Source organism: Eublepharis macularius, chromosome 1, assembly GCF_028583425.1.
Source record: "Eublepharis macularius isolate TG4126 chromosome 1, MPM_Emac_v1.0, whole genome shotgun sequence".
NCBI lineage: Eukaryota > Metazoa > Chordata > Lepidosauria > Squamata > Eublepharidae > Eublepharis > Eublepharis macularius.
The window spans coordinates 233119019-233362162 of record NC_072790.1 but is presented as its reverse complement, the minus strand read 5'-3'; the positions used below and the strand labels follow the sequence as shown (position 1 = coordinate 233362162).

General features: G+C 46.2%; 9 protein-coding genes, 2 long non-coding RNA genes and 8 other non-coding genes across 25 annotated transcripts; 3 read left to right on the top strand and 16 right to left on the bottom strand.

Moving 5' to 3' along the window:
- Window positions 1-13667: 13667 nt before the first annotated feature.
- WDR74 (WD repeat domain 74) lies at window positions 13668-25651 on the bottom strand. The gene is made up of 11 exons (XM_054986920.1): window positions 25572-25651; window positions 24342-24451; window positions 23522-23643; window positions 22529-22592; window positions 20288-20431; window positions 20054-20155; window positions 18616-18716; window positions 18373-18428; window positions 17143-17285; window positions 14490-14546; window positions 13668-14206 (listed from the first exon to the last, which is right to left on the bottom strand). Exons 1-11 carry the CDS (start codon window positions 25630-25632, stop codon window positions 14015-14017), a joined length of 1152 nt encoding a protein of 383 aa, XP_054842895.1. The 5' UTR covers window positions 25633-25651; the 3' UTR covers window positions 13668-14014.
- A 1080-nt stretch (window positions 25652-26731) lies between these two features.
- LOC129336465 (uncharacterized) lies at window positions 26732-30096 on the bottom strand. Its single transcript, XM_054989568.1, has 2 exons — window positions 29687-30096; window positions 26732-28460 (listed from the first exon to the last, which is right to left on the bottom strand). The coding sequence occupies exons 1-2, from the start codon at window positions 29943-29945 to the stop codon at window positions 28069-28071; spliced, it is 651 nt and encodes a 216-aa protein (XP_054845543.1). The 5' UTR covers window positions 29946-30096; the 3' UTR covers window positions 26732-28068.
- Window positions 30097-39448: 9352 nt separating this feature from the next.
- LOC129344439 (uncharacterized) lies at window positions 39449-47086 on the bottom strand. Of its 3 annotated transcripts, none has more exons than XR_008598391.1 (11): window positions 47034-47086; window positions 45752-45787; window positions 44976-45011; window positions 43878-43924; window positions 43578-43601; window positions 42536-42603; window positions 42003-42080; window positions 41417-41464; window positions 40317-40352; window positions 39953-40126; window positions 39449-39657 (listed from the first exon to the last, which is right to left on the bottom strand). It is a non-coding gene; the product is annotated as an uncharacterized LOC129344439 (long non-coding RNA). The 3 variants fall into 3 exon arrangements; XR_008598392.1 differs by having other exon boundaries at window positions 47046-47080; XR_008598393.1 differs by lacking the exon at window positions 47034-47086 and adding an exon at window positions 46929-46947.
- LOC129345961 (small nucleolar RNA SNORD22) lies at window positions 39733-39858 on the bottom strand. Its single transcript, XR_008598663.1, has one exon. It is a non-coding gene; the product is annotated as a small nucleolar RNA SNORD22 (small nucleolar RNA).
- LOC129345940 (small nucleolar RNA SNORD31) lies at window positions 40200-40270 on the bottom strand. The gene has a single exon (XR_008598656.1). It is a non-coding gene; the product is annotated as a small nucleolar RNA SNORD31 (small nucleolar RNA).
- LOC129345923 (small nucleolar RNA SNORD29) lies at window positions 40439-40506 on the bottom strand. The gene has a single exon (XR_008598652.1). It is a non-coding gene; the product is annotated as a small nucleolar RNA SNORD29 (small nucleolar RNA).
- LOC129345933 (small nucleolar RNA SNORD30) lies at window positions 41866-41936 on the bottom strand. The gene has a single exon (XR_008598654.1). It is a non-coding gene; the product is annotated as a small nucleolar RNA SNORD30 (small nucleolar RNA).
- LOC129345955 (small nucleolar RNA SNORD22) lies at window positions 42343-42470 on the bottom strand. The gene has a single exon (XR_008598662.1). It is a non-coding gene; the product is annotated as a small nucleolar RNA SNORD22 (small nucleolar RNA).
- LOC129345948 (small nucleolar RNA SNORD31) lies at window positions 42675-42743 on the bottom strand. Its single transcript, XR_008598657.1, has one exon. It is a non-coding gene; the product is annotated as a small nucleolar RNA SNORD31 (small nucleolar RNA).
- On the bottom strand, window positions 45210-45283 carry LOC129345928 (small nucleolar RNA SNORD26). Its single transcript, XR_008598653.1, has one exon. It is a non-coding gene; the product is annotated as a small nucleolar RNA SNORD26 (small nucleolar RNA).
- Window positions 47087-52131: 5045 nt separating the features above from the next.
- LOC129345802 (U2 spliceosomal RNA) lies at window positions 52132-52322 on the top strand. The gene has a single exon (XR_008598618.1). It is a non-coding gene; the product is annotated as a U2 spliceosomal RNA (small nuclear RNA).
- Window positions 52323-54252: 1930 nt separating this feature from the next.
- On the bottom strand, window positions 54253-64217 carry TUT1 (terminal uridylyl transferase 1, U6 snRNA-specific). Its single transcript, XM_055001372.1, has 10 exons — window positions 64104-64217; window positions 62013-62203; window positions 60567-60776; window positions 60086-60200; window positions 59841-59971; window positions 58274-58494; window positions 57850-57959; window positions 56387-56509; window positions 56209-56301; window positions 54253-55451 (listed from the first exon to the last, which is right to left on the bottom strand). Exons 1-10 carry the CDS (start codon window positions 64213-64215, stop codon window positions 54400-54402), a joined length of 2358 nt encoding a protein of 785 aa, XP_054857347.1. The 5' UTR covers window positions 64216-64217; the 3' UTR covers window positions 54253-54399.
- Window positions 64218-73301: 9084 nt separating this feature from the next.
- On the bottom strand, window positions 73302-87785 carry MTA2 (metastasis associated 1 family member 2). 2 transcript variants are annotated; one of them, XM_054992966.1, is made up of 18 exons: window positions 87630-87785; window positions 84270-84337; window positions 83958-84051; window positions 82060-82177; window positions 81853-81916; window positions 81510-81627; window positions 81288-81390; window positions 81093-81192; window positions 78860-79048; window positions 78525-78599; window positions 78290-78348; window positions 78106-78203; window positions 77700-77839; window positions 76619-76847; window positions 76438-76527; window positions 75945-76063; window positions 75217-75365; window positions 73302-74114 (listed from the first exon to the last, which is right to left on the bottom strand). In XM_054992966.1, the coding sequence occupies exons 1-18, from the start codon at window positions 87655-87657 to the stop codon at window positions 73943-73945; spliced, it is 2013 nt and encodes a 670-aa protein (XP_054848941.1). In that variant the 5' UTR covers window positions 87658-87785; the 3' UTR covers window positions 73302-73942. The 2 variants fall into 2 exon arrangements, with proteins under 2 accessions (XP_054848941.1, XP_054848948.1); XM_054992973.1 differs by lacking the exon at window positions 75217-75365.
- A 3652-nt stretch (window positions 87786-91437) lies between these two features.
- Window positions 91438-141681, bottom strand: EML3 (EMAP like 3). Its single transcript, XM_054992914.1, has 24 exons — window positions 141441-141681; window positions 130812-130994; window positions 127720-127816; window positions 125625-126173; window positions 121777-121884; window positions 121510-121538; window positions 120926-120961; window positions 118761-118884; window positions 117387-117536; window positions 116296-116365; window positions 115644-115754; window positions 114003-114098; window positions 111111-111245; window positions 109509-109647; window positions 108683-108834; window positions 105617-105742; window positions 105398-105529; window positions 102169-102236; window positions 101817-101905; window positions 101598-101695; window positions 99824-99911; window positions 98215-98313; window positions 97917-98047; window positions 91438-92246 (listed from the first exon to the last, which is right to left on the bottom strand). Exons 1-24 carry the CDS (start codon window positions 141679-141681, stop codon window positions 92049-92051), a joined length of 3249 nt encoding a protein of 1082 aa, XP_054848889.1. The 3' UTR covers window positions 91438-92048.
- Window positions 141682-141786: 105 nt separating this feature from the next.
- LOC129338598 (uncharacterized) lies at window positions 141787-146949 on the top strand. The gene is made up of 3 exons (XR_008597957.1): window positions 141787-142043; window positions 145318-145434; window positions 146840-146949. It is a non-coding gene; the product is annotated as an uncharacterized LOC129338598 (long non-coding RNA).
- A 7-nt stretch (window positions 146950-146956) lies between these two features.
- On the bottom strand, window positions 146957-153487 carry B3GAT3 (beta-1,3-glucuronyltransferase 3). Of its 3 annotated transcripts, none has more exons than XM_054992927.1 (6): window positions 153411-153487; window positions 151930-152019; window positions 151264-151441; window positions 150425-150755; window positions 148800-149090; window positions 146957-148047 (listed from the first exon to the last, which is right to left on the bottom strand). In XM_054992927.1, the coding sequence occupies exons 2-6, from the start codon at window positions 152009-152011 to the stop codon at window positions 147949-147951; spliced, it is 981 nt and encodes a 326-aa protein (XP_054848902.1). In that variant the 5' UTR covers window positions 152012-152019; window positions 153411-153487; the 3' UTR covers window positions 146957-147948. The 3 variants fall into 3 exon arrangements, with proteins under 3 accessions (XP_054848902.1, XP_054848919.1, XP_054848910.1); XM_054992944.1 differs by lacking the exon at window positions 153411-153487 and adding an exon at window positions 153240-153325; XM_054992935.1 differs by lacking the exon at window positions 153411-153487 and adding an exon at window positions 153170-153254.
- Window positions 153488-154933: 1446 nt separating this feature from the next.
- GANAB (glucosidase II alpha subunit) lies at window positions 154934-187946 on the bottom strand. Of its 2 annotated transcripts, XM_054992892.1 has the most exons (25): window positions 187912-187946; window positions 182851-182952; window positions 182024-182132; window positions 181049-181176; window positions 179625-179804; window positions 178664-178729; window positions 174893-174989; window positions 173486-173579; window positions 172805-172901; window positions 172110-172290; window positions 171268-171421; window positions 170015-170250; window positions 169025-169151; window positions 166736-166815; window positions 166485-166628; window positions 164693-164789; window positions 164035-164136; window positions 163653-163896; window positions 162566-162630; window positions 161347-161423; window positions 160520-160594; window positions 159824-159937; window positions 159618-159730; window positions 158394-158494; window positions 154934-156500 (listed from the first exon to the last, which is right to left on the bottom strand). In XM_054992892.1, exons 1-25 carry the CDS (start codon window positions 187929-187931, stop codon window positions 156391-156393), a joined length of 2913 nt encoding a protein of 970 aa, XP_054848867.1. In that variant the 5' UTR covers window positions 187932-187946; the 3' UTR covers window positions 154934-156390. The 2 variants fall into 2 exon arrangements, with proteins under 2 accessions (XP_054848867.1, XP_054848878.1); XM_054992903.1 differs by lacking the exon at window positions 178664-178729.
- A 3798-nt stretch (window positions 187947-191744) lies between these two features.
- Window positions 191745-199101, bottom strand: INTS5 (integrator complex subunit 5). The gene is made up of 2 exons (XM_054981810.1): window positions 198959-199101; window positions 191745-196556 (listed from the first exon to the last, which is right to left on the bottom strand). Exons 1-2 carry the CDS (start codon window positions 199045-199047, stop codon window positions 193745-193747), a joined length of 2901 nt encoding a protein of 966 aa, XP_054837785.1. The 5' UTR covers window positions 199048-199101; the 3' UTR covers window positions 191745-193744.
- A 23777-nt stretch (window positions 199102-222878) lies between these two features.
- LOC129335320 (GPI mannosyltransferase 1-like) lies at window positions 222879-227698 on the top strand. Its single transcript, XM_054987758.1, has 2 exons — window positions 222879-222890; window positions 226035-227698. Exon 2 carries the CDS (start codon window positions 226204-226206, stop codon window positions 227488-227490), a length of 1287 nt encoding a protein of 428 aa, XP_054843733.1. The 5' UTR covers window positions 222879-222890; window positions 226035-226203; the 3' UTR covers window positions 227491-227698.
- The last annotated feature ends 15446 nt before the right edge of the window (window positions 227699-243144 follow it).

Genomic DNA, 243144 nt, shown 5'->3' with positions numbered 1-243144 from the left:
TCTTTTCTACTGCCTTTTTTCTGATTATCAGGCTCTTTGTCTACAAGGGTGGGGGGGATCATAGAACCATAGAGTTGGAAGGGGCCATACAGACCATCTAGTCCAACCCCCTGCCCAGTGCAGGATCATTCTGCCTATGATCCAAAGCTCCTCTTTATTAATACTTAACATTTTCCACAACAGAGCCCCCAAACAGACTCAATATTAATTAATGTAATTTCAAACCAAATAAACTAAATAATCAAGTATACAAAGAAGTGGCATTGATAAGCTTTCATGCTTCATTCTCTGCCATCCATTATTGATCTTGTGTAGCAATGTTTTAATACATAAGTAGCGGTCAAAGTAGCCTTTGATATTCTAGTATCTCTCATCATCCTGCCTTTATTTTGTTGTGTTCCTATCTTTAATTAAATTTAGACTGTAGTTCCTCAGGGCAGGGACGTCCTTGTTACTTATATGCACTTTATCTAATAATAAATTGTCTGTTCCTCAAAAGCAGGAAAACCTGACCATCCGCAAATGAGGAGTCTACATAGGAGAACTCGAACTATGCATAAAAATAAAACTTGTAAATTAACCAGAAGATTCCCCCACAGACCACACACCAAAAAAAACACCCTGCCTGATAAATGAATATGCCCCAGGAGCTGGCATTGTTGATTGCAGCTGAAAATCAGGTGTGAAAAAATTATGAGAAAGGAAATGAACTTCTAGAGCCCTTGAGGGTTTGTAGAATCTACAGGGAGGGTTTTTTTTCATTTTCTCCTTTCAGGTCTACAGATTTTATTCCTTCTAATATTAAATGTTTGATCCCTGTGCCAGTCAGGAAAACAGCACAGTGAGGCAAGATTGGAAAAAAGCAAAAGGTATTTTCCCCCATATACTCCAAAAACACCCCCTACAAAAAAAATGGATACATCTATCCAACCAGTTGACAGGATGTGCTATTAAGTGTAATGTTCTTTATGTAAGGAGCTGGCTTGGCTGATAAGGCTTAGGGATCTCATTGAATGTATGCCTGGGATCTCTGTATCAAATTGATTTATTATAAATATGCCTCTAGAAATAAAGGACTCTTATCTGTTGTTTTTATGTCCTAGTATGTAAAAACAGCCGATATTATAGGCTGGATCTCATCGAAGGTTCTAGTCCAGTGGTTCTTAACTTTTAATCCATTAAAAGCCAGTTTGGTGTTGAGAGCCAGTTTAGTGTAGTGGTCAAGAGTGCAGGACTCTAATCTGGAGAACTGGGTTTGATTCCCCACTCCTCCACTTGAAGCCAGCTGGGTGACCTTGGGTCAGTCACAGCTCCTAGCTCTCTCAGCCCCACCCACCTCACAGGGTGTTTTGTTGTGGGGATAATAATGACATACTTTGTAAACCATGCTGAGTGGGTGTTAAATCATCCTGAAGGGTGGTATATAAATTGAATGTTGTTGTTGTTATTACATCACTGAATTCTCCAACAAGCTACAAGTAAAAAATTAGGACATTAAAACAACAGATAAGGCTTCTTTATTTCTATAGGCATATTTATATCATACATATGATGCAGAGATACCCCAGGTGTACATTCAATGAGATCCCTGAGCCTGATATCAGCCAAGCCAACTCCTTAATATTAAGTTGGATTCCTATTTGCTGTGATCTCCTTTTTTAAGGGCTGTGGGGAAAAAACTGAGATTTTTATTCTCAGGACAGGATGAAAACCCTACAATCTTAAATGGCCCCCCAATGTTCTGAATGGTCCCACTCCCAAGATTTATAAATCATATCCATTTTTTAAAAAATGATCTAATTTTCAACTTTCTGCAACAGTTGCAGTGCAACCCATACCCAATGGTATTGTTCACTGAATGTCTTAGCTGTTGATTGAGTTGACCTGGACTGTGTAATCCGCCTTGAGTCTCTGCGAGAAAGGCTGACTATAAATTAATTAACATCTTACATTGGCTAACCAGATGCCTTCAGGAAATGCACAAGCAGAGCTCATCATTCTCCTTTGCTTTTGTCCCCAAGATCTGGTATTCAAAGGTACACTGCCTCAGAACAAGGAGGATCCATTTAGTTATCGTGGCTGACCATGTATCAAACATGTAAAATGTGTAACTCTCTAAGCCAAACCCAGCCATCCCATTCTCTGTTGTGGCCAGCTGTGGCCTGCATTCAGCTTGGCAGGGTGGGCCACACATAATAACTGTGCTTATATACTGCTCTGCTAGACAGATTGGTGCCCCACTCAAAGCAGTGAACAAAGTCAATGTTGTTATTATCCCCACAATACAGCTGGGGAGCTGGGGCTGAGAGAGCAGTTTACCAAGGCCACCTACTGAGCTCACGGCAGTAGGATTCAAACCAGCAGTGTGCTGATTTGCAGTCCAACCGTTTAACCTTTACTGCATAACTAGCAACTAATAACAGAATCCTGAGCCTTGTACCTAACAGCTATTGACTTGTAACACCTAATTACTTTAATTAACTTGGCAAGACTTTCCTCTTTAAAAATTTATTGCAAAACTAGGCATTGGTATTTTTCGTGGCAGTTTCACAGAGCACAGTTGTGATAGTTAAAGTTTATTCCCCTTAGCGGTAAGACTGCTCACATTTTGGAACAGTGCTGCCATAGCCAGTTATATTCTCTCTGTCAGGGTTTTCTCTCTGCTTATAGAATTTGCTCTCATGGCCTAAGTGCTGGAGGACACTACTTCACGTATTACAGTGGAGGTTTTGCTGGGTCCAGGCACTTCCATCTCCAAACTCTTGTTACTTCTCCCAGATTCGCGTCGCATGCCAAAGGCAGAAACACGTCTCCAAATCACATGGATCTTTGTGCTTTCGGTCTGGTCGCTTGGGGGCTTCTGATCTGTTGATTGCTCCTCTGTAGGCTCCCACTTCTTCTTTGTTCTAATAATTTTCTTTCCTACAAATAAGGATTATAGAATCAGAGCACTGGAAAATAAACAAAACCAGATGTTTTCCAGCTAGCCGTTCTGCTCCCCCTTTCAGATCAGCCCTGCCTTTTCAACACTGTCAGTCTTTTCCAATCATGCCGTGAAAGTAGTGTCACATTTTTGGGACCCTAAAGCTTGACTGGTTATGGGGGCCCCTTCTCAACAAGCAACAATAGGGCAACATCCTTGCAAGGACCTTGAAGCCCAAATAGTGGAGATCGGAGTGGTCACACCACCCAACATAAAGCACAGAAAAAAGTATTGGTTAATTCTCTACTAGAGAGGAAGAAAGTCATCAGAGGGGACTGAGCTCATTAGGATAGAGGGGGAAATCTAATTTTTGGTGTTAAAATGCAGCCTGAATTGAGAATTCAGATGTCTTGTTATGGTTCTGCTTGGCTAAGGGCTCAGCCGTAGAACTATTAAGCGGTGCACCAACAAAGGATTCGAGGATCCAGCTGCAAAAATGTAGACTGTGAATTGATTCTGGCGAGCGCAGCGAGCTCATACAGCTGGAGGTTCCAGATGTCCTGGAACGTGCCTTCGGAGCTGTGACTGGATGGTTGAAACAGAGTCGGCTGAGACTGAATCCCTTGAAGACAGAGGTCCTGCTTGTGGGCCTAGGGTCCATGGGTGTGGGACTCCGGCTCCCCACTCTCGCTGGAGTGCCACTTACGCCGGTGTCGAGAGTGAGGAGCCTAGGGGTGGTCCTGGATGCTTCCCTGTCTATGGAGGCACAGGTCACAGTGGTCGCAGCAGTTGTTCAATCCTCATTTTTCTATCTAAGACAGGCTCAACAACTTGTCCCTTACTTATCGACTCATGACCTTACAACAGTGATCCAGGCAACTACTGTAACTCGCTCTACACTTGATCCGGAAACTGCAGCTGGTTCAGAATGCAGCTGCACGGGTAGTTGCCAGAGCTCCAATCATGGCACATATAACACCCATCCTCCATCAGCTGCACTGGTTACCGGTTGAGTACCGGGTCCGGTTCAAGGTTCTGGTGCTGACCTATAAAGCCCTATGCAGACTGGGCCCAGCATACCTTCGGGAACGCCTCTCCCCATATGTTTCCCGGAGGTCACTTCGGTCAGCTAATAAGCACTTGCTGATGGTCTCTGGCCCCAGGGAGGTCCGCCTGGCCTCTAGCAGAGCCAAGTTCTTTTCAGTCCTGGCTCCGACCTGGTGGAACTCTCTGTCTGAGGAAACTAGGGCCCGGCAGGATTTGTTATCTTTCTGCTGGGCCTGCAAGATGGAGATGTTCCGCCAGGCTTTTGGTGGGGGCTAGGCTGTCCTCTTGCCGGCCATACCACTGAAGACCATCCACCACCCATGCAGGAGCTCATAAGTGTGATGCAGGTCATGATGCAAGAGCCAAGCCCTGCGTCTAAAATGCTGTATTTTAATATTTATATCCACCAATTGAGAAATTTTAATTGTATATGGAATAGTGTTTTAATGTTTTTATTGCTTTTAAACTTTATGTAAAAATTGGATGTTGTTACACTGCCCTGAGCCTGTCTGATGGGGAGGGCGGTCAAGAAATGTAATAAAATAAAATAAAATCTTTTACATTATGGTTAAACAGTGCCCAGCTTGAACAGATGGAGATACGACGGCTACACCCAGTGCTGGAAGACAGCAGTTTGGCAACTAAATTTTATATCTTACTGCCTGGCTGAAAGCAAACTGAAATCGAACTTAGATAAGATGGAAGTGATGCTGGTTGGAAAAGCAGAGATCTTGAAGGACGTTGTGCTCCTGATCTTTGAGGGGGTTCAGTTTATCCCGGCTGACTCAGTGAAGAGCCTAGGGGTTAACTAGATCCAGCATTGCTGCTAGGGGAGTAAATGCAGCTGCAAAAAAGGCCTTCTCATAACTCAGACTGGCCTGGAAGATGGACCCCTGCCTTGACACAGCCTATCTGGCCACCTGGATTCATGGCACAGTAACATCAAAACTAGACTACTGTGATACACTCTACATAGGCCTCAAAGGTGACTTGGAGACACCCAACTGGTGCAGAACACGGCAGCTCGTTTACTCTCGGCAGCTAGAAGGAGCATGCATATCACTCCCATTCTGCAGTCACTCCTTTGGCTTCCCATCAGTTACTGGGCTCAATTCAAGGTCGTAACTATCACATTCCAAGCACTTCATGGCCTTGGTCCCTCATATCTATGTGATTGCCTCTCCCCTATGTTCCACCACAGCAGCTTTGCTCATCTGGACAGGATCTTCTACAGATATTTCCCTGCAGTAGGGTAAAAAGCATGTGCTTTCTCTGTGGGAGCCCCCACCTTATGGAATAGCCTGCCTGAGGAGGCCAGGAATGCTCCCACACTCCTGGCTTTCCACAAACTATGCAAAACTGAATTATTTAGGACAGCCCAGATCATATGTCTGTTTCCTAAGAAGTAGCTCAGAGAGATGTAACAGAATACCACTGCCCATCTTCTTCTTTTTGTTTTTTTAATTCATTTTTATAACAATAAACTATTAAACTATATACAATCATGAATTTGCAGTCATACAAGGTTAATACTAAAATGCGTTAATAAATACATACATCAAAATTAATAAACACATAACATGTCATAATAAGTAACAATTGAATGCATATTAAAGCAGTTTAGAGAGTTATATCTGAGCATATATCTGAACAAATATAAGGAGAAAGTACTTGTAAATTCTAACATATTAAATTGACAGATTACTTATATATTTGCATATGTATGAAAGAGTTTAAGACCAGGTAAGGAACTATTATTTTCGAGGTATTCATTTCTCAATAAATATATCCATGTAGACCAATCTGGGTTTATTCTGAGCCGAGATATAACAGAAAATATCTTTAAAACATTGAACCTCAAATCTCACTGCAATTCAAACAAAATAAAAGCAGCTTTCCTATGGATGATGGCTGGCAAGAATCACATTGGATATCAGCATGAGAGCCAGTTTGGCGTAGTGGTTAAGAGCAGCAGAACTCTAATCTGGAGAACCAGGTTTGATTCCCCACTCTTCTGCTTGAAGTCAGCTGGGTGACCTTGGGTCAGTCACTGTTTTTCCAGAGCTCTCTCAGCCCCACCCTCCTCACAGGATGATTGTTATAGGGATAATAATAACATAGTTTGCAAACTGCTCTGAGTGGGCCTTAAGTTGCCCTGAGGGGTGGTATATAAATCAAATGTTGTTGTTATTGTGTTTCCAGGTCCAATTCAAAATGTTGTTTTTCCACTTTAAAGTAGGGTCGCTGACTGTAGTTTGGGAAATCCCTGGAGATTTGGGGGTGGAGCCTGAGAAGGGCAGGGTTTGAGGATGAGGGACTTCAGTGAGTGCCAGGTCCCCACCTCCCATTGGGGGGGGTATAGGGACTCGGCAACTCTACTAGCCCTTCTGTTGTAGGGATATAAAGAAAAAGACATATCTCTGTAATGGAAGGGGCTACAGACTTATTTTATTCAAGGGCCAATTTTAAATAAATTGTAGAAAAAACTGTGCAAAAGCTCTGGTGGCCTCCTGGAGGACAGATGGCTGCTACTGGGAGATTGGGTCAAGGAAACTGCTGGGAAACTTGTCATGTCAAACCCACATTGCTGTACTTTATCAGCAGCCATACCTGCAAACCACCCTTATGTGTCCTTTCATAGACAAGTGAACATACTTATATTCCAGCTGGCAGTGAGGGGATTAGAAGTGATCATAACTATTTTATGTAGTTTTATGTCTCCTTTTGTTTATTTTCTTCCCCCCGTTTTATAGGGATTGTTTTTATTAGTATTCTTAAACAGTTGTAAATTGCCTTGTGTCAGCAGCATTCTGTTGAAAGGTGGTCTTTATATGTTGAAAATGAATAAATTCCAGAAGGGCTTAACTATGTTGTTTATTGCAATAAAAATGAAAAGGTGTTTTGAGGCACATTAGAGACCAGAAGATTTACTGTGGCAGAAACTTTCTGTGAATTAGTGCCTGCCATGTACCCAATGATATGGTCTCTAGTCCCTGAATGATGATGACACAACAAATAAATGAAATCTTTAAGTTAAGGTATATTGGGGTGGTCGGCGGGATGTTAGAATAACAGCATGTGAAGAAAATGGCAGGCAAATATTTTTTATAGGACTAAAGAGGTTCTTGGAGATGTTTTACAGGAAAGAAATGGATAGAAGTAATCCGTTACCAGTAAAATGACTTGTGCCAGTGCACTAAAACAATTGTTCAGAGTACTCCTGTGTATATTTATTACTAATTTTTGAGACTTCACGTTTGCCACTTGGGGACAAATAGGGTCCTCCTGAAGGTAGCAAACCTGAAAACATTTTAACATTAAAACAGCATTTAAAATAATATATAAAATAATTAAATTAAAAGCATTTAAACACATAACACAAAAATCAGGAAGGAGGACCAGTGATGGCTATTGGGCTTATGTCAAAGGAAAACCAAAGTCTCTACCTGCTGGCAGACAGACAACGATACAGGTATTCTTCCTGGCGAGGGATTCCAAAGTTTTTGGTACCACGGCCGAGAAGGCCTTTGTCAGATTACCATCTGACTAGTAAAGATTTCTGTGTACACACTGAGGGGGTGGGAGCCCTTCCAGATTAGATAAAGTGTTGGGCCCATTTGTCATATGAATATAATACAAGCCTCCCTCTATTTTATTTACTTCACATACCTTACCTTCATTCCAATGGGAACCCAGAGTGATTACTTAAGTCTCCTCCATTTTTTCCTCACAACAAATTTGTGAGGTAGGTCAAGGCTGGGAGTGTGTGACTGGCTCCGGGTCACCCAGCAAGTTTCCATGGCAGAGAGGGGATTCAAACCTGGATCACGCAGATCCTAGTCTGACACCCTAACCACTACACCACATTTGAAGGGCTGTTGTAAGAATTGCAAGAAGCAATGTGTGAAGCAATTTGAATGTTTAGAAGTGCTATATACTAATTAGTGTTATTATTTAGGGTACTCCACTAGGTCCAATTTATAGGATCAACAGTGACAGGCTTTTCCTGGGCTGTACCATTTCTGACTGCAGGAGGGATAACTGCAGATTTGAAGATACTTTCAGATAGGTAGCTGTGTTGTCTGCAAAGGAGAGCTTTGACTCTCAAAAGCTTATACCCTGAAAATCTCGTTGGTCTCCTGAGGTGCACTGGAGTAAAATCCTACTGCATATCTGAATACTCTATTGAGGGGGGGAAACCCCACATTTAGAAAGCTATCATGTAAGGGAGAAAGCTTCCCTCTGAGGTGTTAGTTTCTTACGTGCATTTTTGCATATGTCGGAAAAATATTGAGCAATGAGGTCAAAATTTACACCATTGCAGTGTTTTGAATATCAGGTCTGACTTCCAATCTGCCCACAGCAGCTTGTTGGGTTACCTTGGACCAGTCAGCATAATTTACCTCACAGGCCTGACGTTTGGGTGCAGTAACACCTTAAAGACCAACTAGATTTCCAGGATAGGAGCTTTCAAGATTCAAAGATCCCTTCCTGTGTGGATAAAATGAAGGGAAGGGAAGAAGATCTTGTAAATTGTTTTGGGTCCCGAGGGGAGAAAAGCAGAGTTTAATACCTAAGTGAATAACTATATCTACCCCAGCTTTGTGAAGTGGTATACTCCTGGTTCTATATACAGTTCTACTTTTGTTCTTCCTTCTCCCTCATAACATCGCCAGCCTCCAGGTGGTGTCTGGAGATCTCCCAGCATTACAACTGATCTCCAGGCCACAGAGATCAGTTTCTCTGGAGAAAATGGCTGTTTTAGAGGTTGGACTATATGGCATTATACCCAATTAGGGTTACCAGCCTCCAGGTAGTGGCTGGAGATCTCCCAGAATTACAACTGTTCTCCAGGCCACAGAGATCAGTTCACCTGGAGAAAATGACTACTTTGGGGGGTGGACTCTATGGAATTATGCCATGCCCAGGTCCTTTCCCTCCCTAAACCCCACTTTCTCCAGGTTTCTCCCCCCAGATCTCCAGGAATTTCCCAACTTGAAGCTAGCAACCCTATACCCAATTGAAGTCCCTCCTCTCCCCAAATCCTGTTCTCTCCAGGCTCCACCCTCAAAATCTCCAGGAATTTATAAACCTGGAGCTGGCAATCATACTCCCTCATAGGCCCATTCATACAGGCCTGTTTTATGGACCACTCTGGAATCTCACCCGTTGGGTCAAGTCGCACAGACAGAAGCATACATGGATCAAACCCTTTTTGCATGACAATTAGAGTGCTCTCAGGTATCCCTCCCAACACCTAACTAAAACTCCAACCCACCAAGCTTCTGACTCAACTGCATTGTTAGCCCCTCCCACCGAGACCCTTCCCCTTTATGAATAAACCACGCCCCTTCGTGGGGCCGCCTTAAGCCACGCCCCCTTCGGGGAGACATTCTACTAGAAAGCCCCTCCCAGCCCCCTGTGTCCACGTGCTGGGGATTCCCTGCGGCTTCTCTCGGGGGAATCCCTTTGCAGAAGTCCTGCGTGGCTCCCTGGAAGGAATCCCCCCTGCAGGATCCCGCATCACCTTTCCGCTTGTTAGAAGCAGCGGAGTCTGAGGCGCGATCCAATTCCTCTTCGATGGAAAGTGTCTCGCTAGACTGCGCGCAGCCCATCGCCCGAGGCGCCTGGCCGGGCCGGCCAGCCAAGGGGGTCGACAGGGCGCCTCCTGGCGACTTTGTGAGGTCATGCTGCAACCTGAGCCCAACTTCTCTCTCTAGCCATCTCGATGGGAGGGGGGGGGCTGTCCCGCGTTGCCATTCCTCCACTGATAGCCCTTTTTTAAACAAAAATTATACTCCGTCTTTCCACAACCCAAGTAGCTTACAAGACAAACGGTGCTGCACTCTCCCTGGGAAGGCAGATCAAGATGGGTAGCCCTGTTAGTCTGTCTGGAGCAGTAGAAAAGAGCAAGAGTCCAGTAGCACCTGTAAGACTAACAAAATTTGTGGTCAGGTATGAGCTTTTGTGAGTCACAGCTCACTTCAGCGAGCTGAAGAAGTGAGCTGTGATTCATCAAAGTTCATACACAGATTTTGTTAGTCTTTCAGGTGCTACTGGACTCTTGCCCTTTTCTCCTGCTTGGGAAGGCAGAACTCCTTTCTTGCATTTGTTTGTAGGTGTTAGAATGGGTGAGAGTGGTGGGAAGAGGGCTTTGAAACTGCACTCAGACTGAAGGGTTGAGAGGCAAAGCTCAGGAAGGACTGTGGTCCATCCTGTAAGGTAGGCCATTGCAGGTTGCTGCAGAAAAAAATCACTTTTTCCTAATACTAACTTGTGATTTCAATGACTTTCAAACTTGGCTTGCGGCTTGATCACTTCTAGGGGTGTCTGTCATGTTTTAACTACTGAAAATGCTGCTCTTGTGTCTTCACCAGCTCCTCTGAATCAGAAGCATGTCGGAAATTCCCAGGAGGGAGGAATAAGGACCAGAGGGAGAGAAGGTTTAAGTGCCCATGGAACAAGCCCAGGGAGCTGGTTTCCCCACTGGGAAACGTATGGGCTTCATGTGAATTTCCCAGGGGGGGAGGGGATAGCATCTCCCTGGAGCTGTTTCAGGTTAAGCAAGCGAGGGGGGGGGGAAGGGGAGGACTTAAACCTGTGTCACTGCAGTCCTGGTGTAAATTGGGCTCTCAGCCACCTAGGAATTAAGTTCTGAGCATGGTGACCCAGAGCAGACATGGAGGCCAGGGAGAATTCCTTTTCCAATATGTTTAGACAGGAGAGAACAAGGAGTTTAAATTTCTGCTTAATTTTGGACATAAGAAGCACCATTGCTTAAGCTGGCACTCTTAACACGTACGGAACCTATTCAGAAACTGCTACTCAAATGATGTCCAGATCCAACAGAACAAGCTATATGACTATGCGTCAATGGCAAAAATTAAATCTTATATACGCAACAGACCAATCTCAGAATTCCAGGAAAAATGGAAAATAATTTTTGATTATGTAGTTGAAAACCAAGAATTAAGAACAACTATTATGAAATATGATCGGTAAAGGTAAAGGTAGTCCCCTGTGCAAGCACCGAGTCATTACTGCCCCATGGAGGGACGTTGCATCATGTTTTCTTGGCAGACTTTTTACGGGGTGGTTTGCCATTGCCTTCCCCAGTCGTCTACACTTTACCCCCAAGAAACTGGGTACTCGTTTTCCTGACCTTGGAAGGATGGAAGGCTGAGTCAACCTTGAGCCGGCTACCTGAATCCGGCTTCTGCCAAGATCGAACTCAGGTCATGAGCAGAGTTTGGGCTGCAGTACTGCAGCTTACCACTCTACGCCACGATAGATGGAAAGATATTTAAATAGAAGAAATTAGGAACATATATGGGCAAGTTCTATATAGGTATTAAATCATATAGGTATATAATTTAATTGACAATGACTGAAGCAGTGGATGATTGTAGAGATACGATTTGGTCATAAGATGTAGTTGTACTTTTTGTGTATATGTTTGCTCATTTACTCATTTCTTTACTTACGGTCATTTGACCAATCATGCAGCACCATTGCACTAAAAGAAAATTCAAAGCATAGAACAAATAAAAACAATTTGGAATTAAGATCTAGTTACAGTACAGTATGATTTCCGAGACCAGAATATCGCCAAACAATGGCTGATTCCGCACACCTTGGATAATGCAATTCCAATCCTCTTTATAGATCATTTGGAACGGATTTTTTCGTGTGGGGAACAAAAAATCCACCTCAAATGACTGATAAAGTGTATTGAAAGTGCATTATCCAACGTGTGCGGAATCAGCCTATTATCAGGCTACTTGACAGGTAATCTTGGCATTCTTATCAAACAGAAGGTGATCAAGTCTAGCCTTTTCAGTTAGACCAGAGATTTTGCCTAATAAAGGTACGATCATCTCATCACGTGCATCCTTATAATATGGGCAGCTAAACCTATGCTCTATAGCTTCCACCTCTCTTAATGGACAGGAACAAAGCCTTTCCAGATAAAGGATTTTATTATATCTGCCTTCCAATACTGCAGAAGGAAGGGCCAGGCACCTTGCCAGGGTAAACACTCTTCTGAAACCATTTATTTCTAAGGATGTTAACTGGCATATATATGTTTTTTGAGTTTACTATCTGAAATAAATAAACTGCTGCCCCACCATCACCATTTTGCTGTGGTGCCATTCTTTTTTTGGGGGGGCTAAAAAGGCCCAATGACTGAAAAGCTTTGGGAATCCATGCCAAAGTAGTCAAGTAGTTTGGTGTAGAGGTTAAGAGCAGCGGGACTCTAATCTCAAGAACCAGGGTTGATTCCCCACTCCTCTGCTTGGAGCCAGCTGGGTGATCTTTGGTCAGTCACAGCTTCTAGGAGCTCTCTTAGCCCCTCACCTCACGGGGTGATTGTTGTTATGGGGATAATAATAATATACTTTGTAAACTGCTCTGAGTTGATGTTAAGTTGTCCTGAACGGGGGGGGGGGGGTATATTATTAATATTATTGGGAGGGGGGCTTCAAGTCACAGCCAACATGGCCATCTGATAGGATTTTCAAGGCAAGAGATGAATGCTGGACTGGTGGACGTGTGAAGTAGCTAGACAGTACTCGGGAGATACTGTAGAAGTAATAAATGAGATTTTGCAGACCCAAATAAAGAAGAACCCAGAGCTATTGCTACTGAATTTAACTATGGAAGAGGTCCCTATGCAATACAGAACATTATTTTACATGACAACGGCAGCAAGACTTTTATACGCGCAGAAATGGAAGGTGCAAGAAATACCAACTATTGAAGACTGGATGTATAAATTGCTGTACATGGTGGAAATGGACAAAATGACAAGAAAGTTGAGAGATCAGAACTTAGCAGAATTTTTTACTGATTGGGGAAGATTGAAAACATATTTAGAAAAGAAGTGGGACGTGAAAGGAGAATTATGGCAATTTGAAAATTATTAGAATGGGTTCTTTTTTTATTGGAAGAGACAGAATCTTTACCATATGAAGTGAAGTATTAGCTAATTGTTAGCCTAAATTTAAGTGGACTTGGAGTTAACAGATATTGGTAAAATTAATAGATATTTTATCTAATTGTTAGTTTAAATTTAAATATATTTGAAGTTAACAGATAGTAATAGATAATAGATTTTAAGTTAATAATAATAGAGTTGAAGCCAACAGATAGGGCTTAGTTTAATAAAGCAGAATGTAAATATGATATAATGTGTTACAGAAAAAGGGGATAGATTAGGAATAGATTAAGATATAGGGTTGGAAAGCTGTTGGAAGTCCTGAAAAAGGGGGGGAGGGAAAGGGTGGGGGGAAATGATATTGAGTTGATATTTGAAAGTTGTATGTATAAATATTCTCACCTAATAGATTTTTTTTAAAAAAAGAGATGAATGCTGGACTTCCTTGGTGGTCTCCAATCACTAACCAGGGGCTAACCCTGCTTCGCTTTTAAGAGCTGATAAGATCAGACTAGCCTGGGCTATTCAGATCAGGAACAATCTCTATCCATACTGAAAATCTAACCCCTAGCAAAAAGCTAATGCACACATATACCCCCAATCCAGGATAAGAATACTAACTCGACTTAGCTTCCCCTTGCTGAGATTCTGACTAGACATTCCACATTTGTAACAGCAACAGCATGAAAGCAATACCATTTGTGTATGTGCAAGCCCACCCTTTACCTAATACACAGTCAAAATAGCTTGTATGCAAAGTGAATTACACAGGCAGGCACTTTTATTAAAGAGTAGACAGAGCTGCACAGCAGCCAAGGCAGAGAGAACAGACCCAGCCCTCCCAAAAGATCCTAGAAAGGAAGGCTCAGTCACAGGCATCCCATTTTAGCCACACAAATGCAAGAGGATGAGCAGGAGTCAGTACAAAAAGCTGTCTCGCTGCAAAAGTTACCCTACAAAGCAGGAAAGGACAGCTGGAGATCTTTTGACTCCTCTTTACCTACATACACACTGTTCTTGGTATGCATCATTTGAGAGCCAGGGGCAACATATTCCCCTTTGAGTTTTAAGGCAGCTGTCACCCTTGCAGCCGCCCCAAACCCCTATCAGGATTTTGCTTTTTTCAATTTCTTCTGCTTTTTCAAGCGCTTGTCCTTCTGGAGATCTGACTCAGTGCATGGCTGCAGCTCTGCTTTCCGCTTGGTGGCCACCACTTCCATGGAGTTCCAGATTTCGTCGTCTTCTTCCTCCTCCTTCACATCACTTTGGAGATCAGCTGAAGAGTCGAAGCCCTCATCCTGGAGAAAGGGATATAAAGCAGATCAGAGAGCAGATTGGAGAGAAAGATCAGGGGATCCGTTCGCACCAAAGCAGTTCAGTAGAAGCCTGCTTCTGAAGCCCCATTAACTTTTTAAAAAGTACTGTAAAAATGCTGCTTGTTTGGTTATCCAAAACCTTTAACTCTGCCATTAAGCACACACAACCACCACATGATAAAATTACCTTAAGACACAGTAGGGAATATTATGCCCTTAGAATGATAATGGAGACCTCCAAGTTCTCCGTGGCCTTTGAACTCACCTCCCACTTCTCTCGGCTGGTCAGGAGAAGGCAGTTCAATCGAGATTTCAGATAGACCTAAAATTAGCATTGAAGCTTTGTTAGAATGCTTCCATAAAGCCAAGGCCAGGGACATACATAAATGTGTGCCCACACTCTAAAACAAACAAACAAACAAACAAACAAACAAACAAACAAACAAACAAACAAACAAACAAACAAACAAACCACCACCCAATTTATATACTGCCCCTTCAGGACAACTTCACGCCCACTCAGAGTGGTTTACAAAGTATATTATTATTATCCGCACAACAACAATCACCCTGTGAGGTAGGTGGGGCTGAGAGAGCTCCTAGAAGCTGTGACTGACCCAAGGTCACCCAGCTGGCTTCAAGTGGAGGAGGACTTCTAGCTTAAAATTTTAGATAGAACCATTTTCTAGTTCCTGTGATGACATAAGAAGAAGTTTTCATAATGTACTAAGGTTCTACTGATGGCATAGAAAATGAATTGGCAGCCAGTGAACTGACCTCAAAATAGGAGTTACGTAGTCCTATTGACTAGCCCCCCAACAACAGAAAGGCTGCTGCAATCTGAACCAGCTCAATCTTCTGAATAGTCATCAAGGGAAGCCCCATGTAGAATGTGTTACAGTAATCTAGCCTAAAGGTTACTGAAGCAAGGGCTGTCTGCAAATAGGGAACTAGCTTTTCTAACCAGATGAACCTAAAGAAAAAAAAACATTTTTCACTGCCAGGGACACCCATTTTCCATTATGGTACAACGGCTAGGGCAACATGTTATTTATTTTAAAAATAGTGCATATGTATATGCACTAACATATTTACAAAATATTTTTTCCTGCATATTTGCAAAGGACCACCCCTACAATCCAGAAACACCCACATTCTCTGCAGATGGACCCTGTGTTACTGCCTTCTTGATAGTCAACAGGACCAACTGCAGCAGGTATTTGGAATAAAGAAAATAAATGAAATTTCAATTTTATAAGCACAAATTGTACATTTGTGGCTGCTTCTAAAAGTGGCCCCTCCCACAAAAGTCCAAACTTGATTTGTTTGTGCAAAGGACAGACAGAAGTCCTAAAGCTCAAGACATCCATTAAATATGTGGCGTTTGCTCTGGCTGGAACACTGACTTCTATTTGGAGGTTAGCCTTCATGCCCCAGTTAGGTAGTAGGATGCCCCCTTTTCAGAACTCTCTAGCAATTGGGGCATCCTGGGTGACCCTTTGCCCATTTGAGCTGCCTGGGTAACCTGAAAGTATCTTAACCAATTCTGTGATGCTTCATGCTCTCCATTTTGAAAGCGATGCGCAAGAGCTCTGCTGACAGGCTTTCCTTGTAATCCATGTGTCTCAGGAGGCATCTCTGGCAACAGTTCATTTCTGTCAGTGTGGAGGTAACAATAATCTGAGGTCATGCTTGGAGTTCTTTTTTGTGACAGAACAACAGTTTGGTGTAGCGGTTAAGAGCATGGGACTCTAATCTGGAGAGCCGGGTTTGATTCCCCACTCCTCCACTTGAAGCCAGCTGGGTGACCTTGGGTCAGTCACAGTTTCTAGGAGCTCTCTCAGTCCCACCCACCTCACAGGGTGCTTTGTTGTGGGGATAATAATGACATACTTTGTAAACCGCTCTGAGTGAGCATTAAGTTGTCCTGAAGGGCGGTATATAAATCGAATGTTATTATTACTGATGTCCCTTTCAAAACTGGTTGAAGTCATGCTTTCTTGTTGTGTAAGTATACCAAATTTTAGATCACTAGGACGGAGGAGAGAGCACCCTAACCATTTTGATACACTCCGTGGCAAGAAGGCCCCAGTATAGTTCTCTACACGCAGCCCCGTCACTAACAATATTCTGATCTCCCTCTTTCTAGGTTCCCAGATTTTCCTCACTGTATGAAATTTGCCGGTTAATGCCAGGACTCTATTAAGAATGGCTAAACTTTGTGGTTCAGTGTTGTGACTGTTTGCATGCTCTGGCCGAACCTAAAATATACTGGCTAAGCTGATCAACATTTGCAAACAGTCTGTGAGTTCCCTGGTGATTCGACTTTGGAAGGCTGTTCTCAGAGAAGCTCTATCTGTACCCCCCTAGATTTTCACACAGCTATAACGCTAATTAACAGCTTGGCCCTGATTGGCTCTTTAGCGCTGGGTGAAGCAGTGGGTTCTAGGAAAGATGGCTTCTCAGCTCACCCCCCAAACCCTTCACTATTCTTTCCACCTCAGCATGTCCCCATGCCAGACCCTCTAGGCATGGAGAGGGCATGTGTTCTATGAGACAGGTAAGATGACAACAAACGGATGCCAACCAGAGAGGCTTATAGTAGCAAGCTCTAATTTTTAGATAGACAGACTTTTAGATAGCAACAGCGAGGTTTTATTATTTTATGTCCGTTGCTTGTGTCTGAGTGTTTTATGCTCTGCAACACTCCTTAAAGCTAATAAACATAATTTTACTTAATCTAAGTCTAGAATTCATGACTTGGGCATGGGCACATCCCAGAATGAACCTGAAGATTGGAAGGTAAAGCTTTCAATCTCACAAAGTAAAAGGGGAATGCGTCCTGCTTGCCTGACTGCTGGAAAGGCCGTTATCAGCGCCCAGAGTAGGAGATCTGCGGCAGCTATCCCTATACTCACCTTATGCTCCAAGCGCTTATGGTGAAGGTTGTGCACACGAAGGAAGCGGTCCAGCCCACAGGAGGCTACCAGTGGAAGCACAGGGTGACACTGGATGGCACGGACGCTCCCAGCAAGGCCCTTGAGGCATTTCACCAGCCGCCCTGCCACAGAGACAGACACAAAAGACTGGTTACCAGGGCTTTTATGTATGTACAGACTGTCCCACTGAAGGGCAGAACAGCAGCCTGAATGCTATTTTGTTCAGGAAAGCAAGTTCCTGTCCCTTGGGGCTGAAAAGACAAGCTTGCAGGTGTGCCAGGATCCCAATCTGTGCTTTTTCTGTGCTTGTGTACAATTATCTGGGAGATCTATATACACCATGTATACCAATGGTTTTCAGACTGTAAGCAGTCCCCTTGAAGGTGCACAGAACATGTAAAAGGGGTCTACAGAGTTTTAGGGAAAGAATATCCTGTGGTGGCTAGCACCTTTCTCCCATTAACAGAGAATGCCTTGTAGCAAAACATCTACTTAAAGAGGATTCATCTCAGCCCAATTTGAGAATAGCTGATGCTTTGTTCCAATCCTGTTCGGTGTATTATTTTAGGAGGTGACAGTGTCTTCTTCCCCTTCCTAATGCCAGCACTGAAGCAAGAAGCACATGCACAAATGCATGCAAGGATCCTTATCTGCAGGGGCTGATGCTGGGCAGAAAAGTGGTCCAGACTGAGGAACACAGTTATAACCCATGCTTAATGCTCTGTATATGAGTCTCTCTCTCTCTCTCTCTCTCACACACACACACACACACTTAAGTGCAGTTGAAGGTTTAACGGGGGGAAGAGCCCCTGCTTTGAACGCAGAAGGGCCCTAGGCTCAATCCTTTGTATCTCCAATTATAGGAACCGCAGAGGGACCTGAACTTATAGGGCACAGTTTAAATGATCTGGGAAATGCCCCTTTGCCCAAGATCTCAGAACTACTGGCAGAGAAGTCCACACTGACCAAGATGGTTTGACTCAGTCTAAGACCTTCCATACTTAAACATAAAAACTGACATGCCAGAAATCAACTTTGCCAAATTGAATATTTCCTTCCCGTCTGCTGCCTTGAGAACTTGCCCCCTCAAAGGAATCAAGAACCTCCGCAGTTATACACCTGCCCTTTCTTAGACCTCTCTTCGGCCTCTACCACTTTCCTTCCAGATTCTCACTGGATCCAGACTCCTTTCTTCCTCTTTGTACCTACCTTGCCGCAGATCTATGACTGCCACGTCCCCGTGCGAGCTGCCCACAACTACAGCACTGCAAGGAAAGGGAAGCAAAATTAGAATTCAAAACACATTTCCTGTCACTTCTATCCTCAGAGACCTTGAGCACCCAAGCAGGTTTGGGTTTTGCCCCACAGTAGGAAGGGGCCCCCAAGATCTGGGACAGTTATACCTCTCCATATTCCCAGGAAGTGAAAATCTGGGAAAAAGCTGAGACTCACTTTCCATCAGAAGTCAACGAGAGGGCCGTGAGTGGGTACTCGCCAAAGGTGGCCTCCAACACTGGGCGGCGCTGCGGGGAGCTTGGGTCATAGAGGCGGACCTGGGAAGCAGAAAAGCAAAAAAGTCTAGATGAGCAGTCTGGAATTCTCCTCTTGCACAAATTTACCTGTATATGCTTTCTGGATTTGACAACAAAGATCAAAGTCATCCAATGAAGTCTGTGAGCAGTAAACTAAAAATGGCCTTATTCCTCAGGAACTCTCATAAGGCTCCCTGGCTTCAGCTTTTTGAACAGAAGTTATCTCTTATAAATCTTACGGTGGAGGATCTTTTTTATTCCTCTGTATATCAATGTAGAAAACAGGTGACCAAACTAATTTATGCAAGGTAAGAGCTATACCCATTTTGATGCTAGGAGGACGTGCTGTTTGCTTGCCTTGGGCCTTCTGTCTAAGGGCAAACTCCTATGTAGTAGGTTAGCCCAAAGTTATATAGGACCTTTACACATGCACAATTTTACCATCTCTTTTCAATGGTATTGTTGGGTCGTCTGCTTGGGATACTCTTTTCAGATCAGTTATGTCCCTGCCCCCTCCACTTGGTGGACTCTCTTCTACACATTCTCCTGCAACGCCCTTATGGGCTCCAGTTTAGGCTAAAATGGATTATGCCTTGTTTTGCTAAATGGAATCTGTTTCCTTCAGCAACGTCAGAGCAAAAGGCTCAATTCCTCTTAGAGGATTCTGGTTCCAAACTTATTTTGTTGCTCAATTTCTAGAGGCTGCAGAGAAGTGTTGAAGGGAGGTGTTTTCAGACATGGGTTCTACGTACGTTTTCTTTTAGCCCTATTGTTCAAGATCTAGGTCCAAGAACAGGGGAAGAAGGAAGAAAGGCTGAATATGGCCCAGCAAGTTTCATGGCAGAGTGAGAACGGGAATCTGGGTGTTCTACCATTACCACATGCAATTAATTTTGGAAGTTCACCACCACAAAATGTAGGGAAGACCGCTTAGTTAGACAGCTTTAGGCAAGGGTGAAACAAATTCATGCAGGAAAGGCCAATCAACAGCTATTATATATGATGACTATATAAAATCCTCCTTGTCCAGAGACACTGGAAGCTAGTGGAATCTGATTGGCCTCTGCAGGCAACAGCACGCTGGACTTAATTTTGTCAGTTCCAACAAGGTTTTAGTTTGTCAGCACAAAAGTCACCAACTGAACCCATTTACTTTGGTTTTGAACATATCGTATTTCATGTAATGCAGAAACTGGCAGTAAACATTGAGACTTATTGGAAATAGGCATGTAGGGAGTGAGTCAAAGGCAACACAAAGTCATTTTTTGCAGATCAGGACAAGTGTTACAGGAACAAGCAAAGGCATCCTTCTTTCTGTCCCTTACACAGGAAGCTAAACACAGATGCGGAGCTTCTACCTGATGATGTCCAGTGCAAGTAACGATTTTCTCAGATCCAGGCAGGAACTGCATGTCCCGGTCCCAGACGGGCACTCTCAAATCGAGCCAATCATGCCGCAACTGCAAGAGAGAGGCAAAGGACTGGGGTGAACATTATTCTGCCAGAAATGAAATACAAAAGCAGTAACGCTGCCTCCATGCGCAAGTTCAGGAGAAGAAAGCCTAAGCTAGTTCAAAGAATGGTACGCTCACGTTTTTGGCTCTGAAGATAGGCTCCTGTGGCTGGTGCAGATCCCACACCTTCAGGCAGTTCTCCTTCCCACCAGTGGCCACACGGTGCAACTGTTCAGGGTTCTGGCGCATGCGGCACACGCCAGCACCCACCTGGATCTCCACCTGTTATGTAAATGATAGTGGGGAATGTAAAAACTAAATCTCACTAGTTCTTGGATGGACATTTGAGTATAGCCTGGGACAATCGCTCTCTTCCTCAGTTCCTCACAATAAAGAAAAACATCAGATCTCTACCTCCGCAGCAAGGATATAAAGAAAGCAGCCATTGTAACCCTTTGTAGGGTATTGTGGAATCATGTTATATGCTAGGACCAGGGGTCCCCAAACCTTTTGAGCCTGTGGGTATCTTTGGAATTCTGACACAGGGTGATTGGTACAACCACAAAATGGCTGCTGCAGAACTGACACCACACACATGCACAGGAAGCTCAAGTACAGGGGAGAAGAAGGGTAATTTAAAAAACTACACTAAGAAAGAGGAATGGGAGAGAATAAAACTAACACTGTGATGGGAGATGCAACTGAAATCACATTATTTAACCAGCACAGCCGATCTCCAGAAGCCCTGCTGGACAAGAGCCACCCATGGCCCCACCCACTTCCTAAAAACACATGGTGGGTGCCAGGAAAGGTGTTGCATGTTGGGTGCCCCTGTGCTAGACAATCTATAGAATTCAGCTTCCTGAAAACATTGGCCTTTGTTTAAGCAATACAGCCTGCTCACCAGCCCTGAATGTGCAAAGGCACTCTTGTAGCACTGTAATGATCTATGGATTTACTGCAGCTTACATTTCTGTGGACTAGTGCCCATTTCATCAGATGCATCAATGTGAAACTCTAGTCCACGAACGCTCATGCTGCAATCAAGCTCTTGGTCTTTAAGGAGCAGTGAGATCATCTGGAGTTTCTGCCAACAGACCAGGACAGCTATCCAACTGAAATAGTCACTTTCAGTCTGCCGAGGTCTCAACCCTATTTAGTAGCCAACACCTGCTGAAACCTCATCCATCAAGGACCCCTGGTCCAGCCTACCAGCTAAGAGAATGATCTGGGCATTTTCTGGTTCAAATATCACCTCTGCCAGAAAGAACTCACAAGGTGGGCCTTAGGTAAACAACTCAGCCTCCTGATCTATAAGATGGAGTGATAATACTAGTCTACCTTAGAGGGCTGTTGTAAGGATTCTAACAAGGCAATGTACATTAAGCTCTGTGCTTCATGTACAAGTGATCCAGAGATACTATTATTTTATGTTCCCCATGAGAAGGCACAAGCAAGTTAAGACTGCAATCCTCTATCACCCTGGGAGTAAGCCCCCTGAACTTGCCTCCAAGTGAACATGTATTGGTTTTCTTCAGTATGCTATACAATAGAAACTGTATAAATATACCTAAGTGGAATAATTTAAGCAAGTCACAGGCTTTAGCTTCATTTGTTGCAAAATTTGGATTACCAGAGCACAGAGTTTTTGGCAGGTTTTTTTTTAAAGTTCACATAGCCCTGGTTTAGTGATCATACCGGTTTATACTGTGCCTTTGTGGGGTCTGAAATCACAGAGAAATAGATATGGTTCTAACCCAGGGCTTTTTTTCTGGGAAAAAGAGGTGGTGGAACTCAGGACCGCACAATGATGTCACTTTGGGTCAGCTGGAACAAGGGGGGAGTTTTTTAAAGTTTAAATTGGCTGCTGGCGAAAACTGTCACATGGCCAGTGGCCCCGCCCCCTGATCTCAAGACCGAGGGGAGTTTAGATTGCCCTCAGTGCTACAGAGGGCAATCTAAACTCCTCTCTGTCTGGAGATCAGGGGGCGGAGCCACCGGCCATGTGACCATTTTCAAGAGGTGTCGGAACTCCGTTCCACCGCGTTCCAGCTGAAAAAAAGCCCTGGTTCTACCAAAGACTGGTGTCACCACAATAAGCCCAGATACATTATTATCCTCTCTTAAAAGCAAACACCAGAGAATTAAGCCATGATCACAGCTTTGTGCAGTTTTACTGGCCTTATCCTCCTCTTTCTATTCTCATCAGAGCCTGGGCCTTCCCTCCCTACAAAAGGCTGACCAGAGATGGTTCAAACTCTCTTCTGCTTCCAGAGAAGAAAGACTGCAATCCTCCACCCCCATTACCCCAGTTCTCCCACACTGGCTCTTCACCCATTCTATATTTCCCATCTCCTACATCACATAAAAGGAGCTCACATTTTCCGATGAGGTGTCCCGCCAAACCTTCAGCAACCCAGACTGCACACACGTGATGAGGGAGCTGTGGAAGTCACCAGAACAAGGGAGAGAAAAATAAAGTCACAGATGCAAAGGATGTTCTTAATAACCCTGGCATGGGAAGGAGAAAGTCCACAAAGGCTCACATCCAGGCAACCCTGAGTAGCTGCCCTGGGCAGCACAATTTGGGGGCATCAGTTTTGTTATAATAGCAAGTGGGGCAAATTTAGTCCTTTGGCTCTACTTTGATGTATGCTTGTGGAAGGAAAGAGAGAGAATAGACCAGTGAAATGAATAGAAGAGCCAGTGTGGTGTAGTAAGACCCAGGTTTAGACTCCTACTCTGCCACGGAAACCACTGTTTGGCCCTGGGCCAGTCAGCTTAACCCATTTTATTGAGTGTACATAGGTATATTTCTATTAGAAAGCAGCATGAATATACTGCTGGAAGACAGATGCAGGACTGTATGGGTTTGGGGTGTGGTCCAGAAAAGCAGTTTGTACATTATCTCACCCTCCCTACCCTGAGAAGTCTGTTCACACATTTTACAAGTTATCAAGCTAAGCACCTGTTATGTACACAGATATAAGAAATAGCCCTCTACAGCACAGTTTATGTTTCTAGTATTCATGGCAAAAGAGAGAAAGAGAATGAACAGTTCAGGAAGAACAGAACAGAATCAGAGACCCAGAATCTGGACCTTCATGGGGCGCAAAAGGAAGAATATAAATCTCTTACTCAAGGCATCAAACCACCACAGAACCACATTATGGACTCAGAGGAAGGGATGATTAAATGGCCATATGTGGAGACATGGTGTTCATACAGGGGTCCCCAACCTTTTTGAGCTGGTGGGCACCACGTTGGGGACCCCATGTTAAACAGTAAACAGAAGCAAGATTCCATGTTCTCAGGATGTCTGTCTTCTCTGGGGGTAGATGAAGAAGCAGATTTGAAAGGATTAGTCCTCACCTATCAAGCACAGCCAGGCCACAGAAAGGTCCCTCGCCTTCTCGACAGTCCCGTGACTCAGTAAACTTGCCCTTCTCAGTGCTAAATAACTTGACTGATCCGTCAAAACATCCCACAAAGATCTGCAAAGAAACAAAAAGGGGGAAGAGAATGGGAAATATTAGAATTCTCACCCCACTGGTCACCATGTGTCTGAAAACAAACATGAGCAAAATTTATCAAGACAGCTCATGCATCCTACAAAGCCATCTCTCCCTTTTCCAGTCATTTGATGTTATATGTCTATGTTCTTACAGCAGAAATTTACCCTCATTTATTTACTTTATTCCACCAGGTCTTGACAGATTTTCTTTGGCTCTAAGAGCCAGCCTAAATATGTAGGAACCAGACTAATATTTTAATCTTCAGCTTTTCATATTTCAGTGACAAACTTACCCCTTCACAATTTCTTGTAACTATATTAAAGCTATGGCAAAAGTTATATGGTATATAAACAACTAGGTGTAACTAGGTTGTCATAACCACAATAAGCTAACTTCTAGTTTCCTTTGGGATAGGTGACAAAAATAGTACAAGAAAAACTCATGTACAATGTCAACAGTTATCAGCCATGATTGTTAAAGGACATCTCTATGTCCAAAGAAACTTTGCCACTAAATACCAGTTGTTGGGGTAAGAGCAGAAGAGGGCTAGTGAATCCTTGCCAAACTTGTGAGTCTCCCAGAGTCAGATGACTAGCTACAGTGGGAGACAGGTACTGGATTAGATGAACCTTTGGTCTAATTTAATATGGCTCTTCAGGTCCTATATTCTCAATCACCTCAGACTCATAAGGATCTCCCCAACACATGGCGGTAACAGCTTCATGTCGATTAAGCACTGTATCCCCCAACTTATAGTTTGTAGCCTGTTTCTTCTGCAGGTTGATGCCTAAAAGGAAAGAGAGGAGCAAATGTGTTACTACATGGAACAGAGGAAAACTGAATGACAACAAAGTATAATTCATCAAGATAAATAATATAATAATAATAATTGACTTATATACCGCCCTTCAGGACAACTTAACACTTGCTCAGAATGGTTTACAAAGTATGTTATTATCCCCACAACAATCACCCTGTGAAGTGGGTGGGGCTGAGAGAGCTCTGGAAGAGCTATGACAGACCCAAGGTCATCCAGCTGGCTTCAAGTGGAGGAGTGGGGAATCAAACCTGGTTCTCCAGATTGAGTCCTGCTGCTCTTAATCACTACACCAAACTGGTGAATTATAGACTCCCCCACCTGCCCTTGCAGCTACCTTGGTTTCTACAGCCCTTCTGTAAGGTAGGGCTGGTAATTTTTCAACTGGCCTACAGCTGAGCCACCTAACAGGAGCTTGAGCTACAAAAATTAATAGGCATGTTTTCTCACAGCCTGCTACTAACTATAGGACACAGTTTTAAGGGGCCAGCTGGAAAGATGACAACACAAAATAGTCTATGAAGTCTTTCACTTAGACATCATCTCCTGCATAAGTTTCCTCACGTGCCTCCTTTTATATCTCCTCTCAGAGGCTTCCTGATCATAGAAGCTTACCTCAAAGCCTCCCAAATATGTCAGCGTCCTACTAGATCAAACCATCGTGTTTGCCAAATTAGCCAGCCTAAAGACTCCAGTAAACCTACAAGCTAGGCACAAGGCGACAACCCTCTCCCTTTTCTTGGCCTCTACGGACTAGTGCTCAGCGGACACGCTGCCTCTGAATTTGGAAGGTCCATTTTAGCTATCTTGGTTAACATCAACTGATAAACGCATTCGTGCAATACCTTCCCCTCAACACCACCCCCCATCTTCCCTTCTTCCCACCTCACCCAGCACCAAGGACATTCCTTCCCTCAATATATGCCTCAGAAAGGAAAAGCCCTCTGCAAATGTTCTGAGCTTGCCACCAACAAACTTTCCGTCTTTCCTCATTTTCCAGCCAGCCACTGATTCACTTAACCATTCCACTTGCCTCCTTAGATAATATTGCCCCCCACTCTACCCCACCTCCTCCGAGCACCCCCATTACCTTTCAAGATGCCCGTCTCGGATCCCACCCACACGTGGCAACCCCGCGCAGGAGACGCCATTTCTACCTTCGCTCCGCCTCTTAAGTGCCGGCAATTGACCTCGCCGGAAATGTTTTAAGCCGGACTCTTTAGAATGAGACACTGGAACAAAGCGGGCACAACGCGGCCTCCAATTGGCCAGCGTGGTTGTTTTCAAGAAACGCTTCTAGCCTTCCCACTAACAATCCATAGCTATCTTCACTTCGTTCCTCTTAACTTCAGTTCCGGCGGATCTCTCTGTTCCTTGAAAGCGATCAACTTTAATAAAAAAGGATCCTGTGCATATTGACGATAAACCAATAGAATTTTCACCCAGGTATGTGTATTCAGCAGAACCTAACAGCCCGAACCTGACTTTGTTTGCTTAGAAGTAAATCCAAATTTGCGCTTAAATTGATGACTTGTCTCCGAACTATGTTTATATCTACAATCTTGTGGACTGCAGAGAAGCTTGTATAACTATTACAATATGTACAACGTTTACAGGATATGGAATCGGTTTACGTCTCCTATAAAAGGAAAATTGTTGGTCTGAGCAAATTTCAATTAAGACAACCTTCAGCTTCAAAACAAGGGGGGAGGCTTTGAGGAAATCACGAGGAACAGCAAGTATGCTTCTCCCATCTATCCAAAGGAACAATTAAAGCGTAAGTTGTTTTATGTAGTTACAACACACAGTAGTTTTATTTGCAATCTGCATTCTGAAGAGCAGAATGGTTTATTTTCAACTGTGTGTTTTAACTATTAAAATATATAATTGTACTTTATTACGAATCGCACCTTGACCTTGGCTTTTGTCCCACTGATGTAAATTATTAGATCAGTCACAGTTGTCCAATTTAAAAGGAGACAGCTTTACTACTAATAATTGAACTGAGATGTGAACTGGAGATTTCTTTGCTGATACTTGTTTTTAACTTAAGAGGCATAAATAAAGTCTTATTCGAATTTATTTCAATGAGAAGTATATGTTCGTATCACTGAAAATGTTATAACAAAACAAACAGGAAAGGAAGGCACAGGCAGATGGGTGAGGTTGTAGTCCATCCACACAGTATTTGCCCATCAAGATCAGTATCCTGATTTGCAACATTGCTATCTCTGCAGTATTCCTGTTGTGTAGCTCCTGCTCTTTTGACAGCTGCCATGAAAAAAGACAAACCAGTGTATGCATCATAGACTCTGAAATGGTTTTGGGACACAGGAGAAGCGCCCCTCCCCCAGAAAAAGAAGCAGGAATCCTAATTGAAGGTTTCCTATTGTCCTAATTTCCCCCCAAGGATAACCAGAATCTGGCATACACCCTGAATTAAGAAGCTTCCCTTTCAGCAACATTTTGAGTTTTAAAGGCATATCTGGAAAAGCAGTAGTGATTTATCATACGCACAGAGGTGCAGCAGTAGGGAAAGCAACACCTTATAGAATTTCTGTTCATCATGTAACTATTAAAAAGAACATCGCCTCCAGCAGGAAAAATGTAGCCCTTGCCAAGTCAACAACTTTTCTAGCTAATCAACACATGTATGCCCCAGCTACATAAACCTGAAAATAGATCAATAACAATGCAAAGGGGTTTTTTGAGGGGTGGGTTACCATATAAGTTAGAACAGGGTTCTTTTTTTATGCCTGCTTCTCAGCTTTTTGAACAGTTTTTTTCCCTTGTTTGAGTTGCTCTGTTTTGCTCAGAGTTATTTCGAAGCTCTAGTTTAAATTTACTTCTCATTCTGTTTGATTTCTACACTGCTTTGCATTGGTTAATAAGGTGGAATGCATAAAACACGCAATGCTTTTGGGGACTGTGTGCCTTATCTACTTACTTGGATAATTCCACATAGAGATGGCAGGTATTCTTCTGAGTAAGGTGCTAATATAAAACATTGGGTAGCCTGTATTTTGTAAAATAAAAGTGGAGGGGAAAAAGTTGAGAATACTTCTCTAGAGGCTTAGCTGCAATTTATTCTAAAAGCCTCACACAATAAGATATTTAGCTGTATTACAAAGCTTTCCCCATCCCATTTCAGGTACCTGGGGATAATATTTAGTTCAATAGCAGTAGTCTTCTCCAAAAAAGTATAAAGTCATAAGAAAAACAAAGGAATGGACTGAGAGGGGAGTAACACAAAGAGCCGGACACCACAATTCAGTCAGGTAAAGGTGGAATAATGGAGTAGCAGCAGTTCTAGCAAATTAGGGAACATTAATATCCCACCCCCCGTTAGCGGCTCAATGATTGAACAAGAAACAGTCACCTTCCCCTTTCAGGGATTCTCTCCAATCTTGACAAGGAGTGTCAACACCACCCCTTCTTAGGGTTTTGAAGTCTCTTGCTGGTGCACAAGTGGCTGAGCTGGAGTCTGTGCATGTGAATCAATGCCCTCTCCTCCCCTCAGCATCTGATTCCAACATTTGCTAGGCCCCTCTCCATTGGGAAGTAAGCCTTGCCCGCCTTTCTGAGGCCTAGCCATCAGGCCGAGGTACACTGCGCCACAATGTAGCCAGGAAAGGTGGGCACCGTAGCGCCGATGACAAGCTGCTGCAAATATCTTGTGCTGAACACACGGCCCTGACACACATCTCGGCGTTCTGCCCGCCTTCAGCACTACGGAAGGACTCAGTCACGTCAAAGCGCATGCCACAGGCTTCCCCAGAAAGCAGCCTCGCTGAGCGGCTCCCGTGGCGAGCTTGCACATGCTGCCGTAGTGATGGAGGGGCAGTGAGCAGCAGCCTGAAGGGAGGTGGCTGATCCCCCTCTGGAGGCTGCTGCAAGTTTAGCAGTACAAAGGCCTTGGTGAGCTTCTCTCCCTTCTGGCAGCGGAGATGCAGCATCCAGCAAAACTCATGGTCTTCACCTGTAAGGGAAGAGGGGAAGGCCTGTTAGCAAAAGCTGAAGCCCATACTGAAAACCAAAAGTCTGGATTGCCAACCTCTTGGTGAGGTCTGGAGTTCTCCTGGCATTACAACTGATCTCCAGATTGCAAAAATTACTCCCTCTGGAGAAAACTGCAGCTTCAGAAAATGCGTTTTATGGCATTGTATCCCCGTTGACCTTCCCTCCTTTCCCAATCTCCATCCTACCCAGGCCTTCAAATCTCTAGGAATTTCCGTCTGGAGTTGGCAACTGTATCTGGCACATTAAAGATTAGCAGCTTTATCATGGCCAGGGTGAGGGTGCTTAGCTTATCCAGCTACCCAGAACCCAGCAGAAAGGAAGTGGCTGTAGGGTATTTTCTAGGACCACATAACCTGTCAACGCAAAGCGCGCCAGCCAGCTAGCACTTGTGCGCTCCAATTGTTTTTATTCACCAGGGAGAGTCCCCATTTTCTGGATTGTGAGTTTGGTAATTTACTATCCTTAACTTTGTTCCAATTTTCTACGTGGTGGATGCCTTTTTAAAATTAAAAAGTGTTGTTATCATTCAGGATTTGTTGTTTCCCTGGGATCTTTAGAAGTTAAATCTCCAAGTGGGAAACACACTGAAAAGTGGCTCACTGGAGTCGTAAGACCTTAGTGGTCTCTCTCAAACACCGGTTACTTAAGATCTTATCTCTACAGATACGAGGCTTGAACCTGGGACCACCTGCACGTAATACATGTGCTTCTGCACTGAGCTACAGCCCCTTCAGCTCAACAATCCTGTCAGTATTAGTAGCAGGAAGAATATCCAACAAATCAGTATTATTGTTCTCATATTGTGGATTCAGAAGCTGTAGCATCTAAGAGTCCTGACTCCCAGAACAGGTAAAGGGTGGAATATATTTGTATCCCCGGTCAAGGATTGTGCCTCAGAAAGCACTCCTTGGGTGTATTTTTCAGCACCTTAAATGCTGATCATGAAAGTCGCCTACCAGGAGATACCCAGTGAGATGGCAAGATACAGACTGGCAACTTCTCGCCTTCTTTTAAGGAATCCTGCAAGCCAAAGGCCTACGATCTCACGTAAAATCCAAGAGCTGCAGCAGAGGCCATATCGGGGAGGAGCTTGTGGATCCCTTCCTGCTACCCTCCAATTGGCTACACGGCTGAGAGTCAGCTACAATGGCTGCTTCCCTTCCTGGGGCCCCTCATCTCCCTTACCTTCCCTGCCTTCGTTGAGTTTCAGCGAGGTGCTGGGCTTGGTGCGGACTATTCCGAGCATGGCTTGGGCGGCGCAACGGAGCATGCAAGTGCTGAATTTGGGCACGGGCAGGTGTCCTTCCTGTGGCTCTGGGTTCTCGTCTTGTGGGCACGGTGCCCACTGACGGGCAACAGGCACCTCTGTCACAGACACATCACCTCCCACGTAGCTGGGAGCAGCTGCTACTAGAGCAAACAGGCACAGCCACCGGTGACCCATCACAAACCTCGGGGACAGCAGCTGCGTAGGGGTACCAAGTCAGGTCTCCTTGGCTGGGAGCAGGAAGGAGGGGAGCAAGCCAAGGGCTTCATCCGGCCACCAGAGCAGGCCTCGGCTTGCTGCAGCGTGTGCAGATTCCCTTGCCCTGTTAGCTGTTGGGTGAATGCCCAGGACAGCTGCCAACGGCTGCTTTTAGAAGCAACAGGCTTGGCTAGTGTGGGCCAGGGAGGGGTGGGGGGAAGGCAGCGAGCAGGGGAGAAGGGGGGTTACGCAATAGGTAACCAAGTGGACATTTCAAGGCCGGACATAAAAAAAAATCATCCTGAGAGCAGACAGCTTGTTGCTTAGCTTAACCCCTTCCTCTGCTCAATCTAGTAAGGGTGCCAGTTCCCAACAGAGACCCAACAGAGATCCTACCAGTTATCGGTTGCAAGAGACTGGCTGCAAGCTCAGCGCCGCCTGCCCTCTTCTTTTGCTAGTCCCTTCCCTTGCATTCTTTTCTCACCTGCTGCCAGATTAAACTGAAGTGCTGTTTGGTATAGAAGATGAGGGAGGTGGGCAAAGGCTAGGGCTGGGAGCCAATTGACTCACTGTATTGGTGCTTTTAAAGATACCTACAGGATCTGTAGGCAACTCACATCAGGAAAAGAGGCACCAGCGTCTCAAGGAACACCCTACGTCCACAGAATGATTTGGCAAGGTGCCACCCAATAATTCTGTCTTGACACGACTGGGCGCCTACATTTTGTTGATCCCTTTGTAGACTGGCTCTGGAAATTGCTACGGTGGCAATTCCACAAATCTTTCTCCTGCAAATACAAAGGCATCACATATATGCATGCCTGTTGCAACACAGCTGTGCAGTCAAGTGATCAAGCACAATGAGAGCAACAAACCACTTTTGCTGGTTCAATCACTTTACACCTATCTTGCAAAGCAGCGGAACTGGCAGATGAAACGGACTTTAACCGCATTGTTTCAAAGGTAAAAAAAATAAAACAGGATTACTGCTCTAGTGTGGACACAAACACCCATCGCAGGCAGATATGGATGTGCTTTACTTCATTTGTACCCCTTCCCCCCACCCCACCCATTACACTTCTCCATTTATCCTCACAACCCTGTTAAAAGTTAGGCAGCATGTGTGACTGGCCCAAGGTCACCCAGCTAGCTCCCAGGGCAGAGCAAGGATTTGAATCTGGGTCTCTTGCTCAGACACCAATAACTACACCAGTTATTGTCAACCAGTTAGTGTGGTCCCATAGGTGGCACTAACTTCAGATGTTCAATGTGCATCTTCCAAGAATTTATTTTCAGTACAATTGAGGCCTGTGTGCATATGTCGTCCACTCCTGCCAACACCTTCCTTTGATCAGTCTACCACTCCAGCCCCCCCCCGCCTCAAAAGTATGAGTGGCCCAATGACATTTCCTAGATTCCCTTATTCTAAAGCCTGCATTGAATTGAGTAAGCCCCTTTAAGTGAAATACAGCCGTTTCATTCACCAAACCTGAAGCCCAATTAAGTGGTCCATCAGGCCACTTGTAAATCAGAAAAAATGTGGTGGGGGAAGATTTGTTTTCATTACAACTTAAGACAGCATCTAGGCAGGCAAAAACCTCTTCCTTTTCCAGCAGCAGCTTCACTATATCAGATGTAGCCTTTATGGTTAATAAACCTTTATAGAGTAAGATCTGGATCCAATAGCACCTTAAGAGACCAACTAGATTTCAAAAGTATGAACTTTTGAGTTAAAGTTCCCTGACCTTGGAAATCTAGGTGGTCTTTAAGGTGCTACTGGGCTTGGGCTTTGCTCTTTGCAGACCAACACAGCTAGCCACCAGAAACCATCTTTGCACAGTAGCTACCCACTGCCACCATTTCTATGACCCTTTGGTTTACGAAGCAAGTTTTTCCTCAAATTTATCTGACAAGCAAAGGCAGGCTGTTTTATACATGGGGTGTGCCTACTTTTGCAATGCTCAACTCTTGATCCACTGCAATCCATCTGTCAGACTGTGGCTAGATAAGGTACTCTCTGCAAGATTCCCCTTAGAAGCAAGAATAAGTCCAATGTCTAGCAAAGGAAGTTTTATTGCAGAAAAGGTCCATTATAGTCCACTGTCCTGAATAGGAGACTCAGGATGGTACATGATCATTGTTACCAATGAAGAGCAAGCATAGGATACAGAGTAACAATACCCATCTGGAACAGCCTCCCCCCACAGTTCTCAAAACAACATCTTTCAGTCCTGGGAAGCTGCTCTCCTTCAAGGCCAATGCCTGGTGGAACGGTGTTAGACAAAACAGTCCTCTGGTGGGAATGCTGCCTGGGAACTGGTGCACCTGAGGAGAAAACACTTAAACACTAAAAGCATTAGAAAATGGAGTCAGTATAGTTAAGATATATACTGGACCTGACATTTCTGCCCCCCTTAAAATAGATCCCCCCCTGGTTTATATGGGTAGCGAGTATGAAAAGCTTTGGTTAATCTAGGAGCATGAACATGTGCAGAGTTCACCCATTCATCGTAACCAGAATCAAAGTCCTTCCACCTAATGAGGTAAAAAAGCTGATTTCTCTTGATTTTAGAGTCCAAAATTTGTTGTACCTCATAGTGTATTTGGTCGTCAATTAAAGTTGGAATGGGTGGAGCTTTGATATGCCATTTGTTGTCGGTGGGAGCTTTCTTCAAAAGGCTGACATGGAACGTATCATGCACATGGCGAAGGTTCTTGGGCAATGTTACAGCGACAGTCACTTTATTTATTACCTTGCGCACAGGAAAAGGTCCTAAGAATTTCAAAGCGAGTTTGCGGCTTGTCTGAGCTAGCTTTAGGTTCTTTGTGGAAATATACACATGATCTCCTGGTTGTAATTCCCATTCGGCCACACGATGGCGATCTGCGTACTTTTTGTAATCCAGTTTGGCTTTTTCAAGGTGTCTCTTAATGATAGTCCATTGCTGCACCGCCTCCCCCCACCATGAGGATACATCTGGCAATTTAGAGGAATGGAGAGGGGGTGCGTCCAAAGGGAAGGGATTGAAGTGAGTCCCATATACAATTTTGAAGGGGGCTTCTCCCGTTGAAGCGTGTACACTGTTGTTATAGGAGAATTCAGCTAGAGGGAGAAGGTCCACCCAGTTATCTTGTTGAAAATTGATGTAGCAACGAAGGAACTGTTCTAATATCTGGTTTGTTTTTTCGGATTGCCCGTCGGTTTGTGGGTGGTGGCTTGAACTGATACCTTGTTCAATATTCAACATTTTCAAAAGCTCCCGCCAGAAGTTGGCAACGAACTGTCCGCCGCGATCCGAAATCACCTTGGACGGAAAAGAATGTAATTTTACGATGTGTTTTAGAAACAGATCCGCTAGTTTTCGAGCGGAGGGTATAGTAGTACAGGGGATAAAATGGGCTTGTTTGGAGAACAGATCTACCACAACTAAAATACAATTATGTCCTTTTGAAAGAGGCAGATCAGTGATAAAGTCCATGGAGATTACTTCCCAGGGCCTGTTCGGTGTTTCCAATGGTTGCAGGAGACCCGGAGGTTTCCCTTTTCTGGTTTTAGCGCTGAGGCAAACAGGGCAGGAACTAACGTATTGGGAAATGTCTTTGCGCATGCCCGGCCACCAGAATTGTCTTTGAACTAGGTGTAAAGTTTTCAGATACCCATAATGTCCAGCAGTGGGAGCATCATGACAGCGCTGCAAGATTTCCAACTTAAGGCTGTCCGGGACATAAAACTTGCTCCCAGCTAGCCAATCCCCCTGTGGGGATTGGGTTAGTTTGTTTCGCGGAGCTTTATTCCCCTCCTTCTCCACTTCAGTTTTAAGTTTCGATTTCCATTCTTGGTCGGCCGGGAGGGGCAGCTTAGCGCGGCTGCGAGTAGTCACCACGCCCCCAAGTTGCTTAGGCGAGAAGACCGTGTCGACAGTCTCCGCCCGCTTGCTCTTATGTTGGGGCATGCGCGATAGGGCGTCCGCCAAAAAGTTAGTTTTGCCCGGGAGATAATTGAGGGTGAAGTTGAATTTGGAAAAGAATTCCGCCCACCGCAATTGCTTGGCATTCAGTCTGCGGGGGCTTCGGAGGGCCTCCAAATTTTTATGATCTGTCCAGACCTCGAAAGGGTATCTCGCTCCCTCCAGCCAATGCCTCCAGTTAGTGAGAGCTGCTTTCACTGCAAAGGCCTCCTTCTCCCACACATTCCAATTCCTTTCTGCCTCTGAGAACTTTCTAGACAGGAATGCACAAGGCCGCAATTTCCCATCCTCCCCCTTCTGTAGCAAAACCCCCCCTATCGCCGTATCGCTGGCGTCGACCTGTACTATGAAGGGGGACTGTTCGTTGGGGTGGGAGAGGATGGGTTCCGTTACAAATTGCTTTTTAAGGCCTTCGAAGGCCGTTTGGCAATCGGGGGTCCATTGTAGTTTAGCAGAGGGTTTTTTGGCTTGGTCCCCTTTCTCTTTGGTTTTCAGCAATTCTGTTAAGGGGAGTGTGATTTGGGCAAAATTTGCTATGAAGTCTCTATAGAAGTTGGCAAAACCCAGGAAGGATTGCAGTTCTTTGCGGGTGGTGGGTGTTTGCCAATTCTGGATCGCCTGTATTTTGGCTGGATCCATTTTCAACCCCTCTTGTGAGATGCAATACCCAAGGTAAGTGAGTTCGGTTTTATGGAATTCACATTTGGACAATTTGATGGGCAGTTTATTCTTCATCAAGGTGGCCAGGACCTTTTGTACCATTTGAACATGTTCTTCCTCGGTGTCGGAATAAATTAAAACATCATCAAGGTACACTACCACCCCTTTGTATAGAAATTCATGTAGAACTTCGTTTATCATGGACATGAATACAGACGGGGCTCCCGCCAATCCAAAAGGCATAACTAAGTATTCATATTGTCCGAGGGGCGTATTAAACGCGGTTTTCCACTCATCCCCTGCCTTGATACGAACGTGGAAGTAAGCATCTTTTAAATCTAATTTCGTAAAGATCTTACCTTGGGCCACGACGTTGAGAAGGTCTCGGATGAGCGGTATAGGATAGGCGTTGTTGGTGGACACTGCATTTAGTCCTCGGAAGTCCGTGCACAGTCTGAGCCCCCCATCCTTCTTTTTCACGAAGAGAACTGGAGCGGCGTGGGAGCTAGAGGCTGGGCGGATGAACCCTCGTTGGAGGTTGGTGTCGATGAATTTCCGGAGCTCTTCACGTTCATGGAGACTCATGGGATAGAGTCGTCCTTTAGGCAAGGAGGCTCCGGGTAAAATTTCCACCGCACAGTCCGTTCGTCGGTGCGGGGGTAGAGTATCAGCTTCCTCCTCCGAGAAAGCATTCAGAAAAGGCCAGTACGGTTCGGGTATTTGGTTGACTTCTTCTTGGGTGAGGAGGGCCTTTTCTTTATAAGTTGGGTCTTCGCCCCAGTTTTGATTCCAACGGTGATTTTTACAGTTGGCATGATTGAAGGTAATACATCCTTGAGCCCAGTCTATGTAGGGATTGTGATCACATAGCCATTTGCTGCCTAGAATTAACGGGTACTTGGCAGTAGAGCTGATGACAAAGGACCTCTTTTCCCAATGTTGTCCCATGCCTGTGATCACTGGGATGGTTTCAGTCGTGACCGGATTCATGTTGGTACCATCCATTTGTTCAAAAATTACTGGATTTTGTAAATCCCGAGTTGGTAAGACCAGTCCATTGACTAGAGCTGGGGCTATGATGTCTCTTGAGCAACCCGAGTCAATAAGAGCTTGCACCCGAATGTGCATTTTTCTCTCTGGGTTGATTAAAGTCACTGGCATGAATAAAATGGACCCAGGTGGCCGGTTCCGTGCAGGGACGGGCTTGGGGCGGATCTGTCGTTTGGGCCCTTTTACGACAGATCCATCTCGTTTCCCGACTGGGGACTTTCTGGATTGACTTCTGCAGATGGGGAAGCGGGATCGTATTCCATAACTTCTTCCGCTTCCAGCCCTCTTTCGGAGGCTGGCCTTTGGGAAGCGCCGCGGCCTCTGTTTGCTCGTGGAGCTGGAGTCGGGCGTTGGAGCGCAGGGAACGGAGCAAGGGTTGGACGCCGTAATTGGAGCGGAGGTCTTTGCTCAGGCCGGTAGGGGCATTGTGCTGCAAAGTGACCAGCCTGTCCGCATTGCAAACACAGCCCTTGTTGCCATCTAGCATCTCTCGCTCCACGGGTGGCGTAACCAGCTCCCCGAGCTCCCTTTTGTAAGGTCAATGGTCTTCTTTGTCCCGTTTGTTGTTGTTGCTCAACCAAACGGACTTCTAAAATGCGATTTTCCACTTCGCAAACAAGTTGAATCCAACCTAACAGCGTAGGGGGATTGTCTTGCATGAGGGCTCTGTCCAAAAGTCTCGGATTAAGTCCTTGTTTGAACAGAATAATTTTTGTGGACTCCTCACACCTGGGGCACTTGGCAGCCAATTGTCGGAATTTCGTGATATAGTCTCTCGCTGCCATGCTGCCCTGCTTAATGGCCTGCAATTCTGTTCGGGCCCTGGTTTCCTCTAAGGGATCTTCATATTGTGCTCTAATAGCATCCACCAACCCCTGGAGAGTATCGAGTTCTGGGGCCCCGATATTATATAGTCCTACGTACCAGTCCGCTGCTTTCCCTTGTAAACGGGAGCCGAGGTGTTCAATTTGGCTGGCCTCGCTGCCGAAGAGGTGTCCCCACCGGTTGAAGAATTGCACGACTTGCACTAGAAAAAAGCCCAGTTTGGAGGGATCCCCGTCAAAAGTGGCGTCTAGTTTCACCCAACCCATTGGGAGGTCTTGCCTCGGAGCCGGGGCTGGGTAGAAGTCCGCCGGAAGCCTCAATGGCACTTGAGGTATGAGGGGACCCGGTTGTGCTGGCGGTGGCCTCACCGGTTGAGCCGGGGGTGCCGGTCTCGGCTGGGCTGGCGGTGGTGCTCTCGGCAGGGCCGGTGGCAAGGCCGGAGGTGCTGGCCGTAGCGGTTGAGGTGCTGGCGGTTGAGGTTGATGTGGCGAAGTAGTAATCGGCCGCTGAGGGGTGGGTTGGTGGGGTCGCAGTGGTGTAGGTCCCATCGGTTGGGTCGGAGGCGGTCTTACGGGTTGTTCCAGTGGCAAACGTATCGGCTGCAGCGGCGGGGTTAGTTGTGGTCGAAGCGGAAGGGGCCGCAGCGGCGAAGGCCGAATGGGTGGAAGGCCGCGCGGGCTTGCCCCTCCGGGCGTTGTTCTTCTGGGAAGCGTCGGCTGGCCTTTTGGCGCTGGTGGACCATCTCCCGGAGGTTGCCCGACGGGAACAGTTTCGCGCGGTTGACCAGGGGCTCCCCCCCCCGATGGAGCCACGGGTGCTTCTGCTTGGTCCGGCCGGACCGTTTTCGGGGAAGTATGGGGGGTATCACCGGTGTATCACTTGGCTTTTCCTCCCCTTCCGTAGGCCTCTCAACGGGGGTCTCGTCTGGCGGCACATCCCCTCCCGTGATAGGAGGTTCAATGGGAGTCTCACCGGATGGCACAACCGGGTGGTCCCTTCTCGGTGGAGTTTCCCGCTGAGGGGGAAGTTCCTTGGGTTGTTCTCCCGATTCGCCCGGATAGGTGCCCCCCCCGCCGGTAGGCGACGACCGCTGCTGAACTTCCTCCATCGGATAGGAGATGACACTTTGAAGGGTAGCTATCTGTATCGCCATCTCTTCAGGAGACAGTCTTTCCCCTGCCCCCATTGAGGAAATTAAATGAATGGCGTGAGCCAAGCTTTCTTCCATATCCATCAGCTTAGCTTCTAATTGTTGTATACGACTTGGCCCTGGTTGTTCGCTCAGGGAACCTTCATTCGCTGTACTCACCGGGGAGAAAGGGCCCCACGGAGGAGGGTCCCCTTGAACTATTCGCGACCTCGCGGCTAGAATTCCCTTGGCCATACCCGTCACGGCCGAGATGCTGGTATCTACCGCATAGGTGCGACCTCGTATCTGCTCCCAACTTGGTTCAGGGACTTCCGTTGGCTCCTTCCACGGGGCAAGTTCGGAATAATCCCAACTCAGGGCGCCTCGGCGAGACGTGTCCCCCTCCATCTGCTCAAACGTCCTGTTCCAATATCGCCATGGTTGGCTGCTATCTAGTTCCGGGACGGTTTCTAGGCTTCGGCGCCCGTCCATCGAGACTCGTGGATGGAGTCCACCTGCCCGGCGCTCTCTGGTTTCTCGGGGTCTGGCTCCCCACTCCGACGGGGTGGGCACCGAGATCAAGGGGAGAGCGGTTGCTTTCGGCCTTGCCCCGAGATTGCTTTCGGTCTCGTCTCGAGTACTGAAGTCGATGAGAGGCAGGGTAGAGGTGGAAGCGCCGGTTCCGTTCCCGGTTGCTCCCAGCTCCTGGGAGTCTTGGGTTTGCACCGGTTGATTGTCGGGAGACGCATACGGATCAAACAAAGGATCCCTGTCCGGGACAACCTTGGATTCCGCTGGGCCCGACGCAGACATGATTGGTAACAAAATGTCAGACTGTGGCTAGATAAGGTACTCTCTGCAAGATTCCCCTTAGAAGCAAGAATAAGTCCAATGTCTAGCAAAGGAAGTTTTATTGCAGAAAAGGTCCATTATAGTCCACTGTCCTGAATAGGAGACTCAGGATGGTACATGATCATTGTTACCAATGAAGAGCAAGCATAGGATACAGAGTAACAATACCCATCTGGAACAGCCTCCCCCCACAGTTCTCAAAACAACATCTTTCAGTCCTGGGAAGCTGCTCTCCTTCAAGGCCAATGCCTGGTGGAACGGTGTTAGACAAAACAGTCCTCTGGTGGGAATGCTGCCTGGGAACTGGTGCACCTGAGGAGAAAACACTTAAACACTAAAAGCATTAGAAAATGGAGTCAGTATAGTTAAGATATATACTGGACCTGACACCATCTAGCAATGGTAGGGAAACAAAAGCTGTGTTACAAAAGGCATTTCTAGCCATTTCCCCATAAAGAATATGGGATCAGGCTGCTGAGGAGCGAGATCGGTTCTTCCTACTGCAACCCTGTCTCCTACCCGATCACAAAAAAAACCATATGCAGATTCAGGACTCAATTTCCTATGGTGCTTTCAGTGGAGAGAATTCCACACTGGCCTAATGCTTCAGTGGCACACAAAATTATGTGATCAGGAAGACAGGTAGAATTCAGCTCTCCATTTTGATTTCAACGGTAAGAAGCTCTCTGATTTAATATGCAAACATTCCCAATGGCGGTGTTGGCGCTAAAATATCCGTGTCTCCCCAACACAACTATCCCTTGGGTCTCCCCCAATGAACTTTGTCACGAGTAGCAACTCCGGAACTCATTTATGTGGCACAGATCTGTCACTGCAATTTCTTGCCTTGATCACAGTGGTTGATAGAACTGGGCACCCTGTTGCCAGATACTTAAGTTAAAGCCTGCCACTCATTTCAAGTCTAACCTCTTATCCACCATTTAACAGCCAGACGATCCAGCTCAACACTGTCAAGGAGATCCACACGCAGACAGGAGTGTGACAGGGTTTATTTATTTAAGTTCAGGTTTTTAAAAAAGTTTTCTGGTATTATACTGAAGTGGCATCCAATTAACACACATTCTGCCCAGTAATGGATGCTCGGCTTTAAGGATGAACACGCCCAAACACTTTCACCGCAGCAAGAACTGGGCTGATCGGATAGGTTCTCTGAACAGCTTTTAGCAATTGGGTACATCCAGCAGACCTAAAAAATTAAAAGAAAAACCAAAGGTGAGCTATTATTGGGAAACCGGTACGGCAAACACATACAAAGGTGTGTGTCCCATCAGACTGTTCCATCTGAAGCAGAGATTCCTCCTTTCCTTCTGCCGGCCCCAGTGGGTTCAACCTTTGCAGGTTCTGGTGCCAGGACAGATGGTAAGTCAGCAAGATTTCCTCATTGGGACTCCCCCCGTCTGCCCCCCCTCCTGCCTTCAGTATCAAAACTAATATTCAGGGGTACAAGACTCCCATCAGCAACAGCGTCCAACTATAGTTACCTCTGCACAAACTTCTCACTGGTTAGATGCCAAGGGTTCCTGCCCACTGCTTTCCAATCTTGCAGTGCTAAAGGCCTAGTGAACAGTCTGGGAGCAACTGGTGCTGCAGCTATTGCTTTACCCATCAGTATATGGATGAGAGGTTGCTGGAAGTCCCAAGTCAATTTAAGCTTTCTAAAAATAATAATAAAGCAGGATTTAAACATGAGGTCAGATAGCTGTGATGATCTCATATTCTCCCAAAACCCTGGACTCAGAGGGAACCACTCAGTCACGGAGATCAGACTGGGGCGGTAAGGGTCTCATCACTGGAACCATCGAATTCTTAACAAGAAGCAACTTCCCCGGCAATGCAAACTCTCACCTTGCTTCTGATGCCACACAGACTTTAGGCCATCACCTGCAGAGCGAAGACAAGACAGAACGGGACACGAAATCATTCATTCATCCTGAGCCAGATACATGGCAGCTCCGTGATTTGGAGCAGTTTTTCAGCTGTTCTAGCGTTTTCATATAAAAACATCAAAGTGAGCTAGTTAGACTCATCATTAAAACTGCAGCAAGCTAGCACTGTATTCCAGCAGCTTCTGAGAAAGGGCTAGCACAAGGTGCAATCCAGCACTATTGGAGCCTGCTCACTGGGTATCCCCAAGCACCTCCAATACAGGACAGGGTTTGCAAGGCTCCAAGCAACACATGCTTGAAGAGGGTCAATGATCGTGCCTCTGCCCGCATAAAGGAACAAAAACAATAGCACCTATTTATGTGCAACAAATACAGACTCCCGTGCCAGGAGGGGGAGAGCCTGAAGAAACCCTTCCCCAAACCCCTCCAGCCCCCAGCATTAAGAGTACAGTGCAAGCCCCCCCTCCCAAACATCACAGAGGCAGAACATCCTTGAAGCCTCTGGTACGAGACATCAAGCTAAGAAGCCAAGGTGATCACCAACTCACTCTTCTGAAGCCTCAGAACAGGTGGGAGAAAGGAAAGAGTCAACCTTGAAGCTGCACAATAACCCCTAGAAAAAGCAGGTGCTCCACTGCTCAGACTCTCCTCTCTTGTAGAATTACACTTGCATAGGACACACAAGTAGCTGTTCTTTTTCGAGTTGGAGTACTTGTCAATCTAAGGCTAGTACTGCCCCCAATTGGTAGCACCTCTCTAGGTAGGTAGCAGCCTTCCATAGCCCTGCTTTGCTCATATGTAGCTACCTTATACTAGATCAGACCATCGGTCAGGGTTTCAGGTGAAGGTCTTTCACCTCACCTAACTTCCTAATCTTTTAAACAGGAAGTGGCAGGGATCGAACCTGGGAGCTTCTGCGTATTAAGCAGATGCTCTAACACTGAGCCACGGCTCCCTCCCCAAAGATGCCAAGGATCAAACCTGGGATTTCTGCATCCAAAAGGTGTCTCCCCCCACCATCCACCAAGCTACAGCTGCAGCCTCACAAATTGCTCTTACCTGCTGGGCCATCTTAGGAAGTCTTTCCTCCAGCCCCAAATCGCAACTCTGGAAGAAAAAGTGATTTTTTTAAAAAAAGAAATTGTGTTGAAAAGGTCAGCCTTATCACAGATTGCGGTAAAAGGCTTTAACTAAGAGTCCCTTTCCATTCAAAGCAATGCCACCATGCAGTGTGCATGTCCACATAATACACTTCCACACCTGGAATGATGCCGGTTAGTCCCAGCTGCCTCACACATGTTTTATTCCAGCTAGGAAGTTGGAAGTGCTGCAATAGGTTCTAGCCTTTTGCTCTGAACTGATCTTCAAAGTTAGAAGAGATTCTGCAATGCGTTTGGGCCAGGAGGCAATCTGCTAATTTCAACTGGTCAGAGACCTTTAGAGAAGCCTGCCTGATACTAGCTAGCCCAGAGAGGCATTTATCATGACCAGTTTAATATCTCCCAACTGATACTCAGATTCCGCTTCTCAACAGGGGCATTCAGCCGAACGAGATTCCAAAAGGAAGATCATCATGTCAGTGGGAAACCAGGACAGGATTTGGAGAACCAAACAGAGGAAGTTTAGATCTACAAGGTCAACTCACTTTTCAAACAAGAGTGGCTGTTCAAACATGTTCCTCCTTCCTAGGTCAGAGCCCTTCAACAGCTGCATGTGTTCAAAACTGGCAGAAACAAAAAGCCACATGGATTTAGTAGCAGTCAAAATCTGAACAAGTCTTACGCAATATTTCGCCTGCAACAGCTAAAACACTCAAAAGGCACCGTCTCCAAACTAGCCCCAAACAGATATGCCCATGCAACCAGCTGGCACGATGGAAAGCGCTCTTAATACCCCTTAGTCTACAAGTGCCCCCCCCCCCCCGGCCACCAAGATGGACACAAGTCAGCGATCCACATCAAGCCATCCCGAGAATGCCCTTGCAAGTCCCATCAGACTGTTCCTTCTGGAGCAGAGATTCCTCCTCTCCTTCTGCTGGCCCCAGTGGGTTCAACCTTTGCAGGTTCTGGTGCCAGGGCAGAAGGTAAGACATGGCTGGTTTTCCTCATTGGGACAAAACAGACTTAGGACCCCCTACTGTCTAGCCTGCTGACCCCCCCCCATATAAAGAATGCTCACCTGTTGGATGAAGAGCTCGACACCTAACAATATTGGTCTGCACTCTGGAACTCAGCCAGGCCCTGCAACTGAACAAGAAAGCGGAGTAAGTCAAACTGCGGCGACTTCTCATCCCTCTTTGCAAAATCCTGCTGGGCTTCTGGGCTCAGAGGGAACCATTCAGTCACAGATATCAGACTGGGGCAGTAAGGGTCTCATCACAAGAGAGCCACAGCTGGCAGGAGACATTAAGAACACTGCAATAATTCCCCAAAAACTTAAGAACCAAACTGCGGTTTGCAGACTTCATGGAGTTTGCATTTGCTCGGGGCGAACAAGAATAATTACTAGTGCAGAGGAAGATCAGTAGAGTCAATGGCTTCTTAAAGCACTGCTTGGTCATGAGCCATGTGGCAAGGATCACCTTGAGGGGGTGATGGAGCACTCTCCAGGTCAACCCCCAAACCCAGTTTCCAACCGGCAAGTCACAGGTCTTTCAAACACATTTCTGCAGGAGCTAGCAAGATGTAATGGTTAGTGTTGAACTAGGATCTGGGAGACTTGGTTCAAATCCCTATTTGGCCATGGAAGCTTGCTAGGTTATCTCGGGTCAGCCGCTGTTTCTCAGCCTTACAGGATTATTATGATAAAAGGGCTAGGAGAAAACAAAACAAGCCACTGGGAAGAAAGCCATGTTAGTCTGTAGTCGCAAAATTGTAAAGAGTCCAGTAGCACCTTTAAGACTAACTTTATGGTAGCGTAAGCTTTCGAGAACCACAGTTCTCTTCGTCAGATGCATCTTTATTACACTGGGAAGAAAGGTGAAGTATAAATTAAGTAAATGTCATTTCAGCAGCTGGGGGTGGGAGGATATAGACTGTGCTTCTGATTCCTGATTAATTGGATTCAATGAAAAAAAAGTTCCTATTTGCATCAAAAGTGGTGAGCTAACAATTCAGAACCCCCAATCCAGAAATCTACAAAACATCCAGTGTCTGTGTTAAAAAATAATTTCAGAACATTAATTCTATCACAAAACTTGAGGAACCATCTCAGTACTCACCTCTTGAGAAAGGGCATTTAATCTCTGGAAGGAAAGATTAAAAGCAAATGGTTAAAACCACGACAACAGTGAAGAGGCTCCCTATGTAAGGGAACCGCAGTTTGATCAGGGCTTTGGTAACTCTATTGCCATGCGACTCATGTCGTCCAACAACTGAGGTCATCATTTCAAACTACAGAGGCTCAATACCTCCCCGTCAGTCCGGCTTCTGGCAGAAAGATGCCAGATCTACTGTGCTGCTGGGTCAAGAACGGAATTGCCAGAATGGTGATCTCTGCAAATGCACTCGCTCAAACGTACCTGTGAAGGCTAGCCGGAAAGCCCACCCTGGCTCGAGAGTGCACCTCCTGAAACGAATGACATTTATGTTGAAAGAAGTCCGTAGTTGAGGCGCTCCTTGTTGGTTCCCCATCACCCTCACAGGGCCATCTTGTGTTCTCAGAAATACAGCTAACATCACCAGACAGTCAGATATATGCTTGTCTGTTTCTCACATCATGGAACACAGGACGGAAGGTGCAGGAAACAGGCTACAGCTCTATTCTGCAAATATGCACCTTCAGGACAAAACGTAGCACATGCACACAAAAATATCTACCTAAAAACCACTCATTTTCAGTTTATAACTCAGACAAGAACTGGTTTAATATTCAATTTTAACTGCCCCAATAATTTTGGATGACCCACTCAGACTCAACTGCCACCAGCAAAATGGGAGAGGTGATTGAGTGTGCCCTCAAGTCATAACTGACTTATGGCGACCCCTGGCGGGGTTTTCATGGTAAAAGACTAACAGAGGTGGTTTGCCATTGCCTGCCTCTGCAATCCGGGTCTTTGTTGGAGGTCTCCCATCCAATTACTAACCATGGCTGACCCTGCTTAGCTTTTGAGATCTAATGAGATCAAGCTTACCTGGGCTATCCAGGTAAGGGCACCAAAAATGGAGCATCCATGTTTAGAGGCAGTACGTTATTGAGTCTCATTTGAATGTGCTGTGTATTTTCATGCGATTTTAGCATTATAATTATCATTTATCACACTTCAACCATGTTTTTGTTTACTGCTTTAACTGCAACGGCCTTTGGCCTCACACAGTAAACCCTTCCTGAACAAATCCTACTTGTGAACTTCGTAAAAGCTGATCAAGGGTGGAAACTAAAAGCTAGATTTTAAATCTCATCCAGAAAGTTAACTCCAACCTACATCACAGCGTAGCTGTGAATCTGACAAAGCAAGAGATGCTTTTAAAGTCCTATGAAAGTTATTAAATGGTCTGTAACTTCTCTATATCACAAGCCCAACTGAACCAGGGCTGCTGCTACCCCTCTCAGCAGTGCCATCCAAATTTCTATCACCCTCCACACTTCCATCAGTCCCCAAAACAGATCAGCTACTCACACGAAACACTGGTTCATAGCTGATTTATCCTCACCCCTGCGGGACAGAAATATACAACAGATTATACTTTCATAGACCGTTAAAGGGAAAATAAATTCTGAACACCTTGATACAACAGCCCTTGTTTCCCAGACATTTCCTGGCAGAAACATAACCGGCGTTCTTTGTTTTGGACAGGAAAAACATCAGGCCCGCTGCTGTCGCTTACTCGCATGTACCTCACCCTGGGCTTGCGCTACTCAGAATCTGGTAAAGGTTATCTCCACTGAAGTTTCAGAAAGAGAGAGTTCCTGATCTCATCTTTGTAGCACATCACACCCACAAACCGACTGCTGGAAAGTGCTTTAAAGTTTGTAAAGGGCGGTATCATTAAACACGTATCCGTTTCCTGCTTAGGATGAACACAAGCAAGATACCAAAAGCAGTTTCTAAGCCAGGCACTGGCTTGATGCTGCAAGCAGCCAAATGGCTACCGAATTCATCTGCTTTCATTGACTACCTCTAAATAACCCCCCACCCTTTTATAACAAGCATAGTCTTTCCACCACCAAAAATTAAGTTATAACCTTTTATTTGGAATACTGTGTGGGCAGTGTAGTGAGCTTCCATGATGGTACAGACCTCTCCTTCAGCTAAGGAGAACTTTCTTGCCTGATAAAGGCTTCGGTGTCAACACAAAAGCTTGCAATACAGTCTGGTATGGACTCAACATGCAAGTGGCTAACTGTTTAGCACTTGGGAGGAAGAGCAAAGAAGCAGCTGGAATGCACCCTTACCTGTAAAGCAGGGTCACAGAATGGTCAGAAAAAGACCTGTAAAAATAAATGAACAATAAATGAACAAATAAATGAAGTTAGAACTGAGCCGAGGGGAGGGGGACCACACAAACTTTACCATTAAACAACTCTGCAAGGCAGCGGCGGGTTATGCAAAAACAAGGAGTCTGTTCTCAGAAACAAAATGACATCTTCAGAGTATTTTTCAGAACAGGTCTGTGTTAAGTTTCATCACAGAAAGACTAGGCAAAAATCCTGCCTACAATGCCAAGGGCCGCAAGCCATCACCAACCAAATTCGTTCAGGAGTAGATCTCCCTATAGTAAGTTACACTGGGAATCTGTACAAAGGCAGAGCTGCTGACAGTCAAAGAATTAGGAAGAAAATTGAACTCCCATGATGGATTACAAGAGAAATATTAGAGGGCCACTAACTGGGATTCTGAGCATAGTACCTGGCCCTTATGGACATTGTGAATTTTTATTTGTTCAGCATTGAGCATAGCACTACTAAAAATTACTCATGCTACAGCTACCAAGAGAAGGAGCCCTGCTGGGGGCAGGAGGGAGATACTAAAACATAGTATCTCACTTTGAAAGTCTACAAATAAATTAGTATATTGACAAACTACCAAAAGAGTATGCCTGCAACTAAAGAAGCAGTTATTCCCATACAAGTCTATCTTTGAGACTTCAGAGATATATTCAAATATACCATTACTGGGAGACCACACTGCTAACGTGTTTTATTTTGACTCCGGTTTGTATAGTTTGTTTTATCGGCAGTGTACCAACACCACCTTTTTTAAGCAAGGCGTGCAACTGACGCGTTCTAATAAAATAGCAAACAAGGTAACAGAAGGTTATAAGGCAGCTATTTCTGCAGACGCATACAAAATCCTCTTTAGAACAGATAAAATGTTATTAATCTAGTGACAATTATTACTAATATCGTTGTAAGTGCATCTGACGTTACATGGAATAGGTAAGTTGCACGTTTGACATGTTGGGATAATTTTCCTAAGTCGGTAGAAATGCAGACGTCTATTCCCCCAACCAAAAGGCACATTATGGTTAGACACTACCCCAGTCCCGGAGATGCATTTAGCTAGCATTTCCCCTCTCTCATGCATCCCGCTTACCAAGGCCCCGCTAGACTTTTCCCCCCAGAGACTCACAGCCAATATCCGCAAAAAAAGGCGAGAAAGAGACCATAGAAGGACATCAACAGGGCTGGTTAAGGCCACAACTCCCCTCTCACGCGGATGGCACCGGATTATAACCTTCTCCATTACCTTCAAAGCCGAAAACGCTTCTGGAAAAGAAATAATAATCCTCCGCCAAAGGATTAAATACTCCGTGGTCGCGGAGTATGCTGGGAAATTTCCCTTCCCGCTCACCCAATAGCCACTGCCTCCTTCAGCTATTGTATGCGCATGCTCGTTTGGAGGGGGCGGGGTCATTGAGTTAGTAAAAAACTCGTGTTCTAAGGGCTGGTCGGAGGTAAAGGCGCATGCGCACGCTTGAACCCCTTCCATGATAGGTGGGGTGACCATAGAGGTTGGAAAAGATGAGCCGTAGAGAATTACGGTTGTCAGGCATTTCCGATAAAGTTTTCCGCTGTTAACTTCTAACACGGAGAGTATAGGGCTTTGGGAAAGAGATGTCAGACAGAAAGCGGCAGCACTTGACCGCCGGAGAAACGCGGTTCTCTGCTTAAGGAGAGTAGTTCCGGTTTATACCGGAAGTTTATCTCTATGGTTGTGACGTACATTTGAAGTAATGCGAATTAAATTGCGCGGGAAAAATGAGAATGAGCGGGTAGAGAAGTGCGCAAGCGCAATAGAATGCAACTCGAATGCGTGTTGAAACAAGTGGCGGATAGCCCGTAGTGAGGCCTTAGCAGCCGTGTTATTGTGGAACCCACGGTTTTCACCTCAGCTAGTTTCTGCTGAGGGGCGAAGTTCCTTTCTGCCTTGAACTGTTTCCGAAGCTCAGCACTAAATCGCATCAAAGTTCTAACAAGATAGCAGTGCTGAGCATGTGCAGGATGTCTCGTATCTCTTGTCCAGATCTTGCGTGAGCTTTGATGGAGGCAGTCAGGAACAGTGTTAGAGAAGAGCAGATTATAATTTTTTAAAAAAAGAACTATCAGTCCACAGAGTTACTTTTGCGTAGGCAGGAGGGAGTAACACCTGGCTAGAAACGTCGTAAGAGTGAAAGAAGCAGGATTTTGCAGGTCTAACAGCACAATCCTAAAAAAAGTTACTCCAGTCTAAGCCCCTTGAATCCAATGGGTTTAGACTGGAATAATTTCTTAGGATTGTGCTGTAATTCACCCACAGACACAAATACACAAGCTCCATTGTTACCATGTGAGGGTGCCTATAAAAACAAAACGCAGCAGAAATGTGAGGCAAAAGAAAGGAAATGGGAAACTCAGGGAAACCAATCTATGCTCCCATCTTTCAAATCAGACAGGGCCTTTGTGCAGTCAGGCAACAATACAGTAACTAGGGACAAAGATGAACAAAATCAAGAAGAAAATGATTTTAATAACGAGTCAGAGACCGAGTCTGTGGCAACTATTTTTCAGTGAAATGTGGATAGCCCTGTGGATTCTTCACACTCCACCAGCACGGAAAAAGCTGAAAGAAGTGTCAGCAAGCTAGCGCTACAGGTTGTACAATGGGGGCAGGAACAGTTAAGCCATCTAGTTATCTTTGCAGTCAGGTTGGTCCATTCGAATAATAACAAAAAAGATATTGGTGGGATAATCCCTTCTTAGCGACCAAAAAACCCTACAAAATAGTTAGCAAAGCAATTGTTCCTACAGTTATGTGGGGTTTAAGTACCCTATTCAGATTCATCTCATTTGCCCATTCAGCAACAGCCAGCCCACCCTCTCACTTTGGGTGGATCCTTTACTCTTCTGATTAGTTCACATGATAATCCTTCACATCCCCACACTTTGTCCTGGGAAAGGGGTCTTCAGGTCTATCCTTGTAATAACTCCCCTACCCATTAACCACTCTTAGTTCAGGGTGTTCTGGTTATTTCTAAGAGGCATTTCAGAACAAGAGGATCCCTCCAAGACTGAAGTTTCCTGTTTCTAGCAATGCCAGAATTCTTCCAGGACACCCACAAGCAGGGCGTGAAGAAAAAAGCCCTCCTGCAGACTGCAGCTGTTATTCAGAGATAGCCTTGGAAGATGAAGGTACTGTTACTGATATCTAGTTCCAATCTTTATTTTTAGAATTTCCCCCTCTATTTTATGACAAATCACTGCTTGAGTGTTCTGCTGCTTTTGTTTAGGATGACGTGCATTTTTAATGATGGTATTCTTGGACTGGATCCAGATTAAATTTTTGAAAGGCAGAATTGAACTTTCCTGCCTCTCCCCTCCAACTGCACTTCACAAAATGTCATCCTTCTAGTACAGGGAACTCTGAGGAATGAACTGCAGGGTCTGCAGTGGGATGGGGAGATTGGTAGTTGTCAATCTAGTCCAGAACCAACACCTTGTGACTGCCTATGTTTTGTTTTGTTTTTAAAGGGAGAATTAGAAAGATACTCAACGCTGTAATTTATCGCAGGCCTACCCCACAGGTCACTGTGGAAATACACATATACTCAGGCTGTACATGCAAACTTCTTTGGGTTAGTACAGTGTATTGTGGAAATTCACAAGCATAAGCACAATTTCAACAGGAAAGAAGAGACCTTAAGAATGAATAGAGCATGGTTTCCAGTCCTGAAAAACTCCAGGCTAACAAATCACTCTATACCCAACAATAGCCCTGCAGAGAAGATTAGCACATCAAGCACCAATCCATATGCAAAAGAACCTCCTCAGGATACAGTGAAGCCTCCCTCCATTAGCATTCCACACCCTGGGAAACTCTTACAGGATGACTCAGCCCAACCCCACCCCTCCTGAGTAGATATAAATGACCTACCAACATCTTTTCCACACTGACACTGAGAGATCTCTGTCTTTTGGTGCTACACCGCTGAAGATGCCAGCCACAGCTGCTGGCGAAACGTCAGGAACTACAATGCCAAGAACATGGCTATACAGCCCGGAAAATCCGCAACAACCATCTTCTTTGGGTTAGTTTGGGGCTAGATAAGAATGTGTAGATGACAGGGGAAGGCAATGGCAAACCACCCCGTAAAAAGTCTGCCAAGAAAATGTTGTGATGCGACATCCCCCTATAGGTCAGTAATTACTCGGTGCTTGCACAGGGGACTACCTTTACCTTTACCTAGATAAGAATGACTTTTGACTATGGGTGTCTTGTGCAGTTCCTAACCCTTCCCCTCAGAATAATTTATTAGCAAAGAGCACCTTTGCTGACTTACTTATCCCTAGTCTTCTTCTAGGGGGCTGTGCGCATGCCTGGAGAGTGCAGTTTTGCTATTGGCTTCACAGTTCACGTTTTATTATGGGTTGAATTGTACAAGGGGAAAGCTGGGTCCTTCTAATGTCACAAGGCCTCTCTCGATACCAGACTTGGCAGGACACATTTAGTCTGGATCCAAGCCAGACATCAACTTAAAGAGGTCTTTGTTTTTGGAGGTATTTTCTGGCTCTTGTTGAATTGCACTGTGCTTGAATTTCACACTTGTTGATCCTCTGCTCTTTGGGTTGGACTTCAGAAATGGTTTTAAAGTGTTGCTTTTCCTTTTTTTGGTGTTAAAGGTATGCTCTTGGGAAATACAACTTCAAAGTATTATCAGTAACAGACGTCTCTATTTTCTTGGAAATTTCTATAAAGACCATCAACAATCGGACCATTTAACTATTTTAGCCCACTTTTTAGCCTGGCCCTAGAAGGCCACTGACAACCAGGATCCATCTGAGGCCCAACATTCAACTCCTCCTGGAGTTCATTGCCTTGGGTCCAGCCAGCAGTGTTGACCGCATGCCTAGGCTATCCCACTGCTCCCACTACAGGCCCTATCTGAGGGCTGCAAAGGGTAGCTCTGTGTTGAAGCAAAATCAAAGTCCAGTGGCATCTTAAAAGACTAAACAGCATTTATTACAATATGATGACTCTCAAAAGTTCATATTGAAATAGTGGTTAAGTGCTTGGGTTGTGAATTAGCACTCTGCTCGTTCGAATCCTGCTACTACCATGAGCTCAGGAGGTGGACTTGGGTAAGGCACTCATCTCAGTCCCAGCTCCCCAGTGTATTGTGGAAATAATAAACAACAGTGACTTTGTTCATTGCTGTGAGTGGGGCAGTAATCCGTCCAGAAGAGCAGTGCATTTTTATTTATTTATAGTCCACTTTTCTCACTGAGACTCAAGACGGATTACATAGTGTGAGATTAGTACAATCAGTACATTTCCATACAGTGTCAAGGACATTTCCATAAACAATGCCATAGAGTAAATAGATACACATTTATGCAGTTATTATAAGTGCAGTTGTTATTATTAAATGTTGCTAGGCCACCGGACTTTTATTTTATTCAGGTCTGAGGGGACATTTGGTCCCACTTCGTTTGGGGCGATTTGAGCAGCCCAACCCAACACTGGCTGCCTCCCATCCTTCTTCTGGCAATTTGAAGCGGGGAAGGGGGGCGGGGTTCAGCTGGAGTTGGATCCAAGTATCCCTGGAAAATAGTTTCAGGTAGGTACCCCCGTGTTGGTCTGCAGTAAAACAGCAGGATTCGAATCTAATAGCACCTTAGAGACCAAAAAGGTTTTTCAGCATGTAAGCTTTTGAGAATCAAAACTCCTTTCTTCAGGTACCCTTGAGGGGTTATGGGCTATCGTTTCCTAGGGCACATTTCTGGCAATTTTATTTTACCTTATCGATCTGCTTTTTTAAAAAGTCAACTTGATTCCTTGTTGGACAGCTGACACAAGAGAAAGCAACAAGAAAATAAAAGGAAGAGGAGGAAAATACCAGCCTGGAGGTATGACTACAGAAAGGATCTCATTTATTACAAAAGGTATGAATATGCTAACTCACGATGCTCTTCCCTTTTTGCCATTTCTCCCTGATTACAGGAGGGGAAACGTCTGGACATCAGCAGTGAATCTAAAGTGTTAACGGAACCATAGGGCATCATGGGAAAGGAGGCGGGAGTATGCAGATCACCAACCAATGTCTATCCCAGTCCTGGCCATCAGAATCATGAAACTGACAAAGCAAAGGGAATCTGCAAATTATGACATCAGGCTGTCTGACAGGAGGCTGATTATCTGAAAGGTAGAAGGAGTAGCAATTTCAGAACGTCATGGGCAGTCGTGTGCCCCCAGCTGTCCTTCCTGTGGGGTTGGGCACCTCAGGCTGTTTCGTTGCTCTCAGAGCCCTCAAGAACATCAGGATGATACAAAACGCTAGTTTTCAGAAAATTTCTTTATCGCTTCTCGGCCTTTTGGCTAAGATCAAGTGTAGTATCTGTTCTTATCAGTTTAATATCTGATACGTCCTCTATCTGAGGACTATATATTAAATGGATTTTTGGAACTGGGAGATGGAATAGGGGCTTGCTCCGTCCACTCCACGCATCGACCTGGTATTGCAGTACCTCCAGGAACGGTGCACCTCCCCCTGGGGAGAATATCACTGGTTGAAAAACAGATTGGAAATCTTTCTATCTTTCTCAACTGCACCTCAAAGCTGAGTGGACTTTTGCTTCAGGGCCACTTTCATATACCATTCCACTCCTGCCCTTCACTCTCACACATCTTTCACGTTTCATGCCACTGGTCCCACACCCAGAACATTTCACTTGTTTAAAACAGCACCTTAAATTAAGAAAAAGACAAAGAACTTGATGGTTCAGCTCTTCAGCAAGTAGCCACTTTCCAAGAAGCTGTCTTGAAGAATGTAACCTTACACAGCCTGCATAATATTAGTAAGGATTTTTTTTCACCTTTTCTGAAAAAATACCCCAAAAGCGGAGACACACATTACCATTGAAAATGTTGAGGTCCCCAGAGTAGGTATCTTTGGAAGAAGATGCCAGAAGATGAGCAGACCTGTACCAGGAGTAGTCCTTTAAGTTAGATAATATCCCAGGTCCATATAGCAGCCAGCCAGGTGTTTCTGAAGAGACAAGGAAGTGGTGGTTCACTAGTCCTGGTTTAGAAGGCGAGTGAAGGAATACCGCCTGCCTAGAGGTTTGGGATCGAGTGAGAGAGCTCCCAAGCAAGCTTGGAAAGGAAAACATGAGACTGGACCAAAGGTGATCTACTAACTTTTAACACGTTCTGTCATTTCTCACCAATTTATGGTTTTTGTTTTTCAAGTTGGATATAACACCACTTTCTGGGTAATTAGAAAATATGAATATTTAATTAAGCATTAAGCCAATCATAGTTTATCTATGCTATCACGTGAAAAAGATCTTAGAGTTTTGCATAAGATAATCTATAAAAAATGCCAACTCAGATTGTATGTCAGAGTTTTGATTGGAAGAAATCTCATGAGGACCTAGGTGAGAATCTTACCTTTGTACTGTATGCTATGGGAATCTTAATGCATTTCATAGAAACTTTGATTGTTTAAAACTTGGACTTAATTAGGAAATGTTAGCAGACATAATTCTTATTGCTTTTCTGTATCTTTGTAGGATTTATATAAATAATCATTTTTTGATCAGTGGAAGCTGGGTTCAGGTAGCTGGCTCAAGGTTGACTCAGTCTTCCATCCTTCCGAGATCGGTAAAATGAGTACCCAGTTTCCTGGGGGTAAAGTGTAGATGACTGGGGAAGGCAATGGCAAACCACCCCGTAACCAAATAGTCTGCCCAGAAAACATTGTGATGCGACGTCCCCCCATGGGTCGGTAATGACTCAGTGCTTGCCCAGGGGACTACCTTTACCCTTGCTTCTTTAAAAGCCTAGAGTGTATTTCAATAAAAAGAAATAAACCCTAGAAGGATTCTGTGTGTCTTGATAGGGAAAAGTTTTGAAAGAACCCTATAAAAAATTTTGTACTGATAAGCAGCACTGCTAAAAAAGCAAGTTCTGTTTTGCAGGCCTTAACTAATTGCTGAAAACTGTCCAAGAGTAGAGATAAATCTTTAGTTTGAGATAATAAAAGCCTTAGTAAGACAAGGATAAGAATCTGTTACACAAACAGAAGATGCCTCTTTACACAGCGTATCAATCAGTTACGTAATTCACAACTTGATTAGCACAGATGGGATTATCCAAAGAAATAAAAAGATACGGCAAGTTTATGGAGAGGTTCATCCAGCCATGATAAATTAATGGAACTCCCTTGTAAAGAATCAGTATACTTGTGAATACTGGAATGCTAGGAACAAACAATAGGGAATGGCCATCACCGTCAAACCATGTTTGTGAGTTTCTCCAGTAGCTCATGCACTGGCAAGATCCTCCGTGTTTTTTAGCTACGGAAATCTGACCAGTAGGAAGCACCTCTAATGGTCATATGGTGATATTAAGAAGATTCCCCCGTTCAGAAGGATGGGATTATACACAGCCCAAAGGACTAGGAACCTCCTAGCTCTTAAGTTTCAACATTCGCCCCTTTTATTCTCAGCAGCAGTATAAGGGGAAAAAATGCCATGTACAAATCAGTCCCCATTCAAATGCAACACATTAAAACGCAACACAAACGCCTTCTCCTTTGCGCGTGTCGTCTCTGTTGGTGGGTTCAGGCCTCTCTAGCCAGGTGCTGCTCCACCGCTCGGGGCAAGAACCCTTGCAAGAAGTGGAAGAACTCTTGGAAGGCGGCTGCCTGCTCAGGAGCCGGTTCAAAGCACAAGCTGATGCGCATATCTTGCTTGACAAAAGCATCGGCCCTCACTCGGGCACAAACGGAGAAGTGGAACAAAGGGTCCGCAGGCTTGCCCCCCCCTTCCTGCTGGGAAATGGCCTCAGAAACTTTGGCCTCCAGTTCCAGAGACCCAGCTGCCTGCTGTTGGTCAGGTTGTGGCCCGCGGAGCTGTCGCCTGACCCGGCGGCGTCCCAGCCACACCTTGTGCCAGGTGGCACAGTCCCAAGTCATGCTTTCCCCCTCTGGGACTAACGTATCTGTTCGTGGCCTCTTAGAGGAAGGTGACGATGAATCTGCTTCCTCTTCATCCAGAGAGCGCTTGCACCCTGCCGACAATGGCCCGGCTTTTGCTTCTGTCTGCTGTTCTCCTTGCTTACCTTCAGGGACTGCTTGTCGTTCCTCCTCTGACCCCTGTTGTGCCTCTAAGCAACTACATTTGAGCACATCCTGCAAGATAAAAGCAATGCCTGCACAGACTTTTTGGAAGCAGCGCAGTTGGAAATCCCTGGCTTGGCACAGCAGCTCGTGGGTCTCGGCAGGCAACACCGCCAGAGTCAGGGGGAGGTTGATGACAAACTCGGCAGCTACTGGGACCTCGGCCTCAGCAGTGCCTGGCTGGAAGAGGCGCACCAAGCCCCAGATCTTGCCTTTGCTGGATTTGCGCTGGTACTGTAGGCTGCGGCAGTATTTGGAGGCTGCCTGGCAGCACCGCTGGAATCGCAGTGCCGTCTTCTCATTGACGTTGGCAGCCACATTGTGGCTCAGCTCAAAGGGGTCCTGTAGGTTGAAGGGCCCCAGCTTGAGTTTGCTGCCCACTTCAGACTGCAAGACGCTGGGCAGAGGCAGCGGCTGGCCCTCCTGGAGCGAAATCAGACACCCTGGGAAGTCATAGTCCCCAAAGATACGGAAGAAGTCTGCCAGTAAGGCACCTAGAAAGAGAGGCAGATGAGCAAATAGCCTCTGAGTCAAAGGTCACAGAAAGGCAATGCAGACGGAATGTGGGAAAATTTATATGCCTGCCTTTCCCCAGAGCATCTCAGGAACTACTCTGGAAGAAAGGTGGGCATGGATATGTATATTTAATATATTTTAAATATATATATGCCCACTGTTCTCCCAAGGCAGGTCCTGAGAAGCTCAGAGGCGGACAGGTGTATGTTTTAAATAAATATGTGTGCGCACGTGCATAAATGCACACCTACCAGTCACTTCAGTGCTTCCATCACACCCATATAATCTTATTGTTTCAAATCAGAGTCCCACAAGAGTTTGCGTCTAAGAGAAAGATAAGAAAGCACTACCTGGGCTGCTGCTTAAGAATTTCTGGTTGGTTGTATTTATTTATTTATTTAGCGTCATGCTATGGCCATGGATGGGTAGGACTTGGAAGCACAAGCTTCACAGATTTCTCAGCCATAGGGACTTGCACCCAGTATCAATTCTGCACCTGGATTTGTGAAATCACAGAACCCTGGAGGATCGCTGCCAGGGCTTGCTCAAAAGGAGGCCTCCTGGCCTCTGTGGTACACCGTTGTCTAAGGAGTGTGTACTGATCTTGGGAGTGTGCCTCTTGCAAAGAGAAGATGCATGAATTGACTGGGAAAAGGAAATACCCCCAGGCCTCAACGACACAGAGGATAGGGAAGGCCTGTGCAATCTGGTTTCCACTTCTTTGGAGCAACTCACAGAGGTTCTCCTTGTTACCACTGGGCTCCAGCTGGGTTGAATCTTTGGGGAAGCTGCAGTCCCAACCCTCCACCACAGTCTGCTCCTCATCCTCTGCAGGGAAAGGAAAAGAGAAAAATGGGGACGAGAGTAATCCCAGAGGCCCAAGGAAGAATGGCAGGACCCCAGCGGTGCTTACCTGACAGTTCCTTCAAGCGGGCAACTGTGGGCAGGACTGGCGGGCTGCGCGTTTGCAGGAAAAAGAGCACCAACAGGGTCAGAGCATAGTTATTGAGGAGGGGGCCACCACCAAATGGGTTTCCTATGGAAAAGAGGAGGTTGTTGACAGAAGGAAGCCTCTTTCCCCAAGCACCCACCCCCAAATATCCCATTGTCTTGGGCCTATCCCTGCAGAGTCTTCATTATGTTGATATCGGAATGTACTCCGGTCTTGTCCTTCTATGAGCTATCTAATTCTATCCTTACAAAACTCCCACCAAAACCCCGAGAGAGAGGTCCTGGTCTTGTGGTATTAGCACACGTAGAAGAACCTCAGTTCAAGCCCCAGCACTCTGTTAGAAAAAAATCAAGGTTGGGAAAGACCTATACCCAGAGCCTAGAAAGCAGCCTCAGGCTTATTGGACCAACATGGCTAGTATAAGACAGATTCTCAAAGAGAAGCTGCAGCTCAGCAGCAGAAAACATACTTTGCAGGTCGTATTGTTTGTCCTTCCGGCTCCATTGCACTTGGTTCTCCTGCTCCCTCAAACAACTCCACCCCTTCTCCCACGCTGCCCTTTATTCCTAAAGCCATTTCTCAGGACGCCAGAGGGATGACACTTCTCTCTCACTTCCTTCAAATCCCCCATCTTTTTCCATGAAACCCCCTGGCATGACCCCTTCCCAACAGGAATGAACAAAGATTCTTCCCAAGTCCATTGCCCTTCCATCTCTTGCCCTTCCCTTTATTGATTTAATTATGGTAAACTTTTGGGGGCAGGGTTCTGTTGTCTCCTGTAAAGCACAGTGCACGTGGAACGCATAATGTAAGGATTAAGATTCATCATCTAAACAAAAAGATCTTGAGTAGTAGAAATAAGAAGCGTCTCTGCTTGAGATCCAGAAGAGCCACTGCCAATCCGAGTAGACTACATAGGACTAACAGGAACCAGAGATCTGACTCAGTCTAAAGCTGCTTCATATAATTCCCTTGCCTGAGCTTATCCAGCCAAGGCTCACGATTCAAGTTATGACTGCACTCTTGTGTACCTCCCATTCACTTCAACAGAAGCTATAATAATATAATAATAACATTTGATTTATATACCGCCCTTCAGGACAATTTAATGCCCAGTGGTTTACAAAGTATGTCATTATTATCCCCACAACAAAACACCCCGTGAGGTGGGTGGGGCTGAGAGAGCGCCTGGAAGCTGTGACTGACCGAAGGTCACTCAGCTGGCTTCAAGTGGAGGAGTGGGGAATCAAGCCCAGTTCTCCAGATGAGAGTCCCGCGCTCTTAACCACTACACCAAATTGGCTAAAGCAGGAGACCTTCCCAGAGAATGGTGCTCTATGCTAGCATGCACAAGGGATATTGTTTGGATTTTCTGCCTGGGGGTTCCAGATCTAGTAGACCAGGCCCCTGCTCCTCCACTTTACCTGCCAGTGCCTGTTGCTTTGCCCAGTGACGCACGACATAAACCAACGGCCTCACCCGCTCATCTATCTCAGTGCAAAGCTGCAGGAAGCGTGTATTGCGGAGCGCCAACCTGCCATGGTGACAAACCAGCGAGAAGTCAGAGCATTCCTTGGCACACCCATATGTTTTGCTCTTTCATTTTTCCCCCCTGAAAGCCTCTTGCATCAGTAGAAGTGTTTTTATGCTGGGAAAAGTGCTGTGAGAACACATCTGCAGAATAGAACCCAGGGACTGGCAAATTATCTTAACCAATAAGAAGTCCAGTCTGGCATGGGAGAAACTGGACCTGGAAAATGGGTGTGAAGGGGAAGAGAACTGTCAACCCACCACATATGTAAAGCCCCAGTGTCAACACTGCTAAAGTAATCCAAACGCACACCATACTTGTTATCAATGGAGATGTCCCCACGCAGACCGGAGTCCTTGTGACAGAATTTGACAACTGGACGACGGGCATTTGGCACAACCTGGACGTGATGGACACCTGGGACGCACTTGCGTAGCACGGTGGCAACCAACTCAAGCACCTCAGGTACTGTAGCTGAGGCTAGGTCGATATCACTCAAGATCGAATCCTCTGAATGTGAGTCTGGCTCATCTTCAGCCTGAAATGGGAGGGGAGGGAATACATTTGGAACAGATGAAGCTGCTTTAGATCACTGGTCCATCTAGCGCAACATTTATTTCTTTATTTTATTCCCTGCCTTTCTGCCCTCATCCGGACCACCAAAGCAGCTAACAAACTAAGACACAATAAAAACACATTGTAAAAACCATTAAAACCAAACTAAAACACATCATTAAAACAATTAAAACCAAGCTAAAATACTCATGCATAAAACATAATTAAACCATAGGGCAGGAAGGAGGGAACACAGAGAGAACGTCAGATGACACAAAAATGGCCTTCACTAACATTTTTGGTGCCATGACCAAGAAGGCGCTGTCCTAGGCTGCTACCTGCCTAATCTGAGAAGGCAGGGGTGCAACCAGAGCAGGGCCTCAGAAGATGACTGTAGTGATCAGGTAGGTTCTCAATGGAGTAGGCAGTCCCGAGCATTTAAAAGTCAACATCAACACTTTGAATTGTGCCCGGTAATAGAGACAGTGCAGATGGGCCAAGACTGGAATGATATGGTTTCCATGACCCACTTCAGCCAACATCCTGGCTGCAGCATTCCACACCAGTTGCAGTTTCTGAAACTGTTCAAGTGCAGCCCCATGTAGAGCGCATCGCAGTAATCTAATCTAGATGAAACCAGGGCATGTACCATAGTGGCCAGATTTCTGCCGAGGAAAGGTCGAAGCTGGTTAACCAGTTGAAGATGGTAAAAAGCATTCCTGGCCACAGCTGTCACTTGCTTACACAAAAGGAGGCCTGGGTCCAAGAACACCCCCCTCCCCCATTCTATGGTCCTCTTCCTTCAAGCCCCATTCAACCCCACTCAAAACAGGCGACACCCTAAATCCATCTAGTTAGGATTAAGGTTGTTTATTAGCATGTGTCCACTCTCGCACAGCCTCCAGACACTGGTACAGGGATCCTACAGCCTCCCTGGGATTGGCCAGAAACACAAGGAAGAGCTGAGCGTCATCTGCATAGTAGTGACAACCCAGCCCTAATTTCTAGGTGTCATCAACTAGTGGTTTCATATAGATGTTAAAGAGCACAGGTGACAAGATGGAACCTTGGGGGACTCCAAGGGTCTGAATAGCAGTCCTCCAGTACCATGATCTGAAACCTTCCCTCCATTTAGAACTGGAACCACAGCAAAACAGTGCCTCCCAGCCCAACAGTATCTATTCTGAATGGCAGGAGTGCTCCAAGACCTCAGGCAGAAGTTTCCCCACCCCCCACCCATAACTCTGCAGCCTTGTTCACAAGTTCCAGTGAATGCGTGTACTGTCTGCACGTGCATTTCCAGCCCACATCTCCTGCCTGCTCTCTCACCGGGGGCCCAGGAGCACTCTTTGCAGATGCTTGGAATTTTTTTGTCTTCTCAAGTTCCAGGAACAAATCCAGGTCGCATCCGGAGACGTCGAAGCCATTCACTGAGGAGCCGAAGGGGAGAATGGCGGAGCCTGCATGGAAGGACACAGGAGAAATAAGTGTCATGGGAAGGTAATCCATGGTCAAGAACGAGAAGGAAACAGGTGATGAGCGAGGAAACGGGTCAAGAGCGAGAAGGAACTCACCAGGGAAAAACTCTAAGAACACCTCCTGGAAGAGAGTAACTAGTAAATCCCGAAGGCGCCGTTCACCTTCTGAAAATTCAAAGAGCTGCACCATCCGGGTCATCTGGGCATCCACCTAGGGGGCGGGGGGGGGTGGGGGCGGGAAACCCCTCAGTTCAATCATTTTAAGTGGCTGGCAATCCCATCTGTCAGCCATACTCAGGTTGGTTGAACATGTGAAGCTGCCTGACTCGGAGTCTGGACCTGGATCTATCGAGGTCCGGACTGTATACTCAGACCAGCAGCAGCTCTCCAGGATCTCAGGTGAGGGTCTTTCACGTCCCTTACTCCCTGATGCGTTTCACTGGAGATGCTGGGGACTGAACTTGGGAGCTTCTGCGAGCCAAGCAGATGCTCTGCCACTGAGCCACCGCCCCTCCCCACTGGTTCTCCTACATGGTTTTTAGAAATACGTAAAAGGACCAAACCAGAATTCACTCACATCATCAGCTTGGCACAATTCTTGCGCCAACTTCTCAGGACTCAGCTGCTCTCGCTTGGCTGACCCCTGCTTCCTGGGTGGGGTGTATTTGAAATCTTTCTTCTCCCGAGGCTTGACACGCAGTTTCTGACCTCCCAGGCTGTGCTGGGGCTGTGCCAACACCTTCTCGAGCACCTCCCGGTCTTGCAACTCCACAATGGCATAGACACCCTGGAGATCCAAGAAACAAAAGCAAGGAGGAAAGAACCAGCTTTTGGACCGCACCACCCGACCCTCTTCCTGCCCTAGCCAATCAGAGGTGGAAGGAAAATAAACGGCATTTATGAACGGGGGATACTTGCTCAGTTGTGCACAGGGCTAGTGACTTGAAAATGTGATGGACAGAGCAGGTGAAACAGGTTGTTTAAAGACGGTTTTTTGATTAATTCCTGGAGGGTCAGATTTCCAAATCCTTTCTCTCCTCTTGCAATTCCTCATGGGATCCTAAGCCTTTTTGATGAAGTTGATTCAAGTCTACATAGATTTCTGATAGAACTCTGTTATACTATATGACCGTTGCAGCAAGAATTTTGTATGCACAATACTGGAAACAAGAAGATATACCAGAAGTTGAGGAGTGGATCCAAAAGCTGTTGTACATGGCAGAAATGGACAAATTGACAAGGAAATTGAGAGAGCAGAATCCAAATGAATTTTTAACTGATTGGAAGAAGCTTAAGGACTATGTGGAAAATAAATGGGATGTGAGAGGACAACTGTAGACTTTAAATAACTACTAAGTGAGATGAGCTATGAGAAAGAACATCGACTTTACCTATGATAAATAGGGACTATAGAGTAACTAGAGATAAGGACAAGAAATTAAGGGGTTTTAGTGCTGTTGGAAGTCAAAAAGGGAAAGGGGAGAGGGGGAAGGGATGGGGGAGCATATACTTTAATTATAAGGGTAAATGACTACGTATTGTGTATTGTGTTGTATGTTAACCCATTCAATAAAATCTTTTTTAAAAAAGTCTATATAGATTTCTCCGGAAATGTTATGCATTTTTATCTGGTGAAAATCTTTCACGACCAGTCTATTTCCTCTAAGCTTTTGTTTTGTTTCATGGTGGCAGTAGGTGAGGAACAGCGCAATCCTAAACAGGTCTACGAATCCAACTCAGATCCATTCAACTTAGTGGACTTTAAAATGTTTTATTCTGCTTAGGACTGCACTGAAAAGGTCACATCTGGAACTCAAAACAAATTGGGGGTAGATTTCAGCTTTTAACAGGGAAAGCGACTGTTGTTATCAGACCATCACAATGGAAAAATTCAGTCGTGGTAGCATTTGTCTGTTTGTAGATGGAGCTCACCCTAAGCCTTAGCAGGCTTCCAATTTAAGTATGTCCACCTCCTTCCCATCTCCCAAAGCTGTAGCTTATTAACGGGTATATGTCAATTCACCTTATCCTTGTCCATCACCACGTTGACGACCTCCCCATAGGCCTCGAAGTAGTCACTCAGTTCTGAGGCTGGTGTCCCTTTGGGAAAGCCGCTGACAAAAACACTACGAAGCTCTTGGTCCTGGCGAATAGAGCGGAGGCTTTCCAGACGCTGGTGTTTCTTCCCACGGAGGTGGTCATCCAGGCTGGGTTCTGCAGTGTAAAACCAAGGTCTTTCAGCAAGCCACTACTTGGAACAGGAAACACAAGACCAAAAACTTTCCATACATTGTTTAAGGTCCACACCTGGAACACCTTGCAAAGTTTTGGGTACAGCAGTGCTGGGACAATATTAACAACTTGGAAAGGATGCGAAGGAGAATTAATGTGAGTGATGTTACTGCATGAGGACATTTTCACAATACCACTGCTTCATATGCATACTTTGAGGGAAGGAAATTAGCCCCAGACCAAGAAAAAGGCCATACATTCCTGCTTAGTGTAAGATTTAAGGCTTGTCTAGCTCAGCATTGTTTCCAGCCACTACAGATCTGAAGCCACAGGTTGCTCCCAAGCCACCAGATGAAAGCAATGGTTTTATCCCTGTAATATATCCTCAATGCTGGTATTTAGAAGTATACTGTCTCTGTACATGGAGGTTTCAGTCAGGTACTGCTGCTAATAGTGGTCAAGAGACTTACCCTCCTACACAAAATTATTATTTATTTAGTATGTTTTTATCCTGCCCTTTGTACAAGGAGCTCAGGGTGGCAAAGATTGGTCTCCATTTCACCCTCACAACAGCCCAGTGAGGTAAGTCAGGCTGAGAAAAAGTGACTGCCAAAAGATAACCCAGCAAACTTCCATGATAGCACAGGGATATATACCTGAGTCTCCCAGATCTTAGTCCAACACTTTAATCACTACTGGATGGCTTTTATACATTTAAAAAGTCATCTAAGCTGTAGACCATTTCATCTTGTGGTGGTGAGTTCCAAACATTAAATATGCACTGTGTGAAATATTTGCTTTTCTTTGTGCTGGACCAACTTCTTTCTATACTGGATCACGCTGTTTGTTTTCAATGGCTTCTTCAGCTCAAATAGCTTTTGTCTGGCCCCAAGCAGGTTTGGCACAGATAAACAGCAATAGGAGGAGATAGTGAAGATGAAGACTGATGAGGGGGCTGCTTAAGAAACTACTTTAAAGTTATGGATAGAAAACATGCTGGGAGTTGTCTGAGCTAGGATTTCTGCAGGGATCTTGTGTCTGTAAGACAGGAAACATTGAAAAGGTGAAGAGTTCTCTCTCATGGTCTCCTCATTGGTTTTTTATCTGGTTTTGTCATTAAATTGTATTTTAAATTTTGTATTCAAATGTGTTGTGAGCTGCCCTGAGCTTGCATGCAAGGAGGGCGGGATATAAATGTAATTAACTAAACTTTACCCTACTGAACTCTGTGACTGATAATTGTTAAAGGCACAAGACCCTTAAAACGGAAGGAAACATGGTATAACTGTATTTATTTTTGGTCCCCTTCGATCTTAAATCACTGTCCCTGTTTTGCCTTTGCAAAATAGTATGCGATTTATTAGCATGACCATTCCTCCAGGTTCATCTCCTTCCTTAAAACACCTAGAAGTTCTCTCTGCGCAAAAGGCTGGATGCGTTTTGCTGTCTCTTGCCCACACATCTATCTAGTATTCATCCTGCACACATGAACACTGAAGTGCCAGGAAATTTACAACCTGTCATTTCATTGTTCACGGTTGCTATTGCAAAGAATGCAGCCAGGAATGTGGTGAAGCGAACTGTCGTCTAGGAAAGCTTACTAGCGTTAAAAAAAAAATCCTTGTTATTCCTTAAGGCGCCGCAAAGTCCCTGTTTGTTGGAAACGGTGATCATGTTAAGATCACAACATACAGAACGTACATGCCTGCAGGACTCAGCCTAGGAAAAGCTAGGATAACAGAGACGAGAGTGCCTCTGAGAACATGCAGAGTCCCTTCCCTGTAAAAGGCTGCGATTTCCACTCAGGTTCAGCCCCGGATCTTTTTTCTCTTAAGTAAATCACAAGTAAAAACAAAGCTCCCCCCCTTCACCCCCCACTCACTGTTGGCCACCGTCACGTGACAGAGGCGACACCGAAAGCCCCCGCGGGGCAGAGATTCCAAATCGTCCAGCGTTGGTTCGGCCATTCCCGCCTCCTCCACCTCCATGTCCATGTCCGGGCATGGGTCCTACCACTAAAACTTTCCCCCTCATCCCTTTTGCTGAGTCGAATAGCGTTCCGCCGGCAAGCAACCGCTCTAGGCTTCCTAACCTCTACTGTTTCCGCCATAAAAGGCCCGGAGCCCCGCCTCTCGTGTCGCGTGACGGCAACTTCCTTTCCCATTATCTCCCCATAGAGGCGGGGGAGAAGGCGAGTATTTTATAGGTGAGTCAGGCTTCCGGTTGCCGTTTGAATGCCGCCACATGTTTGGCGGAAATGTATGTTTCCTCCCGCGCGTTCAATTCGGAACCAAAAGTCTAGTGAAAGTTTCGCCTGCTAGTGAAGGCATTCACCCTTCGGAGAGGGGGGCTTCGCAGGGATTCATACCACAATAGAGTTGCCAGTCTCCAGGTAGTGGCTGGAGATCTCCCGGAATTACAACTGGTCTCCAGGCCACAGAGATCAATTCACCTGGAGAAAATGGCTACTTTGAGGGGGTGGACTCTATGGAATTATGCCATGCCAAAGTCCTTTCCCTCCCCAAACCCCACTTTCTCCAGGTTTCACCTCCCAGATCTCCAGGAATTTCCCAACTTGGAGCTGGCAACCCTATACCACAACGAGGAGCGTTGATCTGGTGCGTAATCTTTGAGGGCCGCTTCCTCCTAGGCCTCAAACCTGCCCTCCCCCCCCCAGCTCCGTTGCTATAGTAACTTGGCCATACTGCGACAGGTGGCTAAAACATATGGGACACTTAACCCACACAACCACCTTGTCTGATATCACACAGGGTTCCCCCTCTCCCCCTTCCTCTCCCTCTCTGAGTCGGTTTATTTATTTTAAATATCATGTCCTAGCCCCACCCCACAATTAAGGGCCCTAAAACAGCTTCCATATAAAGTTAGTGATGCAACCAAAACCAGAATTGCAGAGAAAATTAAGTCTGCTTAAAAACGTACAATGCACCACCAAAATATGCATCCAACATTTAATATGGCACCTCAGACTAAAATGTTCAGGCTTCCAATTACTTTATACCCTTGCTTTCTTCCCAGTGGTGACCCAAACCAGCTTACATTGGTCTCCTCTTGTCCATATTATTCTTAAAACAGTGAGGTAAGCTAGTTCAAGGTCACTCAGCAAGCTTCTATGGCAGAGTGTTCATTTGAACAGAGGGCTCCCATATCCTACTCTGACAGGCTAACCTCTACAATGTAGAATTGCAAGCCCAGCCAGAATTTCATCATCTTGGTGCTGGGGATGATAACAACATGTACTGTAGTACAAAAGGAAAGTCTCTCCCACAGACTTAATGGTTACTACTTATGGTTAAGTCCTTCCTCTAAAGGAGCTCATAATCATGACATATATATGGGGTTTATTCCATACTCTTGCATTAGCAACAACTTTGTGTGAGGTAGATTAGGTTGAGAGAAAATGACTGGCCCAAGGTCACCTTTAGTGTAATGCAGATTGCATTGCCAGTGAGCGTCATGTACGGTTGCCAACTCCAGGTAGAGAAATTGCTAGATATTTTGGAGGTGCAGCTTGAAGAGGGCAGAGTTTTGGGAAGGGATAGACCTCAGCAGGGTGTTTGCCCTCCAAAGCAGCCATTTTATCCAGGGCAACTGATTTTTATGGCATGGGCCGATTCCAGACGGCCCTCTGCAATCCGAAACGTTGCGCGTTGTCACGCGTCATCGTGCGGAAAACGCGAAATATCGCGTTTTCTCACGCGAGTTTTGCGCGAGGTCGTGCAAAACTCGCGTGAGAAAATGCAATATTTCGTGTTTTCCGCGCGATGACACGCGACAACGCGCAACGTTTTGGATTGCAGAGGGCCGTCTGGAATCGGCCCTGGAGACCAGTTAAATAGAAAAGAGTCCAGTAGCACCTTTAAGACTAACCAACTTTACCGTAGCATAAGCTTTCGAGAATCACAGTTCTCTTCATCAGATGGACTCTTCTATTTTGCTACTACAGACTAACTCCTCTGGAGACCAGTTGTAATTGTAGGAGATCTCCAGCCGCTATGTGGAAGCTCAAACCCTAGCATCATGGTAGAGTAGGGACCTGAACACAAGTTTTTCTCTCCTTTTCCCCACTGCTCAACCCAGGGTTAATTTGATTTCTCTGCCACCCATTAAACTGGACTCAGACTGGATTTAAATGTGATGGTAGCAAAAACACTCACCTTTTGCTCAGCATCTCATTTAAATTGCAAAGCAGCTACATGGGATGCGTAGCCACTTTGCACAGACCGCAGGTGCAAAGTTTAAATCAAATAGGTCTTATTGAGCACACCATGTCTTCTGCAAACTTTTGGTTTCTACACATCAGGAACTTCTCTCCACCACAGTCAGCATAAGACACAGTGGCCACGAGTCACACTGGTGTATCTAGCTGTGCTGGCTGCCTTCACCAGACCTGCGGGTACAATAAACTAAAGAGCAATCCAGACGAGACAGGGGCTGTTGGTCAACCTGGGGATGAAAGTGTTAGCATGTTCTGCAACAGGTTGCACTCCGCCCTGACAGATGAAGTTTGCAGCTCAGGGCTGCTGTTATGTCTATGTCTACACATAGAGTCCCAGAACTAGTCTGTATTACGTAGCACTTTAGCCAGCTGGAGCAGTCGCTTGAGTATAAGTTTCATGATCTGTCCATGATTAACCGCCACCTCTGCACTGGACTATTGCAATATCCTTAACAGGAAGCGGGGTAGCTAATGTTCAAGACAGTTTAGAAGCTTCAAATACAGCAAAAGACCTTGTAATCTCTGTGTTGCTACTAGCTTTGGTATCGTATTGTTATTGTTGAAATAAATTTTTTAAAGAAAACAGCAAAAGAAAACAGCAAGACTGTTAGATGATCATGTTATTAGGAATCATATTTTGCCAGTTGAAGAATTCCCTTTTTGTATTGTCGAAGGCTTTCACGGCCGGAGAACGATGGTTGTTGTGGGTTTTCCGGGCTGTATTGCCGTGGTCTTGGCATTGTAGTTCCTGACGTTTCGCCAGCAGCTGTGGCTGGCATCTTCAGAGGTGTAGCACCAAAAGAGAGTCTTTTGGTGCTACACCTCTGAAGATGCCAGCCACAGCTGCTGGCGAAACGTCAGGAACTACAATGCCAAGATCATGGCAATACAGCCCGGAAAACCCACAACAACCATCAATTCCCTTTTTGCTGCTTTTTTAGTTTTTAATTTATTTCAGTTAATAAACATATACACAACACCCCCCCTCCCAAACATAACTACATCATAATCCAGGGCTCAAACATAACTACATAATATGATGTAGTTATGACGTTTCTGCTTCTGATGCAATTCAAAGGGCTAGTTATTTATTGTTACTTACTTTGTCCCCTATGGGGACCCGAAGCGGCTTTTATCATTTTCCTCTCCTCTATGTTACCCTCACAACAAACCTTTGAGTTAGGTTAGGCTGAGAGTGTATGACTGGCCTTTGTCACCCGCCCAGCAAGTTTTCATAGCAGAGGGGATTCAAACCCAGGGCTCCCAGATCCTAGTTTGACATGCTACCCACTACACCACACCAGCTCTTTATTTCTTTCAAAGCCCTTAACAAACTGGGATGAAGGTGCTTAAATGACTAGACTGCCCATCAATTAAGATCTCCTAGTCGGACATACATTGGGGGAACTGAACTTAGGAAGCTTTTGTTCAATTGATGCTATGAGGGAGCGTTGTGAAGGATGAGGAGCATCTGGTATCCCTCCTGCCCAGTTTTTGCATGCAGAAACAGCAGCCAGGTTTGGGGGGGGGGCTTTTCTCTAGCTCTGTGTGTCCTAGGAAAGACGTGGAGCCAGAAAAAAGCACCCCCCTGCCCATTCTGCTGGCAAAAGCAGGTTGGGAGGGATATTCCTTCTTAGCCTTCGCTGCACTGAGCAAAATAGTGCTTTTTCATTTGAGTTTCCCTGTTGTATGTCTGACTGCGAGTTCAGTTACACACCTATGACACTACACATGTTGGGTATAATGTGCTGGGTTACTCCTTCAGTAGGGGTTTCAAGCCTTAGTCTCCCAAGCCCTGGTCCAACAATCTAGACCCAAGTCCTAGTCCCTGTACTACACAGTTTCTAAGTATTATTGAGTGTCCTGACTGCAGGTTTTTCTTGTGAAGTCCACCCACAGGAGATTCAGTACCCCAGCAGACATCTTCCTACATCACCATCCCAGGGCCTGAATTTCCTGTTTGTGGGCTAGGATATGCTCCAGATGTTGTCACAACTTGCCTGGAAAGAACTCCTTCATGCCTGAGGCTTCCCCAGCCTCTAGGGCTCTCCGCTAAAAGCTGACGTGCTGGATGTGGGTGCGATGCTGGAACTTGTCCTGTTTTACTCCATCCCCTTGAGCACCGGCAACTGATCGCAGCAGTGTTAAACCCTGTTCTTCTGTGTTAGACTGTGTTAAATAAGAATGTAGCAGCCAGCAAACTGACTAGCGCCACAGACTGTGGTGTACTGGCAGCAGGCCTTGGGTAATGTTGGTATATTACAAGCAGTAGCCACACAGGGATTTTAATCTGTGAAGCCTGGGTGGGTCCAGGGGCATCTGTCTCCAGGAGAGGCTGTTCCTTCTTGAAATCACGGATCATTCAGGTTGTATAAAAGGAAGAATCGTCCTCCAATTGTCTCCTCTTTGGCAACGATTGTAGAGGCCTTGTGGGAACAGTAGCTAACAGCATCCCTCCAGAGACACCTTTTCTCAGTTACCATTGCTTCAACAATGTTTGTTTCTCTCTCCCTTCACCATAGGACATTCTGAGCACATTATTTTTTGAAAAGCAGGGGAATGGACCAAAGCAATTATAGTCTCGTCTACAGAAAAAAAAAATTGGTAGCCAGAATGCGACTTGCCTCTTTTCTTGCACTGATCAAGCATTTCTCCCTAGAACATTGGTGCACGGTGGAAGAGGAGAGGTGCCAACGGACACGTAATGGCTCTCTCTAAAGCCACACATTTTCACCCACCCTTGTGATTGTATATGTTTTACTTAATAATAGCCTTTCCCTTATGCTCAGCTATCAATATGCTGCAGAGAGAGCAGCTTAGTATTGTAGGGAGGGGGTCTCAGATGCCTCACTCATGAGTTAGGGACCATAGACTTCACCACTTCGTTGCCTTACGTACTATCTGTTGTCTTAAATATGTGCTCCTACAAGCAATTTGTGCTTCATGTTGTCTAATGTCAGTCCCAGAATTGCTTATGTTGTTTCAGCATTTCTCCAACTCTGTACTGGATTCTTGTTAATGCTATGTCTTTGTAAACGTGTGCTTATTTACCCTAGGGCATTGTTTATGGAAATGTCCTTGATACTGCCTGTACTAATCTCTCACTGTGTAATCCGCCTTGAGTTTCAATGAGAAAGGAGGGCTATAAATGACATAAATAAAAAAAATAAGACATTTGCTCAGATCCAGAGTAAGTTAGACCTAATACCATTGAAATAAATGGGATTCAGGTTTGTAATGCCTGCTTTACGTGGTTGATTTCAGCATGGATTCACGTACTTCTCGTTTTCCCCTTGACTGAGGCCAGAGTGCTGAACAAAGGAGCAATAAAGAAGCCCCAATTAATCTGCTACTAGCTTATTCAAGAAGTCTTCGGCCAGTTACTGTCGTGAATCTACATGAGATTATTGTGCGTGGAGAGGGAATCCTTCAACTTCCTCTGCTGACCAAAATGCTGCCCCCCAAATGCTACCCCTGGGGTAGAGGGGTCCCCCAAGAACAGCTGGGGGGGGTCAGAAGTCTGCAGCGAGGGGGGAATTGGAAAAAACTGCTGCTCGTCTGTCCATATAAATCCTTTGTGGGACCCAGCCTACTGCCTTTCACTGTCTGTCATCTGCACTGTAAGGATAACAGATCTATCATGTCGGGCTGTCCTAAGCTGATTTATGGAAGGCAGTTGGAATATTTAGCCATATTATTATACCGCACCTTTCTAAAAGCTGAAAGAAACAGCAGCACAAATGAGACGCCAGCATCAGAGGTCAAGTGCTTTGCTGGGTCCATCTAGCCTAATCGCCTGCTTCCAAGAGGGCCGCCAGCTGCATCCAAGATGCTGACATTGAAGGCCTGAAAGCCAAAGGCTGTTTTATCCCCAGGATCGGGTACTCAAAAGTACACTCTATGTGCATAACAAGGTTCTGTTGAACTGCCACGGTTAATAGCTGCTGACCAAAAAGCGCATGGAGGGCAGGTAAGGCCAATCTTTTAAGAAGGTGCATGGCGGATGGTGCCCCAGGGCAGCATAAAAACAAGGTCAAGCGACTCGTCTGATCGTTTGGAAAGCACTGCAATAAAACGAGTAGCAAAAGCAGCGACCGTAGAAGCTGCCAAGCCAGTTCCGTCCGTGGCATGGAGAAGAGACGTAAGGAAACAGCTTCTGGTGCTGCTCAAGAAGCCTCAACTCTCCACCGGAGAGCAGTCAATAAACTTGTTCTCTAGCACCAGGCAGGGGTACCAAAGGCCCACCTGCACTGCCTGTCTTGAGCTGGTAGCCCCCCGCAGTGGTTCAGCCCCCTGCCCTCTGCATTCTCGCTGTGGCCAAGGCATTGGGCACCCACATCAACAGAGTAATTTGGGAAGGTGCAGCTCCGACTTAGCGTCCCTTCCTCAAAAGGCACAAGGGTGCCCTGTAAAGCTACCAGTGCTCACTGCAGCTAAGGGGAGAGCCTTGCCTGGTGAATTCTGATCTGCTTTCAAGGGGTGGCTGACGTATATAAGTGCGAGTGTGTGGACTCGTTGCATTGACCATGTTTTTTTTTTAAAAAAAAACCAAAACCCAAAGCAACTGGGGATTCAGAAAGATTTGGAGCAGGCCCAGAGAATCGATTCCCTTTTCTCAAACAGGTTGCTTCTCTCTCATCAGCTAAGCTTCTCCAAGCTTGAGAAAGGGGTGGGCACCCATCATGCCCCCAAATTGGGAGGCCTACCCACGAGGTAGCTGCGAGCACCTGGTCTATTTTACACCAGAGGTTTCTTGCATGTCTACCTTCTTGCTCACATACATAAAAAGCCGTTCTTGGGAATTCAACCCCAAACCGGCTGGCCAATCTTGCATTCCCTTCAGTCCCCATTCATGTCTCACTGTCTCTCCCTTTTGGGGAAAAAAGCTTCTGAAATCAGCCCTTATAGGGAAGACCCAATTAGAGTCTGGTCAAGGGGAAGCGAGGGTCTCTCCTTTCCCCACACCAGTCAGCAAACTGCCTGATAAAGTACCCACCTTCTAGCACTACAGGGAGGTACTAGCTCCATTCGTTAAGGGCACCCTCCAGTGTAACTGATTGCCATTAAGTTTCCTATTAGGAAGCCCTCTTTCAATTGTTAAAAAAATACAACTCCTTAGATGAGTCAAGGCTGCAGCAACGGCTGCACTAAAGAAACTATAAAGCTCCTGCTGAGGCACAACACAAGGATGGGATGTATGTGGGGAGGTAATGGCAGGGTTCATAAAGATCCTTTGCAAGTGACGTGACTGGCTCCTCTCTCTGTAGTCCCAAAGCTCTTTTCACTCCCGCCCTAGGGACTGCTAGTATTGCGTGAAGGGAATGTGTGGCCTTTGCAGCTCAGAAAGCAACAGGCTGCGTGAGAATTGCTCGTCTGACATGGCTCCCTGTTCCGTTCACATCAGCTTTCCTGTGGCTTCCTCTCCCTTCTTCCCCACTGCATCCTAACCGTTTCAAATTGCATCCCAAACTCACTGTTTTCTATTTTCCCCACCCACAACGGCAGCTTGGCTCAAGATGCATTTTTGGAATGAGATGGGATGTAATCGGTCTCGTTTATTCCAGGTAGGGATAGCGCAGCACTGTAAGCCTCAACAAGGATTTGCCTGGACTAAGGCTTATTCCCCTCCCACCTGCTGCAGTGAGTTTGGTGACAAGGTAACTGAAATCGTCCTTGAGGCTACTGTTGCCATCTGAGCATAGACAAGGAGGCAAGAGGACTTTATACTACCTCCCCAAATGGAGGATCTGGACTTATGAACTGGGAGTACCTGCTGTAGAACTTGTGGATAAGATTCTGTACTGCTATATATTTTTAAGCTGTTTAATAAAGAACAATGTGGAAATTCAGAAAGGTTTAAGAGACCCCACCCTGCTAATTTCTAAGCAAAGGTGCTGTCAAGTCACAGCTGACTTTCTGGCAACCCAGACGGATTTTGGGACAAGAGATGGACAGAGGTGGTTTGCAGTCGCCTGCCTCTAGACAGCAACCCTTGACTTCCTTGGTGGTCGGTCTCCCATCCAACCGCAAACCAACTCTGCATAGCTTCCGAGATTGGACCAGATCAGGCTGGCCCTGGACCATCGAGGTCAGGGTCTGGGGCTTAGATGAACTGGAAGGTTTCCATGGATGGAAGGTATTTCCAACTGCAGAGCGTGGCTCCCCCACAGCTCAAGATGCTACTCCTGGGAAACAGAAGATCCCCAGAAACAGCATGAGGTTAAAGTCAGAAGTCTGCCATGGTTGGGGTGAGGAGCACAAACATCCCTCCTCCCACAAAAAAAAAAATACTCTGGTGGCTCTTAGCCATGGTCTGTAGATACTTAGCAGCAACGGACCAAGACGACTGCCGATTTTTTAAGTTGTTGAGGCAACATAATTGGGAACTACAAGGAGAGCTCTGAAAGCTCACAGAGTTGGCATCGCGGGGAAGCCTTGCAGAAGAATCTGCAGAAGCTCCGCGTAACTCGAGGATACCCTCCTCCTCTAACGGAGGATCACCGGAACGCCAGCGTCCATCGCGACAGTAAGTCAGAACAGCCCAAAATAGTTCCCCCAAATCAAGCGATTCCTCCTCTTGTAGCATGAGTTACGAAGCTGCCTTATACTGAGTCAAATCTCTGGTGTGTCAAGAGAAGTACAGTCTGTTTGGAAAGCTGCGGCCAGTCCAGGGTCCCAGGTAAGGATCTTTCACACCACCTTCTGACCTTTAACTGGAGATGCCGGGGATTGAACCTGGGACCTTCTGCATGCCAAGCAGATGCTTTGCCAGCGAGCCAGTCCATTCCCAAGTGTTGGTCATACCACTTCCCCCACCCCGCCCCATTCAAAAAGCGCAGAAGGTATGAAGAAAACAGCATTTATTTCTTTGTTGCTATAAGAACCAGTTACAGGTTGACTTAAAAAAACCTGACTTTTTCCTTTTCAAACCATGTACAAAAAATGGGTTTGTCAAAGGGATGGAAGGGGGAAGTTTATGGGACCAGAGGGCAACTTAAAAGGGGGGGGGAGAGACACCAAGAAGCAGAAAGAGAGAGAAAAGGAAAGAACAGCTGCAAGAGGAGAGGTGGTGGGAACGCTGGAAGGGCTTCTGATTGGCTCCAATTTTGTGCCACCCCTATAGTCTCCTGCCCACTTTGAAAAAAAGGTGCAACTTGTATTCAAGGTGTTGCGCGGGGAAAGGTGGGAGGCCAACTTTGTGCGCAAGTCTGAATTTTCAACAAGGGGGAGGGGTTAAAAAAAGTCAATATGGAAATTAAAAAATATATATATAAAAAGGAGAATGAAGGGTGTCCAGGATCCACCGTGGGGGGAAAGCTGCCCCCCCTCCCTGCCTGGCCTGATTCCAGCAAATGCTTGGCATAACCAGGGCTCTGAAGCCCCCCCTGCCAGACAGGGCTCAGACACAGAAAAAAAGGGGTGGGTGGGTGTTAGGTGAGATGGCTACAAGGATCCTAGAGGGGATGCCAGAGAAGTAACGGCGCTCAGTCTTCCAGGATGATGGGCTCGGTGGTGCTGGCAGGATGGGCTGGGGGCACAGGCACCAGTGGGGCCACCACAGGCCGGAGGGGCAGCATCGACTTCACCTTGAGTGGCAGGTTGGGCCGGCGAGCAGCACGGCGCATCTCCAGGTGACTCAGGGCCTTGCGGAGTGCCCTGTGGAAGGAGGGGGGGGGGGAAGAGGCAGTTAAACAAAAGAAGGGAGGCCAAATGCAAACGTCACGCCACACGGGGCACTTCCTTGGACAGCAGCAGAACATGCCGGAAGACGCAGCGCTCAGCCGGCCACGACGGTGCCAGGAAGACCCCAGGCGTGGACCTGGTTTTTCGGCAGGCCCGGATCAGCAGGACGTGTTTCAACCCCTCTCAAGACTCTCTCCCCCCCCCCACTCCTGCTACTTTCAATCACCACCACCCTCAGCCACAAACATCAGGCTTATTTCTGGATACGACCAACAGCAGGCTGGGATATAGGAGCCCCTGTCGTGGTGTTTGACATGCCTTACAGTGAAGGATAAGCCTCACCTAAAAAGAGGCTTGTGGAAAACTGCATCCCAGGCAGGAAGGACAGGGTTCGTGTCGAGCAGCCTATACTATTTCCATGCATCTGGCTTCCTGATAACCCCAGGATTTATTCTGCTAAAAAACGAAGTGTCTAGACCTCATGGATGGAGATAAGGACCTGTAGCTAGCAGAACAAGAGCCACACAGTCTGTAGGGCTACTCCTTCCTAGCTCCCACCTCTCCTCCTTTCTTGACCTTTACACCACCACCCCAGTCCTTGCCAGAAACATCGAGTTCTATGAAGACCCAAACATTCAACAGGCATCATCCAAAGTACAATCTTCAAAACATTATTTTGCACTGAGAGCCCTCAATTTATAGCAGAAAGATGGGGTGGGGTGGGGGGTGGGGGACAGAGGATCTGCTCCTGGGCAGCAACTTGACTAAACTCCAACTAGAAACCCGACGGTTCAAAGCACTGCAGAACAGCCCCGTTCAGCCCGGAAGTTTTAAAGACTTTTAAGTTTGCAGGTAGCAATCCAAGCAGCTGCAATCAACCCTGGTGAGGGCTTCCTTCTTTAATTTGCAACCGGCAACACAGATACTGGCACAAACTCCATCTCTGTGGCAGGACAGCTGATAACAAGAGTCAGGTATCAACCCTGTGCCAGAGAAGGGATAAGGCTAACACCCCACCCCTTCACCGCTTCCTGCTCATCCCACACTGCATCGCGAAGAATCCCTTCCCCAGTACCTGGTGTCCTTGGTTGCCACAAAAACGACAGGGTTGGGGGCGTCGGCCGGATTCAGCTTCTGACGCTTGATGGCGGGCTGAGCGCTCGACCTCATTCCGGAAGTCATGGGCCGCCCGTTGGCCGAGAAGGGGAGCCCGCCCCCTGCCACCTGCACCCGGTCGCACACAGAGCTATCAGCGAGAGGAACCCCCCAAAGCCGCGTCCACCTCTTGCTGGCTCCCTCCCCCCCCGTCCTGAGCTCGCCTCGTCTCGCCCTAAAAATAACAGGAGGAGCTTATCTGCTTGACTGTGGGGAGTTCGGACTCAGAGATGTGAAATCCCAGGGAGGGGGAAGAGAAATCATACGCCAGAAGCCGCCCGAAACATAGAAGTGTCCCCCCGCACCCCATCTCCACCAGCTGGGAGAGGGGTGGGAAGAAAATGACAATTTTGGAAAAGTGTGAGAAGTACTACAAAAGTAACCCTGGCTAAAGTGAATGTGACAGGAATTTGGCATACGTTAAAAGAAAAATGCCACCCCCTCTCAAAATTTCATTTCAAGTACCAGTCCGTAATGCGTGGGTCTCTTTTTCCCTCTGCCCCTGCCAATACTCTAGAAGCCACACATCTCTACCACATCAGCTTCCATGCACTTCAGAAAATGGCATGTTCTCCCTTCCCCCTTCACTTTTAGAACCCCCCCCCTCACTGCCCTGGCTCCCCTCCTCCTTGGCCCCCTGGCACTCACACTCTCATATGCTCGCTTGCCCACGATGCCAGCCAAGCCTCGATTCTGGGTCAGCTGATTTCTGTTGATGGGAGTCTTGGTGCCTCGGGGAGTTTTTGGCTTCAGGGGGGCCTGCGCAGCTGGAAAAAAATTTAAACACACCATTGTGCTGGGGGAATCACACACAGAAACAACATCTCTCCCTCCCCTTTTGGAAGTCAGCTCTGTTCTACTGGTTTTATATTTCAAAGAGGAAAATGGCGTGGCTTGGTACAGTCAAACCTTCTCCCCTTCCCCCCTCCCCAGTAGTCTATGGCTATCACACAGGTCCAACCACAGTTTGTAAGCAGACCCTGGCTAGCACTAACAGTCTGCCCAACTTGGATATAGCAAATTTAGGTGATCATAAATTCTGAGGATGGAGAGGAGGTGCAAAGACAAGAGCTGACAGCATGTTCCCAGTCGAAGCCAATGAGATATCCAGACTAGAGCTATGCAAGCTTCACAGCCTTACCAAGCTCCTTGACAATGGTAGCCAGAGGAAGCCGCACCAGAGGGTGGATCTTGAGGGGGGTCTTTGCTGCCTTGGGTAGCCGAATGGAGCCTGGAGGGGAGAAGGGGGTAACGAGCATGAGATCTACGAGCCTCGTGGGCCTTCTCTCTATTCTCCCTACTACACTCCTGACCCCACGTACACTCTGCCTTGATGGCGTTGGCATTGATGGGGGCATAAGGGCGTCGAGCAGCTCGGCGCGGTTGCAGGATATCCCGGCACATACGGCGTGCAATGCGGGTCAGCTTGGTTGTCTGCAGCAGGAAGGTCTGCCGGTTCTTGGCTAGGAGCTTTGCCCGGTTGGCGCTGGTTGTGTACGGTGAGAGACTCTGGGCTTCTGGCCGAGACATGTGGCCCCGGGAGTGTGGCTCCTATAGCCAGGGGGGTGGCAGAAAGGAGGAAGAGACGTAAGCGCACACAGCGATTGAGCAGAAAGAATGGCCGTTTGGCAGGTCTAAAAGGATTTGTTCAACTGACTGGTCAAATAATGGTCAAATATACTGAAAAAAACGTTATAGAGCAGCCAAAAAGATACTTTTATTCTCACTGAGTTTGATGCTCATGCTAATTACAAACATGGGAACTTTGCGGCGCAGATGGCCAAATCACATGGTAAGCAGGTAGGGGGCTTCTAGGCAGACTTTTGCTACTGGTGCCTGCTGGTCTCCTTGATTCAGTCTAGAAAGTCCTGCAGTCACAATAGCAGGAAAGGTGGCGCACTGTAAAGGAACCAGGGGAAGTAAACAGCCCTTGCTCCTGCCTCTGTCAACAAAGGACATAATCATGGTACAAGAAGGGAAGCTGCCACCTACACACAGCAGCATTCTTAGTTTCATGGGATATAATAGATGGTCTCTTGACAATGGCTGGTTGGGAGACCTGTGGGGCATGTTTTATGAGAGGGCGTCAAAGAAGAAAAAGCAGCCAGCCCCATCACTGCTTGTCACTGTAGCGCTATACTCTAAAATAAACCTATGACTTGGTCCTGAGCGGCTGCTGCCTTGGCTAGATGCACAGGATCGAAGCTGGAAAACTGACCCCCAAAGGCCTTCTTGTTACCGGCCATTTCCACACTAAAAGCCATTAGCTCCAATCAGAAGTTAAAGCAGGAGAATGTGAGACTTTGCAAGGATAGAAAAAGAGACCCTTAAAATACAATGACAAAAGAGAGGTTCGAACTGGGCACTTCTCTAAGAACAGGGAACACTTGGGAGCACGATTACCGTGACGCTGCGTGCTGCTCCCTCGAGTTGCGTCGGAGTCTTCAGGCCTCCATATTTTTTCCAGTAGATCCAACAGGAAGCACAGAGGCGGCACTGCATGTTTGGGGGACCCCAGGCGTACCACTGTGCTGACTGAGTGGCTGTGGGTGAGAGGGAAGTAAAGGGTCACGGGCTCAATTAAGTGTCACTCCTAGGGGCTCCTGCCACCAAAGTCTAGGAGCAATACCTCTGGTTGGTTTTCAGAAGATCCCCTCTCCATACAAACCTGCAGTACCATCTCAGCATCAGGACTGAAAACGTAACTCTTTTAGAACCGGGATCACCAGCCAACCCATCTCCTGCTCCCCTACAGCAGAGACATGCAGGCCTGTACCTGCCCCCCCTTCACCTCCAGGCAGGTACTCACTATGGCAGCTCTCACAGGTCAGCCCCTTCTGGAAGCCAGCTCCGTTCATGCCAGGCTTATTGCTCACCGAGATGATTTGGTTTGGATTGGGTTTCGTACTGGATGAGGGAGGCAACAGGGTTAAAGGCCTGGGCAGAACTTACCCACTTCCCTCTCACCAATGCCTCGGGGAAGGGATACTCACTAGGTGGGGATGTACACCTGCTTCAGCTTGCTGTCAGCTTCGGCTGCTTTCAGTCTTTTCTGCAAGGAAAGGCAAGCTGCGTAAGACACAGAAGCATCGTATTGGGAGGGAGCTGAGCCAGCTCTGGACCACCAAAGCTGCTTGGTAAACTTCTCCAGGGAAAGGACTTTTTCACCTCGCAGCCTCTCCCAATGAACTGCCACCCCAAGGCACCTGTGAAAACTGGCCCACGCACCTGCTGAATGTATCGGTCTGTAGTTTTCCACATGTAGTAGAACTGCACGATGCTGGCCAGGGATTTCCATGGCAGCTGCAAGGGACAAAGATCTTCAAGAACGTGCCCTGCTCCAGCCCATCCAAATCAGGATTGCAAAAGAAAGCGGAGCCAAAGACAGGCGCCCCTGTGCCCCAGGTCCCCACAGCAGTTCACTACTGAGAAGGGGCGCCAACGCTTGAAACCTGGCCGTTCTGCCTTCTAATTCCAACTAGCCCAGGCCAAAGCAAGGCTACTTGGGCAAGAAGAGAGCGCCACCAAGCCCAAGGCTCCGCTCAACATGCAGCCTCACTCACAAAGTCCTGCCGAATATCGTTGAAGTCTTTGCCATATTTCTCCAGGGCTTCCTCGAAGAGCATGGCTTCTGAGGCTGACCACTCCTCCATCTCGTCCCTGCACAGCACAGGGCCTCCCTGGGGCACCAACGTAGACATGGCTTTGGCCAGGTCGTAGCCATTCCGCTGCAGCGTATCCATTGCGTGGAACTGCCAGGACAGAGGGATGAAGGGTGAGAAGAGTGAGGAGGAGGGAAAGCGGGCTTCTAGGTACTTGCCGGACCCCCACTGGCAAGCCCACAGTAAAAGCTGCACAGGCCACATGTGGTTTGGGGAGATGTGTCCAATACCACATCCCGATACTCTCCGGGATGATAGAACGCCAAACTACGGCTAAAGAACTTAACTGTTTCAGCACCATGTCTGAATTCTCAAACCATTATTACGCCCATCACTGTGCTTCCACAGGCTGATGCACCATACAAACAGGACTGAACGAGAGACTGAGTACAATCTGCCTCTACCTTAACAAGCCCACACCAGTCTTGAGGTCTAAACTATGGTCAGCACAAACTATGGTTAGGCGCAATGCACGAATTTAGAGTCTCTGCTTTCACATAAAAGTAATGTGCAATTGTGGTCCTTAAGGCTGCAAAATAGATATTAAGAAGAACGCAGGCAATGCCTAACAAAACATCAAAAGCCAGAAGAGGGGTGGACAGGGTCAAATGGCCAAGACAAGATTCATTGCCCCATACTGACCCATTCACCATTCCTCGACTAGCAGAATAATTATGACAAAGATCAGAAGCTGTAGATTTAGGCAAACTAAATCTAGCTCAATCTTATCAGATCTCAGATGCTAAGCAGGGTTGGCCCTAGTTAGTAATTAGATGGGAGGCCACCAAGGAAGTCCAGGGTCGCTATGCAGAAACAGGCAATGGCAAGCCACCTACCTCTGTATGTCTCTTACTTTGAAACCCTACAGGGTTGCCCTAAGTCATCTGTGACTCGGTGGTGCTTTCCTCACCTCAAATTCAGTTGCACGATTCTTCTCTATTAACTAGCAACAAAGCCCGTTGTGGGAAAAAATACAATGGGCTCTAGAAAAGGGAAGGTGGACAGGCAGGCATTCCCTCCTACTCCATCACTAATTCTAGCTAGATAAAGGCCGTGGGGGGGGGCACCACCTCTGCACCGGATCCCGGCCAACTGAGGGGGGTGCAGACATTGCCACCTGCCCCTTGCCTGATCCCAGTCAGGTGAAGCGGGGCAGGCATTGTCACCTGCTCCGCTCCTGATCCCAGCTGAGTGAAGGGGATGGGCATTGCCACCTGCCCTGCTCCTGATCCCGGCTGACTGAAGACGGGGGTGGGGGGGCACTGTTACCTGCTCTGCACTTGATCCCAGCCACATAAAGGGGGCACGGACATTGCCGCCTGCTTCCTACCTGATCCTGGCTGAGTGAAGGGGGAGCGGGCATTGCCTCCTGCTCTGCACTTGATCCCAGCCAAGTGAAGGCAGGAGGTGAGCATTGCCACCTACCTGCTCTGCACTTGATCCTGGCCACATGAAGGGGGGGCAGGCATTACTACCTGCTCTGCACCTGATCCTGCCTGGGTGAAGGTGGGGTGAGCATTGCAACCTGCTCCACTCCTGATCCCAGATGGGTGAATGGGGCAGGCATTGCCACCTGCTGTGCTCCTGATCCTGGCTGGGTGAAGGGGGGGGCGGTCATTGCCACCTGCTCTGCTCCTGATCCCAGCTGGTTAAAGGGGGTGGGTGGGCATTGCCACCTGCTCTACTCCTGATCCTGGCTGGGTGAAGGCGGGGGCAGGCATTGCCAACTGCTCCTCTCCTGATCTCGGTCAGGTGAAGGTGGGAGCAGGCATTGCCACCTGCTCCACTCCTGATCCCGGCCTGGGCTTTCCACCATGGCGCGCTCTCTGGAGGTATGGCTGCCTCATCTGCACTTCCCTCCACAGCAGCGCTCTGGAGGCACACCAGGGTAGGAAGTGAGTTGTCTTGAATCCACTTAGCCTTTTATATAGTAGGATTTGAACCCCTCACAGAATCCTGCTTTTCTTGGCTTAAACAACCTTGAGAGCCAGAGTGGTGCTGGACTGAGGAAACCTGGGTTAAAATCTCCACTTGAGCACAATGCTCATGGGGTGAACAGTCACTCTCACTTCGCCCAATTATTATCTACCTAGTCATCACATACAGCCCTGCTTATCCTGGTCCAATCCCTTACCAGTGTGATATCCCTGGAGGCAGCTGCTGCACTCATATGAAGGCTGGGCTGCCGGATGGAGCTGCTGCAGTCGAGGGCTCGAGCGAAGGTGCCAACAGCCCTGGCGCAAATGAGAGACGAGAGCAGGTTAACGACCCACTGGAGTCAGAGCCAACCCGGCAAGTAAAGCCAGACCACCCCCCAGCCGGATCTCACCGAGCCACCACAAGGAACTGGTCAATCTGCCGGTCCGTTAGAGGGTTGTCAGGATCCCAAACCTTCATCTCCATCTTTTGCTGGTTCCGGTTATCGGACTCTCCTGGGGGAAGATTAGGGAGGGGTGATTATCAGCATAACTGGGCTGCCACACTTCCTCTAACAAAGCCTGGCCAGCGAAATGTGCTTTGCTTGGTGACGGGGGCCCAACCTCCTGCTCACCTTCTGCCAGTCGGTCAGGAATCTCTGCCTGGTACTTGCAACCCACTCGGATCTCACCCTGGTCAGCCAGGAGAGTCTTTTGAACAGGGTCAAAGACCAGTGAATAGAAGAAACAATCCTAGGAGGAAAAGGGGGGCAGAAGAATTAATAACCCTCGGACCCCTTTCATTCATTCTGCCAAGCCAGGAGGAAACAAACTAGATCCAAGTCCAGGAAATGCCTCACCCACTGCTTTGTTTGACGGGTTCCAATGGAAACCACTAGAGCTCAAGCCCAGAACCTCAAGAGCCCAGAGATGATCACAGAAGATCCTTGATACCCCCCCTTTCCCTTCCTGCCTCACCTCTTTGTCCAGGTACTGGCTGAGGACATCTGTCTCGTTAAGCAGGGTAACGCTGCACTTCCCCCTGCAAGGAAGAGGAGGAAGAACCTGTGTCATGCTCCTGAGCTGGCTCAGATGGCCCTAAGAGAACAAGCTTCTCTTTCTCTCAGCAGCTCAAGAGCAAAGGATGTGCAGGATTAAACTCATCCCTCTCCTACCTCTCCTTACCGTATGTGGGTAGCAGGCAGAGACTCAAACTGCCGGGACAAGAACAGTTCCCGGTGCTTTAGCTGGTGCCGCTGCTGCTCCGACACCGAAGGCTGTTTGGATTCTTCTTCAAATTCTCCTGGGCAGGGGAGGGTAAAGGAGGAAAAGTGAGTAAAGGATCTCCCCCCGCCCACGCACTGCTGGTTTTGGGGCATGCCACGTCCTTCAGGGACTTCAAGATTTCATCCCTCCTCAAAGTCAGTGATTGCCCTCATGCCCCAATCTGATCCACTTGGGGATCGAAGGCCTATCTGGCGCAGCAGTGACTTTTAACAGTGGTTAGAAGCATCCAGAAAAAAAGCAGGGCAGGATGTTCCACCCAGCACCTGGAATTTCAAGGAATACTGCTTCTGAACATGGAGGTTCCTTTTATGACAGAGCTATCACCCTCCATGAATCTTCACAATTCCTTTCGAAGTTATGCAAGCTAGGAGTGCTCCCCTGTTCATGTGGTACTGAATTCCATGTGTTTTCCAACTATAGATTCCATATATTCTTAATGTATTGCGTGTAAGGCACTTCCTTTTCCTAAGCTGAGCCTTCTGGCTTTAGCCTTTCTTCAGAGGGAAGATCCGCCAACCCCACGATCATTTCAGTTTCCCTTTCCATCCAAAATGCGGCATGGTGCTTGTTTCCAACTGACAGCGACTGCTGCTGAGGGTCATCATTTCTGCTCATGCTCTCCACTGCAGCGACAGAGACCGCCACATGCAGTCACCCGCCATCCCGGAAGCAGCTGAGCAGCAGCAGCCATCAAGAAGCACACTGCTCTCCCATCCCCCACCTGCTTCAAGAACTTGGCAGAGTCCTAGGGGTGGGTGGGGACTAGAGGAGTGAGAGGAATGCTGGCTCCACCCTCCCTGCTTTTCAGTTCAGGAAACCCTTTGCGCCTCAGTTGGGTGAGTGGGTGGGTGGGTTAAAGGCAGCCTTGTGGGAACCGGCTGGGTCTGATTGGGCACAGTCAAGGTCACAGCCCCTGCTCAAGAGGCCAGGAAACCCTATGCAGAGTCACGCATGCCCCTTCCCCTCCCCCAGCTACAAGCCCTTTCCTGTTAACCCTTTCGTGGCTTAGAACTCCTCTGTGAGACCAGGAACCGAGAGACGTGGAGGCCTCGCACGGGCCAGGAACCAGGTGTTCTGAAGTGACACTGTTGCTGTCTCCCAGCTTCCATTATGTACAGTCTGCTTTCCAGAGCTGCCAGCTCTTCTTACTGTCCCAAACCTGAATCTCCGCCCCCCCCCCGCCCCGCCACTCCCACATACACAATGCAACACCTGCCAAAGTTTAAACTAGTCAGCAGTTTCTTCACATATATTCCTATCCATTCTGCTTTGGGTATGGCTCTCAGTGAAAGGGAGAAGTTTCCCTCTTGTTAACCCAAATGGGAGGTGTAAAAATATTAATGCACACCAGAACAATGAGACCCCCCCCCCCCAGGAAGTCACTGCCGAGGCAGCTGCTGAGCCAGGCGCCCTCAACCTCTGCCTGGGCAGAAAAAAGCCAAGCTCTGGAGACAAGGAGACTGGTGCTCCAGGGACAGGGTGGAGAGGCCTTTCACCCACTCCCTTGCCGCTCTCCCTCCTGCATGGACTCCCTCCTCCCATCATTACAACCTGCAGGCAACAGCTTTATCCCTGCCCGTTCTCCTCTCTCCGCCTCCTCCACAAAATGAAGTCACAAGACAGGCTGACAAGCCATCCATTCCAAGGCCCGCTTCACAAACCCCAACCAGCAGAACACCTTGCTAAACAAACACCCTACCGCACAGAGGGCAAAACGGCGATTTCAGCCTTTGAAAGCACCGGCCTTTAACTCAATTTATGGGTCATAACTCCTCGCAGATCCCTCAGCTACTCACGGGCATTGCTGTCAGCCAGGCTGTTGAGGCTACTGGAGATATCACGCCGTCGAAACAGGCAGACCACCTTGGCCTCCACGTTACCATTGGCTGTCTATGGGAGGAAGAGGACAATGCTGATGATAGATGGACATGCTTGCCGTTGGGTGGCAGATATGGCTCCAGAGTCTGGAGCTCACTTAAACTGCCTCTACTACTCTCAACAGTTTCCTGCTTAACCCGCATCCCAGCCACATCCCCAGACTCTCCAAGTGTCCAGCAATTCCACAAGACAGAGCTTAGCACCCTCCCCATGTCCAGTGCTACTCTTACCTTGTTGAGCTCCTCAATGCGACGTACGAGGTAGGGGTTACTAGAGGAATTCTCAAAGTAGACGTAATCTGCAAAAGGGGCAAAGGAGGGGGCAATGAGTGATGGAAAGTGGAGGCAGCAGGAGCGGGATTGCACCCTCCAGAGCTGCTGGCCGAACTAACTGGAGTGTTTTTATGCAAGGCCTTTTGCCCAAGGTTCTCTAAATATGCTACCTATATCACTCTCACAACTATCTTACAAGGTATACTAGTATGATTACAAACAGAGAGCTGAAGAAGTTTTGCTCACCTCTGCCGTTAAGATCTGAACCTGGGACTTGCCAGATCAGAAACGCACTTAACTCCTATACTCTACTAGTTTCCATAAATATACCAGAGTGTATACATACCGTGTATCCTCAAGGCCTGTCAATCCACCATAGCAGAAATATGACTATTTCTCTAACATAAGTTTGTACGGTCCATTTTATTAAGGGCACTCTAAGCCAGATTCAAGAGATACCACCCCCTGCTACCCTCTTTCCATTCTACCAGTATAACATCAACACAGCAGGCATTCCATGATTTTGCAGCCAGGTTTTGAGACGCAGAATTCAACAGTTTCTCAACTTTTTTTAAAAAAATACTGTTTACAAGAAGTTTTTAAGTTCCCAAAAGCAAAGCTAGAAATCATGAGGCAACATCTAGTAAAACCTCAGAGGCCAGAGGGGATAGGTCGCTAGGGGATAAAGCTCCAGTGTCTTACATAGAGCCCATCCTAATGATTAGAATAATACATGCAGGAATCCCTCACTTGCATACCATGTACAAGGTACAGCAGGCAGATTTCCTTGGGCCAAACTTCTTTAGAAACTGTAAACATACAGATTTGTGGCCAAGGCCAGGGATGAGCCAGTCTTTTTGCCTCAAGTGCCATGTAAGCTGACTGCGGAGCATGGCCCCAGCCCACAAAGGTTCAGTGGGAGAGCTAATTCTGACACAAAACCCCCACAATGCCTCCATGTTAGAGTCATGTATAAAGTTGCCTTTACTGCCACACCATTGGTCCACTGTACTCTTCAGTATTGCTTCCTTGGACAGGCAGCAGCTTGCCAGGATTTCAGGCATAGAAAGGTCTTTCCCAGTTCAGTTCTCTGAGATACTTCTGACTGAAGATGCCCAGGTCCATACCTACTTTTGCATGTGCTCCTATCACTGAGTTACAACTCCTGCTCATTATCTCAGGAACCTTTCAGATGGCCCTGTAAAGCAAGCCAATATTAGCTCTGCTGTCTTCTATGGGGACGGGAAAGAACACGCTGAAAGATGGCAGCTTGTGGCAAGAAGCCCTTCCAGGGAGTTCATGGCTGTGTGGACTTGAAGCTGGGGTCTTTCAGCGCACCGCTCATGGTCTCAAACCACTATGCTACATGAACTGTCAAGGAACTTTCAAGAAGTTATGACACGGGCTATCCTCCTGCTACGATAACCCTTTGTCTTAAAGATAGGCAAAGATGGGGTACCAGAGCCAGTCTAAGAAGCTCCTTCAACCAGGACTGTTTCCATTATGATTAACATTTTTTCCCCCCTACAAGCATGCTGGGCACTGTACAAAACAGAGACATAACTCAATCTCAGCCCAGAGAGTTTACAACAGGCATCAAACAGAACAGTAGAGAAAGGTCAGGGCCATGGGCATGGTTGAAGAATTTAGCTGGCAATGGGAGAGCAACTCAGGGGTGCGCCAAAGAGGCCAATCTGAAGAAGCAAGTCCTCAAAGGATGGAGCTAATTATGAACAGGCTGGGCCTAGGGAGCCATGTAGCTTAAGTGACACAGAGAAGAGTGGGAGGAGGTGACGAAGGGGTTCAACAGCTTGTGAGAAGGGGAGTAGGAGGGAAGGTCAGAGAGTTTTTAAATGAAAGAAACCTAAAGGTAATGGAGAGACCAACTCAAGGAGGTGGTGCAGGTGAGATGGGCACAAGATGATCTTAACAGAGTCAATGTGTGAAGGTGGTGCAGGTGAGATGGGCACAAGATGATCTTAACAGAGTCAATGTGTGAAATATAGGAAGAACATAAAGATGCATGGCTGGATCAGTCCACCATAGTCTAATAAGCAGAGCTCAGAGGTCTTCGCCTGTTGAGTCCAAATGCTTCTGAACACATTTGTTCTATTTACCTTTCATGCACTGGATCAGATAAATGCTCTTGTCAAAGCCAAACCACCAACACTCTGCACTCTCAGCTTATACAGATCATCCTCTTGTCTACATTAGCTACCTCAACTTAAAACCCAACAGGGCCCTCCAACCAGCCTCTGATCCACATGTGCCTGAGTCTACGATACTCCCCTTCCCCCATAACCAAGCACACTGTCCTCATACCTCTCTCCACAACCAGCCAAATCCTGATCACCTTAGCTGTAACTCCTCCCACCCTGTCCACAGCTTTAGTCAGGCCTCCTCATTCCTTTCTCAGATCTTTGGGATCTCAGTTCCCCCCACATCTCGTCTCACTAAACACAGCCCACCCTTAGCACAGGAAAGAAGCTGCTGATCTCATTCATAGTCCCCCCCCCCCTCCCCAGCAGTTCAGACCAGGCCCCCATCTACTCTTCGTTCCCTCCTTCCAAATTTCTGCCTGTGCCCCCCCCCTTTTCCTTAACCACCCTGCATACAGGCCTTTCTACCTACTCCTTACACCCTCAACCAGCACCTTAACCCAGCCAACCCCCACCTGTTCTTTATTACCTACCTACCCTCCTCCTGATTTACCTTTCTGCCCCCACTACCAGGAACAACCCCTATCTGCACCCCCCTTTCCTACCCCCAGGCCTTCCCGTATTTAGCCCAGGCGCCTCTACCTACCCCTTAAAACCCTCCAGCTCAAGCTGCTTAGCCCAGCCTGCCCCCTTAATACACTCTGACCTAGCCCCACTGAACCCATCCCCTCCTCTTACAGGCGACCCCTGAATCCACCCCCTCCTCTTACAGGCGACCCCAGTCTCTCTCCCTCTCCCTCCCCCCCAAATTTTGGCCACACAACCAGCACTTCCTTAAGCGCCCCCTTCCCAAATCCCCCCTCTTTACCCTCCCCATGAGCTTCCCCTCCCCTGCTCCTGAACCCCCAGACGTATTTCATCCAGGCCCCTTCACCTATTCCATGCAGACCAGGATGACCCCCCCCCCATTTCTGGCCCACCCCCAGGAGCTTAACCCCTTGAACACCCCCACACCCCTTTCCACCACTCTTCGTCGCCTGTCTGAACCCCGTTTGATAAGGACCCTCCCCCACCCCCACCCCCATTTCCCCGCCGCGCCCCTCCCCCCTCGTGTCTCGCCCCTCCCCCACCCGGAGGGCGCCCGTTCCCCCTTCCTTACCGCCCACCCGGTACATATTGGCCGCCATGGCTCCGGCGGGGGGCTTCTGGCCCAGCTCGGCCCCCTCAGCAACTCCGGGCCCGGCCGCTCTTCATCGCCTCCCGCCGTCGTTGTCGTCTCTCCCCCTCACGCAGCGAGCACCGGCGCCGGCCAAGCCTCGGCCACTTCGGGAGTTTCCGGAAGCCCCTCGGGAGTCTTCGGAAAAGCTCGGCCTTTTCCGGTCAGCTTCGTCAAGGGGGGATTTTACACGCCCCCACCCCTCCTTAAACAAAAGAGAGGGCTCGGGTTCCCCCCCCCCCTCAGAGAACTGGTCGGAAGCTCTCCGCATTTCTTGGTCAGCGCCCCTCTCTTTAATATTAAAGTTTCGACCAGTTCAAAATGACCCCCCTCCGCCTTTTTCTCCCATCACGGAAATACACGAAGGCAATTCGCACTTTTCCGGAAATCTTCGGCTCATTCCGTAAAACAAACCTGATTATAATCCGCGAAGGGGGACGCGGGGAGGGTCTGCCCTCTTCGGGTTTTCCCGGCAATCTTCGGAAAACAGAGCCGAGGGCACGATTGTCGATGTTCCACGCTGGTTTCCGGAGACGGAGTTTAACTCCCAACCTTAGGCGCCTTCAGTAGGTGCTTTTTGCTTCTACAAAACTCCTCGGGCATATTCGTTTGGATCATAAAAGGGTGAAGAGTTCTGTGTAACTCAAAAGTATGCACACAAAACCTTTCACTTTTTGATCTCTCATTCTGTAGGATCTCTTTGCAGATGTATTTTATTTAAAAATACCCTACCCTCGACTAAATTAAGGCCCCAGCCTGGTAAAAACAGTGTTAAACCGCATAATCAGTCAAAAGCACCAGTCTAAAAACACCACCTGTACAGCTAGAAAGATTTCCTGTTGCCCAGACTGCTCCACCCCCAAACTAGTCAGAATAATTCCATTTAACATCTTTGTGCACAAATGAGGGTAGAAGCCACCTAGATTTCTTCCAGGAGGCAGTTCCACAAGCCACTGCAGACCACACTCTAGACAAACCACAGATCCCGGACTTTGCTACCACATGGAGAGGAGGTAGACGTCCCTCAATGAGCCCCATGTCATTTAAGGGCCACCAGGGCTAGGAAACAAGCACCCAGTTCCCATGTCCAGTCCTGAATAACAGAGGTGGGCGGCTGCATTTTGCACCAGCTGAAGAATCCGGATCGTCTTCAGAGGCAGCCCCATATAGAATATGTGACAGTAGTCTAGGCATGAGGTCCCTGAAGCTTGGCTCAGAATGACAAGACTGACATCTGCAAATAGGGAACTGGTTTCCTAATTGAAAGAAGCTAGATGACAGCATTTTTCAGCTGCCAGGGTCACCTATTTTTGCAGCAGGAAATCAGGTTCCAACAGGATACTTTTGGCTCTTAACAATTGCCTTTCTTTCAATAAAATTTGTAACCTTCGACAGTGCATAGTACAATCCAATTGAAAGCAGCTTCTAGCCAGTATCATCTTGGTCCTATCTCGATTCAGGCTCTGTTTGTTCTCTCTCAGCCACTTGACTGCTGCAGAGTAGATATGTTTTTATTTTAATGATGCTTTTAAATGTTTTATGGAGATGGAATTTTACTGTATTTTAATGGGTTGTGATCCACCCTGAGCCCACTTGTGGGGAGGGTGGAGTAGAAATGTGAAATAGATAGAAAAAAAATAGATGCTTTATATATAATTACCCGTTACATTTTTCACCACTGGTCAGGATCTTTTTGCAATTTTATTTATTTTTAAAAATTTTGGCCAAATTTTGATGAAATGAATCTAAGGGCAGTTTACAAACCACAAAACACACACAAGTATTTCCTCTTCAAAGCCTACTCAGCAGGGCCGTTTCCAGATGGCTTACCTGCCTCCGGAATGTCACGCCATCTTGCAGTGAAAACGCGAAATATCGCGTTTTCTCGCACGAGTTTTGCGCGACGTCGCAAAATTTCGCGTTTTCCCCCGCAAGATGGCGCAACGTTCCGGAGGCAGGTAAGCCGTCTGGAAACAGATTAGGCATCTTCTAAGTGACGTGTGTCCTTTCTCTCACATCTACATGACCTGGGCAACTGACACTTGAGAAAAGAAGGTTTCCTGCGGCCCCTGATTTCTCTTTCACTGAAGATGGGGTTCTTCTTGGGAGATCTCCCAGCAGTTCTTGCACCTGTGGCTAGCACATTCTCGTTCCTAACAAACCTGGGCCGTTTCCAGACGGCTTACCTGCCTCCGGAACGTCGCGCCATCTTGCGGGGAAAACGCGAAATATCGCGTTTTCCCCGCAAGATGGCCCAACGTTCCGGAGGCAGGTAAGCCATCTGGAAACGGCCCAGGTGTTACTAATAGTGATTTGTAGAATGGATGGCTGAATCGTATATTCCCCCTTCATTTTTCAAACAAAGAAGTCTAGTTCCCAAAGCAGCTTCCTGTAACTACAAACTAATAGAAATCAAAATATCATTTTAGAGAAGCCTGGGTTGAGGCTTAATGTAATCTGTCCTCCATGCTTGGGGATCCATGTTGCCCATATAAAACACCTTTAACAGCACTCCTGGTGCAAAAAGAAATTTAGAGCACTCGAGTTTCAACCTGAAGAAGTGCAGCTCTTTTTGTCAGGTGCATCTGATAGAGAGAGCTGTGGTTCTTAAAAGCTTATGCTACAATAAAATTGGTCAGTCTTAAAGGTGCTACTGGACTCTTTAGTATTTTTTGCTAAAATACTAAAACGGCTAACTTCTCTGGATCTAGAACCTGAAGAAGAGTTCTCTCCCATTGAATAGCCTTATATTGCACTACTCAAGCAGTCACCTTTTTTTCTCTCTCTCTCTGTTCTGCATTACCTTCCCTCTTCTTCTCTGATCTCCTCTACTTACTGAAATTTAGATTGTTAAACAGAGACCACCCAAAACACGTTGCCTGGGGCTGAAAATCCATTCAAGATTTACCACACGGTGGTAAAAATATAACAGTTATTTACTAGCATTTTAATAGCACCCTCTAAATTTGCAGATTGGCCTTGATTGTAAATTCTATGGAGCAGAGACTTCTCTCTCCTCTCTCTCTTTTGCTTTTGATTCTCTCTCAAGTGCCGCCTGTGCGGATGATGCTGTGACAGCATATCTGAGGACTGGAAATTAACCTAACGTGAGGGGATCTCCTCAGTGTCCCAATAGAGGGAGATCCCTTAACCAAGACACTGTACCTCAATCAGATCACCTAACTGGGTTGTAGTGTGGATAAAATGGAAGGTAGGAAAACTATGCATGTAGCCCCAAGTTCCACTGAGGAAAGCCGGGATAAAAATGTAATAAATGCCTCTGTCTTTGGACCATTATGATAACCCCTATTGTAATTTTCCATGGTTGAAATTGCGCCATGCTTTTTTTTCCAAACCAAAGGGATTCCCTCCCAAAAAAGTCCCTTTCACATTTATGACAACAGGACTTATTTGTCCCCTTTTAGGACTACTACTTCAAAGGGAAGGGAGAATTCCTACGTTTATCACTTGACAAATGCCCATTTAAAGGCTGACTGTTGAGATCAATTAAAAAAAAACCCTGTTATCTTCTGTACTCTGAAACAAACAAGCAATAAACCACCAGAAGTTGCTCCTACATCTATTGGTATCACTGGGAACAAAAACATTATATTGCTGTTTTCCTTGTGATGTTGGGTAACCACGGTTACCAGCTAGGCCACAAACCCCCTATTCTGTTGCCTTTGCCCTTCTTCTCCCAGATGTAAGACCAATGGAGGAAAAAAATCACAACACAGTAGGATACTGGATGCAAAGGTTTATTTCTCTGAATCTCTCACAGTGTTAAGGCCTTCTCTTGCTCCGCTTATTTATATGGCGGACCAGGATCCGGCCTCTGACAGAGTCACTAGGAATGTAAACAAAGTGCAGAAAGTTGCAGCTGCAGCCAGGGAAGTGCAGGGGTATGCAGATGGAGACAGTTGTGTTTCCCTTTGCAGAAAACGCAGTTGTCTTGAGGTTTCTAAGGAGCGAGGCGATACTACTGGAGCCAAGAGGGGGCACAACCCTTGGGGCTACCGTTCCTCCAAAAAGCAGCCCTTCTCTCCAAAAAGTCCCTTTTAAGAGACAATGAATCTCCACTTTCCAACACACAGCGTCACATTTTCCTTCACAATACTAGTTCTTCCGTGCCTAGGAATGCCTGTCATTCTGGCTACTCCCCCCTCACCCCTATGTTAATAAAGCAAATCACATTTTTAGCCCAAGTAAATCACATTGGGAGGGAAAGTGGCTCCCAAATTCCTATGGATCCATCCATCTGAGGACTTGAATCTCAAGGAATCATCATAGCATGGGAGGTCACCCCCCTCCTTATCCTTTCTCACAAAGACTGAAGTCACCATATTTCCACCACCTCCGGCTTCAGGTGCTGGCCCCAGCATCCTGTGAGGAGATGGAGGCAGAAGAGAGGGAACGGCTGCGAGGAAGGTTACCACCTAGCACTCGCCACTGGAAGATGCTGGTGTCCTTGCCACCCATGGAGATGAGATATCCATCACTGTGCGTGAAGCGCACATTGGTGACATGGCTTCCGTGTCCCACATATTCGCGGCTTGGTGCCTGTGAAAGATGGAGGCAAGATCAGTTTGGGAAGGGTACTAGCATGGTAAACCATAAGCTGACGTAGAAACAAGGGGTCGTTGAGTTGGACAGACACAAGAAAGCAATAGTGGCGATGAATGTATTACATAAATCAAAGGATTGGTTGGGAAGGCTCATATTCTACAAGGCGCAGCTTATAGAGAGACAGTTTGGTGTAGTGGTTAAGAGCGATGGGACTCTAATCTGGAGAAATGGGTTTGATTCCCCACTAGGGGTGTGCAAGCCAAAAATTTTCGGCTATAGCCGAAAGTAGAAAGCCGAAAGAAGATTCTCTATCGTTAAAGCCGAAAGCCGAAACAAGAATCTCTTTCGGCTTTCGACTTTCGGGATTCATTCGGCATTAATTCGGCATTCTTTCGGCTTTTTTCTATGGGAAAATGCCTCCGTCTTCCAGGACGCCTGGAGGAGGCATTTTCCCACCGAATAAGCCCAAAATTGGTGGGGACCTTCCTCTAACCCTTCTCTAACAACCACCCAAGTTTCAGACAGATTGGACTTTGGGGGGCCATGTTATGGCCCCCCAAAGCAGGTCCCCCCATCCTCCCATAAGAAAGCGAAGGAGCAGCATATTGTTAGCATGCTGCTGCTGATCTTTCTTCATTATTTCCTATGGGGAAAAAATGAAGAGGCAGGCTTCCTTTGCCAGGGGTGGCATTTTGCATGCAAAATGCCCCCCAGCCCTCAGGGGCCCTTCTCCCACCCCTCCTCCCACCCCCCACCAAGGCTCAGCCTGCTCCCACTTGGGGGGGCATTTCATGGCCTCCCCAAGTAGGTGCTCTAATCTCTACCACTGACAGCTGGGGGAGGCTTGTGTTGCCAGGGGTGGCATTTTGCATGCAAAATGCCCCCCAACCCTCTGGGGCCCTCCTCCCACCCCTCCTCCCACCCCCCACCAAGGCTCAGCCTGCTCCCACTTGGGGGGGCATTTCATGGCCTCCCCAAGTAGGTGCTCTGCTCTCATCTCTACCACTGACAGCTGGGGGAGGCTTGTGTTGCCAGGGGTGGCATTTTGCATGCAAAATGCCCCCCAGCCCTCTGGGGCCCTTCTCCCACCCTTCCTCCCACCCCCCACCAAGGCTCAGACTGCTCCCACTTGGGGGGGGCATTTCATGGCATCCCCAAGTAGGTCCTCTCAGCCCCTAAAGTCCACCCCTTACAGCCCCACACAAACCCAATTCCCCCCCAGCTTCCACACACAGACCCAAATCCCCACATTAGCCCCTCACAGACCCAAATCCACCCCCACCTGCCCTACACCCATAACCCCAGGAACAGGCTGGCAAAGGCCAGCCCTCTCCCTTTGTTCCCTATGCTGGGAACTTCTAAACTCTCTTTCCCTGGCCAATTCTGCACAGCCCAGGGGTGCCACAATGGTGGGCACACTTCTGAGTGCCAGCTGGTCCCTGTGAAAGAGCACCTGAACCACAGACACCCTCCCTCAAATTCCCCCACCACCTACAGAGATGGCTGGCCAGCCAGCCCCATTGTTCCCTATGATGGGAACCAACTGCACAACAAAGAATAAAACAAGAACAACACAAAATAAAGTTTTTAAAAAATTATTTTCTCCCTTCCAAAGTACAAGTAGGCAAAGCATTATGACACATTACACCAGCAGTCCCCCACACAGAAAAATTAAAACAAAACTCACTTAACATCAGAGAATCACAAAGCATGATTCCTGTCAAAAACACTTTATTTCTTGAACAGCTTTAGGTTACACAGCAGGGGGGAACACCAAAGGGCATGGCAGCACTATCTTACACAAAAATAACACAACTCACTTAACATCAGAGAATCACAAAGCACGATTCTTGTCAAAAACACTTTATTTCTTGAACAGCTTTAGGTTACACAGCAGGGGGGAACACCAAAGGGCATGGCAGCACTATCTTACACAAAAATAACACAACTCACTTAACATCAGAGAATCACAAAGCATGATTCCTGTCAAAAACACTTTATTTCTTGAACAGCTTTAGGTTACACAGCAGGGGGGAACACCAAAGGGCATGGCAGCACTATCTTACACAAAAATAACACAACTCACTTAACATCAGAGAATCACAAAAACACAATTCCTGGCAAAAACACTTTATTTCTTGAACAGCGTTAGGTTACACAGTAGGAGGGCACAACAGGGCATGATAGCAATGTACTACAAAAAATAATACAACCCACTTCACCGTTTTTGACAGCAATTGTGTTTGTGTGATTCTCTGATGTGAAGTGAGTTGTGTTATTTTTGCGTAGTACACTGCTTTCCTGCTCTGCGGTGCCTTCCTACTGTGTAACCTAAAGCAGTTACAGAAATAAAGTGCTTTTGACAGCTATTTTTTGGGGTGATTCTTTAATGTGAAGTGAGTTGTGTTATTTTTGTGTAAGATACTGCTTCCATGCCCTTTGGTGTCCCCCCCCCCCTGCTGTGTAGCCTAAAGCTGTTCAAGAAATAAAGTGTTTTTGACAGGAATTGTGCTTTTGTGATTCTCTGATGTTAAGTGAGTTGTGTTATTTTTGTGTAAGATAGTGCTGCCATGCCCTTTGGTGTTCCCCCCTGCTGTGTAACCTAAAGCTGTTCAAGAAATAAAGTGTTTTTGACAGGAATTGTGTTTTTGTGATTCTCTGATGTTAAGTGAGTTGTGTTATTTTTGTGTAAGATAGTGCTGCCATGCCCTTTGGTGTTCCCCCCTGCTGTGTAACCTAAAGCTGTTCAAGAAATAAAGTGTTTTTGACAGGAATCATGCTTTGTGATTCTCTGATGTTAAGTGAGTTGTGTTATTTTTGTGTAAGATAGTGCTGCCATGCCCTTTGGTGTTCCCCCCTGCTGTGTAACCTAAAGCTGTTCAAGAAATAAAGTGTTTTTGACAGGAATCATGCTTTGTGATTCTCTGATGTTAAGTGAGTTGTGTTATTTTTGTGTAAGATAGTGCTGCCATGCCCTTTGGTGTTCCCCCCTGCTGTGTAACCTAAAGCTGTTCAAGAAATAAAGTGTTTTTGACAGGAATCATGCTTTGTGATTCTCTGATGTTAAGTGAGTTGTGTTATTTTTGTGTAAGATAGTGCTGCCATGCCCTTTGGTGTTCCCCCCTGCTGTGTAACCTAAAGCTGTTCAAGAAATAAAGTGTTTTTGACAGGTATCATGCTTTGTGATTCTCTGATGTTAAGTGAGTTGTGTTATTTTTCTGTGTGGGGGACTGCTGGTGTAATGTGTCATAATGCTTTGCCTACTTGTACTTTGGAAGGGAGAAAAAAAATTTAAAACTTTATTTTGTGTTGTTCTTGTTTTATTCTTTGTTGTGCAGTTGGTTCCCATCATAGGGAACAATGGGGCTGGCTGGCCAGCCATCTCTGTAGGTGGTGGGGGAATTTGAGGGAGGGTGTCTGTGGTTCAGGTGCTCTTTCACAGGGACCAGCTGGCACTCAGAAGTGTGCCCACCATTGTGGCACCCCTGGGCTGTGCAGAATTGCCTAGGGAAAGAGAGTTTAGAAGTTCCCAGCATAGGGAACAAAGGGAGAGGGCTGGCCTTTGCCAGCCTGTTCCTGGGGTTATGGGTGTGGGGCAGGTGGGGGTGGATTTGGGTCTGTGAGGGGCTAATGTGGGGATTTGGGTCTGTGTGTGGCAGCTGGGGGGGAATTGGGTTTGTGTGGGGCTGTAAGGGGTGGACTTTAGGGGCTGAGAGGACCTACTTGGGGATGCCATGAAATGGCCCCCCCCAAGTGGAAGCAGTCTGAGCCTTGGTGGGGGGTGGGAGGAAGGGTGGGAGAAGGGCCCCAGAGGGCTGGGGGGCATTTTGCATGCAAAATGCCACCCCTGGCAACACAAGCCTCCCCCAGCTGTCAGTGGTAGAGATGAGAGCAGAGCACCTACTTGGGGAGGCCATGAAATGCCCCCCCCAAGTGGGAGCAGGCTGAGCCTTGGTGGGGGGTGGGAGGAGGGGTGGGAGAAGGGCCCCAGAGGGTTGGGGGGCATTTTGCATGCAAAATGCCACCCCTGGCAACACAAGCCTCCCCCAGCTGTCAGTGGTAGAGATGAGAGCAGAGCACCTACTTGGGGAGGCCATGAAATGCCCCCCCAAGTGGGAGCAGGCTGAGCCTTGGTGGGGGGTGGGAGGAGGGGTGGGAGAAGGGCCCCAGAGGGCTGGGGGGCATTTTGCATGCAAAATGCCACCCCTGGCAACACAAGCCTCCCCCAGCTGTCAGTGGTAGAGATGAGAGCAGAGCACCTACTTGGGGAGGCCATGAAATGGCCCCCCCAAGTGGGAGCAGGCTGAGCCTTGGTGGGGGGTGGGAGGAGGGGTGGGAGAAGGGCCCCTGAGGGCTGGGGGGCATTTTGCATGCAAAATGCCACCCCTGGCAAAGGAAGCCTGCCTCTTCATTTTTTCCCCATAGGAAATAATGAAGAAAGATCAGCAGCAGCATGCTAACAATATGCTGCTCCTTCGCTTTCTTATGGGAGGATGGGGGGACCTGCTTTGGGGGGCCATAACATGGCCCCCCAAAGTCCAATCTGTCTGAAACTTGGGTGGTTGTTAGAGAAGGGTTAGAGGAAGGTCCCCACCAATTTTGGGCTTATTCGGTGGGAAAATGCCTCCTCCAGGCGTCCTGGAAGACGGAGGCATTTTCCCATAGAAAAGCCGAAAGAAAGCCGAAAGAATCCCGAAACGTTTCGGCTTTTTTCTTTCGGCTACCCGAAACGTTTCGGCATTCCCCGAAACGTTTCGGCATTCCCCGAAAGAAGCCGAAACACTTTTGTTTCGGCATTCTTTCGGCATTCTGAATGCCGAAACGCACATCCCTATTCCCCACTCCTCCGCCTGAAGCCAGCTGGGTTACCTTGGGTCAGTCACAGTTCTCTCAGAGCTCTCTCAGCCCCACCCACCTCACAGGGGTGGGTCATTGTGGGTGATAATAACATACTTTGTAAACCGCTCTGAGTGGGTGTTAAGTTGTCCTGAAGAGGTGGCATATTTCTACTCAAATGGGAGGGCTGTATTGCAGGGATGGGGGTCTTAGAAGCTTCGCTAATGAGTTAGGGACTGCAGACTTCACCACTATATTGCCTTGTATATTATCTGTTGCTTTAAATATGTACTACCTGTGCTTCATGTTGGCTAATGTCCGTCCTAGAATTGATTATGTTCTGTTTCAGTATTTCTTCTACTCTGTACTGGATTCTTGCTAATGCTGTATCTTTTTAAACTTGTATCTATTTACCCTATGGCATTGTTTAGGAATTGCCCTTGATACTGTATGGAAATGTACTTGATTCTGATTGTACTAATCTCATACTGTGTAATCCGCCTTGACACCAATTTAATATTTTTGTTTAGGGTGCCAAAACACTTTACATTTTGTCTCGGCAAACTATAAAAAAATCGGTGCATAATTTGAAAGAAACTTGCTGGAATTGCAGGCTTCCTTTTTCACTACCCCAAGTTCCTAGTCTTCCTAGCAATTATTACACAGTTATGGAAGAAAGTCTGAAAACTCAGAGAAAAATCAGATAGCAAATAAAGCACAGTAATGCAATGAGGCTTTCTATTCTTGTTTTCCCAGGTCAGAGCTGAACTAAATCTTGCTTGTGACTATCCTCTTATCATATCCCACTTCACCCCGTCCCTTTTATACCTTGGGCTTAGCACAGGGATACTGGAAGAGGTGGACTTTGCAGAAGTCATCCGCTACAGCCACTACCCGCTCATTATGGGACCGACAAAGTGAGTTGATGTCAGTGCCATCTGAACCGTCAGGCCACACTCCTGTGGGTGACAGAGAGAAGAATTATTCAATGAATAAAGTGATTTAGAAGGATCTCCAGAAGTCTCTAGGCAGCTGACATTACCGGCCCTGATATATGCAGGCAGATCAGCTTCCCACCATTACCAAGAGACCAAGACTGTTCTCCAAGCTTGCCCCCCAAACTCACCAAAAACATGAAAGCCTAGTACACAGGTGTACGAGGCCCATTCACGATCCTTATTCTCAAAGCGATTCCTTAGTAGTTTGCAGCCCCCAGCCACATCCCCTGCAAATGAAAATGCAGGAAGAAATGTGAATATCACCAACAGGCTGTTCCTTAAGAGAGACCAGATTGCTGCACGGAAGTGTAGGGCTGCGATCTCCAAGTTGGGAAATTCCTGGAGATTGTGTGTTGGGGGGAGAGACCTGGAGTTAAGAGAAGCCACGTTGGATCAGGCCAATGGCCCATCCAGTCCAACTCTGGCCCTTTTCACACTGCTTACCTTGACTCGCAACGATGCGGAACATCACACTAAAAACGCGGAACATCGCATTTTCTCGCGCAAGATTTGCACGACATCGCGCAAATCTTGTGCGAGAAAACGCAATGTTCCGCGTTTTTAGCGCGATGTTCCGCATCGTTGTGAGTCAAGGTAAGCAGTGTGAAAAGGGCCACTCTGTGTCACACAGTGGCAAAAAAAACAGGTGTCATCAGGAGGTCTGCCAGTGGGGGACACTAGAAGCCCTCCCACTGATTGCCCCCCAGACACCAAGAATACAGAGCATCCCTGCCCTAGACAGAGTTCCATCTATACCTTGTGGGTGATAGCCACTGATGGACCTCTGCTCCATATGTTTATCCAATCCCCTCTTGAAGCTGTCTATGCCACCAGGGTTAGCAGGGTTTGGGGAGGGAAAGGACCTCAGCATGGCCTAATTCCATAGAGTCCACCCTCCAAAGTAGCCACTTTCTCCAGGTGAACTGATCTCTGTGGCCCGGAGATCAGTTGTAATTCCAGGAGATCTCCATCCTCCACCTGGAGGCTGGCAACCCTACCCGGAGAGTGCATTTTGTTCTCAGTACTTGGGACTAACCAAATTCACTGTTCTTTCTCTGCCGTAGCACTGGCCTTCCCTAGGTTTAATAATAGTTGCTGACAAGTTGCAACTGACTTGTGGATACCTCTTACGGGATTTTCAAGGCAAGAGATTAAGAGACATGGTTTGCCATTGCCTTCCGCTGTGTAGAACCTTGGTCCTTCTTGGTGGTTTCTCATCCAAGCGCTAACCATGGCTTACTCTGCTTAGCTTCCAAGCTCTGACGAACCTTGGGCTAGTCCGGGGTATTCTTTGAGTCTGGACTGACACATGGCAACTGCGTCCCTATGATTACTTGCCCTTTAAGCAACGTGTTCCCTGTTATGGACCAAAAGCAGATGCTCCATCTGCTGGTGCCTAATGGAAATAGCTCTATCAAGTAGTTCAAGGCAGTGACCGATCGTTTAAAGGATGAGGACTCAGTAATGATCATTTGGGAGTTTTTGTGTGGGGGTGGGTGTTTTTGTACAACAGACAGGCAACTGCGTCATCTCCCCCCCTCCTCTGGCTCAGTGGCAGAAAATCTGCTTTGCATGTAGAAACTACCAAGCTCATCTCAGATAGCAGGACTGTGACAGATTGTCTGAGCCCCCAAAGAGCCACTGCTGGTCAGAATATTACACTACTGTTCTAAATGGGCCAAATGGGTGACTAGGTATAAGGCAGCTTCAGATGTTAACAGCATCATCACCACTCACAATACAGGATTTCGTAGTCCCCTGAATTGGACATAATGAATTTTCCATCCTTGGACCAGTCCAGATGTGTGATGAAACTGGAGTGTCCCTGAAGAGGGAAAGAGAAAAGTGTGTCAGTTAGGAGAAATCTAATCTTATTTAATAATAACATTTGATTTATATACTACCCTTCAGGACAACTTAACGCCCACTCAGATCAGTTTACAAAGTGTGCTCACAACAATCACCCTGTGAGGTGGGTGAGGCTGAGAGAGCTCTGAGAGAGCTGTGATTGACCCAAGGTCACCCAGCTGGCTTCAAGTGGAGGAGTGGGGAATCAAACCCAGTCCTCCAGCTTAAAGTCCTGCTGCTCTTCACCACTACACCAAACTGGTGAGTGGGAGAGCTCAGGAGTACATAAACATCTTTACTGGATCAATTACAGAACAGATTACAGCAATGAATTGGAAATGAGGCTGCCTTTGAAAAATTTATGGAAAAATTTCATCTGGTCCAGAACAGCAGCAGACAGCTTCAGTTTAAAGATCTGTACTGCCTTCCAAACAATTCCTGAGCCCAATGGAAGTACTGGACAGAACCTAAATGGTCTTAGACCATAAAGGACCACCTTCTCCAGCGCATCACATGAGATCATCATTGGAGATCCTTCTCTAGACGCTCCACCTTCTGAGGTGGAGCTTACCAGAAAGAGGGCCTCTTCTGTGGCTGTGCCCCATCCATGGGACTCTGTTCCGAAAGATGCTCATCTGACACCATCTTCATAATCTTTTTGGCATCAGATAAAGTTTGTTGTGTTTACCTGTGCTTTTGGTAAGTGAGGTTTTTATTAAAGGGGGAGATGGAGGTGGGAGATTCTGCTCTTTGCCTTGGAAACATTTAGTTTGTTTGCACTATGACTACCTCCGATTTTTATCTTATGCTGCCTTATAATTATTGTTAAGATAGCTATGGATTTTTTTCCAATTTATGTTAATTAATATTTTGTGTAAGGCCCTTTGGTGTGCTGTGAGAGAACTAATGTGCACGGATTAATTTAAAGACACCTATGAACCAAAAGCACTCAACCACAGAGGAGGTTGCCTATCATGTCTCTCCATGATTTACTGTTCTGGCCTAATCTCCTCCCAATCTGCCTGGGGGGATAATTTTGCTGTTTATGTTGTACATTTAATTGGACCATTCAGTCCCTTCAACTGCCAAGATGCAACAGAAATAACTGCAGAAGAGATTCTTCTTTGCCTTTCTGCATAACCATTGCTCTGACATTGCTCTGTGAAACAGGTCTCTGTCCCTCCCCATGACATGAATCCTTTCCATATCTTCCTTACCAGGGCTCATTTCGAGGGGGAACGCAGTTCTGGTAGTTCCCGAAAGAGGTCACATGTCAGGTGCCCCCGCCCACCTGACTCTCAGCCATTTTGGGCCCATTTCAGCCTGGATTGGGGCCGAAACGGCCTAGATCAGGCCTCTGACGGGTGGTGGATCACTCTCCCACTCAGCAGTGGCCCGATCCTGACTATTTTGGGCCCCTTTTCAGCCATTTCCAGCCCCCTTTTGCCATTTTGGGCCCAATTTCAGCCCTGAATGGCCAGGATTGGGTCCAAAACAACCAGGATAGGTGATGTCAGGGTGTGTGGCATATGCAACTCAGTTATGCTAATGACACACTTCCGGTGATGGCAAGGGGCATGGCATATGCTAATGAGTTATGCTAATGAGTTATGCTAATGAGTTCCTCCAGCTCTTTTTCTACGAAATGACCCTTGTTCCTTACCGTGCAGCGGCCAAATCGGGTGTATTTATGCTCACTCTCTTCTACACTGTATATATAGATGAAGTTGTCATGGGAGCCAATGGCCAAAAACTCCCCATCTGGAAGGCAAAAGACAGAAACAAAGCTGGGGTGGGAGTGGAGGCTGAATGCGAGACAGAAGTGAACCATCAGGATGGGGAAAACCAACCACGCCATCGCAGGCAGAAACGGGGACCTCACCTGGTGAATAACGCACCACGGAGAGCTGCTCGTTTCCATCAGTGTAGGTCAATAAGACTTGCTGCGTCTCCGTGTCCAACACCACCCAGCTGTTGGGACAGAGACTCTCAGCAACGAGTAGACAAAAGGGTAGTAATGTCAATTTCTTCTCTAGGCTTTAACAGCTTTACAACATGCAGAAATTTAACTGGGCAAAGCTTTTCTCCACCTTGCACCTCCGTGCCAGGCAAGAGTGGATGGGATAGTTTCCCCTGCTGAATTGCTGTTTGTCGCATGGTTGTGATTAAGCCTTCAAGTAGGGTTGCCTTTCCAAAGGCACAAAAATGGGGGCAGGGGTGAGGGAAACAGTTACCGTCCCGTGCTGAGTCCCACAGTGACCACTTTCCCGCTGGGATGGAAGTCGGCACAGAGCCCCGTTTCCTAGAGAACAAGCAGAGAAAGAAGGAGCCCCGTTAGCCCCCTTGATAACAACACTACTTAGGGACAAGACGGATGGGGCAGTGGCATAGCCACGACTGCACAAAACATGGGAAAAAGAGAGGGTGTGTGTGTGTATCTGGTTTGAAAAGCAAAAGGACACAGAGGTGGTGACAGCTAAATGCCCTCCTCCCGTACCATCCCATAATCCCTCCCCCTGAGCACTTTTCTTGCAGGCCTTCTGGAATCAGAACCCTGGTTGGGAGAAAAACGAATGAAGAGATGGGATGAAGAGAGGTAAGCTGGAGACAACAGAGGGGTTCTTTTCCTCTAGCCCACCTGTTTTGCTTTTAAAATCAGATCCCCCCCCCAAGCCCCCTTTATTTAACATGACTGGAGCAGTTCTGTGAATAAACATGCATGACTTTGGCTACCTCATCTAATGTCGTTGTAAGTACTTAGCTGGATATGACAGAGGTCGTCTGTCTATCTGTCTATCTAAAGTGGGGGGATACAAATTAAAAAAAATAACTTGTTTGGTTTCCCTTATTGACCCTCCTTCCTATTTGTTTTATTTGCTCTTTTATGTATATATATATTTAAGCTGATTTTTAAAAAACGTCTTTTTAACTGTTTGCAGCCTTTAGCTCCTAAGTGGGAAAAAACAGGGGGATGCAAATGATTTAAATAAAATGATAAATAACTTCCTATAACAATATTCAATGTACATTACTTCAGTAACCCTTCCCAATGATGTTGCAAGGTCGGCCAGTATTATTATTCCTGAACTACAGATGGACTTCTGCAGGGGAAAGAAGAGTAACTTGCACTATGGTCACGGAGCTAATATTGAAATTCAAGCAGACAATATTCTGAGGGACGGATTCTTTCTGCTCCTCTCCACTCCACTAGCAAGCCTGTATGTGTGTTTATGTGCCGTCAAGTTGCCTCCGACTTACGGCGACCCTATGAACGAGAGACCTCCACAATGTCCTAATCATTAGCACTCTTGCTCAGATCCTGCAAACCAGAGGATGTGGCTTCTTTTATTGAGTCACGCAATCTCGTTTTAGGTCTTCCTTGTTTCATACTGCATTCCACTTTTCCTAGCATTATTGACTTTTTCAGAGAATGAAATGTGACCAAAGTGCAATAGTCTCAATCTTGTCATTTTAGCTTCTAGGGAGAATTCAGGCTTGATTTGATCTAGTACCCGTTACTTGTCTTTTTGGCCATCCATGGTATCCATAGAACTCTCCTCCAGCACCACATTTCAAAGGAATCAATTTTCTTCCTGTCAGCTTTCTTCACTGTCTAACTTTCATATCTATCCATAGTAATGGGGAATACCATAGTTTAGATCAGGGGTCATTTCGTAGAAAAAGAGCTGCAGGAACTCAGTAGTATAACTCATTAGCACAACTCATTTGCATATGTCACACCCCTTGACATCACCAGAAGTGTGTCATTAGCATAACTGATTTGCATATGCCCCACTCCCTGACATTACCTATCCTGGCTGTTTGGGACCCAATCCTGACCATTCAGGGCCGAAATTGGGCCCAAAATGGCAAAAAGAGGCTGAAAATGGCCGAAAAGGGGCCCAAAATGGTCAGGATTGGGCTGCTGCTGAGCAGGAGAGTGATCCACCACCCGTCAGAGGCCCGATCCTGGCCGTTTCGGCCCCAATCCTGGCTGTTTTGGGCCTGAACCTGGCCATTTTGAGCCTGAATTGGGCCGTTTCGTCCCCGATCCAGGCTGAAACAGGCCCAAAATGGCCAAAAATCAGGTGGGTGGGGCCACCTGACATGTGACCTTTTTGGAGAACTACCGGAACTGCGTTCCTGCGCGTTCCCCCTCAAAATGAGCCCTGGTTTAGATTATCTTGATCTTGGTTCCCAGAGAAACATCTTTATCTTTAAGGATCTTATATAGCTCCCTCACAGCTGCTCTTCCAAGTCTCAATCTTCTTCTGATTTAGCAATCCTAAACCCTGGTATATATATTAAGAGGAGAATATTAACATTGTTTCTTCAAACTATAAGTGTTTGGGAGGGGGAAGAGGTCTCATAACTGAATGTCCCCATATATATATATATTTTAAAAGCCCCAGAATGTAGAAATCTGGAAATTAAAAGCAAGTTTCTAGGCTATTGTTCTCCCTGAAATGTTACATCTGGAGAAGTTAGGCATGTTAATCTGTAGTCGGAAAACAGTAGAGAGTCCAGCAGCACCTTTAAGATCAGAACTGCAGTTCTCATGCATCTGTGGTTCTCGAAAACTTATGCTCCAATAAAGTTGTTTAGTTTTAAAGGTGCTACTGGACTCTTTACTATTCTGAAATGTCACTTTTTTTTTAAACTGTAGGGTCTCCCCACTCCCATGGGGGAATATTCAAACATGAGATTCTTCACTGAGGTCTGATGTAATCCAGGAACTTTAGAGCTGTTGTTTTATGTAGATTGTGCTTGTTGGGGCAAATAGGCAAGATGAAAAGTGTAACTGTATTTAGTCAGTCTGGAAGCACTACGCGGTGGTTGAAAGAAGGCGGCGAGGGGAAGCATTATTTATGCAGGGCCATCCTAAAAGGGGCTATGTGGAGATGAAGCTAAAACCTCACGATGAGAAATTTCTTCCCTTTGACCACTAGAGATCTTAAGAGTCTCTCTACATGAGAGACACTCAAGTGAAGGGAGACACAATGTTAGCTGGGAAGCATAGTTTAAAAAGACTACACTTTTTAGTTTTAGTTTAGTCTTTTTTTCAGTTTCACCTCTCTAGAGCAGGCAGGGATCTCTCCTCAGAGGTTTTTTTTTATTTCATCTTTGCCTCTCCAAGGGTTCTATCAATTTCACCTCCCCTTCAGGGAAGGCTCTGTCTTGTCTTTTTAAAAAACTACGCTTCCCAGCTAACATTGCGTCCCCCTTCACTTGATGCCTCTCTAGTGTCTGAGATTTTGGCAGGCACTTTTGCATATCTTCAGAACCACAAGGACTAGATGCTTGCTTTAAAAAAAAAAAAAGTCGATTCCTCAATAAGTAGAATCCTGGGCTCAGTATTATATTCTGTGCTTTCCGAGAATGACATCATACACGCAGGTCCTGCCTATCCATGCTGCCCCCAAGGCTGTGCTATGTGCTCTTCCCACATCTTGTATACAGTACCTCTAATGTGACACTCCAAGCGAGCGTGTGCTCCCCACCATCCCACATGCAGAGCTGCTTGTCGTAGCCACAGGTGACAAAAAGGTCTCGCGAAGGGTGAGTGCCCAGCCCCCACAGTTCATCCGTGTGCCCCTACAAAGAAAGAGCAGTGAGCAGCCACTGGGGGAATAGAAGTGGCCCAGAGGGACAGAGGGCCCACCAGCAGCCAGCCCGGCTTGCCTGGATGATGGGTCGGAAGCCATCCGCAAAGCTTCCTCGCAGCAGGGCGTTGCGTGTGGTTCCCACGAGCAGTTCCCCTCCATCCCCTTCAGCAATGGTGCGCACAGCGCCAAATTGTTCTGGGATCTGCACAGGAGGGAAATCACATTTATTCATTTCAAATATTGATAAGGCCTCCCCAGGAGCTCATGAATAAAGACAACCTTTTGTATGCAGTGAAAGAGGAGCGCTACCTCTGAGCCGCCATCCCTCCGCAAATAGTAAAAACCACAATTCGACTGTTGAAAATGTAAATAATGACGTTGACTGGTGTCTCAGTAACTACAAGGTTAGCACCTCACACATTTTATTGGGGGAGATGCAGAGGAGTTAGCCGTGTTAGTCTGTGGTAGCAAAATCAAAAAGAGTCCAGTAGCACCTTTAAGACTAACCAATTTTATTGTAGCATAAGCTTTCGAGAATCAAGTTCTCTTCGTCAGATGCATCTGACGAAGAGAACTTGATTCTCGAAAGCTTATGCTACAATAAAATTGGTTAGTCTTAAAGGTGCTACTGGACTCTTTTTGATTTTATTGGGGGAGGTTATCCCATAGTGACCCTTCTCCCGGGATGCCACGCCAGCCCATGACCTCATTTCTGAAAACTAGACACCTGGAGGAAGGTCTCCAAAGCAGCTCTTTAACTTCAGGCAAGTTCATTTTGGAGGAAGGTCCTCTTCATCTACCCTTCACGTAAGCCATTTCATGCCCGTCCAATAAGTTTCATATTATACACACAAATCACAATGCATACTGAAGCCCTTGGAAGAAGGTAGGTTATACATTCAGGGCTCATTCTGAGCGGGAACGCGCAGGAACAGAGTTCTGGTAGTTCTCCGAAGAGGTCACATGTCAGGTGGCCCCGCCCACTTGGTTTTCGGCCATTTTGGGCCCCTTGCAGCCTGGATTGGGGCGGAAATGACCCAGAACAGGTCAGTGCCAGGTGGGGGAACCCTCCCCTGCCCAGCACCAATCCGGTCCCAGCTGTTTCAGTCCCGATCCGGGCCCAAACTGGCCACTTTCAGCCATTTTGGGCCCCAAACAGCCAGCATTGGTCCTGAAATGGCCCAGAATGGGCCTCTGATGGGTGGTGGATTCTGACCATTTTGGGCCCCTTTTTGGCCATTTTCAGCCCCTTTTTGCCATTTTGGGCCCAATTTCGGCCCTGAATGGCCAAGATTGGGTCCCAAACAGCCAGGATAGGTGATGTCAGGGGGTGTGGCATAAGCAAATCAGTTATGCTAATGATACACTTTCAGTGCTGTCAAGGGGCGTGACATATGCTAATGAGTTATGCTAATGATTTCCTGCAGCTTTTTTTCTATGAAATGACCCCTGTATAAATTCAAACATTTTCTCCCGCATGAACACTCCCAGGCCCATAAGCTCAGCCAATGAGGTTCTGTTCACACAGCTCAACTGTCTCAAGTTTTTGATTCCTGTCTCTGCTAAATCACAGTCCTTGTTTTGACCTTCTGGCAATGCCTTGTTAACATTTTTGCTGAAAGATGTTGCAAGCCTTGTGCATTCTTCAACATGCAGCTCCCTCCTTCTAGTGGGGAATGGATGCATCTTGCCCCAAATACACATGCATGCCAATGTAGGCGCATGAATTCTAGGGTGGACTGCAGTGTACAGCCAGTTGATTTATGCACCCCACAACTGCTGAGGCATATTCTGAAAAATGGTTGCTCTGACAGAGTGAATAAATGAGGCACACAGCAAAGGTACTGGAATCATCAGTGGCATGTCATAATGGTAGTCCTTGGGCAGAGATCTTCGAGATAAAATGCGGCCCTGTTTTCATCTGTAAAATGTTGGATGTTCTATGTCTGCTCCTGGTGTCTCTTTTCCTGAACTGAGACTGCTTTCTACGAATCAGCAGGGCCTTTTTGGCCATGGCTCCGGTGCTTCTGGCTGGTCTTCCTCAAGAGATTTATCTGTGCTTATATATGTATATTTTTTTTAAAAAAACCCTCCTCAGCCAATGTGGGTTATCAGGGCAGCTTATAAAACATAAGACATTGTAGATGGTAAAAAAAATAAATATGTACTTAATAAACTTTAAAAAGTGCAAAATCAAAAGTCTAGGTACATAAACAGGTCTTCTCCAGATGCCAAAATATGTCAGTATTCAGTAGCAGGTGCACACACGAGGGGAGGGCATTTCATAATTGGAGCCAGAACGAAAAAAACCTATCCTCTTGTTTCTCTCTCACATAGTAAATGAACGCTGAAGCAAAAAGGCCCATGATCCAGGGTCTGTGCAGAAAGTCTGGCAAGATACCTGCTACACCATGTGCTCATGTAGTTATGTTTTAGCTCAAGACCCTCAAATTCCTTTATTCGTTTCTAGGTGTCAAACCTATCCAGAAGCCCTGCTTCCTAATTCCACAGTTAGGTGAGGGCTATGGTTAGCAAAATACTCTGCGTGTAGCTTAGGGGCGCGTGGGGATCCCCCCCCCTTGCATGGAAAGCAAGAAGCCCCCGTTATTGAACAGGGGCATCTGTATGAGTCTCTCTACATGAGACATCTGACACCTGAAGGACATGTATTGGGAGAGGCAATGGTGGCCGGGAAGGGTAATTTAAAAAGACAGAGCCAGCGGCGGGGCAAAGGCTCTTCTATACACTGGAGCTGTGTGAAGGGGCTGTGAAATGCCAGAAGGGAAACTTCAGCTCATTATCACCTCTTTAGGTCCAAACCCAGCTCTGGAAGGCAGCTCCAGCCCATTTCCATTCCTTGCTGCCCTCTGGTTACGAACCCATAATTTTAGACTGGAGAGGTGAAATTGACAGAGCCTTGGGGGAAGCGAAGATGAAATTAACAAACCTTCTGAGGAGTGATCTCTGCCAACTCTATCTTTTAAAACTACAATTCCCAGCTAACACTGTCCCCCCTACACTTGACGTACAAGCCCCAAGGTGTCTTGTGTAGAGAGATTCTGAGACAACCACCTTACCTTGAAAGCACATAGGGGAACAGAGACAGGGACTATTCCCACCATGAATCAGTGATGTTCCTTACCTCCACCTCTTGCAGCAGGGTGAGGCTGGGACTCCACTGGACAAGGCGCCGGTCCTTGCCTCCACCACTGAGCACTGAGCCATCACGGCACAGGCACAAAGAGAAGATGCTGCCTTCGTGGGCCCGCGTTTGCTTGCTGATTTGGTATGTCTCTGTTAGGATAGAGGAGAAGACAGCTTGGGATCGCTGCCTGATGCCAAGACACTTCGCCGCTGGCCTGAAAGTCTCTGTTACTGAGTAAAAAATGTCAAAAACGAGTCTCCAATGTGAGATTTGCTAAATTACAAGTTTATCCACCATTTTGATTTGATTCATTTAGGACTCAACTGAGAGCAGGGATTTTTGTCCCCATTACAGGGGTTACAGGGACACAGCAAAATTAAGAAGAGAGTTTCATCAGTTACAACTGTTCTGAATACTCACTATATTTACCTCTATATATTTTCATAGGCTGGACCTCCCGTGTTTTATGGCCTCTTGGTTCCATTGTTCATGATTTTCATCTTAATAATCATCTATCTGTCTGTCTGTCTGTCTACCAACCCATTAAGAGCAACACATCGTGCATAAGATTAATCCACAAAAGCTTTTGCCATAATAAATGTTTTAAGTCTTTAAGGGGGTCACAAAACTCTTTGATTTCTTTATTTTAAACCCCTCTCCAATCTGCCCCTTTTAATTACAGGATGCCAAATTCCCTCCAGGGTGCCTCTTCTTCACCCTAAGTATTTAAATGCCCTCCTTTAGTTAATAGGATGCATCTCCGATGCCAGTTCCTGGCTCTTTCGCTCAGATTCCAGGTCTCTCGTCTTCGGCCTCTGTGTACCTTTAGCTCCCTTGCCCAGTGTCCGGACATCAGCCGCAACCCGGGCCCAAGTCAGGATGTTGCCTTCAGAGTCCCCCGTGAGGACATCGCTGTTGATGTCGAACACAAAACACTGGATGAACTTGGGCTTCTTGTATTTCTGGGAAGATCAGAAAGGGGAGAGGCTGGTACAAGCACCGGGAAAACCACGTTTGTTCGTTTTTAATCTCAGAATTGCAGGAAGTGAGTCACTCTCAACTCTCCTTGTCAGACTTAGCCCTTCAGATGTGGCAAAGGCATCCCTCCCCCCTCTCACAGGCCAAGCTGCAAAGTCGTGCCCATAAGACGAGTCCTGCTGTGGCAAACCATGGGCCCATCTTATGATCCTGCTCTTCCAACCAAGAAACTGAAGGTAGCATACATATCTCTCCCTGCCTGTTTTCCTTGAGAGGTAGGCTACTGGCCCAGAATCAGCTAGTGAACTTCAAGGCTGAGGACCTAATTATATGACCAAGTGTCAGTATACCCAGAGGACTAACAATAACAACAACATGCTTAATAATAATATTATATTTATATACTGTCCTTTAGGACAACTTAATGCCCACTTAGTGCGGTTTACAAAGTGTGTTATTATTATCTTCACGACAATTCCCCTGTGAGGTGGGCAGGGCTGAGAGAGCTCTGAGAGAGCAGCAATTGACCCAAGGTCACCCAGCTAGCTTCAAGTGGAGGAGTGCGGAATCAAACCTAGCTCTCCAGATTGGAGTCCTGCTGCTCTTAACCACGACATGCAACTGGCTCTCAACTGAGGACTTGTACTCAGAATGAAATGCTGAATCTAGCTAACACTAGCTCAGCTATTAGTCATGTGTTAGGAACCACGCAGCATATAGGAGGGAAAATAACACCCTTGATTGTATCCAACAAGACCTGCTTATGAAGGGGACTCACAATATGTGACTTGCTCATTTCCCCCTCCCAATACAGCCCATCAAGTCCCCCGAAATATTGTTCCTGGGGGGTCAGCAGACGTAGAAGCCAAAGTGAAGGCTGTAGTGGGAGACTGCCTGAGAAGTCTCCCATCCTCTGATGGGAGGGTAGAGATACTAAGCTCAAGGTTGGACTGGAGTTCTCTTAGAATTACAAGTGATCTCCAGGCTATAGAGATCAGTTTCTATAGTTTCCAGGAGGAAATGGCTGTTTTGGAGGGTGGACTCTGGCATCACATCTCTGCTGAGCTCCCTCTTCTCCCCAAGCTCCTCCATCAAATTTCCAGGAATTTCCCAAGCTGGCACTGGTAACCCTACAGAAGGGATGTTTGGAGGCAGTAGTAGAGAGAACGATGTTCTTGCTTCATCCACTGGTGCTAGGCAGTAGATGGACTCAACCATCTCCAACTGGATTTCTACAGGGTCATCATGGATCTTGATAGATGCCCTGCCGCACTGAAACTTGGCACTGGTCCTGACGGCCAATCCTTGTCACTCCCCAGCCAGGGGAGAATTGAGATTTGAACCCACAGCCCACCTGTGGCCTGGCATCTGGACCTTGCGGCTCTCCTCCACCCATGTCCTCAACTCTACTGATTAAACCTCCCTCCCTGCTCCAGGGCCCTCTTACCCCAAAGATTCCCTGCTTTTTCGTTAAGCTGTTTCCACTCCAGGTCCAGAAATAGACATGAGATTTTCCGGTGGTGATGATGTTGCTGCTGTCTTGGGGGTTGAACTCCACAGTCAGAACAGATTCGTTGGTGCTCTGTGAAACATATATATTAGGGGAGGTGGGGTATGAGGAAGGAGATATCAGGGTGATTGGAGCAATCCGGGTTCATTCCCATGTTTCAGGCTTTGTACATGCAGGGCCAGAAGCGAGTGTGTTTTGCAATGTGAGAATAGCCACGCTTAGAAGTTGCAGCACCAAGGGGTCTGCTTTGCCCTCCTATTGGTACAGCAGGCTCTGGAACAAGACTTGAGTTGGAATTAAGCCACTAAACATACCCTTTGCCACCCCATTCCTTTATTGGTCTGTAGGTGTAACACAAAACCTGTTACCTGCTAAGCTAGAATCAGCCACATTAGCCATGTATGGCAGCCTGCCTAGCTGATACCAAGCCTCCTGTGTTTTGCTGAAATAGCTGAGCACATGCATGGTTATTCAGTACCCAGAAGGCCACAATACGTAACTGGGGGGCTGCCTTTGGCTGTTGAGGAGGAGGGTGGTCAACAAGTTACAGCAGGCCTATACAAATACATGCCTGAATAATCTGTTTAGTGGAATTTTATGCCACCCATTTTCCAAGGAACCAAACACTCTCCATTTTATCCTCTCGATGACCCTGAGATAAGTGAGGCTCGGAGTCTCTCTACACAAGACATCTTACATGAGAACGCTCAAGTGTAGAGAGATGCAATGGTGGCCGGGAAGCGTAGTTTTAAAAGACAGAGCCGCAGGCTCAAATTCACCTCTCTATAGTGCTGGCAAAGATCACTCCTCAGAGGGTTTGTTAATTAATTTCCTCTTTGCTTCCCCCAAAGGGAGGTGAAATTGACAGAGATTTTGGGAAGGCAAAGAGGAAATTAACGAATCCTCTGAGAAGCAATCTTTGCTGGCCTTTGTCTCTGTCTTTTTAAACTATGTTTCCTGGCTAATATTGCATCTCTTTACACCTGAGCATTCTTGTGTAAGATGTCTCATGTAGAGCTATTCTAAAAGAGGCTGCTCTCCCCTCCCCACTCCCATGCTAGCTATGAGGGGAAATCTTGACTATGGGTCCCCAATGTGGAGCCCCTGGGTGCCATGTGCCCACTGACCTTTTGTGACATCTCCCAAGTGTTTTTAGAAAGTGGGCAGGGCCAGGGAGCTTTTGCCCAGCAGGACTTCTGATTGGCTGTGCAATTTTTTTAAAAACTTGCTTTGGCGGCAGCTGCCACTCCAGCACAAGGATCTTCACTGCATATGTTCATTATAAAAGGTATCCTGTCAAGCAGAGCTTTTGCCTACATTCTTGAAGGGTTACTGATAGAGTTAAGCAATCCACAGGAGTTAGCCGTGTTAGTCTGTAGTCGCAAAATAGTAAAGAGTCCAGTAGCACCTTTAAGACTAACCAACTTTATTGCAGTGTAAGCTTTCGAGAACCACAGCTCTCTTTGTCAGATGCATGGAGGGTATGAAGCACCATCTGGCCAGTTTCTTCATACCCTCCATGCATCTGACGAAGAGAGCTGTGGTTCTCGAAAGCTAATGCTATAATAAAGCTGGTTAGTCTTAAAGGTGCTACTGGACTCATTACTATTCTATTAGAGTTAAGCATCATCTCACTCCCTGACATTTCATGGTTGGTTTTGCCTCATGAGGCAGCTATTTTGTGCTCCTGCACGCCACCCTTTGTCAGAATCCCAAAGGTGCCTGCAGGCTCAAAAAGGCTGGGGACCTCTGCTCTAGACTGACACTCCACCAGCACAATTTCTCCTTTATTCTGGAGGAAATTAAGTTTATATTTTTCCACCTGGAATAAAGTGTATGTGTGTGTGTGTGGGGGGGGGGAATAAACAAGAGTCAGAGGAGTAATGTACAGATCGAGCCCACTGTTGTTTGTCCATTGCCCTTTACTGCAGAAGTTTCCAGTTTTCCCTGCAGTAGGAAAGCCTCACATGGAAGCCTCTAGAGAAAAACAGAGTGACTGGCGGAAGAGCAACCAGTAAGCATCGCTAGCAGAGTGAGGATCTGCACTGATCCTGGTCCGACACTCTAGCCATACACTGGCACGGGCTCTCACACAATCCCAAACTGCTTCAAGCTGCAAGCCATGATCCAGCTCTAGCTGAGGGCCAAACTACAAGTGACGCCTGACACTAGTTGGACACTTGTCAGCTTCCCTCAAGTTTTGATGTAGGCATCCCGGTCTTGCAGCTTGGCTCTCCAACTGCTGTCCAATGGACTTTTCAACTGTCACTTGTCCAACATTCCACCAAGCTACCTACATTTCCCATCAAAACTTGAGGGAAGCTGACAAGTGTCCAACTAGTGTCAGGCGTCACTTATAGTTTGGCCCTGAGAGTACCCACTCATGGCTGGCTCAAGCTAATGAGCTGCCCCAAGCACCCTCCTCTTGTGCTACCCTAGCAGGGTCCAAAGTGGAAAGCAGAAGCCCAGGAAATACTTCTTCCGTAGCCTGCCCTGGTCCCCAGGAAGCAGCAATACCGGCACAGAAGGCCACAAAAGCTACAAACCTCACCTCTCATCCCTTGCTGCCCTTCCACCCATTTGCTACACCAAGTAGCTGCTTGGGTCCTGAACCAGCTCTGTATCCCGTCCAGCTCCCTACAGCTACTGATGGGGCCACCGCAGGGAGGAGAGGAGGCAGCAAACCATCCCTGCCCTTTGTGCCTGAATATGTCTTAGCCCCCTTGGATAAGTATTCATAGTGGATTACTGATGCCTTTAGGAGCTGGAAAGCAGAACAACAGTAACGCTTTCCCAGCACTGCCTAGCCCGAGGCTTGGTAGCACTTACCTTGATTTCAGCTTGCTTGGTGGCACGGGAACAGTCCCAAATGGACAGCATGTGTTCGTTGGACTCATCCACCACACACAGGTACATTCCTTCATCCTATAAGGGCAACAGGCTATTATGCAGAGTTATAAACGAGTGCCCTGGGCATTCCAGAATTTATAATAAGGATGGGGAAAAGAAAGACACTCAGGTTCGCCTGCATGCATACAGAATTCTAAGGTATTTTGGTACTGGGTACAAGAATTCAGTTGAGTTTGCTTTTTTCTTCCTTTTTTCAAATAAGCGAGTTTCCAGCCCTTATGATGGAGGACACACTCAGAGAAGCCACTGGGGCAATGCACATTGAAACCTCTCCGCATCCATAAGATTTCTACTGCTCAGAATTGCAGCAGCCTGCAAAGCTGCTCGCTCCTACTACAGCAGAATAAATTGTGCACAATACTCATATATATGCAAACATCCTTCTTTTTTCTATGAGCATCCTGCGAACTGCTTCATTTCAGTATTCTATTTTTTTTAAGCATAGTGTATACTCAGCCCTAGTGCTTAAGTTTTGAGACAAATGGACGCTAGAGCTCAGGTACATCTGAAAATACCTGGAGGGCATTCTCCTGAATCTGTATGTAGATTCTTTCTCAGTGCTTGAATTATAGAGGGAAAGGCAGAGGAATACATTAATGAATCATGATAGGACATAACAAAAGTCTATAAAATTATGCACAGTACGGAGAGAACAAAGAGAGAGAACATTTTCTCCCTTACTAGAAAATGTGGGTTCACCCAATCAATTTAAAAGGCACGAGATGGCCTAGGCTAGCCTGAGCAGATCAGATCTTGGAAGCTAAGGAGGGTCAGCCCCAGTTAGTACTTGAATGGGAGATCACCAGGTAAGTCCAGGGTTGCTATGCAGAGGTAGGCAATGGCAAAACACCTCTGTTTGTCTCTTGCCTTGAAAACCCCATGGGGGGTGGCAATCATCATAGATTAGCTGTGGCTTGATGGCACTTTCCACCAGATTCAAAACAGACAAAATAGAATACTTCTTTACCCAGTGCATGATTAACTTATGGAACTCACTGCCACAGGTTGTGATGAAGGTCACTAGTTGAGATAACTTAAAAAGATAATTAAAGAAAATCATGGAGGATTTGCTTATCAATGATGACCTGCCATGATGGCTACATGGAACCTTCTTATTCAGAGGCAACATGACTCTGGGTAGCAATAACACAGGGAAGCCTTGACCTCCATGGCTTCTGACTGGCCACTGTGGGAATCTGGCTGCTGGGCTAGATTGAATTTGGTCTGATTCGGAAGGGCTCTGCTTCTAATTGCAGATTCGTGGCCTTTACACCAGAGTAGCCTTCTAAATAAATAGTTACCAGGACTGTCCCAGGCCAAGTCCCTCTTGCCTCCTGTTATTTAAGCACAGCTGTCAGTGGTGCAAGAAATACACCCTGCATATGCTCAGAGGTGCTGCCATCTCTTCATACTTAGTATGTTCTAAGATTAGAGCCTAGCACTAAAAACTGAAACTAAAGATTAGCTCCACCACAAATAAAAACCCTGGGGAAATGGAGTGATTTGTTTCTGTTTTGTGTCCCAGTCTAGAGCAGGATATGTCAGAAAGCTGGCACTTACTGCAGTGGAGAAGGCAAGGGAACCAACTCCTCTCTCAAAGCTTCCCAACCCAATCTGCTGCAGTGGGAGAAGGGTGGATGAGTCCCAGATATGAACAAAGGGTTGCAGAGGCTGCGAGAGAGAGACAGAAGTTGGAGGAAATAAACGTTAAAAAGTCAGCAACCCTAGACATTAAAGATAAGGGATAGCGGGTAAAACTGACCAGGTTGCAGAAAATGTGCTGCAAGGATTAAATAATTCTAACAAATTGCCTAAACAATTATGGACCAATTTATTTTTAAACTTGATTTTTAAAAAAATTTGCACCCTATATATTATTAGTTGAGAATATTAGTTGTTTGCACCTTGTGGAGACAGTGAGGAAGATGCTGCTTTGTTTGCACCCCAGTTAGAAAGTGGGAACGATATTGCTTTGTTTGCACCCCAGTTAGACAGTGGAAAAGATACTGCTTTGTTTGGAGGAGGTAGCCAAATAAACAGAGGATGTCATTGTGCTTTATCTGTGGCTCAAGGCAAGCTAATTTTGTTTTGACCAAACGGTAATCAAAAGTAAGGAAAAACAAGCTTAACTTGCTTCTGGCCAAAAATTTTAATCCATAGACCAGGAATGGGAAATCAGGACTTCAGAACTCTTCGAACTCTGAAGGTTTACCTTGCCATCTTTGTCCACACCAGCCATCTGCCCTGAGGCAACGCGAACTTTGTCTGGATGCACAGCTAGGCTGGGGGAAACATAGAAGTGTAAGAGTTTGTATATATACATGCAGTGCTGCAACGACTTGGAAGAGGAAGAAGTTAATTACTGAATGTGCTATATAAAACAAGTGGAGAAGCAACCCGCTTGCAGTCTGAACTGCCCTGACAAAAGTTGGCCGTCCCAGTGAGAACTAGGCCGGAGACAGTATGTCTCCATATTTGTAGGTGTATTTGTGAGGCATATGAGTAAGAGCCAAGCTACAAGTGACAAATAACACTTGCCTGGCAAGTGAACAGACTCACGTGTATTCCTCCCTGTTCACTTGCCATTCACTTGGTCTCCAAAGTGGAGCACAAGTGAATGGCAAGTGAACAAGGGGGAATACATGTGAGTCTGTTCACTTGCCAAGCGTCATTCGTCACTTGTAGCTTGGCTCTCAGGGCCAAGCTACAAGTGACAAATGACACAGTTTGGACACGTGTCAGTTTCCCTCGAGTTTTGATGGGAAATGTAGGCAGCTTGGCGGAATGTTGGACAAGTGACAGTTGAAAAGTCCATTGGACAGCAGTTGGAGAGCCAAGCTGCAAGACCAGGATGCCTACATTTCCCATCAAAACTTGAGGGAAGCTGACAAGTGTCCAACCTGTGTCATTTGTCACTTGTAGCTTGGCCCCATGTGTATCTTGTGTCATGAGAGAATGGGAGTGTATCTTACCATCTGGTAGTGTATCTTACCATCTGTGCATTTTTCCTGAATTCAGATCTGCTACCACAAGAAAAATCATTCCCACGGTTGTGAGAGCGGAGTGGAGGAACAACTATGTGGGTGGGGCTAGGGAGACTGGACAACATGGGATGAAATTGCTCCTCCTTCCTCTTCTGAGGAAAAGGGTGTTTCACCCCCTCGTTCCTCCTCTGCATGCCTCTTCCTCTGGGCAGATCCCATGACCCCAGGAATGATCTTTCTGGGCAGTTGGTTGGATACAGACCAACACGGGGGTGGGAGGAACGGGGGATGCAGATCGCTGTACTCTCCAGCAACTCACCAGCGTACACAGTCTGTGTGCCGTAGATAGTGGCGTTGTGTGCGATTCTGCACATGGTACAGGACAACAACGCAAGCGGTGAAGTAGACCAGTTCTCCTGACGTCAACACATAGAGGTTGGAACGGCAATCGCGACCTCGGTAACCGTAGCTGAGGTGGCCGTCAAGGAGGCCAAATACAAACCAGGGAAGGCAAAGGCTTCTGGAACTGCCCACTCAACGTCACTGGCAATGAAATTACCGCTGTGGTCTTGGTTGTGTTCAGCCTCACTGAGGTAGGACATCATGATCCTTATTTATTTATTTACTTCATTTATATCCTGCCTTTTTACCCAAAGTGGCTTATATCGTTCTCCTCTCCTCTTGTTTTCTCCTCAAAACAGTTCTGTGAGGTAAGTTAGCCTGAGAGTGTGTGACTGGCCCAAAGTCACTCAACAAGCTTACATGGCAGAGTGGGGATTTGAGCCTGGGTCTTCCGGATCCCAGTTCAATAATCTAACCACTACCTCACACTGGTTGTCATCTTTATGTTATAAGGCTACAAGCTTTAATGGGTTTTATTAGCAGATTAAGCAGTTATAGTCAGTCAACTAAAGCTCTCACGTGGAACCTGCAAGAGGTGTCACATCTCTCCCTGCCTTAAAACTCTTCCTCAAAAAACCCCCTTTCCACATGGCCTCTATTTATCCCCTACATCTTTGTTTCCAACTACAACCAAGTTTTAAGCACAGAAATCTGCAGCCGTTCACAACCATGATAGCCAAGGTTCTCCTCTCACAATGATATTCTCACAACAACCCTGTGGGATAGTTTAGGCACAGGGATAGCAACTTGTCCAAGGGTCACCCAGTGAGCTTGATGGCAGATTAGGGATTTGAACCAGAACCTAGTAGGATGCTCTAATTGCTACACGGCATCATGATAATATACACTGTGAAAATAAGCAAGTAGGCAATTAACTATTTTAGGCAATTAAAAAGTGGGTGCTGGTTTTAATCCATGAGGGCTATGAATGGACCATCTAAAATATCATTGTCTACACTCAAATAGGACCAGATCTGCAAGGCAGATAACAGTCTTTCCCAACAAGGAGCTGCAACCCCTCTGAAGCAGAGGCTATAGGGTTGCTAACTTCCAGATGGGCCTGGAAATGTCCGTGAAGTTAAACTGATATACTGATTTCAGAGATCAGTTCCTCTAGAGAAAATGGCTGCTTTGGTCGGTAGACTTATGGCATTATATCCCGCTGAGATCCCTCCCCTCTAAAACCCCTGCCTTCCTCAGGTTCCACCCTCAAATCTTCAGGAATTTCCCAACCCAGAGCTGGCAACTCTGAGTGGCTGCCAATGAGCAAAGGACCCCTCAAGAAGGATACACCCAATCCAACTGTAATTTCTCAGATGGCTTTTCCATGCGCAGCTCGTCGTAGTTCAGGAAAGCAGAAGGGATATACATGGTGATAGGCCGGCCACGCAAGAACATCTTGGTGGAATGTCTTTCTAAAGAGAGGGAGAAATGAATGGGCGGAGACAGCCAGGTGCCAGCAGATTAAAACACACAAAAGCCTTAAACTACATCCAAGTTTAACACAGGGAGTAGACAGAGAGAAGCTTTTCTCCCTCTCTTTTAATACCAGAGCCTGGGGTCATCCACTGAACAGAAGGGGGTGGAAGATTCAGGACAGACAAAAGAAGTCCTTCTTTACATGGCACATAGTTAAATTGTGGAACCTGCTTCCACAGGATGTGATGACGGCCGCTAACCTGGAAGGCTTTAAAAGGGGAGGGGATAAATTCACAGAGAAGAGAGCTATCAATAGCTGTCAGTTATGATTGATATCCAGGGCTCATTTCGAGGGGGAACGCGCTGGAACACAGTTCTGGCAGTTCCCCAAAGAGGTCACATGTCAGGAGGCCCCGCCCACCTGACTCTCGGCCATTTTGGGCCCGTTTCAGCCTGGATTGGGCCTCTGATGGGTGGTGGATCACTTTCCCACTCAGCAGCGGCCCAATCCTGACCATTTGGGGCTCCTTTTTGGCCATTTTCAGCCCTTTTTTGCCATTTTGCGCCCAATTTCGGCCCTGAATGGCCAGGATTGGGTCCAAAACAGCCAGGATAGGTGATGTCAGGGGGTGTGGCATATGCTAATGAGTTATGCTAATGAGTTCCTCCAGCTCTTTTTCTACGAAATGACTGCTGTTGATATCTATTCCTTCCTGTACCAGAGGCAGTATGCCTCTTTATAGTTTCTGGGGAGCAAAAGGGCAGGAGGATGCCCTTGCAGTCATCCTGCTTATAGGCTTTCTAGAGGCATCTGGTTGGCCACTGTGGGAACAGAATGCTGGACCGGACAGGCCTGTAGTCTGATCCAGCATGGCTCTTCTTATGTTCTTTATAGGCCCTGTGGCATGATCAAGAAATAGTAAAATAAAAAAAAAATGTGTATTTAGAGGCACCTTATAATCTGTGGCCCTAAACCATACCTTACTTAGCTTGCACGTAAATCAAGCCCCACAACCACGGGAATACCTAAACTCCTGCCGACAGATAGGCACCAGGAGAAAATGGTCCTGACGTCCTGGCTTTACTGTGGTTACGCTTTTTGTTAACTATATTCTGGTTACTAGTGCTTGGTGGGTCACTGGTTATGGCTAGGGAACACATTGTGTAACCACATCGCTGAAGTTAAGCAAGCATGGCTTAGGGTTAGTCGAAAATCAGTGTGTGGGGGTGGGTCTTAAAAATAAACCACAACCACCACAATAACAACAACTGCACATATGCCACTCTTCTAGACAGATTAGTGCCCACTCAGAGTGGCGAAAGGGTCAGTGTTATTATTACCCTCACAATGCAGCTGGGGAGCTGGGGCGGAGAGGAGTGGTTTAGCCAAGGCCACCTGATGAGCTCAGGGCAGTCGTGGTAGTCGAACCAGCAGAGTGCTGATTCACAGCCCAACCACTTAACCCACCATGCACTGCCTTGAGCCCTTTGATGACATGGAATGTTCAGGATATACATAAATGAATGAGAAGAGGAAGGGTTGTTCAATTTAATGCAGTCCTGGGAGAAAGGTTGCAGTGCTCGGTGCTGTGATGGATAACCTCCCCCTTGACCTCCTGCAAGCGTAAAATAGCCAAATGAAGCACTGGCTGAACCCTTCTCCTTTACATATTACTTTCCTGTGTGCAGACCCTGTTTCCTTTTCTTTCCCATAGAAACAGACTGACTACTTTTCTGTGGCCATTTGGTTCTCTGCCCTAGACCCTGAGAGGCAGGAAGGATCTACTCACTATGACAAGGGGGTGTGTGGGCAGTTCTTTGTAAGTCAAGGAATGGAGGGGAGCAGGATAAAACTTTCACCTACTGGTTTTTGCAGCTACCATCCTCTCAGCTTTTTGAGAGGGTTCCTTGTCATCCGTAGAAAACCACTCTAAGGTGGGATGACGGGTCTGGTAAGGAAGGCCACAGACAGGCTCTTTTCCCAGAGGTATGAAAACTTACCACCTGTATCTATTACACACACTCTCTTTCTCTCACCTTGGTTATAATTCATCCTTCGAGAGCTCAACGGCCCTAGAGAAAGAGAGAGAAGGGAAGCATTAGATGTTTTGGAAGTGGAGAAAGATGGCCCTGTCTGTAGCAGCCCACTTCTCTATATGTGGAGAAGCACATCTGCAATGGTCCCAATTCAGAATGTTGTCTCCCATGAGAGGTGGCCCACAGACCAACACTGGGTCCCAATAGTTATTCTGTCCAGCTGTCTCCTCCCTCAGGAAGAGGGCTCTCCTTGGCCCCTCTCAGGTAAAAAAATCAACATGCTGTTTTTGAGCTTGCCAGAGCTGTTATGTGAGAGCCAAGCTACAAGTGACGCCTGACACAGGTTGGACACTTGTCAGCTTCCCTCAAGTTTTGATGGGAAATGTAGGCATCCTGGTCTTGCAGCTGTAATGGAGAGCCAAGCTGTAAAACCAGGATGCCTACATTTCCCATCAAAACTTGAGGGAAGCTGACAAGTGTCCAACCTGTATAAGGCGTCACTTGTAGCTTGGCTCTGAGTGGTGTTCCCCCCACACACAAAATTCCCAGCATCCCCTTCACCATCATTTCTTTTCAGAGCTCACCTGGACTCAGAGAGGGATCCTTTGTTCGGCTGCAAGGATAAAGGAGAACGTTAAGGGGGCATGCCAGAGTATATGTGTGTGTGTGTGTAGCATACGCACTATCCGTAGGGAAAACTGTCCACAGAAATCGTACTTGGGACAACAAAGTACCTCTGAGCATGTGCAGACTGCCTTTCCCCTCTCTTCCCTCACAACAAACTTCCCTGTATCTCCCTCCAGAAGAATACATGACAGAGGGCAGGAAGGGGAAGGAAGAGTTTGTCTCACTTCTCAAGACTGCTGGAGCGACTCAAGAGGTTTGCTGAGGAAGCTGCCTTTTTGGTGAGGCGCTGCTTGGCTTTGTTGGGTTTGTCAGAGGAGCTGTTTCTCCGCAGCCTAGAAAGAAAAGGATTTTTTTAAAAAAAGGGGGTAGTAAAGGAACACATTTCACAATAATATCATGGTTCTGAAAAAACAAGAAGGGTTTTTTTGCTAGCCTTTTTTCCCCTGAAGATGTTTCATTCTCAAATACCAACAGTTGCCAGATCGTTCCAAAGAACAATGGTCTTTGATAGCTGGTGGCTACTAGTTATTGGACACAGGCTTGGGTGAGAGCTGCCAAAAAACATAGTTTTGGGGTAGTGCTGAAGTATAATCAGTGTAGGTAACAAAAGTATTTGAATTTGGCTGCCAAGGAGGGGAGAATCCAAGGCGGAGGACTTTTGCTTCTGGAGGAAACTGCTGGCACTTTGCAGACTGGTTGTGCGGACGTGCATCTGTGCCCTCCATTCATTCATAAAAAAAAGATAACAAAGTGCGTACAGGAAACTGATATCTGGAAAGGCTGCCCCAACTAGTCCTGATTTCTATCATTTTGCTCTGGTGACAGTAAATAATTGGAGCTTTCCAGATGCAAAATGAGAATGTAAAAAAATTAAACACTTAATCCTGCAAAGTAATGAGTGGAACACATGCCTGGAAGGCCAATGGTATGTCATCATTGATATGTGTGAACGTAAGGCGGTGGGTGTAGGTGTACAAAAAATGCATAAAGAAGGCCAGACAAACAATATGTGAACGATCATGCCCTCCAATATTTCGAGGAAAATAGGGGCAGCCTTATGAACCTCATCAGGGATTGCCGTAAATCAGCTATAACTTAACAGCTCTCTCCATCTCCATCACTTGTGAATAACTCCTGTAATTTTACAGCAGGAACTGCTGCCTGACAATCTCTTCCCCCTCCCCAAGTTACACATTGCTGAAGAACATCTGAATTATTGCTGGCTTTCAAGGAGAGAGCTACCACAGCCTCTTTGTCTTTGTCTATATTTCCCCGAATGGTAGTCCCATGTGGTCCTTTCAAGTTGGAAAAATGGTTTTGGGGGGGGGGGACTTAACCTCCCCTTATGGTCCTGCTGGAAATCAGATGCCTGCTAGTTTAAAACCTCCAAGGCACTCCATGAAACTCCTAGCATCATATCTGACTTGGTTCTTGAGAGTTGGCTGAAGGTGAAATTTTGTGGAGTGTAGACTCTCTCTCTCTCGAGGCTGAGAATCTCTGTAGACGAGACACCTGGGTGCGTGTTCATCAAGTGTCAGGAGACACAATGTTAGCTGGGAAGCATAGCCTTTGCCCTGCTAAGGCTCAGAGCCAAGCTACAAGTGACGAAGTGGAGCGGTCAAGTGGAGCGCAAGTGAATGGCAAGTGAACAGGGAGGAATACACTTGAGTCTGTTCACTTGCCAGGCAAGTGTCATTCATTACTTGTAGCTTGGCTCTGAGGGCCAAACTACAAGTGACAAATGACACAGGTTAGACACTTGTCAGCTTCCCTCAAGTTTTGATGGGAAATGTAGGCAGCTTGGCGGAATGCTGGACAAGTGACAGTTGAAAAGTCCATTAGACAGCAGTCAGAGAGCCAAGCTGCAGGACCAGGACGCCTACATTTCCCATCAAAATTTGAGGGAAGCTGACAAGTGTCCAACCTGTGTCATTCATCACTTGTAGCTTGGCCCTCAGTTAATTCAAAGTTATAAGCAGCGAGGGTGGCAGGGTAAAAACTCTGGAAGGGGAGACAGTCCAGCAAGCCTGAGGCAGTGGAGGGCTGTGAGAGAATCCGATCTCTGCCAGATCTTTCAAAACTACGCTTCCTGGCTAACATTGCGTCTCCCAACATGTGATGAACATGCGTCAAAAGTATTGTGTAGAGAGACTCAGATGTGAGATAATGGATCTGTCTTGAATGAGTTGTTCTTTGTCTCTGCTTATATATTTGTAAACAAAGCAAGTATGACAAAATCTCCATACATCTCTATTGCTCTTTTGTCCAAAAGAAACCAGACCTGGGTAACGCTGCCTGTCCAAACTGCCTGGGAAGTGAGGAATGTGTAGCAAGAGGGACAGATCGAGCATTGGATCTCTGCTTGTTTTTTCAAATTTCTGCAATCTGTACCCTTTGGTTTATTGAACGTTTCAGCTATAGATCATTTGGACTGCTGTCGTGTTATCCGCCTGGAGTCTCATTGAGAGATAATAAAGTAGGTGCCAGCTTCAAACCCTGGCATCTCCCATTAAAAAGATCAGATAGGAGGTCATGTGAATGACCTCTCTGCCTGATCAGAGCCAAACTACAAGTGACGTCTTACACAGGTTGGACACTAGTCGGCTTCCCTCAAGTTTTGATGGGAAATGTAGGCGCCCTGGTTTTACAGCTTGGCTCTCCATTACAGCTGCAAGACCAGGATGCCTACATTTCCCATCAAAACTTGAGGGAAGCCAACTAGTGTCCAACCTGTGTAAGACGTCACTTTTAGTTTGGCTTCAGATCCTGGAAAGCCACTGCCAGTCAGCTTCAAGCATGTGTATGTGCAAGAGTAACAATTCTCACCTGTGTCATCTCCCCAATTAAAAATGCTCCCCAGGGTGTTTGTTAAAAACAAAAGCACAATATGGGTTTTTCAACAAGTGGAGGGGAGGCATTTCCAACCGGAGAAGCAGCGTGCGGGGGAGAATTACTCCCCCTTCTCCAACACTGCTGTCTCAATCCAGATTGTCTCTATATACACAATGGCTTTTAAAGGCCAAATTACAGGCCTGGAGTTCCGGTCACAGACATCATGTGTCATCTTTGCATTTTCCCCCAGGGTGTTTCAAGCAATGGAGATGGAGCAACTCTAATCATTCCCTGCTCCCTTCCTCCAAAAAGCAGCAATCAGCACTTTGCTCTAAGGGACTGCTTCCCGGTACTCAAAGCTGATTTCTCGATTGCAGTGCGGGGGCTACGCGCTGCCCAAAGCTGCAAATAGAGCCTGGTTTTACTAAACCCTCAATTCAGCCAAGAAAGGAGCAGGAGGAAAGGAGCTAAGGAAATGAGGGAGGGATGGGACACAGGGCAATGAATGGCTCGGGAGACCTGGTCTTCTCTGCTCATCATTTACTTTAGAGATCTGAGATAAAAAACTGCTGCATATAGATATGCACGTGAGAGAGTGATAGGGAGTGAGAGAGTGCTCTAAACCGCTAGTGAGCAGAGTTTTGGCTCCCAGTCCCACCCAACTATAATACCCAATAATCCAGCTTTATTCCAGCCCCCACCCACTATTCCCTTCCTGGATATGGATTCGATCTCAGGAATGCTGTCACCCATCTTCTAAACTTTACCAAGGGCCAGGCACAGAATCCAGGAATCCTGCCATTCTGCTGAAACCTGTCAAACCTCATTCCCTCACCCAGACTTAGACATGATTATTTTTTTTAAAAAAGGAGTCTTGACTCCCACATTCCAGATCTGAAAACGCTACCTTGATCTTGGATCCCAGAAGAAAGTTCAAGAGTTTGTCCCTCTCGCCTTGCCTAACATTAAATGCCACGCTTTTTTTCAGAACAACAAAGGAATCCCAGATGTCCCATATTCCCAGTTCCTGGAAAACTTTTCTGCACTGTGAGCCTAATTAATGATCCGGGCCACTGGATATTCCAGCAATGCTGAAGATAAATAGGGGTGGTTCTGATCAGACCCCGGCCCCAAGTAAGAAATCACTGGGAGCCCCATGCAAGAGCTGGCTGGCTATAAGTAGAATATTTTTTCATCAAGCCCCGTCTCCCAGTCTGCCCTGCCCAACCAGCAAACTCACAGTTCTTTTTTGCTAGCCATCAAGCTCTGAGCTGCTGGTACTGGGGAGGCAGGGGTGCTGCTGCTGCTCCCTTCGGATGGAGACCCGGGGGATGGTGTCTCATGCCCCAGTGGCTGAGCCGAAGGTTGGGACTGTCCCATGCTTGGCACTTTGTCCATGCTGTCTTCGGAGGGAGACTCTCCAATGTCTTCAATTTCATCAGAGCAAGCATCGGGAAGAGAGCAACCATCTCCCTGAGTCTGGGCTTCCTTCTGAACATTTTGCCCCTCAGAGGCAAAGCCCAGGTCTGCTTCAGCCTCTTGTATTTTGAAAGAGTTCTTAACCAGGTCTAGATGACCCGGGCCTCCAATGCAGTCTCTTTCCCCAGGGTTAATGGCATCTTGGACTGGCTCTCCCCTGTCGTGCCCATTGATAAGGCTTTGTCTTTGTTTCAGCGCCAGCATAGCCGACTCTTCCGTCTGTGTCCCGACGCTGACCCTTGACTCCTGCGTTCTTTTGGCTCCGGGCACCAGCTCCATATGGCCTCCCATTTGCTGTGTGGCAGGTGAACTGCACATCAAAACAGAATTAGTTGAGGAACACCAATGCAATTTGTCATGCCTTGCAAATAACCCACTGTGTATCCAAACCCCTGCCAAAATCCAAAATGAAACAAAAACCTGTGAGCATTTCAAAACGTAAAGGTGGCAGGGAAGGGATTAAACACAATAACTGATTGATATTTGTTTGTTTGCTTGCTTGTTTATTGTCTGGCTTTCTCACTGAGATTCAGGGTGGATTAGTTTCCAAATACTGTTTTTCTAAGGAAGCACCTCGGTTTTAGTAATGAGACACCTTATCAGCACTTCAAACTCCAAATCACTGGGACCTCAATTGCATTTTAATCACTAGGACCTGTTAGCAATGGATGCTTTCAAAAGGTAAAGGAGGCAGAGAAGGGAATACACACAATAATTGATTGATATTTGTTTGCTTGTTTATTGTCTGGCCTTTTCACTGAGATTCAGGGTGGATTAGTTTCCAAATACTGTTTTTCCAAGGAAGCACCTCGGTTTTACAAATGAGACACCTTATCAGATTTAATCACTAGGACATCAATTGCATTTTCAATGGCATGGCACCTCCTGGACAGTATCTGTGGGGTAGGCATCTATTGGATAATATCTTGGATATCAGAAAAGGATTGCTTGCTCCAAGATCATCTCCAGAGATTTTATCTGCGGCTTAAATTGCCTTGCACTGTTATTTTAGTAAATAATATGGTATATTGTTTGGAAGCCATTTTGAAAATTCTTGCACCAAAAGGTGGGATATAAATACACGGGAATAAATAAATGAATAAATAAATGACAAGTGCTTTGCTCAGACAAGATCATAGATAGCCCAGTTTTCTGTTTCCAAAACTGATCAGCTAAACGTTTCTGGAAGTGTAAAAGCACTGCAGTCCATAAAGGCAAATAGCTCACCCAGCATCTATGACCCACAGCTATATCTGGAGGCTTCATTTGTGGTTACTGTAGCTATTACCTGTGAAAAAGAGTTCCCCATCCTCATCCATGAATATGTTTAATCCTCTACTAAATCTGCATATGCTAGTGGTCACGTCACATCTTGTGGCAGTGAGCCCCGTAAGCTATTTATGCATTGCCTAAAGAAACACGGCGTCGGTTGTTGTTTTTTGGTGGGTGCGTACAGGGCTTTTTTTCAGCAGGAACGTGGTGGAACGGAGTTCCGGAACCTCTTGAAAATGGTCACATGGCTGGTGCCCCCCCCCCCCGATCTCCAGACAGAGGGGAGTTTAGATTGCCCTCCGTGCTGCTCAGTGGCGCGGAGGGCAATCTAAACTCCCCTCTGTCTGGAGATCAGGGGGTGGGGCCACCAGCCATGTGACCATTTTCTCCGAGGGCAACCCACTGAGTTCCACCACCTCTTTTCCCAGAAAAAAAGCCCTCGGTGTGTACATGGGTGGGCTTATCCTGACCCTTCTGCCAATTAAGGATTTAGAAGACCAGAATGGAGAGTGGGTGGTAGGTGGCCTCGTAAGTGTTATCTTTGCCTGTGCCTAGATTTTTCTTTAGGGAGCCTGGACTACTACCTGGAATCATTGAAGAGGGCAGGAGGTAGGATCCAGAGGGAACCACTGTCTTGTGGAAGGACTGAAGGGTTTCTGGCTTCTGAAACGATGGAATTTGCTGCAAAGAAGCAAGAATTTAAATGAAGCATTCATCCTTATAAGCAACCTTTTGGCTTCCCTCACACTACTGTTTTTACAAAGAACAAAATTAGAACTGATGGCAACAGAAATATTTCTTTCATTACCCTCCTCTCCCATTCAGCCCTGGCCTGGATGGCTCAGTTAGCCCGATCTCATCACATCTCAAAAGCTAAGCAGGGCTGACCCCGGTTAGTACTCGGATGGGAGACCACCAAAGTATTACAAGGTTATTATGCAGAGGCAGGCAATGGCACCTCTGTTTGTCTCTTGCCTTGAAAACCCTATGGGATTGCCATGTCAGCTGCAACTTGATGGCACTTTCTACTACTACCCCATTTATTTGTCTGATGTGGGCGGATTTAATCTTATCATGAGGGTGAGAGGAACTGCCCCACCCCCTTTACTTCCCCACAATCCATTGCACCAGTATTTCTCTCCCAACTTGGCTCACTTCTGGTATCAGAAGTAGACTGGGAGGATATAAAATTTAGGAGGGGAGGGATTTTCCTCCACTTTCCAGATTCTCTGCTGAGGTGTAATACTTCATCCATTTGACATGTCGCTCTACTTCAGGAAAGCTTAAACCACCATAAACCCATTAACCCAGAGGTCAGCAACCTTTCAGAATTAAAGAGCCAAACTACATCAGCATTCAGAGCGAGATATCAAAACACAACTAGCATAAGAAACCCTATTTTCATAACTGAAAATATACAGCTTAGCATTACTGATAATTGACACATTGACTAATAATACATCTAGTTTTTGTACCCAAGCAAGGGATGTTGCAAGTTCTTCATTCGTAAGTAGCACACACAATAAATTATAAATATACACAAGAGCACCCTGTATTATTGTTTTACTGGGCAATCCTAAACAGGGTTAATCTAGTCTAAGCCCATTAAAATCAATGGGCTTAGACTGCAGTAATTGCTTAGGATTGCACTGTTAGTGTACTGGCATAAATCTGCAGGGTTAAGATTCCCAGAAACTGTCTGCCTCTATGATTCCCTCTCTGTAAAGCAACTCTAAGGGCCAAACGAGATGATACTGGGTCCTCAAGTCTGTCAGAGTGATGTAGCATCATTTCAGATACTGAATTTTGACTTTTCAAAACATCATAGGTTCCGATCCTGATGGGGGATGCAGTGCAGGGAAGGAGAGGTTCCTGCCTCCCCCCATGCCATTTCAAGTCTTCAAAATGATCCCGACAGGGAAGACAGGGAGTGGTACCTAATTTGGCCCTAACAAGCCCTTGAGTCCCATAAAAAAATCTTTGCCTGCCATTCTTTTCACATACTGATTATTCGAGCATTCCACAAGACCGTAAAGATTTCGTTTAATTGTTTAAAAAGCCATTTCTGATTTTGTACTGAGCCATATTTGGCTAGCCTAGGTAAATGCCACAGCAACCAGAGCTTTTTTCTCTACTTACGTAACTAAGCTAGAAAAGTTGTCTTATCACCTATTTCTGTTGTCTACACAACCCCGTCTCATCCCATACATATTTACATCTGGCAACCAAGATTATACTTCATACAGCGGTAAGGTTGCCAGCTGGAAAATTCCTGGAGATTTTGGGGATGAAAACCTGGAGAGGGCAGGGTTTGGGGAGGGAAAGGACCTCAGCATGGTATAATTCCATAGAGTCCACCCTTTAAAGCAGTCATTTTCTCCAGGGGAACTGATCTCTGTGGCCTGGAGATCAGTTGTAAGTCCGGGAGATCTCCAGCCATCACTTGGAGGCTGGCAACCCAACATCGGACTAGGAGGGCCCTCCAAGAAAGCTTCTGCCATAGTAAAGCCAGTTTGGTGTAGTGGTTAAGAGCACGGGACTCTAATCTGGAGAGCCGGGTTTGATTCCCCACTCCTCCACAAAGCCAGCTGGGTGACCTTGGGCGAGTCACAGTTCTCTTGAGCTCTCTTAGCCCCACCCACCTCACAGGGTGATTGTTGTGGGGTAATAATAACACTTTGTAAACCGCTCTGAGTGGGCATTAAGTTGTCCTGAAGGGCGGTATATAAATCGAATGTTATTATTAAATATTGTTATGGGTTTGTCCTAAAGGGACTGGAGCCAGGCCCTAGGACAAAAGGAGATTCATGTTCCCTATCTACTGCAGATGTTTCCTCAATGAGAGATCATTGTTCGAAGATACCAATAGCTCTGTTGAGAACCCATCAGAGAGGGTGACCGTAAAACTGAAGAGAAGGGGAAGGTGCGGGTGTGTATGAGGAGACAGAAGGCTGGAAAGGCAGAAGCTGCTGAGAATTGGTTAAAACATCTTGAGATGTGGTCCTTATCTCTCTTTCTGGAAAATCTAACAGAATGGCTGCCTTGTAGGCATGTCTCTTGCCTCCACCTGCTTTTGCCTGCTTTTAAGTTTGTGAAACAAATACTAGAAAAATGCCTCAAGTCTCCAGGTTTTCCCTTGGCATTGTCCCTAAAACTTCTCATTCCTTGGACAATTGGGAAGCCTGCAGGAATACATCTGGTACCACAAAACTCTAGTTCGTTTGCTTCTTTTGCTGGAACAGAATAAGAGCCCAAGGACTTGTTACAGTCTTCCAAAGATTATGTCTGGGTGTCATTCTGTCAGCCACATGTCAGCTGCCAGTTCCCTGCTGGGAATACTATTTCCAGGCATGCGGGGGACCAATGTGGATCATAACCGCATGGCATAGGGAGAAGGGGTTTCTATCTCCCCTCCCAGCACCATTCTTCTGACCTAGAATGCCCAAGAGGCACTATTTGCCCCACTGGGTAGGGGGCTACACAAAGAAGCCCCTTCTTTGTATCTGCCATGGTTCCAATCCAAATCAGAATAGGAGTTCCTAGCTGTGCACCTGTGGAAGATCGCAATATCTACTTTGGTCCTACTCCTCTGGGAATTGGAGCTGCAGTAGTCTTCTCCTTGCTACTCTAGAGTCTGCTGCGTTGGCCTTGGTAGCCAACTCCTCAGCGGCCTCACCTTCAAGCACCTGTCGCCTAAGCAGAGGGATTTGCTGGTCGTAGAAGCTGAGTCTCCGCAGCGCATCCGCCAAGGCTGACTTCACCAGGGTCAGCTCCTCTTCCTGGCTCCGCAGCCGGGAATCAATGCTGGTGAGCCAGTCTGGATGATCAAGGACACTGTTGCTACCCGAGAAGTTGTTACCTAACAAGGAAAATATACCCAGGTTGAGATCAGTTGTGTTTGCCATTTGTATTTATTTCAAACACTAAATTTTTCCAAACAGCGGATGTAAAAACACAAAGCCAAGCATCAAAACACACACACTCAAAAGAGCAGAATAAGCAGTCAGAAAAATGTTTATCGCACACAGCCAAAGGCCATCACAATCGAGCAGATAAAAACGTAAGTAAAACATGCTCAAAGAACTCTTACTGTGCTCAAAAACCATTCTGAAAAGCTCTTTCTCCCGGAATCACAGCTAATCTCAGACGACAGGGCCCATTTCCCCCAGAGTTTATGGCAGCCATAGATGGCACACTCTACAGTATATCTAGGTAGGCCAGTCTCCAGGTAGGGGCTGGAGATCTCCCAGAATTACAACTGATCTCCAGCCAACAGGCATCAGTTCCCCTGGAGAAAATGGTAGGTTTGGAGGGTGGACTCAATGGCATTATACCCTGCTGAGGGCTCTTCCCTCCTCAAACCTTGCCCTTCTCCAGGCATCATCCCCAAATCTCCAGGTATTTCCCAAGCAAGAGTTGGCAACCCTGTATGATGTCTCAAAGTTTAGGAGAAATGGAAGTCCTACAGCAGGAGTCCCTAGCATAGCCTGCCAACATTTCCTGGCACCCCAAGTGTTTTTAGGAACTGGGCAGGCCCAAGTGGGACTTTTGCCCAGTGAGGCTTCTGATTGATCACAGAAGATCTCATCAGCAGTGCAGATTAAAAAGTATCCTGTTAAACAGAACTCCTGCCTGAAATGTTGAAAAGCTGCTATCAGATTTATGCATAGCCAAGCTACAAGTGACGCCTTATACAGGTTGGACACTTGTCAGCTTCCCTCAAATTCTGATGGGAAATGTAGGCGTCCTGGTTTTACAGCTTGGCTCTCCATTACAGCTGCAAGACCAGGATGCCTACATTTCCCATCAAAACTTGAGGGAAGCTGACAAGTATCCAACCTGTGTCAGGCGTCACTTGTAGCTTGGCTCTCATGTCTCTGCCATTTTGTGGTTGGTCCACCTCCCGCAGCAGCCATTTTGTATTTGTGCCCACCACCCTGTGTTAGAATTCCAAAGGTGCCCGCAGACTCAAAAAGATTGGGGATCCCATCCTAGAGTGACATCACATGATGGGCTACACCTAAGTTTCCCCAATGGGACAAACAAATAGCAGCTTGCTGGGACTGTTTCAGGTTAGGTAGATGGCACAGGGGAACATTTAAGCCGCCCTCTCTCCTCACACAGAGGCCCCAGTCCAAATCGGGTCCCTGTGCACTCAGGAATTAAGTTTCAACAGACAATTCCAAGTGCACGTCTGGTCAACAGGATCCAGGGCAGACCCTTGCAAAGAATAATCTAATCTAGCATTCTGTCTCAAGCAGCAACTAGTCAACCACCTCTGGGAAGCTCTCAGGCAGTGAATGGTATATTGCTTCTGTACATGGATGTTCTTATTTTGGACTATCTTGGTTAATACTTTTTGTAGATACATCCACTGCAGATTAACTGACTCTTTTTAAAGCACCATGAAAACTGGTCATTGCCATGTCTTACTAATCCTGTAACTCTGCATCAGCACGGGGAGAGAGGGGGAGGATACCTCAATTCGTCCATCCTGAATTTTCTGCCAAATGATTTCATTAGATTTCAAATACTGTGTGATCCTCAGAGGCAGGGACTTGAATATATTACTGCATAAAACACTGCTTACCTTGATGGGTAGCTCTCTAAAACGGATGGCTCTCTAACAACCACCCCAAAATAAAAATTGTGCTTTTAAACTAAAGATGCAGATGTGATTCTCGAAAGCTTATGCTACAATAAAGTTGGTTAGTCTTTCAGGTGCTACTGGACTCTTTTTGCTTTTAAACTATGTCCCTCTTCCAGACCTGGAGATAGAATTCCAGCCTAGGCATTCTTGCGCTTCAACCTAACGGTGAGGCATTTTTTTGGTAACTCAAAAGTCTGCGTGCGTTCCACATTATAGTCCTTACCTATTTTGCATTTTTAAAAAATTATTTTTGCCAGAACACATAGTGGTCCCAATGTAAACAGAGAGGGAAGAGGCAACATTTCTCATTAATGTCCTGCCCTGGGGCGCCACATTTCCCAGAAGGAGGGAGAGAGGGGGAAACTCAGTTTGGTTCAAGCCAGGACCTCTGGCCCCGTCCTGCAGGCAGAGAGCCCAGGTCTTGCCTCATGCCCAGGCAGACTTGTTTGTGCTGGCAGCAAAGGAAAAGTGGCAGTTAGGAGGAAACAACTCCCACCTCAGACATTCCTAACACCACTGTAAGCCGCAAAACATGGGGCCCTGAATAGCCCAGCAGCAAGGACTTTTGACCTGGGGTGGAGGGGGAACCAAGCATGCCTAGCCAAAATCATAACACAGATTTAGTAACCCTTTAGCAACCATTTCAGAAACAAGGAGGTTCGGTAGGGGGTTCAAAGACTTTCCTTTCCAACATATGCTAATAGGTGAATTGGGTTCCTTAAAATCAAGAAATCTAGATTAGAGATTAGGAGCATGGAAATAAAACAGCAACAGTTGTTTCAGATAAATTCACAATTTTTCCACTTCTGTGGTGTCTGCTTATTGATTGTGGGTGGTGGGATTCTACTTTTTTGGAATTAAGGTGGTGCCAGTTGTTAGCCTGGCTGGTTACAAGAGCGCATCCTTGTGAATGCCATTTGGAAAAACCTCAGACAGCACTTTTGCTAAAGCAGCAAAAAGATAATTCTGTAATGGTGACCCTTAGGGTTTGTAGAGCACTTTTGAGTGCTCAAAGCATATCATGTACATTATCCAGTGATCTTTACAATGAGCCACTAAGGCAGGCCAACATTATAGATTAGACTGCTGAGAGAATAGTTTGCCTGTGACTGTATAGTGAGTTTATGGCTGAGGAGAGATTCTTTCTTGCCTCCTGTCAGACTTGCTTCAGGCTTCCATTCACATGTTACACAGGTTGGGTACAAAGTCCGCACCCTGTATAGAAGTCATGCATACATGGCAGGTTCTCAATTCCCATGAATATAGTGTGTGACCATAGCATGCATGGGCTTCAGCTTTCCCCCGACGCATTATCCTCAACCTGATGGAGCTCTGGTGGACTGGGTGGGGGGAACATGGCGCAATTTGATGTACAGGGGAAACTCCCGTGTATCCCAGGGAAAACGTGGGTTTCCTTTCCCAGCAACCAAACTGCCCTCTACTGGACCATTTCGGGTCAGGAAAATCCTGAGGTGAGTTTGAAGTCCCTTTTCTGTGCAGGCCATCCAAATTGCGCACCTGCATGTGGGAACACAGCGGGGAGTGGGGACTCCAGACCAAGCCCTTGCGCTCTGTATGTTGTAAATAAAAGCTAGGCTTTTACATTTATATCAGCTTTCAAAAGAGAAGACTGCTTCTTTCAAGACTTGTTTAGCACTGAGAGAACAATTTGAAAGTGATCTGATATAGTTCAGTTCCTGAAACGAAGTATGGTACCCAGGATGGGAAAATCATTGAAGATCCTCCTTCATGCTCTCCTTCAGAGCACTAGTGAATGGCAAGTGAACAGGGAGGAATACACGTGAGTCTGTTCACTTGCCAGGCAAGTGTCATTCCTCACTTGTAGCTTGGCCCTAAGAAACAGCCATTGGACTGGTGCAAGAAAGGAAGGCCAAAGGCTTTGACTGCCACAGGGGGCTGAGGAAGAAGCCAGCACTGGGGAAGGCATCAGTAGCAATAATAGGAGAACTGTGTGTAAAGATCCGCCCATACCCCAGGTCTTTCCACTTGGGGAAAAAGAAAACTTATTCATGTGCAAATTTCAGTTATAAAGTATACGTCCATTATGCAGCCATCCACAAAAAAGAAAAAAGAAAGAAAAAGGTACCAAAAATAGCTGGAAATTACACAAAGAAAACACAGCAAGTTGGCAATCTTGACTGCAACGAAGCTGACCAAAATATTTCCAGTGTAGCTTTGCTGGGGTTGTTTTCTTCCCCCATGATGAAACCACAGGGCACAGCCGCCGTCCCCTCACCCACCTCAAGCTAGCCTAAACTTGTCAGCCAAACTGGGAAGTGGGTGGTGAAAAAGGGCCTCCATCCAACATTCAGAGGATGTGGGGATTTAAGAGGCCTAGATCTGAGGGCCTGGTACACAAAACAAAGACTCTTGGGAAGAAAGGCCCAGGAGTGGGCTACACTTTTCCACTCTGTGCCAAGAGAGACAGAAATTGGACAGAGGATGTGACCAACTCATACCCCCTCCCTGTTACCCCCAAACAGGCTCTGCTTTGTCTGGTTCCCCCTCCTTTATATGCACATCCTGAGAGGCACAACAACAAGAACAAAAATGAACAAAAAGCCAATTTTTACAGTGACCTTTTCAATTCATGCCCTCTCATACCCCAGCTCAGCTAATTTTGTCAGCAGAGGAGGAGGAGGAGATCACAGCAGGGCCTTGGTTGCACAGGCGACAGGACAGCCTACCTGCTATCCAGAAGTCAAAGTCGTTCAAATAACCAAAATTGACGACTTGGGATATTAGTCTCCTCAGTTCAAATGCTCCTTTTCAGCTATGTGTTACCCTGAATGGTCCCACCTAATGTTTATTCCATTTTAATCTTGTATTTCTTTGATGGAATTCAGGGTATCCCTTTCCTTCATTTTATTGTCACAACAACCCTGTGAGGTAGGTCAGGCTGAACGAGAGTAAGTGGCCAACATCATCCAGTGAGGTTCCTGGCTGGATTTGAGGAACTGAACCCAGATCTCCTAGACGTTAGCCTCATATTCCAACCACTGGACTATGCTGTGGGAATCCAACACTTAGGTCAGACACTCAGCACTCCTGATGCCTTTATAAGTCAAGTTTTTGAGCCATACTTTTGAGTGACAAGATGGAAACTCCCCACTCCAAATCTCAACTTAATCCCAAAATCAGTACAATGGCTTAAATCAGCCATTTCACTCTCAAATCCCCCTCTTGTCGTAACATAGGAACAATAATGAAGTACTATAAGTGAACTTGAAGTGCCTCATAAATGTGAACTGTTATTAGGGTTACCAACTGTGGCCTGGAAAATTCCTTGACATTTGGGGGTCGTACCTGTGGAGGGGGGTTTCTGGGGAGGGATTTCACCTAGAATCTATGGTATACCATAGAATTTGCCCCCTGTATATGCCATTTTTTCTCCAGGGAAACTGAACTTTATAGTCTAGAGAACAGCTGTAACTCTTATAGAACTCCAGAACCCACTCTAAGTGTTATTAAGTATTGGCCTATTCTGCAGGGTTGTTGTAAGTATTACCAAAACTACATATATGAGTACATAAAGGGAAATTATTTGAGGATTGTTCTCTTCCGAAATTTCCTGCGATTTTGTGCAATGGCTCACGTGCCCAGTTCTCCCTCTTTTTCTAATCCCCCCACCGCTTACAAGAAACAATAACGTTTGTCCCTACTTTGCTAACCTTCCCAACTTCTGACAAAGCCTAGGAGTTTAAAGCCCTCCCCTTCCCTGCTTCACACCCAAAAACCGAGAAAGGATTTGAATAAGCAAATCACAGTTATCCCCAGAGATTGGAGGCGGGGGGGGGGGCAGACTTAAAACACCACGGCATCCTTCAGCTCCATCTTGCGCCTTGCAGTTTCCATAGAAAATATCCATCCCTATTCCCACTAAACACGTTAGGTGACATTTTTGAGCAAGGTATTCACCCTAAGAATGAACCCTTCAGGACCGGCACCTCCCAAGCCTCTCCCTACCTGAAAAAGAGAATACAAAAGAAGCGAAGGCAGGTGAGGGCTTCCAGCTGTCTTATATTTTGAAAGGTTCATGAGGGGGCATCCCTCCCCTTCCAGTCTCGAAAACATCACAACACTTTAGAATGCTGTAATTCGCTATGAATTCAACACCTACACTTCACAGCGTCGTAAACATTACAATCCTTGCTTCAAGCACTGCTGATTCAAAAAGCACCTCGTTTGGTTTCAAAATTCACATGCAGTAAGCTTTGCCTTTGGAATGTGGGGTTAGGCCTGAGTGGGGTTTTCCCACGTGTGGTTCGGCAAGTTCCGGCAGCTAGACTGAAAAAGGGGAGAGGAAGCAGCGAAGATGCCCACAATTTCCCTCAGCACCCATATAACACAGCTGAGAGTGGGTCGGCATCCTGAGTGAGGAAATATGGGATTAAGAGCTAAATTAGCCTTGTTAAACTCTTCTACTGTCTCATTTTTAAACTCTATTGTCTCGTTTTTTAACTGGAAGGTTTCAAAAGGAGTCCAAGGGTGGGGAAACAGCAGAGTAAGGCCCCCAAAGAGAATATCAGCTCTCAGGGTCGACAAGCCCCAAAGACTGGTTTCTAGATGTACCTAGTTCAATCGTCAAATTATTCTTTTAACAGTTCCTTGAGCTGCTTCCACATGATGAGGGTTCTCCACATTTGTTTTCATTGCAGCTACAAATGCAGAGGTATGCATGTTGGTGATGGCGTTTCCACGTATTAAAATGCATAGAAAAAGGTGCCCATGGAGGGGCTGATGGTGAGAAAATGGCGCTGCTGCGGGCAGGACCTTTGCAGGGCAGGAAAACGTGTAGCCTTACTTCCAAATGGTGTGCTATGGTGCTTAGAATGAGGTAAAAAAAAAATCAGAGTACAACAGGTTACTGGAAGAGTGTACTGAGGATGAGGAAAACCTGGAAACAAGACAACTGCAGCATGACACCCTTCGCCCAAGCAGTCGAGTTTCAAAGTCAAAGAGGAGAAGCTCCTCTACGTAGAAATAGCCTTGGTTTTTCACTTCTTATTGTATCTCTTTACTTCCCTACACACCTCTTGTGTGGGGTGGGCTATTTATCAGTGTTTATAAGGGTATGGTCCCCCCTCATATTTACTTGCAAATTAGATCCAGAGGAGTTAGCAGTGTTCGTCTGTAGTCACAAAATAGTAAAGAGTCCAGTAGCACTTTAAGACTAACCAACTTTTTAGTAGCATAAGCTTTTGAGCACCAGAGTTTTCTTCAGCAGACTGCATCTAATGAAGAGAACTGGGGTTCTCAAAAGCTTATGCTACTAAAAAGTTGGTTAGTCTTAAAGGCGCTACTGGACTCTTTACTACTTGCAAATTGACAATCCAAATCCAAAAGTGACCCCGAGGCGTCAGAAGGTGGTAAAGCAGTACTGGATTTGTTAATCCAGAATCAAGGATGTGACTTTTGCAAACTGTGTTCAACAAAGTAGGCCGAAAAAGAAGAAGGCTGCAGGGTGAAGGACGATGTTATCAAGAGACCAAGGCCCTTGGATTTCACAAGGCTTCTTGAGACACCCACACGTACGTAAGTGCTAGTCAAACGTCCTTGATGATCAAACTTGGGTTTTTCCATCACCCCGCCCCCTCCTCCTTCCTTCTGATATTGCTCATTTGTCTGAAATACAGCTATGAAAAAGAGTGAGGGATTCAATTTTTGTGATTCAAAGTCCCAAAAATGGAAATAAGCAGAAACAACAAACACAGACAGCCAAACACACTTCCTCTTTTCCGAAGCAGCAAAGTGAAAAAGAACCAAAGCGCTTCACGCAAAAACCTTTGAACCTGAGGCCGGAACTCATCTAGAAAAGCAGCAATCTTTGAGCCTGTCAGGTGACAACTGCAACAAGAGCTGACTTGAGCTGTCACACAGCTGGCATTGTGGTTGCAGAGAAGCTTGCAATTATAACTCTTGCCTCACATCAGCAAAGAATGGGGTTAGTTTTGAGGCTCTGGTTAGGCTAAATAATGCTAATAATACTTAGTATTTACATTATAGCCGAAGTGTTCAAAAGCACTTCCCTGGAGTTATTTTCATAATCTTTACAATGGACTTGTAAGGTAGAATTTCATTATTACCCCACATGGCAGAGAAAAGGGGGCCAAGCTGAGAGAATAGTGGTGGCTGGATTAAGGCCACCTTATTAGGCAGTTTCTGAAGTGAAATTCAAATCTGGGACCTTCTTAGGCACACCTGGTAAAACATTCTTGCTTTTTCTTTAAAAAAAAAAAAGGCTATCTGTCAGGGAATCTCATACGCCATTACTAACCTGATTGCTGAACTTCTAAGGAACCCTAGAGCTCCCTGGAGGACACAGTTGGAAAATCATTGCTCTAAATTAAAAGCACACATCTGCAAGATCTCTTTAATGCATCTGAATTGCCCCCTTGCAACCCTGTCACATTCATAATCTCTGGTGGCTAAACGATGTTTTTTAAACAAAGGGATTCAAACCCTTGCTGGACCATGAAGCAGATTGGGCGGTCTTAGACAAGCCTCATCTTAATTTACCTCACAGGGTTGTTGTGTGGATTAAACTCATCTTCAGCTGCCTGTGGCTCCTTGGCGAAAGGGCAGGAAACAATTTGATAAAATGAATAAATAAACAAACTCTCCAGCTGTAAAATGGAACTGAAAAGCAGCCCTACTTCACAGGGTTGTTGAGAGACGAGAAAAATAAACAATTGCCCATTCTGAGCCTCAAAGGCAGGATGGTCTTGTACACAAATAAAGGGGAAACAACATGTGGACTTGAGTAAAGGCCAAATTTACTTGGTAGGCCTCTGAATGCCAAAAATGTGAGAGTTCCTGCCCCACATCTGCACTAGTTACACCCCGGCCTATTTACTTTGGCTTCAGATGTAATATTCAGTTTCCTCTAAGCCACAGGAAAGATAAGAACTATGGGTGTGAATGTTTGCAAGCAGAACCTATGCCAGGAAAGGAACAAGGCCCTGATATTTCTTTGGTCAGTAAGAGATGGAGGACGGACACTGTAGGTGCAACCACTGGGGAACCTGGATTACCTTCAGAGCCAAGCTACAAGTGAGGAATTACACTTGCCTGGCAAGTGAAGGGACCCACGTGTATTCCTCCCTGTTCACCTGCAAGTGAATGGCAAGTGTACAGGGAGGAATACAAGTGAGTCCCTTCACTTGCCAGGCAAGTGTAATTCCTCACTTGTAGCTTGGCTCTTAGTCTAAAAATCTGGGGGCTTTCCTTCTGTAATACAGGTGAGGATATAATTCTGTGTGCTGATGCCTGATAAACAGCAAAGGGAGCTGGGAAACAGGGATTTGGAAGCAGTTTGAAGGACAAAGCGGGGGGGGGGGGACAGACAAAATGTATGTGATAGGTTGTCATTAGTGGAAATCTCACTTCTGATGTGTTAGCCGTGTGCAACAGGGAATGGAAATGGCTTACAGCTTTTCATTGTACACAGGCAAACCCACATGTGCAGTGGCTACATGTTGCTCTACTCTGCACGCAGGTTGCATATTAACCTCCAATATGGAAATTCTGCTGGCACAAACCACACTGCAATACATGCTCAGGGCAAACACACATAAGTGCTCTCCCACTCTGCAGATGGGACACAAGGATGCAACTGTCCTGTTTCGCTCAGTGTGAGTACAGTGGCACACACAAGGCTTCTTTCCCCACACCCTCCTCATGAAGCTAGCCCCACCATAACCACACACCATATGCTACATGCACGCTTTATATTATACCACCACATTTCTTAAGAACATCAACAAGAGCAGCTCTTTTAACTAGCAAAGCAACCCCTGAATCTCTGCAAACCCACACACCAGCAGCTTATAAATTCAATAATGATTTTAAAAATATGCAAGGTGCTCCTTTCCAATCCCTTCTCAAAATCCACCTTTTCCACGTGGCCTTGGGCTTACCCCTTCATCCCCACTATAAATAACCAAGTTTTAAAGAATTCAACCCATGACTGCTGGCATCCTTGTCTCTAAGCTGCTCCCTCTATTTTCTATTGTAGATTGTAAATTCCTCAGGGACCCAGACCCTTCCGCTTTTGCCTCTGTAGATGCATCATGTACCTCAAATAACCAAAAGCCAGTAACATTTGGAGTAAACATGTATACAGGATCCGGCTGCAGTTCGAAATGTTTAAGCCAGGCCAACCTGATCCATCGCCTATAGGGTTGCCAACCTCCAGGCGGGGCCTGGAGACATCCTGGAATTATAAGTGGCCGTCAGACTACACAGACTGGTTCCTCTGCAGAAAATGGCTGCTTTGGAGTGTGGAATCTGTGGTATCGTACCCCAAATGAGGTTCCTCCCGTCCCCATGCCCTGCCATCTCTATGCTCTACCCCCAAATCTCCAGGAATTTTCCAACCCAGAGTTAGCAACTCGGAAGCCCGGTTGTGTCGCAACACAGCACCTCCTCTGGGCTCCGGACGCGCAGGATTGCGCAGCCCTGATTGCACCTCGCTCGGCAACCTCGCCCGGGTTTGTCCCCCCCTCGCCTCTCTCCAGCGCCACCCCGCGGGGGTCCTCTCCGCGCTCCCAAACCGAACTCAGCCGCGAGGGGGGAGGAGACGGATCAGTGGCTCCGGCGTGGGAAAAATAAACGCCGTCGGATGAAGCTCACCGTCGGGGCTGCGCTCCGGGTAGCCGTCCATGGTGGCCGAGCGGAGGCGCGGCGAGCTTCCATGCGCTCCGGGCGCCGATCGTGCCCCTCTCCGCTCGCCCCGGCTGCTTGACAGGGGATGGAGAAGGGCAGAGAGGTCCCGGGGATTTGCGGGAGGAGGCTCTAGTGCCCGCCCTGTCCAGAGCGCGCTGCTGGGGCCGGGCTCCCCCCACCCCCAGGAAGCAGGAGCGCGGTATGTCATTTCCCTTGCAAAAAAACGCCGAGCGTTGCGTTGCGCTCGCTCCTCGCCTGGGTGTTTTGTTTTTAAAGTTTGTTCTTCAACCCCCGGACCGGGTCCAAAGTGGGAAACCGGGGCGGAGAGAGGAAAGCCCCAACTGGGGCTGTGATGTTCGGGGACTGAAGGAGGCAAGAGATCGATCTGTTGGAAGTTTTCCAGTTGGTCGCGTCGGCGCGGTGGGGAAAGGATTGGAAAGAGCGAGCAAAGCCCCTGGCTTCAGAGACTTACCGGGGCCCTTCGGCGTCTGCCTAATCATGCAACGCTTAGGAAGAGGTCGAAACGTTTCCCTTGCATTATCTCCGCAATTCTTGCAACAGCCCTGTAAGGTAGGGTGCTTTATTCCCATTTTGCAGGAGAGGAGAGGAGGGAACGGTAACATGCCTACCAGCCGCCACCCCTAGTGCATGCATAGCATAGCTGCAGATTGAAGCTAGACTTTCTGTATTCTGCTTCAACCTTGCACACACAATGTCTCAGTAATCCTCCCAACAGCCCTGTTAGGTAGGCCAGTATGATCTCTACAGGAGGAGCTGGGGGCGGGGGAGTACTATGTCTCCCAGTGCAAAGGAAGTACAGTTTTGTACCTTCGGCTAGCATAAAGAAATAAAAAGAAAACTTGGCATTTATATGTTGCATTTCCAGGGTGTGAAGTGTGTCCATGTACATTATCTCACAAATCTTTATAATTACCCTGTAAAGTAGGTCCAGGCTATTATCTTTCTCTTGTAGATAGAGGGTTAGCCATTCAAGCTCTTGGTGATGGTGCAGTTTGAACTGAGGACTTCCTGCTTCCTTTAGCCACAAGCCCTTGGAACCAGAATGCTTCACCTCCAATCCCAGTGTCTGGGGATGGAAGGACATTTTGCACGTGCTCAGAGGCACTTGCTTGTGGCTTCAGAACTGAGCCCTGCCGTTCAACATGAGTTGCCCCTTGGGTCTAGCTTCTTTCAGCAGCAAGCTGAAAGCTGGAATTATTGGACCCACATGCAAGACCCCCTCTCCTGTTGAAGAGCTGCTGTGGTTGGCTTCCTCTGTCACGGCTGAGCTAGAGAAAGAATTATTGCAGACCTAGAGATGGAGATCAGGCATGCTGGCCTCTTTCATCACTCCCAATAGCATGAAACCCAAGTACCCAGGCTCCTGAAGTTATATATGCATCAAAAAGACCTTGCAAATAATTACTTCCTCTCCCCCATAAAGCAAGATTCACTGCCAATCACTTTTTCCATTAACTCCTCATAAAACAGATCACTGCTCATAACACACACCTTTTGGCTCCCTTGCTAACGACTAGAATACCCTGAACGGCTTGTCTCCCACTTCCGTAACATTAGATCTTGCGGTCACTTCATTAAACTGGCTGGCAGAAGGTTTAATACAGACCAAATTAAAAACAAAAAACTTCCTGCCCACAGTCCGTAACTAAGTTACTACATTCACCAACACAGGACTTTGCGATGGTTCCCATCTAGTGGAGAGCCCTGAGAGCTTCATGGAACCTCCATGTCCAGGAGTAATCTACTTCTGAATAGTAGGTGTTGAGGACAAGCAACAGGAGAGGGCTGCTGCATTTGTACCCTGCTGATGGGCTTTCTAGGAGCACCTGGCTGGCCGCTGTGGAAAACAGGATGTCAGCCTAGATGAGCCCCCTGGACCTTTCCAGCAGAGATCTTGTATTCAAAGACGAGAAGTCCTGGCCTTCTTTCCCTGGCTACTTTCTCTTGGATGGGGAACATAGAACTCGGGAACCCTGAATTCCCAAGCGGGTACCCAAGCAGGAAATCTGTAGAACATTTCATTCTGATAAGCGGCTTCTGTTGGCTTCTGGCCCTGGCAGTGGCTGCAGCAGTTTTGGAAGCTGGGAAATTAACAAGGCAGATTTATTCCTGTCCAAGCCTATTAAAAACCAGTGGCTAGAATAGCTAGAATAATTTTGCATAGCATTACAATAAAAAAAAAACTGTCCATGGATTCCCTCCTCCTTCCAAAGTGAGCGTGGATTCAAAAAATTCCCACCGTCTCAGCAAGACTGTGACATTTATTTCCAGCCTGTCTCTCCCCATGTCCCATGTGAGCTGTGAATCTGGAGGAGATCAGAGACGGGGGAGGCTCTGCTTTGAGAAGCTAAGTGCAATCCTAAGCAGTTACACAGTTTCCAAGTCCATTGAAACCAATGGGTTTAGAAAGGTGTAACTTTGCTTAGGATGACATTATAAACGAGGCAGGCAAATACCAGGTATTAGAGTGTAAGGGAAGCAACCTTTTCTCGCGCCAGGGGAGGGGGCTAGTTGTGTCAGGCCGTTGCAGCAGAGCAGCTTGTGGCACGTGCAAAAGATTAACCGCGTCACCAGTTTCTGTGGCCTCCAGGCCAGAGACGTTGACGTCACAGTAAACTTGCGAGGTGCCCCGAGATTCTTTGTGGTTTTGAACTTCTTCCGTGATGGGGCTCCGGACCTCAGCTTATTCAGGCTGGAGAGAGGCAGCTGGTGTGTCCAGGAAGGGCTGAATTCTGCTGTTCTCGAGGGTCGGACAACAGATTTTAAGTTACCAGAAAACCATTCCCGAGATGCTGGTGGCTGAAAAGGATTAAATATTCTTTATCTTCTACCAAGACCACGGCAATACAGCCCGGAAAACCCCCAACAACCATTCTTTATCTTGTCTGAAACGCATGCCGCCTTTGTTGGCAGCCATGCTGTCTAACCTTAGAGGCAGGGGGCAGCTATCCCATAGGAAAGAAATTGTGCTACAGCTTCCAAAACTCAGCAGTGATTCCATGATCAAGCACTGATGATCCAAGGCTGGTGCTTATGTATGAAGGGTTATAAGATGCCCCACCTTTAGCACTAGGGCTGAAGACCTCCTGTGACCCTCCCCATGCACACACATTCTTTACTTGTACTCCTTCCTAGAGGAGCCAGCAAAGCACAATGGGTGACTCCTCGGTGCCCTTTCAAGTCCCACCGGTGCTTGAAGGATGACGAAAGGGCCTGGCCATGCTTGGCTCCTCCTTTGGGTGCCATTCTCGGCACTCTAGAAGTCCTTGTGATGTTGCTGAGCCCTATGAGGCACTTCATGTTTCTGGTTGAGAGAACTGCCTTCATACTCCTTCATGCTCTCCTAGTCAGAGGTCAACGGCAGGCCCTTTTGGAACCTTGGCAGTTACCTAGTCCTGCCAGCCCTTGCTTCATATTCCCGCAAAGCAACCAGCTGGACTACTCAGAATCAACTCTGCATTGCCATAGGGGTGGTTTCTACTGTCACTTACACAGGTGGGAGAGAGGGAACGAAATTCATAAACCACTCTGGTGTATTTAAGACGCTGGCCTAGCTCGGACACATTGCCAAAGTATTTTGTAGAAATGTTCTGCATTCGCATATAAGACAAACACACTCTTAGATGGGGGGACAGGACTCCTTTAGTTTGGGCTATGGAACTCCCTCCCGAAGGATATTCGTCTCTTTCTCTGATCACTCTTAAGGCGGTCTTTAAGTGAGCAGGAGTGAGTAGGAAAGAGTTACATTTGTCTGCTATCACCATTCTTTGCGTTTCACATTTATGCAATACAGAATTCTCTTTGTTTTTTGCAAAATACACAGAGGTCTCCCTGGAGGTGGAGCCCGCAGAGCAGAAAGCAGCAAGAGGCCCAAGACATAGTGGCTGGTTGGTTCCGGATTTGCTCTCACCATGGTGAACTGTGCTCCAATTACATCCAGGTTAGATTACTGTAATACATTCTATATGGGGCTGCCTTTGAAAACTGTCAAGAAACTCTGGTAGGTCCAAGAGGTATCAGCCAGGCTACTGTCAGGGGCTGGATACAGGTTTTATACCACTCCAGTGCTGAGATCTGCAGTGGCTGCCCATTTATTTCCGGGCATAACTCAAAGTGCAGGTTCTTATCTTTAATGCCCTAAATGGCTTGGGGTCAGGGTTCCTGAAGGGCCATCTCCTCCCACGTTGCCTAGCCTGCCAGTAAAGATCTGCCTCACAAACCTGGCTCTCCATGCCCCCATCTTCAGAGGCAAGCCTTGAGGAAACCAAAGACAGGGCTTTTTCAGCAGCGGAATGCCCGTCTCCTTGAGGCTTGTCTAGCGCCTACCTCACTGCCTTATATGTGCCAGGCCAAAAAGTTTTGGTTTACCCCAGCTTTTAATTAAGGGGTGGATGTTCTCCCGCCACTTTCAGTAGTGAGTTTTAGCCTGAAAACTGGTATTCGTTTTACCTATCAACCCATGACTTAACTGCAGTGATCCAAGCAACGGTCACCTCTAGACTAGACTACTGCAACTCGCTCTTCGCAGGGCTTCCCCTGGGCCTGATCCGGAGGCTACAGCTGGTCCAAAATGCAGCTGTGCGAGCAATTGCAAGGGTCCCAGTTAGGGAACATATAACACCTATACTACGCCAGCTGCACTGGTTACCAGTTGAGTACCAGGTCCGGTTCAAGGTTTGGGTGTTGACCTATAAAGCCCTATGCGGACTGGGCCCAGCATATCTGCAGGACCGCATCTCCCCATATGTACCCCAGAGGATGCTTCGTTCAACAAATAAACAACTGTTGGTGGTCCCTGGCCCAAGGGAGGCCCACCTGGCCTCGACCAGAGCCAGGGTCTTTTCGGTCCTGGCACCAACCTGGTGGAACTCTCTGTCTAAGGAAACCAGGGCCAGGCGGGATTTATTATCTTTCCACTGGGCCTGTAAGTCAGAGATGTTCTGCCAGGCATATGGTGGAGGCTAGGTTGGGCCCCCACTGGCCACGCTAAAGATCTGTCCACCACCCCACATATGAGCCAGGACTTGAAAAGCAGTATTTTATCATCGCCATCTGAAGAGAAGCTGTATTGTATAAAGTTGTTTTAATGTTATTTGTATACTGTTTTATCTGTTTTTAACTGTATTTATGTAATTTGAAATGTTGTACTCCACCCTGAGCCCGCAAGGTGGGGAGGGCGGACTAAAAATATAATAAATAAATAAATAAGTAAAGCTGCTTAATTATCTGTGTTTTTATGCTCTGTTTGGTTTTCACGCTGGGATGTAAAAATGAATAAATAAATAAACAAACCTTAAACCAAGTCAGACTATTGGGTCATCTCTCTCCGTATTGTCTCCTCACAGAAAGGTCTCTCTCAGCACCGGCTACTGAGATCCCTTAAGTGGAGAGGTCAAGGACTGACCTGGGGACCTTCTGGCACGGCGCAAAGCAGATGCACTGAGCCGTGGCCCCTCTTCATAAGGGATCGATTAGTACTTGGATGGGAGACCACCAAGGAAGACCAAGGCTGCTCTGAAGAGGAAGGCGATGGCAAACCAACTCTGCTCCTCTCCTGCCTTGAAATTTCATAGTCCTTGGTTGCCATTTGACTGCATGCAATCGTTACGATTAAGGAAAGCACACGTTCGAAAGTGTGAGGTTTAGAATGTTTATTGAGCAGTTAACATGCATGTCGTTGTAGTACCCACCCGCTTCATGCAACTGGGGCAGGCGTGACACAAACACTCATAGCGCAAGGGAAGGGGAACCGGCCCCTCCCCACGACTGGGCCCTCAGCTTGGCGAGGGTCATTTCCTTCATATGGGAGAAAAGGATCCAACGATCTGGAGGCAAATTGGCAAAGGAGAGGGGGGGGGAGTCCTTTTTGCTGCTTTCTGTGGTTCTCAGTCCTGCCCCCCCCCCCCTCGATTGCAGCTATCTTGACTGCAGGTCAAATCCGGGCTCCCTGCCCCTCCATCAGATAAGCATGGCGCTCCAGACTTGTCATAGGAGACAGCAGCCAGAGTAGTACGTCAAACCACAATACTTTGCGGCCAGGGGATTTGTTTTGAAGCAAAGCAGGGAGAATTCAGGGTAACAGGAATCAATTTTTAGGGGAAGGAGAGGGTGAAGTGGGTTGGCGGGGGTCTTCACCCAGTAGAAGGCAGCGGCATTTGAGGAAGAAAGAAGCAGGGAGGGCTGAAATGGACAAGTTTCCCCGGCCAAGGGGTAGCAGCACTTTATGAAAGGTCTCTTCTTGTTGGAACTGGAGCTTGTCCACCTCCTGTCCCTGCTGGGGGTGGGAAGGCGAGGGCATCCTCAATAAATAAAGTTCCAGTGCATCTTATGAATGGAGTGGGGGGAAGAGTTCTGGCATCGGTGGCCCATCCAGTTCAGCCGGGTCTACCCTCCTCTACGGTGCACCCCACAGAGGGAGGTGCTGGCTCCATCACACAGCTGAACGGGGGTCCAATCAGACCTCGATACTGGGGTCAGAGCCCAGGCCCTGTTTTTGCAGCAGCTCCTCCTGCTTCATCTTGGGCTTCTCTGTCCGGGTGTGCCAGACAAAGACCTGCAAAAGTCAAGGGGGGGGGGCTTCAGAGATGCAAGGGACACTGCTTATGCTGCCCCGTCCCACCCCTCACGAAAACAGCAGGTTATCTATACATGAACACATGAAGCTGCCTTGTACTGAATGTGACCTGTGCTCTGCAATCCTAGTTACCCCCGTCTCTTGACGTTGATGCGCTTAGCCTGGAGTAACTCTGCATAGGGCTGTACTTGTTAGTCTAGCAGGTTCAGCTGCTCTCCAGGGTCTCAGGTCAAGGTCTTTCACATCACCTACTACTTGGTCCTTTTAACTGGGGACTGAACCCAAGACGCCTGCATGCAAAGCAGATGCTCTGCCACTGAGCTACAGACCCTTGTGGAGTCTTAAATGATCTTTAAAACTGCACAGTAAAAAAACAGCTGCCTAGTAGTCTTGCACTTAGATCCTGCAAATCTGTTCCATTAACAGCAGTGCTTTCCCATGGCACAAGGTTCCTCCCTCTGATGTAAGAGGCTCTTGGGAAAAGTTCTGCAGTGAGTGGGGTCCAATCTATTGCTTCTCAACCAGAGTTTCTCAATTGGCTATCCTTGCACCAGGATGGCCAAAGTAAGACTGTCGTGAACTTCCTCCTTTTTGGGTGAGAAAACAACTTTGTACTGATCATGAACACTCACCACGCTGTCTGTGGTTATCTGTTAAGCTCCCATAATTCACTAGACAGATTGTAACCCTCCCCCCCCACCCACAGCTGCTGTTGCTTTCCTCCCCTTTACCTTGGTGCAGTTGTCTGCTTTGGGCTCCAGCTCCTCAATGGACACCAGTGACTGCAGCAGGCTGCTCTCTAGGTAGCCACGTTCGGCCAGCAAGTCAAAACGAGCTTCGCGATTGGCCAGCAGCAGCTGGAGGGCCACGGCAAAGCCAGCCATGTCCATGGGGAAGGGTCGGTTGGGCTTCCAGGCAGTATAAAAACCCACGACTTTGCCACCCTCGACAAGAGGGCGCTCGAAGCGGAGGCCACCCACCAGGCCAACGGGCCATACAGAGACACGCTTGGTAGAGCGGATCTAGTTGGGAGAAAAAAGGGGTGAGAACCTGGGAGGGCACATTGTGGAAGATGCTGCTGTACCTGGGACCAGCTTTCAAGCAGACATCTTTTCAAGGCTTTTTTTCTGGGAAAAGAGGTGGTGGAATTCAGTGGTTGCCCTCGGAGAAAATGGTCACATGGCTGGTGGCCCCGCCCCCTCTGTCTGGAGATCAGGGGGCGGGGCCACCACTCGTGACCATTTTCAAGTGGTTCCGGAACTCTGTTCCACCGTGTTCCAGATGAAAAAAAGCCCTGCATCTTTTCCATCCTGCTGTTGTGACTACAAGGAGCTCCACATCAGGCTTCAAACATTCTATTAATCCCTCTAAGCACAGGCTACTTATTATTATTAATTCATTATGCAAATAGTAGTTTCCTCATCTGTTTCCTGCTGGTGTCGGCTCCGCTGGTTGCTGAAATTCTCACACACAACAGAATATGGTCTCTGGACATCCACTGATTTCTTTCCCCCAGTCCTTTAAGGTTAATTTAAATAGAGAAAGCTTCTAGCTCTTATGGTCACAGAGAAAAATAGGACCAAGTATGCAGAACAGAAGCTAAATCAAGCGGTGATTACAGGGTAGGCTCTGTCAGCATAGTTCAAAATTGCTACCATATAATAGTAAAGAGTCCAGTAGCACCTTTAAGACTAACCAAGTTTATTGTAGCATAAGCTTTTGAGAGGCACAGCTCTTTTCGCACATCTGACAAAGAGAGCTGTGGCTCTCGAAGGCTTATGCTACAATAAAGTTGGTTACTCTTAAAGGTGCTACTGGACTCTACTATTTTGCTACTACAGACTAACACGGCTAACTCCTCTGGATCTACTACATAATACAATCATTATTTTAACACTTTCAGGCAGTGCTTTTCAAGAATTCAAACCTTTCAGCATACTTTATCTTTCTAATCTCTATATTGCAATAGATCTGTATTTTAAGATCTAAGCTGGCTTCTAGTTTTTTGCTAGGCACGGTTCACAGTGCAAATCTTGACCTACCAACTGTAAACAGTGTGGGGCACAGGAACCCACAAAGCTGCCATACCAGGGCAGACCATTGGTCTGTTAAGGTCAGCAATGTCTATTCCAACTGGCAGCAGCTCTCCAGGGTCCCAGAGGTCTTCCATATTACCTACTGCCTGATATCTCTTATCTCTAACTACAGGTTGCAGGAATTGAACCTGGGACCTTCTGCATGCAGTGGAGAGGCTCTCCTGCTGAACCACGGCCCCTCCCATGTGACTCTGCTCTGGGTGCCATCCAATAGCTTCTCCCCACCCCATCCAATTGTATTCCCCCGTCATCATACTGACTTCATCGAAGAGGCGAAGGCTGTATGTGTTGTCGTCATCAGCAAAGTACACCACCCCTTCGTCACTGAGTTCGCGGTTCTCCCGCAGCCACTGGAGGGCCAAGTTGCGCTGCTCCACCCCTCGTGGTTTCAGCCAATTGGGGTCATTCTCCTTGCGCTTGTGTTCCTTGGGTGTCTCTGCATGGAGATGCGTGAAGCGCAGGTTGCTCTGGGCTAGCAGTTCGGAGACCAGCTGGGTCTTCACTGGTGAGTCCTCCACCACGATCCAGTGAAGGTTCTTCACATGCATCAAGGTCTGCAACAGGCGCACCAGCTCTGCCTTCTGCACCAGCCTACAAACGGGAGAGGGGAGAGGAGAGGACCGGCCAACTGGAAGGCAGCGATTTAGAACATGTGAAGCTGTTTTATGCTGGGGCCAGAGATGAGGGATCCCATTCTGTCAGGCTCTGACGGGCTCTCTGAGCAGGGATCATTCCCAGCTTTGCTGTGATCCTTTTAGTAGGAGATTGAACCTGGGACTTTTGGCGTGCATGGCAGATGCTCTCTCACTGCGTTCAGACACCCCGCCCCCCAACCCAAATTTCAAAATACATACGAAGCTGCCTGGCACAAAATCAGACCATCTAGTTTGGTATTATCTACTTTGATTGGCAGCAGCTCTTCAAGATCTTGGGAAGAAAATGGAATTTTCCAACACCAGCCTTAGATCCTTATAATGGGAGATGCCGGAGATTGAACTTAGAAGCTTCTGCATACAAAGCGGATATGCTAGCACTGAACTACACCCTGTCAAGCAGAGAGTGATAACCCCAATTTATAGATCAGCTGCACCATGCTTACCTAGCATAGGTGGGCGTGATAGCATAGATGATGGGCAGTGCTGGCGCTGCAGGCTCCAGTACTTTTTCTCGGCCCTGCAGCCTCTTCAGCTCATTCTGTAGTTGGGAGAGCTTCTTCTCCTTGGCATGGATGAGATCACTGGCTGATTTTAGGTGGTGGGTGCAGTCACAAGGTTGCCCTAAGGTCAGAGGAAGGAACCTCAGAAAATGGCTGGTTGTTTATATAATGTCATATAAAAAACAGAGACAGAGGTTCAAGACCAGAGAGGAGCTTATGTTCTAAATTTTGGATCCAAGGAGAGAGAAGGAATGAATCAGAGCAAATGCAATTCAATATAAGGCTTTATTTTGGAGGAGAATGAGGACCATGGTTGCAGTTTTGTCCAGGATTAAAACAGGATACAAGATCTATGGAGAACAGCTTAGTTAAAATAGCTAAATGGAATGTCCATGATCAAAGGCAGTTTAACCCCAAATGCCAGATGCAGGGGGACAAATAACAGGGACATCCAACACTGTCATAAGTTCCCAGACCATCTGGCTATCCACTGTTGGAAACAAAATACTGGGGCTGCATAAATCATGACCTGATCCAGCAAGGAACTCTCAGGTTCTTAGCATTCTAGCCATAGCACTATTCAGTTCCCTTCCTCTGCTTGCCACTCACCCAGCTGGAGCAGCGCGTACATCAAGCCAATGACAGACACCAGGAAGTAGACGACAAAAACGTTCTTCAATTTCACCTTCATGGCAGAGCCTGCAGGGATGGAGGTGGAATGCAGTTGGTCACAGCTGGGTTTTCCACATGAGGCAGCTGCATATGAAGCTTCTATGACAGCAGTATCTTGATAGGAAAAAAGCTGCTTTCTTGTTAAAAGTACCAGAAGCCTCAGCAGGCCACAGCTGGCAACCTTCTGTCCAAAGGGCCCATTTCAACCACAGACTAGTAACAACTTGAAGCAAGCATGGCCAAATCCTACCTTCTTTTCTCCTACATCATACTTGGCATGGCAACCATCACTTTGCTGGGAACATGAGGGTGGCATAGTTTAATGTGCTGGTGTGCAGAAGGATATTTATTGCCAGACTTCTAAGCACTTACTTCCTTTGCTATGCTGTTCATGGTACCATTAGGTCCATCTGCCCATCAACCACACAGAATCTCTGTGCAGCTTCTGATGCCAAAGGATATTACCCCGCACTCCAAGTACCATTGCAAGGAAGATCTCACTACTCCCCAAAGGACAGACCCCCTACCCCCTATAGCTCTGCCAATGCATTTCCTTAGCAAAAGGTTTCCCAAACTTGCACATTACGTTATCACATAAACACAAAGGATACATGGTTAAAAAAAGAAGGCTGTTATCCTATGTAAACTCTGCTAAATTCAGTAAGATTTGCTTCCAAGAAGCCACGCATAAAATCATCCTGTGTAAAGAGGGCTCATGTTGTAAACTGGGACACACTGGATCGCCAGTGTAAAAAAGAATGAAGTTTACCGTTACCCACTGTATTGCCCCTATTCCCTTCACTGAGACTGAAAAATTCATCTTTCAGTACTGTATCTGCTGGGACAAGGACACAAGAGTTTATCCCTCCTAACTTCCCCTTCTCCTAGTACCATAACATATACATATACCCTACCTTGAATTCCTGCCCACCCCTGACTCAGATTGATCCAGGGCTTCATACAGCCCACGATGTTTATTCATAGCATAAAACCGGTAGATGTTGTCTCTATGCATACACAGACAGCTCCTCTTTAGGATTAGAAGGCCAAGCTTTCTGGCTCACGAGGCATGGACTGCAGCCAGGCACAAACACCAGTTCTTATTTTAAGAGATTTAGGCAGCAGCCCTGTGCCCACCTCCCTGGGAGTAACGTCCATTTAATAAACTAGGGCTTACTTCAGAATCAGCATGCATCGGGTCGCGCTGTTAAGCAGCGCGATGCCTCTCTTATATCCCCTCCTCCTACCCTATACAATCGTCAGCACTGCAGCAACACGGAGTCCTCTGTTCTCTTTCATGCCAACGCAGCAGCGATTCCGCCCTCTGTCACCGACCCGACCCGAGCGCTAGGAAGGACGGCGGCGGGGAGACGGTGTGACACCGTTACCATGGCGACCGAGCAAAGGCCGAGGCTCACCGCGCTTCTGCTAGCGGAGGCCGGGAGGATCCTCAGCTTCTCCTCAGAGCCCCTCCATCGCAGCCGGGGTCCCCACTCCCTCTCCCACCCTGCACCAGCCACCACACCATTTCCGGTCCAGCGGCGCTTACAGTCCTCCAGCGGCCCGTCATCGTTTTGGGTCCCCCAGAGAAACTATTTCCGGTCTGACCTGATTTCTTTGGTTCCTTATTTTTATTTAATTTATTCCTTTCTTGCCTTGATGACCTTTACTAGCCCCACAACGAGGCCAGGCAATAAGAAAACAATTATTCACAGGTCTTCTACACTCCAAAGGGCCAGGTCCTGTTTATTGTAGCCGTTTTTTAAAAAAAAGCATTGCCCCCCGTTTCTTTTGGGAATATTGCTGTTAAAAAAAAAGGTTAATACGCAGCAGCTTTTCGCTACTCCGAGCAATATTGAGATACTAACACTACAATCGTGAGTAGAGTTACAACAGTCTAAGCCCATTGATTTGACTGGGCTTAGACTGGCGTAACTCTGTTTAGGATTGCGGTGTAAATGTAGCTGAAAACGGTTTTGCTCTGGCAACGGGCTAAGCAGTGGAGGGATTTTCTTTTTCCGGTCAGTTGCTTCAAGTCAATTGCAGCTTCATCAGTTATACATTTTCATAACTTAAAAGCCCTTTACTGTAACAGTAATTCTTACATTAATGCTGTAAGAGAGGCTAGAATTATTGTCATATATCAGATCCTGAATTGTGCTGAAGTGGCTCTCCTAAAAGCACTCCCCGCATTTGGGGCACAATTGAGACATGGACCTCTCAAATTGTTGCTCATTCACTTTGCCACAACTATACCATCTTTCACAATGGGAACAGAGTCAGGTATTACCTTAACACTGTTCTGATTGTGAGCCCCTGGTGAGTGAATAAGGGGGGGGTCTGATGTTTAAAATTTATTTCAACACCTCCAAACTAACTTTTGAATGTCAGGACAGCTCATTTCCAACTGAATGTCTCCATGCCAATGCAGAGTATCTTCCTGCCAACTGCAACAGCTTTAAAAAAAAAAGATGGAGTGGGGGGTGCCTTCTGAAAAGGAAGTGCATAATGCTTTCCTTTGTAACAACAATAGTTCATGCAACTATGTGGAATGCAGACCCAACCTTCCCAAAGCCTGTACTACTTCAAATATTGGTCCTCTCCTTACAAAGGAGAAAATAAACAAGAAAATACTTACTTGAGAGAGACTGAGAGGAATTTGAGACATCCACAATATATCTAAGGTATGGAAACCCTTTGGAAGATTACGTGGTGGCAATTATACCTACATCGAGCAGAAAGGCAGGACTTTTCAAAGAGATTACTGAAGGCCAAGCCATACAGGCTGACATGGGATTTCTCTTAATAGCCATTTCTGCTAATTTACCTCATACCATTCCTATCAGTCAGCCCATGTAATGCAAAGCACATGCTCTTTGCAACAGCCGCCCCTTAGGCCCTCGTACATACGGCTTGAATGAAGATACAACAAAATCCTGAAGAGGTTTTTTTTTTCATTTTAATTGTCCATCTTTTATCAAAACACCCAGTCAGTAAAAGCACTACCTGCAGATGAAATCACAATCAAGAAGGGCAGGGAAAAAAAAGTTGTGTGGGTGTGTACATTAAAGAATGTTTTGAGAATTTTAAAAGCCTTGCTCTGGGTCTTTGCCTGCAAACATACAACATGGGAGAACTGGCCAGAACCAGGAATGTTAAATCCACGTACACACAAAAAGACGGCCAAAAAAAGCCACGCAGTCTGGGCTGAAGGAGGCCGCACCAACAGCTGGCTGCCAGAAGCAGGAGATGAGAGGCGCTGCAGCAATGGAGGAATGATTCCAGGCAGTTTGCTCTCAAGGATGGCCCCTCTTTTCTCTTTCCAGCAGGGGAGGGGACCATTTTATTAGCAGCTTGTGTACACCCTTTTTTCTCCCCTTCTTTCTTAAGTTCTGGTGCAAGACAAAAAAATTAGGCTTTCCCTTCCTCCCAATCCAGGGTGCAGTTTTCTAACCAACCTGCAACACCCTTTCCTTTCACATGATCCATCTTCCATCCCTCCCCCAATATAAATAGAAGTGACAGTGATTCACTGACACCTAGAAACACCTACCCCTCCTCCCCCCAAAAAACACAGAATATTCCTCCTCCCTTACACCTTAAGAGATCTGGGAGGAAGTGCGTGTGTGTAAGAGAAAGAGAGAGAGAGAGAGAGAGAGAAAGAGAGAGAGAACTTTTGGGGGCCAGGAAGGGTGACAGGAGGGGTCATGATCTAGTAGTATCTATCACCCCTTGGTTATGGTGTGAGGCTGCGCCCAGGAGGCATAAAGAGAATAATAAAAAAGTGGCTCCCTATACATTCACCTGTTGGCAAGGAAAGGAGTTTAAAGGCAACCCTTGCCTAGGTAAATCGTTTTTTTAATTGGTCCAGACATGCCTGGAACTCCAGCCAGAATGGAGGGGGTAAAGGAGAGATGGGTAACGAAAAATTCAGTTTGAATAAACTATCCCTACCATCCATCCACCCCTGAAAGGCTGAGCCACTCAAAAGGCTGGTCCCAGTATTGCATGTCCAGGAAAGGGGAAGAGAAAGGGGTTCCCTCCTTCCTTCACCACCAGCACCCCCAACAGAGGTGGGGGAAACCAAGACTAACCCAACTTTGACCTGGAGATTCTTCATTCTACAGCAAATATTGCTAAAAATTAACCTATGGGAGCCACCCAAAAATCCGTGTCTGAGCTAGGGTTGAAGGGCAAGGGGGAGGGAGCAATCGGATTGCCCCCTCCTCAAACATGCCTGTCTGCTATGGGACACTGGACTCGAGACATCGCAGGAGGGGAGCTACCGGCCTAGTTTATGACACCTTTCTCCAGTGAAAGGGGCTGGCCTAGAATCCCCCAACACTGCAGGTGTCTCTCCCAACCCCCCTCTGTCCACTGCCCCCCTGCTTCATAGCATTATCGCAAGGAAATGCTCCAGTCTGCACCAATGTTGACTGCAGGCTTGCGGAGGGTCAAGACGGATGTTTCAGCCTCATGTGTGAAGTCCAGGCGGGTCTCAGCTACACCTGAGGAGAAGGGAAGGAAGTTATACCCTAAATAACAATGATCACTCAGAGAATGATCAGAAGGAACACATGAATCTGTTCTGAGCTTGTATGTTACCCAAATATTTGTGTGTGGGACAACAGACTCACACATCTTGTGGCATCTTAAATATTTATTATAGCATAACTTTGACAGATGAAATCTACTTCGTCAGATAACTGAAGCATGTTCTCAGTTGGCAGATGCAACGTCAGGAAAAAAGATAAGCAGTGGGGGGAAACTGATTAAAGGTACAAGGCACAGGAATATCACAGGCTTCCTCTTGTATCTCATCTTACAATTGTACATGTTACAGTGACTCTTCTCTATAAGTGTTGCATGCATTTGTACACATGTGGTCATCTGCCAACTCTCCGTAAGATTTCATGCATCTGATGAAGTGTGCTCTAGCCCACAAAATTTTACGCCATGATAAAGTCTCCTCTTTGAAGACTACCAGTAAACCTGACAACTAGTGAGGCATACAGATCTGGATTTGCATTCTTTTTGCTATATATTACATAGCCAATGTAATTTGATCTTTTAAGATATTCATCTCCTGGCCTGGCTCTCTCGTGTCTGATCATAAGCAGCCATTTCTAGCTCGCCTGTCAAAAATGCCTCCTTGATGCCACACGAGGGGTTTTCAAAACACACACGCTCAGTCTATTCTCTGCTACAAAGTTGATTTAAATCTGAGGCAGCATTCAGAAGACAATATTTATTGTGTTGAAGAGAGATCATTCTATCTGATTTGTGCAAAAGTGACCACCCTCTCTAGAGGCAGTGAAATGGCTGGGTGAGAATGCAGGACACTTCCCGGAAAACCACTCAAGCTGCTATTGACATGAAAAGCTGCTTCCTTCAGTTTCTGAACTGTGGTTTAGTCTGCAGACTGGTTCCTCAATAGTGTGCCGACCAACTGAGTCTACACATTAATCACTGTCCTCAACGCCGACTTGCTTCCTGCAAGCCCACGTATGTCATTTTAATATGCACTCTCAAAGGCCAATCCTGGAACTCGGAAGACGTACGCTCACACCAGAAATATGTACCAGTGACCTTTGCACAATGCCATTCTCTGGACAAAGCTATCTAATCTTACCTGTCAGTGCCCATGTAGCATTACTGATCCTCCAAACCACGACTCGGAGAACTATTTCCATTTTTAGTTAATTGATGGTACTTGACTTTTCACCTTTCTTCCTCCACAAATATCAGGGCAGGGCACTTGGGGGAGGGGTCCCTAGAAGCCTCCCGACACTGCCGGGTCCACCTTATTTGCAAGGTTACTGCTATATTGCATCCTTCTCAAATGTACTCCAGGATGTTTTATACACATGTATTATGTTTTTTTTGGCTTAATCGTCTTTCTGTATGCATGCTGGTGCATCTGATTTCTCATAAGGAGGGGAAATGGTGGCTGAGTTGGAGAACCCCAAAGAACACCATAAACATGCATACCTTTTATAACAAGACAGTTTGTTATACAGCCTTGCGGTAGCATTCAAGAAAGTTGTGTGATGTTTTCTCGTTTATATAGCACAGAGAATACACAACAGTAGAGCTGGTGGTGGTGTGTGGGGGGGGGGGATGAGCGAAAGATAAAATTCCCCTAGGTACAAAGTAAAGTCCATTTGGTGCTGGGAAAACATGATACACACCCACAGCAGAAATGTACGACTACGGAACTGGATTCTGGCATGAATCTCTTTACCAGCTGGCGGGGTGCCTCTTCTTGGAAGACAGGATAGCTAGTACTCTTCCAGAGCTGTGTCCTGCCTGTGAGCTTTTTTACAGCACAGAATGCAGGCGGCAAATGAACAGTTGCATTAAGGAAATGCGGTTGCTTTTGCCCAGGCCAAACCACTCACCAGCTTGTTTGAGGAACACAGCCGCTGGTTTCCCAGCTCCCAGGATCACCACCCTTTCGATCCATGCTGAAGTTTCATAACTGCCCTTAGGGTCTGCAGAGCTGGCAGAAGGGAGAAAAGAGAAACAGCGTTGGAGTTAATGATGTGGTCATTACTTGGAAGAGGAGTGAGAGATCAGCAACGTATGAATCCACAAAGCAACCATACACAGAGTCAGCCCGTTGGTTCTTGTAGCTCAGTACTGCCCCCCTGTGGCAGGCAGCGGATCTCAGGGAAGATGGTTCTCAATGCCCGTGGCCACAAACCCTTCAGCCGGATGTGCTGCAAAATGAAGTGGGACTCTGTATACCAACAATGGACCATACAGCCTGAGCCTCCCCCACTCCCTTAACTGTGTGTGGGGTAGTGATTAGTACTGAACTAAGATCGGGAGACCCAAGTTCAAGCCCTGCCATGGAAGCTTGCTGGGTGACCTTGGGCCAGTCACATGCCCTCACGCCTAACCTCCCCCACAGGATTGTTGTGAGGGTAAAACGGAGGAGAGGCGAATGCCGTAGGCCTCTCTGGGGAGAAAGGTGGGCTACAAAGGAAGTAAACAAACAAATAACCACTACATACGTTTGAACTGTCAATGTTATGGGCCATGTGCTAGTTTGCCGTTTGCGTTGCTTTATTTCATCTGTTCGGGTCAGACAACCCAACCGAATGAAGCTGGAGGTCTGTTTCCCTGTCTCAAAGCCTGGCGTGGCATATTTATACCCAGACTGTGATGGCAGAGGAGGAGGAAGAGCAAGGACCCCAAAAAAGCACCTGGAATTTGGGGCAGTGGGGAATTTGGGGAGGGGGTGTCTTTTCCAGGAGGCAAGGGCAGATCGTGCTATTTTTCTAGCATGTGGCTGAAATAAAGCAAGTAATAAAGCAGGTTTGCCGTTTCCCATGTGCAGAAGCCATCACCTCTACCTTCCAAAGAGCAGTGGAAGGTCACAGCTGATCAACTCCGGCCGTGTTGTGGCTGAAACAGTCAGGGTAGGACCCACACGGACTGCAGGGAGACGGTATGCTACTCCCTGGCATAACGGTTTTCTGTGCACAAGGAACTATATGTAGAAATGTTCAGCTGTTCAAGCCTGAAGTACTACAGGTCAAAGGCCAGTTTACTGCCTCAGTTTGAACTAGCCATGCTAGACAGGTCTGTTAGATTGGGGTTGGAGGGGGAGAAGGTACCTGGCTGTCAGTGTGTTGCCGGAGAAACTGAAGCGGCGATGTAGGTACTGCCCCTTCGTCTCGAAATTATACGTGTGCCCGTCATCAACATAGAGGTCCCCTTTTGCTGTGCCCTGTGGTGGGAAACGTTGGAAAGAATAAATGGAAAACCCTGTGGATTGGACCGTGGGGTGCAGCTTCTCAACCCCAGCCATACTCACACTCACCTGGGGGCCCAGGGCCACATAGAGGGTGTAAGGATCATTCTGCATGCAATCCGAAGACCGCCGTACTCGCTCCTTCCGGGCCACAATGCTACCGCCACGTTGGTACACTGGGATCTGCAGAGAGAGACTTGTATCAGTGCTCGGGGGTGTGATAACCTTTGTCCTTGGGGGAATCGTTACAGCAATCTGGGGGGTGCGACAACCCTGCCCTCCTCCATCCCATGAACACATAAAGCTGCCCTATAATGATTTAGATCCAGAGGACTTAGCCATGTTAGTCTGTAGTTGCAAAATGGTAAAGAATCCAGTAGCACCTTTAAGACTAACCAACTTTACTGTAGCATAAGCTTTTGAGAACCACAGCTCTCTTCATCAGATGCATCCATGCATCAGACGAAGAGAGCTGTGGACCTCGGAAGCTTATGCAACAATAAAATTGGTTAGTCTTAAAGATGCTACTGGACCCTTTACTCCAATTATTTAACACCAACAGTCCACTGCACTCAATGCTATTTCTGCTCAGACTGACAGAGGCTCTTCAGGGTCTCAGGAGGAAGTCTTCCACATCACCTTCTACTTGATCTTTTGAACTGGAGATGCTGGGGATTGAACCTGGGACCTTCTGCATGGCAAGCAGATACTCCATCACTGACCCATGCCCCCTCCCCAATGAAACACACTCCTTCTCTGACTTACGCTGCTCATGGTGACTGTTAAATAGAGGGTTTGAGGAGCGTGAAGCTTCTGGTGGGTGTGGACATCATACCAGACCTGAATGGATAGAGGGAGATGATAGTAAGTTTTCCATTAAAAATAACGGGGGTGGGGGCGGCACAACAGAATAGGGACTTTCCACAGGAGGGAGTTTTGTTATGCACATGCAGTCTCACAGGAGACACAAAATTTGGACCGTTGCATTATTCTTTCATTTAAATTCAAGTTCCTAGTCCTTACAATAAAAAATTGAAAACCGATCAGCCTGTACCTACAACAGGCTTCCCAATTCACGCAATAACTTACTTTTCTGCCTGGCCTTACTTAACACCCGTTATTCCCCTCCTGGCCTCCATACTTTATTCCTGCCTCGCCCCTGCCCCCCCCACAGATAAATGGAAGTCACTGTGTTACTCAGAAAGGTCTTTCTACTATCCCTTGCTCAACAAAGCACAGCTATTCTGCATCAATGCAAATCATTTAAAAACCTACAGTGACCAACACAACATGCATCTTATTGATTTGCACCCTTCAAAGTGGAATTTGTTTCTTTAGCACAGAGCAGTAAGCCCCATGCTCTCAAGCGCTGCTCTCTGACATGGCCTATGTGTGTCTCCGTGACTCAGTTCAGTCATCAAGCATGCCACCCTATGCCATGGTTTTCTTGCACATCTGGAAGTATAAATTGTGGTCTGGGTTCTTAAGCTACGGTCAGTGCATATGATGTTGCGGGGAGGGGGGGCGTTGCACCCTGTCCTTATCAAGACCATCTATCTGTGCCTCAGTAATTTCCTCTCAGCTCCTCTCACCTCTCCTTTGCCAGGCAAGTAGACCTGCACGCCTCGGGCTCCTTGAGCGGTTACTGGGTGAACCAGCAATGCATCACCTACAAGGGAGAAACCAGCATATGAGCAGGAGACCTTACTGAACCTGGAGAAACATTAGGGTACAGTGAAGATACACTTTTTTAAAAATAAAGGTTTAGCTCTCAGAGTTAATGTGAAAAGACTGGAGAGTTAATGATTTCTGCAGTTTGGGACTGACAGGCAAGTAAAGAATTTTTTTATTATGTATTTATCTACACACAGACCGTCCACGTTGGACAGCACAATGGTTTTGACAAGGCGCATGAGCATCTGTGGCCCTGTGTATTTATCATTCCAGAAGAAACAAGAATTAATTTTTGAATAATGAAGTTAATAACTGCAGGCAGCCAGATTGATCTATTTAGGAAAAAAACCCAGAACCAAGAGCAAACTTTCAAGAGCCATAGAGCTCTCTGTCAAGCTGGATAAGACACCCCCCCAAGGGAAAAAAAAGTGGAGAAAAGATGTCACTGGGCATGGCTGAAATTCTGTAACAACCCTTAATATTTCAGATTAATATTTGGAAATTGATCCAAATTACTTCTGACTTTTAAGTTTTCAAAGGAACAGCAGCAACTGCAGTCATTTCAGTAGCCTTTGATGCAACTCAAGATTTTTTTTTTATTTTCCACCCAGCACAGCATATCAACCCTAAATCATGCCTCTGTTTCATCTTAAACCAGTTTTACTCTCCAGCGGGGCTTTCTGTCACTACCCAATATCAGCTTTTTAGTGTTTGAACCTCCCGTCAGAAAAGAGAATGTTGTGGAATACAAAAGCATGCTTACTACCTTGTGCTAATAAAGCTGTTTTATGGATATTGCCCTTATTTCACTAGAAGAACTGAGCAAAGGAATTTAATTTTAATGACCTCTCTCAACTGTAACCCAGTTCAATTTAAATACCTATGAAAGCAGTCAAAAAGGGGCCTGAGGCATTAGGCACCAAACACTTCCCATGCATCGACAGAAAGGACATTTTGCCATTACATTCCTTTATTATATAGCACTGCCAAAAAAGCGTTAACATTTAAGCATATTATTAAGTTCTCAGCCACACGCTTTAGAGCAGAGAGAGACAGTGGATAATGAAAGATCAAAGAGAACAGAGAGGGAGACATGAATCTTTCGGCATCCCCACCCTTGGGATCCACTGGACTCACCAAGAAGATACTGGTCATCAATGCTGAATGTAGTAACGTCCTGGGGATATTCCACCCAGAGGGGTCTACAGAAAAGAAAAGAGGGCGGGGGGAGAGCACTGATGACAAGGAGACAAAAGAGGAGATGCAATTCCCTACACAGATTGGTTCACACCTAACTTTAAATCATGTTTGACATTGAGGTTAACACATCCCATCTTTGAACACTGGTATTTAGTTAGTGAATCCTGCTCTGGCAGAAACTAGTTTGAGCCTCTTGTATCAGGGTGCCACTGCTAAGCGTTGTCAGCAGAATGGATCCACATGATCCAGCCTGTATTTTGCCGATGCCAACTGTGGTTTGCACTTCCCTTGCAAGCCAGAATTGGAAAACCATAGTTCAAAGCTGGTTTGGAAATCCTAGACTGGAAGTGCAAGCCGCAGTTTGCAGGCTTGTGCCAAAGCAAGACTTTAACAGCACACAAGAGGGAAGGAGGAGCAGGAGAGAATTGGGGGGGGGGGCTTACTCCTGAAGTACCAATTGTTATAGCATTTTGCATGAAGTGGTTCCAAGGCTCAGTTTGCACATTGCTCCAAATTGCAGCGGGAAATTGAAAAATGTTGTGTAGTGTCTGAATAGTCTGCGACTTAGAAACCACGGTTAGGCATGACATCTGAATTGCCTGCTATAATTGCCATGGCCCTGTCTCCAGAGGCCCTCCTTCCCAGTTCTGGACAGATAAAAAACACAAGCAGCTCTAACGCTTGGTTTCTCTCTGTTGTACACCTGCAAGCTCAAATCATGATTTGGGTTCTAAACTGGTTGGGCACCATGTTGAAAATGAACCTGTACAGGCTCCGTATATCCCGTGCCCACATAGTCTGGCCCCACCCCATCCACAAGAATTTTAAGACTAAATGCAGAATTTCAGATTTCGTAACAGACAAAAGTTTCTGGCTATTGTGGCTTCAAAAAGTAATTAATTCTGAACTGTTTGACCAAATGCTTCATTTCGCCACCCTATACTGACTTGCCGAATGGGCTCATTAGATTACGTTTCAAGATCTACCATTTTGGACCGGTATGCGGAGAGTCCAATTGGCTCACCTCATGACGGGCTCGCCTGTACGGTAACTGTGGTAGAACGCAGTGTACCAAAAGGGAAGCAGGGCGTAGCGCTGGCGGATGGCATCACGGATCAATGCTTCGTTGTCCTCGCCAAACAGCCAGGGTTCCCGGCGGGTGGTGTCCACGTGGGCATGTGCCCGGAAGAAGGGTTGGTAAGCTCCCACTTGGTACCATCGCACCAGCAGCTCTGGCTCTGGGTTTTTGAAGAACCCACCCACGTCAGCTAGGGATGGGTTGAGGAAGAAAGACAGCAGGGTGGTGAGTGCTTTAATACTCCTTCTGCATTCACCTTCTTTCTTAGACTCTCGCCCACAAGCACAGAGACCTGTTTGAATGCAGACTGTTCCCCAACAGCACTTACCTCCGCAGAAAGAGATGCCCACAAGACCCAGGCTCAGGCACATGGGAATGGAGATCTTCAAGTGGTCCCACTCAGCTGCGTTGTCCCCTGTCCACACAGCCCCTGCAGAGGAGAAAGATGGTATGGTAGTGAAGGAATGTTGTACGTATTGCCATTTTATCCCTTGTTGCTACACAGAAACAGCTTCTTATGAGCATACTAGTAACAGAGCCCACTGTGGAAAAAAAAACACAAGGGGCCTCACAGCCGCCAGCAGGAAAGCCACAGGAAGGCGGGGTTCCCCTCACGCTGTGCCTTCCCACTGGCTCCGCGGCCACTCAGAGGCCTGCCACAGGGGGCACGGAGGCCTGGCGCAGCCCCTCTCAAGGCCCTGCAGCGGCCGCAACAGCACACCGCACCGATGGCTCACTTTTTATCCTGCCGCAGGTGCACCCCTAGAGGGCCATTTTTGCCCAAGTCTCTCTTCTGCCCAGCAGCAGTTCTCCAAGGTCCCAGGTAGAGAATGGTCTTCACCCGCTACCTGGGATTCTTGAACAGGAGATGCTGGGGATTGACACGGGCAGGAAATCCACCACCGAGCTACGGCCCTCCCCTCCTCTTCCCTTTGAAAATTCCTCCCCAGGCTCTCTCACACCCAGGCATGCATCCTGCCACTGACCGTAGCGCTGCGAGCCTGCAAAGAACGCTCGAGTCAGAACGAAGGGCCGCTCCACACCGCCCGACCGCTGCACCTGCCCAAGGGCCGTTGCCATTTGCTGACAGAGGAAGGGGGAACAAGAGAGATCTCAGTGAAGGGACAGTTCAGCGCCTGTATCATCACCAGCCCTCCACTACTCCCGTTCTCTCTCTCTCTCTGTAAACAGAGCATGTAGACGGAGGTGCCGTTTCAGATGACAGAAAAGCTTCCTGAAAAGTTCGACTTTCGTTATTTTTTTTTTTTAAAATGAACAAATTTCTAGCCCTCAAGGATGTGTGTAAGCTGGGCCTGCTGAAATCTCAGAAGCTGAAGGGATCAGCCAAGAGTATTTCCAGAAGCTGCAGGAGGGGACTTTTGATGTTTTGCTTCCAAAAGGAGCCCAGGGTAGTACACGGAGCCTCCCTCTTCCAACCACCCATTATGATTTGTACAAAAGACTCCGTGAAGTAGGTTAGACGGAATATGTATGTCTGGTCCAAAGTCATCCAAGTAAGCTTTATTTATTTATTTATTTATTTACTTACTTAGATTTATAGTCCGCCCTCCCCAACCAAGTGGACTCAGGGCCAAACTGAGACTGGATCTCCCCTGGTCTACTCACTTACATCACCCTTCCTTTCTTACTCTTCTTCATGACTAACAAAACCTAGAGTAAACTATATAAAGCTATATGCATTTTGCCCCAGCCTGGAGGGCCCAGGCTAGCCCGATCTTGGAAGCTAAGCAGGGTCAGCTCTGGTTAGTACTTGGATGGGAGACCACCAAGGAAGACCAGGGTCACTGTGCAGAGGCAGACCACCTCGGTTTGTTTCTTGTCTTGGATACCTAACAGGGTCACCTAAGTTGGCTGCAATTTGATAGCACTTTACATACATACAGATTTCGGAAGCACAGAGAATAAAGAGAAGTTACCAGCATCTGCTCCCATTAGCCCACTTGGGGAAAAAAAGTTTGATAGTACCCATATCCATCCCCCATCAGTCTCTCACCCATATAATTGCTCCAGTTCAACAACACTGCAGCCCTTCCTTGCAGTATGGAGTGTTTCAATGTCTCTTCCCACTTTTGGAAACTTTTTGGAAATCTATGCAAAACCCAAAACTTATAATATTTGTTTATAAATAGTTTGTTAGTTAATAAATAAGATATGCAGAGTCTCAGGAATGAAGGGAATAAGGACTTGGATTGTCCAATTTTGCCAAAGCAATGGAATAAGGCCTTAAATGCTATTATTCGTTACTTCTATGGATCTCTAGGGCTGCTACTTATTTAGCAAAAGTTTAGGGTATATTTGGACACCACAGTTCTGTTTTAGAAAAGAACCAAGTACAGTGTCTAACAACTGATGCTGTAGCTTACAGGGCATGTCTTTTAAGCATATCCTTTGGGCAAGTCCAGTTATTCAATCTTTTTGGGAGGAAGTGATTACTCATATTAATTTTGTATTAAAATGCACACTGATTTTTGAGGATGTTTATGTACTTCTAAACTAGCTACATGTATCCTGGAACCTAAGCCATCATCAATGAAAATGGTCCCTCTGTGCCCTTACTGTAGCAAAAAGACGTATGTTACAACATTGGAAAGACAAATGCTCATCTCCCATAATTCAATGAAGGGAGGACCTTTCCATAGTGTTTATTTTTAAATTTTCTTTTCAAATATAACAAAATTAAAATAAACAAACATTCCTAGACATGATTCAGGGCCCCAGAGTTCTGATTTCCTCAGCACATAAGAAAGCCACACTTACCACGTAGAATCCGTACAGGTTGTGGATGTCACGATGCTCCCAGCCCCCCTGGTGCACAGCATCCTTGTGCATGGTCACCTCTGGACCATTGAAGACAGAGGGCTCATTCATGTCATTCCAGGTGTAGAGGTTCTCCATGGAACCCTGGAACAAAGGAGGACGAAAGAAAGGCTCTCGCGTGAGAAGGGGACGTTGAGGGTCATGTGGTAGCCAAAGAGAGGGATCCCCAAGAAGACCAGCCACTGCCTTACCTCGTATTGGTCATAGGCAAACATGCTGGACCACCAGGCACGCATCTCTGGGTTGGTGAAGTCGGGGTACCCTGCTGAGCCTGGGTGGAAGGAGGTCCAAGAACAGGTTAGGGATGCGCGCAAGGAGTTTCATGAAACTGTTGGCTTAACCCCTTAGTCCCCCCACCCTTGCCAACCTGTTCTTGCATATACTCATCCCAAGTCACTCCTCCCTCCAGTCACAAGCTAGAGAGGAAGTTGCACGGGGGGAGGGATCTCCTTTGGCTAACCATAATCTATAGGAAGAACTAGGTACCTGAGACTTATATTCTCTTAAATAAGAGGAATAATAATTGTTCACACGCGTCACTCTCCTCCTTTTTTTTTTTGCTCATCCATTTCAGCTTGGGGGTAGGGAGTCAGTGTGGTCTAGTGGTTACTGTGTAAGACTATAACGGCCAGGGGAGCTGTGGAACTCTCTTGGTGATCTAGGGCCGGTCACTCTCTCTCAGCCTCACCTACCTTATAGGGCCATTGGAAGGATAAATGGAGGAAGAGAGAACCATGCATGTTGCCCCGAGTTCCTTGTAGGGCAGGTGGGACAAAAAAAGTGAGTGACTGATGAACCCATTGCCTATGTAACTCTGTAAGACACTACGCCATGTACACTGATGGCATCATTAAGACCAGAAAATACTGATTTTAACACAACAGCATCATCGTAACAGCACGTGGCTCTTGTTCTGCTCAAGGCAAGCATTCCCCACCACCCCTCTGATACCGTCTCTCAGTCTCTCCAATCTAGCCCAGGGTGGGCAGCACTTACCTTGCACCCATTCTAAATTCCCTATGTCATAGTAACAGTATCTCGCTTATGTTTTATTGTGATGAACTGCCTAGCTGGAGCCATTTATCATCCATCACATCAATGCTTCTAAAATAAATAAATAAATCACTTGTGTAACTCCAAATCTTAAGAGAATTAAAACATATTAAGGGCCCCCTGACCCCACAACATGCTACTTCTCTTTGTGACTTTGGAGGCAAGATCGGCAGCTATCACTACCAGAATATGCAGCATCACTTACAGGCACCTATCCTAGCAACCAGACTATGCCAGATAAAAACATCTTAATCCATCCAGGCTTTCGGTGACACCTTTTTGATTTATTTCTGGTCTGTTTCCGAACAGTTGCTAGTTTTCGGCTTAATTTTTTGGTACTAATTAAAAATATTTTATATATTAAATTTGTATTTATTTGTGCAAAACAAAAAAGAACACTCCAGTGCTGATAAATCTATACATATGCTTCTATAAAAGGTCACCAAATATCTAAAAATAAGCTCACACGCAACTGCAGTCTATATGCAATACATTCAAAAGCTGATAAGTTTATAAGGCCCTCAATCCAGTGAGTAATGGGAAGTGGGTTTTTGTCTTTTCATTGTGGTAGTATAAGTCTTTCAGTGACTGTAAAGGCAAAAAATATTTGTTGGTATCAATTGCTTTCATTATGATTGTGTGAAGGTGAAAGCTACCCTACTATATTTTGATCCTGGCCCTTCCTGCAAGGCAGGCAAGATGGAACACCTGCCGTTCTCCCTTCCTCTGTTTTATCGTCATGATAACCCTGGACCATATGCTGGGCCCATCATATATTCTCAGCCTGAGGCTGACCAGTGAGTTTCATGGCCAAATGGAGAACTGAACTTGGATCTCCCCAGACCCACTCTAACCACTACACAACACTGGCTCTTGAAAGTGGTCTTGGTGATGTGCACTGATGGAAAGGCAGGACAGACATTCTTTTAGGAACTAAAGATATTAAATCCTTTGGGAATTGGATCGTGCAGATCGGTTCCTCTAATAGTACATCTAGAACTGGCTACTGCACCGGAGGAAAGCACCACCATTTTTGAAGCAGATCTACAGAACCCAACCCATTACCATTTTATGGGGTCTTGTGTCAGACTAGCACTGTTTTTCTAAAATGAACTATTTCTTGTCCTTTAAGGGTGTCAAAAATGTGCTGTCCTCTGCTCCCCCAGGTGCTATGGCTCAGTGATAGACAACTGGCTTTGCATGCAAAAGATCCCACATTCAGCCCTTACCTACAGTTAAACAATCTCAGGTAGAAGTTGGGGAAGACTGCTAATAGTCAAAGTAGACCATTTTGAGCTAGAAGGACTGATGGCCTAAGCCATGCATTTACAGAAAGACTGGCCCTGGCCTATGCCATCAAAACCAACAGCTAGTAAAGTCCCAGAAACGTCCCCCAATCCTGTACTACTACAGCCCCTTTCCATCACCTGGCCAACACCAGCCTTCGTAGTCATTTCCGTCCTTGGTTTTAACATAAAAGTTCCGGGAGCGGATCTCATTGTGGACTCGGTAGCCGCTGTCCACCTTGATGTGAGGGTCCACAATGCTCACCATCTGGATTAAGGAAGGAAACACAAAACGAGTGTGGTTAGGGGAAGAAAAAGGTAATGCAGAGGCACGCCACTTTTCCATAAGTCCAAACTGAGCAGTCTTTTTAATTTGTCTAATTCATTCTGGTTCTGATAAAGCGGGAGGAAATATTGGAAGCCCGGGTCTCACAGCCAGCCCTCTCTTCAGCTTCTGAGATTTCAGCAGAAATTGCCTTCAGGCTTCCAAGTAAGAAATAAAAGAGTAACTGAATAACACAGACTTTTGGAAACTAACCCTAACCCTAATCAACAGATAATATGCATTGGACCCCGACTGCAAGAACCATCTGAGAATGGCAAGAATGCTCGCCGTACACAGAAGTGAAGATATAGCTCAAAGATCATACTTACAACAACAGAGCACACAACAATACAATCCCTATCCCTTTATTGATGAATCTCTTTGAAACCGCTTCCTTACCGCTTCCTTAATAAAAAGCCCTCTTGATTAATTCAGTTTTGCATCACTTACTATACCCGCAACAAACCAAAAACATGGTTGAGGAATTAAATGATCTCAAGTGCACCCACCAACATCTGAATAAGGCCCGTTCAGAGTCATCCAGAACAAGATGCTGGGTTTAAACTCTGGACCTTCAGCACACAAAAGCAGGTGCTCTACCACTGGGCTTATAGCTCCTCCCTCTGGAAAGCAAGGCCAATCAAGAGTAGGTAGCACCAGAACAGGCAGAACAATGATCCATACAACGATGGTGTGTCTTTCTCTGCCTGAGATGCTAGGGGACTCCTACAAGTCAGAGGAAACAATGCTGGTTCTAGATGGGCCAATGGGCTGGCTTGACATAAAGCAGCTTCGCAGATTCCTACCTGGCGTCTCTTGGCTGCCAGCCGCTGAAGCATTTCCCGGGGATGGGGGAACTTGTTGGGATCCCACGTGAAGTAGCGCTTGCCGTCGGCATGCTCGATGTCCAGCCAGATGACGTCGTAGGGTATGTCATGCTCGTCAAAACCGTTGTCCACGGCATTCACATCCTCCTCGTCGTTGTAGTTCCAGCGACTCTGGTGATACCCCAGGGAGAAGAGCGGAGGGAGGGCCTGGGTGCCTGAGCAAGGGGGGATCAGATCGGACCTCAGCTGGGATCTGTCACATGCGGCATTCGCACTCTGGCCCTAGCATGTTTCAAAATCCTACTCCACAATAGCAAATTTGCTTGTATTTTCTTAATTTACAAAGGCTTTTTTCCCCTAAGCTGATCATAAGGAGTGGAAAGCATGTGGGCTGGATGCTGCAGACCTGTTCTGCAAACTGCAGGGCTTTCCTCTGGAACACAAAAGGAGGTTTCTCCTGATGCAAGACGGCTCTCTCACTGCATCGTGGCAAAGTGCCACCAGGAATGGAACAGACTTGGTGGGACCCAACCCAACAGAAGCCCCATCACCTTGGCCCAGTGAAACCTTGCCAAGATTATCCCCCCCTCTCCCCAGCTCACAGACTCCATTTCCTCACTCACGCTTTAAAAACTTGTTTTCACTGCTTCAGTTTAGACATCATACAGGCCTACAGCAAGCAGCCAAGTCATAATTTAGGCCAAGTAGCTCATCTGCTTGCTTTTTTTTTTTGGCCGTGCAGCTCAGCACTTCAGGCTTTGTTGGGTGAGACAGAATTCAGAGGAAGAGTGACCGCGGGTAACTCTCGTATGTTAATTCAGCACAAACTACCCATTTGCAAATCCACTACAAAGCATGGATTACCATTCTGGTTTGGACCATTCTGGTCCACTGCAAACCATGGTCTGCTAGGATGGACACTGAGTTAAGCCAGACAGCACATCAAACCATAAACTTAGCCTTAAGAACTAGAAACATGCTTTTAAAAAAAGAAAGCTGAACCAGCCATCTCAGAATAATAAATCTTGCGCCTGGAATTCAATTCTGTGCTTTTACATTTTAATCACAGCATGCAAACCATGCTGGTGATGAAGTACAGGTGCCTTGGGAGGAAGGGAGGCCATTCTAAACACCTGGCACGGAGTGGCAGAACTAATGCGAATAAGCAGGTAGCACAAACACCATCGCTTCTCATTCCATCAGAAGCAAAGTAAATCCCAACTCCCGCTCACCTGTGAGGGATGCATACTGCCTGAAGATATCCTTAGGGGACGGCCCCAGCAACAGGAACACATCAACAATTCCGCTCTCTGACATCCAGCGGACATCTGTCTGAGGGGTCTCGCCTCCCCCTTGCATGTAGTCCAGCATCTTCCCAAACAGTGTCTGCAGGAGTGTGGAAGCAGACAAGGGCATGTTCGCACAGAGCACCTGGAACCGTTCCAGCCTTTGGCTGAGAAAGCAGCTTGCCTACTAAGGCCCGCCTAGTGAGTTTACGGCAGAGGGGTGATATTATAACAATTTATTTCCTATCACATTTGTGAGTAGTAACGATGACAGCTATAACACATTATCAAGATATAGGACACGCAATAAACCATCGATCGACAACAGGAGTTCCACTGAAAAGCTTAATTAGACTGGGGAATGTTTATGTGATATGATACAGAATTTAAGTTAGAATTTAAGTGAATTTAAGTTTGAATCCTGAATATAAAGTTTGAATCCTGTTAAGTCAACTTGAATTTCAGTTTGAATCCTGATCTGTGGCTCTGTCTCTTCTTTTGGCCGTTACAGGGTGAACACGAAACAATTCCCCTCACCAGTTTGGCACTAAAAAAAAAATCCAGCAAGTCCTCCCCCATTACACCTTTCAGCTCCCCTCTATTACACCTTCCTTTTGCTGTTAATATGGAAAATGTTCTATCAGTCAATTCAAGACGCTCCTGAGACACCCACAAGTCCACCTCCCCGACAACCTGTGACTGGAAGGGGGAAAGCTGACACTTCTCCTCCGTACAGGTGATATTTTAACCCAGCTCTGCTCTAACCACATCTCATCCCACACCAATACCTTGCCAGCTGTGTTGGAGGTGATGTCCACCCAAGTCTCCGCAGCATTTAGCCAAAAGATCCCCATGGTGCGCTGGGTGTTGTGGGCCAGGAGGACAGGAACTGAGCCATACAGGGCCATGGGGTTATAGAGCTCGTACTGGAAGACGTCCAAGTTGTAGAGGCGGTATGGGTCTCCTCCCCTGCCAAGTTAGGAATGCCAGAAGAAAAAAATGTCCTTCCTCTTACCAGTGTCATATCCATCCCATAAACTATATTCCAACCTCTAACAAGGACTCGAGGCAGCAAACAAAAGGCCAAACCGATCAAGAAAAATTCAAGCCAAACAAACAAATCCAGAAAGATAGCCTGGATTTATAGACTCTAACTAATGCCCTCTGCATAATGTACCAAACACAGCCGTTTCAACAGAAAGCACTCTCAAAAAAAGATGTGTGCATGCGCTTTACAAGTTTTCCTAGAATAGGCGGAAATGGTGCTCCTCCAGAGTAAGCTGATTCATATAAGTTGGTCTACTGGTCCAGAAAGCTCTGGACTGAGCAGCAGCAGAAGGGGTGCATGTAATTCTCTGGAAAGGCACTGAGAACAGTTGCGGGCCAGAGGATCCAGAGATGGTGGGGTGGGGCGAGAGGAGAAGATACACATGCACATCCCAACAACAGCGTAAGTTCCATTAAAAAAGAGACCCCTGCTTACTCAGTTGTCCGGAGACGGAGGTTATCTGCATGTTCCGGGATGCCGTACACATTCTCTACACCGGGGAGAGAGAAGTCTAGCCCCACTGATGTTGGACCTGGGGTAAGGGAAGGAGAGAGTGAAAATTTGCTATGAGAATGAGGAAAGTTTCAACAAAAGGCAGCAAACCTCTGATTTTAAACTGCTGTTCACAATGCGGCCTCCTCGCCAAACACCCGTCTCTACTTCATCTATGCCCACTGAAGCCAGCCGCACCAAAGCCAGGTCTCCCATTATACCAATAGACTTTGAGCTTGTTTGCATCCCTGAAGCCATTTTCACTAAGGGCCATTATTGTAATGAGGGATCTCAACAACTCCCAGAAGCTAAGCAGGGTTGGCCCTGGCTAGCACTTGGATGGGAGACCACTAAGGAAGCCCAGGTCACGGTGCAGAGGTAGGCAATGGCAAATTACTTCTTTTTGTCTCTTGCCTTAAGAACCTTAGGAGGTTGCCATAAGCCAGCTATGACTTCACAGCACATCTCTCTCTCTCTCTCTCTCTCTCTCTCTCCCTCTCCCTCTCTCTCTCACACACACACACACACACACACAGGTCTCAGAAAGGCATTTGTATTGCTGCTTTGGAAAAATGTTTAAAAATTCTGTTACTTGACCAACTCTGATCCTTCCAGGAAGCTTACCATTAGGTTTGCTATCTGTGTGGGTTTTGAACGTTTCCTCCCACGATCCGGGCTCCTCTTCGGCCTCATCTGCCCCTTTGGAGGCTTCCTCAGTCTTCAAGGACAAAAATGGCCAGGTCAGAGAAATCTTACCTATGACACGTACCTCCCGCATTTCCAATCACAGCTCAGCTGTTTACTCACTGGGTGAATACGTGAAGCCACCTTATGCTGTCAGACCACTGATCCGTGGAGCTCAGTATTCTCTCCTCTGACTGGTATGGACCTCCCAGGCCTTGGCCTGAGAAATGTTTTTCTCAGCCCTGGCTACCTGAAATGCTTTAAATGGAGACGCTGGGGATGGAACCGGGAACTGTGCCAGCAGGAAAAAAATTTTCTCTGCCCAAGACACTACCAATCTGAGCAAACAATAGTGATCTGGAGGGACCTATATTGTGGATCAGGAGAAGGCTGCTCTCCAGGCCTCGACGCTGTGAAGGACCACATATTGCATAAAGCATTATCATGTGTTAATCTTTGTAACAGCCCTGTAAGACTGCTGGTATTATCCCCATGTTACAGATACTGAACTGAGGTTGAGGGACGGTGGCTTGCCCAAGACCACCTAGAGAGTTAGTGGAAGAGGTGTGATTTGAACCGGAGATCACCTGATCACAGATTATATTCAGCAGAAAAGAGCAAGAGTCCAGTAGCATCTACAAGACTAACAAAATTTGTAGTAGGGTATGAGCTTTCTTGAGTCACAGCTCACTTCTTCAGTTACCTTATCGGTGCTTCTGGACTTTTGCTCTTTTCTACGGCTACAGACATGGCTACCCATCCAGATCATAGTCACTACGCTTCACCAACCTGTGCATATAAACCAAAGGCTTTAAAGGGGGCCTTGGAGGGTTTGAAAAGGGGAGCCGACAAATTAACAGAGGATGGAGCTAACAATGGCTTCTAGTCGTGATGGAAGTGGCGTCAGCTGGTTAGCTGCGTTGGTCTGCAGTTGAAGAGCAAGATCTGGGGACCAACAGCACTTTAAAGACCAAGGTATGAGCTTTCAAGACTTAAAGCTCCCTTTGTCGTGATGGGTCTCTACTCCCTGCAGTACCAGAGGCAGTAAGCCTCTTTATCATCAGTTGCTGGGGACCAGGGGCAGGAAGATGCTGTTGCCGCCATCCTGCTTGCGGGCTTCCTAGAGACAGCTGGCCGGCCACTGTGTGAACAGAATGCTGAACCGGACGGGCCTTTGGTCTGACCCAGCATGGCTCTGCTGACATTCTAATGGTGTTGCACCCTTGAAAGACACCCACTGTATGGAGGAATCCTGCGGCCTTAGATGGGAGAAGCTGGACAGGCCCAGACAGCCACCTTCATTTGCCCCCTGCTTTCCTCCCTCCGCAGGGGAACTTCCATCCCCACCTTCTCACTCTCAGTGGATTCCTGCTCCGTAGGCAATGAGGCGTCTGAGGCCTCGGCAGCCCCTTCCTCTTCAGTTGCTGGCTCCTTCGAGGGCGCTCTGGAAGAAAAGGAGGGAGAAAGGGAAGATTCAGCCTGGACCCCGCCACCCCCTTTCCCCATCCACACGCAGGAAAAGGGAACCTTGGCTTTCTCTCTTGCCCCCGGGCCAAAACCACCAAACCACAGCAGGACCCATTAGTCACTACAAGCAGCACACACCAGCTCACAGCCCAGCCAGTTAGCAGAGCAACGGGGAGGGGAGGGGCAGCTGAGCAGGGGAAGAACAGCACCAGGCCCGGCTGTGGCGTTTCCCAGTTGAGGGGGAAGGGTGGCTTTTAGAGACTGGTCTTTTAATCTGAGAAAGGCACCACACCTTCATGGAGAAGAAAGTGAATGCCCACATAAAATGGCCACTGCATCTTCTTGGGCCCTAAGAAGAAAGTGGAAGTCTCTGCTAGGCCTCTGTGAATAGAAAGAAAATCTTGCAGAGGCATTGCCTCTCGTAAGAGGGTGCTGCACAGCTTCTTATTGCCTCTGGATGAAAACCTTCTGTGCTTTTTTTTCCTTTTAAACATCCTATCTTGCCACAGGAACAAACACTACATCAAGTGCCTGTGAAGGAACCTTTGCGCATCTGCCACTGAATCCATGTGTGTTCCAAAGGATTCTGGCAACAAGTGCACAGCTCACATGGGCTTTAAGACACATCCAGTTTTTCAGAAGAAGCATTCCCTGTCGTAAGAGAAAAAAGGAGGAATGCCTCTTCTGACCACGCCTGCCACCCATGTTTTTGCATGAACTTTTAATTCTAAAATCATTTTTTTAAAAACTCTACTGCCCGATCAATCAAGTGCATCACTTTAATCCATCAACTATTTTTTAAAAATTATACCAAGATCTTAGATGTAATTAATGGTTTTCTTATCACAGCTAGGGTCATACAGTAGCTTGAAAGGAAAACACAGGAATGTATGAATGACTTGGACGATATTTTATGAAGTTAGGCAACTTTCTGTGCTGATCTGAAAGAATACTTTGTTTCACACCATCTAAACAGCAATGTCTTAGATAAGGTCTAAGAATTAGAGCACACCAAACCCAATAAATATTAGACAAATTAACTTCCATTATCGTGAATTAATTTGGGTTCAGTTTACTGATACAATCTATATTTGTGACCTGTGTGTGATAAAAAATAGAAAAAAAATTAAAATTATATTTTAAAAGTCTTTAATCTAATTGGATCCTGCTGGTTTGTTTCACTAAAGGCAGCACTTTCTCTGGCATTTGGCAAAACTCCTTGTGGCAGGGGAAGCCCCACTTTTGTGGAGATCTACAGAAACCAGCTTACTAACTCGATGCTGAAGCCCCAGTAAGAAACCTAGAACCCCTAGGGTCCTCAGATCACAGTCTGGGAACTATATGGTTTTGAGAATAAAACTCTAGCAGAGAGGGAATCTTAGCTGCACCTGTTGCCCTGCTAAATGCTTTCAGAGTTCTGTGCATTTATGGGCCCTAAAATAAAGCCAAGGTTACGCACTATAGGAAAGCAAATTCCAACAGAAATTCATGACTGCCATCGGTGCATATTACACAAACTTGCTGACTGTGTGCAATTCACACTGTTTCTGCTGCTTGCAGCAAGTTATCAAGAAGGGCAACAAAGCTGTTCTGAGCCACCGCTTGAGGCTTCAGAGGCTTCACCAGGCACTAGCACAGCACATCTTTAAAGCTTCTCTTCACAGCTGCAGGGGCTAGAGATGTGCAACAGTAATATGCTCTCAGGATGCTGAATTCTGCCCCTTTCCTAGTGCAGAATCCACAAAGCCCTGGCTATAATCAAGACAACTGGAGAAGCCAGATGTGCAGTGGGGGTTAACAGGGAGTTGCAAGGACACCAGCTCTCCTCTAGCCCAATGGTTCTGCAAAAGAGATAGCGGAAACAGCAGTGAGCAACCCAGCTGCTTGCCTTTCGAGCCTGTGCCTGCTACCCTCCTGTATGCAGCAAGCCAACCCCACTGCGCCTCCACCACCAAGCCAAGATCCATCAGACCTCACAAGCTCTTGTTTAAGAAATAACCTATACCAGCTTCTCAACACCCACTGGCATTGTGGGTAACTGTAAAAGCTGCACCAGAGAAGCCCAGCATTTTAGCCCTGGAAATGCTACTGGGGGTAACAAGATGCCCAAGGAGCCTTTGTCTGCTACCTGGGCGAACTTCCAAACGTCTTCTGAAGGATCAGTTCAGATATCACATCATACCATGGCTTGAGGCAGCATCGCTGAGGCTTGGTGCAAGTCATCCATATTGAGAAGCCAGCCATTACTGCTGGCCAACAATCCATAGTTGCAGATGCTGCTGTGGCTGCAGAGGCTGCAACTCCAAGGAAAGGAGGAACGCTGAGCTGAGGTCAAAGCAGCAGCTCAAAACCAGGGTTTGCCTGGTGTACATTTGGAAATTCAAACCATGGTTTGGGCTCTAAACTGCTTCTCAAATTAATCAAGTCAATAAGGGGGTATCTTTGGGCGTGCATGGTCCATCTCCTCCCCCACTGATATGGTCTGTGAAAGAAGTACTTCCACATATAATACATATTTGCCATGCTGTATCCAAATTGGTGAAGTATTGGTTGTGCTTTTCATGCAAACTCAAGTTTTCAGGATCACAGTTTTGCCTGGTTTGCAAGTGTAACAGCCAATTATGGTAATTTATTAACTGGACACATGCAAGAAGGTGGCAAGCAAACTCAAGAATTCCCCAAGTGTATTTGCAGAGCAGCAAACCATGGTTTGAACCAGTCCCACAATTAGTGCAAACCATGGTTAGTTTTAGACATTGCCAGAACTGAGCAAATGTCTAGAGTCTCAAGATTATCACAGTCTGTGGCATCAGTCACAAGGCCTTTGTACACATTATATGCTAACATGTTTCTGCCACTATGAGTAAATGTTGAGCAGAGCTGGACCTAACTCTGGTTTCTCTTGAGTGTATAATACACTTTACTTGCATACACACAATCTTGGTATATGGATACTTTTAAATCACAGAATTACACTTAGCCGTTCACCAAGGAAAAACATGTTGAGTTGAATTCTGGTAGATCCTTTCAACTAACAGTGGAGCCCTCCACCATACCAAGACATACCTCTTATGCTGGGGAAAGACACTGCTGTTAGAAGAAAGGATTCACTTTGTAGAACGGCCCACAGCCAAATCCCTAAAACCCTCTGCCATGGAAATATAAACCAAGCAGACAATGGACACGATCCAGCCCAAGTTAAGTCTGTCCCATGTTTTCAATTTGAGAGTTAATTACACATTTAACGATCTTTAGATAACAACGTGATGCACAAAATTCTTCGCTGTGGCTGGATCATGCCCAAACCTTTTCAACAAATACTGTTTCACTTGACTGCTCCCCAGAGCGCTGCTTACAGTGGTGGGTCTCAAGGAATGATTTTTTTTCTGTGAGATTTTACAGATATGACCCATGAAGAATGAAATAACCCCACAGATTAGTTCAAGATCACCCCCCGCCTCAGGGATTTGGGAGGGTGGCAAAACAAAAACAAAATATAACCCTGGAAGTGCCTAAATCCAGGTACAGGGAGAGGAAGAAAAACTCCCAAGCTATTTGAGTAGGCAGGGAAAGATGGAATCGCTGTCTATGCAGAAGGGGGGAAAAAGGGGGGGAGGAATTCAGAAACAGTAGCAGAAGCTGCAGATTTACCTAGAGAAAAGGTTCTTGATCCTATCCCACATGCTAACGACCGTGCTACTAACTTTATCCGAGAAACTGGGGGGGCGAGCGGGTGGGGAAGGCACGAACCAACAAAAACAGAAAACAACAGTGAGAGTCAGTGCAAGGATTCGTAGAGATGCCACGACCCCCACCGGCCCCATTCCTTCCTGGTGTCATGTGAACTGAGCAGAAACAGGGCAGAAGGATGGCAGGACAGGCAGACCAACACCCCTCCACCCATTTCTATGTGGATAGCCTGCTGCTTTCCTGAAGCGATAGCTCCCCCTCACATCCTAAAACTCTCACCCTTGGAAAACAAAACCCAAACCCCACAATGAAGGAGAAAGGCTGACAGGAGACTGCCAGCCAGTTCAATCACTGGTTCATACCCAAATTTAGGCTGACACTACAATGCCCCTTGGTTGTGGGAGAGTGGGATTGGATTACCTCAAAACCCAACCCTTGCTTCGAGGGTTCACTGGTATCCCCCACGGGCAGGGACTTTTCAGCACTGCCCCTTTGTCTGGAAGGGACAAAGTAGCTAAGTGCTTCACTGACAGCAGTGCTCTCTGCTGGAGGAAAAGGGGACTGCAGCTGAAAGGTCACCCTCTCCTTCCCAACAGCCAGTGTTCCAGCCTTACATAAAATATGCTCTCTTCTGGAAACAGCAAGACTGGTCCTCCATGGTGACAGTAAGCGGATTACAGAGGCTGGGTCAGCAATCTTCTCTCAAAGGATGAAAGCCAGGGTTGCTAACTTAAATGTCTTAAGACCCCTCCACCTCCCCCAAAATAGCAGCAGGCTTCCCTCCCCACATTAACAAGGGAAGATTGATGACAACCATTGGACTTGCCCCCTAGGAATCTCAAGTTCATCCTGGAGGAAGATAGTAACTAGATATGACCAGGAAGAACCATCCCATCCCAAAGCACGCTGCCCAGGTACTCACGAGTCCTTCTTTAAGCGCAGGTGCTCAAAGACCAGCAGCCCACGGGAGTTGACGCTCAGCACCAGCTCCCGCCCCTCCAGCAAGTCCATGCGGAACGGTTTGGCTGTCAGGATTAACTTGTGGGTCCCTTCGCCCAAGGACAGCTCCACGCTGTTGTCGTCCCGACCCATGACCGATAACCTTGGGAACAGAAGACAGAACGGTGTGGCAGGGATAAGAAAACAGAGGTTCTGAGGGAGCGGAGATAACACAGAGACTTGTGACACCTAAAAACCTATTACATTTACTGTGGAAGAAGCTTCTTCCCTGGAGAAGACAAGGATCCACCATCAAGCAAGTATTCAACTTCTAGGCTTCTTAAAAGAGTCGTCTCCCCTTCCCCCATTCTTTCTCCCCTGTCAATCCATCATTGAGTCCTCCTGATAGGTTCAATCCTAGGGGCCAAGGCTCAGCAGCAGAGCATCTACTCTGCATGCTGAAGTCCCAGGTTCCACCCCTGCCATCTCCAGTTCAAAGGACCCCAACGAGAGACCTGGAGAGCAGCTGACAGTCAAAGTAAATGAGACTGATCTTGATAAACCAATGATCTGACTCTGTATGAGACAGCGTCACGTACCTGCAGGTAAGAGAATCTCCCAGCTTACCTTTACTATTATAGAAGGAGCTGACTCAACACCCCACCCCACCCCAATACAATCCACCCTGACAGGCAGATGTTCTCCAGAACTGCAGGCGGACATCTTCTCCAGCCCTGCAACCAGAGCTGCTTTTAACTGCAGGTTCCACAGACCAAAGCGGAGACCTCCCGTATGCAGATCACACGTTTTGCATTCAAGGTTAAAACGAGATCTGGGTAACGCACAGCCCTCACTGTCCAGTACCCAAACAGACATCACTTGCGAACCAGGACCAAAATACAGGTGGGGGGAACCAACGTGCCGTGTTTTTCTGCAGTGCTCAGCCATACCTGCCTGGCATTGAACACTGCCACAGAAAGGGGTAACCAATCGGTTATGTAGCAACGTGTGATCGCTTGACTACGTGCCCCTGGGCAACGTCTTTTCTGCCACCTGCTGAGCTACTTAGCGCAGGAAGGAAGGAAGTTAAGGAAGAGGAAACTCTCCAGACGCGTGTCTTTCAAAACTAATCACTGCAAGGAGAGAGACAGCAGCCAGGCATCCTTCCATTGTGCCTGGGTCCAGCTGCAGCTGGAATCCTTCTCTCCTTGAGCAACCTTTTCTACTGCATTTTCATTTTCTCGGAAATGCTGATAGCTGCTTAGAGCAGCCATTCCCAGCTGAGAAGCAGAGTAAGACCCCAACCAATCAAGAAAATGAAGCCACTAATCTGTAAACCTTCTTTCTACCCCAATTCAACAAGTTAGCCCTACTGCATGGGGATGCACACTCCCTTTATACGAGTACCTGGTAGTTGGTGGGTCCCCGATTAACACATCCGGTACCTCGTAGCGGGGCTTGAGCGGGTTCAGCTCATTGATCCGGATCCGGGTCATGTTCCCTTTCAAGCCATACAATTCGAGCAGGAGAGGCACCTAGAAAGAAAAAGATCCAGTGGAGTCAACCGAGTTAGTCTGCAGCTGCAAAACAGTAAACAGCCCAGTAGCACCTTTAAGACTAACCAACTTTATTGTAGCGTAAGCTTTCGAGAATCACGGCTCTCTTCGTCAGATGCATCTGACGAAGAGAGCCGTGGTTCTCGAAAGCTCATGCTACAATAAAGTTAGTTGGTCTTAAAGGTGCTACTGGACTCTTTACTATTTAGAAAGAAAAAGGCAAGTCTTTATTCTACTCACTACTTTTAAGGTTCAGTTCCATCCTTCAACATCTCCCCATACTGCCCGAATTTGAAAAGTTACTATTTGAAATGATGGGTTACAACGGCTTCACACAAAATTCAAAGGCCAGTAAATCCAGCACAGCACTGAGGCCCAGTTTACCAAAAACAGCAAGAAGCGTCAGTAAACCTCTGAGGTTGGTTTGAATGCACCTGCATGGGGGGAGGGAAATTCCTTGCACCTAGAAAATTAGCATATCAGGAAGAAAGCAACACTCAAACCCTTATCCCTGTCATATAGCTCTCCCTCTGCAGGCTATTTCATACGAGGGACCCTTTCACCACCCCTCCCTGCAGTTCGAAGTGATACTATCCAGAGTTTACCACCTGACCCATTCCTTCTCTGAGCCAAGCCGAAGAGTTGCTTAAATCCACTGCAACCAATATGTTTATTATTATGTATTTATCTCACCTATCTTCCAAGAAGCTCAGGGTAGAGGGTATGTAGGCGTTCTCTCATTTTATCCTCACAACCACCCTGTGAGGTGGGCTGGGCTGAGCGTGCATGTGTGCGCACACGACTTGTCTGAGGTCCTTCTGTTTACCTTGTTTGCTTCGTTAACAAGCTGGATCTTCATGGAATCCTGGCTGAGCTGCAACGAATCCAGCAGGGCCCTGTAAGGGGAGCTTCCAGCCTTCGTGTTCCTCTGGCGCCTGAGAAGGCAAATAAAGGTTAGGCCAAAAAAAGCAGCTGCTCCATTCTCCTTGCCTCCGGAGAGCAGCAGCTTGGTTGTCTTGATACCATGAGCCCTCAGGGGAAAGAGCCATGTGCAGTTCATGCCGGAGGATAATTCTCCTTCAGCAGGTCTGAGTCAAAAAAACTGCAGGCAGCCTCATGTGGGTCCACTGGGGAAAAAAATCCAAAGCTGCAGCACAATACCTTCGATTGAAACCAGCTAAACCATCCAAGAATAGTGCAAGTTTTTGAGTTCCTCAGAACTCTTCTTCACATGGGATGCTGAATACAAAAAAAAAATGGGGGAAGAGCGCAGGAGATAATGCAGGGTATGATGGAAGGGCCCTAAAATGCTGAAATCTGTAACAGTCTTAAGGTGTTGCAGCCTTCATTACATTAGCCTGAGGCAAAGGGCAAAAATGGATTTAAAACTGCACTGAGAAATGCCAAGACAGAAAGGCAAGGGACAGCTAGGCTCTCCTTTAGAGACTATTGTAAAAAATTCAGCAGAAATTCGGTGCTCTCTCTAGTGCTAATTGGAACCCACAAGTCCCTTAAAAGGCAGGAAGACCTAGTAAAGCAACACGTGGTAGTCCTATATCAAGTTTAAAAGGTTTCCGTAGAAGCCTCGCTCAGGAAATGAGAAATGGTCCTTTCCGCAGCTTCTTCCTCCACTGTTAAGGGGCCCCAACTTACTTGCAAAAGGAGCTCTGGTCACAGGTCTTGAAGTTGCTTCTATCCACAGCCCAGACAGCCCCCAAGAAAAGAACTACCCAAGCGACAGCCGCCATCCTGAAGCTGGTGGGAAAGAGGACAGAGAAATAAATTCCTTTAAAAAAATTATTTAATTCATATATACCCTGCCTTTCTCCTCAGTCAGGACACCAAAACTGCAGATGTTGGTCTCCTCTCCTCGTTTTATCCTCACAACAGCCCTGTGAGGTAGGTTAGGCTGAAAGTGGGTGATTGGCCCAAGGTCACCCAGCGGGCTCCCATGGCAGAGCGGGAATTTGAACCTGGTTCTCCCAGATCATAGCCTAATACTCTAACCAAGACACCACGATGGCTCTCCAAAAGAAGGAAACACTAATTCCACGTGATACATCATTCGTTTACATGACATCACAGCAAGGGGTGCTATCTGCAGAGCCTCTTTGGAAAGGATTAGGCAAAAGGAAAGGGCTTCTTTGGAAAGCATTAGGCGAGATCATGGAGGAGAGGTCTACTGACAACCAGCAGCCATACAGCCTCCCATGTACTTCTCAACGCCAGAAAGGAAGGCTGTGCTGCCCCCTTCACAGAATTCTTGCGGCATCCAGACGGACTCTGCTGGGTAAGGCATCAATTCGGTACAATCCAACAAGGAATTCTCACACTTTGAAGGAAAGCAGGCAGGAAGGTTTATTGCAGGGCACTGTATCTCATATCACGGCCGAGACAAACACAACTGGACTTTGCTTGATCCGCCCCCCTCCAACAGGCAAGAAGATTAAGGCGGCAAATATAAACACCCCAACTAATTTGCCTGGATTTTTGGCCTTTTACAGACATCGCCAAAGATTCCACAAGCAGGACAGGAGAAATCCCCCAATACCTAAATGGGGAATTCAAATGCCGATCTTTAAAAGTGGTGCCCATGTGCTTGAAAGATACGGAGATTAAGCATTTGCATTTGGAAACTTGCAGGCTAATCACATACTCGTATGTCACAAGGTTGTTGCGAGGATAAAATGGAGGAGAGGAGAGTGATGTAAGCTGCTCTGGGTCCCCATTGAAAGGAAGAGGATAAATGAAGTAAAATTAAAATAAATTTGCAAAGCATAATTTAAAACACAGGTGTATTTCTTTAAGATAAGCAATGCATGGGAGGGGGTGCTGGTGGGCTCTACAAACCCATATTAAACAATAATACAATCAGCAGTTCTAGCTTCTCCCATTACGTCCCTTGCAAGGCACTGCGCTCTGCGGATAAACAACTCCTGGTGGTCCCCGGCCCGAAGGGACATCCGTCTGGCCTCCACCAGGGCCAGAGCTTTTCCTGCCCTGGCCCCAGCCTGGTGGAATGCTCTCTCGCTGGAGGTCTGGGCCCTGCGGGACCTATTACAGTTCCACAGGGCCTGGAAAACGGAGATGTTCCGCTGGGCCTTTGGTTGCGTACCAGCAGGTGCCCCCCCCCATTCCATCTAAGATCACCACTTCTTCTATGACTGCCTTCGGCTATGAGTTCTGGCCATAGCTATGACTTATGCAGGTCTTTTATCAGTATCTAACGTAGCCTATGTATAATGGCGCCTGGAGTATTTTAGTGTAAATTTTAAGTGTGTTTTTAAAGTTGATTATTAATTTATTGTCTTATTGATGATGTGAGCTACCCTAAGCCCATTCGTGAGGAAGGTGGGATATAAGACAAACAAACAAACAGAACACTTTTCAAGTGTGCCAAAGTCTTTACATACATTCCCTCCAATCCCTACAACCACCTTGTAATGTAGACCAACTAATGTAGAACACAGTGACTTAGAGACTGAATGAAAACTAAGGAAGTCTCCGATTTGGTTATCAACTCTGCCATCAACTCACTATGAAGCAACTCACTCTCTCTGTAATACCACTTCAGTCAACAACAAACTTGGTAGGTCAATCATATCAATAGAAGAGAGAAACAGGTTCCCCCTCAAAGAAGAGATTTCTGTATAGAGTCTCCCTCTGCATGGGGAAATACGGTCATTTCTAAATTTAACAAAGATAATTCCACCTCACAACAACCACCCCCCCCCCCACAATCTGATAAGGATTGTTTTCTTGTTGCTCTTTAAAAATCTTGCTCTGGGGTGGGGGTGAGGGTTGGGGTAATGTGAGGATTACAACAATTTCAAACTAGAGACTCAGAGGTTCACTCCCTTCGCCACTACACCTCCACAAGCTCTGTCTTCCTAGAGCTCCCGAGAGGTTTATAAGACTGGGAATTAGAATTAGCAGTATATCTAATAGTAAACTGGCTAACTCGTGTGTTGACAGCAAAAGCCACATAACAGAGCCACCCATACACAAGGCAGTTGACCAAGAGAGAACAAAACACAAAACAGGAGCAGTGAAAATGTGCTGGAAGGGACAGAATGCTGAACGCAGCAAAGAGCCAGATAAATTTAGGGAAAGGGGGAGTAGAATAAGAGCAATACATCTGTTGAAGCTCCTGAGAGCTCTGGAAACCCAAGAGAGACAGACTGGAAGCTTTCCATCTTGTTTCCTCAAGACTCCTCACAAACCCTCATCTTATTATTTCTAGAGGGCCAAACACTACTACAGGCAAGGGGTTTTAAAAACAGGGCCGACACATAGGCTTCAGCCAACAGGAAGCTTCTGAGGCATTTCTCTCCAAAATGGAGTCTCATATTCCAGCCCCCCCCCAGGATGCGCTAGAGCCATGCGCTCCTTATTATGAAATCCAGAGCAGTTTCTAGTCCAAGGCACATGCCAGAACTATCAAAGCACAAGGAGCAAAGGTCAGGCATCTCCCATGCTGAAAGTGCAAAGGTCATTTCCAATCTCCACATAAGCTACAACCAACAGATTGTAGACACAAAGCAGGCACCGAGTGCCAGGGATAAAAACAGCCTGCTCAGGGCTTGTCACTTGGGGAATATCAGGTTCTAAAAAGTGTTCCATCGTCGGCACCCACCTCTGCCTCTTGATCCCTCCTACCTCAGCACCACATCCACAATAGTCTCAGATTTCTACCGTTTTAAGTTTTGTGTGTCCAAGACCAAACTTCCCATCTTTTCTTCTAAGTGTCCGTCTATATTCACTCACATCTATTTATACAATCTACACTGTATAACACATTCAAAGCCTGGGCCGCATTTTTGATTCTCCTCTCCCCTTCGCTTCCCATGTCCAGGCAGTCGCCACATCACTTCCCCTTTTAGAATAGGGCAAACAAGACTGCAAACTCTCTGCTCTTCTGTTGCCATCCATCCACCCTCTCATCTTTGCCCTGTTCTCCCGCCATCTTCTGCGATGCTCATTCTCAAAGTACACCAGTAGCTTCCTGTCTGCTCCTAGATTCAGATGAAGCATCTTTACCTTTCAAGACCTCCATGGCCCTTCCTATTCCTTCGCTCTCATGTATACCCCAGCTTGTAACCACTGCTCCTCCAGTTTCACCATTCTCCGGCCCCATCAAACAACTCTGCCCTTTCTGCCCCATGTACACCTCTCGAGACCGTTGTGTGATGCCACCTCTCACTTCCTTCAAACTCCTCCTGAAACATCACTTTTTCTGCAAAGTCTTCAGCACAACTATTATGTTGTTTATCCACTCTGAGAGCAGACTATAAATTAAATCAAATAAAATTAAATTTTAAAAAGACACATGAAACTGAACAGAGCTTATTCACCCTACATTCACCCTCAGTCCTCACAGCCTCTCCTCCTGCTGTGGCTTCCCTTGTGTCCAATCCTAGCATGTAGGAACTTTGGGGCAGAGACCTGTCTTCTTATTGCTACTCTGTAAAACACTGGGCACATTCATGGTACTAAACAACTGGAAAAGCCCTTATTTCTGTTGTCTTCCTTCCCTGCCAGAAAGCCATAGTAAGCTCTTGAGGGGGAGTAGAATATTTCAGTTTATGTTAATCTGTGAAGTACATAGGGTGTTGTTTCAACATCAAAGTAGGCAGAGGAGCAAAGCTATGGACCAAGGAAATGTCAAAAAAAATGCACTGGTCTGGCCTGGGTTGAAACTATTTTACAACTATTAGTTGTAAAAGCAAGATCTGCCAAAAGGTGAAAGTCCTTTCACTGAGAGAATTATAACAGAAACTTGCAGCTCCGCTCCAATGAACACACATGGTTCCAAATCCATCTTTTTAAACCAATTTCCCAACAGCACCAGATACACAGAAAGCTTCTGCCTTCTCAGGAAACCCAGCCCACATGAATGAAAACAAGTAATTTAAAACACAAATATAATGGAGATTTACAAAAAAATGCCAGACAAAGGACAGGGCAGTAGGGATCCTCAATCTCCTTATCAGGAATGTACTTGGGTGGCTGAAGGCAAGTTTCTCAACCTTAGCTTCCCAGCAATAAACAGAATTCCTGCATAAAATGAAGGAGAATAAGGAAATCTGCAAAGCATAAGACTGATGTGAGTTAGTGGAGAGGAGAGGCAAGCAAAGGGGAAGAATTAACTGCATATCGAAGCCCTGAGAAGCAAGCAAACAACTGAGAAGAGAAAGGGCTAGGCCAGTGGGCATGAAGGGGAAATTTAAGAAGGGAACCTGAGTCAGCGTAAGATCCAGTTCAATAACACTTTACAGACCAACTAGATTTCCAAGGTAGGAGATTTCGACAGTCAAAGCTGGGGCAGGGAAGGCCTTGACTCTGGGGGTTGGGAAAAAGAGAGTTGGGAAGGATCTAGACTCTACAGGGCTGTGGGCACAAAGAAGCATGCACAGGAGGCACCGGAGCAGAGGGGAAAACGGCAGCCCTCGCGAGCCTGGAGGAAGCACAGGCAGCTACAGGGAAGCAGAGGGGAGCACGTGGCGGCCTGGGGATGCGAGGCGGGCTGCGGCCAGCCCAGGCAAGGGACCCTGCGAGGAGCGGCCATGCGGGTCGGTCGCGGGGCTCTTGGAGAGTCTGGCGGGGACAGGCGGGATTCAAAAGGAGAGGAAGTTCGTCCTCTCGGGCAGGGGCGGCGGTTGCAGCGCCTTCTTCCTGGCGCCGGCGCTATTCCCAGGCGGGCCCCGTACTCACCGCCCTCCCGCTGCCGCCATCTTAGATCCGGGTCGGCCCCGCCCCACCCAGAAGCGCGGCGCCTCATTGGCTCCTTCCGGTTGACTCCGCCCCTCCCGCTCCACCAATCGCGTGGCAAGACGCGTATCTCCCCGGTGCGTAATGATTCATGAGAGGGCGTTCCTTCTGACTCGCGCGGCGGTTGATGGGTGCGGGAATGGAAGTTGGCGGGAGGCGTACTCGGACGCCTGGGTCCTTTTCTGAGGAGGGAGGGGAGGGGAGACGGAATAAGCGATTCGGATGCCTGGGACCTCGGGGCGGGGGTGAGAGGCAGAGTGTTAAATTTCTCTTCTTAGTTCAGATGAATTCTGGCAAAGGTTTTTCTCTGTGGTCCTTTCCGAAAAAGGATTGTCAGTAAGCATATAGCTCAAGATGGGTAGCCGTGTTAGTCCGCCTGCAGCGGTAGAAAAGAGCAAGAGTCCAGTAGCACCTGCAAGACTGACAAAATGTATGGCAGGGTATGAGTTTTTGTCACAGCGCGCTTCTCCAGATCAAGTGAGCTGTGACTCAGGAAAGCTCATATCCTACCACAAATTTTGTTAAGTCTTATAGGCGCTACTGGACTCTTGCTCTGTCCTAAGCAGTTACTCCAGTCATAGCCCATTGAAAATAATGGGCTTAGACTGGAGTAGCTCTGTTTAGGATCGCACTGTTAAAGAGTAATAAAAGGCAATTGTTGGAATTTGACTCCAGTGGCACTTTAAGAGTCCAACAAGATGCCACTCTGAAGGTGCCGTTGAACTCAAAGCCCACCATTCTACTGCAGACCAGAAGGGCTACCTGCCTGAAAATATTTGTTGGAATTAGTACTTATGGAGTTTGTTTTATTGCCTTTTGCCCCACAGAGCTGGGTGTAAGCCAGCAATACCCAAAGCAGAATGACCAGGACTCAGTATCAGGCCCCTGAGGAATGTTCCTTTCTTTTAAACCATTTTTGATGTTTTCGTCTCTGTGTGTGTTTGTGTGCATGTGTTTAACATCCAGCTGGACTAAGAGTTTTAATGAACTTGAAAGCTCACACACTGTGTGTGTCATTTGGTTGGGGGACTGATTTAAAAATAAAATCATGTGGATTGTGTTCTGATATTTTGGATTTTACTTTGGGACCCACACTAGTGCTAACACCTTTTTGAGGTGCCTTTGACCTGTTGTGGAAAATGGCGGGGTGTTTTTAATGATCATTTTAGAAGCTCCATAACCAAAAAGATCTACCAAATGTGTAAAGCCAACTGGGTTCAGGAAAGAATTTTTAAAGTGGGCAATCAGGTTGTTTAGCATTTGTGAAATTTAGGCAGTTTCCATGTCTTTGTTCCTTTTATTTATTGCTTTGTTTACCGGTTTTGCAGTTCTGCTCCTTTACATGTGTGTATCATAAGATTGTTAGTGTGTTGCTCTCTAATTTTTTTTGATGGAATCTCACTAAACATTGGTTGCATTTTTCTAAGGTTATTGCATTGTTTTAAATTATACAATCTGCACTGAGTGAAAAATGCCTACTATAAATAAATAAACAGGTATAAATCAAAATCTCTCTTCTCCCGTTGTACCATTCTGTTATGCCTGTATGTGATGTGCTCATCTATCCCAAGCCCAGTGAACTTTCCTCTCTGCAAAGTTCCCATACAATGGCCACAGAGTCTATTGTGGAAATCTCCTTTACTGAATCACTTATCTTCTCCAAAGCTGCCCCCCTAAAGTCTTTTGTCAATTTCACCTTCCTGTTTTGGACATAACACAAGTGAATTTGACAAGGTTTCCCTAGCAACACTGGTAAAGGATTGGCTGCAGAAGGACAACAGAGATTCAGGGATAAAAAGTATGGCACAGAGCAACAGGCAAGACTACCCCATACAAGACTCAACACAAGTGTTCAAAGCATTAGCTACATATAGGTAATTTGCTCTTACAGATTAATTTCTTCATCCTCTTCAAACCTGCTCTCCCAATCCAACAGAGGCAGGATATGGTCTGAAGGCAGGCAGCAATCTAGGTATGCAGTTCCAGCTAGCAATCTAGCGGGCAGAGTACCCTGCATACCGCCTTATGCACATGTTGTCAAGTCACTACCAATTTATGCTGACACCATCAATGGGTTTTCAAGGCAAGTGAGAAGCAGAGGTGGTTTGCCATTGCTTTCCTCTACAGAGTCTTCCTTGGTAGTCCCCCATCTAAGTCCCAACACTGCTTATCTTCCAAGATCTCACAAGATCGGTCTATACCATGCCACCTTCTCTCCCAGGATACTACCAACTTCCCAAATAATGGAAAGTGGGATTAAAATATAACTAATAAAAGTAACAACACCTGCAGAGTTCCTGTTACATTTGACAAAACGTCAAAGTCTCCCACATATATATTTATAGAAACGTAAAGCTGGAAGGGACCTGAGGGTAATCTAGTCCAATCCCCTGCAAGAAATTCACAGCTACCTCATCCCTTCACTCCCTCACCCACCATCAATGACTGCTGCTCTGTGCCCAGAGGAAGAATAGAGGATTCCTCTAGAATCCCTGGGCAATATGGCCTGGAGGAATATTCCTTCCTGATCCCAAAGTGGCAATCAGAATTACCCTGGGCATTTAAGAAAGGGCCAAAAGAGCACAGCACCAGCTTATCCCTTTCTGCCCTCTTTGCAATCTGCCGAATTTCATACTAAGTCATAGAATCATCACTGTTGACAGATGGCAGTTGAGCCTCTGCTAAAGAACCTCCAAATAAAGAATCCACTGTCTCTTTAGGAAATCTCCACAAAGTGCATCGGGTACTCAGAAAAGGGTTTTTTTCCTGTAGCAGTCCCTGGAACGTTGTGTTTGAACAGCCCATGCTGCAAAACCCTCTCTACTAGTGCCAAGTTTATCTGCAGAGGCGTCCCACTCCCCAGTCCCCCATATCAGGAACATTATGTGCTGGATCACATTGTACATCCACTCTTTTCTCTATCCAGCTTTCGACTGGAAATGCTAGTGACTATCAGCCCTCCACTTGAAAATGAAAGCCAGAAGATGCAAAGGTTCCTTCTTCCTTAATTTTTTTTAAATTTAGAAAACAAACTACACTGCCCACCAAAGCTGGAATTTGGGGATGTAAAAGGGAAGAAGAGTCAGCAATTGTCTGGTTCTGCTCGGCTGGGGCCAAGGACCTATATGCCAATGTCTGTTTTACTGCTTCCGCTGAGTAAAATTTCTAGGTCTTGGGTCAGCAAGAGAGGTCAAGAGGCCATCAGGGCTAAAAGACACTCAGCAGAATCAGTCTTACAAGGTGGTAGAGTCCAGTAGCACCTTTAAGACTAACCAACTTATTTGTAGCATAAGCTTTTGAGGACCACAGTTCTCTTTGTCAGACGATGCATCTGACGAAGAGGGCAGTGGTTCTCAAAAGCTTATGCTACAAATAAGTTGGTTAGTCTTAAAGGTGCTACTGGTTTCTTTACTATTTTGCAACTACAGACTAACACAGCTAACTCCTCTGGATCTAGTCTCACAAAGAACTCTCAGGACTATTTACATTACCACTGACAAGCCAGTGACAAAGACAGGTGGCTCCTCAAGTGGAAGAAGAAAAAAAAGGGGGGCATCAAAACAAAGAAGGAACAGCAATGGTGCAGGAAAAGAATTCTTTAATGACCAATATACAGAGCATATGCAAAGTGCAATACATTTTTGTTATCTAGAAACCTACACCAACATAGGCTTACATATATTAATAAACATTCCATATCTTACATTCACAAAAGATGTTTTATAAAAGCTCTTTAAAAAGTTACCATAGTGAAAACTTACTGACCTTCAGAATTCTTATGGATGTCTATTTTGTCTGTGCACTGGATGCAAAATGTATACTCCCCTTTTGTCACAATGTGGCATACTCCCATCACTGTGTTGGTGAAGGTTTCTAGATACCAAAAATGTACTGCACTTTGCATATGCTCTGTGTATTGGTCCTGTTTTTTTAAAAAAAATTAAATGTGTTTTATTTTATTTATTTATTTATTGCATTTCTAGACTGCCCTCCCTGCCAGACGGGCGGTGTAACAGCATACAATTTGTAACATGCAGTTTAAAAACAATAAAAACATAAACAAACATTAAAACACTATTCCATATACAATAAAATTTCTCAATTGACGGAATAAATATCAAAATACAGCATTTTAGGCACAGGGCTTGGCTCTTACATCATTCCCTGCGACATATGTATGAGCTCCTGCTTAGATGGTGGACAGTCTTCAGTGGTATGGCCGGCAAGAGGACAGCCTAGCCTCCAACAAATGCCTGGCGGAACATCTCCATCTTGCAGGCCCGGCAGAAAGATAAATCCCGCCGGGCCCTAGTTTCCTCAGACTGAGAGTTCCACCAGGTTGGAACCAGAACCAAAAAGGCCCTGGCTCTGGTAGAGGCCAGACGGAATTCCCTGGGGGCAGGGACCATCAGCAACTGCTTATTAACTGATTGAAGCGACCTCCGGGGAACATTTTATCATTTTTGGAATGATACATTAGTTACTTCTCATATATTGTTTTATTGGTAGAGCCCCCTGATGAAGTTAAGGCGAAATGTGTAGGGGTTACCTGATATTAAAGAATTCTTTTCCTGCACCATTGCTGTTCCTTCTTCAGTTGGGACCCAATTGCTAACCTATAGCTGCATATGTGTGGGTGTAGAAATGGATGGGAGCGTGAAGAAGAGCAGTAAACTGACTCCATACTTGTAACGCCAGATTAGAACAAGAACACTACTGAAAGGTGGTGACTGGCTCAGGTCTACTCTAAGAAACACCAAAGAGGTAGCCGCTACCCTGCTTGCCTCTTGGCTCTGGTGCAGAACCTTAGTTCAAGAAATTAATTGGTCTCAGAAAAATATGCCATAGTTAGAAAGCTTTGTGCTACAGCAGAAAGGTGGCCTCAGTTCAGAGATGATGTAGCTTGTGCCAGAGAACTGTAAACTTCCCCAAATCACACAAATCTCTTCAGCAAAGCAAAACATCAGTTCCTAGCCAAGTAGAAAGCCACGGGCACACCTACGCTAACAGAGATCAGCACAAATAAGTGGTTTTCACCTCCTCGTGTTGTCCTTCCAATGAAATTCCACAGATCTCTTTTCTGGAGATATTTTTTAAAAATGCATGGAAATTTGATCACAATATTCTACACACACACACCTTTTGTACAATGGGGAAAACATTTCTGCACAACTGTCACAGATGTTCTTAGATCCTCAACAGAATCACTGTGATCTGGATTCTATAGAAAGGCGATCAAAAGCTGCTCCGAGTTGATCGGTAGAAACAGCAGAGATCCTTGCTTCATGGCCTGAACCAATTGGGAGAGGAGGGGAGAACGCCACAACCTTCAGCTTACATTGCACCAGGCTATGTAAATGCAGCCAGGTCAGCTGATACTGATGCCCATATCACATGACACAACAGCGTAGACCAGACCATAGCCTGGCTGTCAAAGTCTGGCTATAGCCAAACCATGAATACTGTTTCAGGTAAGTTCACCGTCTTTAGTTATTTAGGAGGAATAGCCACTTTTTATGAACTAAACTACAGACAGACATCTGCGGTAATTTTTCAAGCAATGTTGGATTTATCAGGGTTGGGAGAAGGAGGCCAGGACCACCTGCTACACCATCCTTCCCCAACTGCCCCCTCCATCTGATGCCCCAGCTGGACAATTTTGCAACAGCTCTTCATTCACTGACCAACAGACCTGAACAAGCTACAAAACGCCCCCCATCCCAAAACACAATAGCATCACAAGCTAAGGCCACGCAGCAGAGTCTTAAAAAAGCAGCTAAGTCTGGAATCGCCCAGAAAGCAGGCCCAGGCGGTCAATGTTCTTATGCAGGACGCTGTGTAGAACACACAGGTATTTGCCAACATCAGCGTCTCTAGAAAAATCCCGAAAGAACAACCCCGTGGCAGCATCAAAGGTGAACTTCTGGGGCAGTGGACTGTTATCGCGTAAGTAGTCCCAGACACTGAGGAGCAAAAGGTGGACCTCAAAGGGTGCCAGCTGGTCAAAGATCTCGTGCATGTTGCTGAGAACAGGGGGAAGAAGGTGGCCTTCCCCCATGCAGGCCACCAGGGCACAGGAAGCCTGCAAGTGCCAGGGGGAGCTGACGGTGTCATTCTCCCGTGAAGCCTCCCAATGGGCCATGAGCGTCGCCATAAGGCCCCGGAGCAAGACTGAGCAATAACACAAAGCCGGCCTCCCTGCTGCTACTAAGTACAGAAGCTGAAAGAGCAAGGGGTTGTCACGGAAGCATCTCCCTATCTGGATGTCCCGCTCTACAGTGTTGCGAGTATGCTCTTCCGGAGGCCATGCCAGCTCGCTGTTGGTGACGTCAGGGCAGACGGTCTCCACCAGGACCACTGCCACTGTCTTTGCTGCCTCCGGACTGATGACAGCTATGGTACGCTGCGGGGACTCTGAGCTGCAGCGCCCTGCCCCACAACACCGCAGCAGCAAGCTCAGAAAGGTCTGAGCGTTGTGGGCAATCTCTTCTGGTTCCCGATTATACGGAGTGTGGGGTGGCTTCAAACCCTTCCCGATCACCCCAGCATGGAACACTGACCACACACTGCCTGAGAAGTTCACAGCAGCCATAAAGCGCCGGTTGATGTCCAGCAGGGAAACCTTGGCACCTTCCAAACCAGCGTCGTTCCCAGCAGCGGGAGGTTCAGCCACTCCACCAAAGAGCTCAGCATTGCCTTGGTGCAAGGATCCCTCCACCAAGTACTGGAGGATGGCTTTGCTGGCAGTGGGCGAGGCCCCGCTCAGACAACAGAGGAGGCGGCTCCCATAGCTGATGCCTGTAGAGCACTTGTAGAGCAACACCAAGAAAAAATGGTGCACAGCAGACCGGATGAGGAAGAGGAGATGAGCTGGCCGGATAGCTTTTGGCATGGGGCAAACAGAAAGCAGCAAGGAGGCTGCCTGGGCAACCTCAGGGTTGGGATGCAGCAGGAGCTGACCAAAATCATACAGATGCAACGAAACTGCCTGGCCCAGCTGGTGGCCCATGGAGGACGGACCCTCGTCCTCCCACTGCATGATCAAGGCCAGATTTTGGAACAGCTGAGCTGTGTGCTGCTCGGACAGACTGCCTGCATGAATCTGGCTCACACACTTCTGGACTGTAGTGGGTAAGAGGTCACTCATGCAAGAGCTCAGCACAGCATAGAGTTGTGTTGCTAGGCTCAGTTCCTCCTGGCTCTTGGCCAGAGTCAGTAAGTAGAAGAGGGCCTCGCTGGCGCAGCTCGGGGTGCAGTAAACCGATAACAGGACAAGCAGCTGGTGCTGCCACAGGAAACGCTTCCTCTCCAGCCGCAGTGTTTCGATGCAGAGTTCTTGCACGTGGCCCTTCAGCTCATCCAAGAAAGGCACAGCCCGGGGCGGAGTCTCTACCAAGCTGGCCGACCCTCGGTTGTACACCAGCTTCTGAAGGTTTAGGAGCAGCAGCTGGATGACGCGGTCACAAGCTTCTCGTACGCTGTCGTGGACAGCCAAGCCTGGGGTGGTGATGACAGAAGCGGGCATGGCCGTGTTGATGAGGAACTGGAGAGTACGGTAGGCACCTCCTGACGTCTGGCAGATAAGATGCACCACAATGCTCACCATGTTCTCCAGTTCCTCCCGAGGAAGTGAAGCAAAGTGTTGGTGGAGTTGGTTGAGTACGCTCGGCTTGAGGGAGTCCACGAGTTCTGCCGAGATGGTGCCCAGCAGAGTGGGGGACATGACAGCCAGCTGCAGCAAGAAGGGCACGGTGGCCTTCTGCTGCTGGTCCCGTGCGGGGCCCAGGCTCCCATGGAACATCCTCAGCAGCTCCTGCTTGATGCTCTCCGAGTGGCGAGAGGCCAAGTGGCCCAGGATGCCCACCACTGAGGCGATCTTGGGAACCCTCTTGTCAGCAGCAGTGCTGCTTGGGAAGAGAAGGAGGTCAGCTGAGGCTGTCCCATGCATGCAGAAATCCTTAAGGCCACAGGACAGCACCCGATTAATGATCGTGTTGGGGAAAGATGAGCCAATGTGGGCCACTACCCAGTCGAAATGTGGTGAGTGCTGAACGGAAGTGTCCAGGAGGGCATCCACGCAAGCGTCCGGACAGGTGCTGATCATAGATGAGAGGCACTGTGTGTAGATCTCCATCAGCGTCCGCGTCGCCTTACAAGACATCCACAGCTGCAGCAACTCATTGAGGCTGCTGGCATGGGGCACTCCGTGGCGGCCGGCATACTTACTGCTCAGTTGCCCCATCAGGTCGATAGACCAGGCTGAGACTAAGGCTGCCCATGCCTTGGGATTCATGTGGACAAACTCAGACAGCACAGCCTGGATCTCCTGAACCACATCGTCCAGGTTGGGACCCTGGGAGCGGACACAGCTCAGTCTACCTTCACTGTTTTCCAGTTCCAACAAGTAGGTGCACACATACTCATCAAAGACACCTCGAAGGTGATCCAGGACAGCACTGCGGGCAGGTGGGAGGCTGCGCAGCAGCAAAATGGCACATCGGGCATGCTCCTTGATGGTGAGCTTGTTACCATGTACGGGGTCTACACCACTAAGGAAGGCTTTGATCTCCTGAGCCAGCTCCTGGGAACTGTTGAAGAAGAAAAGGAAACAGTATCAGTCTTGAGTTCATCAGACAACATGCCAGGTAGAGATTTTGTGCCCAGGTCTATAAGTACCGTAAACTGCATATGGCCGTCTGAACATGCTCTCTGTAAATAATTAACCTATGGCATGTTTTGCTTCTACTTTATATTTGTATATCTATTTATGAACTTTTAAACCGTTTTAATGTCCTGCTTATGCTGGTCGCAGACCGTAATCAATAAACTTGAGCTGAGAGAACCCAAGCATGGGTATAAACCAGTTCTTCTTGAGAGGGAAAAAGTCACCCCTCATCATTGAGTTTCCTTTTAAAGGCATCCCCTGAGGTCAGATTAAGAGTTTACCCAGTTTTTGGACACTTACAAAAACAAGGGAGCAAGCCTAAGCATGGTTTATTCAAATGTAAGTCATTATTCAGCAGGGCTTACTCTCAGGAAAGAGTTTTTTCAATGGCAGCGTAAATCTGCTAATGCAAGAATCCTTACTTTGGTTCTCACCCTTCCAAGGGGCTTGCAAGTTCTAACATAGCACTAGATTGGTTGTGGAAAGTGCCCTCAAGTCACAGCCAGTTTACGGTAACTCCTGATGGGGTTTTCAAAGCAAGAGAGAGGTGGCTTGCCATTCCCTGCCTCTGCATAGCAACCCTGGACTTCCGTAGTGGAAGTCCCATCCAAGTACTAATCAGGGCTGACCCTGCTTAGCTTCTAAGATTTAATGAGATCAAGAGGACAATACTAGATTAAATTTGGGTAATTGCAACATTGTTAACTTACAAGTCTCCATGATCATCTTAAAATTGAAACAAATGGGACTAAACATCACGTCCTCCCACAAAAACTTTTAAAATTTTCCTTCTATTTCTATGTATATGCTATATATGTGTAGCCTATGGATGAGCTCTGTGCAGCTCTGTAAACAGTAACTTATCCTAGTAACTATATTACTTTATTGTAATTTTTTTAAAAAACTACTTCCACATAAGATGTAGTATAAATATGATCATATCGAGGTATCTGCACAAGAAAGTTTGGTTATAAGACAACAAGGAAAAGTGAACAAGTGGCAATGGTTTCCTGTGCAAGAATCATCCTGTGACACTGAAAGAGAAGGGAGAAACGTCCAGCAAATGGCATGTCCAGACAGCCTTATGGATAGAATACTGGATTTCAAAACAAGAAAGTTTTCGATTTTTCTGCTTTGACCTCCACCCGAAGCATTCTATTGGAACTCAAAATCTGCTACCCCATCAAAACAACAATATTAATAACAGTATCACATCACCCATGCATGGATCTTGTCTGCCTCTCCCAGATACTCATGAAGACTCATTACTAGCCATCCCCCCCCAAATCTGTGACATCTCCACCACTGCTCATTCCATATACACCCCAACCTTATACAATGATGTGAAGATCAAATCAAGAGTTAATATGCACCCTAGCCCACTAGCATAAGAACAAAGAAATTGTTTTGCCAGATCTAATCAGAATATAGTTTCCAGCAGTAGCCAGTAATCTGCCACCACATGGTACTCAATGGTGCGCTACTCGAGAGCATGAAGGTTCTTTATAGCTATCATGGAGGATAGATGGTGCGGTGTAGTGATTAGAAATGGTTCAGTGAAATCTGGGTTGAGTTTCCACTTGCCATTACTTACATGGGATAAATATTTAAAAACTTAACATTTTCCTCCTGCTGCCTGAAGTGACACCGTCTGTTCTATCAACATTCTATGTCCTCATTCCACTATGTATGAAGCCCACCCACACATCCTTTCCTTTTATTCCACTTTTCAGACTGTAAGCTTCTTGGGGCAGAGATCTATGAGCCCCACATACACAGAAGACATGATTAATGTAAGAGAAGGATCACAGAAATCTAAAGATCACTGGTTCTTCTTGGGCTCCCTTTCTGTCTAAAACCTACAACAGATTGTTGCAAGGATAAAATAGACTGGGGGGAGGGGGGACACCAGCATACATTCTGCTCAGCTAATCGGAGGAAGGAGGAGTGGGGAAAAACCTTAACATTTTATTCTTTTTTAAATCCTTTTTCCTATCCAGAAAAACCTAGATCCTAAAAGCTGCTCACAGAAACCAAATGCCAATACAAACGATGGTTAATATTAGACATGTTACTCGAGAAGGGGATTCCTAGCTGAGATTACTATTACAAAATGAATTGTTCTAATAATAATCAGGCAGGGTCCTGGAGAGGCGACATATATAGCTGGAGTAAAGCAACAACAATATAAAGTCTAATTCCACCCCCATCACCCAAGCCCCTAGCCATCGCCACAGGATCCAGCTTGCAGAGCATTTCCAGCCTGAGTCTTAAGAAGCGTCCTTCCAGCAGTGGGAGTCCCAGTTCCCTAATTGGCGGGGATACCTGAGCGACGGCGGGGCTGCTGCCGGTTTCGGGCTGGGGGCGGACCCTGGAGGCCCAACCACCCCTGCGGGGTCGCATAGAGCAGACATGCCGTCCTGGGGAGACAGAAACTGGGGAAGAACAAATCCCCCAGTTACTTTTGGTTTCTGCGCTTGCGTACAGAGGGGGAACCTACAGCAATGGGCGCGCTGAGTCACTGAAAAAAGGCCCCTCCGAGTTCTGCAGTCTCTAGCACTAACGTTCCGCTACCTTCTGTAGTCACCGGACAAATGGTTACAGCGCCCTCTACTAAAGGAAAGTATATTTACTGATATTCCCTTTAAGAAAACAATGGTTTTGTGTAAACAACAACAAGAAGAATGTTTGTAAAGCAACAGTCTCGCGATACCTCGAACACTCATGTTTATTGTTACAAAAGCTAGATTGTTGTTGTGCTGAGCTAGGGTTGGGGATACCAGGGTGCAAATCCTCACTTTGCCCCTATGAAGTTCCCTGGGTAGTTGAAGATCCGTCACTGTACTGCAAGGCAGTTGATGGATAAAATTGCAAAATAGTAAAGAGTCCAGTAACACCAACTTTATTGTAGTATAAGCTTTCGAGAACCATCTGACAAAGAGAGCTGTGGTTCTCGAAAGCTTATGCCACAATAAAGTTGGTTAGTCTTAAAGGTGCAACTGGACTTGTAATGATTTTAAGTGTGTGTGTGTTTGTGTGTGTCTAAATGCTTGGTGTGGTACAGATGAGGGGGGGTGAAAGAGCGGGATGAGTGAGTGAGATGATTGGTTGATGACGGAGAGTGTGGGTGGAGTAAACTGCTGTTTTTAATTACTGAGCAGAGAGAGAACATTCAGTCTGGGCAGAGCAGGCAACCTGTGTGGAAACTTTAGGGGATTCTCATACTAGTTCATTTAGGCAAACTGTGTGGAAGCCTGAACTGTGTGTGCCTGTGAGAGAACATTCATTCTGCTTTCTGGTTTTGACAGGCAAACTTTGTGTGCACCTGATAGAAAGTATGTGTATTTGAATGAGAGATTAATCTATCTGAAACAGGCAAACTGTGTGTGCGCCTGAGAAAGTTTATGAAGATTTGTGTGACTGAATTTTAAGAACAGAACTATCTTTGAAACCATCAAGCTTAAGTACTAAAGTGAAACCAATATGCTGCTTGTAAAAATAAAAGTTTATTTATTTTATCCTACGGTATCAGTCATTCCTATATATTCCATTCCTATCCTCATGGCCACATAGTCCCACAAAGGAGTCTGACAGTTGGGCATGTTATTAAAAGCGAAATTTAAATTAACTATTTTGGAATATGGTGGCAGCAATCTATCTAGAGGGTGTAAAAAGAGGGTTAAAGGAAAAATCTAAATGAAAAAGAAAGGCTCGTAACAGGACTCTTTACTATTTTGCAACTATGAGCTAACACAGCTAACTCCTCTGAATAAAACTGGAGCGTGAACCCGACATGTTGCCTGAGTTACTTGGAAAAATGGCTGACAAAAAGATGTTCAGCTTGGCTCCACTTGTTATCTGTGAAAGCTCCAGAAGGAGCACACTCAAGGCTGGGAGAGAATACGCTAGGAACTGATCTATGGCCTTCAAGGCTTCTTTCCTGGAGCCTGTTCCAAACAGGCTACTCCAAACACTCCCTCTGTCTCTTCAGATGGCCTTCCTTTCATCACATTCTTCTTTAGATTAAACAATGAATATGAGAATAGAGAAAGAAAATACCAGGGTAAATGCAACTGCCAAGATCAACTTTAGTTTTCTTTCGAGGACAAAATAAGGGAAACATGGCTTCCCCCCCGCCAAAAGTGAACGTTTACTTCATTAATATCTATCTCTGGGGCTCTGAACCAGTCCTGGGGATTTTGCTCTCAAGCAAGCCCCAGAGACTGGCTAGCCTATCAGAGTCCCTGGAATGTCCCTGGGAGGGAGTGAACCAGCCTCTGCTTAAGTAGGGAGAACAGAGAGGTTTTCTCTCAGATAAGGTTTTTGGTGGCTGTGGATAACAGGCTTTTTATTTTGGATTTTTAGTTAAGCATTTGGGTCAGGGTAGGGTAGGAACCTTGTTTTAAGGTATTAAACAAACATCCTGTGAAGGTCCTGCCCAAAATCTATCCATTCTGGTACTGATTCTGAGGCCATGTTCTCTGAAAGTTTGAAAGGGAGGCATGGTGAGTTGTAAGAGATCCAAGGTTGGAGGCCTGAAGAATTGCAACATAATGGATTATATTTTTATCCCCCTTTTCAGTAGGAAAAACCCTGCTGGATCAGACCAATGCTCCATCTAGTCCAGTGTCCTACTCCATGCAGCGGTCAACCAGTTGCCCTGATGGGCTGACAAACAGCATAGAAGACAATGCATCTTATCCAATGAATAAAAAAGCTTAATATGCTGCCTTCTAGTAGAGATTTGCTGCCTCCTTTGTATGGGTTCCTTTTACTCACTGTGGCTGTGAGCCACTGATGGACTTCTCCATGAATCTGTCTAACCCCTTTTAAAGCTCTCTTAGCTTATGGACATTACTATGTCCCCTGGGAGTGAATTCTGCAATTTAATTGAATTTCTAGGCTGAAGGAAGTAATTTGGAGGAAGGTGCAACTTAGGAATCTCCCAGTTTAATAATTAAAGCACTGACTCATTGCCCTCTCCCTTGGCTTTCCTAATGTAGTTTTGAATCTTACCCTCCTACCCTAGGCCCCTGTGTCCTGCAGGCTTACTTGGGAGAAGAATATAGGGACACTAATGAATTCAAGAAAATAACTGCTATGACCACAAGCAAATCACTTTTCCCTAGAGAGCCATATTATTGTTTCTTTTGTAAACATATGTTTGTATGTTTCTTTTATAAACCCCTATCATGTCCTTCATTAGTCATTTATTTTTGAAACCTGAAAAGTCCCATACCTTCAGACTTTTCTCACATAGGAAAGGTGCTAGTCCAACCGCTTAATCTCCATGGTTGCCTACTTCTGTACTTTTTCTAGCTGTGTAATATCCTTTTTGAGATATGGCCACCATAGGGCTGCCAGACCCCCGGTGGGGGTGGGGGATCCTTTGCCCCCACCCTCCCGCCCCTACTTACCTGGCCAGCGGGGGGCGCGCACCTTCCATGCGCTCCCCCCTGTGGTGCTGCGCGCCCCCACGCACAGCCGCTGCCAGGATGTGTTCTGGCCTGGATTGGGGCTACTGCAGAGCGCGGGAGCGTTCCTGCGCTCCGCAGGGGCCCACAATGGGCCCGATCTGCGCCCAAATGGGCCCAATCCGTGCCCATTTTGGTGCAGATCGGGCCCGTTTAGGGCTGCTGCGAAGTGCAGGAGCGTTCCTGCGCTCCACAGCAGCCCCCAATGGCGCAAGCCAGGGGGCTGCGTGATGACGTCGCTTAAAGTGACATCATCACGCTTGGAGGAGCGCGCACACACCCCAGTAAGAGCCAGGCCCCAATCTCCCACTGGGAGATTGAGGGGGCCTGGCAACCCTAGGCCACCAGCATGGGGCATGCTACAATCTACTCAAGATAAAGCAGCCAATAAGAACAGTGGTCTGAACCAGCCAACAGGAGCTCTACTGAGAACAGTTGAGATCAGTTAAAATCAGTCAGCAAAAGGGCTGAGAGTGTTCTGAGAACCTATTTTTTGAGGCAAGCTGAGAGATCCCTGGTGGACTGAAACTAGAAACAGCCACTCTGTTCCTTGAAACCACAAAGCTTTATTTAATGTGCACAGGCTCTGGGAGTCTCCTGCCATAGAAGCACAGAGCAAATCACATCATAACTTTTTATAATTTTTGCAACAAAAGGAGCGGGAAAAGGGAACCAATAGAAAAGTTACAACACAACTATCTCCTTATATGGGAGACTGAACAGTCATCCCAATGTTGCCAATTTACCCTTGGGCTTGGTGTATATGACCTGCTTATTTTGAATTTATGGCTCCACGTTTGACTTATATCAGGGCCTAGTTAGGAGTTGTGTTAGAGAAAGGGTTAGTCTAACAGAAGAGTGAATTAAAGATCTGAGATTAGAGAAGAATTCAGTCTAACAGGAGTGTGAATTAAAGATATGCGAGGCTATGAGGTCTTTGGTTAAGTTTCCTGAGGGGTTACAGCAGGCACCAGGGTTTTGCTGGGTCAGGCCTGGCATGTAACTTGCTGCAGAGCGCTGTGTTGATACGTTATATGGATGCCTGAGAGAGTGTACAACTGCAGCATATACTGTTTAAAAGATAACATTCCACAACTCTTGGTTAATATTTACCTCAGTTGCATGCGGTGTCCCTCCCTCAAATACAGTTAGTTCTTGTTCCTTTTAGGAAAAAAAAACCATGTTGTGTGTCTTAGTTTTACCTCCGTTATCAGTCCAGGCTTGGGTGCTTATACTTGGGCCTATATCCATTCCCACTTAACTTGTTTTATTGTTTTTTGTTTTTAATTTAATGACCTGCAAGGAACCCCCGTGCAGTGGCCTGTAGGCAGGAAATGTTATTGTGACAGGTAAGGGAAAATTCCTGTGGGACAATGGCAGACTAGTTCCCAGGAAATCTGTCACACATGGCGTTTGCTAGTTTAATCAACGTTGCACACCAACTTGACATCTTCATTGAGTTTACTGCTATAAACCCAAGATCTCTTTACCTCTCAATCTCAGCCAGTTCAGAAGACCCTGTCAGCACTGTTCCATTAATGCAGGGTTTTGGCTTTACCAGCCTGCCATACTAGGAAATGCTGGACTCCAACCCTTTAGGATAAGAATTTTTACTTATTAGGTTCCAATTCAATTTGGCTCAGTTTGAGGATTCCCTCTCCTATTCTTCCTCCTGTTCTGTTCTGTGAGGCTGATATTGATTGCTACTACATCCTCTGGTGGTGGAGGAAAGTGCCATCAAGTTGTAACCAACTTAATGGTGACCCCTGCTGGAGTTTTCAAGGCAAGAGACTAACAGATGTGGTTTGCCATTGCCTGCCTCTGCATTGCTTGTCTCTCCAAGTACTAACCAGGACTTAGTACTAACTACCCTGCTTAGCTTCTTAGATCTGATAAGATCAGCCTCACCTGGACTATCTAGGTCAGGGCACTGCATTGTTTATGAATGCTATTGTTGCCCATGTTCACAGCTTCTGCCTTTATGCATTTCTATGCCATGTTTTCAAACTGATGTTTAATTGTATTAAACCCAACAACCATTTTCCAAACACCCTACAATAATTAACAGTCTACAATATTGCTTACTTGTAATTTCTTATGTTTTAAATGGAAAATGATCTGCTAATATAATAGGCTAGCTACATCAGCCAAATATGCTGTACCCAGTTTTGCCCTCTTCATATGCTTTTCAGGTTCTCTAATTAAATGGGTTTCCTGAAGAAAAATCACCTGAGCCTTTTTAGCAGTTCTTTAATTACTCTCTAAGTTGGTCTCTAAGGTGCTACTGGACTTGAATTTTGCTCTTCTACTGCAGACCAATACAGCTATGCTCCTGAATCTACTCTGTTTATTATATATTTATTCAAACATTGTACATTCCATGTTAAAAAAATTTCATCTAATTATATAATTGATTTCACCCCTGTTGATAACCGTTATTACTTAGAACTACTCAATGGTCTTCATCCTCTATCTTTCAGTTATCTTTTTTAGTTTCTGTAGAGCATTGGCTCCCAAAAAATATGAGGCACACTTTCCAGGCTCCACCTCCGAAATCTCCAGGACTTAATCTATTTCTGCATTGGAACCATGTTCTTAGTAGTCCATCCCTCAAGATAAAAATGCCATCTTGCCTTTGAATAGTTTTAAAAAATGTTGTTAATAATTTCTTAATTCATAAATAATTATGAATTCTATCTTTGGTGTCAATTATCTCCAATTGTATTTTTTTTATTTGGATTTATAATCCATTCTGATATACAATAATGCAGCTGCTTGATGGTACAATTTAATATCTGGTAGCACTAACCTACCTTGTTTTTTCATCTTGTAATATTTTAAATCTTTTTCAATATTATTTTGAAAGAAGATGCCATCTTAGCCAGAAAAAAATCCCTAGGGTTTCCCCATGATTACTTAATCTTTTAAAAGACGTGACAAAACAGAAACACCACAGGGAAAAAGTTAACTTTACCCCATGGGTCGGGGGGAGGACCCACATACAAACAGGTGACTATAAACAAACAACCTGAGCTGCTCACCCTGTGGTGAAATTTCCCTGTTGAAGGGAACTCACTGCTGGAATGTCACTCTGAGGAAGTGTGAGCAGTCTGTCCAGCCTCTGCCGTTTTAATAACTGCTTATGATATAAAAATCATAAATCCCTTAAATCTTTTTTTTCATAACAACATAACATAATCTTGTGGACCTCAGTGTGGAACACTCCATCGTTATCTCTTGTCCCAGAGACTCCTTAACTTTTAGATCTTCTCCTTCATAACATAGACAATTTCCCTTTAGTCAGGGGGCAACATGGAGATTTCATCTTCAGTCAACTGGAGCACCTTCTTAACATATTCAGCCTCCTCATTTACTTCACCTTCAGCTTGTCTAGAACAGCAGATAGTTAGCTAATTAAGTGCACCTGGTGTTTGTGCTCGATTAGGCGACTCCTCCTCCAGGCTTAAATAAAAGGCTGGCGTAGATTGTAAAAAGGAGGAAGCTGAATCACAGGAGCACGCAGATTGAGTAATTATTTGTCTAGTGAGTTGTTTTTGCTAAGATGAGGCCAAGCCCTTTCATTTATTGCCATTGCTTTTGCCTCGAGAGTAAGCACTTTTATTTTCTAACCACTCTTTTGCGTTAATAAATAATTATCTTGCCCAGGGCTTTTTTTCAGCGGGAACGTGGTGGAACGGAGTTCTGGCACCTCTTAAAAATGGTCACATGGCCGGTAGCCATGTGACCATTTTTGCCAAGGGCAATTTAAACTTTAAAACTGTCTTGAGTGTCCGACTGCTGTGTGCAGGGTCCTCCAGACTAAGAACCGAGACCAGTGAGTCTCACATAAAACAGGCGGGGCACGCTCCTCTTAGAAGGCTTCTGGGACACTGTGAGGCTGTTAGCAGCACCAGAACCAGGCCCAGAGGGTTTGCCTACTCCCAGCTGCAGCCTTTCTTTTGGGCGTTGTTGAACCTAAATAGCTGCTTGCAAACGAAGAGAGGTTGATGTCTATTTCAAATAGATTTAAATGAAGCCACCCCTCCCCCAAAAGCGTTAAAAAAAGGGGAAGCACCACGTGCAAAATTAAAAACACCAAACAAACCCTTTGGGGAAAGGCTTTGTTTTCAAATTAAACAAAAAAGATTTTCCCCCATTCAACACTATATAAGAGACCAAGACTTAATTGCAGTAGAAGCTGAATCCCCCCAAATATATTCCCCTCTCTTTATTGCCAGAAAGCCCTTGACTCTAATGCACCTTCATTTGCATTAGAGAACCAACCAGCTGAGCAAAGTGTTACCGGATCCTGCCCGGGAGAATGAGTCATGAAAGCAGTGTGAAAGCAAGCTGAGTGACCGGGTGTGATTGGCTCCTATTTCTCCACGCTGCGGAATGTGCTTTCTTTAACAACAAAAGTTCTTGTGAGTCATCCCCGGTACATTCCAATCTCTCCTTTTCCTATTGATTAAATCCTATCCTGCCTTCAAGGGCCATCAATCAGCTGTGATAAGTTTAAAACTTCATCCTGGGAACACCTAATCAGATCTCTAAATTCATCAGCTAAGCTCTGAGAACATTTAATTAACTGCCGTTTCTTTGTAAGACAGCAGAAGAAACCAACCCAATTCTTTTGCTACACCCCGGTAGCATCAATCAAAGGTACTTAAACCTTTGTCATTCCCAACAGATGACCTTTAAGGTTCTTTGTCCTAATGGCTGAAGTGCTCTCCAGCCTCAGGGCTCATTTTTCTTAAAAAATATGGTCTGTGCCTCACTCAAATTGTGCACACTTATTGGGACCAAAGCGTAGTGCCCTCAGAGTCACTCTCTCTCTCTCTGAGCTTTCCTCCCTGGCCAAAGATGCAGGAAGTTTGAAGCCCTCTTCCTCCGAGGAGTGCTCTATACCTCTGATAGGTAATTATCTCCTGAAAATCCCTGAAATCTATTCCAACTTCTGACTGATTTCCTAGGACTCTTGTTTGCTTGTGCAAACTGTTTATTTGCCTCTTGTGTGAGAGAGTTTTCTCCTTTATAAAAACTACTCTTTGTTTTAGAAAACACGTCTTGTCAATTTCCTTAGGGAAGGGACCCCATAAAAATTGGTGGAGGATCTTGCTTTGTTACCCCTCTCACATAGCCTTCTCCTTGCTGCTAATTCCCCCCAACTCACAAGGAGACCCATTCCAGTAACAAAAGAGGGGTTCAGAGTGACAGAGAGGAAGCCGGCTCCTGCTCTGTCACTCTTTGATAGAACATTATTTAGAGTGGGGTGTTGCTTGGCTGACAGAAGGGGGGGCAACTTGAAGCAAGGAGGGGACATTTCCATGCTCACTGGTGGCCTTTCTGTAGCAGGATTCAAGCACAGACTTTGCACAGCTTAAGTCATATGGTTGTGCTATCAGCAACTCATTCTAGAGGTTTCAGGGGAGAGCAGGAGGGGACAATTGTTCACTTTTGAAGCAGTAACTTGGCTACCACTGATCAGTCTTCACTGTCTATTGCGCAACCATGGGCCCATCTAATTCCAGAATGCATTGCAACATTTAAGCCATATGAGACCCCATGATAGGTGAATGAGGTTTTGAAATCTCATCTTGCTTAGCCACTCACAGTATTGTGAGCCATCCAAAAGTGCTGGACAGAATGACAAGCCTGAACCAGCTAGGAATATCCTCTGCAGAATTGCATCTTTGAAATTACTGCTTAGTATGTGCGCAAATAAGTTTCCAAATGCAAATAGGAGAATAGGGGCATGAATAGGTAGGATTGAATACAGGCAACCTTCCCCACAGGAGGATCCCATGGAATTCTTATGAGGATGACAACAATGCTGAACTGGACCTCACAGTTTTTTGGAAAGCAATAATGCATTACACTCCTAACTTTTTTAAAAAAGTGCCTTTGAACCAATCCATACCCACAGTGGGAAACCTGGTCAGTTGAATATATCCTTCTTCCTCCTACTTTCATGGCCTAGGAGGAGGTAACTGGTGAAAGATGAGGATCAGCCAGACAGATACGTGGACAGAGACGTTTTGTTGCACAAACCAACACAGCCAGACATATGTGTCCATTGTTAGTACCCAATAGAAAGGCACGTAGAAGTCAGTGATACAGACACCAATCCATTGGGAATTCCAGAGGAATGGATAAACCAGTTCTGTTGAGTACAACAATATGCTAAGTACTGAGTCCCCAAAGAAAAACAGTGTTGCACTTACCTGTAACTGTTGTTCGTCGAGTCTCTTCTGTGCAGACACACATTGGGACTGTGCACGCGCAGGCCTAGTGCAGAGAGATTTCACTAGCTTAAAGTCTGTAAAGGGGGACGCTCGATGCTGCTGCGCATGCAAAGTAGTGTTCCTGCCAAAAACGCAGTTGTTAGGGCGAGTGTCCTCGGCTTCCCTCAGTTCCCCTGAGCTGCCAGAGAAAGTAACCATTAAATAACACTCACAGCAGGGCAGGAGGGAGGGAATGTGTGTCTGTACAGAAGAGACTCGACGAACAACAGTTACAGGTAAGTGCAACACTGTTTTTCTTTTTTTTTTTTTAATAAAAATTTTATTGGTGAGATGAAATGTTATTGATTATACAAATTCCCCATCTAATCAAAATTATATCAACCCCCACCCTTCCCCTCTCCTTATTGACTTCCAACAGCTTTCCAACCCCTAACCCATCTTATTATTTAAATTAATTTTAACTATAATTTTCTAAATCTTATACATATTATATCACTTATTCTAAGCATATTCAAATTATTCTGTATCTCCAATTTTCTAATATACCAGTCTACATTTCACTATTTAAACTATCTATTTTTAATACGATTTCCTTATTACTAATATTAGCTTTGATTAATTAATAACTAAATTTCCCCATTAGTGGTAAAGTTACTTCTCTCCCCCCTTAATAAAATCACATATTAGTAATTCTCAAACTGCCACAGTTCTCCTTTCACATCCCATTTTTTTCTAAATATTGTTTCAGCTTCTCCCAGTCTGCAATATATTCTCCTGGGTCAAGTTCTTTCAATTTTCTCATCATTTTGTCCATTTCTGCCACGTACAACAGTTTGTAAATCCAATCTTCTATAGTTGGTATTTCTTGTACTTTCCATTTCTGCGCGTACAAAAGTCTTGCTGCTGTAATCGTGTAAAATAGCAATGTCCTATACTGCTTTGGAAGATCTTCCATTCCCAAATTCAGTAGCAGCAATTCTGGGTTCTTATTTATTTGAACTTGCAACACTTCATTAATTATTTCAATTATATCTCCCCAGTATTGCTTGGCTACCTCACAAGTCCACCACATATGATACAATGATCCTTCATGCTTTTTACATTTCCAGGATTTATCTGCCACAAACCAACATGGCAAACTCCTTTGAAGCCTCACACAAGCCAATTAATCTCCATACCAAGAGGAGATGTTTACATTTACTAGCAAAGGAATGTTTTGGTTCCATCCCTCTCTCTCCCCCCCCAACTGCATCCTCTCTCCACCCCTTCTCCCCCCTCCGCTTCTATATTTGACCAGTTTCTGTACCATGCATCTGACGAAGAGAACTTGATTCTCCAAAGCTTATGCTACAATAAAATTGGCTAGTCTTAAAGGTGCTACTGGACTCTTTTTGATCTTGTTTATATATGAATCTCGTAAGATGTTCAGGCGATAGGTTAGAAGGGTTGGTGTCAGCTAGATCCATTAGGGACTTTAATGTGTCATCCTGCTTTTTGTTTGGCTATAAATTGAGTGAATCCCTTGTGTTCCCCCTGAAATCATAATGGACCCCTCCAAACAAACCTGTTCTTTAACTCCCCCCACAAAGCTTTAATTATTCTCTGAGCTTTTCTGGGTGTCCACCCCTTGTTCTTGGAGATGTGGAGATTGCTACATTTTAATCTGCATATAAGTGTTCACATTCACCTTTTCCACATGCTTTGTAAGGTCATTATCCAGGGCCACTGGAACAGGGCTCTCATTCGGCATATCCACTTCCCAAAGTCCTTGCTAGTCTTTGTATTGTGTATTAACTTCAGCCACAGATATTGGGAAAGCAGGACCTCCTAGCCTTTTAATTATCATGCTTTTCCCTTCCAGTAGCCCCTCTGAGTTCACCAAGTGTGGTTTGCTGACATTTTCTTCAGCGCATAAATCCCTCTATGATAACACTCATGTTATTCACCTTGTTACACGCAAACACGTGTCCTGAACTGCTTCTAGGCCAAACTCAGAAAAAAAGCAGATGACAGAGTCAAGGGTAAAACTTACTGGTTTATTCGAATAGATGGAAGAGAGTGGCTAGAGAGTGTAAGGCCTTCAGAACCCAAGTGCTCTTCAGCGTTTCAAAGCCATTACACAAACCTTTATCACCTTAGCAGAAATTATGCATTCAATAAGTTACTGGTCAAGTTAGTTACATGTACATATGACCTAACGTCATTCCATTGGTTTGGCGTAATTAGGGGTTGTCCCGTTACTCAATTAACACTTGCAAAAGTTGTTTATCATTTCAAAGAACAAACAGTCCTTTTCTGGCACCTGTAGTATCAATAAAGTAACTATCCAGTAACTGAGTGTCATCCCCAAGGCCTTCAGTTTGCCTGTTCCCATCCCTTAACACTACAAGAATCAATTGTTAGTCTTCGATCTGTTACCATCAGCATAAACAAGTACCCCAATATGTAGCATATGCTTGGCTATTCATCTTTCCCAAGAAGACAATGAAGAGAGTTTAGCTAGAGCTAGTACTTTGTTATCAAGATTTGAACGTATCTTTTGTGACTTGGTAGAGACCAGGCAGGATAGGCAAGTTGTTTTGTATCTCTAGAATGCACTTTTGGGGGGCGGGACGCCGCGCTTGGTAATGGTAGACGCCTGAAACCAGAGCTCCGTCCTACCATTCCTCACCCCAATCCGAAATCGACTCTCAGTGAAAAACTAGAGCATTACAAATAATGGGAAAAACAGGAGGAACGAAGGGCAAAGTATCGACACTGGCTTCTTCCAGCTTAACAACTCACCAGCCATCAGGAGACACCAGGGCCTGTTCCTGTGTGTGTAGTGGTGAAGAACCTAAAATGGCTGCCGTTGTGAAAGAACACGCCACAACTGAGCTACAGGTAATAGAAAGTGAAATTAACACTAAAATAGACCAACTTGAAGATAAAATTGCTGCTAGAGTGGAGGTACTGCTTAAGCAGCAACTTACAGAAATTAAGGAATCACTCCACCAGACTGCCCAAACCACAGAAACAGCCCTTGAAGTGAGCAAATCGCTACAATTCGAAGTCCAAAAGCTGCAAGCAGGAGAAAAATGGTCTAGAGACAAGTTAATGGACCTAGATGACAAAATGTGGGAAAATAATTTGAAGCTCCGTGGGTTTGGTGAGAAGGATGAAGAAATTATCTATCTTTTTGGCTCACTGGCTGGCATCCGAACTTAAATTTGAAGAAGGGGTGGAGCCTATGATAATTAAAGCTTATAGAATAGACACAGCAACTAATACTAATGGCAGAGACATCATAATAAAGTTCCTAGATTACCGCTCCAAAATAAGAAAATTACAAGAAGCTAGAAAACACGGATTCTTAACCTTTCACTCAAAAAAAATTCAAATATTTCAAGATCTGTCTAAGGAGACCCTGGAAGCAAGGAGGGAGCTCAAGCCGATAATCAGCAAACTACAAGAAGCAAACATTCGCTATCGATGGATCTCTTCTACAAAAATCTTCATTAGGCGACAAGGCAAGACCTACCAGGTTTCAGACCTTGAGAGTGGCTACAAGCTTCTGCAAAATCTCGACTTAGACGCCCAGAAGATGCAACAACAGGACTCTGGCAAGGAGAAGATCTTCAAGCAATCCACATTAGGATGCTGGAGCAAAATAACTGACAAACAATTGGTCTGAATTGAGGACTTGTGTGACCTCTTATATTACTTAAATAACCCATTCTCAGCTGCCTGAGAGTAAAATTATAATTCCTTTATGAATCCACATGCTGGATCAGGGGGGGGGATGGGGGATGGGATACCTGGTTTCTTTGCCCGGTTGGGTGGTTTAATTCTCCAGGTATAGGACTTATCTTGTCCTATTTTGTTGGATTTTTATCCAGCAAGCCAGGGGAAGGTTGAGCGAGTTGCTCAAAACTGTTTGTATGTGTGGTGATCTTGTTTAATTTTTTCCATTTCTTGTCTTTATCTTTCCCCTTTCCTCATTTCTTTTACTTCTCTCTCTTTTTCTCTTGTTGTAATACTCCCCAATCTCCCAAAGTTTAACTGAACACTAAGAATTTGCAAAGTTTTTAAGTTAGGGAGGCGGGATTTAAATCTTCCTTTGACATTCTAACCATATAGGAGCTGATTTGTTTATAAGAAAACAGAACGTGATGGTGATAGCATTTGATTCAAATTAGGAAATAATTTCTATAAATAAGAAGTTGCATTGATTGTTGTTAACAGCGGGTTCTGCTTGCTATAACTCTGCTAATTTTGTTTTAATATGTCACTTAAAACAATATCTTTCAACTGCAGAGGCTTGAATAATAAGATAAAATGCAAAAGAGTACAAACATCGCTACACTCACAACGCCCTGACATCTTATTCCTCCAAGAGACTCATCTTAGATCTCCAACGGCTCCAGTATTTCATTCGACATGGTGGGCCCAACAATTTCAGGCTCCAGGTAACTCGAAATCGAGAGGGGTAGCCATACTTCTCTCAAAAAATGCTAACTTTACTTGTGAGGCAACAGAAATAGACCCAATGGGTAGATACATATTTGTTAGGGGTTTATTACACACCAAAAAATTTACTTTAGCCTCAGTGTACGCCCCGAATCAAAACCAAATTTCTTTTATCTCAGACACCCTAATCAAACTCCAAGCATTTCAAGTGGGTGAAATCCTTTTAGATGGGGACCTCAACATAATTGCGGGCCCCAAATTAGACAGAAGCTCTTCAAAGAAATCTCGGGGCAAAATTACTAGGAAAGCCCGAGAAAAAAAATCTGACCTTTTAAAGTTACTGGATCAATATAATCTAATAGACCTGTGGAGGAGACAGCATCCAGGAGAGAGAGATTATTCTTACTTTTCTGAATGCCATAATTCATTTACGAGAATTTACTATATATTAACTACAGCACTTTACTAGACCATATCACATCTTCCAAAATAGGACTGAAACAATGGTCTGACCATTACTGGATTGAATGCAATTTGACTTTAATAGATAATCACCCAAAATTCACGCATTGGTCTTTAAACAATTTTTTTTTATTTGAACAAACTGTTTATGATAAAATAAAATCTAATCTTCAGTCTTATTTTGAGCTCAGTGAAAATTGCGGCACCATGCCCAATTTTGTGTGGGATGCAATGAAGGCGGTGATCCATGGTAGTTATATATCAATAGCATCGGCCTACAAGAAAAAGAAAAATTCTGTTAGGAACGAACTAATTAAATGTATTACAGAATTAGAAACACAACATAAGAAAACCTGTAATAAAAAAATTTACCGCCTGTTGATGGAGGAGAGGAGGAAACTGGAGGCTTTAGAAATTTCCAAAATTCAGAAGAATCTACTCTTCCTCAAACAAAAATATTGGAAGAAATCCCCCAAAACTTTGAGATTATTGTCATGGAAGGTCAGGCAGAAAGTGTCATCAAAATTTGTTAATTCTATTAGAGATCCAAAAGGTAATACCCATACTGATTCTAAAGAAATTATGGAATTTTTTAAAAAATTCTGTAGCAACTTATATAGATCTGATTTCCCTTCCCAGGCTACAATATCCGCCTATTTAACATCTAATGGCATAGTAAACAAACTTTCTAATGCTCACAGAGAGTTCGTGGATGGACCCATAACTGAACAAGAAATTATATCAGTAATTAAAGCCCTCAAAACTAACAAAGCCCCAGAGAGGGATGGTCTCCCTGCAGAATTTTACAAAAAATATAGTGATATTTTAGCATCCCCACTAATGAAGGCATGCAATTATGTTTTAGACAGTGGTTCTCTGCCTCCATCATGGAGAGACTCAAACATAATAATTATACCTAAACAAGACAGAGATCCCACCAATCCTGGCTCTTATAGGCCAATAGCTCTTTTAAACCAGGACGTCAAAATTTTTACGGCAGACTTAACGGCCCATCTAAATAAAGTGATCACCAACTATGTACACCCAGACCAAATGGGTTTCATACCCAACAGGCAAATGACTGATAATATAAGGAAGTCATTAAACATTATTAGTTATTGTAGGAAGATGCAAAAAGAAGCGCTAGTAGTGGCTTTAGACATTGAAAAAGTCTTCGACAGATTGGAACCCTCTTACCTCCAAACACTGTTTGTCCACATGGGCTTTGGGCCTAAATTCCTCACAGCTATCCAAACAATTTATGCTTCCCCAAAAGCCCAACTAAAGATCAATGGGCGGCAGTCTGAAGAGTTTGTTCTATCACGAGGAACTAGGCAAGGATGCCCGCTGTCGCCTCTCCTGTTTGCGTTGGCGATAGAACCTTTGGCCACTCTCATTAGACAACAGTCTTCAATTAAAGGGGTCACAATTGGGAAAGAAATGTACAAAATAAGCTTGTTTGCTGATGACTTAGTATTATACATAACGCAACCTAATACATCCCTCAAAATGCTTTCTTCAATGCTTACAAATTTTAGTGCAGTGTCAGGACTGTCCATTAACCAGTCAAAATGTGAAATCTACCCAATCAACCTCAAGCTACCCCAGATAGAAATCATTAAACAGCTCTACCCATACAAGTGGGTGAAAACCTCATGGAAACACCTGGGGGTCAGGATACCTCTTAGTTTGGCTGACATCTCAAAATTTAATTATGAAGAGCTGATGCATACTCTTTCCACCACATTTAAAACCTAGAATGATAAGTGCTTATCGCTGTCAGAAAAAATAGACATACTTAAACAGTAAAATTGCTTTGGCAAGATTAAGTTTTCAAAACATTGATCATGGTTCTTGTTTGAGTAGACAAACCATGACTCCACCAATAACCAGGTTAGGATGGTCATGAGGATTCTCTAGTGCTTTAAGGATATTGAGCAAAACCATAAGCCCATTACCATTTTTTGAGACTGCACATACATTTGAAGTTCAAGCAGAGTCGGAAAAAGATATTCTCACTCACAAGGGGCACCCTGACATACAACCACAGCTTTTGTGTTGTGGGAGGATTTCTATTTAGAGTTCATTTCTTGAAGTGTCATCCCCCCTGTGCCAAGAGAAGAAGAGTTCCTTTGAAAGACGTGTGAAACACTAAATGAAAATCCCATGGAATGCTCAGAGAGACATTTGGTGCTGTGCATCATGCATTGCGCCTTTGAAACCACTGCTTGGGGAGGCTTGCAAACAATCGATGAGAGTAGCATGCCTTGGGCATCTGTGCACACGTGCATGTCAGTGGACCTCGCTTGTGAAAACTTGGTTTTTTTTATCAGATAAAACAACAGGTGTCCAGTACAATTAACATAGAAGTTGCTGTGACTCTGACCACGCATTGAATAGATTTAGTTGTCTAAGGTTAACTAGGTACTCACATGCATGCCGCCGTTCTTCCCAATTCAGTCTTCCAGCAGCCTCCCAAAGTCTGAACATGCTTCCAAAGTGCAGAGGCCTGCCGCTGTGCCGGGAGATCCCCTGCCATGACTCCAGTGCCTCACAGAAGGAGACTTTGACCCTCTTGAATTTCGACCGACACTGGTCAGGGGTCCTCTGTAATCTCCGGGCAGCAAGTCTTCTTGCGATGCCAAAAAAAATAGCCCGGGTGGGAAGGTGGGTGCTAGACATCAAGCGCACCACCTTCCCACTGCTAGACACAATGTCCAGCAGGGTCTCGACCTCCTGGTCGCTCCAGAAGGCACCGCGTCACCTGGGAGGCATTATGATGATTTGTCGTAATAACGACCCTAGAGGCTTCTGCCGCTTCTGAGCATGCTCAACAGTTTTTTAAGCAGGAAAGTGAGTTCAAAGTTCGCATTGGAATTTCCTCTTAAACGATCTGCTGCAATGGTCTTTTGAAGTTTTTTTTTTGCTTGAATGAATAAAGAAGGTTAAAAGGTCTTTTTTGGTCTGTCAGTTAATTGGCATACCTCATTGCAGCTGCTTCACTTTGGCTGTTGGTCAAGAAAGCACTAGCTTCCAAGGTCATCGCTGGGTGGCATATAATTTCCAACATGGGAATGTATTTATGTCTTTTCCACCCTGTGCATGGCACCTTCCTTTTTGTCAAAGCAAGCAACATCTGATTGTAGCCAGCAGGTTATATTCTCAGTATAAACCTTCTTATGTCGTTATAATGAAACTACACGGATGCTCATCTTCATCATTGTATAATTTTTCTTTTTTATGTTAGGTAACTCTGGGTTTTTGGAATGTGGCAAGGGCTGCCAGAAAATCAATTCCTTCCCCTGGTCAGTCATTTTTTTGGGGGGGGGGGGGAACGGAACACAATGGTAAGAAACACAAATAAGAAACCAAGCCCACAAATTGTGTTGACAAAGCAAGACTGTCAGCATGCCTGCAAATGCAAAGATTCACAAATTGTGTAATTGTATGACTCAGACTAGCGCCTATTCTGAGAATCCACAAATGCTGCCTGGGCATCCCTTACTAATTTCCCCCCCTCCAGCAACTTTAACAGCACGCAAGGGAAAGTTGATTTGCATCCCTCCTTGAAGCGGGGGGAGAACATGGGGGATGCAGGAATTCATTCAGGTGGCAATACGAAAAGAGCGATTCTTTAGGGGTGCTTGACTTTGGCTGTTGATTAAGAAAGCACTCGCTCCCACGGTCATCTCTTGTCAGCATATAACCTACAAATGTGGAATCTGTTCCACCCTGTGCATGTCACCTTACTCTTTTTCCATGCATGGTGCATCCCTATGTGAACAGATGATTGATTTCTCGGAGTGTATAAACCTTTCTTCTTATGTCGTTATAACGACAATGCAGGGAAGCACAACTTCAAAATTAAATTTTTTTTATTTAAGTTTCTGGAAGCCCTGGTTTTCAGGAGTGTAAGAAGGGCTCCCAGAGAATCAATTCCCTCCCCTGGACAGTCAGAATTAATTTTTTTAATGATTGGCGTTTTTTGGGGGGGGGGGGAAGGAGTTTATCAGTAGGTGGTTGAAATCATGTCCAAGACAACACTGACACCTGAAACCCATGAGCACCATTTCAGCTTCATGTTGAGCCATGACCTTGTAAGCCTACCACAAGCTTTATTTTCACCACCATCCTCCCCCACAATCAACAACACCCACAAATGCATTTCCAAAAGGTGTGCAAGGAGAAAATAAATAACTCTATTTTAACAGGAACAAAATTTATCTTTACTGTAAAGAAAGCAAATAATCCACGCAGCCAACAAATTGGGTTGCCAATGCAAGGCTGTCATCATGCCTGCAGATGCAAAAATTCACAAATTGTGAATTAGCTCTAATCATTCTAGCGTTGATTGTGAGAATCCATAAATTCAGTGAGGGCATCCCTTACCAACTTCCCCCCCTCTAACAAGGTCTTGTTGCTGTCCAGCGACTCTAAGCCCTCCTCTAGCAACATGACTGGTGAGGGGTTTTTCAGGTTGCCTAGGTACCGCTGCTCTCGTGCCTCACAAATGTTGTGGAGGATAACACAGGCGGTTATAATTGTTGCAACGTTCTCCTCCCTGGCCTTCAGTCTGTAGAGAAGGCATTGCCAGCGTCCCTTCAAACGGCCAAAACACTTCTCCACTTGATTCCTGGCTCGAGAGAGGCGGCGGTCGAAGTTATGCTCCCTTGGTGTCCTGGCCAGCTTTCCGTAAGGCTTCATAAGCCATGGCCTCATGGGATATGCACCATCCGAAATTATAATGGGTGGTACAGAAACACCATTAAGGTGCAAAGTGGGGTTTCCTGGAACAAAATTTCCACTGTCCATTGCCACACAGATACATGAATTTCTAAACACGAAGGCATCGTGGTTTTTACCACTCCATCCGATTTCAACGTCAACAAATCTTCCAGTGTGGTCCACTGTTCCCTGCAGCAGCATGGATGAAAATTTTTTCCGATTCCCGTATTGCTCGGGGCTTCCCCCAGGAGCACAGATAGGAATGTGTGTCCCGTCAATGGCCCCAATGCAGTGAGGGAATCCAAGCGCAGAGAATCCATCCATAATCTGGAATAAACGACACTGGTTAGTTTAGGCAAAGAGAGAGAGGTGTATGACAATAGTGGCAACAATTTGGAAAAATTGCTTGGATTAGAAATGATCCAGTATAGCACTTTTGAAAAAGGGAGATCCAATGGAAGTCTCTTATGGTACATTTTTTGGGGGGAATTCAGCAATGATGTTATAGCGTCATAAAAGAAACAATGATAAAAAAAATAAGGAAGGGGGGGACTACCTTGCCAACCTCTGATCCCAGGCACACAGTCTTTGATAGAAGTTCAACTTCCATGGCTTCACAGACCTCCAAAACGATGGTTGCCACTGTCGATGCTCCAAGACCGAATTGATCACCCGCAACGCGGTAGCAGGAACCGGTGGCAAGAACCCAAATGGTCACTGCAACGTGCTGCTCCGCGGACACAGGTTCCCTCATATTGGTGTGCTGCCGTTCAAGTCTGCCGCGGAGCACGCCGACTAGCTCCATGAAGGTTTCCCTGTCCATTCGGAAGCATTCAAGCCACTGATCGTCATCCCAGGTGGTGAGAACGATCCTTTCCCACCAGTCCTGACTTCGCTCTCGTGCCCAAAATCTTCTTGGTGCCTTCAGGCTGGCCAGGGAATGCCACCGTTCACGGTACCTCCGTCTACTTCCCTTCCCGCCTATGATGCCAGATGGAGTTTTTTGTTCCAAGGAAAAGAACAGTCTTTCCGCAGCCATTCTCCTCCGACGGAGGGATCTCAGATGTGCAAGGCATAGTGTCAGTGTACTCTGCACCATGAAAGCAACCAGCTGCGCCACCAGAAGAACAAGTTCTCTCTGAGGAGCCATGGTTGAGTCTTCAGCGATGGGGATCACGTCAGACAGGGATTTTTCTCTGGACGAAGGGATCTTTATGGAAGTTAAAATTTGCCAGAAAAACATTATCATCCAATGATCTGGCTGGTCAATGAGCGGGAAAACTTGGCCCGCCTATCAAGCTCGTTAGAGGTTGGGCTATCGTCAAGGTTTTACATTGTTATTTCGCTATAACGCAATAAAACGGAAAAAAAAATTTAAAAAAAAGGAAGGAGTATTTTCTGTGCCAGCTCGATATGCCGGCACAGAGCGCCACGGTGTGAACAGCTTGAAGCGTGAGGGGACGAAATCTGACAGAAAAATGCATCATGTAACGACAGCAAAGATAACGCTATATGCTGAATATGCCCGTGTGACGACGGCCATGGTTGATTGGTATATGGTAGGCTATTGTAAGCAGAACACTATGAAGGCTGTATCCCTACCCTTTCCCCCCTTTCCCTTCCCTCTGCTGTACTTCCCTTATTGCAACCTTTATTAACTGTGTGAACCCGTCCCCCTCCTGTTGTATATGCACCTAAAAACCAATAAAATCATTTTTTTTAGTTGCTTCTGACTTATGGCGACTCTATGAATTAGTTACCTCCAAAACATCCCATCATTAACAGCCTGGCTCAGATCTTGTAAACTGGAGGCTGTGGCTTCCTTAATTGAGTCCAGCCATGTGTCCAAAGAGAGTAACTTTGCCCACCTGGAACCCTTCCTGCCCCCATGAGTGACAATAGCAGTGACACTGCAAGCCTCTGCCCCCTCCAAGGCACCAGAAACAACTGCGGAAGCCATGGCAGCAATGGTTCCCACAACCAGACTCCCCCTGCCCACCATGGCAGCTGCCCCAGAGCTCAGCACACACCCTGCAGGGGCAGGTCTGGCTAGCAAAGCGGCAGGGGGCCCTAGTCCAGTGGCCCAGCAGTGATGGGGTCAACTTGCCAAGCTGGTAGGACACAGCCCAGTCATAAGATGACCATGTTGCCTTGTCATGAAGCAGCTTTGTAACTCAAGCCCTGGCCTCTCAGGTGACCAGCTTGACACGTGGGAGGCCAATCAGGGCCTGCCCTTTAGTCAGCCTGCTAATGAAGCTAGAGGGGAAGGGGGCCAGCCAAGGTGGGAACCAACCTCCTTCCCAGCCCATTTGTGGGCCCAGGTGGGCTGAGGGGAAGGCAGAATGAGAGACGGCCCTTGGTATGGGTAGTGCTCTTCCCAGGTGGTGCTCCAGCAGCTGGCCCTGGAATTCACCCATGCCTTGGGGATGGTATAGGGGGGTGGGGCTGGAGTTAAGGGGGGCATAAAAGGGTGGACTCCAAGGATGAGCCATGGAGGATGCCGGGAGGGGCTGTAAGGAAGGGTGCTGTATAGGAGAAAGAAGGCCTCAACAGCCCTTCCAAGAGGGGTGGCATAACCCTGTCCTGCAGCTCCATTTCTGAGGCCCCAAGAAGCCCTGAGGACAGACCAGCAGGAAGGTAGAAGGGTGAGAGGTGGACCCAATGACCCCCTGAGGGACCGCACCATCTCATTTTAGGTCGTCTTCTTTTCCTGCTGCCCTCCAATTTAACCATTTAGCTTTTAGGGAAAATTCAGTCTCGAGATGATCTAGAACCTACTTATTTGTCTTTTTGGCCATCATGGTATCATGATGGGGACATGAGCCTTATTAAGCTGGCCCATGATTCCTCTTTTTATACCCAGCCTTGGGACAGTAAGAAGGAGAGGGCAAAAAATACCATTTGCTCTGATTGACATCCTGGGAGGAATGTTGTTCTAGCCATTTGGTACCATCATGAAAACCTGCGGCATGCGAGAATGGGGAGAATGTAACAAAAGATCCAGCTAGCTGTGGTGGCTAGCTGGTTTTTTGGGGGGGGGACTCCTTTCCTGCCCATCTTGGGAAAAGAGGGTACAAAAGGTGCTGGCCCCTTTGTATGTGTGATTCAGCAAGGAACCAGCATCACTTCCGTCTTGTCTGGGTTCAGTTTCAGTTTATTTGCTTTCAGCCATTTGACCACAACTGCCAGGCAGCAACCCAAGATCTCTACTGCATCCTATGGTAATTTGGAGATATAGAGCTGGGTGTCATCTGCATATTGATGGCATCCAGTTCCATAGGGGTTGAATAACATGGGGGATAAGATTACGCCTTGTGGAACCCCTCAAGATAATTTCTGCTCTGGAGATAGCTGGTCTCCAACAGCAACCTTTCGAGTCCATTCCATTAGAAATGATTTAAACCAGTCCAAGGGAGGTCCCTTGATACCCGCTTCTGACTTCAAACACCTCAGCAAGATGACGTGGTCTACTGTATCAAAGAATGCAGATAAATCCAGGAGGAGAAACAGCCTTCGTCTACATTCAGGTGGAAATCAACTAAAACCACGAGAGCTGTCTCTGTCCCATAGCTTGAATCCAGACTGGAAAGGGTCCAAACCACCAGAGTTTTTAAGAAGAACTAGAATTAGTCAGTTACTTACCGCTCTCTCAATCACTTTGCCCAGAAAGGGCAGAGTGGAGATTGGGCGATTCCTCCACCCCATCGCCGGCTGATTCCACACATGTTGGATAATGCACTTCCAATCCTCTTTAGAGAGCATTTGGGACTGAATTTTTCGAGTGTGAAACAAAAAATCCACTTCCAAATGATAGCTAAAGTGCATTGAAAGTGCATTATCCAACGTGTGCGGAATCAGCCACCATAGGAACTGCTAACTCTCTTCTGTTAATGTGACCGTTGATTCCTGAAAGGGGTGGATGCATCTTAATCTGGTGTCTCAGCACTGACTGTTCCGCCATGAATGACTCTGCTAGAAGTTTAATCTCTTGATCAAGTTTAGAAGTTTAATCTCTTGATCAAGATCGCCTTCACTGACATACTCAACCCCCCTCACCATGTTATGATCTGTATCTGTTTCATAAAAGCCGAAAACAAATTCCTCCACAGACAGATCCTTAGTGGCAAGGCAAATGAAAAACAAAACCTGCCCTTTTGTGCTAATTATCTGTTGTTTCAGCCACAATTATGCTGTAAAAAGCAGCATTTTCAACCTTTTACACTCAAGGTTTCAGAACTCTGAGAGCCATGTTTTTAAACCTCATTCACAACAGAAAGTGAAATCCACTTGTAATGTGTATGATTCCACCACAGTTTCAGCTGGAGAACATCATCAGTGCAAAGCAGCAAGAGCTAAGGTTTGACTGTTTTATCAGCATGACCACAAATTGCCAGATCCTAACAGGAAGGTGTTAGGCCCTTCAGCCGTTTTGGCCCCGATCCAGGCTGAAACAGGCCCCAAATGGCCAAAAATCAGGTGAGCGGGGCCACCTGACATGTGACCTCTTCGGAGAACTACAGGAACTGCGTTCCTGCGCGTTCCCTTTCAAAATGAGCCCTGGTGACGGGCAAAGAGTTCAGATCATGATGCATTACTCTTCATGGGAAAACAGAAAGGCAGGGCACAGAGCGATAACTCCCTTATATTAAACTGTGTATGCCCTCGTATCTAATCCCCCTAGAATCCATGGCATCTCTTCCTCAGCCCTGGGTCTTTCAGGCCCTGTAGTGCTATTTTGTCACCCAGACACATTTGGCCCTGGCTGCTTCTCCTAAATATGCTTTTTGAAAAGCTAGCATAGGAAGTTGAATCACAAAGGATGGGCAAAGCGATTGAGGGCAGTAGCTTCCAAGCACCACACTGAGCATGCTCGGTTAGATCGAGCAGCCTCCCCACTACAAGGTAAGATTTTACAGAAGCAGAAAACGTGTGCCTTTCCCCTCCCTCTTCCTCTTTCCTCTCAGGCAGTGGCAAGCTCTTTTCTCAGCCTAGTGCAGCTTTCCCCCTCTTCTTTGAATTTCACCTGTTTTAATAAGTTGCTACCCGAATCACAACATAAACTCACAGGAGCTACCTTAACCTTGAACAGGGCCATGCCTTTCCTTCCATCATTGGTTTCACCTCCCCGGGCTTTATTTGGTCCTGTCCTCAGTTCCAAGCGTCTGTTTCCAATACCAGGGGCTGAGTCCTGCGAGAGCAGAGTAATGCTGATCTTTCCCCCTCCGTACGCGATTTTGCCTTGCACTACAGAGCATGCTTCACTCCTCTATTACCGTTCCAATTTCCTCCATTTCTGCCAGTCCCTGGCTTCAATTCTGCTAATGCGCAAGCGTGGCTGGAACACATTTCCGCCACTAGAGGGGGAAGATGCTCTGCAAGAGCTGGAAACTATTGCCTCTGAATTGCCTCTCTCATTGATTCCCTTCTTTCCACAGCTACAGGTCAAAAAGAGTGGCAGGTGCTCTTATCCCTAACCCCTGGAAGGAGCAGAATTGCCACTGAGCCGCTTCCAATCCATTCCAGCAACAAGCTTATCCGTTTGCACACAACTCTGGGATCATTCGCCTCTTCCCTGCCTTGCCCTTTTAAGGAATCTTCCTCAGACAGACCAAAGCCTCCAGCTCCCTGCCCCACTCAGTTACCATCCCCTAAAACTGAATCAAAGAGGTTTTTTTTAATGCTTCCTGCTAGATACCTTTCCCTTTTAAAGGCCTGATCATATCTTCAAATATTCATCAAAACTAGCTTCTCTCTGCTCACACACACCTTTCCTCAGGTGGCTCTGGTTCCTATTTTTTTACCCACCTGTTTCTGTGGTATGCGGCATCCTCAGCTAAGATATTCCTGTTAGCAAAATGAAGTGGAGGAAGATGGTCTATTGCAAGAGCCTTCAGAGGACACAGGGGAAAGTTACTCCTTTTTACTGTTTTATTTTCTTTGCACATGTGGAAAAGGCAGCAGCTCTCTGGATAGTCTCAGAGAACAGAGCCCCCCGCTATGAGGGGTGAAGAACAAAGTTGTTGTCACTATATTCCCAGTTTCAATGCTTTACTTTTTCTGCAGAAATGGATGGCAGCCATTAGCACATTAGTGAGGGGGCGTATTTGGGAATACGGTTGGGATAAAGGCTAAACCGTGTCAGTGTAAAGTCTGTTCTTTTTGTTCTTTTTTTAAATTAAACATTTTATTTAAAGAAAGAAAAAAACAGTAAAAGTAAGTGCATTAGTATAAAAGTTTTGCAAAATCTAAATTAGACAGTAAATTGAAAATTATACAATCTTACACAACCAATAAGTATATAAACAGTACAGATATAAAAGTCTTGGGAATAAATCAAGCAGAACATTTAAGTTTCTTTAAATTAATAAAGTAATTATTACATATTTGGCTTCTTTGAACCTAGATACATAACATTTCTCCTCCTCTCTTCTTTCCTCCCTCCCTCTAAGCTACTATATCAATTAGTTTAACCTAAATAATCAAAGAAATCCTTCCATTTTTTCCAGAAGTCGGTTATCAGCCTGTTTTGTAAGGAGGTAGTCAGTTTGGCCATTGAAACACATTCATGAACTTTATTTCTCCACTCTGGGAGACCGGGACAAGCGTCGGTTTTCCTTTTTCCTGCAAATAATACTCTTGCTGCTGTCACCATATAACGGAAGAGATCTTCTTGTTCTTTTCTCAGATTTGTTGGTAAAATATTTAACAGCATACTTTTCGAATTTAATTCAAATCTGAGTTTGAGGATCTTTTGCATCTCTTCATGTATTTTTATCCAGTATTTTCGTGATTCCTTACAAGTCCACCACATATGGTAAAATGTTGCATCCCTATTCTGACACTTTCAGCAAAGTCCACTGTAACCATTACTAATCCTTGCAATATCTTTGGGAGTAATGTTAAAGTCTGTTCTTTCATCTACATAAAGTGGGTTCTGTTTTTGGTCAGTCTAGAATGTGACATAAACGTGGAATGTTGAGATTTGTCTGGGCAGGGAAGAAGTTGCGTGTACCTCCGTGCTAGAATTGTTTAAATATAGTCCCGGTAGGGTCTCCCATTCAGGTACCTTAGAGGACTGGATTTGTTTAGCTTCAGCAACAGAATTACATCATGTAACTTTAGGGCATTCTGTTCCTATTAATGCAAGGAAAAGTTGCTCCTTTATATTATTTTATTTTATTGCATTTTCATTCTCTGATGCGTTTGGATCAGCTTGCTGATCTTGAAAATACCCCCTGTGAAATCTGTTATCCTAAGTCTTGTGAAAGCCCATCTAGTGAATTTCATGATACTGGGATTTAAAGTACCTCTACAACAACACAGTAGTCACCATGCTACATTGGTGTGATCAGCCTTATTTTTTCCCATCAGCAAATAGTCTTCCTGCTATTCTAGTTATTTTTAAAATATGTACATTTCATCCTCACCAGATGTTCCTAAGGATGCTCACATAAAATATTGTGGGGTGAGCATCTTTATACAACAGCAGTTTATCTGAATTCTAAATCATAAGAGTTGGAAGGAACTTCCAGGGTCATCTAATCCAACCCCCTGCACAATGCAGGAAATTCACAACTATCTTCCCCGCACACACCCCCAATTAGCCCTGCTCCATGCCTAGAAGATGGCAAAAAACCTTCATGATCCTTGGCCAAACTGGGCAGGAGAAAATTGCTTCCTGACCCCAAAGTGGCGATTGGCATTACTCTGGGTATGTAAGAAAGGGCCACGAGAACTAAGCACTGATGTAACTCTTCCTGCTGTAGGAGCCTGTTAGTAACTGTGACTTCCCTTATAAGATGGGTGCTGGAATACATTTGGTGCCCCCTGGACTCCTGTTTTATTTTGGGTGCCACCTGTGTCTCTTACTGCCAGGAACTCCAAAATAGTTCCATGAAGCACTTGCCGATCTGCAGATAGCATATTATTGATGCCTCATCTTTAGATCTCGTAACAAGGAAACCAAACAAACTACTTTTCTGTGTGGCTTCCATTAGTGCAATCTCCAAGTGAAAGTCATTTTCCTTGTTTTTGTCTTTTGAACAGGACCGCTTGCAATCTCAACCAAGTTCTCTCTTTGGATTCCATATAGAAGAAGAACATACAAACCGGCGTCCTTCTCGTTCAGACAGCAGCATAACCAAAGGATGGTTCAAGCCTAACCCAGTACCAGATTTTATTTCTCATTCTGATTTCTGTTAAAAGAGACCCCAATATGATACTCCATCAGATATCTGGGAAACAAATCTTGACAGGATTTCTCAGGAAAGATGTCTTATTTGGCAGCGCTTTCATAATCAGGCTTGTGCTGGTCTTTTATGGAGTTTATCAGGACAGAACGATGCTGGTAAAATATACAGACATTGACTACCAAGTATTCACTGATGCTGCCAAATACATCACAGAGGGAAAGTCTCCTTACCTAAGAGCCACATACCGTTATACTCCACTGCTGGCCTGGATCTTAACCCCAAACATCTATCTTACTAATCTGTACGGAAAACTCCTCTTTATTGCTGGAGATCTGGTTGCTGCATACCTCATGTACCAGATTCTGCTGCTCAGAGGGCTGGATAGCAGGAAGGCCTGTGGGTGCTGTGCGTTCTGGCTCCTCAATCCCCTACCCATGACTGTATCCAGCCGAGGAAATGCCGAGTCCCTCATAGTAGGCTTAGTCCTGGGTACTATGTATTATATGGAAAAGAGGCAGCTAGCCAAGGCTGCTGTTCTTTACGGCCTGTCTGTACATATGAAAATCTACCCAGTGACTTATGCATTGCCAATAGTTCTCCATTTGCAAAGCAGCAGGAGCTATAAAAAAGAATCTGCAAACACGCTGAAAAAATGGAAAATCAGCCGCTCCATGGACCGCTTCTGGTGTTTTTTCTTAAGACTCTTCAGTTGGGATAACCTGCTTTTTGGAGTTGTAGCAGGATGTACCTTTGCAGCCCTGGGCCTTGTTTTTTATTTCTCTTATGGTTGGGACTTTCTGGAGCAGACCTATTTGTACCACTTGACCCGGAGAGATATCCGCCACAACTTCTCACCCTATTTCTACATGCTGTACTTGACCGCAGAAAGCGAGTGGAGTTTTTCCCTTGGACTTGCGGCTTTCTTGCCTCAGCTCCTGCTTCTTTTAGTGCTTTCTTTTGCTTACTACAACGATCTTGTCTTCTGCTCTTTCCTGCACACAGCTGTGTTTGTGAGTTTTAACAAAGTGTGCACCTCTCAGTATTTTCTGTGGTACCTTTGCCTTCTGCCACCTGTAATCCCCCTTTTGAGGATGTCCTGGCAGCGGGCTGCATTTCTTCTCCTGGCATGGCTTATTGGGCAAGCGCTGTGGCTGGCACCTGCATACTTTTTGGAATTTGAAGGGCAGAACACTTTCTTGCTCATATGGCTAGCAGGCTTATTCTTTCTTTTTGTCAACACTGCGATTCTTGTCCAGATTATTGCTCACTATGGCACAGGCCAGGGGACCAAGAGAATTAAGCTACAATAAGACCTACTTTGCTATACCGGTGAAATTCTGTAAGCTGTTCTCAAAACGGAGTTACTCGCTTGAACAGGACTGGGAAACAACATTTTAAATGTGTGCTAATATCATTTTGCAATGTCTTGTATTGGAGATGTTTGTCCTTGGTTTACAGTATATTTGATATGAAGAGGGCTGGGGAAGGGGCTAATGTTGTAAAAAGAGTACATCCTGATCTTTGAAAAGTCTTGTTCATTTCTTTAAACAGAAGGTAAGCCTAAAGTTCTTTGACACTATTTCTGCCTACTCCAAAGCCCAGTGAGATGTGAGAGAGATCCTCTTTCCTTCCCCGCAAAAGACTTAGGAGGGGAGGAATGCTGTTGCCTCTTGCTAAGCTTTGTAGCAGGAAGAAACAGTATGTGAAACTGTTGGAGATCTGCAGAGTTAATGCAGAGATTGCACCTTGGAATTAATGAGAATAGACACACACTCCAGTGTAGCTCTGTAAGAATACTTTACTAAAGGATAAAAATTAGGGTTACATTGGAGAAAAACAATAAATTGCTAAACTGACTACATCTTGCTAGAAAAGCAACTGAGAGAGAGTAAGTAAGCCAAGTGAGAGAACGAGTGAGCAAGTGACTGAGACAAAGAGCAATAAAACTTCAGTATATAGCATCACTTAATTGCCCCCCCCCCCCCAATAAACAGGTCGCCCAACAGAAAATCCTAATTCTACTTCATTGTGCTTAGAGACTCCCATTTCTATGGCGGGAATCCAAACTCGAGGCCTGAGTGGTTACATGCAAATAAGTTTACTAATTAACTAACACAGTTTAACTCTTTCATGACTGAAATGGAAACACTTGCTAAAATCCCAACAGAAACTATTCCAGCTCCTCTGACAGACACCGAGAACCTGCCCACGAGGCAGGTTTGGTGGCAGCCACAAAGAATGTCTGGCTGTTGACCCAAACCAGTATTTGGAGATCCCCCTGCTATGTTGCGATGGTTGTTTTTTTAAAACTTGTTATGAATATAGTTTTTAGTTCAATGGTTTGGGGCCCCCCAAATTGTACTTCTGGTTGGTAGTCCATTACATCTTCTTACACCAGGGCCAGTAACACAGTGAAGAATGAATTAATACAATCCAGATAATCATTGTGAAATTGTGCTTCTCCCATCCTCCAGTTTGTGCAGCAAAAATTTGCTGTACAACTTGGAGGCTGTGTCCAGCAGGCTAACTGGTTGATAATTTTGGAGGACCGATTTGCAGCCCTTTTTAAATACTGGGACTACAATGCTTTGTTTCCACCCTGAGGGGAAAATGCCAATTTGATTGATCTTGGTAAATAACTTTGCAAAGATGAGCAGCCCCCAGTCAGGGAAGGATTTAACAACTTGAGACGGATCACGTCCTCACCAAGGGACTTACCAGAAGAGAGAGGAGACGAGGCCTCTTATTTCAGATGCTGCAACAGGTGGCCACTGTGGTGTGGTGGACAGATCTAAAAGTGGTGTTTGCCCCACTGCCTCATTCTCCCAAATATGGGGCCCCCTAAATACCTGGCTGTAGTGAGCATGCCAGTCTTTTGCTGAGATCTGAACCTCCAATAAGGCGGCGGGGGGGGGGGGGGGGTTCTACCTAAACTGAAGGAAACAAGTTCCCAGAACCGGGACTGTTGTGGTGGTTTATGATGCACTGGTCTCAGTGGCAGGTTCAAGAGAAAGACACGACGCACCAAGCCTTAGTTCCAATGATGTATTATACAATATTTACAGGTGGATAAATATACAAGATGTATCATGTTGACTGACAAACTGCTCTGCCAGACAACCTGCAGAGCTAGAGCCCCAAAAGTAAAAGACTCTGTTCTCTTATATAGTATATGCTAGCCTATCACAGCCATAGTGCTGACTCACTGTGCTAGCCCAAATGTCCTTGGCTTACAGAGAAAAACTCATCACCTGGCTAAAGTCATGTGATAGCTAACTGTCATCTTGCTACAACTCTAGATGACTTTAATCAGTCACTGCTAGCTGCCTCACTATGCATGTTTGTCCCTCTTTTCTTGAGCTGCTAGACCTAGTTCCTGCCATTGTAATTTAGCAAAGTAAAGCTTAAGGAGCTTCTTATAAGCTGACCTTAAGGAGATGAGATGACTCATAGATGTTCCTTTCTTCTCTCGAGGATAGTGTGCTGGCTCTTTCCTGGTAGTTCTACATTCCTGATCAAACCACCCTTTGCCAAGACGAGTTGAGATTTTGGAGGGGGGAGGGTCTATTAATAGACAGCAGAGGTTTGAGGAGCCGAATTATGCCTTCAAAACACTAGAGGGCATCAGAACTGTCCTGCATTCGTTCATGGCACAGAGACCAGAGGCCATCCTTGAACACAGACTGTAGCTGTGTGGCTCACTTGATTCTCTTTATGCGAGACTGAGATCCGTCCAGGTCATCATGGGCAGGACTAAGCAAGATAAACTGAAGCAAAAGCCTGTATGGGCAGGGATCACTCTCGGTTCTGTTGCCAACCTCAAAACAAAGGGTCTGAAGCAGGAGGGAGTATGATATTGCTATGTAATCTATTGTGCTGGTTCCTCGGGTAGACGAGAATGTAAATATACCACCAGAGAGATCAAACCTTGTGCCGTGGAGAATATGCAACTGATGGAGTGATAGAAGTTCTAATAATCTTAGGCCGGGCTTCTTTATAACTGCATCTTGTGATGCCTGGTCCGGAAAACAAGCTTGTTTGGCAGACGGGTTATTAATCTGGGCTGATAAATCAGAAAAGCCAGAAGCTATTCTGGTGTTGAAATCTCTGCACAGAATGAGGTGAGAGCTGGGAAATCAAAGGGCTAGAGTGTCAAGCGTTATGGACAGAAGATCCCAAAAGTTTTCAGATTTTAGGTGGAATGTAGACATTTATGCAAAGGGGACAGCCAGTTTGTTGGCCTTGGATCTATAGAACCTGAATATAGTCCTGAGGCCCACCTTCCAAGGGCTGTACATCAACAGATACCACTATGTACAGTTCTGATGGCATCAGACCCCCACTCCCTCATCCCTTGGCACAAGTTTTGACAGCTGGTACTGCAAAGGCGCGGTACCCTGAAAAGTGGGGGGACTGGACACCTGGGACCACATTCCCAGGTGGTGGTAGTGATACTGGCTGTGAAACGGGTGCTGGTATTTTAGGCTGTGCAGCAGAGGGCCCAGTGGTGGTGGAATAGGAGGATGATGTGTTTCCAGGTTGGGAGCTCCATGGTGGGGTTGCTGAACAAGGCTTGGCCCTCCGTTGTCTCTGGGTCTGGCTGCCAGTTGCAAGCTGGGGGCTGGTACAGTTGTCACAGTCTGGTCAGGTGGGGAGGTCTGACCTTTTGTGGACTTTGATGGACTGGAGCAGCCATATTGTTGGGCAGGTCTGGGGTGGCAGAGGAGAGCCTGGCAGAGGTGCCCAGGTGCAGGATCTGGCAGAGTGCAAAGTGGTTGGCCTCCTCCAAGTGCAAAGTGGTTGGCCTTCATCCACCAGGGAGGACATGGCAGAGGGTAGGGAGAGAGCCCTGGGCCTCATATCACAGGACCGGTAGTGGAAGATGACATCACTGAGGGCTGCGAAGATGGCCTCATAGCTGTGGCAGAGATAGAGCACCTCTCGTGCATGGATCCGCCTGAAGAGCCCAGCAAGTTCCTGCAAGGACAGGAACTGCACCGCCTGCACCGCCTCCAGTGCTGGCTCTTCATTGTCCATCAAAGCTCAGTCCCCGCCATCCATCAAACATCAGATCGATGATCCAGAGAGGGAAATAGCAGGAGCTCTTCAGGAGTAGATTTGCAGCTTATCAGTGTCCTTAAAACAACAGGCAGACTAAAAGGAAGGGCAGGGCAGAAGTAGATAGGGAAAGACCAACTGAGATCTGCTCAGATGCAGCCAATGGAGGACACGACACCGTATTAAACTGATAAGAACAGAATGACTTTATTTAGAGAATGTTTGACATACACAAGTAAAGCAAGAAAATAGCAATACATAACAATCCCACCTGGGAATCGTGGACACATGCAAGAGTTCTTTGAGTGAATCAAAACTTGGTTTAAAGAGAAATACTGCAGCACGCAGTCCAAGCCTGGCTTGAGGTGAGTGAATTTTAGGGCCCATAAGGTAATAGTTCAGTGGTGAGACTTTTTATTTTGCTACAAATGACTAATAGGGCTACGTGGTGTTGCCAGTTTAGAGTGGGTGGTGTTCCTGCCACAGGTCCACAGGGATGCGAAATCGCCACTATCTTGGTCAAACTCACCGTCCAGGGAACTGCTGAGGTAGGTGGCCAGGTCCTCTCCAGAAGTGTCCCCTCCCAGCCGTTTCCTGTCTGAAGTTCTTCCTTGGTGACAGTCTTTATGGTGGAGTCGGGGCAGGTAAGGAGGCGAAAGGCATGGGTCACAAATGCGATTAGCAAAGGTCTGCGATCCTCGGTGTTCCGGCCCCTCCTTGATGTTGGGACACGCAGGGGATGTCATTGGTGGCCCATTTGGGGAGGTTCAGCCCCTTTTTCAGAAGGGCTGCGATGGAGCAATCAGCCCTATTCAGGTGTACCTTTGCAACGGCTGAACCTCTGAGGACAAAGGAGATCCGCGGGAACAAGGTGTTGACCGCATCAATCTTTTGCTAGGGGGCCAGCAGCAAAGTGTCTATCTTGCCAGCATCCCTTACGATGGCCTGGATTTTGGCCTTAGGGGTTTGTTCTGTCTGGAACCCTGTAGGGGTCCCCAGGTGTGCATAATTGCCTCTGTCAGCTAGGTGGGGCATGGGCTGGCCCTGGATGGTGACAAAGGAGGGCAGGACTCGGTCTTTGAGGCTCCCGTCCACATGCAGGGAAAAGCACTTCCTGGCGTTGAAGTGCAGGCCCATCCAGTTGGCGGTGGTGGATGCAACATCCAGCATCTCTTGCAGGTCACCGGGGCTTTTGGCAGCCAGCACCAGGTTGTCTGCATAGGTGAGGATGCTGACCTTCTGGCCGTGGAACTTGAAGCCTCCCGGACCATTGGCGATGTGATGGAGGAGGGGCTCCATGGCCAGGTGGAATATGATGGTGCTCAGGGGGCAGCCCTGTTTCACTCCACGGCGGATGGGGATCTCCGGGGTTTCACCCTCTACAGTCCTCACAGTGATGGTGTTGCCAAGTAGGCCCCCTCTCCTGCTTTAAGGCCTGCCATGAACTGTGTTAAAGTTTCCTGCGTTGCTGTTTTACTGCTGCACCAAAGACTGCCCTGCACGTGTGTGTTCTGGTACACGTGTCACTTTCCTGCCTGCGTGTTAATTACCTTGCTGCTACAATAGACTGTGTAGTTCCCTGACTCCATGTTTGGTTAACTGCACAAAGGACTCTTTTCCTGGGCAGCCCTGCCCTGACTTATATCTGGACTTCCCTGTGTGTGTTTGGACTGTGTTACAAGTGTGCCCCGTGCCTGCATTGCCATCTGCCACGGACCGTGCCTGTTCCCTGCTTTGGACTGTGTTTTAAGTGCTGTTCCCCCTGCCTCCATGGAAGCCTGCCTCATATGGGCCCAAGCCGCTGCTAGCAGCCGGGCGCCTGCCGGGGAAACCTCCAGCGAGCCTGGCTAGGCGCTCCCTGGTCAGTTCCTGCCTGGAGACTCCCACGGGCCGGTCCCCGAGCTTGCCCTCGCTACCGGGCAGCCTGCAAACCAGCCCCAGCTATGCCCAGCCGGCATCCATGTTCTCAGGCAGCCAGAAGACCCAGGGAAGAAGACTGCTTTGAGAAGCCATTTCAGCGAAGCGGGCACACCACGTCCGCAGCGAGAGCACCTCACCCCGCTCTGCATATCTTAGGAGCCGCCCCGGAGAAGGAACTAAGTGCTGACCATCCCAAGCACTTAGAGAATGCATCTCAAAGAAACCTCCGCATTCCAGAGCTGATGACATCAGGACAAGCCCTGTCCGCTGGAACATCCATTCAGCCCACTCGGATTTCCCCCTCCCTCTTTTGTCCCCTCTTCCTGAGGTGTCACTTATCACAATCTGATTACCAAAGTGGCCCATCCAAGCCATTCAGTAACCCATTAGAGCCTTTGTTTTAATCTGTGAGAACCACCAAGTACAGTACCTGCCCCAGGGTACGTTTTGGGGTATTTAAGCCGGTCTCCCAGACCGCATGGTGCTCGTGCCATTCCCGTCCTGTCCCAGTCAGGCGCGTGCCATCCTATCCAGAATCCCTTGCTGTCCGACTTCCAGTTTGGGATTCATGGAGGTCTGACGCAGCTCCAACTGTGGAGCTGACCGGACTGCCGTTTTAAGCGGCCGGCGGGGGCAAAATAGCCCGCGGCCGACTGCTCTCAGGCGGAGAGCAGGCAAAGAACGCTCAAGACCTCAGGGCGCGTTGATCTCGGGCGAGGGGGGGCTCTACGCGACGGGCCCCCTCACGACCCTTGAGGTCCCACCCTGTGACAGGTCGGCTATGATCTCTGCGGCAGTTTCGGGGCCAATGCGGTTGGCATAAGACCTACGTACCCAAGCTTCAACAGGGGAAAGAGGAGTAGAGGAGAAACGAAGATTGAAACAGTGATTACAACCCACGGAAAGTGAATGGGAAGGTAAAGATCACTATCTTCCGATACGGGACAGATTGTTAAAAGTAAAGAAGATAAAAAGTAGATTTTAAAACTGCAACAGGCTAACTATAAGGAGGAGAAGACTCGGCAAGAGTCGAAATAGAAAAAAGACTAAGTTTAAAGAAGTTATTAAAGAATTTGGACTATTGTTTTGAATACTTGTGGTTATGGAGCTGTGAGAAAATTTTACCATCGCGAGAGCTACTGCGGGAAGTCGGGAGACAGGAAGTACGTAATAACAATAGTTGCTGGAGAGAAGCGGCCCCTGCCGGAGGGCAGGAAGAAGGGAATCGCCATCTTTGAAAGGGGAAAAGCCGCGGCTTCAGCGGAAGAGGAAGTAAGCCATTTTGGATTACAAAAACCATAGAAGAACCATAGAGAAAAGACGCCCGACATTTTGGATTTTCTAAAAGTTTTTTCTTTGCAAAAAGACCGGGACATTTAAATTAAAAATTAAAAAGACACTAAATTTTACGCCACGGAGTTAAGGAAGAGGGCGGACTCGTGGGAGCGAGCTAAGGCAAGCCCCACGATGTCGAAAAAAGAGTGGCAATCAGCAATAGAGAACCTAGACAAAAAACTCTTAGAAGTGATTAAAGAACTTAAGGACATGAAACCGGAGCTGATTAAAGAGGTTAAACAGACAGTGAAAAGTGAGCTGTCAGAAGTAAAGAAAGGTATGGAAACAATGCAAAATGAACTGCAAGGAACACAGCAGAGAGTTAAAGTAGTAGAAGGCGCGGTGGAGAATCTAGCTGACACGCAACAAACAGAGATGAGACTGATGAGGGGGAGAATGGCGGTTGCGGAAAGTAAACACATGGAGAAGCAGCTAAGATTTCGCGGTTTGCCGGAAGTGGAAGGAAAGACAGCGCAAGAACAGATGACTGAGGTGTTAGCTGAATACCTGGGGAAGGAGGAGGAGGAAGTTGTGGCTATCCTGGTCGTGGTATATCGTGTAAATTCAAGAATTGCGACCCAGAGGAAATTACCAAGAGATGTGATTGTGCAATTCACGACCCGAAATATGAAAGAGAAGATTGTGACTAAACAGTTCCAAGATCCATTGGAGATTGACGGCAAGACGATTATCATTATGAAGGAATTACCCAGATCGGTGTTATTGGATCGGAAAAAATATAAGGCGCTAATTCAGATTTTGAAGGACATGAAAATCAGGTACAGATGGGAATTACCAGAAGGAGTGTCCTTTGAATTTGGAGGGGCCAAAAAACGCATCAGATCCGAACGAGAGATGGAGCGATTTATAAGAGACAATGAAAAGGACTTACCAGCAACAAGATTATGATTATGGAGTGTAAAGTTTTATCTTGGAATGTAAATGGACTTAATTCACCGAATAAGAGAAAAAGCATTTTTCACTGGCTATTAAAACAAAAATGCGATATTGTATGTTTGCAAGAGACCCATATTCGAAAACAAGATGTAAAGTATCTAAAATCAAAAAAATTGGGCAATGATTTTGCTGCGGCCTCTAATAAGAAAAAAAGAGGAGTAGTGCTTTATATTAAAGAGGAGCTGCAGCCAAAGTTTGTAATGAAAGATGTGGAAGCCAGATTTATAGCAGTGGAATGCGTATGGAATTCAAAAAGAGTGCTGGTAGTTGGAATTTATGCACCTAATGGAGCAAAAGAAAGCTTCTTTGAGGATTTAAGGAAGCAACTAGATGAACTTTCATATGATCAGATAATACTTGCTGGAGACTTCAATGGAGTGACAAATTTGGATTTAGACAAAAAATCATCAACTGCACAAAAGAAGAGAGGACTGCTACCAAAGTTGTTTTTTGAATTGATACAACAGGAAACCTTAGAAGATGTATGGAGAAGACAAAACCCGAAAAGCAGACAATTTACGTTCTACTCCGCAAGACACTTTACACTATCGAGAATTGATATGATCTGGGCCTCAAAAGACTTAGCGTTATGGACTAAGGAAGTAGAAATAATGCCGATGGTAGGCTCGGATCATAATCCAATCATGTGGAAATTGGGGAGAAGGAGCAAAAGGAAAGGATGGAGAATAAACGAGGACTTACTTCAAGAGGGAGAGAATATGGAGATGCTTAGAAGAGAGACAAAGTTCTTCATACCATACAACATGAATAAAGAAGTACCAACCAACAAGGTTTGGGACACTTACAAGGCGGTGATTAGGGGCATACTAATGGACTTAAATGGAAGAGCCAGAAAAAAGAAAGAGGAGAAGAGACAGGAGATTATGGAGAAAATAAAAGCCAAAGAAATACAGTTAAAGAAGAGACCAGGGAAAAAGAAAATTTATCAGGACATTAAAATATTACAAGAACAGCTGATAGCAATGAACAATAAAGAATTGGAGTGGAATCTTAAAAGACTGAATCAAAAAGGGTTTGAAGGTGCAAACAAACCTGGGAAATATTTGGCATGGCAATTGAAAAAGAGAAAGGAAAAGAAAATAATAAATAAAATATGTGAAGATAACAAAACGTATTTGGAACAGACATCCATTAGTAGAGCCTTCTATAAATTTTATGCTAAATTGTATAATAAGAAAGAGGTGAATAAAGAATCAATAGCGACATATTTGGAGAAAACGAAGCTCCCAGTAATCTCGGAAGCGTGGAGAGACAGACTGAACAACGAAGTAACGGATGAGGAAATAAAAATGGCAATACAATCAACAAATTTGGGAAAGGCGCCAGGGCCAGATGGACTTACAGCTAAATTTTATAAGACAATGGCCAACGAACTGGTACCATTCCTAAAAGAAGTGATCAATGGAGTATTAAAGGATCAACGGATTCCAGATACCTGGAAGGAAGCCAACATTTCATTGATCCCCAAAGAGGGCCAAGATCTGACTAATGTGAAAAATTACAGACCCATATCCTTACTTAATAATGACTATAAAATCTTTGTGAAGATACTGACAGAGAGAGTGAAGGGATGGCTTTCGGAAGTTATTGAGGAGGAACAAGCAGGTTTTTTACCTGGTAGACAAATCAGAGATAATTTAAGGACAGTGATCAATGCTATTGAGTATTATGATAAGCGTTGTGACAAAGAGGTTGGTTTCTTCTTTGTTGATGCTGAAAAAGCGTTTGACAATTTGAACTGGGACTTTATGTTTGCCACTATGGAAAAGCTACAAATGGGAGAAAGATTCATAAGAGCAGTTAAAGAAATCTACAGAGACCAGAATGCAGCAATTGTGGTGAATGATGAGACTACTAAGAAATTGACTATAAGTAAAGGAACAAGACAAGGTTGCCCGTTGTCTCCGCTGTTATTCATTTTGGTATTGGAGATACTGATGATACAAATACGACAAGATGAAGAAATCCGTGGAATAAAAATAAAAGACTTTTCTTATAAGGTTAGAGCATTCGCGGACGATATAATGTTAATTGTGGAAGACCCAATGGAAAATATGCCAAAAGTGATAGAGAAGATCAAGGAGTTCGGAGATTTGGCAGGGTTTTATATTAACAAAAAGAAGTCAAAGATACTATGTAAAAATATGACTAAGCAAAAACAACAATTGTTAATGGAAATAACGGACTGTGAAGTAACAACTAAGGTGAAATATTTGGGAATTGAACTGACTGCAAAGAATATAGATCTATTCAAAAATAACTATGAAAAATTATGGACTCAGATTGAGCAAGATTTGATCAAATGGAATAGATTGAATTTGTCATGGTTGGGAAGGATTGCAGCAGTTAAGATGAACGTGTTACCAAGAGTAATGTTTTTGTTACAGACAATACCAATTATCCGAGACTCTAAGCAGTTTGAAAAATGGCAGAGGAAAATATCAGACTTTGTTTGGGCAGGCAAGAAGCCTCGAGTGAAAATGAAAGTTTTACAAGATGCAAAGGAAAGAGGCGGAATGCAACTGCCCAATCTAAGACTTTACTATGATGCAATCTGCCTAGTGTGGCTGAAAGACTGGATGACGCTGAAGAATAAGAAATTATTGGCCCTAGAGGGATATAAAAAAATATTCGGATGGCATGCATACCTATGGTACGATAAAGTGAAAGTGAACTCTATGTTCTTACATCATTACATACGGAAAAGCCTATTTGCAACTTGGAAGAAGTACAGAGACTTTCTACAAGAAGGAACCCCCATGTGGGTGGTTCCATATGAAGTAATAGATCCGAGAGCTGTCGATACTGAGCAACAGTGTTTAACATATACGGAGATAACCCGAATAGAATCTTCCAAACTTAAAATAAAGACACAGGACGAGTTATCACCCAACTATGACTGGTTTCAGTATAGGCAGATCAGAGATCTTTACAACTCGGACTGTGCAAAGGGAGGCATAAGAACAGAGAATTCGGAACTAGAGCAGACACTTTTAAAAGAGGATAAGAAGGAAATTTCCAAGGTATACCAAGTACTGTTGAAATGGTATACTGAAGATGAAATAGTTAAAGTACAAATGGTGAAGTGGGCCATAAATTTTAACAAAGAAATAACAATGGAGGCATGGGAACACTTGTGGAAAAACACAATGAAGACTACAACGTGTATTAATATTAAAGAGAATATTTACAAAATGATCTATCGTTGGTACATGACACCAAAGAAGATTGCGCTAGGGAATTCGAACACTTCTAATAAATGCTGGAAATGTAAAAAACATGAGGGCTCTCTGTACCATATGTGGTGGACGTGTGAGGTAGCTAGGCAGTACTGGGGAGAAATAATAAAAGTAATAAGTGAGATTCTACAATTTCAAATCAATAAGAACCCAGAACTCCTGCTACTGAATTTGGGAATGGAGAACATTCCAGCCCAATATAGAACATTGCTATTTTACATGACAGCAGCGGCCAGACTTTTGTATGCGCAAAAATGGAAAGTACAAGAAGTGCCAACTATTGAGGACTGGACTTACAAATTGCTGTATATGGCCGAAATGGACAAAATGACAAGAAAATTGAGAAATCTGGACCCAGGACAGTTCAACACAGACTGGGAGAAGCTGAAGCAATATGTGTTGAAGAAATGGGAGGTGGGAGGAGAACTGTGGCAGTTTGAGAACTATTGAAACATGACAAAATGTAGAGGGGGGTGACTTTACCGGAGGGTAGAGAGAGAAACGAAAATGTCTAAGCAGTTATCTTGTTAGATTGTTATATATAGAAAAATATATAGAAGATGGATAGAAAATAACTAACTATAAGGACCGACTAACTAATACTGTTTCTGGTATAAACGTGTAACATGTTAAACTGAATAAGTCTACCTGAAGAAACATATGGATCAAATTGATTGATAATTTTTGACGATAGTTATATAGATGTATAATTAAAGAAAGAGGAAATTAATAATATAATTAAATATAACTAAAGTAGAACGAAGACAAGATATGTAGAAAAAGTAATATACAGAATATAAGTTAAATTGGTTGACTTATATGAACACATGGATTATATGGTTTATATGGTATATGGTTTATAGAAATATTTGAAACCAGGAAATTATGAAATTATGGAAAAAGGGACAAATTGTTTGTCTAATATGGAAGAAGGGATTTAAAGATAGGGTACAGAGTGTTAAAAATAGTTAAAGAATTATTGCTTAGATTAAAGGGAAAGTATATGTTTGTTAGATAGATGAATTTAAAATGAGTAAGGGAAAAGGGACAAAGGGTTGGAAAACTGTTGGAAGTCTACAAAAAAGGGGGGAAAGGGAGGGGGTTAGAAATTGGGAAACGGGAATTGATTGTAATGTGAAATTAAATGATTCTAATTCCAATAAAAATTTTATTTAAAAAAAAACAGAATCCCTTGCTGTCCGTCTGTGGTCCCAGTGCTGGCATTGGGCCACCTCGCTGTTGTGTCTCTGCTTCGCTCCAGGATTGTGAGTATTCCCCACCATCGTTGGGAACCAGCTAATGCGAAAGTCTCTGCATTTTCTACTCTGTATTTCTCAGATCTTGTGTGTTCTCTTGTATGCTTGTGCAAGTTTAGGCTTACGCTACACTAAATACATGTGTTTGGAACTTATTTGTAGTCTGCCTCTTTTTCACTAGAGTGTCTGGAATCGGGACCTCGGTATATATAGGTCAGATCCGCGCTAATTTTAGTTACAGGCTGCTAAAGCTAATTTCCCCCTTATAATAAAAAGCAGTTCTGGTAACAGTTTACTGGTGGAGAAGATGCGGGCATAACCCAGTTCGTGTGAATCCACGTGAGTCGACACGCGTGTTTTCAGCAAACTGCCGTAGAGGAAAATTTTCCAGACCTCTGTGTAAAGAGCGCAATTTAGCTCAGGGAATTAAAAGTGTGTGTGTGTGTGGCTCTAGCGAGCATTTCTATCTCGTGGGTTGGCTTTTCCCCATTTCCTCCTTCAGCCAGCTTTGGACTACTTGCCTTTTGTGGTGCACCGTGAGGCCCTCCAGCCGTTATAACTGGTGTACTGTGGGTGAGGATCTCTGAACTGGTGAAGTTCCTGGCCACTTTCCGGGCCGCCTAAACGCGTCTATGTGGGTGGGATCCCAGAAGTAGGCTATAGATATATATATTTCCTGAAGCAGCACATATAAAATTCTCTTCCGCCCTCCCCCGTCTCTCCTAAGTCCGTCCAAACCCCGTTCCTGCCAGCACTTAGGCTTCAATCCCCGCTCCGGAGGAAACGTGAAGGGATCGATAGTCTGTTCGTTTAGTTTAGCTTTGGGAATCTAAAGCCAGGTTCCTGAAGCCCCGCGGCAGCCGGCCGCACCGTGCTTAAGAGTTTTAAGGTAGACTCTTGGGCGCACCTCGCTTGAGAGTTAGTAGGACTCTTGAGCGCACCTTGCTTGGGAGTTAGTAGGACTCTTGGGCACATTTTTGCTTGGGAGTTGTCTGAACTCTTGAGCGCTTTTCCGCTTGGGAGTACTGTAGTTTTACTCCTGGGCACTTTTGCTTGGGGACGTGCAGAGGCAGTCCTTGAGCGCTTTAGTCTTTTGGTCAAGGCTTGGAGACAGTTTAACCGTTTGTCTCTGAGCGCGAGGCCTGGGGACACTTTGAGTTTAGTTCTTGGGCAGAGAGCTTGAGAGCATTTGTAGCTTCTGAGCAGAGGCTTGGGAGCATTTCTGGTTGCCTGAGCATAGGCTTGGGAGACCCCTTAATTGCAGTTTCTGAGCAGAGGCTTGGGGACACTTTCTGGTTTTCTGAGCAGTAGGCTTGGGAGACCCCTGAGCTTTGGCTTCTGAGCAGAGGCTTGGAAGCACTGAGCATTTTTGTTCTTGGGCTTAGAGAGCTTGAGAGCACCTTCTGAGCCAGTAAACTTTTCCTGGTCCCGTGGCTTGTAGGCAAGCTTGAAACGGGAATAGGAATTTTCCTTCTCCCCCGGTGGAGGAGAACCGAGTATAGGACCCTTAATTACCCTTTTGAACCTAAAAGTAGGACCTTTAAACCACCCCTGGTAAAAACCTGTGTAGAACCCAGTTTAAAAATCCTTGAGGACCGGAGGGAAGGATAAACCTCCCAAAGGAACATAGAGAGGAAAAGTTGTTAAGAACCCTAATCGCCCCACCCCTGGTGTCGCTGATCCACTCTTTAACCTCACCCGAGATCAGCCTTAAACGAAAGGAAAATGTATCGGGCAAACCCCACCGTGCCCCGCCTGGAGAAGTGGCTAGTTAAGAAGGGAGATTGCCCTTGGGAAGCCGGTTCCTTCAGGGACCCGACCCACTCCAGATAGTTAGAAGCGCCTTCCAGGACTTCTGTGACAAGGAGAAACCTAGATCGAGCAAAAAGGACAGATATGGAGCTTGGGCACTTTTCACTGCCCTACAGGACAGCGTGTCCCTAATTAGTAAGTTGCAAACAGCGCAGGAGGAGCTAGAGGAGAGGTCAGAGCGAGAGCAGGACGCCTTGCGTCTGGAAATCCAGACTCTCAGGACTAAGCTAACCGAACAGGAAAAGGAGTACGAGAGGAGAGCAGTTGAGTGGCGCGCTGAACGCGTCAATTTCATATTAGAGAAACAAGGACTAACTACCGCCCTCCAGGACGCTCAGCACAAGGCTGAAGCGGCCACCGCTCGTGCCAATACGGCTGAGCACGCATTAACTGAGGGACAAGAAAAGATTGCTAAGCTCACCCATGCCGCCCAGTTCATGGCGGAACACAACCATTCCAAAACCGCTGCCGCGGATCATTCTGCTTGTAAGAGGGAGCTAGAGGCCCTAAAGCAGCACCTGGGAATGCAGCAGGCCGTAATCTCCGCCGTGCATCCCGCAGCCCTCTTGGCCCTCCCCGAAGGTAATACCAACAGCTGGTCATCCCCCTCTCCCCAGCCTGAGGAAGCTCCACAGCCCCTCCATCCAATAGCTACCAAAGAAATTGTCTCCATGGATGAGGACGGCAGAAAGACAGACCGGGTCGTTAAGGAAACCCGCAATTGGAGGCCCGATGAGCTCCAAGCCATAGCAGATCGTATGGGACCCCTAAACCGAGACACGGCCATCCAATGGTTCACTCACGTGACCACCTCTCAGCCCTCTGCTAGTGGTTCTGATGTGGCCCAGCTGGCCCGCCAATGCGCCGCCCCTGAGATAGTTTCAGCCCTGAACGCCTATATCTCTAACCGAAGGCTAGCCACCCGAAGTCAGTATGGAGCAATTAAAGAACTGTGCGCATTCCTATGGCCCACCAAGAGTTTAAAAGCCCTGTACATTGCAGAGTCCCAAAAACCCGGAGAAGACCCAGAGGCATACTTAGCTAGGAAGCAGCTCCTCGCTGAGCTAGCAGATGAAGTAGATTTAGACGCAAGCGATGTGCCTGACTTCGATGAGCTAGAATTCAGAAGGGCAGTCATAGACGGGCTTAACAGCAGCACTCGCCTGGCCCTAGCAGGAGTCGAACCCGGGAGCATTACATGGGGAGAACTGGAGTCTCGCATCAGAAGCATTGCTGGCTTGTTGCGAGAAACTGGAGCTATCCGCCATGTGAAGCCCCCGGCCTCCCATAGGAAAGAGAGTGAACCCATCAACACAGTCACGTATGCCAACCACGGTCCCCACTCCCAATATCGGCCTCAAGGGCA

Coding starts and splice junctions, on each gene's coding strand:
- WDR74 (XM_054986920.1), bottom strand. CDS start 25,632: ATGGCGTCTCCTGCGCGGGGTTGCCACGTGTGGGTGGGATCCGAGACG. Junction 23,644..24,341: donor GAGATCCTTATGAGTCTGAG/GTGATTGAGAAT, acceptor GTTTCTTTGCAG/ATCTTTGTGGGATGTTTTGA. Junction 20,432..22,528: donor GGGACACCTCATCGGAAAAT/GTGAGCTCCTTT, acceptor TTTACATAACAG/GTGGAGATCCAGGTGGGTGC.
- LOC129336465 (XM_054989568.1), bottom strand. CDS start 29,945: ATGGGTCACCGGTGGCTGTGCCTGTTTGCTCTAGTAGCAGCTGCTCCC. Junction 28,461..29,686: donor ACTCAACGAAGGCAGGGAAG/GTAAGGGAGATG, acceptor CTTCCCTTACAG/GTGAAGACCATGAGTTTTGC.
- TUT1 (XM_055001372.1), bottom strand. CDS start 64,215: ATGGACATGGAGGTGGAGGAGGCGGGAATGGCCGAACCAACGCTGGAC. Junction 60,201..60,566: donor AATTGTGCCAAGCTGATGAT/GTGAGTGAATTC, acceptor CCCGCCCCCTAG/GTGGATGCCCAGATGACCCG. Junction 57,960..58,273: donor GACATCTCCATTGATAACAA/GTATGGTGTGCG, acceptor TCACCATGGCAG/GTTGGCGCTCCGCAATACAC.
- MTA2 (XM_054992966.1), bottom strand. CDS start 87,657: ATGGCGGCCAATATGTACCGGGTGGGCG. Junction 84,338..87,629: donor CAATATGTACCGGGTGGGCG/GTAAGGAAGGGG, acceptor CCCCTTTTGCAG/ATTACGTCTACTTTGAGAAT. Junction 81,628..81,852: donor GCCAGTACCTGGACAAAGAG/GTGAGGCAGGAA, acceptor TTTTCCTCCTAG/GATTGTTTCTTCTATTCACT.
- EML3 (XM_054992914.1), bottom strand. CDS start 141,681: ATGACATACCGCGCTCCTGCTTCCTGGGGGTGGGGGGAGCCCGGCCCC. Junction 127,817..130,811: donor TAGGCGACAGGTGCTTGAAG/GTGAGGCCGCTG, acceptor GCTTCTTTGCAG/CAAATTCCATCGTTTCAGAA. Junction 101,696..101,816: donor CGTGGTGCGTTATTCACCAG/GTGAGGTCCCCG, acceptor TTTGCCTTCCAG/ATGGGGAGTTTTTGGCCATT.
- B3GAT3 (XM_054992927.1), bottom strand. CDS start 152,011: ATGAAGGTGAAATTGAAGAACGTTTTTGTCGTCTACTTCCTGGTGTCT. Junction 150,756..151,263: donor ATCACGCCCACCTATGCTAG/GTAAGCATGGTG, acceptor TCCCGTTTGTAG/GCTGGTGCAGAAGGCAGAGC. Junction 149,091..150,424: donor GCCTTCGCCTCTTCGATGAA/GTCAGTATGATG, acceptor TCTCCCAACTAG/ATCCGCTCTACCAAGCGTGT.
- GANAB (XM_054992892.1), bottom strand. CDS start 187,931: ATGGCGGCAGCGGGAGGGCG. Junction 169,152..170,014: donor TGGCAGCCAAGAGACGCCAG/GTAGGAATCTGC, acceptor TCCTTAATCCAG/ATGGTGAGCATTGTGGACCC. Junction 159,731..159,823: donor ATGTGGCCCTGGGCCCCCAG/GTGAGTGTGAGT, acceptor TTCCCACCACAG/GGCACAGCAAAAGGGGACCT.
- INTS5 (XM_054981810.1), bottom strand. CDS start 199,047: ATGTCTGCTCTATGCGACCCCGCAGGGGTGGTTGGGCCTCCAGGGTCC. Junction 196,557..198,958: donor GCAGCCCCGCCGTCGCTCAG/GTATCCCCGCCA, acceptor CTTCTTCAACAG/TTCCCAGGAGCTGGCTCAGG.
- LOC129335320 (XM_054987758.1), top strand. CDS start 226,204: ATGATACTCCATCAGATATCTGGGAAACAAATCTTGACAGGATTTCTC.